Source organism: Sphaerodactylus townsendi, linkage group LG03, assembly GCF_021028975.2.
Source record: "Sphaerodactylus townsendi isolate TG3544 linkage group LG03, MPM_Stown_v2.3, whole genome shotgun sequence".
NCBI classification, from domain to species: Eukaryota; Metazoa; Chordata; class Lepidosauria; order Squamata; family Sphaerodactylidae; genus Sphaerodactylus; species Sphaerodactylus townsendi.
The window spans coordinates 61928049-62216406 of record NC_059427.1 but is presented as its reverse complement, the minus strand read 5'-3'; the positions used below and the strand labels follow the sequence as shown (position 1 = coordinate 62216406).

The 288358-nt window shown below is 41.1% G+C and overlaps 2 protein-coding genes across 2 annotated transcripts in view; both read left to right on the top strand.

Moving 5' to 3' along the window:
* The window catches only part of ATP2B2 (ATPase plasma membrane Ca2+ transporting 2), a 325928-nt gene extending 287613 nt beyond the window's left edge, over positions 1–38315 (top strand). Inside the window, exons 17-19 of the mRNA XM_048487339.1 lie at positions 1448–1593; positions 4324–4506; positions 31511–38315. Coding sequence (XP_048343296.1) covers positions 1448–1593; positions 4324–4506; positions 31511–31819 — 638 coding nt within the window. The 3' untranslated portion in view covers positions 31820–38315. The remainder of the gene's footprint in view (positions 1–1447; positions 1594–4323; positions 4507–31510) is intronic.
* Positions 38316–107410: 69095 nt separating this feature from the next.
* Positions 107411–246697, top strand: SLC6A11 (solute carrier family 6 member 11). Its single transcript, XM_048487871.1, has 15 exons — positions 107411–107712; positions 108079–108311; positions 114041–114175; positions 117618–117758; positions 120561–120651; positions 151479–151611; positions 171187–171321; positions 217738–217841; positions 222528–222652; positions 226855–226967; positions 227709–227846; positions 237972–238074; positions 240681–240781; positions 243748–243918; positions 246110–246697. The coding sequence occupies exons 2-15, from the start codon at positions 108092–108094 to the stop codon at positions 246260–246262; spliced, it is 1863 nt and encodes a 620-aa protein (XP_048343828.1). The 5' UTR covers positions 107411–107712; positions 108079–108091; the 3' UTR covers positions 246263–246697.
* Positions 246698–288358: the final 41661 nt, after the last annotated feature.

Genomic DNA, 288358 nt, shown 5'->3' with positions numbered 1-288358 from the left:
TCACAGAGAGAAGTCTGTTATAAGAGAAGGCTGGACACAGTGTATAATAGACTTCTCTCTGTGATACACCTCTGAAAATACCAGCCACAGATGTAGGTGAAACATTAGGAACAAGATACACCAGACCACGGCCACACAGCCCAGAAAACTCATTAATAACTCAATATTGGAAAATGATGCTGTTTGGGGTGGGGGAATCCACCCCAAAACAGCATCACTTTCAATGCTGCTTAAACTAGAGAGCCCAGAGTAACTTTAAGGTGGATTTAAAAGGAGAATCTGGGCTCTGTAGTTTAAACAACATTAAAAGTGATGCTGTTTCAGGGTGGATTCCCTGCCTTCAAAAAATAGCATCACTTTCAATGTTGTTTAAACTAGGGAGCCCTGGGTAAAATTAGATTTGTGTGTAAGCTGGGGCCATGTTCTATAATGCAATGGTGACTTTGAGATGACCTGGTGCAAAAAATGTTGTTTGGTCGTGGTGGGGGAGGGATGCTGCCCAAATGGGGGGGGGGGCGCAAAACTCAGATTTTGCCCCGGGCTCCATTTACCCTAGCTACACCCCTGTTTGTACCCCTCTCTCACACTGTTCCTTCTTTTTTTTCCTCCATGGTCTCTGTTCCTAAATTATCTACCCTTTCCATTTCTCTGTGCCCTGAACAGATGCGTATTCTGTTTCTCATTATTTCTACCAGGACTAGTTTCCTGTTGTACTTGTTTTACATTTTTCTCTAATTCCCTTTTGTCACTCTGCTCTCTGTAATGAAGTAATGTCCCATACTGTATCCTTAACCACTTCATCTCCTTCCTCAAAAGATGTTTTTCTTTTAAAAAGTATTTCCTGAATTTCTATAATTTCATTTTGTCTGTATCGTCAGATCTGTTTTTTCTGTCCCATCCTTATTTTACAGTTTTAGCAATTCCCACAGCCTGCTTTAACCCATGTCTTGTCCACATTTCTGAGCAGATTCCATTATGTCACTTTAAGTTTAGAATAACAACAATGTATTTTCAAATCAAACAAACGTAGTATTAATAGCTGCAGTGCGTTTAAAACCAGAATATAGTAAGTAAAATATGACTGGCCTCTATTTGAAGCTTTCATTCTGACTTTTTTCCCCTTATCTTAATAGAGTTGCAGAGTAGATATGGAATTGTCAATAGGAAGGTTATTGGCCTGATTCAGCTAAATTTATTGGTGGCTAAAACATACTGAATCATATGATATAAATTAGTCATGACTGAATTGCATTATTTAGAATTTTGATACAACTAAATCAGGGACTTTGGGATATATAGGTAGTTTCATCGGTTGATAATTCATTGTACATTTTGTTACTGATCTCTTCCAAGGTAAAATAATTAATTAAAATATTTATGTTTTTTTAAAAAATGCTAGTGCCCATGGAACAACATTTAAACTCCTCTTTTTCTTTCTATGGGTTAGTAATGATATATTTTATCTCTTTTTCTATCCTTCTGCAGATAGTAATTGTGCAGTTTGGTGGGAAACCTTTTAGCTGTTCTCCTTTGCAACTTGACCAGTGGATGTGGTGTGTATTTATTGGACTGGGTGAACTTGTGTGGGGGCAGGTAAGAACTAATCACCTTACATTACAAAGTTAATAATAAATTTCTAAATTAAGGATTTCTGTTCTTCTACTAGAGGTTTTTTGCAGCTGCTTATAACTGTAAATGTTGTTCTGTTTTATTGCCTCTGATATTAAATGAAATAATGCAAAACCAAGCACTTTCCTGAAAATGTTTGTCGCTGGATTTTTGCCATCAAATCGCATCTGGCTTATAGCAATCCTTGGTGAAATTTTCAAGGCAAGACACATTCAGAGGTGGTTTGCCATTGCTTGCCTCCATGTCACGACCCTGGTATTTTTTGGAGGTCTCCCATCCAAATAGCTTTTCATGATCCATACAGTCAAAAGCTTTGCTATAAACTATGAAACACAAGCTGATTTTCTTTTGAAATTCTCTTATGTGCTCCAGTATCACCATAAATTTGCAATGAGATTTCTAGTTCTTCTTCCTTTTCTGAATCTTGCTTGAGCATCAGGCATTTCTCATTTCATATATGACAATAATCTTTGTTGTAAGACTTTGAGCATCAACTTTCTCACATGTAATTAATGTATTGGTCTGATAGTCTATGGCCTATTGGTCATATGGCTATCAATCTTGATCCTCCTTGATCTCAGATTCCAAATGCCTTAGCAGACCAGGTGCTCAGGAGCAGCAGCAGCAGCAGAAGGCCATTGCTTTCACATCCTGCATGTGAGCTCCCAAAGGCACCTGGTGGGCCACTGCGAGTAGCAGAATGCTGGACTAGATGGACTCTGGTCTGATCCAGCAGGCTGGTTCTTATGTTCTTATGTTCTTAGTTGCTACTGTCTTTGATGTCTCCTTTTTTGAAAACATAATGCAAATTGAATGTTTCCTGTCTGTGGACATTGTATTGTTTTCCATATTTGTTGGCATATTAAGATTTTGGTTCAATGTCTGCAGCTTGTAATAGCTCCATTGATATTCCATTTACTTATGGTAATTTGTTTCTCCCAATTGCTGTCAGCACAGTTTTCACTTCACTTTCTGATATTTCAAGTTCCTCATTGAGAGTTTCTTCTTGGAAGGAATCTTTCATCCTTTTGTCTCTTCCATATAGTCCTTCAGGGTATTGTTCTCATTTTTTCTTAATTTTGTACTGTTCTTTTCATGTCTTTCTATGTTGATCTTTCATCAAGCCTAACCATGCTTTAAATTTCCCTTTGATTTAATGTGTTGTTGAAGGTTTTTCCCCTTTGATTTCTTGAAACTTGTGACCCAAATCTCTTCTTGCTTTTTTTTGTTCTTTTCTATTTCTTAACACTATAATAGTTCTTTTTGTTTCTATGTGCATGTCACTGGAATGCTGCATTTCAACTTCTGATTGTATTTCTGTCATTTTTTTTCATTGTCTATGTTTAGTCTTTTTAGGAGTTTCATATTTACATTTTAGCCCCTGACTGCTTATGCTGCATATCATCTTACCGCTGCATCTCACCTCACTGTTAGGGTACAAACAAATACAAATACAAAACCTTTAATGGCATATAAAGAGTGGTAAAATACAAATTATGTTAAAACCAATTGACTAAAATTTACACAAAGGTTTCACTCTTGATCCAAGTGCCTTTGTTAAAAACCTGGCAACTGATTCAGTAGTGTGGGGATGATGGTCACTAAGCAAGTATGAAACTATTTCCTTGTCTGATCTCACTGAAAATTTCTTCAAGATGGCCTCGAGAAAAAGCAACCGATAGTCTGCCAAATCTTTACAATGTGGGAGCACATGTTCAGTTGTTTCGGGTAGGCCCGCTGTACAGGAACAAGTCCTGTTCTCCTGTGAGATGCCATGATATCTGCCTCTTGTTTGGGCAGTCGGTAGCACATTAAGCTGAGCAAGCATAAAATATCTACGGAGATGTGGATTGATTAAATTACTCATATATTTAGCCATAAAACTCGGCAATGGTGGTGAAATGCCATAAAATGTGGGAGAACAAGTTCTGCAGGCTCCAGCTGTGAGAAGCTGCCCTTCAATGTCAAGAGTACGTTGTTTCAAAACTTCGAAAGCCTGTCTTTCGTCCATCAGTAGGAATTGGTCAAAAGATACACCTATGTTGTTTATTTGATTGATAATTTTGGTGTGCCAGGTGGAGTGGAAGTGGTCGCTTAACAGAAGATATGTCAGACTGCCCGGGAGGGCTCTAAAATGAAGGCGAAGCCAGTATTTAAACAAAGAAAGCCAAACCCGGGAAAAAAATCGTCTTGGCTCCGGTTTCTAAACAAAGAACTTGATACGTAACTGAGTTTGGAAGACCCAATAAACGACAAAAAAACAAAGATTGAACACTAATTTCTCAGCGGTTTTTGCTCCTCAGATTGGAGCTCCGTAAAGTAATTGTGGCAGCACTGTTAGGGTATTAAATCAACAATTATATCATCAAGAGGAGAAAATCCACCCATCTCACTAAGTCCTTATTTCAGTGGCACATAAAAGGACACTTTGGGTTCATATTAAAGGAAATCCCAATTAACCAGCAGTTTAACAACTAATGTTTTATTTCCCTAAAGGAATGACTTTTTTCTTCTTAAAAAACTTATGGAAAATATTACTACCCTATTTTGTTTATGTTGGATCAAGTATCCCTATACAATATCAATAATAAATAAATAAATAAATAAAATTAAACATATGGTTAGTTGGATTTCATATTCTGCATATTCATGAAATGTTCATGTTCATAGCTTTTTAAACATTTATTTTTCCAGGTCATTGCAACTATCCCAACAAGTAGGCTAAAGTTTTTAAAGGAAGCAGGAGGGCTCACAGAAAAGACAGAAGCACCTGAAGAGGAACTGAATGAAGATGTAGAAGAAATTGATCATGCAGAGCGAGAACTTCGACGTGGACAAATCCTCTGGTTCCGAGGGCTTAATAGAATCCAAACTCAGGTATGGTGTAACAAACAGATGGGGATAAAATTGTTAGCAGACTCTTTCCAGGAATTTGTTCTACATTTTGGAAAGACACTAATACAAAGTATAAGCAAAAGCCACATTCAAAGCTCTGTGTGGCTTAGATAAGATAGATATGATCAGGAGCTGTTCCATGTAGATCCTGAGGAGCTAGTATTTTGCATGCTGAGACTATTGCACACATGGTGGATTCTGTAATGCTAATATGAATAGAACAGTTCTTTCCTGCAGACCTGAGTGGATACATTGAAGCTTCTGTGTGTCCTGGGCTTGGGAGAAAAATTATAGAGCAACAAATAGAGAATGGAGTAGCACTGAACTTCTATAATCTGAAATAATTATGTAAAAACTGCTCATGTATATAATATTATTAGATCAACGATTTTGTTCCTGCAAAACTTTTAAGTATGTGAGATATTGTCATATAATTTGTTCATAGTATATTATAAAATGTATCAAAGCAGAATAATATTACTCTATACAACAAAATATTTTCTATCAAAATGTCTTTTTTTAAAATAACCCTGCTTTTCTTTTAAAATGACAAATTAGATTTCTGCATTGCCAAAAATAGTGTTGGGAAAGAATGTCTGTTATCAATGTTAAATTGTTTTAATCTCTTTCTTTACCTGTCAGCAAAATATTTAGATGTTAAAGACTAGAAAAAGTTGCTCAAGTATTGTAGTATTACTGCATTCATTTTAAATTAGTAGGACTTAGGTATTGTATAATGTTGGGATTGCAGTTGATATTTTGCAGTTTATTATAAATCTACTGTATAGTTGCTTTTCTATTGAATATAGATAAAAGTTATGCATGAACTGTATTTGTGAGAATGCAGAGAAATATGAACGTGAGTTTATTAATATTCACAAATAATGTATTACTAAGCAACATTATCACATATAAATATTTGTTTATTACCAATCATTTTTCCTCCCTGTGCAAACGTTGTAACAAAGTTTGTACCAAAAAGTCAGTTTTTAAAAGGCATATTTAGTCAGCTAATAAATAAACCTAATGTTGTGAATGGTAGGGGGGATGAAAAAGTTGCCTTGGAAGAACAAGGGGTTTTATGTGAAATAAGATTATTTAGAAACCTACTTTTTTTTCTTTATTTGGAAAATTTCTCCAGGGAACATGCCTGAGCAGCGCACAAATGAAACATAATAAAAATGTATAGTATCATAAAAATTGTTAAGACTCACCATTCAAAAACTCAGCAGAGCATAGAACAACATATAACATGAAACACCTTTAAATGCATGTTTTATGAGGTTAAGAACAGACTGTAAAACCATGCTAAACAGATTAGCCCCTTAGTGAAAAGTCATGGCAAATGGAAATGTTTTGGCATGGTGCCTAAAAGAAAATAGCATATCTGTCACATGAGTCTCAAGTGCACAGGCATTCCACAGACAAGGTGCCACCAATGGAAAAACTCTGACTCTAGTCATCACCTCCTTCAGTTCTGAGGAAAGGGACACACAAAGAGCAAGGTTTGTGAAGAATATTTTAGCAGGCAGGCCAGGCAATACCCTGGCCCCTGGCATTAAAGAACCAGCACTTTGAGGTGCTTATAAACAAATTGACAGCTAGTGCAGCTCTTTCAGCACTGTGGTGATACTATCCTTGGGTCCCTGTGACAATGGTCTGAATGCTACATTTTGGATGGGCTGAAGTTTCCAGACTGTTTTCAAATACAGTCAAATGTAGAACACTACATGCTGCTACATGCCACAGCAGAGACGTATCGGGGGGGGGGGGGAATGGAGCCCAGGGATAACACCTTCTCCGGGTGCTCTGTGCTTGAGGGTGGGGCAAGGGATGTGGCTTGGGGGCACCCAGCCCCCCCCCCCCCGGCTGCCTGCAGACTGGCTCCTGCTGTCCCCAGACCCTAGAAATTGTAGGAGATGGCCTGCAGGAAGGCAGGAGCAGGGCTCAATGGTGTGCGGCTGGGATGCATGCCATTTTGTTATGCGGGGGGCGCCCAGCTTCTTCAGGGAAAGTGCAACCCCCTTCAGAGCAGACCAGCTCCTCTGTCAGTGAGCAGCTTTGTCATTAACAAACAGTACCACAGTGATTGAGCTTCAGTTTATTGGCCCTCAGTTTTACAATTAACAGAAACAAACAAGATCTTTTTAATGTAAATACAATTCTGTTTATGGAATCAATCTGCTACTTTGGATAAGTGTCCCCATTTTGCTGGGTAAGTAATTCAGCATAGATTTACCTAACTTAAATTACAGACGTGATTGAGGAGCACTCTCCAAAAGAGAAAAGTCTATAATTGTATGCCCAGGTGGGAGTTACCATGAACCCAAAGTCATCCTCTAAATGTGAATTATTTTCTCCCTGGTGGCTGTAGGAGGAGTGTTGTCAGTTGACATTTCTGTCAGGATGTCTTTCTGGTTGTGGTGAGTTTAAACAACAAGGAGCACATATTGCTCTCAGTTCCTCTTGTAGATTGAGAGTATTCTTTAGTTCTGTATACCTTTATCTTCATGATCCATGGAAAATTATTCTTCTTGTTCACTATTTAAAACAAATTAAAACACAATTATGTTTTCTTCCTAACCAATACTTTTCCATTTCCTTTCTACTTAGATGTAGAAGTATTGTAGTAGGAGTTGTTGGTACCTTCCCTATCAGTAAGTTTCTGTCATGACCCCACCCCACTCCCATCTGTTATCTATCCCTTCTGAGTTCATTTGGCATCAATAAGTTATCCATTCAGAAAGAGTTTTGACAGCAGTTTCTACTTATCCATTATTGTTTGGGTAGATGAAATTAGTAAATTAGTAATAAGTAATACAGGTCAACTACCATATACATGAAGCATTTGGATGCACCAGTTCTAATTAGTAGTACACAAGAAATCCATATACTACTTCTGCAATTCACAAGAAGTCACCAAATAAAAAAATGATGGCCTAAAATTAGGATGTTTGGCATGTTCATGAATTGAGGATTTGTATAAAATCTCCCAGTATGTTAAATGCTTCTGGAAATTCAGAAGACGGTAGAGTACTTCTGCAGATTATTTGCATTTCTATTTTAATATACTAGATAAAGCCATTTGTGAAGAATATGAAGAGCATGGACACTTCCGCCTCCGCTTTTTTCTCCACCATGGGCGAAGGCAGGGGCGTGAAGAAATCAAGCTCTAATCTTTTGGGTTTCCAGCAAGATAGCCATTCTGTCTCTATGATCAGGTTTGGTCTTGCAGGAACTCAGATGACAAAATGCCTATCCATACCTTGCTAGGTTCCTAGAAAACTAAAAGTTCAGAATCTTACCGCATCAGCTTGTGAACAGAAGAATGCAACTCCCTGGCAAATCTTCTGCTTGACTTTGATTTCTTCTCTTTCCTCCATGTCCATGGTTGCACATCTTGGGCATATTATTGTTTCAAACTTTCTTAGCAGAGATTTCTGAGAAACTGGTTTGATAAAATGATGGATAGCAGAGAGACTGGATTTTCAGACATTGGCTCATTATATTCTGAACATATTTTAAACCTGATCATGTAGATGTAAATAGTTATCAGTTGACATTGTTTGTAAAATAAATATAGCTACTATTTTTACTAGCTAATTTATACACACACACATTATAGAATTATTAAGAAGTCCAAGTATCTTTATTGTGTCTTTCTGATAGCAAAGTTGTATTTTACTTGCTTCAGTTCTATGAATGTTTAAACCAAAGTTAGAAACATTAAAGTTCCTTGATTTTTTGTGTGGAAGTTACCAACTGTTTCTGAAACAATGAATTTCTATTTACAATGTTGTAAATCTAAATTCCTTGACAGGGAGGCTCTTTCTTATTCTAATTCAGTGATTAAAGAGAAGCCTGGATGATTGGTTTTTCATATCTCAACTTCTAAGTCTGTGTGAAGGAAGAAATATATATTCTATTTGGTTTTTTTGTGGGGGGTTATCCTTTAAAGCTCAACCCTTATCTGGTGTGTGTGTTTTTGAGGGGTTGTGTATTTGTTTTTTGTGGGCTTGAGGAAGCTTTTGCCTGTGTGGGAGGTTCCTTTGTTGTTGGCTGTGTGTTTGCCTCAGGCTGTCGAGGTGTGGGGATTCTGTTTAATCACCCAACCAATTTGAATCAACTGCCACTCACTGCCACTTGCTCTTTGACTTGTTCAGAAGCAGCGGCGCGCACCATAGGTACACACAGTTGTTACCAATAAGGACCCATCTTTGGGGAGATAGCAAAACATAAGGTAGTGATTCCCTAGTCTTCAATCCTTAGGTCATGGTCTAGAACTCTGTGAACAGGGCTGGGCTAAAAAGAAGCAAGGCTAACTTGGATTTTTGGTGGTCAAGTGTAGAAGGGGACTTTTGAAAGGAGGCCCAGAAATCTGTTCTGCAGAATTTAAGACACCTAAATATGGATCATCAAGAAGTTGCTGCTGTCACCTGCAACAGCTGTGGAATGTTTGTTTTTCTGCCAGACGTTTGTTTTTCTACCAGCAAGTGCACGTTGGTTACTTTGTTAATAGAGAAGGTACAGCAGCTTGAAACGCAAGTATCTACACTTCAGCACATTAAGAAAAGGAGACTTTCCTGGACAGAATGGAGCAGACAGTACTGGGTGGAGAACACACTGGGGACATCTCTGAGAAGGATGGCAGCTCTCAAAAAGGTGGGCAATTGGAGAAGTGTAACCCATAGAAGCAGAGAACCAGGAAGCATTCTGTGAATTTGAAACTACAGAATCATTTTGAGGTTCTCTCCCTTCTCGATGAGGATAAGGAACAGGCACAAGAGGAATGGACTCAGTTCTCAGAGAATGCACAACTCACATAAGGTTCAACCCATGAAATGTCACCTTCAAAACCCAGAGGAGACGTGTCGTGATGTTAGGGGACTCCCCGCTAAGAAGAATAGTGGAGGAGAATAACTGGTTTAACAGGTAGTGCAGCCAGGAACGTTTTGGCTTCTTGGACTATGATCTGCAGTTTCTTGAAGGACTACTGGCAAGGAATGGGTTACACCTCATGGCTGTAGGGAAGAGCATTTTTGCTTGGAGACTGGCAAACCATATCAGGAGGACTTTAAACTTAGTGAAGTGGGGGAGGGAGACAATATTCAAGTGGGAAGGAGTTCACCTAATACTAGAGAGAATAGGCTGAAGGTTATAGAGAGAACTGAGCAAAAGTTCAGCAGTGAGAGGGATAAAACCTTAAATAAGCATCCACGGGGCATGAACCAAAGCCTTAGTTGTCTCTACATTAATCACAAAGCATGGGTAATAAACAGGATGAACTGGAACTCTTAACATGGCATAATAAATATGATATAATAGGCATCACTGAAACCTGGGGCTTTGAATCTCATGACTGGAATGTAATAACTGAGGGGTACAACCTATTGCAGAAAATAGCTGAACTTGGAATGGCAGTGGAGTAGCACTATATTTCAGAGATGATTACACTTGTGAACAGGTCCATGACTTAAATCCTGGGAACCAGGTTGAGAGCATCTGGGTAAAAATTAAGGGGGAGAAAAACAACAGTGATCTCATTGTGCGGATTTATTATAGACCCCCACGCCAGACTGAAGAGTTGGATGATGTCTTTCTGAAGCAGATGACCAAACTTTCACAAAGAAGAGAAGTAGTAGTAATGGGAGATTTCAATTATACAGATATTTGCTGGGAGTCAAACTCTGCCAAGACTACCAGGTCAAACAATTTGGTCACTTGCCTTGCAGACAGTTTCATGGTCCAGAAGGTGGATGAGGCAACAAGGGGATCAGATATTTTAGATCTGCTCCTAACCAATAATGAAAACCTGATTAATAGTGTGGAAGTGATAGGGTCCTTAGGTGGGAGTGACCATCTTCTCCTGGAGTTCCTCATACAATGGAAAGGGGATGCCAAGTCTAGCAGGATACATGTTCTAGACTTTAAGAAACTACTGGGTGTGATCCCATAGATAAGAATATTAAAAGAGAAGGGAGTACAAGATGGATGGGAGTTTCTTAAAAGTGAGATCCTGAAGACACAATTTCAAACAGTTACAAAGAGGAGAAAAAAATGGGAGGTGTCTAAAGAAACCAGAATGGATGTCTAAAGAACTCTCAAGTGAGCTAAGATATAAAAGGGATATGTACAAGAAATGGAAAAGGGGAAATTACTAAAGAGAAATTCAAACAAATAGCCAAGACATGTAGGGAGAAAGTCAGAAAAGCTAAAGCTCACAATGAACTCAGACTTGCGAGATATGTTAAAAACAATTAAAAGGGCTGTTTTGATTTTGTCTGTAGGAAAGGAAGAAAAAGGATACGAAGTGGAGAAGATGGGGGAAAAGATAGGGAAATTCTAACAGGGGACAGAGAAAAGGCAGAACTACTCAACATCTTCTTTGTCTTGGTTTTTTCCCAAAAGAAAAATAGTGCTCAACTGGGGGGAAATGAACAAGAAGATACAGTAGGAAATTCAGCACAGAATAAATAAAGAGCTAGTACAGGAATACCTGAATACTTTAAATGAATTCAAATCTTCATGGCCTGATGAACTACATCCTTGGGTATTAAAAGAACTGGCAGAAGTAATCTCAGAACTGCTTGCTATAATCGTTGAGAACTCCTAGAGAACAGAAGAAGTCCCAGTGGACTGGAGGAGAGCTAATGTTGTCCCCTTCTTCAAAAAGGGGAGAAAAGAGGACCCAAACAACTGCGGCCCAGTCAGCCTGACATCAATACCAGGAAAGATTCTAGAACAGATAATTAAGGAGACAGTCTTTAAGCACTTGGAAGAGAATAATGTAATCACTGAAAATCAACATGGGTTTCCCAAAAACAAGTCATGCCAGACTAATGTTATCTCTTTTTTTGATAGAGTGACAAAATTGGTAGATGAAGGGAATGCTGTGAACATAGCATACCTTGATTTTAGTAAGGGCTCTGACAAGGTGCCCCATGATATTCTTGCAAGTAAGCTGGAAAGATGTGAACTAGACAGTGCAACTGTTAGATGGATTTTTAATTGGTTGACTAGCCAGACACACAGAGTGCTCATCAATGGCTCATTTCATCCTGGAGAGAAGTGAGTAGTGGAGTGCCACAGGGTTCTGTCCTGGGCTCAGTGCTATTCAATATTTTTATCAGTGAGTTGGATAATGAAATAGAGGGCATGTTAATAAAATTTGCAGATGGTACCAAATTAGGAGGGGTAGCTAATATCCTGGAGGACAGGGGTAGGATTCAAAATGATCTGGACAGATTAGAAAGCTGGGCCAAAACTAACAAAATTAATTTTGGCACTCTTCCCTCCATTTGCATTTACAACAGCTGCTCACCTGTCAGCCTAGCTAGAGTCTAGTGAAGGCAGGGTCTTTCCTAGATGTCCCAACATTTCAATTTCCTTTGATGTGCCTGCACTGCTTGGTGTTGTGGAGCATATCTCCTGGGCATATCTCCAGGAGTGTGGAGGCAGTTGACGCCATACATACCAGGCTGGGCTGGCTTTTGCACCTGACCTCCATGGAGCCTCACAGGCCAGCCACCACCAGCAGTGTCCTCCTGATGGCTTGGCTACCACACAAGCTGCTGTGTTGCTATGGGTCTGGTAAACTCATTCCCAGAACCTGCCAGTGACTGTTTAGGTGGGAGCCAGCTGAGCTGAGAGACAAGTTCCAAGAGCCATTTCTCTGGCCATTTTAAGACTGAGATACTTGCAACCAAAAGGGAAAAAGAAGTTCAGCATAATTCTTATGCAGCTGGAAGATATGTTCCCAAGATTCCACTTTCAACTTCACAGGTATTGTCAGCAGATAATGAAATGCCTCCTGGCCTAAAACTGTGTTGTAGGGCTTCCTACAAAGAGGCAGAAGAGAAGTGAGGACAGTAATGTGTAATGTTATGTAGTGCTATCAACAGTTCTGCTCATGGTACGAGCTATTGATTTGAGAGAAAAGGCATCACCTATGAGCTTTTCTACAAAGCTCCTTTAGGGGTTTCTTCTCCTGCATTGTGCCTACGTTCTTCCACCTGTGTGGGAGACATTGCCAGAGCCTATATAGTAACTGTGAAGCAGGAAAGTATATACTAGTGTATAAGCCGACCCGTGTATAAGCCGAGGCACCTAATTTTACTGCCCAAACCTGGGAAAACTTATTGATTCCGGTATAAGCCAAGGGTCAAACCCAGCCAGCCAGCAGGCAGAGGGAGCTCCTTATTTGGGCAGTGACATCAGGGGGAGACACTGCCCAAATAAGGAACTCCCTCTGCCTGCGGCTAGCTGGGCTTTGTCAAACCCAGCCGGCAGGCAGAGGGAGTTCCTTATTTGGGCAGTGTCTCCCCCTGATGTCACTGCCCAAGTAAGGAGCTCCCTCTGCCTTCCGGGGTTTGACCAAGCCCAACCAGCCAGGGTGCCTCAGGGTTCCCCCTTCACCCTCTGAGGAGGGCAGCAACAAGCAGCTTCCCGCCAGCAGGGAGGTTGTCCCGGTCCTGCCCCCAGCCTCCTTGTGATGGATAGAAAATGGTGACTCGCGTATAAGCCGAGGGGGCTTTTCTCAGCCTTTAAACAGAGCTGAAAAACTTGGCTTATACACGAGTATATACGGTATTGTTTAGCTGATACACAATAGATTCAAATTGCAGAGGGAGGGTGATTCCTCTGTCAATTAGAGTTTGAGGTGGGTTTCCCCTTCCTATGCGTATCTGAATAGGCAACATTGGTTTTGTATGTGTCTTTAAAGGGATGCTTGTATTCTTGTGAGTTTTTGCAAATATCCCTCTTTTTTGTATAGAATTGCTTCTCTGAGGCTAAGAAAGGCACTAACTTTACTGGAATTTTGGAGGGATGTAAAATGGAAATTTTTCAAAGGGCGGCAGGAAAGGAAGGCTGATATAGTGTAGCCAACCTGAGCTGTAGCAGTGCGGAGGTTGAGAGAATGGTCTTTCTCCCGAAAGGTTGCCCTGTCAGATCTAGCAGAACAGTGCCCTGAAATGTAGGAGTTCTCTTTTGATTCAGAAACTCCATATTGGGACTGAATCTGAACTTGTGGGCAAGAACGCCTAAAGGACCCCCTCCCCCAACCTCATGCTTGGGACTCAGGAAATAACATTTGAATATGAACAATAGCACACCTGGGTGAGACCAGTTCTCTTTTGTCTAAATTTGTTAAACCTTTCCTGTGACTCATCCCCTCCTTGTGCCCATCTATGTTGCAACACCCATTAAGGGCTGTTACCTGTATTGTCCAACAGCAGGCAAAACCCAATAAGATAATGGGTCAGCCATCAGGTCAAATGGTCTGACACTCAAGACCATTACCTCATCTTGGAATAGCAGGAAAAATCCTTCCTTAAAGGATTTCCTTGGCCCCATGTTTTGGCCTATAAAAGCCCACCCCAGACCCCAGTCAGTTTTTCAATATTATCACACCACCATGGTGTTCAATAATATTGTTCCATCAGTGCTGATCATCCAGGGACCTAATGACCAGCACTAGGCTTGCTGGAAAGCTACCTTTTGTGAGGCGAAAATGTCTCTGTGTTGCATTTCTCTGTGTTGACTGGTGTGTTAAATACTGTTTTAGATGTTAATATTGTTCTCATTTCTGTTTTATACTTTGTTGATTATTGGAATCATTTTATTTTGTTATTTTTGTTAGAGCTCATTGGTGGGGGGGGAACGGGTTAATAATAAGAAAAATATACCATTTTCTAGAGCTCCCTATAAGTAAATAAATAAAATAATTCTAAGTGTTCTCTTGGAGTCCTATCATCTGAGACACGGTTCCATGGCAGGAAAAACTGTGATTGAAGAATTAATTGCTATCCTAAAATATATGATAGCTGCACGAAGCATGGTAGGAGTACTGTATTTTTCACTTCATGCTGCATATAGTGGGAGGGTTTATACTTATGCCCATGCTGTTATTGAAGTAATATTAACTATGGTCATATTACACCAGCACCATGGGAGGCATGAGCTGAAGAAGATTGAATAATTCCTGCTCCTCCCTGGCATGCCCCCAGTACTATCCAATTTGGCCCATACATCCATGCTGATATTGAGTTTACACTAGCATATATATATCCCTGTTACAACCGCACAGAGCTAAGTTACTATTGTAAGCAGTTTACAGAATAACTTTAGGATCAAACTGTGTCAGAGGCCGTTTCCGCACGGAGGCGGAAGCGGCTGGGTCGGCGCATTTCGCGCCGACCCGACGACACTGGGACCATTCGCATGAACGGTCCCAGAAAGAGCCGGGACAACGGCGCCGCGGAGCGCCGTCGCCCGGCCGTCCCGGCGCATCCCCGGCCCTCCGGCACGTTGCCGAGGCCTGGAGACATGCCCCCCAGCCCTGCGCGACTGCTCCAGCATCGCCTGGCAGGGGGGCGTGTCCCCAGGCCTCAGCGACGCGCCGGAGGGCTGGGGACAAGGTAAGTGCAAGGAGGGAGTGGGGGGGGAAGCGCCTGGAAGCCACTGCCGTTCGCACCGCTGCGGCTTCCAGCCGGCGTTTCCACAACAAGTGCGCTTCCAAGTGCACTGTGGAAACGCTGGCTTCGGGCCAAGCGGGCGGCGCGAGGGCTGCACAGCTGCGAAGCAGCTGCGCCCCCTGTGCGAATGGCGGCCTGGGGACGGCATTTTTGCCATCCCCAGGCCACCATTAAACGCCCGTGCGGAAACGGACAGAGTTTAGTAGATACCTTAGGATTTTATTGCTGTCAAAAATATAGATGAATGCAGTACTCCCTATCTTTTGAAGATTTTCTAATTTGTTGAATGCTTTTACAATGGAATCAACAGGGTTTTCCAGGCTGTATTCCTGTGGTCCGGTTAGTTTAGCTTCTAATGTTTTTCCTGCATCTATGGTTGGCATCCTCAGAGGTATGTCACCAAAAGATGTGTGCCATGTAGAAAAACTTACTGTGACATGCCTCTGAGGATGCCAGCCATAGATGGGGGTGAAATGTTAGGTGCAAAAACTACCAGAGTATGGTAGTCTGATTTGTTTTCCTTTTAGCTGTGCTTCTAGTTATCTCTTTTTATATGGTACCTCTGACTTGAAAATGAATGCAAAAACCAAAAGGATTTCTGTGGCACTTTTAAACTTAGGGATGTATTGAACTACAAATATCATCACATGCCCATGAAATAATATTAGAGTTGATGTATATCTTGTAACAATAGCCTGTGCATAGTAAGTTCTTACTTGTAGTGACTTTCTTAATTGTTTCTACTGGAGAATACGCCATGATCATACATTACTGGGAATCTGTTCTGTAATTAATTATGTACAGGTTTGTCTTATACTATGCACTAGAACAGAATGGTCTATTGATTGAAAATGTCTAGCAGAGACTGTAAAGTCTCTGACAGTTCAAGTAAACAGGAGTCTTCTGGCACCTTAAAGTGCAACCTAAAGGACATTTGTTAGAAGTGGTGTTGAAGACTTGAAGATGTAGAGCTAATCCTGATCTGAAGACAGGAGACTGGGTGCTTTTGAAATTCCTTCGGAATGCCATCTTAGCAGGTCTACAACCTTGAGAGGGGTCTCTGTATGGTCATCTACCCTACTCTATTGTAATGCTGTTTGGGAATCTGACTGTGGTGTTTTCCGGATGGACATAATATCCCACGGGAAACTGGGATCATATATACCGGGATGTTTGTTTCTCAGATTCTCCCTTTGCAGCTGCCCATTTCTGGGCTGCTGCCCATTTCTGAGGAGGAGCCAAGTTGAGACCTGGATGAAACACTCCATTTTGTTTTGCAAGAGCCTGGAACTTCTGTATTCACATTGCAAGCGTCCCGCATTCTATTGGCTGCTGTTTTTAAGTGGCAGCTGCAAGCACCTATGAGCATGCTTGGTGTACCACGTTCTGACTGGCTGTTGATTTTGAATGGCAGTATCTCACAAGACCATAAGCACATTGTAATCTCCTCTTGTCTGTGAAACAGCAGCATTTCTAGCCACTTGATCAGCCACCTTAGTTAAGGCCAATATTCAGGGGATTTTGGGAATCAGCATTAATACTGACTGAAATACTGTGTCAGCCACACTTTGTAAACATGTAGAAAGCTTGCTACAGTAATGAGCATGCTCAGTGTCCCACATTCTGATTGGCTGTTGTTTTTTAGTGGCAGCTTGAACGAACGTCAGGTGGGGAGATCAGGAGTCTGGGCAGGAAAAATAAACCGGCTGTGTTCCTGATTGGTTTTTGCACAGTAGCAGGCTTACCCCAGGATTTTAAAAAAGAACCTCCAGTTTGGCGATTTTTGAAAATCCTGGGATAAGAAAAATATTGCGGGGAAGCCCCAATTTAGAACTGTTAGCCATGCAAAACTCATGCACAAACCGGGATGTTTCACTTCCCCATCTCAGGATATTTGGACCATGGGGAAAACGCCTATCTTTGGTTTCATGTGCTTCTGCTCAGATCTGCTAGCAGCTATTATTTTAAGAAATGGTATTCTTTCACTGTTCACATCCCTGTTTTGCTGGAGGCTCCCAAATGGGTTGGATTAACATTTTTATTAGTATCTCAAAATCTTTGCAACACCAAAAGCACACACAAAGAAATAGATGAACCAAATTACAAAAAAAAAAATCCATAAGGACTCCCAGTTTCTTCTGCTTTGTATGTAAACCCTAAAAATATATTTTCAGCAGTTTCACTTTTTAGTGCTTATTATTTTAACAGTTATTAACCTTAAAAACCACTAATAATCAAATTGTAGTGAAAGTCTGTTATTTACTTTAAATGTTAACAAAAACTTTCTTTAAGCATAAACATCCATGGATTAGAGCCCACTTCTAAAGATATGCCACTTTAAGGTGCTGCAATACTCCTGTTAGAATCTGAAGTCTGAATTAAACATATAAGCATACTTTTCTGATTCCTAGATGAATGTAGTTGATATGGGCAAGGATCTAAATAACTGAATTCATACATCAGGTTCCCAATAACTTCCTCCTCAGAGCAGTCCCTAGTGTTGCTTAACAAGTCACATCATAAATTTTCTGTAGACCAACAAAATGACTGTAAGTCTGATATATATTTGATTAAAAGAAATAAACAACAAATGAACTTCAACATTTGTTGAGCTTATTGGTTGTTTACATCCTCAATTTAAGTAATGATAAGGCCAGAAATCCACATCACACTTGATTCATTCGTATTTATACTAGTAGATATCTGTATGGCTTACCTATAGTTTTCAAGATCTTAGAAACTAGTTGTGATGTTATTTTTCCTGAAATAATATTTTTGTGATGTGAATATCGCCATGGTTCCTTCTATGCTGCTAAGCTACTACTGTTTGGTTTTAATGTAATGATTTCAAAATTTTATTTTACAACTTTTTTTTCTGTGGTTGGCTTGCAGTAGGCATGCCATATTGTCTAAAATTACCTTTAAAGACAAACACAAATATATGATGCTTTTTCTATCTCAACTGAATAAAATGTCTAATATTTACAGTAACAAATACTGACCAATTATTGGTCCTTGTTTCCAAAAAGCAAAACATGTAAGGATTAATCCAAATAGTGAGTGTAGTCCCACTTCTTTCCTGCAGCAGGTGCCTCTGGTTGCAGATTTTGAATAGCAAATTGTCAGGTTTTTTTAATTATATTTTAAACACTAAGGAAATTAGATTTTGGCTTTCTGTTTCAGGAACAGTAATATTCTGGTATACATGACAGGGAAAGTTGTAAATTATTTGCAAATGAAAAATATAAAACACTGAGTTTTCACATTCAGTTTTATGTAATACATTTAAAGGATCAAAATTTACTATTTTTTAAAAAAATGCCGTTGAAGTTTATATGAAGTTAAGATTAAATGTATTAATTTATTAACCAAAAACTGGTGATATTTAGATCTATTTTAATTATATCTGTATAAAGGTTTGTATGTGAATATGTCTTCCCTTTATTTTGAATGAAATCTTCACACAAATATAATATATGCAGATACAAAATTGGTTTCTGCATTACTGTGACTGGAGCAAGTTAGTGGATATGATTTTACAGCCTCCCTTAAGTTAGTGGGAATGATTTTTACTGCAAGCCCCTAAGACCACTCTGAAGAGTCAGGATATTGTGATATGAATAAAAAATCCAGAAGGACAACAATCCACAGAAATTTCCCTTCACAACTCTAGCACAAGTTCTTATGTGCCTGGGGCAAGAAAGAAGTGGGGGAGCAATTTCTGCCATGTTCTTCACCTGGCTTCAGCTTTGTGAACAACATCCCATGGTGTTCTCACAAAACAATTAAGAGTGTCTGCTGAGTAGGCTTTGGAGGATGCAGTGTGGAGAGGAAAGTGTCAAAAATAATTTCCATGAGTTCCTGCTGTTGTTGAAAGTATAAGATTCAATCCTTTAGTCTGTAGGAATATGTGGAACATAACAAGGCAGTGCCATCCTAGCCCTTGAATGGCACAGACCTCTTGAAAACATTGTTATCCTCCTAACCATAACTATTCTAAATCTACTGTCATAAATTGGCATAGTAGTGGATGGTGCTGCATAACTTGCCCTACACAGAAACTGCTTGTCTATGATTCTCTGTTGTTTAAAGAACTGTCATTAATTACAATTTCATTTGTATGAGCAGCTCAAAATGGCTAAAATATTATTCCTATCAGTTGCAAAGCTTGTATCCATTCCTCAAGCAACTTGTCTCATTCTTTCCTCCATTGCAGATCGAAGTAGTCAATACTTTCAAGAGTGGCACTTCCTTTCAGGGAGCTCTCAGGAGACAATCCTCCGTCACCAGCCAGAACCAGGATGTAACCAATATTTCTAGCCCTAGCCACGTTTCGTTATCCAATGCTCTTTCCTCTCCTACCAGCACACCTGCTGCGGCAGCTGGGCGTGAGTGTGTATTCTTAATGCATCTGATGACAGAGATGCCAATTTCTGAAGCAGTCATTCAGAATTGAGATAGTGAAACCCTTTTTCTCATCCCTTACATTAAGTCATGTAGCTAGAATATTTGCACAAGTTGATGGATTTGAATTCACTTTTCTTTACAGGTCCTCATTCTTTCTAACATATCTGTCAGTACCTACCTTTAAGGTCTGAATGCCACATCTCTGCACTTTTCATATGCTCATATTTCTCCCTAAAACATTTCAAACTACTTTTACTATTGCCTGATCTTTGCACGGATGCTTTGCTCTATAAACTGTTAAGTTAGGGACTCTACACATCATTACTCAAGTGTGTTCATTTATTTGTTCGTTTACAACATTTATTCTATCAGGGGCACCAAGGGAGACTGAAAAAATGGAACAAAAACAAATCTTAAAACCTATTAAAACAAGTCAAAATGCATCATTTAAAGAATTATCAAATTAAAATACACATACAATGAATACAATGTGCATTCATAAAAACAATCAAAAGCACAGCAGAAAGAAGGGATCCCTGAGAGAATACCTGATGAAATGAAAATATCTTCACACATGATGACAGGTGGCAGTTCCTCTCCCAGGTTGCCCCCCACCTAATCTAAGGAGGCAAGGTCTCCTGAAGCAAGAACTTGGAAGTTGACCATAGCAGTTAGGTTCACAAGGATTTTATTTATTTATTTATTTATTTATTTATTTATTTATTTATCTATCTATTTATTTATTTATTTATTGTTTAGATTTGTAGACCGCCCCATCCCTAAGGGGCTCTGGGCGGTGCACCGCAACATCAACATATATACAATTTATAACAAATAAACAATTATTACATGTACTAAAATCCATTAAATCCATTAAAACAGCAGTTAATACAATAATAACAGGCGTCCCATAACCCAATTTATTAAAAAGCCTCCCCAAAAGGAGGGAACGGCCGGACTCCTCCTTAGGAGGGTAACGTAGATGTAAACCAAATAGAATGGTAAAAGTGAGTAAAGGGGGGCGCTCTACTCAGCGACTGATCACTCCAAAGGCCCGGCGGAACAACTCAGTCTTGCAGGCCCTGCGGAATTCACTAAGGTCCTGCAGGGCCCGGACAGCTGGAGGAAGAGTGTTCCACCAGGCTGGGGCCAGGGCCGTAAAGGCCCTGGCCAGTGTGGAGGCCAACCGCATCATTGAGGGTCCAGGAACCACCAGCAAATTGGCCTCTGCTGAACGGCAGAGGCCAAATAGGGGCATATGGGGTAATGCAGTCTCTAAGGTACGAGGGTCCCAGGCCGCGTAAGGCCTTAAAGGTCAAAACCCACACCTTGAAGATGATTTGGAATTCCACTGGGAGCCAATGCAGCTGGCGCAACACAGGCTGAATATGATCACGGAAGGCGCCCCCTGTGAGCAAACGTGCCGCTGCATGTTGGACCAGTTTCAGTTTTCGAATCAAACGCAAGGGAAGGCCTGTGTATAGCGAGTTACAATAGTCTAGCCTGGAGGTGACCGTTGCATGGATCACAGTAGCTAAGTCTGCCTGAGAGAGGAAGGGGGCCAGCCACCGGGCCTGACGAAGATGGAAAAACGCAGTCCGGGTTACAAGGGCCACCTGGGTCTCCATTGAGAGAGATGAATCCAGGTGGACCCCCAGACTGTGGACGGAGGAGACCGGCGCCAAAATTGCCCCCTCCCTCTCTGGCGGCTGGAAATCCCCCACCTCCCCCTCCACGGCCAAGCCAAAGGATCTCCGTCTTTAGACAGTCTTTCAGGTATTCCAGTCCCAAACCATGTAGGACTTTAGAAGTTAACACCACTTCCTGAATTGTGATCAGAAACAGATTGGGAGTCAGCGTAGATGGCAAACACTGGAATGATTTGGACCCTACTTTGGTTAACATTCTGGCTGCAGCATTCTGTACCAACTGAAGTTTCCAAACAATTTTCAAGGGCACCACATGGAGAGTGCAGTGCAGTAATGTAGATTTAACCAGGGCATGCATTTTACTGTCCAGCTACCACCTACTTATCCAACTGTAGTACTTATCCAACTGTAGGCTTGGATCCAAGAATATTCCCAAACTACTTGTTCCTTCAGTGGAGTACAGCCCTATCTAGAACGGCTGTTTATATCTACTGTGTTCACAAGCCAGTGAGTTGAATACACTGATCTGTTTGTGTAAGTATTGTAGATATTACCTGCTTTTACTTCCTTCGAACAGTGCCTTTCGGCTTTGAAAAGCTGATTCCCAGAAATGTAGGGCCATGTGGGACACTAGATGTGTGTTGGTGGGTCGCAGTGTGCATGGGAGGTGAACTTACTTTCTCCTTCCTCTTTGTTGAGGACAGCTCTAGTCATAGAAAATGCAGGAAGAGCTATTTTATTGCCTTGCCTCCATCTTTGCAGTCCACCAACCATCATGCCTATTGGACCCCATGGATCCCGCAACTCCAGGGAATGTGCTTTCCCAGGACTGGAAGGGACTTTTATTGCAAGTGAGTGGGGAAGGTCCAAAATTGTCAGCCATTTCTATGAACAGATAGCTGGATTCTTCTTTCTACAAATGGGACAAAATCACATAACCTAAAAATTTAAAAAATTGCACAGATATAATAATTTTCCTATGTGTTCACCATCTCTAAATTATTCAGACAGTGAAGTGTCAAGAGATATTAGTCTAATGTTGCTGTTACTTGCCCCAGTAGGGAAAACATGGACACTTTAATGTTTTCTCTATCAAGACAGTTCCAAGGATAACCTACACAGAAATAACAGCATAAGGGAAAAAGTAAATCTCCCTCTCCCAACAGCACTATCCCATTCAAACTTAGACTTTTCTGTGACTGTTATTAATAGAAATGTAAAGAGACAGAAGGCCAAATTACAGGATTCTAGTATCTTGTCTAGTTATGACCTTAGGGGATGCATGAAAGGATGGAGATTCTTCTCATTTTTGATGCCAGTGTTTTTCTTGTTCTTTCTTCAAATGGTGTGCACCCGACAAAAATGTTAAACAAACACTTTTTTCAATTCTATATATTAATAGAGTGGGAAGGAGGCTTCTTTTTCATATTGGCTAGGATGTGTTAGCTTAGGGCCTGAATAATCATTGGACTTTTTTATATTGTGAAGAGTTTGGTTTTGAGGGATCATATTTCTGGAGGCTATTTTAACCCCAAGCTTACATGATATTCCAGAGCATGAGTTAATTTTTTTTTCACAAAGCATTTATAGCTTTGTGAGCACAATACAGTGGGGGCACTTTATTCAGGGGTCTGTTAGGATTCAACCTTTTGGTCCAGTTTTCTTGAAACTTGGGGATTCTTTAGTGGATAGGCTGCACTCCATGGCAATTTTAGGGTCATTTGATTGAAACACAGGCACTACAGGCCCCTCCCCCGTAGGGAATAATGGCAGATTAGTGGAAAGGAAGTAACAGTCTACAAAAGAAGCTTTGTTGAAAGGAAACAGACCACATCATGGAAAGATGGCAAATGCAGAGTTACTAAAAGAATAGGAAAACAAAATGAATGTAGCCTGGGAGGGATTGGTTTTTGTTTAATGCCGTGGTCATCTGCAATTCTCCTGCTGACTGCTGCTTTGCCACCATTTTAGGAATCAATAAGGGGAAGTACAGCTGCGCAGGAAAACAGTTACTTTAGGGGATTTGTAAAATCAAAACTCTTTGTTTAGTATGCTTCTAACTTATGAGGTGGGTTAGATTAGAGGGAGGACTATGTTCTATGCAAATATGGTGCCATCACCTTTGTAAACAGCTATCTCATTCCCCTTTTGAAAATAATGTTTTTGACCTCTGAAACCTGAAAATTCACACAGATTTGAATCTCAAACTGGTAATATCTTACTAGAAAATAAGTAATCACAGTAAAAACTCCCCCATGACCCACCAAAGCCCAAATCTGAAATTATGATGAAATGTTTCTAGGTTCACACCCCTGCTAGGTAAATCATTATTAAACTTTTCTATCTATAGCAGCTAATGAAGGACAGCTGTTGCAATCATAATAACATGATTCTATAAATGGTCTTTGACTTGTGCTGTCAGTGTAATCCTAAATAGAGTTATCATCTTCTAAGGCCACTGAAATAATGGTCTTAGCAGGGTTTAATTGTTTAGGACTGTTTTATTAATCACATTAAAATTTTCAAAATAGTTACATAGTTATATTTTGACCTATTCGTACTGGTTTCATGAAAATTAATAGATGTTTTCCAAACAACCACCTTATCAGATGCTCCAGAAAACTTTCCAGAAGGCAGGCAGGGACCATCATACAAGAAATAGAATTTTGAAGACTACATACTCTGTCCCTTTGAACAAGCATCACTGTGATGGTAGCACTTGTTGTGGCTGGCATTGAGGCTAACTCTATTTACAAGCTCAGAATTGTTAATATATACTTCTGCCTTCATATCTTCTTTCCACAATTCACACCACCGCTTTGATCATTCCATCACACTAAAAACTGAGAAACCTGTGCTTCTCAAAAATTCAAGTAAATAGGTATTACTTTGTGTTTGAATATTTTTAGAGATAAATTTATGATATATGACATTTTTGTAAAGCTTTTTGTTTAGGGCATTGGTTGTACAAAGATATAAACATGTATAAGAACTGGAAATGAACAGCTGAGTGAAATTTGTTTTAAGTATTTTATTAAGTAAGTTTTGAATATACTGCTCTCTTTGAAGGTTACCTTGCTAGTGTGCATTTTTAAGGCCTCAGTAATGGGAGGAAAATAAGTTACTTCTCCTTTTATGTTACTTATTTTGAAAAGGCCTTGCAAATTTTAAAACATTATTGAATAGTTGTCATTCACTATGCCAGTGAAGTCTTATATGTGGTTGGGCACTGTGTAAGCATCATTAAGTATAAATGGAATACACTGGCTAACATCCATACATATTAATGTTTACCTGACTGTTACAATCCTTTCTTCCTCTTTGAAGAATTGGACGTATGTTCTGATGATGTACACATGTACACAATCAAGAAAAAAGGGAACTACAACAGAAATCAAAAGCAAAAAGCTGAGAATTGCAAAGAAACAATACCATATATAAATACAAAATTCTTGAAATGTAATGTAAAAAGACTTTGAAATTAATTCCTGACCTTATGGATTCATCACTCAAAAACCTATGTACATTTCAAGATCAGCAATAGTAAAAATAAGTTTATGGTTTCTATGATCTGGATGAGGAATTAGATTGGACTGGTAGTATTATAATATTTTTATGGTCCTAAATTTAGAGTTTTGTATTTGCCGTTATAAAACACAAGTGGGGACCCATAAGAAACCTTTGATTTCTCTCCTACTTCTCTCAGACTCTCACTTTTTCTCCCACCTGCCACCCTTTTGTCCCAATGCATATCACATTCTGTCTCTTTGTTTCCTCCACCCTATCACTCTTTCTCTCTCTTTTGCCCATCACTTTCTCTTTCTGGCCCCCATTGCTTTCAGAGCCACCACATTGGCGGAGGTTCCAAAGCAGCTAGCAGGGCCCTCCAATTGACAATTGAGGAAGATTGTTGAAATGTGTTTGGTCTTTTACTAATGCACTGTAAACAAAGGGGTATTTTGTATTATTTAAATATGTACATTATTTTTATTATTTCAAATATACAAAGGTTGAATTGTTTGTTGGTTTTTTTGTTTTAATTTAGTTTTGGTTTGGGGGTGATGAATCCCTAAGGTCAGGAATTGGTTTCCGTCTTTTTTACAATATACTTAGACATTTGGTATTTATATATGGTACTGATTTCTTGAGAGCCAGAATGGTGTAGTGGTTAAGTTGCCGAACTAGGACCTAGGAAAGCCAGGTTCAAATACCCACTTGGGCTATGGAAGCTTGCTGGGTGACCTTGGACTAGTCACATACTCTCAGCCCTAACCCTGTCTAGTATTTGGATGGGAGACCTCCAAGGAATACCAGGGTTACTACCCAGAGGCAGGCAATGGCAAACTACCTCTGAAGGTCTCTTGCCTGAAAACCCTACAGGATCACCATAAGTCAGATGTGACTTAGGTATAGGTTTTTTGTCACCAAGGCTCATTCCGCACACGCAAAATAATGCGTTTTCAAACCACTTTCACAACTGTTTGCAAGTGGATTTTGCTATTCCGCACAGCTTCAAAGAGCACTGAAAGCAGTTTGAAAGTGCATTATTCTGCATGTGCGGAATGAGCCTTGGTGACAAAAAACCTATACCTGTTTCCATGAAAATCTCTGCTTTTTGTACACATGTATTCTCCAGATCACAAAAAAAGTGTGCAAATGGTGTAAATATGCACCATCCCAGAATCCCCACCAAATGCTCAGTGGATTTTAAAGGAAATAAAACTAAGCAGAACAAATAATCCTGTATTCAATCACAAGTTAATGTTACTTCAATTTCTGTACTCTGCTTTATTCCCCTTCCTTTTTAATTATGTTCAGAATTTTGAAAATACTGAAAACCATGCAGATGCTTTAGGGTTACCTGTACACCACTAGAATTGGCAGGTCTTTCACTGTAGAGGGAGTGCTCCTGCTTCAAGCCCCTGACTCCCACCATTTCTCTGAATGCTGGTGGTAGAAAAGATAATAGAAAAGAATCATTGACACATTGATGGCATAGTATTCCATTTCTGGTTCAAACAATAGATGTTTCACCATTGTAGGATTCAGTAGGTTTGGCCTAGAAAAGATATTACACTATCAATGTGATGGTGTATCCCATCTATATGCCTCCAAGGTTCTTGGTGGTTCTCCCTATAGGCTACCCAGAGGTTTATCACCTGTGATATCCATTTGTCTGTAAAACATGTGCTTCCACTGATTGAGGGGGCTCTGATATTGTTACTACCATTTCTATGGTTGCACTAACTTGAATAAGTGTCATTAATCAAAGAAATTGCAGTGGCTGTACATATAACCCCGCTAATGTGATGTCAGTTCACACAGGTAACTGCCTATGAATGCTCTAAAGATACTCATACAAGGATGCCAGAATATGTGAACTGGCCTTCAATGTTTTCAATATTCTGAACATATTTCCCAGTGGGGAAAACTTGAACATATGAGCTGTCGCTAATGTAGTATCAGATTTGCCTTTGTATAACCACATCCCTAACCAAGAACAGTATCAATTAAACCTTAAGAGTTGGCATCTCTTGGCAAAACATTGTTTTATAAACTAATCTCCTTACTGTCCTTTCAATAGAATTGAATTATTTGCTTTTGCAGTGCCCTATTCTTTACTTTCTGAATATTAAATGTGTTTGTTTTCCCAGAGGGCTAGAGATCACTGGACAAAAGGGTTCAGCAGGAGAGAGTGAAATAAAAAGAGGTTGTGAGTCTTTAACCTTGAGCCTGACATGAATGTGAACCAAACTCCAGATACTTGGCTTATATGAAGCCAGGTAAACATTCGAGTATAAGCCCATATGCTACCTACTATATAACATCTGTTGACCTGAAAACTGATCCTCTGTATTTAAGTGGCACTATTGTACTTAAGTGTGGTATTCTAGACTTCATCAGATATTTTTTTTCCCAGTGAGGATAAAAATCTGCAGTATCTAAAAATTATATTTCTCCTTTCTTTGCCTGATGCAAATATATTCATGAAATATGAAATAACTTTCAGGGTGGGGCAAACTGAAATACTTTTTATTACAGCTACAGAGAAGAAAGAAGTGGAAACTTAAAAGTCATGTCAAAATGTCCTGAACTATGTTTCCCCCACCCTACCCAAAGTCCTTTGTTAAGACAGTTCATTCTTTCTGTTGCATCCATTACTGTGAGAAAAGGGAGCTGTACCTCATTGTTTGTTGTACCTTGGCATTGTCTATTCATAAACAATGTCCATTACATGATCACCATGTAGTTCAAATCTATTTCTGGTTTGTCCACCATATATACACATTATAATAGTAAAAATAACACTTGAACAGTTATGTAGGGTCCTTTTAAACATTATATAATCAAATAAACTTATAGTTTAGTACTTTTGCTTACACAAGTCTCAGTTCAGTGATCTGGTTTATATTATCGTCTCTATATGCTTTGCTTTGAAATGAAGCTGCTAGGTCTTAATTCTAATGATTTCTGAGCAAAAAAAATATAGATCCAGTTTCAGAAATATATAAACTTTAGCCCAGAATGACCTGTGAGTGTTCCCTTTCCCAAATGGTCTCCTGCGCAGTGTAGTTAAACTCCACAGGTATAAAAAGAAGTGTGGGTATTTGAATACATGCTATTTGCCAATTTGTCTTCGAGCCAAAACTTCGAGCCAAGTTACTTCCGAGCAAGCTGGGAACATGTTACTGAAGAGATGTTCAGATATGGCGATGGTGCTATAATATGGATTTCAAAGGGAGTGAAATGACAATTGGCTTAATGTTTAGGGTTTAGGGCATTCAGTCCAGAAACACTGGATGCTTGCATGCAAGGCACCTTTGGCAGGTTGAGGTGCATGTGTAGTTTGAGCTAGTTTGAGCAAGAACACCCTAAGGGTTGTCATAGTTCTACATTTTTAATGAAGTTAGTAAAAATATTTTCATTGAAAGTGAAAGGGAAGGAGGCCTACAGCTGTGACACTAGGTGGGAGACTTGGTTGCAGTCGTTGCCCACTCTTGCTGGGAGTGGTTGCCAGAGATTTTTTTCTAAACAACAATTTCAGCAATGTTGCTAATCACTTCTAAGGAAAAAATGGAAGCGATAGGGGTTTTCTAGGAATGGCTAGAAACCAGGGTTTTCCTATAGCTACCCCATGTCAGTTTTTTTATCACCCCCTGTTCAAAAAAAAAGCAAGCAAGCAAAAACTATATATTGGCTACACCTCTATACAATAAACTAGCAAGTAGTGGAAAAAATGAATGTAATGTCTACAAAGACTTATAAACAATGGCCTTGGCCATTACTTGCATGAATTTTGTGGCCAATGCCATTGTTTATGTGTCTTTGTAGACATTACATTCACTGTCACTTTTTGTACTACTTGCTAATTTGTTGTATGGAGGTGTAGCCAAGGTACAGTTTTGCTTGCTTTTTTTGTTTTGAACTCCCCATGTTCTCACCTCCAATATTCCCATTAGTTTCTAGGTTCAATCTGAGAACCCTAAGAAGGTTCTGTGATCTCTTTCTGATTTATCTGAATTGATTAACCGCAAGAAGATATACTGATGTGATAAACTATATAATCCTAAGTGTGAGTCTGGTGATCTAAGCAGGTTCTATGATTAAACTGCTGGATTTGGGCCTAATCTGCCAGAGGAGCAATCATTGGATTGCTTTTGGCAAACTCTCAGTCACAATCACACAGAATATAAATGATAATTTTGTAACAAAGTGTGAAACTATTATAATAATACTTCTAAATTTTCTTTGAAATACATATGAGAAGATTTATGCTTATACAATTCATTATATTGTAGTTAGAACACAGTCATTCGCTCTCACATTAATTTTTGGTTTATACATTTTCTCTTTAAAAACTACAAATTACAATGAGGTTCTGTCATCTCAGTTTAAAACATTTGACAAAACTGAATATAAGGCACAGTTTATAAAACCAGGGTTAAGGTTAGTCCAAACTGCTTAGAAAAGTATCAGACATCCCAAGTAATGAATTCATAAGGCCATGAACATTCTTCTGAAGCATGTTTTTATTTCTCTCTATCCTTTCCTGAGCTTTCTAACAACCTGTTCAAGGCATTCTTTACTGCTGCATGTCTGAGTTGGGTGATCAAAGCAATACACTGCTTAGATGAATATTTGGATTCTTTTTCCATAAATGTTTGGAAAAGCAGAAGCTGTTGAAATGTATACTATTCAAAGGCCAGACAAGTAAATCCTCCCAAGAGATCATCAGATGAAGGCTATATTTTATGATGAAGGAAAAATGTTTGCAGAAGTGCAGCACTTTTGTTTCTATTCTGCAGAAATAACTTTGTATTAAGTGCCACCAAGTCATAGATGACTTCTGGCTAGCAGAGCAAGGAGCTTTCAAGGCAAGCAGTTAAGCAGAGGTCCTTTGCATTGCCTTCCTCTGCAGAATCTTCTTTGGTGGCCTCCCATTTATGCAGTGATCCTACTGATATCTGAGATCTGATGAGATCATGTGAAACCATGCCACCTTCCCTCCCAGATAGAGAAATAACTACTGCTCAGATAAAGGCATTGCTAAGGCACTGTCCCTAATTACCTGATCCTAAGTGTGGAAGTTCTAATATGTCAATTACTTCCAAGTAAGTATGCTTAAGATTTCAGCATCAGAATGACACCAGGTCATCCAGAACTATATGCAAAGAGCCACTTAAGAGCTAACCACATGATGACTTCTAACAGCATGAAGCAGCCACCCCCAAGTCCTTAGAAATCCAAATAGGTAGAGTCATAGCAGCACTACCTTTATCATAGTGCAAGCATTTAGAAGCTGTTACCTTCCCCTTTTACGACAGCTGCCATGTGGTAAATTTGTCACAATGAAAAAGTTACTTGTTGCCATCTTCTGCATTGTGCCTAGTCATACATTGGTTCACACAGATGTCTTTCACAATCTCTAGCAATTCTCACAAAGTTTTTCTAATATAGCTTTGAATTTTGAGTGCTGTCTGGGTTCAGAATCTATTTTGTTTCCCAAATTTTCTTTGTGTTCGTCATGGGAGTTTCCATCAAATGGGGCCTAAGAACATGCTAGCCAGTGGAATACTTGCAACAGTTCTGCCACAAGCATGTACTAGTTCTGTCTCATTCTGATTAGCATTAATTCTTCATTCATAATTAGAGGATAAGACAAAAGATCAACAATCCCAGAATTCATTTTTGGTCACAATACATCTCCCAAGAGTTGACGTACTTGCCATTCTGTTTATTTCTCTCTTGATTTTTCCTTCAAGAAATTCTGTCTTTTCTCACTAGTAACATTTAAAACTTTTAAGAATACTCCCCAAATGCTCTCCTGTTTTAGTGCTGCAGAACTTATCTGCTCACTCTTGACCCTGCAAACCCACTCCAACTCCTGCACCTCATGGCAGGCAGAGTAAACAAGTGTGCTGTCATAACATCTTACTGATGAGCTTCTTCAGCTGACTTTCTCTTTGTTCTGTGATTCAAAGTTGAAACAGCAAAAAAATGTCTTGGTATAATTTAATGGACATAACTCAAGTGCTGCAGATGAGGCATTAAAAAGTTCAATTTTAAAACACAGAAAATTAAGGAGTTTTGTTTTGTATCTCAGTTCTGTGAAACCCAATAATCATTATACGACTTTCTACTTGTTTATTAATAAGGTTTTATGTTTTTTTAAAAAAATGGCTAGAACAGTGGGTCTATACTCGAGTGTTTACCTCACATATGCATGAAGGAAAACAAACAAACAAAAGTTTGATCAAGAAATAACACGTTCACATTATCCAGGCTTCCAAGTGTAGTTGTTGTGTGCCAGTTAGCTGTGTTTGTGATAGTTGTGACTTTTTTCTGCATAGCATGTTTTTGCTCAAGTATTTTGTTTGCTTGGCTTTTTGTGTGCTCCTGGCTGCTCCATTTAGATCTTGCTTTTAAAAAATGGACGCATTTTTCTGCTCTATCATTTGGTGCTTATGTCTGTCTTTCATACCTTTCCATCCAACTGTGTCTGTTTTGTGCTTCCTTGTTTGAGATGTGTGATTTGTTTTGTGTTTTGTTTTCCTCTACCAAGACTTTTAAAATGAAACATAATAAGCTTCCTAACTTATTCACGGCAAAACTATCAACATGCATGGTTCTACATTTGCATTGGAATTAACATGGCTTGTCTTTTACTAGGATGTATCACATGAGTGGATGTTCACTTTCTTTAACAATACTTCCCATCAGTGTTCTGATGGCTTTAAACTCATACCGTTTTAACATTGCAGTTGATTCAGACACTCAAAATGCACAAAACTGGGTCACTTGTTTATGCATTTAGCATCCAGAGACTATGGACTACAGCTGCCTGCTCTGCCATAACCATACGCAATATTTTTCTCACCCCTCCCCCAAAAATGTATGAGGGTTTGCAAAGGCAACTAGCACTGACATCTCTCTTATTTTTCCCCCTCCTCTCAGATCCGCGTCGTGAAGGCATTCCGTAGCTCTCTCTATGAAGGTTTAGAAAAACCAGAATCTAGAACATCAATTCACAACTTTATGACTCATCCTGAATTTAGGATAGAAGATTCCCAGCCCCATATTCCTCTCATCGATGATACGGAACTAGAAGACCCCGCGCTCAAGCAAAACCCAAGTCCGCCGTCATCGCTGAACAAGAACAACAGTGCTATTGACAGTGGAATAAACCTTACAACTGACACAAGTAAATCAGCTACCTCTTCTAGTCCAGGAAGCCCAATCCATAGCCTGGAGACATCACTTTAGCTGAAAATGTCACTGCAAAAATATTAATATAAATATTAATATATACATAGAAAATATGTACAAACAATGCTGGCTGAGAAGCTGTTTGAACTCCTATTTGCTTTGAAAAAGAGGAAAGAAAACTAATCATTGATCACGGTGATTTGGGAAAAAGAATGAATGGCTGATTTACATATTCCTTTCTTGTGCCCCTGCAGAAAACAAAACAAAATGGAAACAATACCAATGCCCTCCTGCATGAATGTACTGTCCACTTCCAGCTCTCCCTTCTTTTTATTCCTTAAGCAGGAAATGCAAAGGACTTCTTTGAGGCTATTTATCCAATTCACTGGTCTGTGAGTTTTTTTAAATGCTTGTGTGGCATGGACTCAGTTGTATAGATTAATTTAAATAACTTTTTGAAGTTGCAAAGCTTAACTTGCACAGTAGATTTGCACCAGTTGGACAGAGGAACCTAATAAGCATTTATAAGACTATATATAGAGATATATACATATAAATATATACATGATATATTATAACTATATATGTGTATATATCCATATATATAGTTATATATATATATAGTTATATATATATAGTTATATATATAGTTATATATGTATATATAAAGTTTCTTCGTTGGCATGTTGCCTTTTTCTGCTCAAATGGCTCTATTTTAACTTATTTATGTTCTAAAAATAAAGAATGTAATTTGTTTACAGACCTGTAGATAAATATCCTTAACTATTTGTAGGATTAAAACAGCACTTCCTGCCGAGATAATATACAAATTGCTCAATTCAATGAAAATTTCTGTAATATGGCACTCTGGATGTTTTATTACAACTGTGATCTGATTTTGCCTGTTCATTTTTTAAAATGTAGATAATGCTAGCAAATAACAAAAGAAGCCAAAATATAACATACTGGATGTAGCATTGTAATCCTATATAGAAGGCGATGAAACAGAATGGCTTCCTTTTGTTAAACGATCAGGTTTTTTGCTCTTTCTCTTTTTTAATGAATTGTTTGACCTTGTTTTGATGCAATACTCAATGACTAGGCCATTTCCTTATTTAAGTGTATTGCAATGGCTTCTTAAACATATTTTTTTAATAAAATAAAGCTCAGTGGAGTTACTGAATATCAGCTCAAAAATAAGTTATATTTGGCTATGTATGAAGATAAACTAGTGTTGAAATACTGTGTGCTGATTATTTTCTAATAGAACTTTAGGCATTTATTTCTCGCAATATATGGGCTGTTGGCATTTTGGATGAGAACCACTATGGTTTGTTGCTTTGACTTTTTTTAAAAAAGAAAATATCATCTTCTGCACTATGTAGATCTGAATGAAACTTTATGAAGTGTATACTGAAATGTGCTTTGTGTGATTATTTTTAAACCAAGCTTGTCTTCCTGTAGTCACTGTAGTATATATTAGCAAATCCACCTATTTTGTTTTGTCCCCAATGTATTGTGCTTTTGATAAGAAAAGCCATTGTATACATCTGTAATACTGTGGGTGAGTTTTTTAAAAAAACATTCAAGATGGTAACAGCCCTGGTAACTTAAAAGCATATATAATTCTTATGTCAACCACTTGAATGCTAAGCACTTTGTGGGTCACAGATTTTTCATAAATGACTTTTGTATTTAATACAAGGTTTGCTTCAAGACTTTTCAGCATACGGTCTTTTCCATGAACTTGTATAGTACAAAAAAGACATTTGATTAATATGATCAGTTATGCCAGAAACGTTGTGGGGGAAGGCCCTTTTAATTAGCTCAGAAACTTCACTTGTTCTTATATTGTCTTCTGTTTTCAAGTTGGCTAACAACTCTGTAGTCAGAAGAATTATTCCAAGCCAGAAACTCTTCCGACAAGATGAGATTTCTGGCCAAACTGCAGTTTGAAATGACTAATGTGCACCACGACTATTCAGTCCTGTAAAGCTCTAGCCAGCTTGAATTGCCAGCTTCTGGACTTTTAAAAGAAGCTTTAAGTGTCTTTTGGCTCCACATAGCTCACTCTGATCCAAACGTCTGGCTGAACAGCAAACCTTCCCAGGCTTACACAATCCTCTGCTCAGCAAACAGTGTTACTCGTTTCTTAGCTCTCCAACCTGGCACGAAAACCCCACCCAGCTGACTTCAGCTCATTCTTAGAATGTTAGCAAGGGTCCACTTTGGGTTGTAAATGAGTGACTAACTTCTGTGTAACCCTGGGGTTTTATATTTTACTTGCGATACCACATTTCAGAAAAGAAAATAATAAAGCCTATATACAGGGGAAGCATGTAGCTTTCAACTCAAACAACTACACAATTGTTGGTATTGGAAACTTTTTTGTTTTCAATGTCTTAATATGGATAGTTTGCCTTTTATTTGTTTTTTAGCAGATACTTTTCTTGATTTTGTTTCATTTGTGTGTGTGTGTGTGTGCACATCGTAATACAATTTCTTAATGACCAGTAAGGTACGTTTTGCAAACTTGAAGAAAAAACTGTTTAAGAAAAACAAACACTTCATTCTGTACGTATATAGAAAAAGAAAAGGAAATAGGATATACACTAACTGTGATGCATAGAAAACATCGGCTTCTGTCAACAGAAACTGCATTATGTATATGATAAACAGATTATTTTTAAAGAAAGAAATGACCGATAATGACCTTTCATGTTTCCTTTCTTTATTGCCTGGCCTCTCATGACAGGAAGAATGGATCAAAGAAACAAAATGATCTATATATTGAGATTCACTGCAACTACATACAATGCTTGCTTTCTACGTGCTGTACCTAAAAGCATGAAATTTGTGGGAAACAATATAGCAGTACATTTGGCAATCCATTTCATTCAGGTTATTATTGCTATATGTTTATTCATCTGTTTTTATGAATTTTTTAAAATCTAGACAATAACTGTAAATAAAGAACCTACTGTCTCTATCCATTTAATACTATGCAAAAGGTTATGCTTTCTATTGTTATTCCTACAGTGTGATGCTGGAATGTTTGTGGTTTCAAAAAACACACAAAAGTATGTGATGTAAATTATTTTATAGTTTGAAACAAAATGATACCATTTTACTCTTGCTGCTTACTGTCATAAATACCTCCTGGCAGGAGCACAAGTGGAAATTGAAAAAAAATAAATTCACAAAGCAGCATGAACAATAAAAGCTTGAATATAACATCCTTCATTATTTCCACTTTTAGTCAATATAACACAGATTTTGTTATCCACTATTATGTTTCATAGAAGACAGCAGTGCCTCTTGGAGTTGGCACCCTGAAGATTTGGGGTCAAGGTTCTGTAAAAAACTGTTTGCTGAGTGATTGTTTTACAGTGGTCATGCGCCAAGTGTGACATAGGCTGTCTCCAAGAAAATATACTTGTGAGAAGGAATATGAGTTTTCTTTAGAATATTTTTGGACAAGGGCATTTACCAAAGGGAGACTTCTACAGCATGCATGTTTCAACTGGAGAAGGTCATTAGTATGTCTAATTCATGAGAGACCACACTGATGACTAAGTTAGCCACCTGTTCCACCTTGTCAAGGAGTATTTTACTACAACTCAGATGTGATAATATGTATGGGGAAATAGATGTCTCTAAGAAGCCTATGCTAAGTTTTGAGAAGAATTTTACTACACCTGGTCACAAAACTGTGGAAGTAGAAATGTAGCAAAATTGTCCTTTTCACGTGGCAAGATGATACTTAAGTCTACATTGAACCTTTTCATTACCAATAATGGAAGCGTTTTTTGAGTGATAGAAGGGGAAATCATTGTCAATAGTAAGAGTTCTATAAATTTTCGTTTAGACATCCCCAGTAGCTGTAATACTAATACTGAGCTGGTATGACTATTTTCTATCCTTTTTGACTTGAACTTTTTGCACTCAGCCCATTATACCTTTAGCAATAGCCCCCTAGGGATCCAGCCCCCTAGGGATCCAGCAGCTCTGAGACATATGAAATTTTGGACAATTCTTGTGCTAAACTGCCTATATATATGTTATGGTATAAAGACTTTGTCGTGAGTATGCAGTTTCAAATTCTCAGCTGGTAGTTGCTTTTTTCACTATTTAGCATGTGAAAATATTATTGGTGGGGTGTGGGAGGGGTGTTAATTAAATATTGAGGCACAATCCCTGTAGGTAACGAGATACAATGACAAGGTTGGTTTTTCAGGCCCTATGTTCTTCTGGATTTCAAAGTTGCTTAAAAATCAAACTCTAAACAAATTGCATTTTGATTTAAATTCTTACTTTTGCAGACCATATTTGGTGATACAATGTAGAATGAAAGCTGCTGAATATCAGTATGGTGCAGTTTAAGCCAGTCAGTCCCACCCAGCAACTAAAATTCATAGGAAGTCAACTGTGTCAGTCTATAAGGTCTTTCAGAGAATTTTCACAAATAAGAATAGCTAATTAGGTTATTACAATGTCCCCGAACAGCAGATCCAGAAGGAAATGAAGGAACCAGCATATAAACCAGTTTTTTTAATTACATATATGTGCATATGAAGATGCCTTACATTGATTCAGATTCTTAACCCTTCAGGATCAATATTGTCCACTCAGGTTAGCAGCAGCAGCTCTTTAGGGTATCTCACATTATCTATCACCTGATCTTTTCTGCTGGAGATGATGAAGATGGAACCTGGATGTTTCTTCATGCCAAGTGGATGCTCTACCACTAAGCCACAGCCTCTCCCTTAAGTTCTTGTCATCAACATCTGTGTTAGTAAATAATAGAGCTATTGCTCTGCTCCTACTTTCTAGCTCCTTTCTAGTGCTCTATAAGCTTGAAGAAAGTTTGTGCTTAGCATACAAAGGAAGAATGTATGTTAATTGGACATATTGGTAATTTTGGGCTGCAATAAATTCATTTAAATCCGTGTAATCCCTTCTTCAGGAAACTAGTCATTAGCAACTTATTTTGTCGTATTACAAGAATTAATGTTAGAAAAAATATTATTGAGAAAAAGTCTATGCAACCTCTCTAGAGAATCTGCCTGAGCCAGTTTACAAAGTAAAATATGAAAAAACGTAAACCTGTTTAAAGGTAGTTAAAAATTAATGAACTATTGGAAGCCCAGCAAGAACAATCATACAGTCTTTAAATGAATCAGTTTCTTTTAAAGGTTTTATACATCTAAATTTCAAGTAACAGTAACTGCATTTAATGTATTACTCTGTCATTTGGTGAAGTGTGTGAGATTCAGATTATATTCATTGTCTTAGCAATATATTTTGTTGGGATCTACTTTAATCCATTTAAATTCATTCAAATTGCTAAATGTGAAATGTTTTATTAAAACCTTACTTGGTAATAAATGGCCATTTTATTTCTGATTTGCAAAAGCAAATCACAGAAACCTAAACCCAAAGTTTTGACTGCATGATATATCTAGATTTACTCCAAGTGTGAATGCATTCAATATTCATGCTGAATTACTGGACCTGATCCAGTGACATACAAAAGAATATTCTCATACAAAACAAAGATTTAAAAACCCAATCCTGAACTGAAAACCCATGTTGCATTTAAATCTTATGCCCAGTTTCAGAAATTGTTTGTGATAAAATGTATTTTGGAAGCAGCTGAGAAGAAAATGAAATGCATCCCTGTTGTTGCTTCCATGTAATGCTGGAGACTGTTTGCACGATGTTCCCTACTGGTGTGAAGATTCCAACTGTTTGGACACAGCTCATATTCTGAGTTTAGACTGAAAATGCTTCGCCTGGCCTTGCCCTTCTTTTGCCAGCAGGTATATTTCATTTGTCATCATTTTCTCCCTTGAAAGCCAATAATTGATTCCGTTCAGGGGTGTGAAAAATTTTACCTCTCCATCACTAATTGCCCAAGATTGTTACACATCTTTTCTACTTTCTTCTTGTTACCTGTTTTCTGGTTGCTGTTATCCTTCTTGAGCTGCATGGAAGTTTAAGTTGATGAAGTATATTATTCCTTTGTTTTTTGCAGTTTGTCCCAGCATGAACAGGGGTCAAGTGCAGAATCTTGGGACTTGGACACTGATCTTATCCCAGGTAATTAGGCTTAATAATGGCTCTTTGAAAGTAGGTCACTGAGCTGTTATCGCTGTAAGGACTTGGGTGGCCTGAAAGAATTCTGAATAAGGGTTTTTGAAACTACTCCATTTATTCCTGTTGTGCTTTCTACATTGCCTCACATGTTCCTGGATAGTTCCAGAAAGTCCATTGAGAAACTTGGATATCCTTGCTTTTCCAAACAATTTATGAACATGGAAGAGTCATGTCTTTGCATAAAACTACTGCATGCTGTAGTAGTTTGTCAGAACATGTGTGTTATACCACACAAATATAAAGGGTGGCATAATCCCATTTTCAGCTACGGAGGCTTTTGAGGTGGCTGGGGTTTCCCAGAGCATTGCTGCCTCACTGTGCCACCTTCATGAGGTGGTGCAGCAGTGTGGCAGTGGTGCTGTCGCTAGCCTCCTGAGCTGTTTGGATGGGGCTGTAAAAGGCAAGACAATGTGATGTTATTGGTGAAATATAATCTATTTTCAAAACAAATCCATTCCGGGTGATTCCAAACCATTAAATAAAATTGCAGACTTTTATAACCCCAAACTGTTTCATAGTCTTTCTTCTTGCAAAGTCTTAAATGTTGTAGATCTCTGGATCAGAGCTCCTGCTGTACATAAATTTGACTAATTTAAATAGGGTATTACTTTAGAACATATGTTTGAGTTCTTCTTCTATGTGACAAATTATCTGCCTTTTAGACAAGCATGGTGTAAAATTTATCCATACAATAATTCTTGTCAACAGTTGCAAATTTTTTTTTGTTGCATTTGAAAAAGTTATAGATTTTGGTCAATTCCCCACAGTCAATTAATCACGTAATACTCATGCAAAATAACCAGGTTTCAGCAAGAACTCCCCACTGTCTGATCACTGAACATGGATTCATCCCTGTTCTGGCGCTCCCTGTCCTCCTTATCGTGTGTTTTTTCAGAACCTGCATGAAAAATACGCACCAAATCAGATCGGTGGGGAGGATCAGGGTTTGAATCTAGATTTGTTTTTCCAGCCGTAGGGAGTGACGCAGAGCCTTCCAGCCAATCTAAGCCTTTTTTTTTTGTTTTGCACCAGTGGAGGCTACTTGGAAAAGGTGGCTGCATGGAATGTGATTTCTGTGCCAACTGTAAGCTAAAATTATACTTTTGTGCCAGTGCAGCTGCGTGGGTAAAAAGTATTGTAGTTTAGCATGAAAAACAGCTACCGTCCTATCTACGCATGCGCATGGTCGTGTCGCTGTGCAAAAAAAAGTTTTAAAAATTTCTGCCCCAACACAGTGCAAAAGCCAATCAGGATGAGGAAGAAAGAGCCGCGGAGCAGATCACACATTCAATCGCGTGATCGTGGGCATTGCTTCACTGTTTGAAAGCATGATAGACATGGGTATCCTCATCACACACATGCTGCATTGTGGAGGGTGAAACTTCGATGAAAAGTTGCCGAATTTTTTGAAACCTGGTTGTATCTAGATTTAATTTCTCAGTAGGGAAATGGCCAAAGTTAATGTTTTCTGTGCCATGAAAATATGGAAGTAAAAGATTGCAAATTAATTTTGTCTGAAGGTAGGTTTCCTGCTTTTGGTTTCCCTGGAAAACAGGGAACACACTGGAAAAATGTATGGCATGATCCATGTCATAGTTTGAACATAGAAAGCCCTAGTGTAAGCAGAGTCTCTATACAGGGAGTCTCTATGAAAGGTGGTCACCAATTGAGGAATCCTATGCATAGAATATTGTGCTTTGGTGAGAAGAAAATGGTCAGGGACTTGATCATCCCTTTATGTTGGGGGGGGGGGATTGTTGGTCAAGAGTTGTATATAAATGCATCAAAAATAATATCCCTATATCAGTGGTGAGATTCAAACAATTTAACAACCAGTTCTGGTCGTGGGATTCAAATAATTTAACAACTGGTTGTTTACAAGCACCATTTTAACAACCAGTTCTGCCAAAGTGGTGTCAACCTGTTGAATCCCACCACTGTCCTACATGCAACTAATCCCAGACAAATAATTATCTATATGTATAAAATCCTATCCGTGAGTTTGTGGGTTACAGGTAACCTCCCAAACCCCTTCACCAAACGGCTTGCCATTGGACCACACTGTCTGTTCCTGGAAACACGCTTTTTCGCCTCAAATCCACCTGCACATGCTCACCAGTACCCTTCCAACGCCTCCATCATGCACCTGCCAAACTTGCCCGCGCTCCACCAGTGTTCTCCCCCTCCCACCCAACGCCGCCTAATGCGCATGCCCCAGTAAACCAGCCCATGCTTTGCAGGCCCTCTCCCCCTCCTCCCAATGCCTCCAAATGCACATGCCTGGCCTCAAAGCGCGCCCGCCCTCACCAGCGCTCTTCACTTCGCCGGCAACTTCAGCGAGCTGACTGATTCCTGCGCCTCCAGCTCCCTCTTCTCATTGACCCATGCCTGGGAGCGCCTGGCTGCCACACGCACGACCTCCAGGTTTCCCGTTTGCATTGGCGAGTGCTGCCCCACCCCCCACCACGCAGGACTCAGCCACCCCACCCACTGGCCAGCCTTCTCAGCAGCTTCTCCTGCACCTCACCACTGCCAGCCCACTGTGCCTCCATGCCCAGCCTGCGCACTAATTCACCTGCCCCCCACTGGCCACTACAGCGACTCAACTGATTCGCCCCCCCATCTCCTCAGACAGGTACAACAGTTAAAAGGGATGCCACTTCTCCATAGCCCTCTGCGTTACGCTGTTATTGTGCAGTCTTTTTCCTAGCTATTACTACGTTTTCCCTTTGCGGTGCATAAGACAAGCTCTGTGCCTTTTCATAGCCTTGCTCCATTGGCTCTGGGGCTTTGCATCGCCTTGCTCTATTCCCAGGCAGCCAACACTGTTTTAATGGGTCTTTATGCCTCCTTCTTCATAATACCCCATTACTCCACAGTTGAGGAACACATAATGAGACAGCTCAACATATTATTAGTTTCACCACAGAAATGGTGAGCTGGACAAAAATATTGCTGGTTGCCACAATGAGGAACTTCATGTTGCTCTTTGGGGCTTTGATGCAGGATTACTGTTTCTGATGCCTATTTCAGAAGTGTTATTGCTTCCACTATTCTCAAAAATATGTAGAAGAAGAAGAGTTGGGATTTATATCCCCCCTTTCTCTCCTGTAGGAGACTCAAAGGGGCTTACAATCTCCTTGCCCTTCCCCCCTCACAACAAATGCCCTGTGAGGTGGGTGGGACTAAGACAGCTCCCAAAAGCTGTGACTAGCCCAAGGTCACTCAGCTGGCAACTGTGAAAGTGCACAAACTATTTCGGTTGACCAGATAAACCTCCACAGCTTGAGTGCCACAACAGGGAATCAAAACCCGGTTTCCCAGATTAGAGTGCACCTCTTCTTAACCACTACGCCACTGCTGCTCTCTAACTATTTATGTACAACAATATTTCAATGATACAACTCACTTGCATAGGTAGCTGGTGGGTCACATAGAACAAATGCCCAGACACTGCCACTAATGACTGAGCATGTACTGCTGTCCACTGCCAATCATTTGCTGATACTTCGCCTGCAAGGGAAGGGAGTGAAAGGGACGGGGACCACCATCTGGACATGGCCCACACACCCTGGCAGAGGAAGGGGAACGTTAGGGAGGGAGGGGCCGGGGTGCCATGCAAGGGAACGGGAGAGAGGGAGGGGAGCGAGGGGCTCCTTGCCCCGCCCTTCCCTTGCAAGCATTGTGTAATGACACATGTTCAAAACCGTTCGCTTTCCCTCTTCCTTCTCTTCCATTTCACCAGACTGAGCCACAGCAACACGTGGCCGGGTATGCTAGTGCTTCCTAAATTTTCCTCTTTACATTTCTTTCTGTATTTTGGAGTTCCATATTATCTGGGCCTTTCTGCAAAGTAGAGCCAAAATCCTCAATAGTTTTATTTTTTTATTTCTGAATTGTGTATATTCACATTGATAAAACACTACTAAAATAAAACCTTGAAGTTTATGTACATGTAGTTATACCTAGATTTTGTGTGTGTGTGTTATTTTTTCTTTGGTGTAGAACACATGTTGCACATTACTTTTTAGCTTTTAAAGAATCCTTGTGCAGTCATATGAGCAACTCCTTGAAGATGGCTGTCACCTTCAGTATTTTATCATTGTTCTTATATGCATTAATAAAATAAAAGGCAGATGTACTGCAAATGAACTGAAGAAGCAGGAAGCTGGGGTAAATTTCCACTTTTTTTCTAATTAAATAGTAATTAAGGAAGAATAAAATGCAGCAGACAGCAAAAATAAAATGAAGAAGATCCATGTCTCCATACAGCAATTGGTCCCAAACATCTGCATCAAAAGATAGATCAGTCCAGAATAATCAGGCCTATGTAATGCCTATCAGATTGGCTGCCAATCTGAGTTCAATTAAGCTGTAAAACCGTATCTATTTACATTTTAAAACCATATCTATTAGATCACCTTTCTAGGTGTTAGCCCTCAAGAGTGCTCCATTCATTTCAACAAGAGATGCGTACAATTCCAACAGTGAGGGAGATTAGGGTTGTCTTGGAGGAAACACCCATCCCCCCACCCCCCACCTCCCAACCTTTGGAACAGTTTGCTTGGAGTAGTGTGGGAAGTGCCATCACTGATGTTCTACAGGGGAAAAATATGATTGAACCATTAAAAAGGGCATTTGGAAAAGGATCTGCAATTATATTTTTAAGATGTGTTGCTGTTGAGTTTAATGTTTCTGAGTTTACCTGTCAAGTAGAAAACTGCTTTCAGTACTTTGTCCAAAAAAAGTGTTCTATCTCAGCGCAATCCTAAGCAGAGTTATAACTTTCAGGCCCACTAACTTCAGTGGACTTAGAAAGGAACATGTAAATCTGCTTCAGAAGGATGAAAATCTTTTAATTAGTTAATACATTTCCAAAGAGTTCTCCTCAAAGCAGTAGGTAGGGTATTTGTGCAGGATCTAAAGTAAAACAATGTTTGTGGTTCATTTTTATTTTGTAAGTTTTTAATGGCCTAAGACTACTGGTGGTTTTGTAATATATGTATTTTTAACAAACATACAATAATATAAACAAATACAATTCATAAAACATAAGTCTACTATCATGTTTTTATTCTTTAGTAAGGGTGCAATTTATTTATTTAAATATTCATATACCTGCCTTTCTCCTGAGGTATATTGAACACAATTGTATAAAAAACAAAAAAACTGATACATTAAATGCATATTAGAACCCAGTTTAGAAATGTCTGTGCATACAAGGGGATAGTGCCCTTGAAAGTTCTCCAAAATATCTCTGTATTAATGCAAGGGTCTGTTACTCCAATCAATAATTGAGACTCAAGAATATTTCAAGAGCTTTATTGAACCGTGTCAGAACCTGGGGCTCAAAAAGCCAGAGCTGAAGGCCCCCCAGTATATATCTTGAAATATTTGCTAATCCAAGTAATCCCCCCTCCCATCCATTCCCAAAACAATTTGCATAAGAAAGGACAGTGGAAAGAAGTATTGTTATGGTACTTGAGCGCAACAGGCTTCCTCTTCTTCCAGGAAACTGGAGATAAGGTGGAGACTTGCCTAATTCACTAAGCTACAAGCTATAAAAAAAAAACCAGCCAGCCTCGAGCACAGTGCTAATGGGGCCAGATGTGGCCTTGACTCTGAATGGAAGATGCCAGGCCCAGCGAGAGCCAGGCCTGAAATTCCATTCCTCTTAAGGCCCCCTCCCCCCAGGGTGTTTGGGGTACGCTCGGTGGTAGGCTCAGAGCAAGTAGGGGGCCTGAACATGGGAATGATGAACCCATTAATTGAACCCAGGAGGGAAATTGGTCCAGGCCACACGGTATTGGAGGAGGCATTCCAGATCCCAAAACAATTTTCATAAAAAGGACAGTGAGAAGAAGCATTGTTATGGTACTTCAGCACCACAGGCTTTCTCCTCCTCCAGGAATCTGGAGATAAGGTGGAGATTGGCAATAGGCCCAGCTGGGGAGAATGCTGCTGCATGGGAATATAAAGGGAGAATGAGACTCTTCATATACGGAGAGCTTAAAAGGTAAGCACCAGTACCTTGAATTAGACCTGAGTGACTGAATTTTACACAGACTGCTGGGTACTTATTCTCCTTTACTTCCATCTCTTAAACAGTCTCTCCATTTTATGCCTACCACTTGCCTGAAGATTGTGGTGGGGAGAAAATAATGATTCTCACTTGATTGTGTGTTCCAAAAGCAGACTGTGTCTTCTTAAGAGGGGATGATTAATTGAAAATTTGATCTAGCAGCTCCACAGCAGACTGTATGTGTGGTTGATTTTTCAGTACTTGAATTAACCACATAGTGGCACTCAAGAGCCTAGACCCTCAAACATGATCTGTTCAAATGATATTTTCTTGTTTTAAAAGGCTCTCCAGCTTCCTAACCAATATAGGGTCTTTTGATAATGGACTTGACAAGAGCATCACAATGTATCAGTAGGATACTGTGTGGTCTGTATTTTGTTATGACCGGTTCTAATTTTGATTCTGTGCTGTACATTGTCTGTTCTCTGATGCTTCAATAAGGTTTGTAAAGTCAATATACCATCTTTCCTGATTCTCATTCCAGTTCTTCTATTCCCTGTTATTCTTATGCATGAAGAATGATCAGATGTTGTGTGAGAGAAACTCAAAGGTCAGTTAGACTGCTAAATTGCTTGTTTGCTGCTTCTGTCCAGCAATTCATAGTCTCAGAAGCTGACCAACAGGAAACCAAAACTGCACATGGGAAGGCTCTATGAGTGTTACATCAGTGTTGCAGCATGCCCTAAGCATTCATCTAAAAGGACTGGTTTTAACATTTAAAAGGCACTGAACACTGACAAAGATCTGTTCAACAATACCCACAAGGCTAAGGCAACAATCTCAGGCCATTTTTTCATGGCGAAATTGCACCTATGTGGACTGGAGATCTCATATACTGGGTCAATTTTGCCCCAGTCTGTGTTTCTTCACATATCCCCACTTCTGCCCCTGTGCGGCTCCAGCTGTTTCTTCACAGGCACAGGGCTTTTTTCACTTACCCTGTTTCCCACATTCTGATTGTCTGCTGGTTGTGTCACTCAAATGGCATCATTCTCCCCCATTCCCCCATTCACTTTCATGGAGGGAGAAACTGTGGATTTAGAAAGAGAAAGTGGGGAAGGAGAAATGAAGAGCAGTCCACCTTTCCCAGGCAGGACGGGAGGAAAACATGTGAGCGGGAGGCAGCAGCCCTTCTGCATTGGCTGCAGTGAAAGACTATATTTGGGAGAGGAGGAGGAAGCCCTTTTACGTAGATGGCTGGGAAGCCACGATTCCTTTCACACTCACCTCTTCTCATCTCCACTCCCCTACCTGTAAATCTCCCCCCCTCTCCTCCAACAGATGGATTTTTTTTCACTGTGGCTCAGCAGAGGGTGTTCCCCTCCCTCCTCTTTGGGCTGCACACAAGCCTCTGCTTAATGTGATCAAAGCACCTCCCCCCATCTTTGCCATTTGCATTTCCAGCTCACATTTTCGGCACAGAAAGCGTTGGGCGGGCCAGAACAGTGAGGCAGTAAAAATACAAGCGTTCTTCCCTCGGATCTGCTCCTGCGGATTTTTCATGGCACCACAGTTGCACTGGGGTATTTAAAAAGTACCACCTTGCTAGCGATTTCTGAAATTCATGGAGCAATGTCAATACCACGGGACAGCGTCGGGGCCACACAGAGGCAGACACGTTGCAGCTCCAGGAGCTGTGAGAAATCCTTGAATGCACAGGTATAGTCCCCATGCTCGCACCAGTGCAATTTCGCCATGAAAAACCAGCCTCAGAATATGCTGCAGTTTTAGGCCCATCTATTCTGTCTTCATGATTCTCCAAAGCAATCAGATTGGGAAAGGGAGAAAAAGTACTTTCTACCTATTTTCTCTTTCCTGTGCGTACATGTTTACATCGCTGTAATGCCACCTCTCAGTTGTATTTTTTTCTATGTTGGAAAATCCTGATCTCTTTATTCTTTCCTCATAGGAAAGATATTCCAATCCCTTAAACATCTTGGTTGCTCTCTTTTGTACTTATTCCAGATGTGCAATGTCCTTTTTGAGATATGGTGGTCAAAACTGAATGGAGTATTCCAATTGAGGCCACCCGATACAGGGTCATTATTATATGCATATAATATAATGTATATAATGTATAATATATGTTTTATTAATGCAATGTTTTCAATCTTTTTCCTAATAATTGCCAGCATGATATTTGCCTTTTTAAACCATTGCAGCACAATTTATTGAGCTATCTGCTACAATTTCAAGGTAACTTTTCCCCCCAGGCTCGGCAAGTTCAAACCCCATCAGCATATACCTAAGAGTGTGTGTGTGTGTGGGGGGGGGGGTGTTTTTGATGTTCCTGGGTCCATCATGTTACATTGTCACTCTCCCTATTCAGTGTCAGTCTTCAAAATCTGTCTTAGTTTTCACCATCCTGATTAACTGGAAGTTCTCTGACTACTACACTATCCCAGATCAGTAGTTTCTCTGTTCTCCTCTTGTCTACATTTTAAAATTAGTTTAACATTTGCTACTCTCCAGTTCTCTAGTACAGAGAATGATTTAACAGCAAGCTACATGTAATGTGTAGTAGAACAACAATTTCACATTTGAATTCCTTAAGTTCCTTTGGGTGTACATCATATGGACCCAGAGATTTGTGCCATTGCCCACTTGTCTTAGAATTTTGCTTCTTACATCAATGTAATTCAATTCTTCAAATTCTCTTTCTGAAAATAGTGGCTATGGCATGGGTATGTGGGCCACATTGTTCACAGAGAACATAGATGCAAACAAATAATTCAGCTTATCTTTCATCTCCCCATTTTCCTTTAGCAATCCTTTTATTCCTTTGTCATCTAATAGTACAATTGTTTCATTAATGTTCCTGATATATTTAAGAAAATACATAAGAACATAAGAACAAGCCAGCTGGATCAGACCAAAGTCCATCTAGTCCAGCTCTCTGCTACTCGCAGTGGCCCACCAGGTTTCTTTGGGAGCTCACATGTAGGATGTGAACGCAATGGCCTTCTGCGGCTGTTGCTCCCGATCACCTGGTCTGTTAAGGCATTTGCAATCTCAGATCAAAGAGGATCAAGATTGGTAGCCATAAATCAACTTCTCCTCCATAAATCTGTCCAAACCCCTTTTAAAGCTATCCAGGTTAGTGGCCATCACCACCTCCTGTGGCAGCATATTCCAAACACCAATCACACGTTGCGTGAAGAAGTGTTTCCTTTTATTAGTCCTAAATAATATTTGGTTTGATATTTTTAGCATTTTAATAAGTATTTGATAATACTTATTTGGTTTGATATTTTTAGCAGTCTGCTTCTCAAATTCTCTTTTTGTTTTCCTAATTGTTAACTAGGGCCCTTTCCGCACGGGCCGTCCCTAGGGAGTTGTTCGTATGGGGGGTGCAGCTGCTTCGCAGCCACGCTGCCCTTGCTCCTCCATAGCGGCGCGAAGCCGCCATTTTCCCATCTTGCTCCCTGAGCAGGTTGCTTTGGAGGCAGTGCTCTTGTCCAGCCCGCTACTGTGGTGAACGGCTTGCGCAGCCGTTGGAAGGTTTTCATCCCTCCCCCCCTTTCCCAATCGACTTACCTTCCCTGTGACCGTCCGGCGCATCGCCGAGGCCTGGGGACACGCCCCCTGCCCTGCAACTCCAGAGCGGTCGCGCAGGGCAGGGGGGGGGGTTTCCCCTGGCCTCAGCGATGCGCCGGACAGTCACAGGGAAAATACGTCGATCAGGCGACGGCGCTCCGCGGCGCCGTCTTCCCTGTTGTTCCCGGGACCGTTCGTGTGAACGGTCCGGGGGGGGGGGGGGTTGGGTCGGCATCATGTACACAAGGATTCTATTACCAGGACAATTCTTTAGAATACAGCTGTCTGTCACAGTATTATTGATGATGCTGGTTTTTAACTTATTTATTATGGTGTTTTAATTGTTGTAAATTGCTGTGAAACCCCATGTGTGAGCAGCAACAACCCCCCATAAACAAACAAATGGCATTGTGCTCATGCAATGCATAGTGCTACAACTTCTCAATCTTGCACCCTTAGGATCTGGTATGTCTGTCAATAGTTGTAACATGGGAAAGTTTATTCTCTCATTTTGGGGAGTTGGTTAACTCTGTGCCCCCTTTGATATGCAAAACAATACCTCTTGCAACACATTCCTTCATGTCTTGTCTATAGTATTTGCATTCAAGGATAACAGCATCCTACTGATTTTCCACACCCTATTATGCTTCTCATACCCCACCACATACTAAATTGTCATTTAGCATCCAGCATTCCAGCTCCCCCAACTTGACTTGAAGACTTCTAGCATTGGCAAGTAGAGAATTATAAAACAATTTCTTCTCCAACAATCCTTACCACACCCTGGTCTCTGCTCAGCCCTCCTCTGTCACCCTGAGCATTTTCCCAATTATCACTGTGGAATAAGTCCCAGAGAGGAGAATGACATAAGCTGCTTGGGTCCCCACTGGGAAGAAAGGTAGGGTATAAATGAAGTAGTTAATAAAATGAACATATTTGTGAATATTGAATGCTGATCCAGAAAGAATGTTCTCTCACATCAATTTTTATATCCTGATTGCAGCAGCCAGTATATCCTCCTGACCTTAGGCAGGAAGCTGGAACCCTTCCATTCATAAGCAAACCTTTTCAGTCCTTTTAATGCTATTCATGCTACATACACATGACATATGGAAATCTCTTTAGAAATCAATGTTATCATATTCCCCTTATTGCTTTCTGTAAATATTGCATAATTATTTTGGGAATTTCGAGATGCATTTGAAGAGCAAGATTGAGAACTCTCTCTGTGTGTGTGTGTGTGTGTGTGTGTGTGTGTGTGCACGCACACATCAACCACTTCTACTGCATGCTGAAGGTGACCCAATTTCAGTATTTTTCCTAAAACCAAAATAACCCTGAGAGCTAAGCCACCTTCAAGGTAACAGCCATCACAGTAATTTTTTGTGACAGCTAAGCCTTCTCAATCTTCTCTTTGAACATTCTGTTTCATTTCCTGTCTTAAAAATTTATCGTCAGTGCAGTAAGTTCCTTCCTTTTTACTAGTTGAAGGGTGTTTTCATGAACTCCAGTACAGTGATCTACGTATTCCTGTAGAAAAGGCCTAGTTTCCCCCAGGGATTTGCACTTAATTTCTCCCAGTTTGGGTCTTCGACACTAGCTACTGCACTACACTGAGTCCCAGTGCATGTGCACACACATAGAATGGTGTTTAACATACATATATGTATTAGATTCCAAAACATGTATGAAAAAGGCAAATCCAGAACTGTGTTCTCTGAATTTGTTGACCAGTAGTGTATACTGCAGTTTTCAGCTAAACTGAGGGCAGATCCACTTAACTGTAAATTCAGTTAATAGCCTTCTCTTCAGTTAATAGCCTTCTCAAAGAGAAATATCCTTCTCTTTGTTGAGATAGCTCTTGCAATGAAAATAGCAAAGACGTATCTTGCCCAGCTTTTGCAAGAATGAGTCCACACTGATAATGTCTATGCCAATGAATGAATTAATTCCTCTGCTGTGTCCCAGACTGCATAAGTCATGGCTGGCCCACCTGTCTAAACATCCAAAAATGATAGCTTTCACCTGAATGAATTTAGGATGATAATAATCAGCACTCTGACTTCTTTCTTTACCTCATTTGCCTGTAATTCACATTGACTTGGCAGTTCAACATTAACATGGGTTGGCTTTGGGGATGCTATTTTGAAGATATGGGCTGCAGCCCTAGCACTTTCCTGGAATTAAAATCCATTAACTAAAATTGGACTAACTTCTGAGTAGATCTGCTTAGGATTGAATCATAGAATCATAGAGTTGGAAGGAGCCATTCAGGTCATCTAATCCAACCCCTTATACAATACAGCATCAGCCTAGAACATTCCTGTCAAGAGTTCATCCAGCTGTTCCTTGTAGACTGCCAGAGGAGCAGTTCACCACTACTCTAGATAGCCAGTAGTACTTCTGAACTATTCTTACTGTAAAAAAAATCCTAATGTGCAGCTGGTACCTTTCCATCCATAATTTATATCCATTGTTGCAAGTTCTGTCCTCTTCTGCCAACAGCAACAGCTCTCTGCCCTCCTCTAAGTGACAGCCTTTCAAATACTTAAAGAGAGCAATCATGTTCTCCTTCCCCCCCCCCCCCCCCCCCCCCCCCCCCCCCCACCAATCTCCTCTTATCCAGACTGAACTTTCCCAAATTCCTCAGCCTTTCCTTATAGGGCTGGGCAGTAACAGGCAGACCTGTTATTAAATAGGGAAGGCATTTATGCTGGGATCAGCTATAGAGCTCTACTCATAATAATCTTGGTATCATACGTGGCCCTGTCTCAATGACAGAGAAAGAGTAAGATGGATGTCACTCAATTCAGCAATTAAGCAAGGGTTTGATATCAAGAAGGTCTGCCTGACATATGACATAATTTTTCCACTTCCCAAATTAGGAATGGAGAACCTCAGGTTATGCCCTTCCAAAGGGCATAGCCACTCACATCTAGTTAACAATAACCTAGCCTGGCTCTGGTAGTACAATGAATTTGTAAATGTCCACATCCTAATCTTGCCAACAAACTTCCTGTACTGCCCTGCACCCTTTCCCCTGACATTAGAAATAATCAAGTTTCCTGAGTTTCATTGTGTTAATCTCATCAGCATAGCCCAAAACGCATCAAGTCTTTAGCTCTACCAGGTTTAATCAAATCATTTCCAGTGGCATTGTCCATGCTTGGGAATGGGACTTTGTATTGTTCCAGGAAATCACCTCGCTTACATTGCCAGTCAATTTTTCATATAACTAGTGCCCCCAAATCCATAGTTCTTTGCACTTTGACTTCCACTTCGTGCCCAATGTTGCTCTCTGTGCAAAATGCTTGCTCATTCTTTCAGTCTCTCTTGGACCTCTTGACTTCTGGTAATCCAATATCCTAACCTGTTCCTGCTATCATTTATCCCTTTATTTCCTAGGCCTCTTAATTTTGTGTGTTTGTGTATTTTTATTATTTTGATCTTTTAATAAAATTGTAATCTCTTTTGCTGCAACCTTGGCTTTAAGTGATTTTCTTGGGAAACTAATCTTTGTATTCACAGGAGTTAGATCTCCTACCCAACTCTCACAAAGCTGGCCTGTCTCTAGATAATTCCTCAACTATTCTAAAAGGCAGACCTGACCAATTGGGGTAACATTGGTCTCCCAGCCCCTGATCATCTTCATTGCTTTCCTCTGCACCTGCTTCATTCTGTCCACATCCTTTTTGAAGTGAGGTCACTAGAACTGCACACTCCAGATGTGGCATGACCATTCAGTATACAGCAGAACTATGTGATTTGGATGATACGTCCCTGTTGATACACCTCAAGACTCCGTGAGCCTTTTTTTGCTGCTGATAATATTCAGCAACTGACTGCTAATATTCCTTTTACAATCCACCAATACCCCTACATTCTTGCACACAACTTTACCTAGAAGTGCATGCCCCATTCAGTAATCTTGCTTCTCATTTATTTTACCCAGATGTAGAACTCTGGACTTGTTCTTGTTGAATGGCATCTTGTTTATATCAACCCATTTTTCCAGTGTTTTCACATTGCTCTTCCCAATTTTGTGTCATCTGTAAATTTAATGAGTAATCCTTCTATCCCCTCATCCTGATTATTTACAAAAATATTGACAACTTCTCTTTGGGGGCAGTTCTCCAACCAGTTCTCTAGTCATCTAACTATCCTACAGTCTAGGTTAGAATGTTGCTTGGTTAGAATGTTGTATATCTCACAAGTGGCAGAGGAGCCTTTTGCAGTCAGGTGATATGAGTTTGTATAAGAGATCAGGACTATCATTTGTTCAGCATAAAGTGTGGTCTTTCGTTGTGCATAGCAAATGAAAGTAGTATGCTTCCACATTAAAAAATAGTTGTGAACGATTATGAGAATTATTCATTTTTAAGTGCTGCTTTTGTCAAAACTATTATTCTATGCAGCTTGGGAGACTTGCTAATCAAGTGCCTGGGGAGCAAGGCACAAAGAAGCAGCAACACTGTCCTCACAGCAAGGAAGAAACGTCCAGCTGCCATTTTTCAAATAGATCTCCCCCTCATCCATTCCTGCTGCCTCTCCCCAAAGAGGAATGAGGGTCTCCTCCCTACTCAAAGGTGGACTGGATGTTCGAGAGAGAGAGAGAGAGAGAGAGAGAGAGAGAGAGATGCCAACTCTGTCATTTAAAAAAGAGAGAGAGGGACCCACACTGGACTGGAGCCAGAGGGCAGCGATGGGTGCAAAAGGCCAAGGGAAAGTGGGTGACGAATGCTATTTCACCTTTTTTTACTTGCACTTTGGAGTCCAGGACCTGAGATATGCTGCAGCCAGAAGGAGGCAGACAGCAGCAAAGACAGGAAGCAGTGCTGGCTTTGCCTCTTTTCCCCTCTCTTGGTCAAAATCGAGCGGTTCCCTCTCCAGAGCTGCACAAAACGTTCCCTCAATGCTTTCCCTATACAAGATCTTCTGCAGGTGGTACAATTGCCAGTGCTGCTGTTAAGCCAGCACTTACAAAGACCCAGAGTATTTTTGGAACTGGATTTGTTGGTATTGAAGAGAGAAGCAAACTCCGTCATTTAAAAAAGAGACCTGGAACAGGGAAGGGAAGGGAGGGAAGGCAAGGCCCTTGGTCCCATTTCACCAGCTCCCTTCTCATCCTCATCCTCTTCCCAGATGCCTGCATTGGCAAGCAAGGTTAATGGCACCCACCAAGGGGGATGACCCCTTCTGCCTTTCCTCCCCCCTTGACTCCATGTCACCAGCTCCCTCCTTCTCCTCCTGTTCTCAGATGCCTACTCCTCTTCCCATATACCCATATCACTGTGTAACAGTTAATGGCTCAGTTGCAGGCACCAGTGGTCACAACCCTCCCACAGGGAGCAGTCGACACCTGCTCTTGCTCTTCCTCAGGCAGCTGCAGACAGTACAGTAAGTATTTAGCAGTGGGGGAGGAGGGTGAGCACTCAAGAGAGTGAGTAACTGCCACATTCTGCTTTTTTGTTCATGTTGTTTTTTACCTGTTCTGGGTAAGTTCTGCCCCAAGCTGTGTGTGGATGGCAATTGGCTGGAAGAAAGTCATGTATGGTGATTTGCTGGAAGTGAGTCATCATCATCACAACTAGCCTTTTGTATAATAGGATTTGTAGGCTACCTATCTCACTGAGTCTCAAGGTAGATTATATAATGTAAATTAATTAAATTCATAGGGTGTTTAATTATTATTTTATTATGTTTTATTTTGTACACCACCTTGGTTTCCCTAGAGAGATGATATAAAATTTGCAGAATAAAGAAAGAAGAGAGAGAGAGAGAGAGAGCTGTCAATTGCTCTAGGCAACCTAATTCATTCCCAGAGGAAAGTTCTCAGGAATGCTGCCATTTTTACAGCAAACATTTGTTTACCTACTTAACGATAAACAATAAAACAACCAAGTTGCAAAAACCTAAATACGAGCATCCAAGTAACAGTATTAAAACACAGATTAAAATACATAAATTACCAAATTAAAGCATAAAAGTTTAAATTAAAGGATTTCAAGACATAGGACTAACAAACACAGAATGATTGCAGCCAAATCCATTAAAATAATTTACTCTCCACCAATTGAATGTTGGAATAATATTGCTTCTCCTAATATCCAGAAATTGGTGGATTTTTAGCTCAAGATTAGGGAGAAAACATTTTAGGATGAAATAAATCACTTGACTTGGAGGGGAAGATTATACCTAATTTTTAATGAGGTCTGAATCAAGATCAATGCCCTTTTTATTTTTATTCTAATTAAAATATCTGAATTTCATGAATATTTTGAGGGAGTAAAACACTCTTTATATTCAACTTATATTAAGCCCATGTGTTCCCTTTTAAATAGGTTATGAATAAAATACTCTCTTATCTTCAAGTTGCATTATTGTGGCAAGGCAGGTTCTAAATAGTTAGTCAAGTCTTTTTCCCCCCTCAAATGCAGCTAATAGCTTGAAATTCTGAGATACTCCACAATGCCTCATAGGACCAAGACTTCCCAGAATAGAGACGTGTGTGTGTGAGAGAGAGAGAGACAGAGACAGAGACAGAGACAGAGACAGAGGACATGGGGAGGCATCAGTGATGGCATGATGCTACTTCCAGGAAAAAGCTGAAATGATGTCACACATCTCTAAGAATCACCAAAAATACTATGATACAACATAAAGGTTTCTGGTGTTTCCTAGAGATAACTGGAATCAGTTGCAGGTTTTCCTATCTTTTGGGATATTCCCAGGGCGGTGCAACATTATTGTTAGGTTTTCCTGGAACTGATGTCATATCATCACTAATTTTTCATTTTTCTGCTAACTGTTGGAGTACCAGTGAGCAAGGTGGAAAATGTTCTGCTTCCAGTAGGCACATGGCAGCCCTAGTAGATACTCAGCTGTTTCACTTCCAGCAACTGTTTAGGACCTGGTGACATAAAAAGGGAGACTGTTTCATGGATGACATCTTCTGGGTATTCTGGAGGAAGAACTTGGAGAAAGGGGTTTGTTTTGGAAAGCATAAGCACAGAGTACATTTCATGCAATACTACTAGCCCAGGGGTAGGGAAATTCCCATGCGGCTCGAGAGTCGCGACATGCTGCTCTTCTGCTCTTTGCATCTTCGCGGCTCCACGGAAAGCCGAGAAGCTGGCTCCCTCTTATCTCTTGCGTCTTCGGCCTCTGCAGGCAGCAGGGGCAGACGCGACCAACTGTCTTCGCTAGAGTCGGCTGGGCTGCACCGCAGGCTTCCCCTCTCACCTGCCCCATTGGAGCGGGGCGGGCGCTTTCCCGGTGGCCGGCGAGGCCAAGCCACTGGCCCCATCCTTGCCCGCCCTGCAGACAGCAGGGCAGAGGCATCCATGCGCTTCTCAGAATGAGTGGAGTAAAAGGTAAAAAAACCCAATATACACAGTGTTATCTTTATTTTAAATGTCAAAAATTATTTGCGGCTCCAAGTGTTTTCTTTTCCCATGGAAAACGGGTCTAAATGGCTCTTTGAGTGTTAAAGGTTCCCTACCCCTGTACTAGCCATTGCATTTGCTGATGCTAAGGTTGCCAACACTGGGTTGGAGAATCCTAAAAAGTTTGGGTGTGGAGCTTGGGAAAGGCAGAGTTTTGGTAGGACCTTAGTGGGATGTAATTCCATGTAGTCCACATTCCAAAGCAGCCATTTTCTCAGGAGAACTGACTGCTGTCATCTGGAGATTAGTAGTAATTCTGGCAGTTCTCCAGGCCCCACCAGGAGGTTGGTAAACCTATTTGATCCAGTGTAAGGCAAATGATGGCACTGAGACATAAGATAAATAGGGAGGGCAAATTCATCTAGTAGTGTATACTTTTGTAATTAATCCTGCAAGAAGCAAAGGAAAGGGTCTGGTAAAAGATCAGGGCCTTTTTGACTGTCTACAAGTGTAAGTCTCTATGGGAGCAAAAGCTCTGTAAACAGCAGAGGTTGAATGAATTGAGTCCAGTGCTCAGAATCAACACAAGGGATGTGGCGCATAGTCTTTTCAATACACCAACAAATGGGGGGGGGGGTAGTTTGTATGCTGCCGCCTGCCCCAGGCTGGAAGACTGTGGGGTGTGTGTAATTCTTGAATAATTCAGAACATCCTTGGAGCAGGAAATATCTCATATTTAGAGAACTGCCTATATAAAGTTATCCAACAATTAACATTTGCAAGAGTGAAAGAATGATTTAGAAATAAATAGGCAGGGCCAAATTATAAGCTTCTCATCGTTTCTGGACAATGACCTTGCAATATTTTTTTCCATACTATGTGCTGCTAATTATTGCTAATTCTTTGTAGAGGGTTCATCAGCAAATAAATGCTATGGATATATTAGTCTCCATTATTACAAGATAAGAACACAAAAGAATAAGAACAGCCCTGCTGGATCAGAGTAGTGGTCCATCTAGTCTCACGCTGGCCAACCAGCTTCGCTGGAGGGCCAACAATATAATATAGAAGCCAAACCTTCCCCAGTGTTGCCTCTTGGCACTTGTATTCCAAGGTTTACAGGATGCTATTATGTAGTCTGTAGACATTTTTATAACCCCTCCCTCAATCTCTGAAGTCCTTGCTTTATTGTAGGACAGTGTGTACTTGGTATCACTGTTGTTGCCTTGGAAACTAGAAATCACATGATGCACTATAGTAATGGAGCATGCTCAGTGAATGAATAAATAAAGACCATTTTTCTTCCTTTGTTTTAAAGACTTTTTGAGACTTCCTGTTGTCAGCTACAGCTGTGAGGAATGCTTAATTTGCATCGTATCGAGAAGCACGGTACAAACACTCTGGCAATGTTTGGTATTGTGACTGCTTAAACTTAGATTAATGTAGAACAAAACAATTTGCACTTTGGTGCTGTGGGAAAGTTCAGACTCCCAGCACGAAGACTTTCCAAAATGTCTGTTGAGGGAAATTCCTCTATTAAGTGTTCATATGGGGGGGGGGGGGGGAATTGCCTGCTAAAAATCAGAGCAGCAAGTGCCCATCTCTCAAAAGAGACAAGCAGGAGTTGTGGCCACTTTGAAGACTTCTTGTGTTTCCTTCAGCTTACCATTACTGTTTTCCCATTTATTTTTTAACTGAGATAAAATCATTTAAAGGTAAAATCTTACAAAATTTGTATTCCCAGCTTTGCTTTTAAAATAGGCCCAACCGCCTTTGTCTTTTTTCTTTTCCCTCCTGTTCTTCCCCCTCACCCTTTTTAAGAGGTTAACTAATTCTTCTGCTAAAGGCTGGCACACTGTACTTGCTTCAGATTTGCATGGCACTGTGTGCCTAGAATACCAGAATAGCCCTTTACAGAGGCTCACAGCTTCAGTGGAACTTGCCATTGAGTATATTCATATCCAGACTCCATCCAATCTCTGAACAATAAGATAACTTTTGGAATCAGCTTGAATCACCTTGCTTTCTCATTGCTAAATTGAACGTATGCTGCAGAAAAAAGTCAATTCTGAACATTTCCTTTGCCCCAGGCAATCCCAATGAAGACACAAAATAACAGAATTGGATTTAAATCAGTTTATTTAAATAATTAATAATGCAGATTGATGACATCTTATTAAATATGCTATCATATTTAAATGGGTGGGCCACAAGCTGCCTTTGTAGGGCAGACCAACCCTAACTTCAGACTTGGCTTGCATCTTCTCCTGGCCTTTTTTATAATCACCAGCACACATTATGCCAAGAGGTGCCATCCCCTTTCCCTGATGAACAGCATGGCCACAACCAGGTTCAGAAAGATGTTGCTCAACACCAAAGGTACTACTTCCCAGCTGTACCCCTCCACATGAGTAGTGATGCACTATTCCAGACATATCATCCGTCACTGCTGTTCCCTCAGGGTGCTTGCTGATCATGTCTACCTATCATGATCAGTCTACCCTATCCATTCCATACAAGAGAGCTAGCTTAGCATAACAATTGCATCATCTTCTCTGTGGAAAATCAGACCAAACAATAACTTTAGGAAAACCTTTTATTTGTTTTAGATTCTTAAGTATTTTCCACATTAGTGTCATTCCTTTTGCCTACACCAGGTTGTTTTCATCTAGATACAGGACGAGAATATCAGGACATCTGCCCTATCTCAAGACCTGGTAGAGGAAGGGCAGAAGCTGGCTCCAGAACATACTCCAAAGCCCCTGTCACTGGATGCTGACCATGGGGCAGAGACCCAACTGCAATCCTATCTCACAGGCAGCTGCTCTCTTGTTCACCCAGAAAATATGGAATGGCCCACCACCAACACCCTGATTGGGATTCTTGATATGCTCACACCTGCAAAAAATAAAAATCATTGGTTTAAAAATCATAAGCAAACCACCTGATAATTTGTTGAATTGACTTTCATGGGATTCCCAACCTATCAGCAGTGGGTACAACTCCTGCTATAAATTAATGAGTCTCAAACTCCCACAAAATCAGTGCTTCAGCCACCAATACCCGTCATGTGATGGCCCCAAAATGGTATTGCATCAAAAGCAATCCACCTCTATGAAGGAATTGGCCACACTCTGAATAGCTCCATTTTGCAAGCCCTGAGGAAACCTTGCAAATCCCACACGGCCCTGATCTCCCTAGGGAGCTTATTTCATCAGGTGGGGCCAGGTTTGTAAAAGCCCTGGCCCTCATGGAAGTCAGCTGGATGTCTTTTGGGCCAGGGACCTCCCACAGGTTTTCCTCCAAAGAACAGAGGGACCTAGCGGGGCAATATGGGGAGAGACACAGTTCCTCAGATATGCAGGTCCAAGACAACTCACAGCCTTGAAGGTTTATAATGCAACTCAATAGTATGTGAGATTCCTTACAGATTTCAAGGGCATTTTCAGATATGATTTCACAATCACAGTTTCAGAGTCATGAAAATTACTTTGGATCCATTTTCTGACCCATTTCTGTGGTGTATAGCCTCAAGATTTCAGTACCTCAAGTTTATTATTTCATCATCCCCTACTTTCAGTTCTTTTATTTTTGTTCTTTTTATTTTTGTTAATCCAGTTTTTTCATTAAGTTTACAACTGCTACTAGTAGCAAATTGGACAGATCAATTAAGCAAGATGCTGAAAAGAACGAGTGATGGTCTGGCCTTTAGTTTATGCCTGAGGACCTTGCCTAAGGACAGCACTCTTCTTGTGTTACCCTTACGGTGTTGCATGCAGCATGTTCTTGTGATGTAGCCATAGGCCACTGATGAAATTAAATATCAGTATCACCAATGTAGTACATTGGGCTATAGCCCAGGCAGGGCCTATTCTGGCCTCTCTGTTCCCTCCTTCACTGTGTTCCACAGAAAGATGATAATATGGTCAGCTTAGGTGCAGCAGTTGAGAAAATTATATGGTTCCACATAAGAATATAGTCCCAAACAAATATGAGAATTAGCATTCATTTTAATGTGCTGTCTTTGTCAAAACCATTATTTTGTACATATTTGAACATGGTACTTTGATACAAGAGCATTTATAGTTCATTGAACAACTTTCAAATGGATGGGGGGAATAGGGTTAGGCACTAGGACCCTGATGGAGCATTCTGCAACAAACAACATGCTTTGTACTGTAGTGGAGGAATATATAACCCTACTATCATCTTTCTGTGGAACAGAACTAACTGAAAAGATTTGGTTCCAGAGACAACCTGAAAAGACTACTCTGCTGGTTCCAGAGACTAACTGAAAAGATTTTCTAAGATGCCTGACATCCTTTCTTGCCTCTATTCCCAGATGTTGTTTATAGGTAGGACCACTCAGCCATTAGTTCCTAGTCCTAGAAAGTAGCCCAGGAAGGCCACACATAAACTTCCAAACAAATCCTAAAGAGCTTCACATCAACTCACACAAGCATCACAAGCCACAGGTCTGAACCTCACCAGCCTCTAAGTCCAAATATTGATATATTCCCTTCATATTGATATATTGATATATTCCCTTCAGAGTAGGGTTGAGTAAAAATGTAGGGTGAGAGCCCCCCCCCCTTGTTTTTTGCCCACAACTTAGTTTTGCCAGGTTTCCTGTGAACTGCCTCTGGTGTCAACTGCTGCTCCAAGAAGTGGTGAAAGAAAAAAATATTTTTAAAACTTGCTGACATCCTTCTGCACTGGTATGCCACTGCTGGATACATTTCTAGAGCTACTGATTGTTACTTTTCGATTGTACCCTAAAATGATGTGGTGATGTCATCAACATCACACCCCCATGACTTCACCCCCTACCCTTCTGCTGGTTGTCAGGCTTACAACCCTACCAGTGTTACCCAAATAGCTACATGTGTATGATCTCCAAAACTTGGAGCAGTCTTCTTGTATGAAGAGCACTCACACATATGTATCCAGGTAAAATTGAATTAGGAAGCCTCTTTTAAATCAAGGTCTGGATTGCAGTAGTAGTACTTCACCCATGGGAATGGGGAGATTCCCAGGAATAAAACGGGAGAAACAGAATCAGAATAGATCAAGAAAACCAGGAGGTGCTCAGCTGCAGGCACACACACAAATATAGAGCAAACCTTGGCCTCTTCCACACATGCAGAATAATGCACTTTCAATCCACTTTCAATGAACTTTGCAGCTGGATTTTACTGTGGGGAATAGCAAAATCCACTTCCAAAAAATTGTGAAAGTGGACTGAAAGTGGACTGAAAGTGCATTATTGTGGAAGGGGCCCTTATCTTTAGACAACCAGTGCCAGATTTACCTATAGGCTTGGCAGATTGAAGTCTTGGGCCTTAAAATCTAGGGAACCTCCAGCCAAAGTGTATAATATTTTTGACATTGTCATAGGTGTATGCATTATTTATTTATTTATCTATCTATTTATTTACAATCACTGTGGTATTTAACAATAATGTCTTATGTCCTTTAGAAGACGAATTGTGAATTGCAGAATTTGAAACACACACCATTATCCTTGGCTTTACTCAGTTTTATTTAAAACACTCCCCATCTTCCTCTAGTCATGGTGATGGGGGATTGGGAGGGGCTGCACAAGTGGAATAGCCTAGGGCTGCATCTAAATTCAGAACTGTAGACAATCTAACACCTAAGCAAGAAAAGCACATATTATAGGGAGCCCAAAAGGTTACAAACCTGTCCGATGCAGTTAAAGGTCCCAGGTGGAAGGAGATAAAGGAAGCTGGGCAGAAATCAAGACCAGCTCCATATCTCTGTGTTTAAGCTACACAGAAGCAGTGAGGAGGAACTTCAGGAGAATGACTGCTGCTGTCACAAAGTTCTAGGATTTGATGAGGGTGGGGGCCATGTTTATACTGTAAAAATGTTAATACATGAATGGCCAAGGGATGCCAAAGCTGGAATAGGTTTGGAGCCAGAAAATGTGAATCTTACTGGCCAATTTGAGTCTAACTGCAAGGCAGGAAAATTATAGATGCAAAAGTGACATGCCTGGAGACCAGTGGGATTGCTTTCTGCACTGTCGAGGGTGCCCTTTATCCTGGCAGGGGGGACAAATATATTGACATGTGACCTTCCCCCGAGGCTGCTTCAGCTCCCCCTGAATTGGGCTTTAACACAAGTAATCCTCTGAAAATTATTTATGTTATTATATATTAAATATCTACATATTCTGTAATGTGAAGGGAGGATTTAAAAAATCTTAAATAAATAATTGTCCTGTAGAATGTATTTTGGTACAATACCCAGTTGATACCATTTAGTATTGACATTTTAAATTTAATAGAAAGTTCTCCTTTATGTCAGTACATAGATGCGTCAATCCAGATATATTCATTTGTAACATTGGACTCCATGCAAAGAGTGCAAATAATAAACCAGAAATATGTCCAGTGTTCTTCAGCAGATGGTTTATTATAATTTTATTTTTAGTATGATAGTACAGACTGTGGTGTGAATTACATTAATTAAAATAATATACCACCAAAAACAATCCTAAACAATAAAATGCTAAGAAATCAAATGTCCCAATGATGAACCTTCCACCAATGAGTGAATCCTTCTCCCCCACCGGTTGAGGGTTCAGTGTACAGACATTTGATTTCTTCCATGCCTGTGGAGCAGTGGTGACAGAACCCTAAAAGGTCTCCTGCCCCCCCCCCCCCCCCCGCCCCAACAGTCAGTCTGGCCATGGAACAACTGCTCCACACAGTGGTGGGATTCAAATAATTTACCAACCAATTCCGGTGGTGGGATTCAAATAATTTGACAACTGGTTGTTTACAAGCACCATTTTGGTTCTGCCGAAGTGATGCGAACCTGCTGATCCCACCACTGGCTCCACAGCCCAGCACCTGGGCACGCAGAGGCCCAGAAAAGCCCTGCTGCCTTCCAGCCCCAAGAACAAAGTTGGGCCCACCTCCCACCCCCCAAAACAACAAGGGTCTGCATAGGGTCTGGCATCCACCCATCAACTTCCCCCTTCCACCCCCAAAAGCAATGCCAGGCCTACAAAGGGCAACCCCCTGCCTCACCCTCCCACCCTCCAAAGCTAAGGTGGGCCCACAGAGGCCCAGCAACCCCCACTTCCCTTCCCACACCAGCCAACTAAATTCCCCCCTCCACCACTACGTTTCATCTTCCCACCCTCTCCACCCCAAAAGTTACCATGCCACCAACCACACCTTTCAACCCTCCCCAGCCCCTAGCCTCTAATTTCAACCCCCACGCCAATGCTCACCTTCAACCCTTCCCATACTTTTAGCCACACCTTCCTACCTTCCCCACACCAAATCTCACCCTGCCACCCTCACACCACCCCAATACTCACTTTCCAACCCCCTCTCTCTGTCATACTCACCTTCCTACCCAGCCCCAGCCACATACTCACCTTCCAGCTCTCCCCCACTCCTAGCAACACCTTCCAACCCTCCACCCATCCCAAGCCTCACCCTGTCTCACCAGAACCCTCACTTTACCACCCTCCCCAACTTGAAGCCTCTCAGTTCCACCCTCTCCTAATCTGCCACCCAAGCATCCCCTTTCAACCCTCCTGCCACCCCAAGCCACTTTGTTCCATCCTCCTCCACCCCAACTCTTGCCTTGCTGCCCTCCCCTCCCCTTCCCCTATCCCAAAGCACTCCTCTCCACCCTCTCCCTATCTTCACTTTCCAACCTACCCCAAGCCACACCTTTCCCACCCCCAAGCCACACACCCAGAACCAGGTAAGAGTCACACTGTGAGCAAGAGGGTGTGTGTGTGCCACAGCCCCACTAAAGCCCACAGTGGAGGGAGATGATTCCTCCTCCACCCCTTGCTAGGGCCCATTGCATTTTCCTCATGTTGGACTTTGCTGCTAGTATTGTATTTTGGCCAATATGAGAAAGTCATCAATATTACCCTAGTTCTAAAGAATTTCTTCATAAAAGAAAGCAATAGAGGTTGGCTTATGTAGTGTCCTAGAATGGTATTTAAACTGCTGCCATATGTACCATGAATATGTACCATAAAGGGGAAAGCATTAGTGGAGGTTATTGTAATCTTACAAGAATAAAGTGCAACAGCAGTGGAAAGACAATTTTATCAGTTGTTAGACTGGAACAATACAGAGCACAGTTTATCCTATAGTGAGCCTTTATTCTTGTAATGTTCTGTGGCTTTAGCTATCTGGCAGAGTTTGATGTTTTCTGGGTAGTCTTAATGTCTGGCAACAAAGTGAACTTTTACCGTTTTTCCCCCCTCTAAAGAAACTAGCCAGTTCCTCTCTCTTTTAAAAGTGTATTGTTTAGGCATTTCGTTCTTTCAAGCTCTTAGAAACTGCTTCCTACAAAGAGTTTTTCTGGTTCTTAATTCAGATGAAAAGAATGGTCTCTATTAAAAACATCAACAAATACAGGGGAAGAACAAATTAGAATAGTAGGGGAAGTAGAATGTTTTGCAACAAGTCCAAATGGATTGGCTGGCTCATGAACTTGCTCCTGGAATACTTATCTCTACATTACTAACGTATTTTTTGTGATATTAATTGAATGAAAATAAAAACAAAATTGTTACTTGAAAGTGATGTTTTAGTTGATTGGGTCACTCCTTCAGTGCAATGAACGTATATAAAGAAACCTGTTCCTGCTTCCACCAGTGCCTTCACGATATGGATGCCATGTTAATTTAAAGGATTCCCTTTTAATGATACCTCATACATCAGTTTCGAACTGTTAATGTGTCCAGTTTTGGTTTTTTTTAATCCCTTCATCGCATTTACTATGCAATCCAAACAGGGTGGGCCAAATGGAGCTCTGGAAGCAGCATGGGGTTGCACCGATCCAGGTGCCCACTCCACCAGTGTAAGGGGGGGAATATGCCAGTTAAGGACCTATTATGCCAGTGATGAGGCATTGCACAACTGTGTAGGCACTTGAACCTGGAAGCAGCCACACATGCCTGTGCCCCTGTGCCCCAGGCATCCATTCTGGCATGGGTGGGGGCATTCAGGGGTGTTCCCAGAGGCAGAACTGGCTTTGCTCAGCTCCCAGTACAATTTCAGCCCAGGAATATCACTCTTCAGTGGTGCAGATGTATGTTGCAGGCCGATGCGGGATCCTGCTGGCCCAAGGACTGTTCGAAAACCCCAGCCTCTGTCCCAATGAACACGCTACAACATTCTTTTGTGGGTAAATATGTTATGCTATCAAAAAGAGTGATCTAAGTCATATGTTGCTATGGGCTTTTCTGGAAAAGAAATGAGTTTCTCCATCTTTTTGGAGGTAGCATGGCAGTGGTGGCCCTGTCTGTTACTCTACCATCCCACCATGGATTTGGCTGCCTAATTGAAAAACAGATTTATACCAAAGGAAACAGTCTATCCAGTTTTCATTAGGAATTGATTTAGGGCAGATTGTTAAATATTACTTTAGAAATTAATAAAGACCATCCACCTATTTCTGAAAGTACATACTCTTATTTTAGCTTCTCTCAGTGTAAAAGAAGAAGAAGAGTTTGGATTTATACCATGCCTTTCTCTCCTGTAAGGAGTCTCAAAGTGGCTTACAAACTCCCTTTCTTCCCCTCCCCACAATAGACACCTTGTGAGGTAGCTGGGGGTGAAAGAACTTTGAGGAACTGTGACTAGCCCAAAGTCACCCAGCAGGCTTCATGTGGAGGAGCAGGGAAACAAATCCAGTTCACCAGATAAGAGTCTGCCATTCATGTGGAGGGGTAAAATCAAACCTGGCTCTCCAGATTAGAGTCCGCCCCTCTTAACCATTATACCATGCTGGGTTTTTTTTTGTTAAGCTAGCATTTCATACAGGAACCTCAGTATCCTTCCAGAATCTTTCTGTCAGTATCCTTAAAAAAATCTGGCAAGCTGTATTGGACCCCTGTTGATTATATCAGCTTACACTGTTGATTATATCAACTTACACTGTAAAATTCATCTTGAGTCTCAGAAAAGTTGACTAGAAAATAATTTAAAAACGATGAAATAAATATAAATGTGGAAAAGGTATTATTTTTAACTATGTCCACTGTACTTGTCTGTATGGCCATAGCTTACCCAACAAAAAAAATCTACTTTAGGCACATGCAGGCCTCAGGAGATCTTTGTTGGGCAAGCTATGGCCATACAGACATACACAATAATCAATGTCATGCCACAATGCTTATAAAAGTTCTCCATTGATAACATAGGGTGAAAAGAGGCTTTGAAAAAACAGACTTACAGAAGAACTGTTAATATTGTTACTTCCTGCATTGCTCCACTGCCCAGGAAAAATTATGTTGGCATGGAAAGTAGGCAATTCACTGGCTATTCCCACATGATCTCTGGATTCTTATATAATGGCAGCATTGGGAGACAAAAGCACTTAAAATCATCTAAAGAATATAAAGCCCTGACCTGGATAGCCCAGGCTACCCTGATCTCATCAGGTCTCAGAAGCTAAGCAGGTTCAACCCTGGCTTGTGTCTGGATGGGAGACCTCTGAATGTGTCCTGGCATGAAAACCTACCAGGGGTCACCATAAGAAGTTACTCAACAGAAAATATATATATTTCCATTTATATCCTGCCCTCCCCAACAAGGCTCATGGTGGCAAAGAATAAAACAACCATAAAACCATTAACAATCATAAAAGCAATAAACCAACCACAGATGGTGAAAACTCTCCCCCCTTCCAAACCCATGGGAGGCCAAATATGATAACAGGTCAGGCCGGTTGGCTAGATGGCTGCTTTTATATTTTATATTCTTAAGAGGCTGCTTTTATATAAATTGTTAATGGTTTTATGGTTGTTTTATTCTTTGCCACCATGAGCCCTGTTGGGGAGGGCAGGATATAAATGGAAAAATAAATGAATACAAGTATCTGTTGAAAAATGCTTTATACTGAAATTACTTAATAATTTTACAGTCTCAACTTTCTGGCTACTAGTTTATTTTCTCCACATAAAGTTGGATTTGCTTTGACAACCAACTATGATATACTCCTTTTTTCTTAGCTTTTAAAGATATCATCAGTCACACAAGAAAAACAAGTTCTAATAGTGGCAATGTAGTAATATATATAGAACTTCTATTATTATACTACATTTATTGCAGAAAATAACATACAGTCACATACAGTCACAGTCATTATTCTAATAAATCAACCATCAAGCAACTACTTAGCTATATGATCTATAAAATGGATAAAATCTCTATGTAACAAATACTCCCAAAACATATTCTAAAGGCAAGTAGGTTTTGCTTCACTTATGCAAGCTGTCAGCATGTGACCTGTACCCATGAGATTGAATGGATTTTGTACGGCATCAAGACTTGCAGCATGTCCTATATTTGGTTTGGATTCTGAGCATGAAAACTGGTTTGAAATGCGCTTCTGGGAAAAGATGGAACTTAGTACAGGGATTGGTAGCAAATCATACATTATGAAGAAGGAGAAGAAATGGGAAAGCTGACTAATGTTATTCATGCACAGTTGATTTACAAAGGGTGACTGCGGACCAGCTTTCTAAATTGAGACTATTATAAGCAAACACATACTGTAGACTTCTGCTACCTGAATGTCAAAAGCCTCCTGGGAACTTCTGATGTACAAAACTCTTACTTTATGTGCTTTAACAGTGCTTTGTGACAATGACCACTGAGTACTGAGTACTGAGTACTGAGTACTGCAACCTTTTCAGGCCTTTCCTAGTCCTGAGAGGGGAACTGGTGAAATTGTCATAATCCTATATATGAGTACCCTTTTGTTTTGTTTTTAAAAAAGAGCACTATGCACTGTAAATAAGTAGCATAGTATTGACACAGTTGCTAGTTGTTCATTACTTTAATAGGATAGTATCTCCAAGCAGTCATCTGATGTTTCATTGATTAGTACATTGTTAGGGTAAAGTTCCTGATAGCCTATTAGGGAAGAAGTAGAAGTAGAAGGAGGAGGAGGAGGAGGAGGAGGAGGAGAAATTTGGATTTATACTCCCCCTTTCTCTCCTGTAAGGAGACTCAAAGGAGCTTACAATCTCCTTTCCCTTCCCCCCTCACAATAAACACCCTGAGAGATGGGTGGGGCTGAGATAGCTCTGAAGAACTGTGACTTGCCCAAGGTCACCCAGCTGGCATGTGTTGGAGTGCACAGGCTAATCTAGTTCCCCAGATAAACCTCCACAACTCAGGTGGCAGAGTGGGGAATCAAACCCAGATCTCTAGATTATTGTGCACCTGCTCTTAACCACTATGCCACTGCTACTCCTTAAAGTTTAAAGAAGATGACCTAACCTAGCTGAGCAGGCCTGATAGATACAAAAAAGCATACTACGAGCTCACCAAATTATCTGGGTCCAAGATCTTGCTAAATTTGGTCTGTCATGAAAAAGTAGAGGAAAATGAAGAGATAAATACTTCTACCTTTCGGAGTGATCTTTTAAACATACAGGTTGACCACAGAAACAACCTGTTTCTCAGTTTCACTCAAGGTTCAGTACTCACGGTAGTGTTGCATATCCTAATAATAGAGAAAAAATGTAGACAAAGTATAACCTTATGATGTTGTAGGTTTTCCGGGTTGTATGACCGTGTTCGAGGAATATTTTCTCCTGACATTTTGCCTGCATCTATGGCAGAGGTGGAAGGAAGACAAAAAAGCCTGAAGTGAAATATGCATTTGGAAATTAAGGGTTAAACTAAAGCAATATGAGACCAGAACCAGTAAAAAAAACCATCCAGAAAATTCCACAGAGCTGTTCAATTATATACATATACATCTATACAGTGGTGGGATCCAAAAATTTTAGTAACAGGTTCCCATGGTGGTGGGATTCAAACTGTGGCATAGCGCCAATGGGGCAGGGCAGGGGCATGACAGGAGCGTGGCTGGGCATTCCGGGGACGGGGCTTTCCTGGGCGGGGCTGTGGCAGGGACACAGCCGCTGCCCCGGTCCTTGGGCGAGAAACGAATGCACGCAGGCTCAGGCTGCCATGCAAGCCGGTGCACCTCCTGCTAGACTTCTTCAAGTTCTGCACGCTACTGCTGAGAGGGAGGGGCGTGAACTCAAGGCAAAAAATGACCACATGGCAAAATAACCAACTACAGGGAAACCCCTCGCAATAACACAAATAATTAGTAACCTACTCTCGGGAACCTGTGAGAACCTGCTGGATCCCACGTCTGCATCTATATGTATAGTTATGTAGGTAGGTAGAAACAATCAAGGACTGTTTTCTAAGGTTGCTTGCTGACTAGAGAACAATGCTGGACAATTGAATGATAGCTATGTAAATGGCAGGGGGTGGGGTGGGGAATCAAACTTTTTTGTAGTGTGTGTCAAAACAAAATCAACAAAAATGGAAGCTATTTTTGGCAGCGCTGAAAATGTCCATGAACAACTGTGAATAGTTTCATCCCAGTTCTGTTCAGAATTGTTGTTTTAATGAAGTGCTTTGATATGCATGATGGGTCCAAAGAACCTTGAACATAATACATGATTTCAAAAAAATTGAAATGAAGATAAAAATTCTGAGGAAGACCATGTATAAAGCTACAAAACGGGGTGTTGTGTGGTTTCTGGGCTGTATGGCGGATTCTGGCAGCATTTTCTCCTGACGTTTCATGTGCATCTGTGGCTGGCATCTTCAAAGGATCTGTTGGTAGTAAAGCAAGTGGAGCATGTGTTGAGTGGTTTATAGTAAATATAGGTTGAATTGGATTTTGTGTTTTATTGTTCCACAAAACTTTTTTTTAAGCAGTGTTGCTGTAACCTAGCAAGTTATTCAAGAAACTAGAAATGGGTATCTCTGAATTTGCCATATCATGGCCTCAATATTTTTTACAGAAATGATTTGATGGGAAGTGGTAATCTTGTGAGAAACGGATCTGCACAGTACTTCACCAGAGGATAGTTTCAGATCCATTGAGCAGTCCGGTTGGAGAAAGATCAAGAATCAGTTGAAATCCAATATAATTGATCATTGCAATTAGTTAATTTCAACTTTTTTCAGTGTCTGTGGTAACATATAGTTTTAATTAAAATAGATTAATGAATAAGGTATGTAATTTATATTTTGTTGGCCTGATAAAATGTCCAAAATTACTAAGACTGGACTGCTAATATCCAATACTGCTCCTGCACAAACAGCCCCACCCTCTGTCTTTGATATTACCACTCCTGATAATACTGGAATAGAGAATTCTGTCTGGAAGGCAGGAGTGTCAGAGGAGAAGGGAGCAATCCTCAGCTGGTTAGGAAAACATTAGACCCTTTAAATGGCAACAGGCCATTATTTTCTATTGGAAGACCTGGCTTCCAAACTGCAGAGACCAGGTTTACCCCCATTATAAAGAATGGCGGTTTCAAGTTTCAGGGGCAGATAAATCACCAAGTACCTGCTGTATGTGTGTTCGTGGTATAACCAGCAATAGACCTGGCCTCCAGAGTTTGATAGGAAAATGTCCAGATGTGGTTTTATTATGTATGTTTTTAATTTTTAGATTCCTGAGTGGCTCCTTATGAGTGCAGAGTGGTGGGTATACATTTTGTAAAATAAAATAAACAATAAATCCTACAAGATGATTCCCATGGAAGTCAGCTAAAATCAGAATGGGCAAAAAGGAGGTTGTTGCCTGTTTACCAGTGTAGAATTTTCGGCAATTTTGTACAATGGAAACTTCCTCAAGAAATTACTTAGTTTATACAAATAGGGACATTTTAAAAATCCTGTTTGTTTCTCCTAGTTGCTGCTATTATTTCAGTGCCATTTTCATTCTATTTTCATGTTCTTTTTCTCAGTGGTATTTTTTTCACATTAGTGTATTGTTCAGAATCACACACCAAATGACATTGTAATGGTATGTAGCCAATCAGATTTTGGTATGTGATGATATCACCGAGAACAATGCTGGACAATTGAGTGATGGCTATGTAAATGGAAGGGGGGGATCAAACTTTTTTGTAGTGTGTATCAAAACAAAATCAACAAAAATGGATGCTATTTTTGGCAGCACTGAAAATGTCCATGAACAACTGTGAATAGTTTCATCCCAGTTCTGTATTTAGAAGTGTTGTTTTAATGTATTGTTTTGATGTGCATGATGGGTCCAAAGAACCTTGAACATAATACATGATTTCAAAAAAATTGAAATGAAGATAAGCAGTTTGCTGCTAAACCGCTGCTTTATTCTAATATTTAACCACAAAATAGAACCCAGTCACGACCTTCCATGTTGTGTTTCTTGTAAACTGTGGTAAACTCTGTAAAAATTTGTTCGTTCGGGAATACAGTAGAGGCTGTACATGCTGGGCTGTGGGTACTGTCTGTTCTGAAACTTAGCGCACGGAGCTGCATGCATAGTAATGTGCCTACCCATTAAGTGTTTAAAGAATATTAATGACTTTTTGGTTTATTTTTTTTTAGCTCAGATCACTCAGCTCCATTTGGTTGCAAAACAATATATCGGTACTAATTTTATAACAGTTTTCTCTTGATAAGCTGATGTCATGGCATCTTTGGTGGTCCAGCTTTCCTCTCAGGCTTACACAGATACTTCTATCTTCCCTGAGAATCAGAAAGGTCAAACAGTTAATGAACTTATTTTTTAGGGAATATCCAGTCTTTTTCTAACTGGATACTTTGCACTGACAACATGAACTTTCTGTGCCAAACACCCATTCCGTTGCCATTGCTTTCCTGCTGAGAAACCCATTTGCTAAATAATAAAGTGAGCACTCAAGTGAAGAAATAAAAGAAAAGCTTGAGTAGAAAGAGGCCTATCAAAGTGGGGAGGGGTGTGAAGAGTGTTACCACAGTTCTTGTTGTTAGCTATTTCTCCTGCAGTTACCACCATTCTATCACATCTCTTAGTATTCTAGTGAACTGTTTTCAAGACAAAACCGAAGGGAGGTGATCTGCTTTTACAGCTGTTAAGAAACAGTTATGTTTGACATTGAATTGTACCAAACAAAATATTTGGAAAGAAACTGGATGTCTGAGTTTTTTAAATAAATCCCACCCCCAGAGAAAAAAGCTTAATTAGGCCAGATTAAGAGAGGAGGGGCAATAGTTGCAGGGAAGTGAGACTCTATGTACTGCAACTACATCTTGCAAAACTTAAACCAGACACCAAACAATATTCAAATTAACAAATGTATTCAGAGCAAAAAGAATATTTTCAACCATAGATCACTCACTATACTCATGAGCTTGAATAATTTCTATTTACATTTATTACCCACCTTTTACCACAATCTCAGGGCGGTTTACAATAAAACATGTATCATTAAAATCATGACAGTAAAAACACAATAAAACACAATAAAATCCCATTCTAAAAACAAAATAAAAACCCATTCTAAAAAATCCCATTCTAAAAACACAATAAAAACCCATTCTAAAAACCACATTCTAAAAGCACAATAAAACATTCTAAAAACACACTAAAACCCCATTCTAAAAACCCAGACACAGTCTAAAATCTCCCATACCCACCCCACCCCACCTACCCACAAAAATGTGGAGTGTATGGATGTTCAGCGAGTCCTCCCAGCAGGAAGGGGAAGGGGTCAGCCAAATGTCTGAGTGAAGAGGATGATCTTCACCAGATGCTGAAAACTCTAGAGGGAGGGCATTCCACAGTGTACAGGCCATTGTAGAGAAGGCTCTCTGGGCTGACCACACCCTGCTTAGCTCTGATGGGGGTGGGACAGCCTGGCAGGTCTCCCCCTCTGAGCCAGTTTAAGAAACTGAGGTGATCCTCCCTTTTCCTCTACTGTGTTGGATCTCAGAGATTACCACGCTAGAGGCTTTTAAAAGTTCAACCATAAATCATTACTATTAGGATAAGGATGGGGAGAAATCTGATGAGAAGGAAAGAAGCCATCTTATAAACAAGTATTAAGATGGTCTGAATAGTACATCTCAGATGGCATTGGCTATTTGATAAGATTTCAGTTTGTTATAGATTTCTAAACTCTTTAAAATAAGATAGATGTTCTGATTGTTATTCAGCTTTGATTCAGACTTGCACTCAGAGGTTCATGAGTAAACTCTGGTTCTCAAAATCATGAAGGAATGGAGTATTCACCCAACTTCCCTTTTCCTTTCAGACTTCTCTGAACTGGAGAATCACTTTCAGAGCTTTTGAAGCAAATCCATCTCAGAACTAGGGATCGAAATTCTTTTCCCACACAAAGTTTAAATTCCCCTCCTGGCTAGAGATTGGTTCCTCTGTGACACCATCTATTTCACTCAATCAACTCCCTCCATCCTACACACACAGTTCAGGAGACAAAGTAGTTCTGATTTTAGAACCTGGACTAGGAATCCTTGCTCTTGAAATTTAGTTCCCTCTTTGGCTACAGGAGGGTCCCTTTTCCCAAATACTCTTTCCATGCAAACACCATAGATCTGTATACAGATGCTACACATGTCTAAACCCTCCGGTTCCAAGAATTCCAACCAAAACAATCCTGTCAGTAGCTCTGACTGAGTTCTAAACTTCCACCCACTCCCAGCATCACTCCCAGCATCACTCTCACACCCAGGCTGTTTCCGCACGGCCAAATAACAGCACCCTAGGGATGGGAAAAAATGTCATCCCTAGGGTGCTGTTCACACAGGAGGTACAGCAGCGCCGTCCTGGCCACCCCTGAGTGGCACGAAGGCTGGAGGTTGGAGGGCAGCATGGGCGTGTCCCTCCAGCCCTCCAGAGCAGTGCTGGCCAGGACAGTGAATGGAGGGGGCCGTACCAGAGGCGGTTCCATGTGGAGCCGCTTCTCCAGCTGGGGAGAAAGTCAGGGCCTCTTGCACGATTGGGTGCGAACGGTCCCCGAGCCTCCACCAGCATAATTTATGCCGGTGGAGCTGCGTTTCCCCCACCATGCGGAAATGGCCACAGGCTATGTGAGGAATTAACCCTTCAAAGCCAGATTTTTCAGACTGTATGCTTTTAGCTTTGAAGTCACATTATACAGAATGGAATTTGTATACGCCATTTTCCGTAGTTCTGTCAAAAATGGCCTTGCAGACTAGGAGGCTGCTTTGGGGAAGGGGTGAAAGCACTCCCCTATATGCTTTTCAGTCAATGAGACTCCATTCAAACAAGTGGAGGAAAGAGAAATTTCATCATGTTCCCCTTCCACAGTTGAGCCTCTTGGCTTATGTTGGGATTATCCCACATAGGTCTTGAGCTCCTAAGAATAGATTGTTCTATGCTTAAAAATTGCTGTTGGGGGAGGGTGAGAACTGGGACAATCCATGGCCATCAGCACATTCAGTTGATTTGGAGTATGCATTTGGCAAAGCCAAACCCACCAAAAAAAACCAATTTGATAGGCGTTCTCTTAGAAAGTCTTCAAAGACTGCTTGAGGCACAAAATTATATTTCTTGGGCAAATGTAAAAAAAATGGAACTGGTTTAATGCAACAATCCAGGGCAGACTAGCCAATACATTTGTGTGGGAATACAGACCATAGTATATAACCAACTAAAGTATCTTGATCTTCTACCTTTATCTATATATCTGAATATATACTACTCAGTACTACTGGCATGTCATATAGCTTTGACCATCAGGGATGTCAATCCTATTTTCAGTGAAAGTTCCACTGTGTAGCACAGAACATAAAATGGCTGTTAACTGATCTAAATGTGATACATCTAGTGTTGAGTTGACTTATACTAAAGATACCTCACATACTTGATATCTAGGATCTTCTTGGTTGGCAATACAACAAATTAATCAGAAATAGTCATTAACTGATAAGATGTTTGGCCTTTTCCATTACATGCATGCTCATTGATGTTTTTCGCTATGGAAGGGTTAAACTTGATGATTAGCCTCAAAATGCCAAGATAATTGCCATTTTATTTTGATCCAACAGTCTCATCTGAGTCACAGAATGCCACACCATTATCAACAGTGCATTTCTGGTTTCAGCTGCATGTCATGTCCAATAGGTATGAACTTCCAAAAATTGGTATTCCATTTGGATTTTATTTCTGCCGCTGACTTTCTTTTGGGCAGATTAGGTGCCATCTGACAATGTATGCTGCTCACTCTTTGAATAATTGACAGTGTACAAAACACTTTGCCAATCACTGATTCTTTCCCAGAATATTCTCTACATTTTGGCAGGAGAAGAAAAGCAGCAATGAAAACAGTACACTTCACTCTTAGAAGGCAAATAAATGAGCCATTCCTTGCTTGCCAATTTGGGTGTTTCAAGTACTGATCAAGTAATCAAGTACTGATTGGGTCACATAAGAATCCTGGTTGATATACACATATTTTCTCAATAGAAAGTAATGATCAAGATTCCTGTGAAACAATCAGCAATTCACCTGGCTCTTTGGAGAAGGACACTACTGGGTGCTAGTGCTTTCATCACTGAAAATGTTTTCAGAGGAGTGGAAGAAGACTGAAGCTAGATTAGTCACAGGAGGTTGCTCCTTTTCATCAGATACAGTAGGTGCCCTGGTATTTTTGTTACCTGAATTTTGTCACTGGAATTAATAGGGACAACAAATTAAGTTAGGAAATGGAGTTGTTTTAGACCAGGGGTAGGGAACCTTTAACACTCAAAGAGCCATTTGGACCTGTTTTCCATGGGAAAAGAAAACACTTGGAGCCGCAAATAATTTTTGACATTTAAAATAAAGATAACACTGTATATATTGGTTTTTTTAACCTTTTACTCCGCTCATTCTGAGAAGCGCATGGATGTGTCTGCCCTGCTGCCTGCAGGGTGGGCAAGGATGCGGCCAGCGGCTCGGCCTCCAATGGGGCAGGCAAGAAGGGAAGCCCGCGGCGCAGCCCAGCTGGCTGCGGCCAATTGGTGCGCCCGCCCTGCTGCCTGCAGGGCGAGCAAGGATGGGGCCAGCGGCTCGGCTCGTGGAGTCGCAGTGCAAGGGCAGAAGAGCCGCATGTGGCTCTCGAGCCGCAGGTTCCCTACCCCTGTTTTAGACAATGCACTGCATGCATATGGACTGATGCTAAAAAGTGTTTTGTTTGGTATTATATATTTATTTATTTGCTTAGCGTTATAAGTGAATTTAGTGTCACAAGTATAATTTTGAGAGATTATTTCTTGTGTTCATCAATGTTTTTCAACTTATGCCTCTTACCTTCTAGATAACATTGAACTGATAAAGTAGATGGTTGCCAATGAAAATACATCACATAATGACCAAATAAACTTTCAAGGGACAGCTTTTTGTTCTCTCTCTCGCTGTTAAAATAGATATTAGCCCACCAACCAAGATCCCCCCCCCTTACATGATGCCATCTTAGCAGAATCCTAAATGAATAATGAGCCTCCTCTTTCCCACCACCTTCCCTCAGCTGTCTAGCTTCAGGTAATTCTTTATCCATGTTAATTATTCCAGTATATTCCATTTTAAAACCTGAAGTAGATATTGAGAATTTGCTTAAAGGCTTGAGACTTTACAAACTGTTACTGGCATCTCAAGTGGCTTCACTGGAAACAGGTATGGCAGTTTACTAACCAGCATGGCAAATTCCAGTTACCTGTTTCATCATCATGGTATTCTGTTTCTTGTCTAGTAATATTTTATTGATAGCACCCTGTGGCAAAATGAAGAATTTGGTGAATCATTATTTCAACGCAATATGAAAAAACATAATTCCTACCACAGGTTAACGATGCTTGAGCCTATGCAGAAAACTAGGGCAATTTATTTTGCATTTATTTTGCATTTATTTTTGCAATTTATTTTCCCTCCCAAGACTTGCATCATTTAAACCACAGGATACTTGGGCTTTCAGGTGGCCACATCCTTGGCCACCAGTTTGATATGAAAAACAGAATTTCTTGATTAGTGCAGGAAGTCCTCTGAGGCACTTTCAATAAAAATAAATAACTACCTGAATACACCAAGATTTACCTGTTGCTGCCCAGGAGTGGAGCAGGGTGGGCTTTAGCGCCAGCATCCAGTCCAGTGTGGGGCTGGGCCACCCAGCTGCTGGCGCCAGAGAGTGATGTGCCTGGAGGAGGGGAGGCTGCAGGCTAATATGGGCAGGCCAGGCCATCCTGGACCTCTTCTTGCCCGGACGCCAACGTCTTCTCTTCTTTCTCCCTTGCATCACCTGGCAGCTGTTTAACAGGCCATGTGAACCAGCGAGAAAATGGCTTTTTAGCTTAGTGCTTCTAGGCAATGGAAGGAGGCCTGAATTCAGCAAGATAGCAAAAGCAGACTTGCAGCAGCGAGCAATTGGGAATTGGTGGATTGTGCTCGGGAGATCACAATGCAACCTTGAGTGGCAGCCAAGGGAGGACAATGAGGGGTTTGATGCAGTAGGCCCAGTGGTAACAGGGATCCCCCCTTTATGGAGCTCAGGCAGGAGATGCCAGGGAAAAGAGCAAAGAAGCCCCAACAGAGGGAAGGAGTGTCAATGGCAGGAAGGAACAGCATGAGTGGTAGGGGCAAACCAGTCAAGTGCCCCTCCAGGCCGCAGGCAGCACCAGGTACCTTAACAGCATGGACAAGCAGTGACACCAGGGACAGCAGAAGCACAACTTACCCAGCAAGGGCTGCACCAAATGCAATTTCTGGGGGCCCACTACCATCTACTGGGGATGGAGGAGCCCGCCCAGCTCAGAGCAGGACCAAGCCTGCGGCATCCAAGGGGCACTGGCGGACTTGCCTAGGGACAAGGGGTACCCCTTGTCCCCGGGCGCATCCATTGCAGTAACGTGGGGGGCGCCAAAACATCCCCTCATGCAGACTGATTTTGGACGCCCAAGCAAGCCGGCATTCAGGAAGCGGCTGCTGAAAAAATTAAGGAAGCCTGGACATAGCTCCCTCAGCTTCACTCTTCGCTACGGTGGCCCCTGAGTGTCCAGGAGGGCTGGGGAGAAATACCATTGTGCCTCTCCAGGAGGGAGTGGACTGGAGAGTCTGGGCACTCCCTCCCTCTCGCCCAGAGTGCAGTGCTGCCTTATTCCTCCAGTAAGTTCCTTGATGTTGGGCTGTTCTCTCAAGCCTTCTCCCCCTAGCAGATCGGGTGCCAGCCAGCACAGGAGAAGTCCATAGGGCTGGCTAGGAAGGCAATCCCCTGCCCCACAAGGTGTTTGTTGTGGGGAGAGGGAAGGGAGGGCTGCTTGTGAACTGTTTGGAGACTCCTTAAAGGTGGAATGTGCAAATCCAAACTGCAACTTCCTATCCATAAAAATCTTGTTTGCAATAGTGAATGGCCTTGATTGGGTGTGGGCGGGGTAAGTAGCCTGGCTTCTTTAACTTTCGCTGTGGGTTGAGATGTAATCTGCAAGAGCTGAGTTTGATCTCCCATTTCTCTCGCCCCACGTTGTGTTTGCTGTGGGGAGCGGGGGGGTAGCCTGGCTCTCTCTTTAACTTTGCTGTGGGGCTGAGATGTAATCTGCAGAGCTGAGTTTGATTCCCACTTCTGCCCCACAAGCAGTTTGCTGTGGGAGGTGTGTTTGTTAGCTGTTTGAGATTCCTATAGGCAATGTATGAATCCAAACTGTTCTTCTATTCTAAAATTTTGTTTGCATCATTGTAATAGCCTTAATATTAGGGGGTGTTTCTGTTAGCTATTTGAGACTCCTTTATAGGCAATGTATGAATCCAAACTGTTCTTCTATTCCTAAAAATTTTGTTTGCACTGTGAATAGCCCATTATTGGGATGGAGCCTTCGGCTTCTTAACTTTGCTGCTGTGGGGCTGGACTGAATCTGCAGAGTGGATTTGATGCCCTTGCCATCTTCTCTCTGCCCCACAAGCAGGTGCTTGCTGTGGGGAGAGGGAAAGGGGGGGTGTTTGTTAGCTGGGTTTGGGAGACTCCCTTGTAGGCAAATGTATGAATCCAAATCTGTTCTTCTATTCCTAAAAATTTTGTTTGCAAATTGTGAATAGCCCATTATTGGGGTGGGGGATGGAGCTACTGGCTTCTTAACTTTGCTGTGGGGCTGGGCTGTAATCTGCAGAGTGAGTTTGATGTCTCCACTTTTGTCTGCCCCCACAAGGGGAGAGGAAAGGGGGGTGTTCTTGTTAGCTGTTTGGAGACCTCTCTTTGTAGGCAAATGTATGAATCCAACTTGTTCTTCTATTCCTAAAATCTTGTTTGCAATTGTTAATAGCGTTAATATGGGGTGGAGCCTGGCTTCTTAACTTTTTTGCTGTGGGGCTGGGTTGTAATTGCAGAGTGAGTTTGATGTGCTCCCACTTTGTCTGCTCCCACCCAAGCTACCCTGCCAAGGGGGCAGTGGAAAGAGGGAGAGGGAAGAAAGTGGGAGAGAGGAAAGGAAGGCAATTTGTTAGCTTGCAAAACTCCTTTCCCCCTTCCTTTCTCCACACAACAAGACACCTTGTAAAAGGTAGGTGTGGCTGAGAGAGAGTTCAAAGAGAACTTAGTTCAAGGTCACTCAATCCAGAGCTTCATGTGTAGGAGAGGGGAAAAGCAAATCCAGTTCACATCAGATAAAGGTCTCACCACTCATGTGGGAGGGAGTAAGTGAATCAAACCCAGTTTTCCATATTAGATGCCACTCAGGCTGAAAAGGGGCACATTCTATTCATCTTTGCCGTACACTCTAGCACTAAATTACCTATAGCAACATCAATTATGAGGGTCTCTATGGATTCTTTTGAATGTTTGTTTTAGAACCAGATTGTTTGCCATCGGGTGTTGGGAGCAGGTCCCTCTCTCTCAGAGCAGTGGCTGGTTGCTGTTTAATTTGGAGAGGGACAGGTTCGGTCAATAAAGCAAAAATAGAAGCTCTGATAGAAAGTCAATTTAGTAGTGCAAAAAAATATTTAGGGAATCTGGTCGAAACTTTATCCATTTGTTTTCCCCTTCCCTCCAGCTGCTTTGGCTTTTGACAAAAGCTATGAGGTTCCCGATCTTTCTGCATCATGTGGTGGTGGGAGCTCCACTCTTTCCTGGCCTTCAAGAGGGGACCTATCTCCATCTAGTCCAGCAATTAGTTTCCAGTGCATTAGCCAGCCAAATACATCAGACCAACTCCTGAGCAGACCTTTGTGAGTTACAGCCAGTCCCCTATTCTCAGCATACTGTCAAGAGTGAAAAAACCTCAGAGGCACACTGGCAGCAGAAAAAATGATGCCCAGGGCAGAGCACAGAGACAGGTTTTCCACCCCTGCCCCACCCCTGCCCCATGCCCAAAAGCCAGCACTGGGGCCAAGACCTGGTTTTTCCACCCCATCAAGCCCCACTTATGGTTTCCCTGTCAGCTGCGGGGGGGCCATCCATGCCTCAGGAAGCCACATGGCTCCCTACCTCAGACTCTGGGGGAAAACTTTGGGGGGGGCAGGCCTCCCAGTCCCCATGCTTAACCTCAGAAGGCCCTGCATCTTTGCCAGACACGTCTCTACCCTGGGCAATGTCGTTGGGGAGTTTGCAGGAATGAAAATGAAACACTGTTTCTAAAAAAATACCCACCCACCCTTCTACTACAGGTGGTTGTCTGGTAACAAGAAACACTGGAGACCTTGACACTCTTGTTTTAAAATGAGTAGAGTATAGGTAGAGGCACACTCAATACTGCAGCAGTGGTGTGTTGTGATTTTACATCCCTACATCAGATCCACAAAGAATGAAATGGGGAAAGCCTGCTATCCAAGGTACTTCAGCCAACTCACAGTTGTCTCTCTGATTTTCTTTCTTTGTTCAAACTGCCTTTGGGGGGAAGGTTCCAACTTCTGATGGGGGCGGTGATTTGTGAGAGATTTACATGCTTAAAAGTTAATTCCCACTTGCACTGGCTTGGAGCTGTTTCTGAGGCTAACAACCTACCTCATAGGGTTGGTGTGAGGACAAAATTAGGAAAGAGAGTTGGTGGGGAGAGCCATGTATGTTTTGCTGGTGGTGGGAGGTGTTTTGTGAGCTGGTACAAAAAAATCATTGTTTGGTCGTTGTGGGGGAGGGTGGTCGTCCATACCTGGGGGGGGGGGGCACCAAACTCAGATTTTGTCCCCGGGCTCCAGTTTGCCTAGATTCGCCCCTGCCAAGGGGCGTTCTGCATAAGCCCCATGGTGTAAGCCCCCGATGGGAAGAAGAGGGTCTCCCCAGGTCAGAGGGGAGGGGCACCACCCAAGGTTTCCAGGGCCTTTGGGTCCCAGTGGCACCCCAACAAGTGGCCGTGAGTCAGAGATCTTGGGGGATGGGATCCGTCAGCAACTATCAGTCAGCTCCAAGATGCTTGGGCCCCAGGCACCTTGTGTCCAGTTATGGGGCGGCCCTCAGCTACCCAGCTAACAGTTGGGGGCCGTTCCAGCAGCATCTGGGGGGAATTAGAGCAACAGGTCCCATCCCCAAGCACCCACTGGAGTGGGCTCCGAGACCCCTGGCAACGAGGCAAGTGGCAAGGCAGATGGACCAGTCAGCAAGCCTGGGCATGCCACAGTTCACACGCTGACAGAAAGAGGATGAGCAGCCATGGGGGTTCCAACCCTCACTCCCCTCCAGATGGGAGACTTGCAGCAAAAACCACCTTGTGCCCCATGGGGCTGTTTCCTCATATCGCTCCAGCATTAGCATGGCAGCACCAGGTTCCTCCAGCGTTGTAGCACCTGGGCTCACATTCTGTGCGCAACTGTTCAGGGCCACCTCAGGGGCATCCTCCCCACACCATTTCATTAGATTGGGCAAAGGTTTAAAGTTGGATCTGACTGTGTGGCTGGAATTCCTCGATCATTACCATGGTGTCTTGCTTTGGCAGATGCCAGTCAACCCTGGGGAGGCCTTCCAGGTGCACTCTAACACCTCTGGGAGTCTGGGCTTCAATGTGTTTTTTAAAGGGTGGTGGTGCACACAATGATGGCTTAGCAGCTGGGAGGACTCTGATTTACTGTGGCACCTCACTTCTCTGGAGTTTTCCCCAATTCTGGTTGCAGTTTATTTGTGGTGTGACCTATTTAATGAAAAGCATGTTGTGGCGAGTACGCCTCCTACCCCCACTGGCCACCAAGTATAGCAGATTGGTCAGAGAAAAAGGGATTCCTGGTTGTTGTTTTCAGAAACCCTCCTTTATTTAACTTTCACTACCACCAAATACTTAAGGAGATCTAGAAAACCCCATACTGCTTCTAGCCACCAGTATTTTCAAGGATTCCCACCTCTCAGTCGCTCTTGCTTGAGGGGAAGTTCCTACAGGGTCCCTTAATTAATAATTTTGGAGGGAACTCACGATGGCTGGGGTTTCTAGTTTCACGTTATCAATCAAACACTCACAGACACATAATGACACGAGGAAATTTGAACAAAATAAATAAAAGTTTATTTTTGAAACAAAAGATTCTTCTTTAACTGGCTCAGAAATAACCTTCAAATAAGCTTTTGATATTTGGTGGTTCCTCAGACTTAACATGCACTCAGAAACACAAAGGTGTCTTTCAATAAAACAATTGGCTTTAATATGAGTTACTCTTCTCCACAGACACACCCTCGACCTTATTCTTCCACTACCCACTGTTTCACACACCCTCAGTCCTGGCCCCAGAGGTTTTCCAGGCATTACACAGCGCCTCCCCTCACCTTTCACACACACCAAACTCTCTCTGTCTAGAGGTTTGGGCCCTCTCCAGACTGGTATGGTACAGGGGCTGGACAGACTCCTAGGTCTGGTCAGTATCCACTGACAAGCCTCTGGCCGGCGCTTCGCTCTGCATCAAAAGCCAGGGCCTTCCTTGGCCTTCGCTTGAAGAGAGTTACAAGAATTCTGTCAGCTGTCTGAGATGGATCATAATCCCTCTTCACAAGAGTCAGAACTGAGAGACTCCACTCTTCAGACTCTGCTCTCAAACTGAACACAAGCTGTTCTCAAGCTGATCTGATCTGTACTGAGCAGAACTCCAAGCTGTTCACTTGGAGAACTGTTCTGCTGTCCCCTTCTCTTCTGACAGGCTCTGCTCTGTCTATCTTGTCAGCATTATATCGCCCCCTAACATTGGCCATAGGCAACTGTGCCTTCCAACGACCAATCACACTGCTTCTATGTAAATTGGGGCCTTCTGCATTACTTTAAGTGTCACCCAGGCCTCTCTAAGCAGGACTGTTTCACACCAACCTTTCAAGGTGGGGCAAGTCCGTTACACATATTGTCTTTTGGTGTGACAACCAAACAGTTGTCAGGGTTATTAACTGCCAAATGACGCACTCCGAGTGGGTCATACATTTAGTCCGGCACTCTGTTATTATATGCTTGGTTCATAACATCTTTTTCTCAGCTAAGTATATTCCAGGCACTGATAACGGCATTATGGTTGCTTTGTCTCACTCCCAGGAAGAGAAGTTCCAAGTCCTGGCCCCTGATGTGAGACCTTACCCTAATGTGTTTCCACTGGACCTGTGGAGCCTTGGCAGCACCTGATCATCCAGGGAGTTCTTGTGTCCCTGGCCCCTGCAACATGGCAGGCATACCAACGGGTTGTGTCTGTCTTTCAGGCCTTCTCGGCTCCCTCTGTCCATCATGTTTTCATCCCCTTCACTGAGGGGGTGGTCCTTCGCTACATAGTACACCTTCGGGGTCAGGCCCAGCCTCCAAGGCCTAGCGCATGTAGCTAGCGGCCATTTTCTTTTACTGCAAGGCATTGGGCGTAGCTGACCAATGTCATTCTTTCCTCTCTAGGAGAGCTATAGAAGGGTGGAGCCACTTAACATCACACCCCCATTGCCGTTTAACATCACACTCCCATGGCAGTCCATTACTCTAGACATGCTGGCGGACCTGTCCAGTCAGCTGTCGAGTATCTGCTCCTCTCAGTTCAAATTAACGTTGTTCTGGGCAGCCTTTTCCTTGGACTTCTTCGGGGCTTTTTGCTTCAGTGAATTGGTGCCCACATCCCGGGATGACCGTAGCGAATTGGTGCCCACATCTTGTGCTGTTATTACTGGGGGAGAGCAAACATGCTGCCCAGTGCCAGATCCATCCCCTATGCTGCACCTCTGTTTCCTTTTGCTAGCACACCAATAAAATGGCTGTGGCCAAATTTTACCCACAAAATTGCATTTCTATGTCTTCTCCCATACCTTCGGGCCTCTCCTTGGTGGCAAAACATCAATTAAGGTTTTTTAATCTTCCAAAGCACTGAACACCTGCCATATACATGGATCCAAATTTCCAGGGACCAAAGCTCTCAAAATCTACCTTAAAAAGCAGCACTTGGATGATTCAATCATAAATTCAGGAACAGCCTTCAGCCTACCTCCTGGCTTTTGTTGGCACATCTGAGTAAAAACTGCCCTCATTCTAATTCAATCAGTTATGATCAAAATCACCATCACCCCAACATGTTTCCTGTGGCCCTTCAGGCACCCTCTTCTTTTATAGGAGGAGTGAACTATTCTATAATCACCCAGATTCTAGACTCAAACCATCCATGTCTTGGATCCTAAGATTGCACCAATCAGTACACATCCAGAAGCCCACCAGTGGGCAGCCAGGGCCCACAACTGTGGATTGTGGAGCTTACTTCTATCCCAAACTACTGGTAGGTCAATAGCAGGCATCCTCATTTGGTACTCAGTTAAATTCAGGTGCATATTCGAACCATATTGGTAGTTGGTTTCCCTCCAGCACCTTCTTCCACCACAATAATAACATCACCAGACCTTTCCTCTTCAAGACAGGCAGAATATGATTCCTATTCTGCTTTTCTATCAAAATTTAACCCTCCATGTCTCTACTCATTTTTAATTTCTTAGTACCTTCATCTTCAAGTCTATGCTGGTCTGCCCTACTCTCAGTTGGTCATTCCACCCTTCATTCCTTACTTAGATAGGAACTCCTTCGCTTGCTTTCAGTCATGATTCCCTTTCCAATTTATCCCACCATACCATCTGGTCCCATTTAGGGCAAACCTTCATCTATGTCCTTCCTACTGGCTGAATTGGTCTGGACTAGCCACATGGGAAGAACACAACCTAGACCAAAAGTAACTTCAGTCGGGTATTTAGTTTCATGTAGCACAACCAGCCACTATGAATTGGATTGCCATATAAAAATTACCATGGTATTATTATAATTTCAGTCCATCTGGCACTTTTGTCTTGATTTCCATGCTTTCATTTCCGTATGCTAGATAGAACAATAAAGTTACTTTTTAAGTGCTTGTCTCCCTTTTATCTTTCTCTTCTCAAAGATTTATTGTATCAAATTGGGACCAAAGTATATAACAGATTGAAGTATCTCTTTTTTACTCTGGGATTCATGTTCTAGTTTTCTATGTATAGAGTGTCATCGTTTTATTGATTTGGGTACCAATGTACTCTTTAGTTATTTAATTTTCTCAGTAAATAGGATAGATACTTGCAATTTAACCTTCATAGGAATTTAATACTGACCTTTCTAGCATCTTTAAAAAAATTGAAAATTTGAAGACTCTGCTTAGGCAGAAGTTTAAGAATTTAAATTTATGTTCTTAAAATGCTTTTCTGAGCAGATATTTTGAAGACTCCTAATCTAGCCTTCTTGTACTTGTACTATTTATGGAAATCAGTGAATTCATATTGGGTGATAAAATAGGTTTTATTAATGCTCATTAGGTATGTGCATTTAAAATGCAGCTAATCAAAACCAGATGTTAGCATGCCATATTCATTACCCTTGGAATGGTAAGTAGTTCAAATTTAATCAGGCTTTCAGATCCAAACAGTCTAGTCAAGATGCACTTTGCTGTCAGTTTCCATTTTCTCATGTCTTAGGTTTCATTTCTTAAATGTGGTGAAAGATGGAGATTGCAAGAGGAAAATGTGACTCAAAGATGTGGATGGCTTGGGATCCAACCCAAACAAATTGTGTATGTTTTGTTATAAGCATTGTTGCTGATTGACATTTATGTGCAATGTCCCAGTCACATTGATAGTTTATTGGCTAAGGAAGGGTTCTCAAGCAGAACATTCCAGCTACTGGTCATAGGCCTGATTGCATGAGTGGTTTCTAATATGAGATGTAGAGCTTTTGTACTTTGCCCAATAATCCAATGAAGAACATCACTTGGCACCTTTGGGAAATATTTTGCTTGTGTCCTCTGAAAAGCTGGCAGAATTGTCATGGGCAAGGAGAAAAAGGTCAGCTTCATGCCACCTGGCAACAAAAACATTCCCAAAGCGACATTAAAGAATCTGAATATATATTTAATAAAAATAAGCCAAACCTGAATAAAATGCATGTGCACATCTTTAGTATTTGCAGTAGTTTAGTGGCAGGTAATTTTCACATAGCTGTTATGATAAAGGCATGCAGAATACCTTGAATAACACAGAAGGCATCCCCCCATAGGTCATCATCTTTTTTGAGATTGAAGCCATAAATACTTTGAGTTTTAGGGAGAGGAGATGGTTTCTCTGTTTGGAGACGGATAGGATAGGTATGACCTACTTCCCAGGAAGAAAGCAAGATAAATCATTGTTTATATTCTCGGAGTTAAGGCAAAAAAACCCAACAACTTTGGGGATGTGCACCTTGGTTTGATTGAGGGAAGGCTGAGGGAGCACACATGGGAACTAAAATCCAATTCAGGAATAAGTCAGAGAAAAACTGTTCCAGCTGTGAAGGTAAGAGTTAAAATACTTAGCATTCTCTGTGGAAATTTGCAAGCCAAGGTCCAGAGAATGGGGGTGAAATGGTCTGCCATGACCAGCTTTGCTTGCATCAGTAATTTGTACAACTTACCTAGCCTTACATTTGTTGATTTTTCTTAGTTCTGAAACAGCACTATAATATTTTGACGTAGCTTCCCAGTGATCCAGTGCTCTATTGAACAGGGATTTTTTAGTAAATAAATATCTTTTTCCTTTCTAAAGATTGTATACTATGGTCAAAGATCTCAGCTAGGGTGCTTGGATGTTTGTCCATGCATAGACCAAAAACTCCTGACTGGGCTAAGGGCAGTTATCATGCATGGAAAGAGGGTGTGTGTGTGTAGCAGCTCACATACATACACACAACCTCATTCTGCACTTCCAACTGTCGACAGTGGAAGAAAGGAGAAAGGCTGGGTGGTGGCAGCTACTTGAGTTAAGACAAGGGGAGGGGGTGTAGCAAGTCAAAACACCAAGCCATCCAAATGCAAAGCGGGGTGCGGGGGTGGGGTGGAAGATCGTTACAATAACAGGTTTTCTCAACTTTCTCAAAGTGAGTAATCTAATTTTTAAAGTGTGATAATTGTTCATCCTTCCCCAATCATAACTAAGGGCACTTCTGGACCGAACAATTTGTGAATATCAGATGTAATGACTTAGGACCAAATTAAATGAGACACTGAATGGATCTGTGAATGGATCTGCCTATTATTTTTTAAAGGGAAACTGCATGGCATTCTAGTTCTGATTTGGCGGCAATGTAGGAGGAGAAGGTTTTGACCTTTCCTACTGTATAATTTCATTGATTGGAATACACAAACACATACCCCTCTGTTATTAGTTTGGGAAGTGAAAAATACAAAGAGAGGGTTCCCATCATGGGCTGGTACCAGTATGGAAGTTGTAGTGAGTGTAAATTGATGAAACCATGTAGGTGAAAGGGATAAACTCTCTTTCCCCCTGTACTGTTTAGTACACACCTAACACTCTACCACTGAGCCAAAGAATAAGGGAGTGTTCTGTGACCTTGCCACTTTAACCCAACTGGATTAACAGAAGATGGTGGTGTCAGAAATTCCCTAACTTGGAAACAGGCAGATGGTGTATTTATTCTTGTATTTCACTTATAAATAAAGAAGAAGAGGAAACTAGAGCCATATAGACCCAGACAGAGGAGCTCCTGGTGCATAAAAAACCATCAAACATACTTTCCCCACAGTGCTTATGAGAAGCGGTTTAAATGGATGATGTACACAATTTTCTGCTTTGGACAGTTTTGAGCTATGGTTTCAATGAGTACCATGTGCCAAAGAGAGGCACAGTTTATCTCAGTCTGTTACTGTGGATAGCTCAGTTCTGCTTCTGAAATTCGAAAGGATAATCAGCCATGTGACGGCAGCTTTAAATTTGACTGAAATTTGACATGGTGCAGAGTGCATATGAGCCATAACGAGTTGTTACAGGCAGAGGGCACACTCTGGCTCAGCTGCCTCTGGTTACAGATCTCCACATGGAAAACTCTTTTTCCTGAAGCACCATGAATAGGTTAGAAAGTATAGACCTTGGGCTAGTCACAGTTCTTCTGAGCTCTCTCAGCCCCACCTACCTCACAGGGTGTTTATTGTGGGGGTGGGGAGGGAAAGGAGATTGTCAGCCCTTTTGAGTCTCCTTACAGGAGAGAAAGGGGGGATATAAATCCAACTCTTCTTCTTCTTATATTAATGTAACCAGGACTAATTCTACCAGGAAGCAATGTGAAGGGTTAGTTCACTTTGGCTGGCAGATTTCAGAGGATTCACATCATTTTGACTTCTAGAATTAATCTCTCTGTGACCTTTTAAAATTAGCTTTAACCCAATGCATTTTGTTTCACTTTTTCTGTGAATGTGAACATCTAAGCTAGCAAGGACTTTGCTGAGGTGTCATGGAAACACTTGTACAACAGGTAACACCCCTCCTTGCATTGTTTCCAGGCAGCTAGTATTAATCATGCTATCAGTCTTTGCTTGCAATATTACTGTGATACCCACTATAGTGCACCATTTGCGCAATAGTAAAATATTTTAATAGGGGTTTAAAAAGTTCTTGCAATAAATAAATGCAGCAAGTTAGGATGATCTATTTTGTATATGCATCTAAGATCTCGTCGGAAATTTACAGTGAATACTTCACACCTATGAACATTTCACTTTGTATGTGCAGAAATTAGAATCCCAGTTTACCAACAGATGGCAGCGCTGAAGCTCATTCTATTATCTAACCTGATGTAATGTAGAGATATCAACATTAAATTTGTGTTATACTAGTTTCTTTCACTCCCAATGCACAATCAGGTAGATATACTATTGCTGGCACAACAAAAATGAGGACATGTGTAGTTGAAATATATTTCGTACAATAACACACACACAAAACATGGCACGGCAGCTTATGGGGGGGGATGAAATTATAAAGATGAGGCTGTCAGTACTATAATTAGATAGTTAATAGGTTTGAAATAAATGCATTAAACATTTGACTATTCACCCCACGGTTCAAACAGTTAGTTGCAATTTATATGATAGTATTCTTAACATAAACGTCTTTAAGATGTAAGATCACTTTGCAGTCTAGACTATTGTCTACCTAGTAATAAGTCTCCCATAATTATAGTGTCAGGGGCATTCAATGAACTTGATGGGAAACAACAGCCTACTACAAAGAACCCCGTACTTCTTGCATGTGGACTCATTGGGTGATTCAGCACAGGACAAATATAACAGGTTTAGGGGTTTTTTTAAGCATTATGGGCAGAGGTGGGTTTCAGCCAGTTTGGCCCAGTTTGGATGAGCCAACTGTTAAAAGTCCCCTTGCTCCCCCTACCCTGGGAGAGGGAGCGATGGGGCTTTTAGTGCCTGGGAGCCCAGGGCAGGGAGGAGACTTCCCCAGCTGAGAAGCACTGAAGTGTGTGTGTGGAGGTGGCTGGGAAGCACTGGGGGGGGGGGCTAGCCGGCCGCAGATCAGGCTGTGCACCTGGGAGGGCCACCCCAGTAAGCTGCACCACTGGCCCAGATGTGCAGTCCAATCTACGGCCGGCCAGCCCCCCACAGGGGCCTCTGGCAGCTGCTGTGCTGGAGGTTGCCCAGGCCACCCGGCAGCTACCCTAACCCAGGAAAGCCACCCAGGTAGGCCACATGGCGGTGGCCTTCCCGGGCTAGGGGTGTAGCCAGGAGCAGTGATGGGATTCAAAAATTTTAACAGGATCCAATGGTGGTGGGATTCAAATAATGACAATTTTAAGTATTTTAAAAGTGATATACGGAAAGGTAATGTATTATTTCTTTTTAATATATATAATTATATTGATTGATTTTAAATGATAACATAGATAAAGCTCACAGGCAGTGAAGAGGGGCCGCCAGCACCACCTGCTCTCTGCCTGCAAGCGGGGGGGGGGGGGGAGGGGGAGGGAAACTCACTTCCCAGCTCGCATTCAGTGAAGAGGGGCCTCCACTGCCTGCTCCCTTCCTGCAAGCCAGGGGGCGAGGGAAACTTGCTCCCCGGCTCGCAGGCAGTAAAGAGGGATTGTCACCGCTGTCACCTGCTCCCTGCCTGCAAGCTGGGGGAGGGAGGGAAACTCACTTTCCAGCTTTCAGGCAGTGAAGAGGGGCTGCTGCTGCCGCCTGCTCCCTGCCTGCAAGCTGGGGGCGGGGGGGCGGTGAGGGAAACTTGCTCCCTGGCTTGCAGGGAAGAGGGGCCACTGCCTGCTCCATGCCTCCAAGTGGGGGGGGGGAGAGGGAAACTCGCTCCCTGGCTTGCAGGCAGCGAAGAGTGGCCACTGCCACTGCCTGCTCTCTGCCTCCAAGTGGGGTGGGCAGGCAAGGGAAACTCACTCCCCACCTTGCAGGCAGTGAGGAGTAAGTGTGGCTTACTCGTAAGTAAGTTGGGCTTACTTGTGAGCTTCCCATGCTTACTTGTGAAAAATGGGGCTCCATGGGGGGGCGTCTGGAGGGGTTTTTGCCTACATGTGCCATTTGGCCCAGGTATGCCTCTGTCCTTTTATGCCATGTCTCTCTTTAGTAGCACAATAAGTTAACCAGTAGCACAATAAGCGCCTCCTGTGTGAACAGCACCCCAGGGGATGGTGTTTTTTCTGTCCCTAGGGCACTGTTTTTGGGCTATGGAAACGGCCTAAGATTCTGTCTTGAATTTTTGAGCTTTTACAGTTGACGGGAGGGGAGATATTTGAGACATTTGCTCATTTAGGAGAGTCACTTTGGTATCTGTGGCTGAGATGGCTATCAAAGAAAACTACCATTTCTTAACAAAGCTTTTTGAACTGTGCATCACAGGATTGCAGAAATTGTTTTTCAACCACACTCATACATACAAAATGAGGCTCTTCCATTGTGAACAGTGGCAGATAAAAGCATCATCTGTTTGAGTTCTACCTGCTATAACTGGTCATGTGTATACTTATAACCAAATGCCTGTCGCATAACACAAGTTACGGACACATAGTAAAACAACCCATACAATGATTCCCAGATTGGACACCTGGTGCACCTGCCTGCAAATACCATATTGCCCCGAGGGTCGGAGCAAGGGGAAACTGTGCCTGGGACACATGTGCAGGGTGGTGGTCCCCGTCTCCATCCGTCCCCATCCCAGAATGCCAGCGGAACGCCTCGAATGCCCTGGCCATGCCCTGGCCGCGGTGTGCACCCAGGGCGTCATGCCCCCCAATCCCATTGGTGCTACACCACTGATTGCCCCTGCAATAAAGGCATAATGTCATATTTTGTGAATTCTCAGCTGAAAATTCTTTATGTGCTCATGCATCAGGTACCTTAAAATCTGAATAATGTAATTTATACCAACTGCTACTGTTTAAATAATGAATTTCTCCTTTTTTTGCCCTGATTTTATCTTGCATTTGTGCCAGAAAGGTGAGATAATTATTTGTTGTTTATTGTTTGATCAGCCTTCCTTATGCCTAAGAAAAGTGATTTGAAAAAAATATTATTGGTAAAATCTAATGTCATGGATTAGATATTTGCCAGTGAAAATTCTTCTCTGGCTTTGTTTTGTTTGGTTCTAGTTTACTGCTGTTAACATCCAAAATAGTTTTGAGGTTAATAGGATTGGATACATAGCTTCTAGATTCTCTTTTTAAACTCATGTATATTTCATGTCCTGCTGTTCAGTGACATTTACAGATTTTTAAAAAAATACAAAAAGAAATAATACAATGGTAACATTATCTGAATCACATCTGGAAAGGCACATTGGGTTTTTATTAAACATCTACAGGCTATTTTACCTGATGTGGAGGGGCTCTTCAATTTATTTATGGATGTGAGGGCAATCTGGCTGTGACATCTGTTACCCCATTGATTACCAAAGTAGATCTAACTGATCTGACTGGCTACCTCCCTAACCACTCCATGTGTGTTCCTTCCAAAGTTGCATGCTCAATGGAAGAGAAAAGAAAGAAGAGATAGAAGAGGTATACTGTTCTTTGATCAAAGGAATATGATAGCTGTGCTCTGCTGCTAGAACCTCCACTTTATTTATACTGTGCTTTGGGACCCAAAGCTTACTATATCATTCTCCACATCTTCATTTTTCCCACATAGCAATAACCCTGTTTGGTAGGCTAGGCTGAGAGAGAGTCATCTACCCTAAGGGCATGCCACTTCAGAGTCAAATTCATTTATTTACTGTAGACCATACTATTTACCATAGACCATACTATCATTAAGCATATAAATTATATATTCCATATTACAACAATTATTACAAATATATTACAAATGTATTAAAAGGATAATAAAACCCCAAAATAAAACAATCCATAAATATTACAATCTGCCTAGAATTCTTGCAGAATTAATAATTTCTTCCTTATATTTATTGCTAAATAGAAGAAAATTACGACTTTAAGAATTACCAGCAGAATAACACAATACATTAAAACCAATGCATTCCTCATCAGAACTGGAAAAAATTACCAGAAATTGATTCAACAGTTCATGATGGATGGAACCTATAAATTCTTTACCTATAAATTCACTAATGACTCAACAATGAACCTTCAACCAATATGATGTGCACCCATTGGTTGAGGGCAGTGGTGGGATTCAGCAGGTTCGCACCATGTCGGCAGAACCAGTTGTTAAGATGGTGCTTGTAAACAACCAGTTGTTAAATTATTTGAATCCCACCACTGGTTGAGGGGTCATTGTCATGCTCAAAAACTACCCTCAAAGCTGACACAATGGCGCAGTGGCATCTTGCTGCCCACTGCTCTGCAAGGCCCACCAACAGCCTGGCTTCCCTTCCTACAACCCCCAAAAGCTGGCCCAGCCCGATGGGGCAGCTGCACCTTGGCGTCCACTGCTCCAGTGGACCGCCAACAGCCTCCCAGTGTCTCTGCTCAAAAATCAAGTTGGACTGCCAGGGCAGTGGCACCTTGGTGATTGTTACTCTGGCAGGCTCCCATCAGCCTCCCAGTTCCCACCTCAAAAGCAAAGTTGAGCTGCCTGGGTGCTTGCTGCTCTACAGGGTCCACCAACAACCTCCTGTTTTCTCCATCCCTCACATCACCCCCAAAAGCCAAACCTTCTCTGCTGCACCCACCACGATCCCCCCACCTCCCCCACCCCAAACAACTCAGAGTCCTGGGACCACAGGATCATCAATGGAAAGGTAGGAAGCAGGCTAGCAAGAGAGGGAGGGGTGAGTAAAGCACCAGTAAAGCCCATTGTGAGAGAAAAGGTTTGCCCACCCCCCACCCCATTCCTAGAATTCATTGCATTTCCCCCTGCAATGGGTTTTGCTGCTAGTAAAATATAATGGACAATATATTCAACCTGATTGAAAACACAGAGACAAATACTTTTTTTGTGGGGGTGGGAGGAATCTGCCCTATAAAAACTCAGATGGCATAGTTTGGAGAAGTGCGCTAGGAAATGCTTTTCATAATGAGGCATTGATGAAGTCAGCTAAGTAACAGGGTTTTTTTTCATAGACTTTTCATACTTATAAGGAAAATTGATTGGTGAACCATGCTGATATTGTGAAGGGCATCTTTTTTTTAAAAAAAATAGATTTCTCATAAGTCCCGGCACTTTACGACTTCTATGGAAAGCAAGGAATAAAACTTCAAAATTTGGGGCAATAATTTAGACCATTGATTCCCTTCATTACATTTTTCACCCCCATTTATTGATTGATTGATTTAAAGGGCGCTCTTATCCATGGCAGGCTGAGGGTGGTTTATGACAAATACATAAAGCATCAGTGCTTGGCATGCTTTTCCAATGGCCCTAAAATCAACTTATTGAGGGGGAAGAAGGAAATGAAGGGAAGGAAGGGAAGGGATAATGAAGGGGTTAGGAAAAAGGACAGGGAGGCCACCTCTGTTGGACATATCATTGTTGCCCTCAACCATAGGCCTAGCAGAATAGCTCCATCTTACAGCACCTGCGGAACTTTACCTAGCCCTGCAGGGCCTGGTCTCATGTAACTGAGTATTCCACCATTCTGAAATCAGAGCTGAAAACACTCTGGGCCTGAACAAGGACAGCTGGACACTTTTCAGGCCAGGGACCACCAGCAAGTTGTTGTGCATAGAACAGAGTGCTCTCTTGCGGATATATTTGGGGGTGTACAAAAGTTGTGTGGTGACTGTATCCTGACATGCTTTAATATTGGGGGCAATAAGATGTCCTTCCTTTGAGAAGTAGAACTTGAAAATTGTTCCATTCAAGTGGTATGCCATTGATAAGTTGGTATTAAGATGTGCTTGCATGACAAAGATGCATGAAAAAACTATACCAAGCTTTAAAAGAAGTTCTATTGTTCAGCTTCATGAGCTTTGGTAGTCCATCTGTGCTTGTGCCTTTTGTTTCCAATAGCTACAATTTTCATCTTGTCATTGTTAATTCTCAACTTCTCGCTGTCACAATAGTCAGCCAATTTAACAAGCATCCTTCTGAGCACAATTTTGTGAAGGACATAATTACCATATCATATGTGTACAACCAAATGAAAATGTTTTGGCCTGCCAAGGGTGGGGGGATCCTGAGATTCCATGACCTGAATAAAATCATGAATATAAAAACTGAACAACAAAAGGGTCAGCAAACAGGGTCCGTAAAAAACTCTAACACTTACTGTAGGGTTGGAATGTAATGCCTTCAGCAGCTTAAAAAGCCTTCTATTGATATTTGTTTTATCAAGTTTGCTCCATAATACTTCCTACTCTATAGAATCAAAAGCAGAGGAGAGGTCTTTTCCATTTTTAAAAGTATATTTCTGGATCAGAGCCATCAAAGTCAGGCAATGATCAACCTTGCTATGGCCTTTTCAAAAGCCAGCTTGTTTAGGATTGAAAAGATTGGATGCCTCTGTCCAGTCTTCCAATTTAAATAATAGATGATTAGCATATAATTTAGAAATAATATTAAGATGACTAATAGGACAACAATTAGCAGGGTCATTCCTATTGCCCTTTTTATAGATGGGTACTGTGATGCTTCGTTTCCAATTAAAGGGAATGCTACAAATATGATCAATCCCCCCCTCCTCAAAGGCTTACCAAAATTGAGCACAGCTAATGAACATTTAACTGAAAAATCTTATGTTTTGACTTATTTTAAGGGATGTTATAGAAGGTGGAAAAATAGTGGAACCATTTTTATACTGAAATTGATATTCTGAAATTGCAGTTACTATCTTGGACACTGGAGGCTATCAATTATCATTTTTTGTTTGTGTAATAAGAACATAAGAAAGAGCCTGCTAGATCAGACCAGAGTCCATCTAGTCCAGCACTCTGCTACTCGCAGTGGCCCACCAGATGCCTTTGAGAACACACATGCAGGATGTGAAAGAAATGGCCTTCTGCTGCTGCTGCTCCCGAGCACCTGGTCTGCTAAGGCATTTGCAATCTGAGATCAAGGAGGATCAAGATTGGTAGCCATAGAACGACTTCTCCTCCATAAATCCGTGCATGCCTCTTTTAAAGCTATCCAGGTTAGTGGCCATCACCACCTCCTGTGGCAGCATATTCCAAACACCAATCACATGTTGTGTGAAGAAGTGTTTCCTTTTATTAGTCCTGATTTTTTGCCTCAGCATTTTCAATGTATGCCCCCTGGTTCTAATATTGTGAGAAAAATTTCTCTCTGTCAACATTTTCTACTCCATGCATAATTTTATAGACTTCAATCATATCCCCCCTCAGACGTCTTCTCTCCAAACTAAAGAGTCCCAAATGCTGCAGCTTCTCCTTATAAGGAAGGTGCTCCAGTCCCTCAATCATCCTCTTCCTTCTCTGCACTTTTTGCCCTTCTCTGCACTTTTAGCAAGATTTAGCTCTTCCCACTGAGCTCTGCAGAAGAAAAGATTTTTCTGCCTTAGAACCTGGTCTGCCTATATTGAAAACAGAACTGAGACAGTAACAACATTGCATCAGCTGATCTGTCTGTTCTGATCCTATTCTGAACTGTTTGCAGACTGTCTTATAAATCTGCATTCCTGGTCCAATCAGGACCTTCTTCTAGAGCCCTGGTGAACTTGTCTAATCATAGTAAAAAAAAAAAAGAGGACAGCAATGAAATGATATTTGCAAAAGTATCAAAATTGGGTGAACATGATTTCTTAGTTCCATTAATTTCTAGGAATTAAGACAAGCTTTAGTTTCATTATCTAGTCTAGAATTCAATTTACAGTGACATTTAGTTAAATTCAAACCTGTATTGTTCTAACAAGACTAACATCCCAATCCAGGGTAAGGCGTGGGGTGACAAATTGACTCCTTGATACAGTGTGAGCCTGCACTGACAGATTTGCCCTTCCCAGGACTCCTAGCCCACTCCTATCCTAGCCCACTCTGGCATTAAAATTTCCAACCAGAATAATATCTGCACTAGGAAATATTTCTTCTATTTTCTCCAGAATCCCATATAAAGTGTTGATTCCCTGTCATATAACTCATACTTGATTAAATATAAGCATTAATAGAAAAAATATGAACCAATTGTTTACTGATAACACAAATAACCCAAATACATTTGCAATCAGACCAGAAAATTGGTTGGATTTCTCCCTCTCGATTGTCAGAAATGTCATCAGGTCACTACTGGCTCTCTGAAAACGGCCAGACTTAGGCCCCTTTCACACATGCAGAATGATGCACTTTCAATCCGCTTTCATAATTGTTTGCAAGTGGATATTGCTATTCCGCACAGCGGCAAAGTGCACTGAAAGTGGATTGAAAGTGCATTATTCTGCATGTGAAGAAGGGGCCTTAGTGAGCATGCCACTTAGTAATGCTATTTCATCAAAATTCTGGTAGATCAAGTGTACTTTGAAAATACTATCCAGATCTTTTGGAGTCTTGATAGGAAAGTGTGATGTGAAGTATGAAATTTCTCAGATTATTCAGAGGTTTGGAACTACTGTAGACTGTCACAGATGTTTAGGGATGCTGATACAGAGGATGCCTAATAGTTTAGTTATCACCTCTATTGTATTAATTGTATGGCTAATTAATCTGTACATTGCAGGTCACTTGCATTTAATAAAGTTGCAGCCATTTTTTATATCTAAAGGTTGTTTCATCTGTCTTTATTCCATGTCCACCTGCAATACAAATGATTGTCCAGAAGGGTTTCCATAATACCTCTGGATAGTTTCAGAGGCATACATTAGACTGCTGTTGGACACAAAAATGCCTGCATAGTTTGATTCAGTAAAATACATGTTAAGCCTTTGAAAATATTGTGTAAAACTCATGCAAAACTGAGAGGACTTGATTAAAAATGCTCCAACTGTATGGCATTGGCAATGTTTCAGTTTTTGAGTCCATTTGTTGTTATCAATACAGGAGTGACATGGAAATATATAGCAACTAATAGTAAAGCCCATTGTCTGAACAAATACAATGAACTCTAGAAAACCATTGCGGGGGGCCAACCCTCCTGACTTTTCTCTCCCCTTGGCCTCACATCACCAGATCCCTTCCTGTCCTCCTTCTCTTCCCAGATACCCGAATTGGCATGCAAGGCTTAATGCCACCCACCCATGGGGCAACCCCTCCTGCCATTCCTCCCACCTCAGCTCCATGTCATCAGCTCCCTCCTTCTCCTCCTCTTCCTGGACATCTGTATTGCCACACAACAGTTAGCAGAGCAGTTGCAGCTACTAGCAGTCGTGATCCTCCAATAGGATGTGACCAATGTGTGTGCCTGCTCCTCCTCAGGCAGCTGCAGAAGGTACAGTGACTGTAAGGGCAAGCATGCAAGAGAGTGAGTAACCACTATGTTCTGTGTGTGTTGTTTTTTTATCTGTTCTGTGTAAGCCCCGCCCCCAAGCTGTCTGTGAGTGGCGATTGGCTGGAAGTGAGTCATGCATGGTGATTGGAAGTGAGTCATTGTAATCACAGCTAGCCTTTTACATGTAAGCCCTCTGACCAATCCTATAATAAATAAATATATATATATATATATATATATTGGGGGGGGGGGGGGGTGGGGGGCGGGGAGGAAAAGGAGGTGTTTGGGGGGGGGGGGGGGGGGGGGGGGGGGGGGGGGGGGCGGGGGGGGGGGGGGGGGGTGGAGGGGGGGGGGGGTGGGGATATATATATATATATATATATATATATATATATATATATACACTGTTAAAACAAAGAATATGGAAAGCCACTTTAGCATCAGTTGCTGAATTTCACTATCTCTTCTAGCAACAGATGGTTGCTTCCTTGCATTTCCCCAACCTCTAGATATGATCTCCCTAACAACAAGATCCCATCCTGAATCAATCAAGCCTCATTCAAATCTGAATACTGAAGGCAGAGACTGTAAGAGTTACTTTGCATAAAGCCATTCTGTGCTTCCTGATATAATCTAGGACCAATTGACTCCCATTGTCCCAAGGTGTAGAACAATAGAAGAGTTGCTAATTAGCTCACCCAGCAAGCCCAGCATGGGAAATTCCAGAGAATTTAGAAAAATGAAACTTAAAACTCACTTGTTCCCGCCCCTACCTGGGCAAAAGGGTATAAAAGTTTAGTTCACCCCAACACCAGTGCTCAATTCTGGCCTGTACCTCTCTTGGTCTGGTTGGGTTGAGACACGATATCGTCCTTCGCCTGGATTCAGATGCTGGTCATTTGAATTCTTGCCTTCTACAAGATCTTCTTCAGCTGAATTTAGGTAACATATTACCCTGAAAACCCCCCTCCTTTTCTATCCTCCCATCTATATTTTAACACCTTTTTTATATACCAGGAACTTGAATGTATGTGCTCTTGTGCCTTACTGTGTGTGTGTATTTTTAAACAAATTTATATAAAATGTTTAAATTCAATTTGGACTCTTGCTTCTCTGTGGAATATTCTTTGCCAGAATTCCTTCCCCGTATTATACAGTCTAAAAGATCTCTTCTTGGCCCCTCTTGCTGCCAACGTGAGTGCTCATTCCCCTTTGCTACTTTTAAAACCATATGTGTGCTGTTACACTTTTAGCAGCTGGAGGAGATTCCCTTCAATAAAACCCTTACCCCTGTTAGGCCAGTAACATACACGATTGGATGAAATAGTTTTTGACACCTATACTGACAATGAGCAATTCTAATTGTAATGCACAATATACATTATCTTATTAGGCACCACAGGTGCCTACTTTTTTAAGGTGATAAATTGCCAGCAAATCTGTCCATTGTATTTTTCTTCCACTGCTCAGCAGCTTGAGTTGATTACTAGAAATTCAGAACAGTAAATTGAACACATGTGCTTTATATCCTTTTCCTACAATAATAATTACTGTTTTTATCAACAAAGTAGTATTTTCAATCCAATCATTTTGATTAATCTGACAGATACAGCTAAGCAAATTATAAATACTTTTATTAGTCATGTTCAAAACAGACAATAGTTCCCAAAATAGAAAGTGTTTTCTGTGAGGCATCATTTTACCATAATGTATATGCCTTTCTTTTGCCCACATTTGGTCAAGAACATTTTCCAGTTTTTGAAACAAAAAGCTTATGCAGTAAGCAATTATTTGTTTTTCAAACTCCTTTCAACCCTAAAAATAATTATTCAGGTCTTTGAAAAAGCTATCATGTAGTTTCAATCATAGGATGCATAATCATTGCTCAAGTACAAGAGATTATGGTTTAACATACTACAAATACTTAGTGATGTCTTTATTATGTGTCTTATTACTTTGTAATTCCATCAGTTCATCTGATTATATCAGTGTTAAAATTTGCTAAACCAGACTTCTCCCTAAAACTGGCCAGATTAGTGTCTTGAATCCACACATAAGCTATATACACAAAAAGCAACCCCTTTTTTTGGCTACCAATCTTGATCCTCCTTGATCTGAGATTGCAATAGACCTGGGGCAAAGCCCTGTGAGTTCAAGTGAGCCAAGTGGCGAAGCAGGAGATGATCCACCTGGCATCGGGATAAAGCATCAGCAATGTTATTCTCTGCTCCTGGGATAGAAACAGCATGAAAGGAAATGTTGTTCCTTAGGCATAAAAGAACCAGCTCTCTCACCAACCGCATGACCCTGCATGAGCATCTGGACTGCCTGTTAACAACTCTGACTACAGCCTGATTATCACACCAGAAGCGAACAGAATGGTCTCAAAAACTGTCTCTCCAGATATGCACCGCGACCAGCAATGGGAACAATTCCTGAAAAGTCATGTCCTTCAGGATACTGGAAGACAACTAGGAGGGAGGCCAAAACCCATGCCCTCTGTGGCATCCATGTGTGTACACCTGAAACTCTCCTGCCAGTTGAAGAGGGGTTTGCCAAAGGGTAACCCCATTATAGTGAGTAAAAAAATGAAGCCACACTCGTAGGTTCTCGTACAGGCTTGCAGTGATCCTGATCCAGTGATGTGACCCGCTGTAGAACAAGTGAGAAGACTGTTTTCCATAGCTATGTGGGCTTTTTGTCATGGATTGTAGGGGCCTCAAACAGTGTTCTTGACACAGTCCATGCAGATCTTGGTCAAAGAACATCCCCTTCACTTTGAACTGATAGTATGTTCACCAGACTTACTGCTTTTGACTGAACTGCCTCAATGCAATTGCCCATTGTGAAAAGATCTACTATCTATGTCACAAACTCAACTAGGATCCTAGTAAGTCCCTCGTCTAATCTCAAGATTGAAGTAAGTGAACAAAAAATTGTGAATCAAAGCAAGTCAGATTCATGAGGTAAAAAGGAAGTATTTTGTGGCCTCAAAGGATGAACATCATCAGGATATCTTACCAAGGAAGGAAGAATAAATGCCACTTTCATGGGGGAAAAAAGGCTGAAGATGGGGCAGCAGCCTATTTAATAAATACTTCCAATTAATCTCCTATTGGCCACTTCAAACGTAGTGTTATTTAGGGCTTTCTCTTCCATGGGCTACCTGCAAAAATTGCCCCCCCCCCCCTTCTCCATTCTTTTGGGAAGGAATCAGGAGTGGTATTTTGCAGAATAAAATAAAATAAAAAGAAAGAAAAGAGAATATATATATTATTAAAAGTATTCCTGTTATCAATTGAAGAAATATTAAAAATGGGGGGAGGACACTTAAATGTATTATAGAAAGGTATAATAATGGATGAATTCTATTTAACATTTGGCAAGTATTTAAAAAATAAATAACAATTTTCACTGCAAGTTTCTTATCTATCTGACTTCATTGTAATTTACTTTATAATGTTTAACATTATTATTAGGTTTATTAAGTATTACATAGGTTATTTTGTTATTTCTGTCAAGAATATTTAGATAATCACTATTTAGTGCCAATTATTATATTATCATTTATTGTTCATAACTGTTATCATCATTTATAGTTTATTGCTTATTATAGCACTGTTTTATATATGTATATATACATGTATATATATAAATTTTATATATGTATATATATAGTAGAAACAACAACAACCTCCAAATGCCTATTAGTAGCTGTAATTCTGCATATTGTTTGTTACACTTATGCACAACAAAAGTAATATGCAAAACTGTACTACATGGCCAGTGTCTTTAGTTACTTATTCATTTTGGCTTTAAATCTCCAGAATGGGGACCACGCAGTACACAACAATTTTTCAGAGCTTTCTTTGGTATAAAAATATGGACAGATAATGTAAAGGAAAGCTGCATGTTCAGCAATCTTTTGGTAATGCATAGATGTTGCTTAAGGGAATTGTCATTAATTAGCCTGCTAACTGCCAACATAATTCAGCAGTGTGGATCAGAAGAGTGCTATTAGTGCCAGAAAAGTGCATTCCCAGAGAAGCATGCACCATTATATTTTGTTCAATGGATATTCCTTCAAGTAACTCAACATTTAAGATAGCTACATTCCACATTAAAAGACCGACAAGATTTGGGGGGTATTTTTAAATAAAACTTTGATTCTCCCCCCTCCCCTCAATTCTTGTTGGTCTCTAAGTGCTATCAGAATTTTGCTGTTCTACTGCAAACCAATACAACACCCTCTGAAATGAAACACTTAAGATAGTATATTTATGATAATTGGGGGGGGGGGCAAGATATTGAGGTTAGGGGCAGAAGATAAAATGGACCCTTGTTTTCCATAAAGAAAATTGATCACAGAGGCCCATTATACATGGAATGCTAACCTTGGGCAATTCCCTGTGGGGCTGTAGTGGGGTCTCCTTACATTTCTGTTTAACTCAAGGAGGAACTCACTCTTGCCATTTAGTTTTTCTGCAGAGAATTCTCCCAGGTTTCTGTTTCTTTTGGCTGTCTTAACTTTGCCCAGCAACTCAGTCTTAAAGGCACAGATCTCCTCACACCTGCTAGTGCCAAGATTTTACTGCATTTGTAAAAGCTTTTAAATTACTATGATATCAATATTTCTGTTAATGCAATTATATCAATATTGTAGCTCTTCCCAGAAATCATCCCCCCACAAGTGAAAAGCAAATTTTAGTGAATTTTAATGGCCTTTAATGTATTATTTGATTATGTTACTTGTTTTATGCTTGTCATACACTACTCAGAGCCCTTCAGGGGTAGAGCGGTATACCAAATCAAATAAATAATAATAATTCCCTGAACCACATGCTGCTGAAGAAGGGGACCGTGTTCTAGCCTGATTCCCTTCCCCTACACACACACACAAAATAAAAGTGTGTTTGAAATAAAGTTTTAAAAAGCCCCTCCAGTCATCAGGTAGGGTAGAAATAGAGTGGAGGAGGTGAGTCAAGCCAAAAAGAGACCCTGCTTGAACTGTTCATTGGAAAAGCCCTCTCTATTATTATGTTGAGATATTGATATCTTGATATAAGAATTTAGAGAAGCAGGAAGGTGATGGTAACATGGAAGGGGGGAGAGGGGGAAGGTGTGGATGGCAATGTGAGGAAATGGGAAAGGTGGAGCAAGGTAGGCTGACTGAGTACAGAGGGAACATGTCTGTGGCAAAGCTGTGCTCACTGGCAAATCTTCCTGCTCTGCCCCCAAAGCAAATTAAAAGTCATTCTAGAATTGATCTCACTTGCTGCAGAGAGTATGGAAATTGAAAGCAGGGCTCAAGCAAATTTGTCTGTACAAGAAATCTTTCCACGACAGACACTTCAACCAAGGATTCTCACATCTTACATAAACACAATTGATAGTATCAATAAAAATCATTGTACATAAGTCAAAAAGTCTATTGTAGCCGTGAGTCTTCACAGAATCTGGAATCAAAAAGAACATTTTATGTCAGTGGAGTGCATAGTCCTCAGCTGTTTCATATGACAAAGTCTGAAATTCCTTCTTTAGCGCAGAATGAATTCTGCACTCAAAACAAGATGCTATCTTGGCTAAGGAGATAAACTGAACTCTAAATTGTATGCCATATATCTTTAAAATCAAATGTATTTATTTATTTTAAACCCCTGGTCCCTCAGATCTTCCATAGTCACTGGCCTTGACTCCTTAAGGTCCTCTCTTGAACATTCTGAGTTGGATTCACTGGGCTGTCAAAGGAGGTCATGACAACACCAGAACCAGAGGAGAGAGCCAGTAACAATGGGGGTATGCCAACCAAATTTTAAAAAATTGATTCACTAGGCTACTGGTGAAAGACACCAATAGAGGGAGGCAGATAAATGTAACATTGTGGTCTGATTTTAAAATGTCAAACACTACTTTCTAAAAATAGAAATCTACACTGAATATTTATCAAATATTTATTTGATAATGTCAAAGATCTAACCTGGTCTCTGGGGCAGTAGCAACACTTAGCCATGGGCTCTGAACCAGAACTCCAAACACCAAAATATATTTTAAATTTTTTATTAAAGAAAGGTAGTAAAACATAGGATTGAAAATAACAATCAAAGTGCAATTCAGTTACACAAAGAAAATAATAAAAAGCTAAAGTCTACATACTGTAAAAAATACTTGCAGGCAAAAAGTACTAGATATCTTCAGTACATGTACAAAGTTCCAACAGAATTTCAGGCAGAGTGGAGGGGGAAAGCATAGAACAAAAGAGGAAAATAATTGCTAATACTGATTGAACTCATTTATGATTTAGCCTGGCCATGACAGGTGATCATTGATTAACCAATTAGGGTTTAGATCAGAATATTCTAGAGTATGAGAAGGCCAACTCCTTCCCTCTAAAATGTTTTCAATTACTCTCCAAACTAAGCAGTCCCAGCCAGTTGAAATTAAGAGAGATGACCCCATCTTTCTAACAAGCACAACGACTTTGAAGAGATAGAATACTAATTCCCATTTAATAATACCTGCCTTTTTTAACCTTCTTATTTCATGAGAAAAACAAAAGCACTAGGCCTTTAACAAACAAAATAGATTCTCTCTTGACAGATAATTAAATATGATATAAAAGTGATGACAGCATCTAATGCTATAGATTTTGGAATTGGCTCCCTCAAGATCCCTCCCAACTGGGAATCATGCTTCAGAGCTCGCCTAGAGTCTATAGCTGAGTGTAGGAAGAGGCACAGGGGAATTCCATTTTGCATGACAGCTAAGAATCATGATTTTATGATCGTGATATAAGCTGTAAAATGCAGTCGCAAGAGGAAACAAACAGGAAACCTGTCGAAAACCTAATCAAGGAATAATTCTTGGAAATCCATTACACCTAAATGATCCATGTTTCTAGGGCAGGGTTACCTATCTCCAGGTAGAGTCTGGAGATATCCTAGAATTAGAACTGATGTAAATAAGCAACCCTAGGGGAAACAGCTGCTCTGAAGGGTAGATTCTGTAGCATTATACTCCATTGATGTTCTTCCCCTCTCCAAGCCCTTCCCTTCTCAGGCTCCACCCTCAAATCTCCAGGAATTTCCCAGTCCAGAGTTGGCAACCCTACTGCAAGACCATGATACAGCATTAAGGGTTTTCCTTATTATATAGATCTGCCAAGTGAATTAATAAAATACTTGATCATACAAATCTTATCCCTTTTCAGGTTAGCACTTCCTTTAGTAACATCAGTACAGTAACTTCATTTTCAGCTCTAACAACTCTGGTACTGTGAGTTTCCAAATCCTTCACTGTGGCTCCTTCCGCACATGCAGAATAATGCACTTTCAATGCTCTTTGAAGCTGTGTGGAATAGCAAAATCCACTTGCAAACAGTTGTGAAAGTGGTTTGAAAATGCATTATTCTGTGTGTGCGGAAGAGACATGGCCCTAACATTTTGAGCTGGTTTTGTTTCCTGCAACTTCTTCACAAGTAACATTCTTCAGGAAAGGCACAGCATAACTTAATTTCTCCTGTGCAGGATGCTTGCTTATGTATGTCCTTATATGTGTATCATTTCTGATAACAGACTGTACAATGCAGGTAATTTCTATAGGTCTTTCTGGCTTAGAATTTGAATGCCCATGGATTTAAACAACAAGTTAAGCAAACTGTTATTGCAAAGAGAAGGGGCATCAGCTTCCACATCACCAACCCCCCCCCCCCGACATTTTCAGTATCCTGCCTACATTTGCTCTAGTACTCCTACCCCACATGGCAGGAAGTGATCTCTGAACTGTGTTTAATAATGTCATGAGATCCTTATAAGAGCTTGTCTCACTTTTCTGGACCATTACGAAAGGGTTTTAGTTTGTGGGATGCACAGGTGGAATGCTGGGGGAGGGCATTACACCAAGAGTCCCCTAAGGAGAGTTGTGTGACCCTTCTCTGTGAACTTACCCATAATCTTGGATGAACAGGAAAAGTTTTCAAGTTTGTGGAATGTTCAAGGAGAAATTTGGTGGCGATAGCAGCTACAAGAGTCCCCTAAGGGTGGCTGTGTAACCTCTCTATGAACCTGCCCCACCACCCTGGACAAACTGGAATATCTTTCAAGTTGAACAACTGGAATATAAAGTTAAACCACCTACCCTGCTCCACTTTCTTCTACAAACGTAGAACATTTTCCTGGGCCAATGAGAACAGTTCTTAGCATAGACACACCACTACTTAGGGGTGCTGTTGCCCCCTTCCCAACTTTCCACCTGTGCATCCCACACACTAAAAATGCTTTTGTACTGGCAATGACATAAGGTCTTAAAAGGGTCCTATGACACCTTTAGAGATGTTTCTGCTCATATGGGTCCGGGGTTATTTTCTCCCAATGGGTAGAAATTTCAGGGGAAAGGGAGGCAGGGTGTAGGCCCCTGGAAGAGGGTGGAGCACCTGTGACTTTTTTGTGTGATTTTGGAGATAGGCTCCTTATTTTTAAGTATGCTCCAGGTATGGAACAAAACCCATCTATTGCCTGTGTTGCCAAAAGAACTGGAAGTCACTTGAAGCAACTCTGCACACAATCTAATTATGATCAGGACTCAACATCATGTTTTGAGCAATTTGTTCTTTCTTTTTAATTTTTTTAAAAATTGTATCATCCAGTCTGATGCACTCAAAAAGGTTGCACACTGTTATGTCATTTAGTTGGCTCCAATAAAAGATATTATTTGAATTGCATTTTTTTGGAGGGGTGCATTATTTGTGACCTACCAATTCAAACATAACCACAACTGCAACATGCCACTATGGATTCAGTAAATCTCATGCATTTGTAATGCATAAGGATTGCTAAAACATCTGTCATGGCTGGTGAACTGTGTTTGCCCTGGTATGTCACAAATTCTTATGCCCTGTCTTATCTGATAAGTTTGGATTGGAAAGGGATGAATCTTTGTTTTCTGCTCTAGCAGATATTAGTACTGAATGCTCTGATGTAGGAAAACTCTTTGGGTAGAAGCCTGATTTAAACATCTTTTAGGAAGGGATGGTAATAGATAGGGGTAATGGTTACCTATATTGCTGCCACAGGATGTGAGATATCATTTTGACAAATCAAGGTTTCCACTGAGGAAATTGTTAGCTAACAAGATATTCATTATGTAATCAGCCTGTGGACTATAGCATCTTTGGCAGTAGTTTAGTTTCTGCTGGCTTATCTGTTTTCCCAATAATTAAAGACCGCATTTTTAATTGAAAGTAATTTCCAGTGAAAGCATTTTGGGCTTACTTATGAGTAGCCATGCCTCCGTCTGTGCTGTCCAATCACGTGGTGGGATTTTGTCCATTCTGTCTCTCCTTGTCTATTCTGTCTCTCCTTTGAATCCACATACTCATTCTTCAAATAAAGTATTAATGGATACGGTGTGTGGCTCTGTAATAAAACATCAGCCTTGTATTCTGGTCCCTCGCAGGTTCAGTTCTATTAGCTGTTAGGATATCGCTGTGTGAGATATATTGCTGAATTGCCACCAGTCAAAGCCCTGAATTCCAGTCACAGCAGAACTAGATGGATCAGCTGTCTAACAAGATATATGGCAGCTTAATTTGAGATGACTATAAGAATATTAGCACACATTTGAGAGTTCCTGGGGATTATATAAAGCTGTCTGTAGGAAAATAGCACATTTTTCAATGTCTATCTAACATGTTTTACACATACCTATCAAAGTAAAATGTGTTTGTGGTTATGAGGCTCATGCAGGCATTTGGGACCAGTTACTGGCCACAGCTCCTTGCTGGGTGTGCATCACCATCTGTAAAGTGTGGTGGTAAGGTATGAAAGGTACAAAGTCCTGATGAAGACAATTTACAAGTTTATCAAGCGAGTGCCTAGTGTATAATTCACTGGTGATATTTAGTAGGCTGATAGGTTTGTAATTAGATCGATCCTTTCTGCTTCCTTTTTTGAAGAATGGGACTATTTGCCTGGAGCTCCTTGTTGGATGTGCTGCATCACCATTCTGTAAAGTCAGGTAGTGGGCAAGGTATGAAATCTTGCACACATTAGCAGTGCCTCCTTTCACAGGCCATTAAAACCTCACAGAGCATAATGGACATTCTCTGCTTGCATTTATTCCTCTTCAGAAAGCACAGAAGCACATTTTTCTCCATCGAAGTTAATTCAAACATATTGGATTCCGAGGCCACCTTTCCCAAAAATCTAAACACCCTGTTCTGCACTTGGCTTTACAACTGGGGAGGCCTTTGGTTTTCTCCCTCTTTGCCTGCTGGCCCCTGGGACGACATTCGGCGGAGGCAGCGTGAAGTCACCCGCCTTCTTGCCCCAGCTTGGCAATGGCAAAGCTCTCCTGCCCTCTGTTCTGGACTGTCCCTAGGCTTGCCTTGTCAATCTGGCCCCGGGCTCTCGTCTGTATCCGCCTCCCTCCCTCCCTCCCTCCCTCGCAGGAGGGCGCAGGAGGACAGTCTCTCTCTCTTTTTTTCCCTTTTCCTTTTTTGCACGGCCGTTTCTTAGGAGGAGGCTGGTGGGCTGGGATGTTCTTCTGGCACCAAAGCTGGCGGGAGGGGGGCAGGAAGGCGGGAGACCTGGTGGGACAGACTGAGGTGGGTGGAGGGGGCGGGCATTATTCGTTCCCTTTGGCAAAAGCCGAGCAGTTGCAAATTTTTCCTCCGCCGTGTGGCTAGCCGGGAGCATCCTAGCCTTTCCAGACAAGCAGCAACAGCAGGCAGGGAGAAGACGAGGCGTCCCTGCCTATCGCAAGCCTGCCCTGCGCTGCTGTTGCCGCCTCCGCGGTTGGGAGCCTGCCTCTCCCCTGCCCCCCTCCATCTCCCAGTGCAACAGGGCGAATAGGGGCAGCCCAAAGGAACCTGTTCAGAAGTGGGCCCCGGACTAGCACCGACCTTCTTCTTTTCTCAGCGCCGCAGGCCCTGGGTGAGTAGTGGGATAGTGGCAGAATCCTGGATCCTTCCCACCTTGTCGGTGGACAGATGCACGAGGCTCCGGGGCAGTCCTAGGCGGGCATACCAGGTTTGCATTGTTGGCATTCCTGTTGGGGAAGGGATTTTAAGATACGGTGCCGTGTTCCTCGTCTCTATTTCGATTTGCTACTAGTAAATAATCACACCACCACCAGCAGCCTGTGTGTGATCTCGCAAAGTTTGCATCTTCTGCACTGCACTGCACTGGTGGCCTTTTGTAAAACGGAGGAAGTGCAACCAGGTGTTTCTATCAGAGTGGAAAGGAATTTCGACAGCCATATCTTCCTCACAGGTCCCTCTCCTTTTCATTGTTCTTCAGGTTGGAAAGAGTCATGACAGCTGAAAAGACTATTCCTATAATTAACGGCAAACCAGAGGATGCTCTGGATCCTGAAGCCTCAAGTACCAACTTGGTTCACAGCAACGATAAGAAAGTACATGAAAGAGGCCACTGGAATAATAAGGTGGAATTTGTACTTTCTGTGGCAGGAGAAATTATTGGGTTGGGAAATGTGTGGCGGTTCCCCTATCTCTGCTACAAGAATGGAGGAGGTAAGGTTGCATTTTCTACAGATTCATAATTTAAATATGCTAGATAAACTGCAAAGTACAATGCAGAACATCGTTTGATTCCAGAATAACTGTTTTGTTGAGGGGTTTTGAGACTGAAGCACCTGTGGCTTGATCTACCAGCCACACAGTCTGTGGCATATTCATTCAGATTAGGTTAGATATATCATTCGTCAAAAACACATTGGCTTAACTGGTTGGAAATCTTACCAAGGAATGATTCATGTGACTTCTCTGATCGTATTTTTCTGCTTTTAATAATTGAGATTGGTTTTATGTCCCAAGCATGACCTTTCTGTTCCTGAAGATTGTTAGTGAATGTTATAGATTTTAGATGCATTCCAGATGAGCCAAACTATTTTGGCTGTTTTATCATAAAAAATCTCAAACACTAATAAATTTAATATGGGCAGAAATTAGACAAGGTCTTATTTAATCAGATAAATAAAATGAACAGTGAATTAACTAGATGTTTATATAGATCTATCACCTTTACTGAGAATGTTGTGCATCCGAGTAAGTGTGGCCTTGACTGTGCAAAGACTTTTGGCGTAATAAATTTGTTATACATTTTTCTTCAAGGTTCCATGGAACTTTATTATTAAAACTTTTCTCACTGCATTCATATTGGCATCTGAAGTTCTGTCTGATTACAATACTTACAGAGATGTATGGGGTATTTAGTACTTGAACTCACCCCTAATGCAGTTGTTATTTAATATTTACAAACCAGTGGGCTTCAGTGTCATTGTTATGGAATATTATAATCTGCCACTTTAAATGGCTTTTTAAAAGAATTTATTCATTCAGTAGACACAGCCATGATAGCCACAAATTTAACTGCTGGCCACAGTTCAACACACAATTAAGTACTGATCTCAGTAGATTTAATTAAACAGCCCACTGTGGGATTGTGACCATTATGCTCACTGAAAGGAAACCTCTACATACAAAATGCTTGGAACATTCTGCATCAGTTGGATAATACTACCTTGCTTTGCTTATTAGTGAAAGAAATAAAGATTCTAAAAGACATTTTCAAGATTGTGAAATAGCCTGCAGGATTTTCCATGTTTTTCTTGGAAAACCAAATACCATAGCAAAATTTGCTTTTGAAACTGTTTTGTGTTTTGTAGTGTTTTGCAGCATTGGTGGGAGTGCTGGCAGAAAGAACTGCTGCTGAGAAACATAAGGCAGAGCTGTGTAGAGTGTATGGCACTAGTTGTATGATTCTTTGGATTTGGGCCAGAATGCTATGCTTGAGGGGCCATTCCGCAAACACTGTGAAGGCAACTTTTACATTCTTAGGAAGTGGATTAAATGAGAAAGGAGGAAGACAGAGCTGGTTATTGTAAGCAAAAGTGGGGGTATACGGTTGCAAACTCAAACTACACATAAATTATCTGGTTACATGTTATTTAAAGCACATAAAATAATGTAATCTAAAATATTAAATGTCAGAATATTTTGGGGTATTATTAATAGCTAACTAGTATGGAAGATGAGGGTTACTTGGGAGTGTGGATGTATTTTACAAAGTATTTAACTTTAAGCCATCTCGAACCAGAAAGAAAAGATGGGTATACGTATTTTAATAAATGTGAAGTCTGTCAGAATAAATACACCCTTCATAGTCAAACTATAGAATTTTTTTGTATATACTTGCAGAACTGTTCATTTTCAGTTTGTAATCAGGACCTTTGAATACAGTGAAACTTACCAGCGAATAAATATTTCACAGTCTTGAAATGTGAAATGAAACTGTCATTGGACTAACCCTGGATTCCAAAAATAACTCTGTATTTGTCTATCTTGTAAAGCAGCCCATATGGCATATCACAAAACAGTTCTTGAAGTAGTGTGAGGACCCTTCTGGACAGAGGGAGAAAGTTAAAAAAAAAGCCAAACTGCCTCACCAGATGTATGTATAGTGACTTTTGCATCTGGCCGAAGACATTTGTAAAATATATATTCAACCCAAATGTGTAACAGTCTAAAGTTTCAAATGCAACCCAAATGGATGAGTTGTAGCATGAGGAAAATGGTGTGTTAGTGTGAATATAAAGAAACCCCATAAGAGCTATTTTTCTCATTTGTTTCTCTGCCAAGAGTGCTGGGCCAAAATGATCTTCCTTCTCTTCGCGTTAACAAACACAAAATGAATTTGGTCCATTTGGTATGCTACATTTCTAAGACGCACAGTGTGTAGGTGTGTTTGCTTTTCTTCATTGCCTTCTGTTGATACACAGTGGCAAGAAAGCAAGATGAAAAGAACTTTTCCTTTCTTAAAGTGATACTGGTTGTTTATTCATAGCCCTGCTACCCAGGTTGTTTTTATTAGAGGAAGGTAAAGAAGTGGGATATACTAACTGTACAGTAGATGACCAGCCAATTCTCACTCACTGGAAGGATAAGTTTATTAAGACAAAAGTTAAGTAAGGAATAAAGTAATAAACACATAGGAACACTTTTATTTATTTGGCTATGAATCTTTTTCAGTGATTAGTTCAGTATGTTCCATTTAACTCAACATTTCATTTCAGCAACCTTAATTTCATTGAGAAAGTATTAGAGTAATGGTAATTCTGGCTAATGTACTTAAATAAAAGAGAAAAACCTCTCATATCTATTACTTAATTAAGTATGGAATCTCCATTGGGAGAGTCTTTAAATGGGAAAAAGGCTCCATACACAGCTGAGTGAAATGGTAGGATACAACCCTCTGTCTCTACTAACATTGCTCAGGTCTGCTATATTTTTACTTTTCCAAGGAATTCAGGGTTCCCCCTTATGTATATGTTGTTCATTTTTTTCTCCATTTTATCTTCATAGCAGTCATTTGAGATAAATTGCAGTGTGCATTGAAAGGTGCAACTGTTTAGGATGGTACAATTAGGTAAGGAAAACTTACAGGCCTTAAATCACTCATCCACGACATAAATGTCTGAAAACTAGTTCTTGGGCTGATTTTATCAATTTAGATTTTCTCCTCCTATAACTGGTACACTGATAATCTTTCAGACATGATCCTTAGTAGACAAAGGATTGTAGTTGAATTAATTAGTCTTAAACAAATTACATAAATTAATTACTGGAAACCCTATGAAGCAAATCAAGCAGTGGCATGAACTTTCAGTTATTTATTTATTTACTTCATTTTATAGTACATCTTTTTTTTCAGTGAAGCTCAAGTGAGTCTCCAAAGCATAATTTAAAAATTAAAGATGTTAGGTTTGATAACCTTGTGAATATTCAGTCTCTTTGCCTCTTCAATCACACATATTTTCATCAATATTCATATTTCATCTGTTGCTTCCTTGCTTTGTTTTATTTTTTCATAATTACTTCACTTGATATTTTATAATATTACATAAATGTGTATAAGGTTTCTTCATCTGTTGTCTTACCAGTCATTTTTGAATTAAAAATGCCAGTTTAAGAATACAGTCTTATCCCCAGGTGTAAAATTTTCTGTTCAATCAAAAAGTGAACATTTGCTGGCATGAGTTATGGCATATAGCGCCCAATAAGGATAATCTTATTACAAAGTTGTTTGTGTGTGTGGAATGTTAGAGAAACAAATATTTATCCTCACAAGTAACAGCATAATGTGTTCCATGGCATATTGTATAAACAGAACAGAGTGTAAGTGAATTTTTAATGGTTAGACATAAAGTGGGACCACTTTAGTATTTCGTTAATAAGTAAACACAAGGAAAAATTTTAAAATAGTCCAGATCATGTAATTCTCCAGACCTTCAAAACTGCTAGATTTATATTCTCCATGTTTCATAGTATTTTACTCTGCAAATAGCACTACTGATTGTTAGCAGACTTCTCTTAAAAACTGATATCCACATACTATGCAAGCCATGTAGATGCTGCTGAAAAAATCTTCCATGTGGCAACTGATTCCTGTCTGGAAATAATTTTTAGATGCGCTTGCTAAATGGAACATGGCCATTATATTACAAGCCTTCATGGTTCTGTTCCACGTATGTGGTGGACATATGGCTGCTTGATGCAACTTGATGGCTCCTATGTGCATTCTTTACATGTATTTGGGCAGCCCGATCCACCGGTCCAAGTGACCACCTATGGTGCCGAGGCCGCACTGCCCCACTGATACCAAAGGGGTTTCCTGGAGAAGGGAGAGGCTGCACAAGCGTGACAGCCTTCCTGCTGATGAGAAACCTCCATTGGGCTTCATAAACTTATGCTATGCAAAAGGGTAGCAGAAGTTGCAATTCTGGTTACCAGTGTAGTATGCTGAATGGCCAGGAGGGAGCTTACTAATGTCAGCTCCTCCCCCGGGCATGCCTGTGGCTCACCTGCACTATGCCGGCAGTGGGGGCAGGGCAGTGGGATACTGGCATCACGTTTGGTACCACATTTCTGTGCTGGGGGGATGAACTATGGTGGATGCATGCTGCTAGATTCTCCACTCCACCAGGGCTAGTGCTCCAGAGAGGGAAAATCTGTCAGTGTGGCCGGTGCACCACTCCCAGATGGGGCTCTTTGTCAGCATATTTTGCTTTCCAAAAATGGTTCTTCAGTTGTATGCATATGCATGCCCTTTACACATCATAGAATAACAAAGTTTATGTCAGAGATACTTCTGTATAATTTTTCAGTAAATGGGAAATAATCTCAAACTTATCAGCCTGTAAAGAAAAGTTTAAGAGTTAAAAAACCCTCTTGAAAACGACAAAGATTTAATAGACTTACCATGTAATCCAGAACATTGTTATTCTTTCCCATGAATTTCAGTAGACATGGGAAGTTAGGACTGTGCTGTTAAAGTAGATCAATGGTGCTTAGTGTTATGAAGACTGAAAATACAAATGAGGAGGGAAGCAAAACCAACAGCTAAAAGAAGTTGAAAATCTGCACCTTGAAGGAATGCCTGTATCACCAGCAATAAATTTATAGCACAGATAACCTGTCAGCCATGTGAGGAATATATAAGAGGACCCTTATCACCCAGTAAAGACCTCAATTTTTACCGCATGTAATACCTGGCTGGCATAAAAATGAACAACCCATATGTACCACTTATGAAATAATGGAAATGACTGAAGCATGTAGTAGAAAATAGTACATGATAAGCTTGCTGTCTGTATGTCCCCAAATGGAGTCTTATATAGGATGTATAATTCAACATCCATAAAATACAGTAACTTTTTTGTGTTGATTAATTTGTGTCTCACTGAGTCCTAGTCTATTCCTGCAGCATAACGTGGTGCCAATGATGTGTAGAATAGATTGCACCACTTCAAACTGTGAGTGAAAGGGTTTTCGAAGCTCCCAGTAATTAGTCATTCCTTGCAAGTGAAAGCATATCACAACATTCATGGGGTTAAGTATGAACCTTGCTGTCTGATGTCCTAATACTTTGTTTGTAGAGAATTTTTACATGATGAGACATTAAAAATGTGAACGTATCACCTGTAGTTTGAAGTGGCACGATCCATTCTAGCACCTCATTCTGCTGCAGTTGTAGACCAGGCCTGTAATAAGTAAAAGGGTAGATTCTTTACTTGTGTAGATATTCCTTTGCCATTGATGATGCTTCTCATATGTAAATGTGCAGGCTTTGTAAAATGATTAAGTGATGCTACATACTGTAGTATCATATGGTGAATGTATAGTAATTTGATTTATTTTATCTTTAATGCTGAAGTTAATCTGTGTCCAATGTTTGCTTTCAGGTGCTTTTCTCATACCTTATGTGGTTTTCTTTATTTGCTGTGGGATACCAGTCTTCTTCCTGGAAACTGCCTTGGGACAGTTCACCAGTGAAGGTGGAATTACATGCTGGAGAAAAGTTTGTCCATTGTTTGAAGGTATACATTTTCTCTTCCACTTTTGTTTTAACATATTTGAATATACCTTTGAAAAATTGCATATTTATAACAATTTTATGAGCAGAAGGACATTTCATTGTCTCGCACTGCAACTAATATTTGTTTTGTTTTACTTTATTTGCTTTGTTTATATTTTGCATTTCTTCCCAAAGTGACTTATATAATTTCCATTTTATCTGCACAATAATGCTGTGTGGCAAACTGAGTGTATATCACTGGGTCAAGGCCACTCAACAACTTTCATAGAATAGTGGGAATTGGAACCTAAATCTGCCAGATCTTAGTTTAGTATTCTGATCACTACACCATATTAGACATCATCACATGTTATTAAATGTCCACTCAGAGGCATGTTCCCAGCATGGTACATCAAGGGTTTTTAGGGTCACTGAGTGTCCAATGGTGATTTGTTTGGCTATGCAGGTTTTACAAACATTGTTTTGGTAGAAGCTGCCACCATAGCACAAGGATCTTCACTGTGTAATTTCTGCAGCCTGTTTGTAGCTGGTTCCACCTCCTTTAGCAGCTATTTTGCAGCAGCTATTTTGTGACTATGCCCCACCATGATGTGTTAGGATTCCAAACTCCTGTTTGCACCTCTGTTGTAAAGTCTACCCTCCAAAGCTGCCTTTTTGTCCAGGAGTCAAGAGATCAGTTGAAATTCCTGGAGAACTCCAGGTACCCCCTGGGAAATGGTAAACTTAGCCTGACCTCTAGGACCAATGCAACTGCTTAATCTATGTTGTTGCCTTATTCTTCATTTATTTCATTTCATTTATTAAATTTGTAATCTGCCCTTCCTCTTTTGGGCTCAAGGTGGCTTGCAGCAATTTATAAAAATACAATAATAATGTCAATAACCATAAAACAAGAATTAAAAATGTACAATTCCTACTCATAATCATTATAAATCATAATCACGTACAATCATTATAAAACCTTGATGGCAACTGACATTCATATTATATATTTAAATTCCTATGGCTATAAATAGGGGCAGGATGGAACAGCAGAGGAGAGGGAGGCCATAGATGGAATGTTGCTATCTCAGCCACAAGCCTGGAAAAATAGCCCTGCTTTACAGGCCCTATGGAACTCTATCAGACCCCTCAGGGCCCAGTTCTCACCTGTCAAAGAGCTGAAAAAGCCCTGGCCATAGTTGAGGCAAGCCAGATCTCTTTCTGGCCAGGGATAACTAGCAAATTGTTGTTTGCTGACCGCGGTGCTCTTCAGGGGACATAGCAAGAGAGGTGGTCCCACAGATATGCTGGCCCCAGACTGTTTAGGGGTTTAAAGGTAAGTACCAAACTGTTAAATCTAATTGGGTACTCCACCTGGTTGAAGCAGCTTGTGAAGCACTGGTTGATTGTTCATATGCTCCGATTTCCCAGTTAGGACTTTCTGATGCATTTTGTACCAGTTGGAGTTTCTGGATCAGGCCAAAGGGTTAGCCCTGTGTAGATTGAGTTGCAGCAGTCTAGCCTAGAGATGACCATTGAATGGATCACTATGGCTAGATCAGATAAGGTGCCAGCAGCCTTGCCTGATAGAGGTGGGAAAATGGAGGGAGGAACCACAAGTCACACAGATGCTACTGACAGTCAGCCTCAGAATTAATTGCAAGCCTTTTAGGGTTGGCAACCAGTAACTTCTAAATCCTTGACTTCTTTCCTCCTAAAGCCCAATTTACCTCATTAATTCTGAGTCTCAGTGTGATGGACAGGAAGCTGTCTTGCATCTGAAGGAATAAACAGCCATTCCACTGCACCTTTTGGAGTGGTGCTGTTGTAGCATCTAATCACATTTGAGAAGGGGATGGAATATTAGAAGGAACAGAGGAGAAAGGGAGTTCAGATCTGCTTTAGGGAAAGAACAGTGAAAGTTCAGGTGTTTAAAGAATAAGAGCAAACAGAGTAAAGGGTATGTGTGGTCTACCAAGTAGTGTGGCAGAGTTGTTTATCTATGGCAGAGACTCATGATTCAATTGTTAGACCCACCTCTGGGAATGAAAAAAATTAGTCTAACTTTTGAGATAGGTCAGGTTGGTTTGGGTAGAATCCTGAGAGTATGGCCGTTTCCGCACAGCCCAAATACAACGCCTTAGGGACGGCAAAAATGCCATCCCTAAGGTGCCATTCGCACAGGCGGTGCTGCTGAAACGCAGCAGCGCCGACCTGGCTTCCTTCCACCTCCCCCAGGGCGGTGTCAGGCCGCCCAAAAAAACCTCCCTCCTGGAGGGAGGTTTTTGAAAAACAGCGAGTTCCCGCCGGCGTGGTGCGAATGGCACTGCCGTAAACACGCTGTTTTCCCCGTCGTCCTCACCTCATCGTCCTGTGTCACTCTGCTGGACTGCTGGGACCCTCCCTCACTGTCCTTTGACCCCTGGAGGTCGGAGGGCAGCATGGGCGGGTCTTAATAGTCCAGCAGGGCGACGCAGGACGATGAGGTGAGTGTGGGAGGGACGGGGAAGAGGCTGCTCCATGTGGAGCCGCCTCTCCCGCGCCAGCCTCTGTGGGGGCCACTTGCACGCTCCCATGCGAACGGCCCCCACCCCTCCACCGGCAGGATTCCTGCCGGTGCAGGGGCGCCCTTTCCGCAGTGCAGAAAGGGCCTATAAGAGGATCCAACCTGGTGGCTAGTCAGTAAAAGCCTGTTTTTTCCTAAATGCATAAGAAATTCTGACCACTCTCTGAAGCCATAGATACTTTAAATTTGTGCCTTAATCTGGTTTCTGTTTATATGGAGACCTGTGCTGGTGATCTGTTCCTTTGAACCAACCTGTAAATAAATAAATTTTAGTTGTTTATATACAAATCTAGCCTCAGTGAGCTCAATATTTATCTCCTGGTGCATTACAAAACTTATCTCACAGTGGACAACCCAAAGCCATAAACTTGCTACCTTTAGAAAGCTGAGGGCAAAATTTATAGATTAAAGCAAACATAGATCTCTAAAAGTCACAGGAGGCTCTGTGTGTCCCCTCAGGAGGGAAAAAAGTCTGTCACACCCAGACAATCAGTTTTCTACTTTGAGTTTTGTATATATATGTAACAATTATATCTTCAATATTATTTTTCATTGATAATGGCTAGAAGCCTATCTAATTGGACAATTCTGAACAAACTATTCTGGTTTTTAATGTATGTATTTTTAGACTTTTATTGTTTTACTCTGTTGTTCACAACCCTGAGCCCCTTGGGGGAGGGCAGTTTATAAGTTTAATAAACAAACAAACAAACAAACAAAGTCATACCATTCTAAGCTCACTGACTTCAATGGACTTAGAAAGATGTACCTCTGCCTAGCATGATAGAACAAAAAAGATTTGAGAATCTTAGAATTTGAACAAATAATTCATTTCTGACTCTTATTCCTTATGTGTGTGCGCTTTTAATTAAGTCTAAATTTTTGTTCTTTATAGGTATTGGATATGCTACCCAGGTTATTGAAGCACATTTGAATGTTTACTACATCATTATTTTAGCATGGGCTATCTTTTATCTGTTTAACTGCTTTACCACAGAACTCCCCTGGGCAACTTGTGGACATGAATGGAATACAGGTATGGACACTATCAAGGTAATTATTTACCTATTTGAATGTATTCAAGCAATAACAGGGTATAATTATTTAATATTTATGAGATCAAACTGCACGATGGTGGAAATTAATGGACCTGAATTCAAATCTGTGTCAGATCTTGCTTAAAATGTTAAGTCTCAATAATTAATGCTGATTCCTAATGTGATTTCATGCATTTTTCTTGGAACCTTTTAAAAAAGTTCTAGTTTTTTAAAAAAAAACTATTTTAATTCCAATATTTATTAGTGAGGTAGATTGTACCAATCAAGAAAGGTAGACCAAACAAAAACAAAATGGGAGATGGGCAGCCCAATCCAGGTGTGGGGGATCCCCCTCTGGAGCCAGCACAACCCTGTGCCAAAATGGGTGCCCGTTCTGCTAGTGCAAGAGCCAAAAGCACCAGTGGAGGGGCAACTTATGGGACCAGGTGGACGCTGTGTGGCTCCGGAGCACCCGACTTGCAAACTTCTGTCCTTGCCCAGGCCCGCCAGTGCATAGCATGCCTGGGGGGGAGGTGTTTCAGGGGTGGGCAGAGGGTAGAGCCAACCATAGTCGTCTTCCACTTCCTTTCCTGTGCTGGTTCAGGGGCCCTCACAGATACACCATCTTTTTTATGGTGTATCTGTGAAGGCCCCTTAATCCCCAGTGGGGGTTAGGTTTCTTTTCTTCTGGGCTTACTGCACTGTGGGAAAGCCCCTTGGAGGGGGTGGGGTGGCACCCAAGCGGCACTGTTCTTGCCAGCCCATCGGCTGTGGAATGGGCTGTTAGCTTGTTAAGCAAGGTTGACTATGAGAGGGGGGGAAAAGACAAAAAGGAATGGCAAATTGGCTTTGTAGAATGCCATTTTGCATAATGGCTAGAGTAATGGATTGGGATTGGAGGTAACTGAGCTGAAAAATCACTGAGTGTGTTCCGATCAGTCAGGCCCATATTAAGGCATACTGAGGTCTTAAACCCGTGGTGGCGAACCTTTGGCACTCCAGATGTTATGGACTACAATTCCCATCAGCCCCTGCCAGCATGGCCAATTGGGGGCTTATGGGAATTGTAGTCAATAACATCTGGAGTGCCAAAGGTTCCCCACCACTGTCCTAAAGTATGTCAAGAGATCCCATAGCATTGCAAAAAAAGTGTATTATTCTAACATTGGACTTCAGAGGGTTTTTGTTGTTTGTTTTGTATTTAGGGGTCCCTCATAATCTGATGTCCTAGACTGTAGTTTAACTTGTGTGTAAATACAGCTGTGGGACCAGTCACCAGCATTCAGCTTAGGGTGGTATTGGAGAAGTATGCTGCACTCAACTTCTCATTGGAAGAGGTGTGGGATAAAAATGTAATAGATTATATTATGTTGCATGGAGATTAGGGTTAGGGTTGCATGCTATAATCCTGTTTATCTTGGTCCAGGATGCTGTAAGCTGTTCTGAAATTAGACATGTTTTAGAGAGAGGGGAATTTCTTGGAAACACACATCAAAGTCAAATTTGCCTTTGCCTTTCAAAATGAGAACTCGTTATTCATCATGATCTTTAACTATTTATTTATAGTGGCGATTAGTGTCAAAAAAAGTATATATTTAATGAATTGGCATTGTACCTTATTTCAGTGTCGTTCGCATTATTTAAAGAAGTTTAATATATCTTTCATTCTTTCAGAAATCTCAATAGAGAATCCCAAACTAAATATGTTATATACTAGCTGTGATATAGAGTATATATATATGATGATTTGTGAAAACTTTGTATTTTGGATTGACAGGAGTAATAGCATGTGAAAATAGAAGGGCTGGGATCCAGATAGGCTCAATGCTCTGGGTACACACAGTGCTTCAGTGCACGGCAGGAGTAGATGAGGGAACTGTGCCATGTCAGTAACTCTTTGCACTTAGTAGAATGCCATTTTTGAAGGGTTCCTTGACATTTGGAGATGTGTCTCGGACTACAATAGGAATAGAACGGTAGAAAAACCCTTGTGGAAGACAGTATGAAATAATTTAATATCTTATCGTTTAATGTTGCATAAAACACGTTAAATTAAGTAATCATTTTTTGTTTGATCCTAATTGAGTTAGTAAATTAAACTGGAAACAGATCAGACTGCCTTAAATGATACATCTTTTGCTTTGATATACCTCATATCCATAACCTCATAATTTAAATCTGAATTGAAATTGCTATCTGTGTTTATGTTCATTGTTCAAATCTGAGGGTTTTTGGAAGGTGAATTACAAATCTGGCAACAGGTCCATCATAAATTATAGACATTCAGTATCATTTTTGGCATCTGTGTAGGGAAGTTTAGCCAGTGTTGAACACTGTCCAACTAATATCTGTCAACTCAACAAAGGACAACCACTTTGATCTGTTTCCACTTTTTCTCTAATGCCAGAGGTGCATGCCAAATGGTAGCTTTCTCACTTGCCATATTAAGATCATTGTTAAGCTGCTGCTAATAGAAAGTGATTCCCAAGCTACCTATAGCCAGTGGAAACTGAACTTCAGTCAGCCGATTGAAGCCATGCATGTTTTAACTCCCTGGCAATCAGAGCAACTCAAGGGTTTTTCTTTTTTATCAGAAACTGGGTCGGCTCTTTCAATTTTAGCAGTGCAAACAAACGACCGAACAACAATCATGGTGAACATCTTGTTGAGGAGGACCAATGTGAATTAATTATCAAAGCATATGACAGAACCTTGTTTTAAAATCTTTGCAACCATATTCTAAGCAACTTCAAAAGTTTAAAATAAATGTCACAGCAACTTGGTTTGTGATTCTTTTGTAGAACATTGTGTGGAATTTCAAAAACTTAACATGAGTAACTGCACTCATCAGTCCCTGCAAAATGCTACTTCTCCAGTTATGGAATTTTGGGAGTAAGTATACCTACACTTTTATTCTAAATTTACCCACGTATTCTTTCTCAGTATACTAAAATCACAGGAAGCAACCGAAAATTGTAAAAAGACAGCATTAAATGACATACCTTTGGCTAGAAGCTGGTTTTGCTTACAATTAATGAAGTATTACAAAAATTTAAAGAATAACAATTTCTAGTTAATAAATCATATCCCTCTTAAACTAAGTAGCAGTTACATTACACCCTGTTTCACATAAAGGTCAGTTCAAGTGCAGCAGTTGAGATATATGCTTCCACATTAGAATATAGTCCCAGATAATATGAGAATTATTATTCATTTTTATGCACTGCCTTTGTCAAAACCATTATTTTGAGCATTATTGAACATGGTACTTTGATACAAGAGCATTTATGCCAAAATGTACCTTCACTTTCAAAGTTTTAAACAGATGAAGGGGGGAGGGCTAGGTAGGCACTAGAACCCAGGCACAGCATTCTACAACAACGAAGGTCCAACATGCTTTATTCTGTGGCGGAGAAATGTACAATCTACTAACAGCTTTATGTGAAACAGTGTATACTAAGGAAACATTTGCATTGAGGAAATAATCTCTTATATTTGTCTAATCTATTAAACAAAAGTCTATCACAATTTGTTCCATTAGTTTCAAAAGAGATTAGTCATGGCTAACTTCAGATGGGTTGTCTTTAGCCGAGGAATTGTGATGAAATATTGTTACATGTTGTGAAGCTATAAAAGTTGGAGACCCAATTTGGAACTCTGCTTTTATTTTATATTAATACCATTAAGGTACTGAATTTTAATATGGTTGATTTATTTTGGATTTTAAAGGTGGCTTTACTGAAGGAAAATGTAAGTTGCTCATATGTAAGGGACTGTGGTGCCTACAGAATATTATTGTTGTTGAGTACTTAATGCTGCAGTCCTCCTCACAGTTTCCTTGGAGCCTATACAAATATACTTGATAGACATATATAGAATGTGTTTTAGGTGTACTGTGCACTTAGTATTCATATTAGCTGGAAAGCATTGTGGAATGACAAATGAATTATTTTGACATAGCCTAATGAAGTTATATAATAGTAAGTTTGAAAAAAAATCAGTCTTTTGCAATGCAAACTGTAATTCACAGGTTTGAAGCATTAAACTATATATACCTTCCAATCAACAAGAAGCAAAAAACCCAAAGTGATTGAACAGTTAATTTTATGAATGAAATATCACACCCGAGTCCTTTAAGTCAGTGAAAGAAGAACTAACTTCATTGTGTTAGCTTTGTGAGAGTGTATAGTATGACCATCCTGGTAGTCATACCAGACAATTACTCTCTTTTCAAGAAAGGTTTTTGGAAGAAAGTGTAAAATATTATTTTTAGCCCAAGCTTTGGTATTCAGTTGTTTTAATCTGATCTTCGGATCATGTTTATTTACATTTTATTTTTATTTTAGGATGAAAAATTGGGGTGGGTGAATTAGATCTTAGCAGTTAAAGGGTTTCTTTGGATATGCATAGCTGTGTATTTCCTACTTGGTGAAAAATGTGCATGAGACTCTTTTGTGACCATTCCTCTTTTCTGACCATTCCACTTTTCCATGATCAGGCCAAAGAAGCACAACAGTTTTGTTCATAGTGTGCATGTGATTTGATTAGCTCCTGTTGTGCAGTGTATATGGAATATTAGCACTTATACTAAATAGGGAGATTTATTTATTTATTTATTATCGTATTTATATACCGCCCCATCCCCTGAGGGCTCTGGGCGGTGAACAACAGAATGCTGTTACATAAATAATCGTAACAATAAATAGGTAATATAAAATACAGCGCCATTAAAACATAAAACATAAAATTACAGCATACCACTTGGCGTCCAGTATAAACTATAAATAAAACCCCTCCCAGAGAGGGGGACGGCAGGTCTAGGTGTCACAACTCCCCAGATGTTAAAAAGGGAGCGACTCCCCAGATGTTAAAAAGTGGAGCAACAAAGAGGGCGCCCACCCCTCACACAGGTGGCTCCCTCCCAAAAGCCCGTGGAACAACTCCTCGGTCTTCACAGGCCCCGCGGAACTCTCCCAAGATCCTGCAGGGCCCGGACAGTTGGAGGGAAGAGTGTTCCACTTTGTGGCAGGGGCCAGGGCAGAAAAGCCCTGGCCCGGTAGAGGCCAGCCGGGTCATGAGGGAGGGGCCGTGGAACCAATTAGTAAACTGGCCTCTGCCTGAACCCAGAGGTCGTAGGGACATATGGGGTAAGGCATGGTCCCTAAGGTACGAGGGCTCCCAGGTCAGCAAGGCCTTGAAGGTTAAATAACCCATACCTTTGTGGATACGATTTGGAATTCCACCTGGGAGCCAGTGCAGCTGGCTTAATACAGGCTGGAATATGAGTCACAGTAGGCACCTCCTGTAAGTAAATCCGCTAGCTGTTGCATGCTGGACCAGCTTTAACTTCCGAATCAAGCGCAAGGGCAGGCCAGCGTAGAGCGAATTACAATAGTCTAGCCTGGAGGTGACTGTTGCATGGATCACAGTGGCCAGGTCCGCTTGGGAGAGGAAGGGGGCCAGCCGTTGGGCCTGACGGAGGTGGAAAAACGCAACCCGGGTTGGATGGGCCACCTGGGTCTCCATCGAAAGAGACGAATCCAGGTGGACCCCCAGGCTGCGGACGGAGGGGGTTGGTGCCAATGAGGCCCCCCTCCCACTCCGGCAGCTGGAAATCCCCAACCTCTCCCCCACACCCTAGCCAGAGGATCTCCGTCTTTGATGGGTTTAGTTTTACAGATAATGTTTATGTGTTCAAATGAAATGTATCTAGGTTCATTGCCTTCTTATTGCTACCATCAGTCCACCACCATCTCTTATCCTATGATATGATAATTCAAGGAGTGCCTTTTGCATAGTTATGGGCTGGTACTCCCTTGGCATGTGCATTTTATAGTTGTCTGTGGTTTTCTCAGCAATTATATAAGCTTATTGCGGGTGAGATGCAAAGGGTGAGATGCAAAGCAAGCCTCTCCCCCTGTAATGGGTTTTACTGGGGCTGTAGCAACCCCCTGCCCCCTGTTTCTGGCATGACACTTGCCTTCTATTTGGGGTAAGTTGGGCAGGGGAGGGGATGGAATGTCGCACACTGATGATACCCACTTTGTGAGTCGTTGCGATGTTCCATCCCTTAGCCATTTGTTGGTTAGAATGATTCATTGATAATTATTCTGTAACTTTGCTATGGCAGCTGTTTTTACCAGTAGCTTAGGAGTGCTTGTTAGTTATGTTTGCCCTGGACAGTGTGATAGTTGGGTGGCTGTCCTGCTGTTCTTCTAGTCATGTACTACTGTCTGATTCTGAATGTGCAGAGTGTAGCAACATCCAATCAGGAGGGAGATAATGTTAGAATTTTGAGTGAGAGGAGAACAAATTAGAGTAAACTGAAGATTCCAGTGGTTGTTCTGGAGAGAAAGGATCTATCTGCATAGGGGATCAGTGGACTAGAAGCCTGGTTCAGGTAGAGCAGGCTGGTTATTTGAATCATGTTACTTAGGAAAAGTGGTCTTAATTCAAAATAACTATGTCTTCTGAAGGACGTAAATAGGATATACCTGGATTTTTGTGACTGTGGAGTCTGTCTGCTTTGAAGAACTCCTAAAATTAGAGTTGTCATACAGTGGTTGACTGGAAAAGTTGTCAATCAAAGTTGAAAGTGTGTTTAAAATTTGAAGAGAGTTGATTTATATTGATCTCCCTCCTAGACAACAAAAGAAGAGGTTTGCTTCAGAACTGTGAGGAGGTATTTTTGCTGTAACATTCAACCAACAGACACTGTTAGACATTAATATTATTTAATAAAGGAGTAAATAAATCTGCTTTCTGTTTTGTAATCCTTCCTCCTGCACCTCTGTCATGTTTACAAATAATTCATCTTTCTCACAATAACATTCACATTAATATAGCCATTGAATTGCAGTATGTGTCATATTTGTTTAAAACTCATCAAATGGGATTGTTTTCACAAATAATGCTAAAGATAAAAAGGGTCTTTAGACAGCAATAACTGACTGAAACTCTGCATTAATTAACCATATTTTTCTGCTGTGAGGAGGAAGAAGAGTGCAGAACTGCTGATTTCTCTCTCTTCTATTAGCAGAGCTGTACTTAACACAAGAGTGAGGAAGGGCAAGTTTACCCCTTCCCTGTCCTTACCGCAGCTTCTTGGTCTACACAGTTGTTCTACCATGCAGGTACAGCAACCCCAGGAGTGACTTTTCCAGGGGCTGGAAGGGGCTGTAGGAGAGAAAAGGAACATGGAAAACCTCTGTGATCTTTTCATGGATGCACCATTGACTACAAGACCATGCTGTGAAACACTAAAGCACTTCTGAAATTCAGAATCTGGAAAAGGAATAATTCAGTGAAACAGTCAGTCTCCCTTTTGAATGATTGATGAAAGATGGAGAACCTTTCAGCAAATGTTGAGTAGGTTCTGTGTGATTTTTCCCCATGCTGTGCTCAGTAGACATAGTATTCAAAGCAAAGGGATTACAGTATCATTCAGAAAGCATACAGTATTCAGTATATCATACAGTATTCAGAAAGCAGCATGTAGATGTATGTACAGAGGCAGTACGGAAAGAGAAATTAGGAACCAGGGGCTTTTCTGCTTGCAGTAAAAATGCTGAAAGCCAGTGTGGTGTAGTGGTTAAGAGCAGGTGGTTTGATTCCCCACTCCTCCACCTGAGTGGCAGAGGCTTATCTGGTGAACCGCATTCCTACATTCCTGCTGGGTGACCTTGGGCTAATTACAGTTCTTCGGAACTCTCTCAGCCTCACCTGCCTCACAAGGTGTCTGTTGTGGGGAGAGGAAGGGAAAGAAGCTTGTAAACCACTTTGAGTCTCCTTACAGGAGGTAAAGGTGGGATATAAATCCAAACAACTCCTCCTCCTCCTCTTCCTCTTCTTCTGAGTTTTCATAAAACATTCAATAGTCATAATAATAATTTTTATTATTTGTAAAGTAGGTTATTAGCAAAGTCCCGTGCAAGTCGTCAGTAATCATTCCCTTGTTAATACATCATTCTTATAAGGACATATTTTTAAAGACCCACAGCCTTTCAGGGACAAAAGAGTTAGATGTTCCCCTGAATACAATGCTGAATGTATTTCATTAAAGTAATTTTTTTCAGAAGCTGAACTGAACAGCCACTGCCATCTTTAAATTGGATAAATGTCTTACACTTTTGGTACATGAATACAAATCCAGAAGTAATGAAGAGCATTTGTGTTAGTGATTTCAAAAAAAGTACTTTTTTCATTTTAGTTTATGAATGAAAGTGGACATATATAATGACTAAAGGAAGGGATTGTAAATCTAATTTGACCAGTTCAAATTGGAATTAGTACCATAAATCTACCAGAGCTTCAACAGTTTTGTAATAATGCAATTTGTATGTGTGATTCTAGAGATCATGGGGAAGATTTCCTTATTTCTGTCATAAAGCTATAAGGTGGGGATACCACTGAACTCTCTACATTCAAATGTCTCTACTGAAGGTGCTGTCTATGTTAGGGGTGTATGAAATAAAACTCAACAATGTTCAATTCTAGGTCAGGTTTTTTTTTTAAGTTTTCTTAATATCAGAATGGAATCTAGTCATACTGGGAAATCAAAGTCATACTGGTCGTCATTTCCATTATATTCAATTGGATACACATTTCAACACGTAAACTCAAATTAGAATGATCTTCTCGGGTGTTGCAGTCCTAATGTGAGGTATTCTTATTGCCATATTTCAAGAAAATGGGCTAGTAGTCACAAAAATTACCAAAGTTCTAAGAGGCAGTAAACGTCTCAGATATAGGGAGCTAGTTGCCTGGTGTGTGATTGAGCTTTTCAGCCTTTTAAGAGAATTCTGATTTAGGACAGGGATTTTTTAATATGCAGAAATGGCAAGTGACTGGCTGTGCTGCGTTGATATCAGCATTTTTCTTAAGTTTGGCTGGACAAGAGAAACTCTGGTACAAACTGTAGAGAATAGTAAAATAAGGCAGCCGGACAAGGTTAGTCTCTCTCACCCACAGACTCCATTTTTGTATTAAAAACAGACCTCTGTTTTATGTGTGAGAAGACATTAAGACTACTTTTGCTATTTTGAAATACAATAAAAGTATCTGAGATCATTTGGATCCCAAATAAATAGCTCTCTTGTACATACAGACGTGATTTGATCTTTCATCACAGATATCTACCATATGACTATGTTTATTTGCACTCTACTATCATGGAAACCTCTGCTGTTATCTTCCCATGATTGTAGATCAGAGGTTCTGCCTATTACCATGGATTTGTATGTTGTTTCCAGCATATCTATTTGCTTGTCAGCATGCACATGCAAAGTCTTTTTATTTGTTGCCTATTGTACTGTGCAGATCTTCCTAAAGTGTGGAGGGTGCTGGCTCTCTTATATCCTCACCAATTTGCGCTGTCTAAGAGAACAAAATAGCTCATACAAATACATGATGCGTTCTTGTCTACAATTAGAAAAGCCGGTGAGACAGTGACCCTTTCCACACAAATCACCTAAAACATTTGGAAAACATTTTCAATCCCTCCACCCCATATGTCTGCACTCACCCCCTTGAAATGACTCATGGCTGCCATTATGTGTCCCCGCACTTTTTAAATTAGTTGAATTGGTGTTTCAGTGCTCCATAACTTTGTGCTGCAGTTCTCCATACCTTGTGTAATTGATGCCTCAAATAATACCCCCCAATAAAAAACACTCACAGAAATAATAAAATAAACAGGCAAGTGGGAACGGAGAGTGAACTCAGAAAATAGCACTTAGGAGGAGGTTTGGGGATGGGAGAGAGCATGGAAATGTATTAAAGAGATTGCACAGGACTGAAGCTGTTTTGAAAATGTTTCAGCCAAAATAATATTTTTAAAGAGGATTCTATGAAAATGCTTTGAGGCTGGAAATAAAACATTTTCAGATCCAAAGTGGGGGGATGGGACACACACACAGTGCAGTACTCTGTTGAGGAAATGTTTTATTTCTTGCCTCAAAATGTTTTAAAAGGTTTGTGCGGAGAGGGCCAGTTAAATAATTGGCAGGATGGAAACATTGTATGAAATAGGATGAGACCGACTGGCTAATTGTTCTGACTGGACAACATATACATATGTACATATCTTCTGAGTAATTCTGTGCCCATTCTGCCTCCTTTGAAGCTCCTGCTCTTGGAAAAACAGAGCAAGCAGCAAGGTGCCAAATCAGAAAGTTTAGTACTGGTTCTTAGTACACTTTCAGATGGGTGTGATCTGTGCTGTTTCTTAAATAATAAATTAACAACTTTAGATCTGTGCTTGCTCTGTGTTTCATATGTGTTTATTGTCATATACTGTGATGTTGATGCACTTGACTTAAAACGGGAAGGATGTACGAAGGATAAACTATATCCTGTCTCTTCAGTGATTCCTGGTTTACCGATGTCCTGTTCTTTAAGAAGAAATCCTATGAAAAACTCATGGTCAACTGGTTTTTAAAATTCTTCTATCTATTCTATAGATTTGTGTAACTACACAGAGACAAAACAAATTACTGTATATACTCGTGTATAAGTTGATTTTTCAGCACATTTTTTATGCTGAAAAAGCCCCCCTTGACTTATATTCGGGTCTTATACTCTACATACGGTATTTATATACAACTGTATGTGCTCTGTTTGTGTAACCCAGGGTCCATTAGGGGGAGCTAAAGAGCTCAGATTTTCCATATAAGGAAGAAAAGGCTCCATTTCCTCAGAATTGTTAAAAGGCCAGAGTTCAGTTGTTATGAACTGTATTTGCATAGTTCAGGGCTACCCTTGAAGGCTTGACAATAAGGAGAGAGGGCTCAGCAAAGAACAGCAAAGCTGCAAGTCCATCAACAGTGCCACAGGACACAGCTAGAGAGAACTGTAAAGGACTAAGACCCTGCTAGTCTGTTTTGCATAGCAGGCCAGAACTATTATATGTTGATTATTGGTTTTCCATATTTCATTGTTATACTGCACACTATTGTTTATGAAACAGAAAACAGATTTAAAGTTTCTTTTGTTGTAAGTCTGGTGAATGTCAAGGGTCACAAGGTGGGATCACACTGTCAAAGACTTGAACTCCTTTTCCATTTCTGATAATATCCATCTTAAAATCTAAGTTGGGTTACATTTGGACATACAGATGAGGAGGAGGAATCCAGTTTTGAAGGATTTTAACTCCTGTGTTTTAGCTTGGTTGCTGATTGAGCTAAGGTTTTTGTACTTTTACCGTTATTGTTGATACCATATTGTTTTTGTTTATCCTCTTTTTCACTTACAAAGCTAGTTTACTGTTTTTCTTTGAAATAAATATTAAAAATCATTTAACCTACTGATGCCTCAATTAATGTAATTTTATTGGTATCTATTTTTATTTTTGAAATTTAACAGTAGCTGCTGCATTTCCCACCCTAGACTTATACTCGAATCAATACGTTTTCCCAGTTTTTTGTGATAAAATTAGCTGCCTCGACTTATATTTGGGTCGACTATACACGAGTATATTTGGTAGTAAGAATTCTTACGTTTGTTTTAATATATAATGTTCACAATACTGAAATATAATGATTAGTTACTATTTGAACAAGTTATCAAGAATATTCAACTTTGAATGAGCAGGGCTACTTCCTTTCATCCTTTCAAAGGATAACAGTGAGGAAAATTAGGTTTTAGTTCTGTTCTTGTACAATAGCTTACCCAGGAATTCTGTCAGTGTTTTACTTTGCACATTGTTTACTAACCTTCTTCAATAAACCAAATTAAATGCTTCTATAGGTACACTTTTAATTTGAGGTCTATGGTTTTCCTATCTCCGTCTCCTTCATCAGCCCAAAATGTACTTCCAAATCATGTTTCTGGAACAGGATTTTGAAAAGCATTTCAGACAGCTGCAGGAAGGGGATAATTGGAAATCTAGAGGTGGAAATCCTTGCAATCATATGGATGTCTGTTCTGGGTCCAAACTTCATGCTTCTGTTTGTGAAAGTTTTGTCAAATGTTTACAGATTCAGAAAACCATATTTGGATTTAGTTTAACTTTTCTTTTTCAGTTTTTAACTAAAAGGTGTAAGATAGGTCTTCCATAAAGTGGAAGACAGTTTCCATATGCAGAAGAGCTTCTTTAGATCCAATAAATAGTGATTCAAGTGTTGTAGAATATCCAGGTTAAGATAGCTATTCACAATAATTAATTGTGATCCATCATGATGCTGAAAACAAATATCCAATGGGACTCAGACTTACTTGAGATGTAGACATTATAGAGGAAGAAAATCTTCCACAAAGTGAGGTGTTCCAGCTGAGGGAAGTCATTGGTAAAATATCTGCTCACTGGCTCTGTTTGTCTTTTACTCTGATCTGGAAAATGAGCTTACTGCTTCTTAGGAGAGGTTTGGGTAAATGGAGGTGACATTGTGGTGAAGTTATTTCCACCTCTTTGTTAGTTGAGTAACAACCCAGACCTCAGCTAAAGAAAACCTAGTTGTTAGCCTGTCATTCACTAGAGTAGGTGGCATATCGTTGATATTTTCAACTAAAGCTCAGTGAAAAAAAACATTTTTTGTGAAAGGAAAAGAGGCTGCACTCTATGGAATGAAAAGGTTAAAAAACCCTCAGAAGGTGCAAAAAAAGGAGAGAGATTTTCCTGCTTCATTCAGGCTCCATATAACTGCAGGAGACACATTGTTACTAATCCCCAAAATCCTATAAAAAGTCATTAGCAACTATGTGCCTGATTCTGGTATATTGCACCCTCATACACATTCAATTCCTTGTGCAGTTGCTTTTTGTGTTCAGTCTGAAGAACATTGAGGTGTGCCAGACTCGTCGGTTTCTCTTCAGTTCACAGAAGGCCGTGTGAAAACATTCTCTTTTTTTGGCGGTGGTGTTTTGGAGGGGGGTGGGGATGAATGCAAGTTTTTCTCCTAAAGTTTTGGCTTTAAACCTTGAGCTTTACGTGGACTACAAGTACTAAAAATGAAACTCAGGTACCTTGGGCAGGATTTTGAAATACGTTGATCAGATTTCAGAGAATTTAAAACACTCCAATAGTTCATTCTCTGCACACTCTAGAAATGACTACTGCTTTCCAAATTATCTGAAACTGAACAAGGTTTTGTTGTTTGTGGGGGAAAGAATTGCAACATTTTTAAGGCAAACATTTTGAACCAAGAATGTGTATATTGAAATATTTCCTTCTATCGAATTATTCATTGTTTATACTGTCATATAGGAGGGATAGAAGGTGCCAAGTACATAAAATCTTAAAATGTTTGTCTGTTATGCTGGCAAAAATTTTAACTCAAACCTAATATTTATATTATTTAGCACGTGGGGGGGAAAGCATATAAGCAATCAAGATGAAAAGTGGATACCAGCTCTAAGGATGTTTGAAATCTTTTTACGTGTTTCCATGAGGTTATTTACTTTGTTTCCATATTCTCAGTTACCAAAGAATGTCAGCAAAGTGTCCCATGGATATTTTCTGTACATGATGGTTTCTATTATTATTGAAAATGCAGTTGTATGAAAACCATGCATATGTGTGGAATTTATGACCTTGACTTGATATATGAATATAGGAGAGAAAAGTTTTATCCACAAGCATTTGTATAACAGGCCATTCTGGAAAGTTCTACCTACAAGCTCAGGTAGTAATCCTGTGGTTGTTTTGTCCACAGACAGCTGCATCTAGTGAGTACATAGAGATGTAACTCATTACACTAATTGTGGATATCAATGTGTATTGAAACTGACAACAAATCAAATAAAATGGGGGGGGGGATCTGATTTAAATTAAATTGATTTAAAGCATTTTTTTTTGCATAAAGACTCATTCTTACTGGTATAGCCTTAATATTTACAAACTGAGAAAGGTTCAATTTTTAGAATAATAACTTTTCATATTAGTGTTACAGTTATATGAAACATTACTTATTTGGTTATACTATTAGAAATACAGAGATAGATTGATAATTATGAAATTACAGCCAATTACTGCCAGGCGAACATTCTCCAATTTCACATGAACCACCAGACCTTGCATTTCTTTATTGCAGTGTTTGCATTTTGCATATATTCCTACAATGGGATCAACATATTTGATGTGAAAAAGAAGCATGTTTTCTCTGCAAATGCAAATTCAAAGTTTCGAACACTGAAAAATCGAGTATCTATGATAGAAAAATTGCCTAAAATAATCTTACAGCAACCTCTGTAAGAGCATGACGTTGTGAATGGATTAATGCAATTCATTTACCAAAAAAACACCCCCAACAACAACAACAAAACAAACATTCAAGGAATATACAGTCTCATGCTATCTAATTAACAACTAATTCTTATTTAATTATGAATAACCTTTGGATTATAATATATCATGAATGGAAAACTATTTTTAGATTGCTTTTTCCTCAAAAAGAATTTTATTTTAAAAATTCCAACTTAAATTTAAAAAAATTGATTTAGATAAAAAATCTGATTTTTGTTTTAAAAAATAATTGAGTTTATCCACTTTGAAAGGACCTAAGGTTGAGGATAATTGGTACATACAATATCTTAGACATAAATTGAACTGGAGAGTTTAATTGAATAGTTTACGAAAGGGAGGAGGCTGCTGAAGCTGCATTGGAAGTGGCAGCAGCCCTATGCCAACATGTGTACCCACTGTACTGCACCAAGTGGAATGGATGCTGGCATTGGGCCACTTACACTGTTGTTGGGCTGACATGTGGCTGCACAGCATCCAAACCCAAAACTGGCCGCTGCAGCAATGGGCCTCCACTGTAAATGCTTGTGCCAGCATCATGGAAGACTTTCTGGGGGTGTCCCAGTATACTTTCAGACCAGAAATGACCCTCTCAGTGGTGCAGACTTATGCCACTGAAAACTGTGGTGACAATCGCTCTGTGCAATGGGCTTTCTTGAAGGTTTTCCCTTTCTCCTCCTCCACCTGTTCTGCCTATTGCCTCTTTGGATTGGGCTGCCCTTAATCCTAAATAAAAGTTTCTACTTAAACACAGCAATATTCAGCATTTATACACAATTGTTTAAAATTTTAAATTCAGTAAATTGATTCTCAGCATCTCCTGAGATTGACCTCTTTGAAACAATCAGGTTAATCAACAAAGATATAATGGAGTCAACTACATGAGAGCCAGTGAGGTGTGGTGGTTAAGAATGTTGGAATAGTATCTGGGAGACCTGGGTTTGAATCCCTACTCATGCCACTCGATAACCTTGGACCAGTTACATTCTTTCAGCCTAACATTGGGTACCTGTGAGGAGAGGATGATAAAATAAACTGTCCTGGGTTCTCATTGGGGAGAAAGATTACCATATAAACTCGCGGATAAGTCGAGTTTTTCAGCCCTTTTTTAAGGCTGAAAAATGCCCCCCTCGACTTATACGTGAGTCAGTGATTCCCCCCCACCCCGCGACGCCCCCCCCACTAACTTTAACAAACACAGCAGGCTTGAGAAGAGGCCTTGCTTGTGTTCCCCTCCAGGCTGAAACAGCCTGCTGGGGACTACATTTCTCAGGAGACCCTGGGAAATGTAGTTCCCACCAAGTCCAAATGACTTCCTGGAAGGGAACACAGGCAGCAGGCCTCTTCTCAAGCCTGCTCTGTTTGTTAAAGTAACTGTGGGGAGGGGGCACTGTGAGGGGGGCTGGGGGGGCGCTGAACAGGGAACCCCCTCTGCCCCAGGGAAAAGGCAGCTTCCTTCTCCCTGGGGCAGAGGGGGAATGGCAGCATCGCCCTGCTCTGTGCAGGGAATCCTCTCCTCCCCAGGGAAAAGGTGGCTTCCTTCACCCTGGGGCAGAGGGGGAATGGCAGCGGCGCCCTGCTCTGTGTGGGGAACTCCTCTGCCCCAGAGAAAAGGTGGGTGCCTTCTCCCATGGGCAGAGGGGGAATAGCGGCGGCGCCCTGCTCTGTGCAGGGAACTCCTCTGCCCCAGAGAAAAGATGGCTGCCTTCTCCCTGGGGCAGAGGGGAAATGGCGGCAGTGCCCTGCTCTGTGCCGCTGGCTGCTGCATTTCCCACCCTCAACTTATACACGAGTCAATAAGTTTTCCCAGTTTTTTGTGGTAAAACTAGGTGCCTTGACTTATACTCGGGCCGACTTATACACGAGTATATACGGTAGGTACAAATGAAGTAAGTACATTTTGAAAAGATGAGCTGACATTATCACATTCAAAGGAGTAGACGATGTCATGTGTTGTAGCAAAGTAAAGCAGAAATCCACTGACTTCTTTAAGACTATCCAAGTTTATTTCAGCATAAGCTTTTATGAAATGAAAATTACAGATATAATTAGAAACATAAATATACCACTATTAAAGAATCTATGGCGTTAATTGCTTCTTGGTCACAGAGACTTAACTCTATTTTCTTATGTTCATTGCAATTAGTCTTTGACATGTCATTGTTGTTGTTTTTGTTGTTGTTATACCCCATCATATCAGATCAATAGAGACATGTGAAATGTAAAAAACATATTTTATTATGGTCCAGTGTCTTCAAGAGTTTTAAAAATGTATCAGTAACAAGAATATGGGAACAGGCGGATTCCACATGGGCCAAAAACAGCAGTGTGAAAGCTGTGTGAAAATGGTGTAAAATGGTTTGAAAGGGGGTAAAAGGGTTTACACCATTTTCACACAGCTGTTTTTGGCCCATGCAGAATACGCCTAATTGTTCCATCCAAAGGGGGGGGGGGCAAAAAGGCTTCTGGGAGTGGCATGTCCTCGCTCCATGTTTGCCCTCTCTGGGGCACTTACCCAGCAGAGAGGTGAAACTGCTGGTGTATGGCCACCTCTGGTCTCCCCCGGCTCTGGAAAGTGGTGTTGGATGTTCCCAGCACCACAGCTGTTGGTATAGCGAGGGCAATTCAGAGGCATGGCCAGGGGAGGAGCTGGCACTAGTTGGCTTCCTACCAGCCATTCACTGGGTTACAATGGTGGTGGGAAAAATAATCGTGTGCCATATATACTCGAGTATAAGTCGACCCGAATATAAGTCGAGGCACCTAATTTTACCAGAAAAAACTGGGAAACTTATTGACTCAAGTATAAGTCTAGGGTGGGAAATACAGCAGCTACTAGTAAATTTCAAAAATAAAATAGATACCAATAACATTCATGAAGGTATCTCACTGGTTGTAAGGAAAGTTGACTAAAAGCAATCTTCATGATCAGAGGACGAACAGGATGAAGGCAAGAAGGGAGACTGCCTGGCTGCTTCATGCCAAAGACTGTGAGTACCCACAAGGCCTCTCTCAAAAATGGCTCACTAGAATTTAAAAAATGTCATTAAGCAAGGCAGTTTTTAAAGGAAGCAGATACTGTTTGCTAGCACCACCTTGTGAACAGTGTACGCTTTTATCCTTGCATGTTCAGGGACATATTTTATTCACAGGTAAGATTTAGCCATTAGGAAGATCTACAGCAGTGGTTTTCAACCTTTAATACAGTTCCTCAGGTTGTGGTGACCCCCAACCCTAACATTTATCCATTTTACAGATGGAGAACACTGATGCAGAGAGTCTTAGGTGACCCCTGTGAAAAGGTTGTTCGACCCCCAAAGGGATCCCGACCCACAGGTTGAGAACCACTGATCTACAGTGTTTCTTTGTCTCCTACCACACTTGCTAAATAACACAGAGGTTATTTCTGTCCTTAGAACTGTAAGACCCTCTCTTTTCAGCTTTAATTTGTACTGCTTTACAGAGAGGAATTTGCACAAAAACTCAGCTTGACCTGATTTACTAGTAACAAATCTTGACTTGCATTTTGCAGTCTTTAAACGCTACAAGTGCAATGGAATCTCTCTCCAAGACGATGCCATGCCTATCAGAACACAAATTTCAAGGCCACAGAGTAATACCTAACACAGTATTCAGAGCCAATGAAGCAACTCTAATTGCAAAGATTGTGGCTTTATCAAAGCTGGAGGATTTACAACTAGCTTTACATAAAAGCACAAAAGGGAATGGTGAATTTAATACTCATATTTGGATGCAGGAAAAAATGCTTCTGCCACAGCTGGTGTGATCTGCCACAGCTGGTGTGATCTCCTTTCTCGGTGTGCCACAGCTCCGGCGGCCATCTTGGAATTACCATATATACTCGAGTAAAAACCGAGGGAGGCTTTTTCAGCATTAAAATGTGCTGAAAAAGTCAACTTATACTCAAGTATATATGGTAAGTCTATTCAGCCCCATAGAGGCTTTTTGATGGCAGGAGGGCTGTTTTGTTTTGCTAACCTCTGTGCACTGCAGGGTGAGGTGGTCACAGTGCTGGGGTTGCCCACCTCATCACTTGGATGAGATGTAAGTAGAATATTTGCCACATATTAGGAAAATAAAATACATAATACAAATTTAGGAAGATGTTATGAAATCTAAAGGATACCATTATGGTTAATGAGCAGAGTCATGAAGTTTAAATGTCTTCTTCTCAGAAGAACAGATATGTATGGCAAAACATATGCAAATGATGAAAATCGAAGTGAAACAAGAATTTGAGTATATTGCTAGCAAAATCAACAACAGAGCGTTCTTAAAGAAGAGTATGGAAATTGCAGATGAATGAATTATTTGCATTGCAGAAGATGTCCAGTTTTAGGAATGTGCTTGGAGAATAAATCAAACAAAGGTGACAAAGGATAAAGTTCTGGGTGATTTGAACAATTAAAAAATAACAAGGTCTGGATTGCAGTACACCTGAGGGTTCATAAATAATTCAAGTGTGAAATTGTTAGTACCCTGACAAAAAACCTCCAAAGGATAAACAAGACCAGTTTTCCAAAAGGAATGCACAACACTATGTTACAATACCAGTTTTTTTAAAAAAGGAATCTAACATCCTAATATCTGTTTCAGCACAAAGTATATCAGAATAAAAATAATTAGAAAGAATTAGCACTGTTTTTTTGGTCAAAATCCGAATAGTATAGGGTAGGAAACAAGACTTTTCCCCCTTAAAGTAGTTTGATTCTGCTGCAGAAATTTCATTTTGCTTGAAATCCTTATTAGTGCTACTTAATCATTCTTACTGAAGTGGTACAAAAGGAAAAGTAACCTCTAGAGACAACATCCCTGGAAAAGTTGTGAAGCAAAAACGCCTTGCACACTTACTTAAAAATGTTAACAGAGCAGGATTTCCCAAATAGAATGAATTTGTTATTTAGCTTCTCTAAACCATGAAACAATGCAGCAAGTACTCTGGTACATTCCTTTCTGTGAGATATTGACAGTGATTAAGCCTCTTGCTAGTCAGGAGTGCACTACAGCCTGGCATACTGGAGAGGCTTATTAAAAAAACCTTTTTTCAGTAAAATTCAGTGTACTGCAAGCCCATGGGAAACATAGTAATTCTCTAGTTAATAAGCCCCAAATGACCCACTCAATAAAGACACCCTTTATAAGAGGTAAACACAGTATTGGGATTAGTCTTTGAATTCAGATGAATATGTTGTGCAGTGTCATTGTTAAAAAAAACCTTGATTTTATTCTGTTATTAAGATGGGTTAGCACACCTTTTCTCCTTGCCCCCACTGTATAGGTTAATGAAGTACTGATCACATATTAATTGCTAAATGGTTGACAGAAATTCCTTATCATTTACAAAGTATTTTATAGCTAGGGTTTTTATTTCCACGAAATTAGACATTGTTATATGTAAAGTTTTGTCAAGTTGCAGCCAACTTAAGGTGACCCCAGCAAGGGGCATTCAAGGCAAGTGAGAAGTAGAGGTGGTTTGTCGTTGACTTTCTTTGCAGAGTGTTCCTTGGTAATCTCCTTTCCAAATACAGACCCTCTTTATCTTCCGAGATCTGATGAGATCAGGCTATACTATGACACCTTCCCTCCCATATTATATATCAGACATGGGCTAAAATATTGCAAGAACAGAGATAGATACATCTAATTTCAAAACTGCCGTAGACATAAAAATATTCTTCAAAATTATAAACCACAAGCTTAATACCACTAAATATTAATGGAAGGTCAACAGATTATGATCCGTTGGCATTTAGGGGGTATTAAGGTTGCTATCTTTTGCATACTTTCCTGGCGATAAGACTTACTAAATTGTGATATATTTTTGTGAATAAACACATTCAAGATTGTATTGTCGAAGGCTTTCACGGACGGATTCAACTGGTTCTGTTGGGTTTTCTGGGCTGTGTGGCCGTGGTCTGGTGGATCTTGTGTAACACTGTGCAGCAGACTTCCCTCTGTGACACACCTCTGAAGATGCCAGCCACAGATGCAGGCAAAACGTTCGGAACAAGATCCACCAGACCACGGCCACACGGCCCGGAAAACCCACCAGAACCAATATTCAAGATTGTTCTGTGTGTTATACATAAGCATGCAAGCACAAACATTAGCTATTTCTGCACAGAACATTTAAAATGTTTTAAAAGAACCATTTTGAATTTTTTGTCTGCATAGTCTGGAAAAATAAAGCTTTCCAAATGAAAACGTTTTTTCTTTTTTTAAAAAAAACACTGTTGTGTGTTCAAAGCTATGGAGACTTGAAATTTGTGCAGCCTTGCTGATTTTCATATCATGTCGATGTAGCTTCAAAGATACCTCACACAGAATTAAAAAATGGAAAACGACACATTTGTTTAAGCAGCAGGCATTACTGACTTTATTGGTGCACAGCAGGCAGCCACGTTATAAGATATAAGAAAGTGTCTATAGGACGCTTCAACAAATGGTGGACAGCATGGAGAAGTGGCAGAAAATGGCGGGCACCTAGCAGCAGAGAAACAAAAATGAGAGCATCAAAATCAGGTGTGAGTAATAAACTGTTTCCTGATGTTCATGCAGCAAGCAGGAAATGCTTCAAAAACATTTCAGAAAAAATGATTGCTAGTTTAGTGTTTCCAAATAAAATCATTTTGGGCTAAAATAGAATGTTTTGAAAATGTTTTTGGGGAAAAAGCTGTGCAGAACGTTTTCTCAAAATGCTTCTATTTCAATGTATTGTCGAAGGCTTCCACTAGTGAAAACATGCTTCTATTTCCATCCTCAAGACATTTTATTTGTGTTGTATGGAAGCATCCAATTTGTATACATATTTCATACAAATACTTAATCATGTGCAGCAAAGACTTTCAGCCCAATCCAGAGCCTGTGGCGGCAGGCCACAGCACTGCTTTGGTGCTGGCCCGTCACCTCCAGGAGGGGTTCTTGACTAAACGAGGGAGGGAGGGATGGAAACTAAACGAAAAGCCTCTCAGCTACTGAGAAGCCCTCCATTAGGCTCTACCTGCTTATGATCCCAAAAGGGTGATGTAATCCCAAACCCCCAACACCAGCGTTCTGGTGGGCAAAGGCTGGGAGTAAGCTGACTAAAGTTGGCTCCACTCCGAGAATGCCCCTAGCCATGCTAGCTCAGCTTTTTGCACTGGCGAGCCTAAACAAGAGTGGTGGCTTCCAAGTCAGGAACTGCACCACACCCAGCTGCTGGGGTACGTACCCCCCCGGTGCATTTGCCCCTTGAGCCGGTGAGATAGGCACCCTCACCAGCTCAGGAGTGCATTGGGTTCCAGAGGGGGGTTCCCTCCTGGATGCGGCTGCATATATTTGGTGTTTGCTTCTTTCACATTGCGTCTGTTGCAGTCTTTAAGATCAGTTAATGATAAGGTTCCCAACTGCCCACAACAGCAGGAAATCACTTGCTGGCTTGGACTTCTATCCACTGATTCTCAGGTGGTTGATGGGCAGAAGCAGGTCAGCAGAAGGGAGGGAGCGATCTGTGTCCCCTGCTCAATTATGTCACTTCCAGTTTGGCATCATATCAAGGGATGCTTTAGCACTGACCCCCCAAACTCCATGGAAACAAAAGAGTTTGGCAAATGCTAAAGTGTTCACCCAGTATGATGCCATTGCTTCTGCATCAAACCAGAAGTGGCATCATTGTACAAGATATAAAGATTGCCACCCCCTGAACCTGGCTTTCTACAGTTCCCTTTGGTTTCTAGAAGGGACCTGACAACCCTAACTAATGGACTGCACTAGGAAATTACAATTCTTACTAGATAAAATGTTAAAAGATCTGTGATCAAATCTTCCCCATATTTTCCCCATCTTCCTCATATCTCACAGATATAGTAATCAGTCAGGACTAGAACTGTGCAGAAGAGAGAGAAATTTTAACTCATCCAACAGCTGCATAATTTTAAATTTGACCCCCTTCCCACTGGACATTGTTAACATTGAAAGAAAAAAAGATGGGCAATACAAGGATTCATATCTTTCTTTCTTCCTGAGGATGCAAGAGCAGGTAGTGGCAGTCTTTAAACCTGTGCACTAGTAAAAATGGCAAACCTTTTCCCTTATGGCTCACATCTGAATCAGGACCCTAGATGGCTATTATTTCTGTTTTTAAAATATTGGGAATATTCAGTAATGACTCCTCCAGTGTCTTGTTTGCATAGATTTTTAAATCAGGAAACAGTTATAGTTCAACAGTAGTTTGCATGCAGGGGAATTCAGGTAAAGCCTCTTGCATTTCCAGTTAAATCACTCAGTCAGTGATGTGAAATACCTTAATTTGAGACTCTGAAGAACCACTGTCAGTTAGAGTAGATCATACTGATCTTGGTAAACAAATGTTCTGATTCATAGAATACAGCTCCGTGTGTGTTCACTATCAGTCCTCTCCCACTGTAATAGAGACACTGTCATAGTTCAGGTACCTATGCACCTTTTTTCTTTTGTCTGGACTATATTCAGATTCTAGATAAAATCAGTATCTGAGCTTCATTGTTCATGCTGTCTGATGTAATTTAAAATTCAAATCTGTTTGGCAGGACATAGATTGAAGGCAATATTATTTGTGCACATTCTAAATGTAACTATCTGGGGATATTAAGCCAGAAAAAGTTGTGATTGACTGATTCAGACTGTCTTGAGGGCCACCGATAGTAATGGGCAAAAAAAAAAAGCATTTAGGAAGTGTTCTCCATTCTCTGGGAGCAGAAACGTTATGATGGCTGGAGCTGAATCAATTAACCCCTTCAGGACTGCATTCATTCTCTTGATCTCTTATATAACATTATTGAAGAAAAACAACTCCACAATTGTGAAAATGCACAGTAAAGCCAGATGTACAGAATGGTTGTGCCCAAACTGATTCTAATGTTTGTGGACTCACTTCCCAAGAAAACAAGGAGTAAGTCAGCTGTGTTGAAAAGCCTTAAGGACCTCTGATCACCTGCAGATGATCTTTTAATCATGAATTAAAAGCCACTGTCCAGATCTTGCCCTCACCTGTCTCCAAACTAGGCATTAAGTCAAAAGGATCAAGAGCCCTTGGCAGCAGGACACAGCATCACTTCAGTGCTGCCCCACTGCCTACAATGGTTTTGCCTCTCTATTGAGGTAAGTGCCCTGTGGAGGGCAAATCCACTGGTGCAGTCCCACTTCCACAGGTGGATTCACCCCCCTACTGGATTGATCTGTTAATATTCAAGCAGGTGTAAACCTCAGAACCTCTTACTTTAGAAAAATTACTTCCCTATTGTAAGCCCTCTGACATAATGAGTTACTCCAGCATAACCTGGAGGTCTCATTTTGTTTGTGGGCATGATCTTGATTACCACACCTTGCAAAGATACTGTTAAAACAAAGAATATGGAAAGCCACTTTAGCATCAGTTGCTGAATTTCACTATCTCTTCTAGCAACAAAGGGTTGCTTCTCTGCATCTCCTGTACCTTTGTTATGACTCCTAAACCACTCACCTTATCCTGATCTAAATGTCTCAGCTAAATCTGAATATCCTGGGCAGTGACTCTCAAGAGTTAATCCGCATGGAAGTCTTTCAGCATTTCCTCATTTAGCTTAACACAGCAATTTTGGCCCCATTGTCCCGGGTTTAGCAGTAGATGAGCTGACTAATTACCTCAGCACCCCCAAGCCCAGCATGGAAAGTTCCAGAGAATTTAGAAAAATGAAACTTAAAACTCACTTGTTCCCGCCCCTACCTGGGCAAAAGGGTATAAAAGTTTAGTTCACCCCAACACATGTGCTCTTACTAGCCTGTACCTTCCTTGGTCTGGTCAGTTTGAGACACGATATCGTCCTTCGCCTGGATTCAGATGCTGGTCATTTGAATCCTTGCCTTCTACAAGATCTTCTTCAGCTGAATTTAGGTAACGTATTACCCTGAAAACCCCCCTCCATTTCTATCATCCAATCTATCTTTTAAAACCTTTTTATATCTTAGGAACTTGAATGTATGTGCCCTTATGTCTTACTGTGTGTTTGTATTTTTGAACAAATTTATATAAAACATTTAAATTCAATTTGGACTCTTGCTTCTCTGTGGAATATCCATTGCCAGAATTCCTTCCCCGTATTATACAGTCTAAAAGATCTCCTCTTGGCCCCTCTCCTGATCTGCCAATGTGAGTTCATTCCCCTTTGCTACTTTTAAAAACTATATGTGTGCTGTTACACTTTTTAGCAGCTGGTGGAGATTCTCTTCAATAAAACCCTTACCCCTGTTAAGGCCATAACACTATAGAAGGGCCATATCCAGCCAGTCTTGATCCCCTCTCACTACAGAAAAACCACGAATAGCCACTGCTTTGAATGCCAACACTGCAAGCATTCTGGGCATGTGTTCAGTGCCCTTTTCTCACTGCACAGTAATCAGATAAAAGTACCAACCCAATTAATATTAATTTCTAGGTGGGAAATGATTTGCAGACAAATATAACTGAGGAATCTATCATTTTCGTATTAAAAACACTAATGAAGTGTCATGCTCCCCAAGGACCCAAGTTTCTCCACCAAATTTTAACCACTACCCTTAGGTTTCTGCCATGTCATATATCATAGAGGAGAATGTAATCACAAAATTCAAGTAAGAGAAGGCTCATAATATGATTAGAAGGTCACCTTTTCTGGATTGCTGACACTATGCCATATTACCTTCTGTGGCTTCATAATTCTACACACCTTGATATACTCTTATTTTATTTCATTTGTAGGCTGCTCTTCCCCTTACAGGCTCAGGGTGGCTTCTAACGTACAAGAGATAAAATAAAATATGTATCCTCTTCTTAAAAATTATGACTACATGCCTGCTAATAAGAAAATGTGCTGCTATTACCAGAGCAAAGTCACTAGTGGTGAGATTAGTTAGAACTTGTACTGACATCTTTTAAGCTGCAGTCCTATTGAATCTGCTACCTGAGATCCTGTAGGCATGCACAGACAATACAAATGTTTTATTTGAATATGTTTTTAAAGTGTAGCTGATATTGGCTGCAAATACATTGTAAGAGGGCTGTCAGGTGTACAGTGGATATCAGCAAGGGAGGAAGAGTGGAATTGGGGCAGAGGTAATTGTCCTTGTCATTGCATATGCCTGTGTGTGTGAAAAATGTAAGAGTCCAGAAAGAAATCTAACTTTTTAAAAAATTATTCATGTAAATCTGCTGAGTGGTACAAATTACTTTACCTCAACAGCCTTTCTATCATTATCTTTCCTTTTGGCAACACTAATGATCATATGTGCTCCAAGTAAGTAAAAAAAAGGACTTTTCCACTGATGTATTTATTTCATGTGTTGAAATTGTGTGGAAAGAAATGTATAGGTGCATAAAAGTAGACACTGGGCATCCTGGACATATTGCCTTGGATTTCTAAGAATAGAACTGGCTAGGTTGCTGCTATGACTCACAGCCAGAGTCTCAGCAGGGGAGCTGGGGAAAGAAAATAGGCAAAGCTATGTTGTGCCTGGTGAGAAAATCACTGCTGAACCCTGTGTTTCCTGCCTTTTTTTCCACATATACTAACCCTGTGTTAGTTTCCTGTCTCTTTTTTCTCACATATTCTTTTCATGCAGAGTCTATTTCACATTCTACATTATGGTTTAATTATATGCTCTTTACTTCATTCTAATAGCTTCCTAAGGGAACTTCCTATTTCACTTAAAGTTTAATTCAAAATGATGTGTGGCATTTATCTTTACAAAGAACAGGAAGACTAAAACCTTTCCTGCCTTGACCATTTTCCCTAGTCCAAACTAGCCTGGTCTAATCATTTCATGAAATTTAAGCAGGTTAAGTCCTGGTTAGTACTTGGATGGAAGATCACCAAGAAAATCCAAAGTTGCTATGCAGAATCAGGCAATGGCAAACCATTTGTGTTTGTGTCTTACCTTGAAAGCCCCATAGGGTCACTACAAATCTGTGACTTGATGGCACTTTTCACCAGCTAAGTCTTTTAGTTAGCTGGTGTTTTTGATGAGGACTAATTTAAACAGAGCTGAAATGTCAGTTTTTAATGAGTTTGATTATAAATCCCTGTGCAGTTGTAGTTTTTTTCTTGAGAATTGAGACACTGAGATGGAGATGGCAGAGGGAGCAACTGTGAGTGAGAAGGGACGAGCTGTCTACAAGAACATATTTAATTCATAGATTTTTTTCTTTCCTGCTTGTTATCTTCTGATCTCACTGGCAACAATGCCCATTTTATTGATGTCATGAGTTACCAGGGCAGATGAATGTATGAATGCATAAAGCTGCCATATGCTGAAATTAGACTATTGGTCTATTAAGATTAATATTGTCTGCTGTGACTGGTAGCAGCTTTGCAGGGTCTCAGGCAGAGATATTCTGAATCATCTACTTTCTTTTCCTTTTAAGAAGAGATGCTAGAGATTGAACCCAGAACCTTCTCCATGCAAAGATGTTTTACCACCAGACCACAGCTGCTCCTGATAAAAATCTGTTATTTTAAACATTATATACAAATTTATCTTAAATCCATGTCTGTGGTTTAATGTAATTCAATTTTAATTCATATAAATCTTTAGTTATATTAAATGTCTTTAAAAACATAATAATAAATAAATAATACAAATATCTCTCCCTGTCCATTAATTACATTCCTCACAATGGTTCCTTCAAAGATCTGCCTATGCCCATTTTCAGGCACTTTGAGTTGTAGCCTGAAGTATCTGGAATGGTTTCATGGTGGAAGTTAGAAAGTTATTTGACTGGAAATCTGTAAGGCAGTGGACAGTCCTTGGAGTCTGGGGACCACGGCAGTACCATGTTGCCTTGCTGCCTCCAGAAGGCTTTTCGATGGCACAGGGTAAGCCAACTTGGGCCAGTTTCTTGGTGAGGCAGCAAAAACATGAATGAGTTTCTTTGCGGGGGTGGGCGTCACATATTTTCATAAATGTATTAACATTTGATACAAGGCTTGGAGTACGTTTAGATTTCCCCAATGCCCCCAGCTGTATCCTCTGTGACACTTTTAAGTTGGGAAATGGAGGCGGGAGGTTCTTTCTCTATGAGCACTGTGGTTCCAACCAGAATCAAGCACTAAACTTCTGCAATCAATTCAGCAGGGCACTTGCTCTGCAGTGCTAGGCTATTGAGGTTTAGAAAGCTGTTCATTGGTCCCTGGAGTCAGTAGTCTTGCACCACTGTGGGGAAATACCCAACTCATTATCGATTCATGACAGGCCCCAACTTGTTCTCTCTAACACTGAGTTCATTGTCTAACATGGCAATGAAATAGGAACACCCACATTCAAAACAGAGGTTCCTATATAGTTGGAGGACTCCACAGGTATTCAGTTTTTAATTAAAAAGAATATAAATCCTTAAAAATCTGTGATACAACAAGCTCTAAAAATGCTATAACAGAATATTTAGTGTCAAGGGGAAAAAAGAAAAATAGAAGGAGGAAGGTAAAGTTCATTTTTGAACAGCTGAAAGCTTTTAAAATCTGGAAGTTGAGATGAGGTTCAGGGAATACAGGTTGTAAGATGAACATTCCCTTTCTCTTACTGCTTCCTCTGTCTGCAGACCAGCAATTCTCCTGAGAACTGCTGAAACACAGCAATAAAATTGTTACTGAAAAGGTGCCATGGTGTCTAGAAATTTCATTATCACACCTAGTATTTGCAGTAAAAAATTTATTGTAGTGTCTCTGGGTGATCTTCAGTTGAAGTTCAAAGCTTATTTATAATTTCACATTAGAATGTTGTATAACATAAAAATGCATGTGCATGAAGTTCTTGTAATTGTTTGAATGTTAACTCAGTGGTGATAGATGAATTCATTTCTTCCATCAACTGTTTCTTGTATTGTCTTCAAAATTCAATTGAACTGAGTTTTTTAAAGCAAAAATGAAATGAGAAATTTGGTTGCTTAGGTTTGGCATAAAGCTTAGGTGTGTATAGTGATTCTTTTTTGTTTGTTTTAGAGGTTTTTTTAAATTAAGGCTTCAAACAAATACTTAAGAAAAAGCAAATAAATCACATGCAAACTGCGTATCCATAAGATCAAACATGAAGGTTTTAGTTTCATAGTAGTTTTTAAAATATTCTGGATTATTTGGTATATTTGTTTCCAATTTTTTTTAGCTTTATTACAAACCCACCACAAGTGACAGAAAGACCCTTCATGATGTTCATATTTCCAATACCTTTTTGATATGTCCTTACCAGTTTCTCTGGTGGCAAGTACCAATATTTCAACATTTTATAAAAATTCTATTTAAGACTGTAACTTAATGTAAATTTAAGTCCCATAACTATATTTTCTCCCATTGTTCCATCTGTATATTGTGTCCAATGATAATGGTCTGTTTTATTGTACAGTCTTTCACTGCTTCTGTTTCAAATCTCAAGAGCTTGAACATTTTGGCAATAGCATGATCATAATTTGTGCACAATTCTACCTCTGTCTTAGTATATTTATAATTGTAAAATCTTTTATCTCTTTTAAATATTTCTAATAATTGTGCATAGAAAACCAATGACAAGGATTCCCTTCTACAATTCAGTCTTCTCTTAGGCTCTTTCCGCAAGGCGGCGGCGGCGGCGGCGCTTCTCCACCGGCATAATTTATGCCGGTGGAGGTGTGGGGACTGCTCACACGAGCAGTCCCGGCTCCCTCCCTAGCTGGAGAGGTGGCTCTGCATGGAGCCGCCTCTCGGTCGCCCTCTTGCACTAACCTGCCTCTCCAGTGTCGCTCTGGAGGGCTCCAGGGACCTGCCCATGCTGCCCTCCGACCCCTGGAGGTTGGAGGACAGCGTGGGCGGGTCCCTGCAGTCCTCCAGAACGACGCTGGAATGGCAAGTGAGTGGGAGTGACGGGGAAAGGGGCAGCTTCCCTGTGGTGCAGTTTGCACCGCGCTGATGGGAAGACGCCCCTTTTCAACAACCTCACTCATGGAGCGTGGTTGGAAAATGGCATCTTTGTGCCGCTAAGGGGGAGCGAGGACAGCGCTGCTGCAATGCATCAGCGTCTCCTATGCAAACAGCTCCCTAGGGACGCATTTTTGCCGTCCCTAGGGCGCTGTTTTTGGCCCGTGTGGAAAGGGCTAGAGTTTCATTTTACATTCCCCTTGTAAGATCTATAGTGTCACGATACATTCTCTGTCTGTTTCCAAATATCATTTCTTGCCTAAGGTCATTTCTGCACAACACAAATAAAACATATTGAGGACAGAAATAGAAGAGTTTTGGGGAGGAGTTCTGCACAGCTTTTTCCCCAAAATGTTTTCAAAACATTATTTTCAGCCCAAAATGGTTTTATTTGGAATCGCTTTACTAGCAATCTTTTTTCCTGATATGTTTTTAAAATGTTTTTTGCTTGCTGTGCAGAAATCAGGAAACATTTTATTTCTCCCATTTGATTGTAAAGCTCTCACTTCTGTTTCTTCACTGCCTGCCATTTTCATTTCAGTGATTCTCTGAACTGTCTGCCATTTGCTGAAGCGTCCTATGAATGTTTTCTCATCTAGTCTCACATTTGACCTCCATTTCCCTCATTGCTGTACACCTAAACTCAGTATTGCCTGTTGATTATACAAACATGTTGTTTTCCCATTTTTTAAAATTTTGTGTGAGGAATATTTGAAGCTATGTAGACACGATATGAGAATTGGCAAGGCTGTGCAGATTTTGAGTCTCCGTAGCTTCTAAGATATGACAGTATCTTTTTTAAAGAACTGTTTTCATATTAAATGCTTTATTTTTCTATGTTTTGCAGACAAAAAACCCACCAAAATGGTTCTATCACTTTTGGTGGATTGCACAGCATTTTAAATGTTCTATACTGAGAAAGCCTAAATAACGGTTCTTGTGGTTTTGTGTGTGTGTTCATCGTCTAGGTTTAAATGTATCCCATATTCTCAGAATGATATACCTAATATAATGATTATTGAAATCTTAATTGACTTTGGCATGCCATCAGGCAGCCCCATCCAAACTTGGCAACAGCAGGCTGTGGCACCAATGAGGCACTGCTGTGCCACTCTCATGGATGCTTCCTGGCAGCATGGGGAGGCTTGAATAGTAAAAAAAACCCTCCCCATTGCCAGGAAGCTCCCATTGGGCTGAATTGACTCAAGCTGCCTTTTGGTGGCATAAGTCCAAGGTCCAGGCTGCCGGTGTAATGCCAACAAAGTCCAGAAGAGAGCCATCTAACATTGGCTGCTCCCCTAGCCATGTTTGTTGCTCACCCCACTACACTGGTGGCAGCAGCAGGGTCCTTGGGATGCTGGCATGGCATCCAGCTTGGCATCCTAGCACTGGGGAGGGCTGTGGTGGCCATACACCAGTGAAATCATCCCTCCACTGAGGCAAGTGCCCCGGGGGGGGGGGGGGGGCAAATCTGCCAGCGTAGTAACACACCTCTTCCATGAGCAGATTCAGCCCTCTCTTTGGATGGGACATACATTTCAAATCATGGCCCTTTAATTCCACCAATCTTCTATTACTCAACATAACCCATTCTTTCAGCCAAACTAAACAACAGGCAGCAAAATATAATTTCAAATCCCGTAAACCTTGATCTTTCCTTTCCTTTTTATTTTGTAAGATTTTATATTTAATCTGAGGGTTTTTTCCCTTGCCAAACAACATCTGATATATCCTCCTGATATTGTTTAAATTGACTATCTTTAGTCAACACTGGTATTGTTTGAATTAAAAAAAGCATTCTTGGTAATGCATTAAGCTTAATCAAAAAAATTCTTCCTAATGATAATTGAAGATTATTCTACCTTGATATATCTTTTAAAATGTTATTCCATTTTTAACATAATTATTTTGAAATAACAGGTAGTTCATATTTGTCAATGTAATACTCAGATATTTCACCCTTTTTCCACCTTAAATCCTGTTTTGTTCATAAGCTCTATTTGATTTTGTAATATAATATTTTTGGTAAAACCTTTGTTTTCTGATTATTAATTTTAAATCCCACTAGTGTACCAAATTCTTTCTGTTTCGACATTGAAAATAAGGCTCCTTTTTAATAGTCTTCTTAAACCACCACCAAATCATCAGCAAATGATCTTAATTTACAAAACGCTTAATTTTTAATACCTTCTCATCATGTCTGTATTCATTACTTCCAGAACTACTATGGACAGGAGAAGAAAAACGTTTTCTTTTCTGTATCTCACATGGTTTTGTTAAATCTCCATCAACAATTATTTGTGCTGATTGCAAAGTAGAAATCAGTTTCATCCATTTTATAAATTGTTTCCAAAATCCATATTTTCCAAAACCTTAAACATAAAAGACTAGTTCAGATTATCAAATGCTTTCTCTGCAGCTAGAAAAATCAAACGGCTTCCTTTTTAGTTATATTTCTCCAACTATTCCAGAATATTGGTAACAGTTCTAACAGTTCTAACAGATTCTTTTAAATTGACTTTTAGGTAAAATCTATTATAAAATATCATTTTCAGAACACTTACAATACAAACCTGATAGGCCATTTGGACCCAGGACCTTTCCTGGCTTGATTTTTTTTAATGTAGCTTTCACCCCTTCTCTGTTATTGTATCATTCATAATATACCTCAGCTTTTCTGTGATCTCAGGTAAGCTTTGTCTTAGAGATTAGCTGCTGTGTTTAGAAGAGAACATTTTATTGAGTTTATTGTATCTTTTACTGTTGGAAGCAGCCCTGAGACCACAAGGGGAAGGATTGCCTTTATTTTATTTGAATAAAAGAGTAATAAAATGTTACAGCATTTCTGTTCATACTATATTAATAATTGTCAAAAGTATGTACATTTAATGCAGTTAATAATATGTTATGATAGAACTCAGTGCTTTCAACTTTATTTCCAAATATGCTATTAGTCTTACCTATTGTGACTGTGAATGTTTGTGCCCAAATATTGTGCTTTCTTTTGTTTACTACAGAATTTGTTTTCTTCCTTCAACTTTTATTTGCTGTCTGAGGGAAGTAGCTAAGAACCCTCCTAAACTTACAATAAATTGAGTGCAACATGTTTTCTTGTGTGGTAAAAAGTTGGCCATAGCCATTTTATTTAACAAAATTGGATCAAGGCAAACAAAGCGTATGGCGCAGCATGAGGGTCTGATCTGTGTGCTGGGCAGCCCGAGTGCTGTCCCCCAGACACCTAAATTTTTCTACAGCACGCCTGTTGATGAAAAATTAACGCACGCTGGAGCAGCTGTGAGATTCCAGATGGGCGGTTGCCACTTCCTGAAGACTCCACTGCTGCCAGGGGCGCAAGCCATAGAAGCCCACGTCTGGGCAGGTTAGCCTTTGGCTTGCTCCACCCCAAACCTCATAAGGAGGTGATAAAGCGGGTATTTAACCCGCTGACCCTAAACTAAAGATCAGTCCCCCATGCTCTCCCTGTCTCTTTGATGGCAGAAATTAAGACCCATGTATTATGGTAACTCAGGCCCTTTCTACAAGGGTCGGAATCACCGATTCCAGCCCGGTGAAACATCATTTGGGGGGGGAGACCCTTCACACAGGCAGCGCTGCCCAAATGATGCAGTGCTGCTCTCCCCCCAAATGGTTTTTGGCATACACCGGCTTCCATCCAATGCCGAGCGAACGGCACGGGGTGGAAGCCGGCGTATTCCCTGTGCCAGCCCCAAACGCCTCCTTACCTGCTCCTGGCATCTGTTGCTCTGTGGAGGCCAGGGCCTCCATCCCTGCAATCATCACTCTGGCCATGGGGGCACGTCCCCTTGCCTGCACAGAGTGACAGAAGCCAGAAGGTGGTAAGGAGGCATTTGGGGTTTGTGCGGCCATGTGGAGCCTGCTCTGCCGGCTGTGCAGCCAGAGGGGCCGTTCATGTGAATGGCCCTGCAGCTTGCATCGGCATGAACTATGCCAATGCAGCCCCACTGCTCTGGCCATGCAGAAATGGCCAGATGGAGCAGTTTGAAACTCTTTCTCAAAAACTGGGGATGCATATCATTTTTCTCGGGAAAACATTTATATTTTTAAATGACATAAATATGCTAAATGGTACAATTTTATATGCTAAGTTATAAATGATGCATTTCATATTGCTAAATCAGTAAAAGACATTTACATTTTATAGGAAAGTGTGTCTTGAATATATAGCAATTGCTGTCAAAATCTTATCCTCCCCAAAGGAAAAAAAAACCAAAATCTTTTATAGCTGTGACTCCAAATTGAAAATCCATCTATATGTGTTATGGTGAAGTGATTATACAATTTGTTAAGGTAACTTATTTTCAGAGTGAGTCTGTCTCACTGTCATACTAATTGCAACAGTAACAAATAGGGAAAATTAGAAATCATTGCTTTGCTTGATAGCTCGCCAAATTTATACAGGGTAGATTTTATCAAATGTTCTACAGTTATTGCCTTTGTTTTGCAAGGATTTTGATGAAGTTGTTTCGATAAGATTGGACTAGCTTCAATTTATGGCTATTTGTTCCTAGGCGCAGAGTATTGGCCATTTCAGATGGAATAGAGCACATTGGAGAACTCCGGTGGGAGCTAGCATTGTGTCTTCTGGCTGCCTGGACTATCTGCTATTTTTGCATTTGGAAGGGAACAAAGTCAACTGGCAAGGTAAGAGTAACAGTTCAGTATATTAGGAAAGGCTACAATGTTGAGTGATTATTTGTTTAAATGAAATAATGGTTCCCCTGATTTTAGTCATGGACCTGCTCACAGGTGTAATCTATTTATCTGGAATAGGTTGTACCCCTCAATTATTACATTCCAGTCATGAGATTCTTTCCACCAGGTTTCAGTGATGCCTATTATCTCATACTTATTATGCCGGGTTAAGAATTCCAATTCATCCTGTTTATTACCTATGCTTTGTGCATTTGTTTAGAGACATCTAAGATTTTGGTTCATGCCCCGTGGGTGCTTATTTAAGGTTTTATCCTCCTCGCTGCTGGGTTTTTAAATTATTCGCTCAGTTCTGTCTATAATCTTCAGCCTATTCTTTCTAGTACTAGATGAACTCCTTCCCATTTGAATATTGTCTCCCTCCCCCACTTCACTCAGTTTAAATCCTTTCTGATAAGGTTTGTCAATTTCCTAGCAAAAATGCTCTTCCCTATAGCCATGAGGTGTAACCCATCCCTTGCTAGTAGTCCCTCTTCATGAAACCGCAGACTATGGTGCAAGGAGCCAATGAAGATGCAACTTACATTTCATGAAAGAGGACTGGGTTTCTCTGATCTTAGTTTATACCATCAGGCATACTAGTTAACTTGTATCTTTGGCTGTTTCCGCACAGCCAGGCTTGCGGGCTTGCATTGGCATGATTGATGCTAATGCAAGCCCTGGGGCCATTCGCACGAATGGCCCCACAGGCTGCGCTGCTGGCGGAGCACACTCTGCACAGCCGCGCAGCCCCCTGAACAGTTACATACCTGTTCCCTGCCTTCTATCGCTCTCAGTATGTCAGGGGACACGCCCCCTGGCCAGAGCGATGGCTGAAGCGATGGAGGCAAGGAGGCATGTCCCCTTCCCTCCTCAGAGCAACGCAAGGCAGGGAAAAGGTAGGCAGCTGTTCGGGAGCGCCACAGGAATACGCCAGCTTCTACCCGCTGCTGTTCTCTGGGCAACGGGTGGCAACTGGCGTATTCCAAAAAACTCCCCCCCCCGAGCGAGTTTCAGAAGAGGAGTCTTCACGCAACTTCAGGGGAGCCAGGACGGTGCTGCAGCATCATGAACAGTGCCCCAGGGACCGTTTTTCCTATCCCTGGGGCGCTGTTTTTCCCCCGTGGGGAAACAGCTTTGGAGTCACTTCAGGTGAACTGCCAGATGAACTGTCCATTTTGGGCTCTTTTGGAGGCTTCTTGTCTGATGCCCTTCTCTATGTGTGACATAACACTGTGTGGAATTTATTAGAGTCAACTTATTCTAGAATGGATCCCATTCGTTCTGCAGTTTCTGCAACTAGAAAACAATGGTGTATAATGGCATGATATTATCAATTTGAAAAGAAATCTTTTCATGAAATAGGGGGATTTTTGCATTGGGCCAATTGATAGTTTATTATGATGAGTTTTTGTCATTTTCTGAGGTGAGGTCTAGATGTGTCTTGTCACCTTCTGTAGAATGGCAATACTTACCGTTGCAACTTTTTTGGTGTCTGAATATGACTCTGTAGCATTAAGTATGAATCCCCTTTGCTTCTGGAAGCTCTAACTGAATCAAGACAGAAATCAAAACCTATTAACAAATATTTGATGTTGATTAATAAATATGATATGCTGAATCTCAGGAATGAATGGAATAAGGAGCTAGATTGCCCTATTTAAAGCAATAGGATATGGCCTTGAGTTTATACCTGCTCTAGTTGAGTCATAGTAAAAACAACCTGTGTATAGTGGACACCACAGTCACTCTTTAGCAATGGATAAAGTGTCTAACTGGTGGCATTGTAACTCACAGAATGCATCCCCTATACATATGCTTTGGATGTGTCCAGTCATTTGTTGTTTTCTGGGATGAATTTGTAGCAAATTTTGTATTGGAATGTTAATTGATTTTTGACGATGCTTAAGTAGTTTTAAACTATCTACCCATCTCTTGGAGGCTTATCTGTGGTCAACAAAAATGGATCCTTTGTGCTCTTGTGTGAATGTGTAAAATGCCATCAAGCTGTAGCCGACTTATGGTAACCCTGGCAAGCGGCTTTCAAGGCAAGTAAGAAGCAGGGATGGTTTGCCATTGCCTTACTCTGGGGACCCCCCTTGGGGACCCCCCTTCCAAATACTGATCCAGCTTACCTTCTGTGTTCTGATGAGATCTGGCTATATCATGCAGCCTCCCCTCCATGTGCTTACTACAGCTACAAGACTCGTATTACAACACTGGAAAGATAAATGCCCATTTCCAATAAATCAGTGGATTCAGGATCTTAGACCTCTTATCTGTATTTGAACACATGACATATAGACAACAATAGGGTGTGGATTTATTTTTAGAGAACTAGAAATCTTTTGCAGACACTTATGTGTAGATCTGCCAGCACTGTTGTTATAGTTTTGGCTCCAATTTATGCACACTTTGTTCTTTTTAAAAATTCTATTTAATTGCACACTTTGTTCTTTTTAAAAATTCTATTTAATTGCTGGTTTTTGAATTTTCCCCTCTATTTTTTTAAAGTAATAAAGTGTATCTTGCTTGTCAGAATGGAAAGAAATTTACTGAAGAATGTGATATTAGTCAGGAGATCCCACTCCCTTGTATCCAGAGATATGCTGAAAAGCAGAAAAAAACTAACCAGTGGGAGAAAGTATTATTATAACTTTGATCATTACAGTGCTTGTTCCTGTGGGCACCTAGTCTTTACTGGAAAACTTGCAAGGAGAGTATTTAGAGGAAATATTGAAACTACTAAAGTTAGGTGTGTGTAGGTGTACAAATGATTGATGGCTCTAAGAACGATGGAGGAATTTTCTGCTTGTATATAAGAAAGCTGTGCTATGAAGGAATGCTTTTGCTTTGCCCACAGCAGTATGTTTCATTAATGCACAAAACTGAACTGACTTGCAGTACGTGAGGAGGGAAAACTCTCATATATAGCTCTATTGAACTAAGGAATAAACCACCATGGCTGGTATCAATCATAAATTAGCAGGGAAAATGCTTAAATAGGCTCAGGGAAAAGAGTTCATATCTCTGCTTTTATTGGTTTACCCATACACAGCATAGTACATTCTCTATGGCACCCTTCATCTTTCTCTGTTACAGAAAACTGTTAAAGATGGGAAAATGATCAAAGAGAGGTTGACCTATTTTGAGATAGAACAACTGCATTTTAAATTGGCCTCACGTATGACTACTTAACATTTATTTTTTTAAATCTTTTGATACGTAGAAAGGAAGGTGATGCTATCTTTTATATGGTTTGGACAAATATGTACTGAATGAGAATAACTGCAGGAAGATCCTTGAAAACCTAAATAGCCCTTTTACATCTTGACAGTTCTTTGGTTTGTTGTGCTATTGTTAATAATATGGAGTTTCTTTAATGTAGATAAGACACAGACACACAGAAATCTGCGATATATGTGATATTTACTCATATTCAATGAATTTGCACATAGTTCAGTGAATTACCAGAATTCAAAGCTAACAAAGTTTATATTCAGTTTTGGATTTTTCCTGCATTCAGTTGCAAAATTGAAGTGTACAGACAGGTGCCTTTTGTCCTATGACAGCACAGCCTCTTAATGAACATCAGAAGTCACTTATGTAGACTACACAATACTACACAGATTTTAGACATCCCACATCTAAATTTCCGCAGAATTAGAATATTGAAAATACTTTCAAGTACCCCATTAGATTTTTGAGCCCAGTTATATCAAAAAGTGCTGTTTGAACATGATGTGGTAAATTAATATTGTGTGTGTGTGTGTGTGTGCTATTAAGACAAAAGGCAGCCTTTCCCTTCCCCTTTGATGCTTTTACCAGATGCCCTGCTTCCCTCCTTCTACTCCATCAAGAAATAGCTAAACTTCCAAGTTATGAGGAAGTTTACTCCTGTTCCTGCAGGAGAAGCATGCACTTAGGGTTCCTAGCTGCCTTAAGAACAGCAGTAGAGAGTTTTGGGGAGCCATGCCATTAGCATATTGCTATTTGCTCAGTTTAGCAGGAGGTATTGTTGAAAAATGTGGGATTATATCCCATGTCTTTCTGCTGCCTGTAGCTTAGATTTTTTGTATCTTTTCTAGAAATGTTATTTGAGTCTTTAATATAGTATTTTAAACTATCAAGGACATTTTCTAAAGTTGTTTGACTTTTTGGACTATTAATGGTGCAGAGGCTCAGAACCGCTCCTGGAATCCTTTTCCATTACCTTCTCCAAATGTACCTAGACTTGATGACAGAGAGGGCTCATGATGGAACTTTCACTATACCTGAAATTTCATGTGCATAGTTTTCATAACTGAGATCACAGGATATTGCTTTAAAAACATAATTTCTGCATAGTCACACAGCAGCTGACTCTCTCCCTCCCTGCCCCTCTGCCATCTTCCCATGTGAAACAGGGGAGTTATTTTACCAATATTGCTACTCTATGTGGCTATCTGTGCAAATGGAGAAGCAAAAGTAGGGAAATAACTCCTCTCACAGGAGTTTTGTTTGGGAAAATGACTCGGGGGTGTGGGGTGGACCCAGGACTCTTTCCTCCTCCAGTAGCACCTTTCTGAGCCCAGTTGAGCTCTCATTTGTCTAAAGAAGTCATTTGCTGCATCTGCTGTGTGGCTGCAGAGAACACAAGTTGGGACTGGGGACCCAAACCCAACACTTTATATACAGTAATATTTACAGTTTGGACTGATGGGATCAATGGGAACTACATCCTGTATCTTTTGTCAGTCTTAGCTACTGCCCTAAACATATCACAATAACCTGGAATGCTGGGTACTCTAGAATTCCCTCTTAAATATTACTATGGAATTTTGGGAGTTGAATGATTTCATGGAATTCTGGAATTTATTGTTGTATCTAATAGACCGATTGTTGGCCTCTATCACTGTCACACAGAATCAAGCTACCCGCAAAGTAGTGGCTATGTGTGTAATTGAAGAGTATTTATAGGTATGTAGAAAAGTATGGGCTTTTGTACACTTTCTGCATGCTTTAGGCTGTTTGCTTCACAGTGGGGGTTTCCTTTGGTTTTCTGTTTACATAAGAGGTTGGGCTGGAGTACTCACTGTTCTCAGGTCCATTCAGCAGTGACAAGCTGGTCCAAAGCAACAGTTTTTATTTGCAAGGAAAGCACTTCTTACAACCATCTGCATTAGCTAAGACGCAAGAACTAGAAATTGAAACCAAGAGTTCCATCCAGTAGGACCAAACTAAATTACTCAGATAATAGGGGAGGAGCAGAGTCTTTTATTTTATACATAGGTATACAATAAATGTGCCATACTAGCAGAACCCCTTTTACCTACAATATTGGCATTTTAAAGGGGTCATTTTATTTTTATTTAGAATACCTCTGCCAGTCCAACAGGGGCAAATGTTTAAATCCTGCATTCTTTGTTGTTTTCCTGAAAACACCCCTACGTATGCACATTTCCCCCAGCATTTGATAGTTCAATATACCAGTCTCTTGATCTAATGTTAGATCTGCAGCACACACACACACACACACCCTTCTGATAGTTCGAAATGGTGGCCAAAAGATCCTATTTGAAGATCCTCTCTTTTTTCCTGGCATCTGATAGCTCAACAGTTTGGTCCCTCGCTCCAGTGGTAGACCTGCAGCACTTCTTTAAAAAGCATGCACACACTCAAGCTCTTCTGATCATTTTGAAAATGGTGGGGAAAATGGCTGTTGGGTGAGCTGGGGAAGGCAGGAAGGAGCAACAAAACCCAGATAAAGAATAACACTTCCTGTTCAGCTGTCTTGCTTCATGGCGAAAAGCAAAACAATAAGAAAAATTGCATTTTGCCAGCATTTGGAAACAGTGTAGCTTCTCTGCACTAAGGTAAATCTTTCCTTCTCTGAAATAAAGGTAAGCTTGCTGCACGGTAGAACACAAATGTATAAATGGAATATGACTTTACACATTTATTTGTTTAGCACATTTTTATCCTGCCCTTCTTCTGAGGAGCCCACAGTGACACTGAACATTGTTCTTCACTTTTTTTATGCTTACAACTGCCCTATGAATTACTTTGAGTGTATAAAGCAGCTTAATAAGATCATACGGAGCGTTTGAATTCCATGCCATTAGTATTATGAAGATGCGCAGAACTGTGTTTTTTTTAAATGTCAACCACCAGAAACTGTTGTTTCTATCTTGTCTTATTATGTTGGACTGTTAGCTTAAAGGAAATAAAGAAAAATGAATTCAGACAAGTTGAAGGAGATGATGGATAGCAAGCTGATGTTCTGGAAGAGATTACTCTTCCTACTTTGGGTGGAATTAGATTGGTTCTCACAAAGAACTCAGGGATGCTCTTCAATCTAACTTTGTTCTTTTTCAGAAGAAAGTTGGTATAATAGGGAAGAATTCTTTTTTTCTTCTGTATTAGGCACAAATATTATCTTCCCTGCTGGTTTCAGCTGACCTGAACACAGTGATTCATGTCATTGTAATCTAAAGGTTAGACTACTGTAATGTGCTCTATGTGGAGCTGCTTTTAAAAATGTTTTGGAAACTTCAGCTAGTGCAAAATGCAGCAGCACATTAGTAATAGCTAGCTGGTTAGATACGTAATTCCTGTTCTGGAGCATTTCTACTGACCATGTTGATTTATAGGGCCAATTCAAAGTACAGGGATTGGCCTGCGAAGAATAGCTGCCTGTATTAACCTGTTCATAAACTGTGCGCCTAATAAAAGCCTATAATAACACCTTCAGTGTTGTGGACCAGTATAATGTAGCCCATCTCATCAGATCTTGGAAGCTAAGCAGGATCAGTATTTGGACAGGGACTATCAAGAAAGACTTGCAGAGGAAGGCAATGGTGAGTTACTTCTGCTTAATTGCCTTGAAAACCCTATAGAGTTATTGTGCTAAGAGAGGGAGAATTGAGGGAAGCTCAGTGCAGAATAAAACATAAATATATTCATTTTTGGTAACATAGCTGATCACAGCTTATTTATTGAATTCAGGAATAAGGAGATAGGGTGCAGCATAGGGATGGATGGCCCACCTACCAACCTGATGAATGCCTCTCTTCCCTCCAGCCTTCCTGCTGAGGGAGAAGACCATGGAGTAGCAAGTAACAGGAGTCTACTAGGTGCTGGCCTCTGTGTGGGTATCCCTTTGCTACTAGGGAACGTAGTCCAACCAGTAGCCCCTGCCAAGACATGTGGCATCATGCCCCCCCCCCAAATATCCCCAAGGTCCCTTATGGGAGCCATCAACTATGGGAAGGCAGGTTCACAGACTCAGTCTGCCTTCAAAAAGATCCAATGTGCAATCCGCCAAGCGAGTGGGGCCACCCAGGAGCCCTGCTCCCACCAAAGCTCCCAAACCTGTAGTCAATCACACAGAACATTCCTAATGCTATATAGCCAGGGTTCACAGACAGGTATACATCATCCTCTTTGTACAGCTTGGGACACCTGAAAGAAATGTCCAGGTGTAAAATTGTCCTTCCTTCAGGCCTCCATGAACTGTGATACTGCCTTGCTAAGTCCACTCTGTGCCAAACCCTGATTACAGCAAACCAGATCAGTAAATGACAGTGCCCAAAAACCTTTGATGGTGTAGAAATGTCCTCAATTATGAAGCTCAACAGCAGCACCCCCTTCTGGGCTGGCAGATAGATGACCTGGAGGAAAACAACCTGGGGGCAGCCCTACTCAAAGGCCTTCGCCACAGCCAGTGGAAGCAATGTGTCCCATCTGAACCCCCGGTGGCCAAACTAACAAATGCAGATCCTGTCATCCAGGCCCAAATTTCCATCCCTGCTTGATGATTCCATGTATTCTCCGGTCCAGATACAGTGCTGTATCTGATGCTGTGTACTTTCTTTTACCTGAAACAGCTAAGAAAAGAAAAATGTTAACAGGGAAGTTGTGGGTGAACATGTAGTGTATATGTTGAGGAATTCCAGTGATCTTGGCTGGGGGGGGGGGGGGACAATCTATTTCTGACACTGGGCGAATTCCCACTGGGAAATTAAATGTAGATACAACCAAGTTTCAAAATAAACTGCACCTTTTCATCGAGGTTTCATCCTCCCCACTGCAGCATGTTTCCACTGAAGACATCTAGGCCTATCTTGGATTCAAACAATGTTACAATCCCCACTGCCATGCGATTGGCTGGGCAGGTCTATCCTGATTGACTGTCATGCCGAGCTGAGGTGGGAACTCTTTTTTTTTTGGCGCGGAAAAAATGTGATCATGTAAGCACATAAGCATGGTATCTCCGCCTTTGCATCTTTCTTCTGATTGGCTATCGTGCTGTTGCTGAAACGCTACTGCAAGATCTCAGTGCCACGTTGTTTCCCAATTTTAATGTTCAGATGGTTGATTTGCTTGGAGGAGGAGAAGGAGGAGGGAGCATAGTCTTGCTTCACTGAAGCATAGTCTTGCTTCATGAATAACCGACTTGACTGCCCCCCCATCCCTGATCAGATCAGACACAAACAAACCAACACATTTACACCAGTCCAGAAAAACGAGCTAGCCACATTTTTGTTGGGGGGAGGGGGAACTTGTGTGTGCCATTCATTCCTCCTCGCACCCCTCCCCCACCTCTTAAAGTGGGTGCAAGGGAAGGGGTGGAGGCTTTCTGTATGTGTGTGTGTGTGTTGGGGAGGGGAGAAACCAGAAAGCAAGAAATGCAGCCTGTGTCTAAACATGTCAAGGTGCGCTCCATAAAAGCACAGCAGGGTGGGGTGCATGGGGATTGGCTGAGGTGGCGACTGATGGACAGCAGCTTAGTTTGGCAAAGGGGAGCTAAGCCAGCAATCCCAGCAGGGCTTTGTTTGGCAAATAGAGCCAAGCTGTCTTTGAAAAGTGCCTCGCCTTCCAAGGGGGGGAGCCTCCCTCCCTGGCTTCCTAGCATGCTGACATTTTTTAAAACACAGAAGGAGGGAGGGAAGGGGGAGAGATAGAGGGATTGTTGGATGATTGGTTTGGGTTTCTATCTGTAATGGTCAGGAGAAGCATGCAGGGGGCCCGGGCGGTTCACTTTGCCTCTCCCCGGTGCTTTCTGCATCCAGGGGGGCGCCGCTGCTCATGCATGCCCAGAGTCTCTCCTCTGCTTGCTTTCTGCCGGTTGTCTCCCCCAGCCTCCCTGCCAGATCTTGGCCACCTCACCACACTCCCCGATCTCATTCACAACCCTAGTCAGATTTGGCTCTGAGCATCCCAGACCCTGGGCTAAAAATAGGGAATGCGAGGGATGGGAGGCGGGAGTCCAAATTGCATCGCTGGAGAAAGCTTTGCCTGGCCTCCTTGTCCTCCTCATCCTCCTCGTCCTCGTCCTCCACCACCACCACCACCACCACACACATCGAGTCCCCTCCTGTCCTCTTGTTCCTCCTCCTCTCTGAAAGTGGATAGCAGGAGCAAGGCAACATCTGCAGGGCTGGATGGCAGAATAGCAAGGGGCAGAGCCAGCGAGCCAAGTGGAGGGTCCGGGGGGGGGGGGAATTGAGGGTCCTTGTTCATTCTTTTTTCTCCTTCCCTCTCCCTCCTCTCCCCTCACCAAAAGGACGGATTTCATGTTTTGCTGAGTCCATTTGCAGGCGTTCCCCCACCCTGGATTTTCTGCTGTTAATACTTCAAAAGCCTTTAACAACAGCAGAAAGAAAAAGGAGAAATGGAGCCAGTTTTCCTGTCTCCCCAAGCTCCATCGTGACTTGGTTTAGTCTGGCTGCAGCAGCTAAGGGAGGGGAAAAAGAGATTTTTGCATTTCTTGTTCCCTGCGAAAAAGTTAAAAAAAATACACACACTATCTATCTAAAATAGAACAGTTAAATAAGAGACATCCTCCCCCCCAAAGGCAGACTGTTGTACTATTGCAATTGGAGAAATGTGATATCACCTATAGTGTAAAGTGGGATGAATTAAACTTTTAAATTCAAAAGTTAGTTTCAGGCATTATTTCTACTGCTCACATAGTAGACGTAAGATTACCAAGTAAGAATTTTCATTGGTGTATTATCAAGGAAGCAAGTGAGAGAGCTCACTCTATTGAAAGAAGGTAATTGTTTCTGAAGAATGTCAAACAAACTGCCAATAGAATTTCTTGTGACTTTTCATTTTCACAATTAAACCAGCAGATTAAGCTTATTATTTTTAGATACTGGCCATTTCTATCAGACATTCCTATGGATGTCAAGATTTACTTTTGCTAGGATTCAGATTGTTTCCATCCAGATTCAGATTGTGACAATCCACTGTTTTTTGGGTCTGCCATGTGGGCGGCATCCACCAGGTTCAAGGTGCAGGGCTGTTTTTGCTACGGATGTTTCCTCACGGTGCATGACGTGGCCATACCACCTTAGCCATGCCTGCCTCATGTACTGGTCAAGTGGTGTTATTTTAAGTCTTTGCCGTATGTCATCATTCAGCACATGGTCAAACAGCATCAGGTTTAGCTTCCACCGAAGCATCCTCATTTCCATGACATGAAGGGCTTGTTCATGTTTTCTTGTTGCTGACCAGCATTTGGCTCCGTGCAGTGCTACTGGGTGAACAACTGTTTTGTAGATTTTGGCCTTGAGGTGTCTCAGTTTCATGTGCTGTAGCTCCCCGTATTTTGACTATGAAACTCCCTGTCTTTTCTGATGCTATAAAATCTGTTAAGGAGAGCATCTGAGCTTCTCACATAATTGACATGGATTGTATTTTTAAAATTGTTGCCCTATCACAGTTCTTTCAGAACTCTCTCAGCTTACACAGAGGCAGGCAATGGCAAACCAGCTCCTAATGTCTCTTGCCTTGAAAACACTGTGGGGTTGCCATAAGTTAGCTGTTACTTGCTGTTGGGTAACATGTCTTTGAAGCTGCTTTGTGTCTTTTTAATAATCATCTTTAGTTCATCTGTTCATTTTGATTGTTCTGTGTTTCTTGGCTTACCTGGTGTTATTTTAAAGTTTTCTCTTCTTTATTACCTGCCTTGTGAACTTACATTATCCCAAAGGGAGGACATAATTCAATCATTAAATAAGTTAGTAAATGTATAAGGGACAGAAGAATCCATGACCCATCCATTTCTGATTTGTCTTGAAAACAAGTTGTTTCCAACAGCATTGCCCAATTTGGTCTGTTCTGTAGCTAAAATTACAGCTTTTACATGGAATTACCAATAAACATATCTACCAGGACCTATGCAAGGGACCCACCTCTAAGAGTATCAGGAATTTCCATGGCTACGATATGATAAGCAAAGGTAATGAGAAGGAGCAGGTTGTCCTGCAAATGCATTGTGGAAAGAGGAACCCATTAATATATTAGGGCCCAATAAATTCAAAACTCTGCAGTCATCCCCACTGCAGCCAGTCACTATCTTCATATATCAATCATACATCTAAGTGACAGACCAGGTGGTAGGGGTAGCTCGATGAAAATGTTAACCCAGCATGTGGCTGCTTTGAAAAAGGCAAATTCCATGCTGGCCATAATTAGAAAAGGAATAGAGAATAAAACTACTGCTATCATACTGCCCATATACAAATCAGTGGTGAGACCATACTTGGATTATTACTGTGTACAGTTCTGGTCACCACACCTCAAATATATATATTGCAGAGCTTGAAAAGGTGCAGAAAAGAGCAACCAAAATGATCATGGGTTTTTTGTTTAGCTTAGAAAAAAGGCAACACATGATAGAGGTCTATGAAATCATGCATAGTCTGGGTAGAGTGGACTTTTCTCCCTGTCTCATCTTACTAGAATCAGGGTAATCTGAAGTATTTCTTCATACAACACATAGTTAAATTGGGAACACTCTCCTCCAGGATGTGGTGATGGCTGCCAAGTTGGAAGACTATCTATGGCTACTAGTCATGATGCATACATATTATCTCCAGTATCAGAGGAGTATGCTTATTATATTAGGTGCTGCGGAATATATTGCCAACCCAGTCATCCGCAGAGCAAAGAATCCTAGAATCCCAGTCCTACAAAATAAACTGCCTGACAACCAAGGCTGCCCTTTGAATCTGTAACATTTGATACTTGGAGAGTACCCATATAAACTGGTATGATTTGTAGCCTCGGATTAATTATTAACTATGAATCATCGTTTAGAAGGTTTAATTGTGAAAAATGAAAAGATCTCTTTAGATTCTTTATCTCTTGATGCCTTCATGTTCCAACTGAATCTGAACTTTACTTCAGTGATCTAAACTAGATATCCAGGTTCAGAATAAGGAAGAGAAATTGTCTGATTACAAGAAATGAAAATGCAGGATGGGTCGGGGGAATTTCAGTCTCCCATCCCTGCCTACTGTATCCTGCTGCTTCAACCACACCAAAGTTTAAATTTCTAACCAGCTGCATCAGCCCAGGGATGCCACTCATGTGACCTCAAATGGAGAGATGAAAGGTTAGAAACACTGCCTTCTTTCTAGTGCAGCCTAGAGTATGTAGACAGGGGCCACCTTACAAGCTTTATGCTAGGCTCCTTTAAAGGCAGTGCTACAAATCATACATGCTTCCTGGTTGTTGCCAGCAAGATAGTCAAACAAAAGGCATGGAAGCACTTTGCCTGTCAGCCTATCTGGGATCTCTCACCCTAGAAGTGCTGCTGATTAGCTGCAACTGCAGTTCAGGCAGTGACTCTTCAAAGGAGGCAACTTTTCTCTAGATCTGTGAGAGGTCCTGGTTGGGACATGGAATCTTGCCACCACCTGATAATTGTTCTGTATTATGTTTTACTGAGCCATTTGTATGTCCATACCTTTCCACCTGGACTTCCAAATACCAGTGTTTGAAAATGACAGTTTGGCTGTCTGCCATTTTTCTTACGAATATATATATACGTACATACATACATACATACATACATACATACATACATACATGTATGTGTGTGTGTGTGTCAATATTATTAATAATAATATTAATAATATTAATATTAATGTGTGTGTGTGTGTGTGTTGGTGTGTACAGACACACACACACACACACACTTTTAGGAACAGTGGCATCTAGTAACTGTATTCATCCCTTGAATGCAAACCTAGAACTGGCAATTACATTACAAAAGGTGTATTCTATGGGAATAAGATCCAGAAAATAGCAGGTGACCCCATCTGGGACCACTGTTCCATCACCAGTTTATGTATGCCTATCTGTTTAGGAGAGAGGGAAGGAACAGAAAACTTCCAAGCACTTACAATAAATCTAAGAAGTGTAACATCAGCACAATCTCACAAAGTTCAGAAATATACTCTATGTACCTTGTGCCTTCTAATTTTGCCGGAATCCCATCAGAAGGAGTTAAACTTGGCTTGCCAGCAATTAAGATTCAATCACTAGTTCCACATAGAAAATTTATTTTTTTCAAAAGCAGACCATATAAAGACTCTAATGGATTCAATGAGGCATAAAGAAAGTGTAAAGGGACAGAAGAAAATAAAAGAGAAAGATGTGCAAAAAAGAAAGGAACTGAGGGCCATTGTAAGGTCTCAGGAAAAGGAACTAGGCAGCAATGATTGTATCTCCTGAAGTGTCTTTTGTTTCTGCTTGAAGTAATAGCTGAGAATGGTCCTTCATAGTGAGGCTTTAACATGCAGTCCAAGATTGATCTCTGTATTCATGAGAGGAAAGTAGAACATTCATGAGATGCATGCAGAGTTTTAGGCTATCCAGCCTCCTCTGTCTGAAGTTTCAAAATATTTTTTTCTTCCCTTAAAACCACTGAGCATTTAAATGTATCTCTGAGCCACTAACCATAGAAATCTTTATATAGAAATCACTTGTGCTTTTCAGGAATCTGCAATTAGCATTAATTTGCAGTAACCTATCATGATAATTTATGTTTCTTTTTCCAACTGAATTTGTGTTGCAGATATCTTTTTTTTTTACACATTGGCACTCCATTTTAGAGACGAGATCAGTCCAATAACCATGAAGAAAAATATTAATGAGAGTTTAGTTAGGCTATAAAAAGTGTGGACTAACAACTATTGGATAACTTTTATATGAAGAGTGAGGATTACATAATATAAATTTCAGTCAGTCTCAATTATACAAGCCTTATCATTGTTTCTATCCAGTATTTTGTTGATGTGACCAGATTTCCCCTTCCCTTGACTTTTGTTTAAGTTAGTGGTTAAGTTTAAAAGTATTGCACTAATTTTATACCATGGCAAATGAGCAAAAGAGCAAAATATAACATTTTTGTATCATTTTCATTTATATATATATATATACAGACACACACACACACTCACTATATACTATATACTGTATACTATATACTATATACTATATACATACATACTATATACATACATACTATATATACACACTATATATACACATATATATACACACACACTATATATATATACACACTATATATACACACACACACTATATATACACACACACTATATATATATACACACACACACACATACTATACACACACACACACGCACACACACGCACACACACACACATATATCCTATTTCAATGATAACCATTTGTAGCCAGACACCTTCAGTTTGTGTTAGCATATAATCAGTATGTCATACATGGTGATCACACATACATAACTATTTCATACATATGAGTAGTCTTTAACATTCCACTTATGATAAAAATTGCAGTGAATATTTTTGGATGATACTTGAGTATGCTGCAATAGGTATCCAAACATCATCGAGAAAAATGCCAACCCTAGAATTTTGGAATTCTAGGGAAGGAAATCAGTTTTCTTCTGAAGCCAAACAATTGAGACATTTCAAAGGAAGCAAAAATAAACTCAGCATCATTTGTGTAAAAATGAATGCATTTAACATGGTATAGTTTTCACGAGTCAGAAAGGGGCATTTGGTTAGAGGAATTAGGTTGTTCTGGCTGCAGCAGATTGTTAATGGTAGTTTGTGCTTATGGAGGCAACATTTTAGACATTTTTTGCAACGCGCCCCACCCCACCCACTTGGTGCTACGCTACTGGGGAAGAGGGAGGAGGCAAGAAATGGAATATGGCCAAAGAATGAAAGGCCCTACTGAATACACAGATACCAATTTCAGAGAGTTTAGAGTATCAGACCGTTCTTTTTATTTTTCATATTGAAATAGCAGAGCTAAGTGTACCATTGAATGTAGTGTTCCATTCACCTGTTCACCTGATTTGTCTTAAACTCCTTTAATGCAGGATTAAAACCAGCATCTTGTAGTTTAGATTTCATTTCCAAATATTTGAAATTAAAGATGTATGTGTGTGTTTAATGTTACACAAATTTAATATTTTGTTATTAGCAACATTACAGACTTTAATAGCACCATATAGAAATGAGAAAAAGAAAAATGCACGTGATGAGTTTTGGAAAAATAATCTTTAGCCCCTAAAGAGAAAATGCTACTGAAACACAGCGATACAACCTGGAAAACCCACAACACCCTAGTGATTCCCGCCGTTAAAGCCTTCGACAATACACTAAAGAACATTTTGTGAACATTTTTTTGGCCATAGCAGAAAGAAGATAAAGGAATGACGTTAATTGCAGCTACCTCATTTTACTTAATTAACCTTGATTCAAGATTGCTATGATGAGTGTGAACTGATGTGTTATAATGGCAGCACGAAAACTCTATTTTTAAATTTTGTGGCTAAATTTACCAAGGTAGGTGCTGCCTATTCTTTTTCAGAAAATTAATGTTGTGCTGTATTGTGTTTCTTACCTCAGTGTCATCTTTTTAAAATAAATATTGTTACATGTTACATACCATGATTTCTGATAAAGTAATCTAGAAAACTAACCTCAAATAAAAAAAAAGCTAGTAGGACAGTCACAGACAGACTGGACACTTGTTTTCGTTTTCCTCATTTGCCGACATTGGCATTGCTGAGTCATAGTCCTGATCTGAAACAACTAGTTTGAGCATTGGCATGCAAATTAATACATTAAGCAATTAGAGGCAATTAAACCAGGATTTTGTGCAATTAGTAACTGTTCTGTTCTCAATTTATTCAGAGAAGTTTATGTGTTGGGAAAAAGGATAAAAAAGTACAGGAATCTTTAAATACTTGTCAAGATGTGTCCAATCATAACAAGTTGTGAACCACATAAATTAGCATAAGGGAGCAAATTGAGGAGAATAAATAGATGGAGAATAATAGCAAAAGCTTTGTTTGGGAATGGGGATGCCTGAGAACATCGGCTACACCAATAGAAAATGTTACCAGAACATTTTGCAGAAACGTATTGGCATTGCTGATAACAGGCTTTTTTCTGCTCTCGTGTGAGAATAGAAAGTAGTTCCAAGTACTCATGGTGGATGGGTATATGGGAAACATGAATACCTACTTTGCATCCAAAGTAAAAATTATGTATGTATGCATATTTATTTATTTATTTATTTATTTATTTATTTATTTATTTATTTATTTGCTGTACATTTATTTCCCACCCATCATCAATGTCCCGGAGTAGGGTATACTTCAAAACACCATGAACATGTAATTCTAAAACCATCTTAAAACCCCCTTTAAAAACCATCCCTACCCCCTCCCTAACCCGTACATAGTAAATGCAAAATAAGTTTAGCTAATGCATATCAGTTCAAGTTTATGTGTATTTGAAATAGCTTATTATTTTATGAAAACAGCTTTATATTTACAATCCCTTTTATGTAGGGTTGCCAACTCAGGATTGGGAAATTCTAGAGATTAGGGGTGGAGTCAGCAGGGATGTTTTGCATATCTGTGGAGGATGAAGGGGAGTATCCAGGGTGCCTGTGCTGTGCTCTCTAGCTGCCTCTTGCTGACCTGTGTGCTGAGCGCTGCCGCCATGAGCCTCAAGTGCTTCTTGCTGGGCTCCAAACTTTAACAACAGTTCTACTAATTTACCTGTAAGAGATGTCAAGCTAACAGCCCTATAATTTTCTGAATCTTTTCTGGACTTCTTCCTAAAATGTGGGTGACATTTCCTATTTTTCAGTCATCCAATGCATAGAACAATTTTAGCAACAAGTTACATATCTTTATTAGTAGGTCACCAACTTCATATTTTCATTCTTTGAGAACCACTGAGTGTATGCCATCTGGACCTGAAGACTTATTGTTTTTTAGTTTACCTAGTAGTGCTAAAACGTTATCACTTGTCACCTCAGTTTTACTCAGTTCTTCAGACACCTTTCCTCTGGCATGGGTATGTGCCCCACATTTTCCATAGTGAAAACATATGCATAGACTTCATTCAGTTTCTGCCATCTCCCTATTTTCCTTGCAGAAATCTTCTATTCTTTTGTCATCCAAAGGCCCAACTGCCTCTCTAGCCAGTTTCTGTTCCCAATGAATTTGAAGAAATGCTTGTTATTTGCTGGGCAGCCAAATCTAGTGGGAGAAAGGAGTCCTAGGATCAGCGTTGTCCCATGTCAGCATGTTTGTCCAGCCTGCCAGATTTGTGGAAAAGACATTAATAATTTGAGATATGCAGATGACATCACATTACATGCAGAAAATAGTGAAAACTTGAAATGTCTACTGATGATTGTTAAACCATAAAGTACCAAAACATCAAGAAGACTAAAAGCAGTGACTACTGATGAATTATACAAGTTTAATGCTGATGATGAAGAAATTCAAATTGTGCTTTTCTGTTTTTTGGCTCCACCATCAACCAAAGGGGAGTCTGCAACCATGAAATCAGAAGAAGATTGAGATTGAATCATAGAGTTGGAAGAGACCCCCAAGGACCATCATCCAACCCCTTGCAATGCAGGAACACATAACCAAAGCATTCCTGTTCTCCGCCCCCCCCCCCCCCATGACTTTGTTGGAGGTGCCCTGTTCTCGGCTAGGACAGAAAAGGGGAGACACAAGCCAGTTTCAACAGTTCTTATAATGGCTTTATTAATGGAGAGAAACAAGACCCTAACTCCTCCCTTGGGTCTAATTAATCAGAGTACTTGCTTGTCTTCAGGATGTTAGAAGCTGTAGACTTTGTCTTACTTCCTTACATCTCTGTTATTCTTGGTCTTTGCTCTAACTGCTGATAAACTTGACTTGTTCTTTTTGGACCACCATATAAACATATGGACATCACGAATATTATGGACACTAGCCTCCCTTAGCACCTCATTGAGACTGACTGACTAAACTAAAATGGGGTAGCTGGTAAGGAAAGGAAATTGCCTACTGGGAAAAGTCTTAAAGGGTCAGGGACTAATTAAAATACCCTCTCATAGAAGAGTTAACAATAAAGCAAAACCATACTGACTATGGGGAAACTAAATCTTAAAGGGGAAACAACCAAAGGCTCTGTGGGGGCATGACAACTACTGACAGATGGCCATCCAGTTTCTGTTTAAAAACCTCCGAAGTAGACTCTACTGCACTCCTAGGCAGTGCATTCCACTGTTGAACACCCCTTACTGTCAGGAGATTTTTCCTGATGTTTAGGTGGAATCTCTTTTCCTTCACCTTGAACCCATTACTCTCAGTCCTAGTTTCTGGAGCAGCAGAAAACAAGCTTGCTACCTCACCAACATGATATCCCTTCAAATATCTAAACAGGGCTATCATGTCACCTCTTAACCTTCTCTTCACCAAACTTAACATACCCAAATCCCTAAGTCTTTCCTTGTTAGACATGGATTCCAGACCTTTTACCATTTTGTTTGCTCTCCTCTGGACATGTTCCAGCTTGTCAATATCCTTCTTGAACTGCGGTGCCCAGAACTGAACACACTTTCCAGATGAGGTCTAACCAATGCGGAATAGAGAGGTACAATTACATCCCACGCTCTAGACACTATACTCCTATTGATACAGCCCAGAATTGCATTGGCTTTTCTCACTGCTGACTGATTTTCCGTTGGTGGTCTACTAAGACTCCCAGATCCCTTTCACATGTAACGTTGTCAAGCCAGGTGTCACTCATCCTATATCTGTGCATTTCATTTTTTCTGCCTAAGTGTAGTATCTTCCATTTATCTCTGTTGAAATTTTTCTCTCTTAACTCACAATACTAAAACCAGGCAGCATACATTGAAAATGCTGGGGGAAAGAATTAGGACTAATAAAAGGAAACATTTCTTCATGCAATGCGTGATTGGTGTTTGGAATATGCTGCCACAGGAGGTGGTGATGGCTACTAACCTGGATAGCTTTAAAAGGGGCTTGGACAAATTTATGGAGGAGAAGTCGATGTATGGCTACCAATCTTGATCTTCCTTGATCTGAGATTGCAAATGCCTTAGCAGACCAGGTGCTCAGGAGCAGCAGCAGCAGAAGGCCATTGCTTTCACATCATTCATGTGAGCTTCCAAAGGCATCTGGTGGGCCACTGCGAGTAGCAGAGTTCTGGACTAGATGGACTCTGGTCTGATCCAGCAGGGCATAAAACAATGGAACAAAATTTTGGCACAGTAGCTGAACTCAAACTCTTAATAAAAAATTCAGACGAGAAGAATCTGAACTTCTTGAATATATTCAAACTGTACAAAAACTGAAAGTGTTCAAGTTGTGCATCCCTAATTATATATCATCTGTGTTTTGTTCATAGGTTGTATATGTAACTGCCACTTTTCCTTACATCATGCTTTTGATTCTGCTGGTACGAGGAGTAACACTTCCTGGGGCCACTGAAGGAATAAAATTCTACTTGTACCCGGATCTGTCTCGACTTTCCGACCCACAGGTAGGATCAAATAGCAACCAAGCAAACCTTTGATTTTTTTTCTTGAACTGATATATTCAAATCTTGTACTATGCTTTCAGAAAATGGGTAGATCTGTAATTTGAACAAGATATTAACATTTTCCTTTGTTGTATATGTTGAGCCCTGAAAATTCTTGTTCAGTGTATGAGCCTTACAAACTGGAATGTATGGTGTGAATTGGGTGAAACCTATAGCATGAGCCACCTCATTTGCATCCTTGGAGAGATTTGCAACTGTCTTTAAAGTGACTGTGATCATTTTAATATGGCAATGAATGAATGATTATATAAACAAACATATACTCAGTACCCTAAAAACCTGAAACAAAAAGTGAAAAGGGGAAAGAGCAAGGGCTGGACTAGTAGTTGATTCATTAGTATGCAAACTTGTCCTTTCAAGTTAGAATGGGAAGTAAGCCAAGTTTACATGATGGCTAAGAAACCCATTGTGAGACTGTTATTATTATGACCACCTTCACCAGGATGGCTTCTGTGTTTACTTCTTTAGTTCTAAATTATGTATTTCTGACAATATATCATTCAATATGGCTGGCTAAAATGGAGATCAAAAATCTCAGTTGATTCTAAAGCCGCCATCAGTAGTAGGTTTTTAAAACTTTTTAAGTTTGGGCAATTGCAAATTACTGTACATAGGCTTTTTTTAATAACCATATCTTCCATGCTCAGCCTCCATGTATGAAGACAATCATAATACTGCTATATTAGTAATACAAATATGCAAATATTTTATGTTTTGCAGTTTACACTGACAATCAGTTAAAATGTGCCTCTACTACTTTTTTAAGAGTAGTTCTTCAAGTTCACAGGCAATAATTTGATATTTACGAGGTAGAGTGACTATTCTATAGCCTTACAAGGCTCATACAGTTTCTCACTTCAACTTTATTTTAAGGCTGTACAGTTAAAGCACATCACATGAGGAATTCAAGAGTAAAAGAAAAATGTCTCTACATTTTGCTTTCAGTGTCAGCTCCAGCATTTGTCAGCTGTGTGCTGATATATCATCAAATGGTAGTAGAACAAGTGTGAAAGCATCACTAAGCAGGAAAATTGTGAACATTAATGTATTCCTATTGCACTTTCATCAGGTTCTGCTAGGGCCAGATTTTAGTCCAGTGTTGCTTTTAGTTAGGAAAAAAGCCCTTCGGACAGAGCAAGAGGAGGAGATTTCTCCATGCTGCTCTGCCATTTACCCAATGTCCCCACTCTGCTCTCCTGCATGTCTTGGATGTGGCTCTTCTTCTGTGGCTTCTCCCGGGAATTCCCTTTAAATGCTGCTGTTTTGAAGTCTTCATCATGAAAACAGTACTTTTGTCAGAAAAAGTACATTTTAAGATAATGCGGCAATCTGGCAATCCTCTCTCACCAAGTTGATTCCATATCTTGGCTTTAACAGACTTGAATTTCTTTACTCACTTTAGTTGGTTACAGTTCAATATAGAGATGTTGTGGTTCTTACAATCATATTACTACTCTGTCTCACCCATACTCCTCTTTAAAAGCGTCACAGTGACTCTTTCTGTATAAAAGTTGGTTTATCAATGCTGGGCACATTCCTTGGGTTATTTGCCTTAGCCTTGATGCTGTTGGGAAGTGTTTTTTCCTCTCCTGCTTTCCGAGAGCATTGCATTAACCTACTTTGCTGTGAAGTTTTTGGAAATCCTGGGTGGCTGCCTTGTGGGTGGGAAAGTCCAGATGTTCCTACTCCTAACCATATGGCAGCTATTTCTCCGCTACTGTCCCAAAGTGGCCATTCCCCACCCCATCACCACAGGGAACCTTTTATTATGTTTTAATCAACAATTGAACATCATTATAAATATATAACAAACTAAAGTTCAAATTCCTTCCTTCCTTCCTTCCTTCCTTCCTTCCTTCCTTCCTTCCTTCCTTCCTTCCTTCCTTCCTTCCTTCCTTCCTTCCTTCCTTCCTTCCTTCCTTCCTTCCTTCCTTCCTTCCTTCCTTCCTTCCTTCCTTCCTTCCTTCCTTCCTTCCTTCCTTCCTTCCTTCCTTCCTTAGCCACTTCCATTGCAGCAATATAAGGGGAAAAGATGTCTCCACATGTCTACATATTTATTTAAAGAAGATTTATTGGAATTCAGAGAACCTAATAAATATATTGATATGTTTTCTATATAATGACATTCATTTGATAGTTTAGAAACCCTGAAAAATCCCTGCTGGCACATATTAGTGGGTATGGCCATTGCTGGGAAACTAGGGCACTGAAATGATGGACAAACCTGCCACATGGATGTCCCATTGCCACTGCACCGTTTCAGCAGCCACAGCAGCAACAGAGAAACTACACACATCCCTGTGTGGAAAGCACCCTTGTTTATTTCTGTTACTGAACACAGCGGAAGGCTCTGTGACCATTCTTACCATTCATTAATTGTGTATATGTTTATCTATATGCCTTACACCTGAGCAAACAAATGAATGATTTCTAACATGCAAAATTTTCCTTTTAAATGTATATGAAAGAGTGAGATCTGAGTCACAAAAGCTTATGCTAGGATGGTTAGTCTTAAAGATACCTGTCTTGGTTTGGTACAACAGACTAACATGACTGCTCTTTTGAAATTATTCTGAAGTTGTTAAAATGCATAAAGTTCATTTGGTTAAATGCTGTGGGATATGAATTTATAGTTTAAATACTGGTGTAATTTTGGGCCCTGTCCCACCAAGGTCCTTTAACAGATTAGCTGCTATTAAATGGAAAATGATGAGTGAACAAAGAGATACAAAAGATGAAAAGATGAAAAGTCCTGTTTTCCTTCATGAAAAATCAAGACAAAACAGTGAAAACAAAAAGCTAGGAGTCTGTAGAATTTTGGCATTCTTTTGATTATTTGTCTAATGTGCAGTAAGGCTGTCAGTTTTAATTGGTTTAATTGGTAGATTAATCAACTAACAGTTTAGTTTATTAATTAGTGGATGCCAGTTTTAATTGGTATAGGCAAATTTTAATTGGTTGGGCTGTGAGTTAAGACTTCATTTGTTTTTTGAGGTTATTCCGATTTGTGTTGTGTTAACAAAAACGCATAGGGAGGAAGAGAAATATTAAATACATGTTTATTTATTAAAATAGTAATACTTTTGTTTAATTAATTAAATTTTCTCAATGTATTTCATTGACTCTGAATGACACTTATTAAACTTTTGATAACCTATGAAAACAATTAAATGCAATCAAAAGATTTGATCAGTTTGATAAAAGAAAGCTATTTTAATCAGTTGAATAAGTGCTGCCTGTTGATTTTATATGATGTTACTGCAATTGAACAGCAAATGACTTGTTTAAGACTTAAGACCCTGAATCAACTTCTTATTCAAGTTATCAGTATATAAAACAGCAAGCCAATGTTTCTGAGTGGTAATAAAGAGATTTCTAGTTCTGATGAATGCCCGCTGTTGATACATCCAAAATGTTCTGTATTGTCCATACGAATATGCAAAAATATATTCAATTAAATGTAATTATTGGCTTGGATTCAGAATCAGTTTTCTGCTAACAGAAGTTCAGGGATAGTTTCAATCAATTCTTCCTTCCTTCTGTGGATTCCCAGTTTGCCCTTCAAGCTGTTTATAAGGGTCTCCTGTTCCCAGGAGCAACATTTCAGGCAGATCAGTGGGCTACAGTGGGAGGGGTAGAAGGTAGTGGGAGATAGGAATGATCTTTCTACTGACAGAAGTCTTTTGTGAGCACAAATATAGGCGCTTTCCGCACGGGCCAAAAACGACGGCCTGGGGGCGGTACCAAATTATACGCCGCTGAACATGCCGATTAAGCACAGGCGGTAGCTGCTGCTGTGCAGCAGCGCCGACCTGACTGCGCTCCCCCTCCCCAGAGGCCGGCGTCGGAGCGCCCTAAAAAACAACCCTTTAAAGGGTTGTTTTTGAGGGGAAAGCGTGTTCCCGGCGGCGCGGTGCGAACAGCACCGCCGGGAACACGCTGTTTCCCCTCCCCGTCCCACTCACCGTGTCCCCGTCGTTGGCCTGCTGGGCCGGGGCTGCGACGGCCAGCAGGCCGACGACGGGGACACGGTGAGTGGGACGGGGAAGGGGGCGAAGCGGCTCGATGTGGAGCCGTACCAACATCACCGACCTCTCTGGAGGCCGCCCGTACATCTTTACATCACGAGCGGCCTCCGCCTCCACGCCAGCGAGAATTCTGCCGGCGTGGAGGCGCCTCCACGGCCGTGCGGAGATGGCCATAGTCTGTGTCAAACCTATTGTAAGTACAAAAATCTGAGTTAACTTCCATAGTAATTTCATGATTTTTTGTTGTTCCTGTTTACATACACAGTGGTAATTATATGAAATTATTCCCATTTTCTATGAGGACTTATTCCCTACTTCTATCCTGCCTGCACTCAATCTGCACTTTAGAATTTGGTGTGTACCTCCCCGCCTCTTATAAGACAACGTAGAGTTTATTCAGTGTAAGACTGATGACATCAGTGCACGAGATTGCATAGATAATGCTACATACTCTCATGTATAAATTGTATAATCAGCAGTGTACAACTCCTCCTGCCCCACCCCCGCTCCAAAGTTTAAAAGTAGAAAGACATGATTATGCTAGTGGGTTTGAGTTTGCTTTGCTTAATTGCTCAAGTCTGCCTAAGATGTATTTCTTTTGTCTTCCAGTGAAGGACCAATGGTTCTATTTCGGGGCTAAATAACAGTGCAGTGCTAAACAGTTGTACGTTTAGACGAGTGTATTTCTGCTTAGAATTGCATTCCAAGAGGAGGACAAAATTTATATGTAGTTGCTCACATGGTAGTGCCTACATTTTTTCACTCTGATTGCAATCTTATATTCAGATTATATAATATCAGAATGTAATCTGGTAATCTCCTATTTGCATCAATTTCTAGATGGATACTAAAGGCAGTTAATGTATAAAAAACTATATCATGATTGTTTAAATTCTAGAATTAACTTTGGGCAGGTCATGTAGATTCCTGTGTGAGGAGGTTTTCATATACATTAATAAGACATTTCATAGGATTTATATTGAGATCAATTTGACACAGATTCAAAGATATTGTATTTTCATGTATAGACTGAATCCTCATAGAGATTATGTATGGTTATTTTAATTTATAATGGGCATCAAATATTAACATACATTGTGCCATGACATAAAACTACTTTACTGGAGATCATAGCATCTCCACCCATTCCCACCAATCACAAAGTACCATGGTGATAATGCCCCCATGCCATCCATATGTGGAAGCAGCCAATTAATAAACTCTCACATACCTCCATGATATCACCCTGTTCTTTTGGGAAGAAAGATAAGAGCCATATATCTTCCACTGTTCTGTTCTCCAAGTAAAACACTCTTAGGTGCCCTGTACTCAGCCAGAACAGAGTGGGAGACTCACAAGCAAGGTGTAACAGTTCAAAAAAGAGGTTTACTGCTAACTCCTCCCAGGGTCTGACTAAAATAAAGTACGTTGATTCTTTCTTGACTTTGTGCTTTCTCTTGGTTTCTTCAGTGTCCTTTATCTGGATTCTACTTTCTGTTAACACCTTAACTTTATACTGCTTAGACTATACATCATAGACGTATGTAATGAACTAGTAAAGTCCAGGCAAAAGTAATCATTTTCAGTTCTTTATTGTACTGGCAGTCATAGTTGAATACAGGCGATGCGAGTTCTAAAAGACTCAGAACTTTGATAATAGCTTTAATACAGTAGCAAACCCCTTTCCCGCCACAGAATAATCAACAATGTATAGTTTCACACAGTCGAGCTGAAATAACATGAAAGCAGACCAAGCAGACCAGGCAGAGAGCCAGGACCGACAGGCGGGAAGAAATCCAAGGACAGAACACACACCAACGTCCTGACAACGTCCTGACAACGTAAGAGATATTGCAGCCTTCCAACTCCGCTGGCACCTTAGACTAAATTAACTGAACAGGGGCACTACTCGATAATGAAAGGAAGACTGCCTCTAAGGGGATTCTTAAAGGGACAGGGTCTAACCACAGACCCCCCCCCCCTTAGAACACTATACAAAAGAACTAAACCCATACTAGCTGTAGGGACAACTAATAAGAAAATAATAAGAGCTTCTCTGGGGGCATGACATCCACAGTGTAAGGGACTGTAGTATGCCCAATAGAAATCCTGAAATGTTCTTTGAGCTCCTCAGATTAAAGTTCAAATGTCCCATAACTGTTTGCACATTCATAGAATAAATAGAATCGTGGTTTACAGTTAAAGATTTTTTTAAATCAAGGAAATAAAAGGAAATAATAAAATAATAATAGCAAAGGGAATTAGTAAATTGAAAACATGCATGCACATACCCAAAAACACTAACAGAAAAATGTTCTACAGATTTTAAATTCTACAAAGTCCTAACCTAAGCATGCATTATTAACATAAAGAAGGAGGGGTAAGGAGGAGAACAGAAGAAAAGCACACAGGCTTGATCTGGTCAGGTTGAAGTCCAATGAAAAGAATGAGGGTGGGAGACAGATGTGTGAAAAGTGGGATGGAGGAGCAGAATGCAATTATTACAAGAATGCCTGCCTTGTTAGAAGTCTCAAAGTGGCTTACAAACTCTTTCACTTCCTTTCCAATAGACACCTTGTCAGGTTGGTAGTCTGAGCAAGTTCAGAGAGATCTGTTACTAGCCCAACATCACCCAGGCTTCATGTGTTGGGGGGGGGGGGACAAATTTCACTCTTGTTGTGAAGTGCTTACTTATTGTACAAAATGTCCTTTCTCTGGAATTCCCCTCTTCAAGGTCTAAACCTGCGTAACTTAAAGCCAGATAATTTTAACCCCTTGTCACCCACTCTTTCATCTAAAATATGGGTCTCCTCACTGGGGTTAATAGTGTTTAGGAAGATGGTGATTGACAGCAGACTTACAGTGCAATTCTAAGAACATGTTTTTGGGTTAAATTTCCCCTTAAATAAACCTGAGGAGAATTTTGTATAGATATGCTTAGAATTGCTTCCTAAGTCTGCCCTAAACTTTTCCTTGGTTATATAGGCATGGGCAGAAGGGGCAAGGAAAGAAAAACACAAGCACACACGCACGCGTGCACACACATGTTATGACTGAGCTCTGTTTATTTATTGAAATGAGTTTTATGAGTTTCGATTTATATCCCCACTTTCTCTCCTATAAAGTAACTTAGGCTGTTTCCGCACGGGCCAAAATCAACAATAAAACACCATTTGGGGGGGAGCCTTCACACAGGTGCCGCTGCCAAATTGATGCAGTGGTCTGTAGTCAACCCCGCAGGGTCGTCGCTAAGGAATAGGCGAGACGCGGAGGAGGTTTCATCTGGCGCAGAGCGTCAGCAACAGGAAGCGCGGGTTTTCATGATCCTGACAACTCTGCCCTGTGCTGGTCTCTCGCACCTTTTATTAGGGTTTCATTGTGGGCGTGTAAAGGAGGTGGGTAGGGAGATGAGCGGGAGACCGGGAGACCTGGAGATCATCATGTGATGCATGATCTCACCCTGGTTAGCCCTACGTCTTGGAGAGGAGCCGCGTAAGCTGTCTAGAGCCTAATCCCTCACCTGGGGGCAAGACCATTGTCTCCTAAGCCCGATGACTAAGGCCAGACAGTTCAAGGACCCGCGTGACTCACTTGGGATGAGGAGTGAAGTGCGGTCACGCACCAGCAAGGAGCCCGTGGAGTCCATTGGCGTCCCCAACGCTCTCTACCACGGCAAGCTGCTGGGTCAGCAGTGCATCCACTACATCTCCTCCTTTTTTTTTACATTTTAGAAAAAAAGGGGGGGGACCGAAATGTAAGGGGTGATTTTGGGGCAGCTTGTCTCACTAGCCATCTGGTCAAGCGTTTTCGACCAAGCTGCCCGTGTAACATTAGAACTTGGCTGCGGGGTAAAGAGGGAAGTGCGAGGGGCTTCTCTTGCACACGTTACAGGCAATATTAGACACACATTGAACGTAAACAAGATCCGATATGAGGCACACAATTAGAAACAATGCAGAGCTGTACAATAACACTCAACCATCCTCGACCAATATTAGCTCCAGAGGGCTGACCACCAATAGAACAAAACATCCTTTTTTTCAGATTAGATACAACTAACACGCAGCTCCGCAGTACTTTCATATATAAGTCAATTGGGAATTATCCAGAAAGACATTTCAAAACAACACATATGTATGTACATTCTCACAACCTGTACCTTGGTGTATGTAATAAACAATAAGTAATCAATAAGCCTGACCACGATTTGTCTACAGAATTAAGCTTGACGAAGTTCCTGCCTGCCTGAGGAGACAGAGCGTCCCAGAGCAATGGAGGTGAAGAGTTGATGGTTTCAAAGAGGCACAGGCCAGCCGGGCCAATAGTCTTGGTGTTACAGGGAAACAAGTCTGGGGGCTCCTGGGGAAGCTACGAGGGGACAGAAGCTCCATAGCTTGAGAGGAGAGCGACCCACATTTCGTTTCGACAGGAGGGATCGAAAGACAGAAGCGGGCAGAGCGAAGCCGGGCGGCGATCCGGCAAGGCTCACGTTAAGGGGTGGAGCCTGGGGTAGCAAAGAGAGTCCCGGCAGACAGACAGGCGGGAAATGATACAGCAATAACAAATAACACTTAACTTCAAAAACGCTAGGGGCATGCAATAGAATTTAAACAACAAAAACACATGGCTAAGCGAAGGTGATACATAGGCTGGATGATGGGGCGGAAGGAAGGCTAACCCGTGGTTGCATAATTGTCCAATGCATGGCTCTTGCTGTTTGACTACTGCAAAGCTACAAGAGCCCGATGGCGTTGAGAGTCCATGGATTTCTGCAAAGGCGTGAGGGAGAGCTACTGATAGTCTTTAGCATTACGGGTCTCAGTGATGATTCTCACGAGCAAGGTTGTGAGAGAAGGCGAAGAAGTGTTCCAACAATTATTCAAGCTGACTGGAAAACAGGCGGAGGAGAGTTCCAAGGGTTAATCTATCAGGAATGTTCACTGGCTGCAATTCCAAGTTTCAGCCAGAGTGAGCGACAGAGAGAGTAGGAGAATTTTAGCTTGTAGATGAGGAGCAGCTTGGACACACAGAAAGCGTCAACCTGAGCCATAGCTGAGGTCCGGATATAGGCAGCCTGGCTTCGCGATCTCCTGCGGAAGAATGGGTGTACTGGTTCCAGAGAGGTCCCTCCCCATCTTGGCCCAAGCTGGAGGGTGGATCGGGCTCCTCTCAACAGGCTGTGAGGGGTGAGGATCCTCCAGGGAGGCCCCGCTCCCATCTCCTCGGAGATGGGGCTGGCCCTGGCATGGCCGAGCTGGACTCCACTGTAGAAGAGAAAAACAGCGGCAGCTTTTCCCCAGGGGTTTTTAGGTGCTGGCTGAGTTAATTGGTCTTATAGATGACAATGGAAAGCCCGAGGAGCCCTGAGTGTAGAGGCCGAGGCGAGATTCTTTGATAAGAGGGGAATAGAGAAAGGAGTACTTTGGATATGGTCTGGGCTGGATGAGACCTTGATTGGGTCCAATAGGGGGGGGGGAACTACTCCCCTTTTTTTAGATTTGTTTTGGCCAAGCTTTAAGATTTAAGAGCAGTTGGCCCATTTCAGACAACGATCACTCTGCAACTTATTCAAGGCGTTAAGAGATACAAGGCAGGGAATTGCCCGAAGGCGTTTAGGGAGAGAGGCATGAGAGGAGGAGTCATATCCAGGTGGGATGTTTGTTTTGTAAAAACAATCCCAATCCTGCCGTCTAAGGTGTGGGTTTTGCAAAGCAACTTGAACCAATTCACAATTATAGTCATATATAAGTAATATAAGCGTCTATAGGAAAAGATATAGAGAAGATGCAAAAGAAAATACCAGTTCCTGGGCTTGAGAGGTTTGATCACAGTGAGCAAATTGAGGAGGGGTTTTGCAAAAACCCTTCGCTATCCAGATCCTAGAATCTAGAGGAATTGGGGTCGCGTCAAGCCCATTAGAAAGAGGGAGGTGTGGTAGCAGAAGGAAAGGCAGGGAGGGGAAGTTGGTTTTGGAAGTCCCAGCTCTACCTCCCTCCTCCCGTAAGGGGGAGGATCTCCTTTGGCCGGTTTGAGCCGCTATCTTCCTACCTGCTTCACAGCTGAGGCTGTAATAAAGATAGGAATGTGGCTAGAGAGAACCCCACCCTTGGCACTGTGACCCAGCCAAGGGAGCCCCTCAGCAGAGAAATGTGGAAGAGACATGAAAATGAATTTGGCTTCATATGTAAACTTAGCATGCGCGTAATGTGTACAGCAGTGTAATGAGCTCAGATGAATGAAGAGGAAAAAGGTCTTCTCAAGGAGAGGTTTGGAAGAAAGTTTTGAAGGTTTAGAAACTAAGATGGAAGCGATGACGGAGGTCCCCATCGGTATCCCAGAGAACACGCACGAGCTGTGTCCCGGCTTAAGGTAAAGAGGCGGATACTGTAATAAATGAGAAATACCCTTCAAAGACATTGGCACACATAATCAGAAGGAGAAAAACTTTAATTGAAGCACACACAAGAGCATAGCTTAGAAGCAATGGAAAAATCCCTATGAGGGGAAACCTTTTAAGGAGGTCTCTCTTGAAAGGGGCAAGACATACAAGAACATACACATAGGCATACAGAGCACATATAAAGTAATGGGGGAGGGATTGCAAGCTCTGATTTGAGATTTTGCTCTCTCTGAGGTGCTGGCTGATTCTCTGCTGCCATCACTGGGGAGGCTTTTGAGCTTAGGGCTCTGCACAGGCCTCAGAAGGCTATGAGATCTGGTTTTGAACCTTACAGCTGGAGAGGGCCAAGGGGGGCTTCTTCTTCACTTGAGGACTTTTGGCTTACAGGCCATTGTGAGCGAAAGCATCTTCCCCTTTCCAGTACCTCATTGTCCCTGTAGGATTTGGCTATGGGGCATTCTGAGAGAGGAGCTCAAAGCGACAGTCCCTTGCTTCCGTCATAGCATTCCCCTTTCTGCTGCAATTCACAGTGACTGTGGGACTCTGCAGAGATTTTGAAATCGTGCCATTCTGGGGGCACTGGCTGGAGAGCATAGGTGACTTTGGAATGTAGGAGGCTAACAGAGCAGGAGTAGGCAGACGTAGGAAGCGAGAAATAGCAACGAGATTTAGATTAGCTGAACTCCTAGATTAGACTCCAAGTGGGAAGAGCATAGAGGCAGGGTGTTGGGTGAACTTGGCAGTTCTCTGCAGGATGTTTGTCCATACTTGGATGTGGATGGCTCCCCTGGTGCATGGGAATTGATGACCCCTGGGATGATGGAAACAACCCCCCTGTTCCAGCTTAAGGAAGCTGAGCAAGACCACAGCCTAATGGGAGTCTCCATTGAGGGAATGGAGATCACTCATACTGAGCTGGAGCAGCGAAGATCTCATGGGGGGGGAGCTCGAGGAAGGGTTTGAGGTCACCGGATCTTGGTTCCGGGCTGGGGAGGAATGCCGAGGCGCGGAAGACCTCCCAGCGGGCATTGGGGCGCCAGGCCCCTAGAGCTTCCTGGGAGGTCTTCGCCCTCTGGGGAAGAAGACCCTCCCTCCGTCAGGTGTAAGGCCCCGCCCGGAGCCATGCCCTACAATTCCTCGGGAGCTGTCACAACTGCCACATGGTGAAACACTGGTCTCGAGGGCATCCTTGCCTCATGGCAGCGGAGAGGCAGCGGCGACTAGAAGGCTGAAGCTTGATAGGGCATCCGAAAGAGCCGATATGTCCTGGCAAGCACTTTGAGCATGTCCCTGACCCAGCTTTCGAGGGGTTCCTTCCCTAGGCCTGCAGATAAAGCTTTGCGGCACTCAAAGCCAGGGAGAAGCGTTCCTCCTTAAGCAAAGGCGCTCAAGGAGTTAAGCATCTCTGGAGCCTCCTCAAGTTATCCAACCTGCCTCTTGAGGGCCTCCTGAGTTCAACCTGTTCACAAACTCAGCATAGGGCTCCTTGGGGGCTTCTGCCGGGTGCCCCTAGAAGAAGCTTTGGGTTGGCTGTGTCCGTGGCATTGGGGACTTTCAAAAAGCATGCCTTGCCAAAGGCTTATGCATTCAGAAGACGCGACCGTGGGAAGGGTGGGCTGCACCGGCAAGGACAAAGGAACAATCTGATTGTTGGGGTTACTGGAAGGCATCAAAGCCGTGAAAGCTGAAGCGACTGTGTAGAAGGCGCATGCGTAGGAGGCTGAGCTGCCGTCTCCGCTAAAAGCCCCATTGCCGGTATGGAACTTCGCTCTCCCAGATCACAAATTGTGCAGGGCTTCAGGGAACATCTTTTGAAGGTGGTTCCTCTCCAATCCCGCCCCTCGGAACCATTAAGTGGGATTCCTCACGCTGACCGCCTCTTTGGCCATGCCTCTCTCACCGCAGATAGGGCTGAGTGACTCCTACGTCCCGCGCAGCTTATCGCGGGGAGACTCAGTAGGAGGATGAAATTATAGCTTAAAGGCGGTACTTTGTACCGACAACCCGCCATGGGAATGACGCATACCCTCCCCCCTCGAGTATCACTGTGAAGTGGACCCGGGGCACAAATACAGGAAATCCGCATCGCCGTAGTCTTCTACGTCAGGTTTCTCTTCTGCAGATCGTGGCTAATAATCGTTCATCTGAAAGAGTTTTTGAAACCAGCGCCATTGCATCAGCGGCTAATGGAGGAGGTCACAGTGAAAGCTTGTGGAAAATGAAAGGCCGGAGCAAAGGGAGGCTGAACGACCTTGGCAGCCGCTGGGGAGTTTGGAGTAGGGTGAAGGAGCAACGGGGGGCAGAAGCGAGGACGAGGCGATCAATTTAGTGGGATAGAAGAAAATTCCGGGGTTGGAAATTGAAGGTGCAAAGATCCGAAGCGAGGCATGACCTACAGCAAGGGGAGCCATAGAGTCACCTAGGCTGATGGCGACATAACATTGTCTCCACGCGTCAGTAGCAGTGACATCGGTAGCCACAGTAGGCTCTGTCTGCGAAGAGTCGCTACCGATAAGTTTTCCCAGTCCTTAAGATTCGGCAATGCCGTCCCTCTGCGGAATTTTTTTCCAGTGCGGACACTGAGCTTCCCAATCCTCCTCAACCAATTTGGCGCATAGCTCCCCTTCTCTCACGGGGACCCTGCCGCTGTTTAGATTAGCTAACTTTCAGTTCGTCAACGTGCATTTGTCATAAGCCACTGCTTTTGCAAGCTCCCCATACCTCCACCGGTGTTCCGTCGGACGAGGAGAGTGTCTGGGGCAGCGTGTCTCTGGATAAACGCTTGTATCCAGAGGACAGAAGCGTTGATACGAAGGGTAACGGTGGTCCCTGGATCGCCCGATCCAAGCTGGACTTCGTTATCATGACACGTGAAGCCCTTCCCAAATGTTTACGGCAATTGAGAGCAGGGGTGGAGGTTCGAAGGGATTCCGGGTTTTACGACACCAGCTTGTAGTCCAACCCCCCGCTTGGGAGTCGATGCGGCTAAGTGAATAAGAAGGCGCAGGACGCTGGAGGAGGTTTTCCTATCTGGCGCGAAGCGTCAGCAACAGGAAAAGCAGCGGTTTTCATGATCTGACAACTCTGCCCTGTGCTGGTCTCCTCGCTGCTTTATTAGGGTTTCATTGTGGAAGCGTGTAAAGAGGTGGGTAGGGAGATGAAGGCGGAGAACCGGGGAGACCTGGAGATCATCATGTGATGCATGATCTCACCTGGCTCGATCTTGAGAGGCGTAGAAGCGTCTGAGCCTAATCCTGACCTGGGGGCAAGCCCGCTGTGCCAGCGCCCAGTGACTTAGCCAGACAGTTCATGACCCGTGACTAATAGGATGAGGTGGGGAGTCGCGGTCGCGACCAGCAACCAAAGGCCCAGTAGGTCCATTGGCGTCCCAACGTTCTACCACGGTGCTGCTGGGTCAGCAGTGCATCACTACAGTGGTCTCTCTCTCCCCCCGCAAAAAAATGTGTTTTTGAACCTTGCTTGGGGAGCGAGGTTTTTGGAAAACAGCAGCTTCCATTCATTGCCGAGCGAACGGCACCGGGTGGAATCCAGCATTTTTTCCGTGGCCCTCCCAAATGGCTCTTAACTTCTGCTGACTTCCGTCACTTTGTGGAGGCCAGGGATCTCCTGGCCCCTGACCCCAGAGCTGTCGCTCTGGCCACATGGAGCGTTTCCCCTGGCCTCCACAATGCAATGGAAGGGGGCAGAATGTAAGAGCCATTCGGGAGCGGTGCAGCCTGTGCGAAGGCTGCACCGCCAGCTGCACAGCCAGTGCGACCGTCCATGCAAATGGTCCCAGGGAGGCGTTATCAGCCCCATTCCATCTAGGTCTCTCATGGGCACGGAAGAGGTTGGGGTTTTTTGTTGTCATCTGTTACAATTTTGCTCCTTTTTCTGGAATTTTATTCTATGGTTTTATTCTGGTTTTAACTGTATGTATTTTAGGCTTTTATTGTTTTACTCTGTTGTCCACCACCCTGAACCCTTCAGGGGAGGACAGTATACAAGTTTAATAATAAATAAAAAATGAATTTAAAAAATCAAATAAAGGAGGAAGGGGAGAAGAAGAGGTCATCCTGCAGCAGAAAAATGTGCATCTGTTCATATTAGTCTGCTCTTAATCTAAACTACTAGGGTCTGTAGTTGGAACAACTTTTTAACAGTCATGCCTTTGTTCTTGAAAGGAAGCCTTTCAAGGATGTCTTATTAAAAGGATTTGTGTCTTGCAGTTTTGAAACCTGCATTTCTTGTCTATTTGTGAAAACAGGAGTGCAAGCAGTTTCAGCTTTGCAATGATGCTGTTTTGTTTACTCTATTTACAAGAGGTTTCTAAGTGTCTGTTTGTTCTACTGTATTTAACTTCTAAAAACACTCTTTGTTGCCATGACGATTTCCCGATAGCACAGTGTTGTATTTCTTCAGTAGTTTTTGAAACACAGACCATCTTTTAAAAAGACACTTGCACCATTATGCCTTCATTCTTTCCTCATGAATGCTTATGAAGCATAGGCTGAGCCAACAATACATTTTCATATTGATATTATTCTTCATCTCTAATTTACTGTGTCTAATTTATTGCTGCACCTCAATTTTCATGGCTTTAAAAATATTATGAACATTTCTGAGCAAAGATGTGAAAGGCCTTATGAAAAACAATCAACTACAACTTTCAAAACCCACCTATCTTTTACGCTTTGTAGTTTCAGTAACAAACTGTAAAAACAAAAACATAAATATAAAATATAGCTGTTAAAGGCATTACTGTGTAGCAGTTGTTGCACAGGCAAAAGTAAATGTTGTTGGTTCATTGTGTGCTTTTTTGTTTTCTATTTAACATTCTAAGATGGTCACTAAATTCTTTAATTGTGTTGTCAGCTACATTTACTGTGTATTAAATAAAATGCATATTCAAGGTATGCTTGAGTAAATGAATCTTTTGTCTTTATAATTTTCATTCCATGATTCACCTTCATTTTCAGTTTTTGGTGTATTCTATACTTCTATCTTTCATATGGGAGTATGGGAGTAAATTCAGATATGAAAAAATGTCCTTCCATTTCTGTATTCATGTCCCTCATATCAGTCATTATCATTAGTATACATAAATATCCTTCAGGTTTACATTTCAATATTCCAAAATTTAGGCAGAAAAAGTCAGTTTGAATATCAGATTCAAAACGCCTTATGCCCTTTATTGCCTTTGACAAATTCTGGTTGTATCATTCAAGAGGCTTTGTTAACAGCAGGCAGTAAAAAATGGGAGAGATTTCATATTTGACCAGGTGACTGGAGCCAAGGGAATGTATAAGATTGGTGTCAGAAAACAACAAGGATGCCTATGTTGGTTTGTCATGTGAAACTATAATTGACTAGTCAATTTCACATCCTGGTTAAGTGTTCCTTAGCTAACCATATTAATTACATTTAACTATGAGTTCATGAACAGATCAGAAATGATCTTTTTGGTTATTCACGTTTGGGACAGAAACAGGTTTTGTGCTTTTCTCAGTGATCAGATGCTTGTGATTATGTCTGTTTATTTGTTTACTAATGTGGGGTCCTGGGCCCAAGAAGATTCCTCAGAATCCCAGGTTCCCCTGTGTAGGCTAGAGGAAGAATGAAGAAGGCAATGGCAAGCCACCCACAAAGGTTGTCTGCCTAGTGAATGTCAGAATGTGACATCACCATGTGAAGGAGTAATGACCCGGGGTTTGCACAGGAGAGTACTTTTACCTTTAGAGTTAGTAATATACTATGTCTATATACTAAGGCCTGCGCAGTTCACCTGTGGTGTTGACATGAAGTGTGAAATAAGAGAATCAGCAGTTACTTTCAAAATTTGTATGCCACCTTCTTTCCAAGATGCTAACAGTTAAAACTATAAAAACATATAACATTTATAAAACCAATTAAAACCAAAACTGTAATATGTATTTAAAGCACATAAAACAGCATTTTAAATAATAAAAGGCAGAATCATGGAGAGAACATCAGATGAAACAAGTTCTGTGCCCACTGGCAGAAGACAGTAACAGAAGGGGAGAGAGATAGTTCCATCGTTTTGGTGTCACAGTCACAGAACTGCCTCTCCCAGTATTTTCGTCTGTGACAGCTGTGCTCATCTGAGCAAAGCCTGATGAAGGTCCCATCTTGGAAACAGATACGATTAGCAGCTGCCTGTACCAGCGTACTCCCTGTTGTGCCTCTCACCTTATGGGAAGGCTTGCCTTGAGTCAGAAAAGCTCCCATTTTCCACAAAATGTATAAATGAAATAGTCCAGGAGGGCATTTTTGTGAAAAAATAGGGCTGCAGAAAACTGGAATTGTTTAGGAGGATGCTTTAATAAAGGGATAAGGGTTGTAGTTTATGGCACTTATAGCATAAATGTTTTGTGTTTACTGCATTGTTTTCTAATTGCGGGAAGATGTTCAGAGCTTTCCATTGCAAATCAGATTAATTTAACTGAACCAATAACAACATTACTCCATGGCTGGAATAAATTGGGCCGCAGCCTGTTTATTTAACTGCTGGAAGCTGGGGGAGGCAAGAGGACACATCGAGCATCGGGTCAGCACCCTTGCTGAAACCCGGACCATCCCCGCCCAGTGGGGGATAGGACAGGAAGTTAAGGATGCCACCAGGGCACAAGCCAATTCGTGACACCCCTTCCTGCTGGAGAGTCGGGCTCGATTGCAAGGCACCACGGCCTGTGCCATGAACCCACCACACGCCAAGCCTCTTAATGAGGCCCCCAACCGCAGAGAGGTCCGGCTCGCAGGCTCAGCCTCTCTAAAGATGTGATCCTCTGCCCACACCCGCCAGGGCTGCGACAAAATGTAAACATTAAACAGCAACTCAAAAACCTTGCAACAAAGGGAGGGAGGGGTGGGCCGATTTCGCCTCGGCCAAAGAAGGAGGCCGAGGACAGGCGTGTGCAGCCTTATAAAGGGGGGAGGAACCTTTTCTTCACACTTCACATCCTGATGTCTCTCCCACAAGACTGGAGTTCTGCCTGGCAATGAGTTTGCACACACTTGCCTTCCTTCCATGGATTTGCAAGCCACCTTCCCCTTCCGCAATTACGGCCCCCGCTGATTCTGGTGCTGTGATTTATTCCAGTTTTTACATCATCGTATACTGTTCCTATTGCATTGCTAAATTTTATAATCTGTGTTGAAGAATAGTGAGAAAGGCAGACTATAAATACAATAAAGTGAATCTGAGGACTTCTAATATGTATTTCAAAAAACTTTTACAATATATTTTAATTCTGTTCATTTATGACATAGATTGCACTGAAGACCTTACAGTTACCACTTCCATGTCATTTAACATTTCTTTTAACCCAGAACAGAATCTGGTAAGAGGGTTTACTGTGTGTTTTTATGGACGTTCCAAAGAAAAGGTCCTATAATGGGCTGCTTTTGCCATCAATATATATATAGGGATGGCAAGAAGAATCAGTTACAAGGAGACTAAATGGCAGTCCTTTAAAAAACAACTCTTACAGCACTAGGATGCTTTAAGTTTGCAATATCTGAGAAATTCATTTCTTAATATACTTAATGTAATGGGAACTAGGAGTTACAGTATGGTTTGGGATTCTCTTTAGGTTTTGACCCGTTCTCTTTCTAAGGTCTGATATTTTGGGCAGTCACATCAAAATAGCTTTCAAAATGGTTATCAGAATACATGCCAAGTCTGATTTCAACTTCTAAATGAAAGAGAGAACTTCAAATCGAAAGAAAGAAGAAAGATATTTCAGCTGCCTGTTGATACTATACCCAATCAAAATTTGCCCTCTAAGGCATAACTGCTTCAGAATAACTGAAAATGTTGTTTATTGAAATAGCCATATCCTGCCATTAGCAGTGATTCAATGTGGTTTACAACACAAAAAAGCCTTATAATAATTAAAACAGACACAACAACAGCCAGATAAATACATAAAGCTCCTACTTCAGGTTACAACAATGGCTTCAGACATCACATGCTATCAAAACTGCCTGGGTACAAGTTAGATGAAAAAAAATTAAAAATATGCATAAATGAAATATTTAAAGAAAAACCATGCAAATCAAACCCAGCTCCAAAAATATACAATCACATACTTTTCCTGCCAGATAAGGTATAGCCAAAACACTAATGGGGAAATAAACTGATAAAAGATTCTTCATTGTCTCAATACAAACACCTGTGATAACAAAAGATAACCACACAGACAAATATCTTTAAGGAAAATACTTTGACATAGAAACCAAATAGTTGTATAGTGGCAAACAATTACAAAATCTTCAATATAGTATCACTAGCAGGGTACCAATGCTTCACTACGCATACTTCGTAGTGAACTACGTAGTGAACTTCGTAGTGAACAGACAGGCTATGTGGCCTGTCTGTTAACTTCTGGGTGACATTGAGCATACTTCTTTGCAGTCTGTTTGTGAACTTTGGGGTGACATGCAGCATATTTCCTCACAGTCTGTCTGTGGACTGATGGGTTTGTTTTTGCATATTTTGCAGCAGCTTCCTGTAGTTGTCTTTTTCTAATGCAATGTGTTATTGCTCTCTTTCACCTGGTGGGCTCCAAAAGATGTCATTTGGAAGCAGCCATTGTATGTTCTGCCATTGGATGCTGATGAGTGAGAAGGCTGTGAAGAGGTTCAGGGTAGGGTTGAAGGGCAGGAAGCTTGACTGTACCGCCACTGCAGCACATTCCTGGGGACTCATCCTGCCACTTCAGAGCATGACACCAAGCACAGGGTGATCGGAGCCCGAGAGCAATAAACTTGTCTCCACAGTAATCATTCTGATGTCCATATGCAAAACCTGACAAATGTTTAGTAGTCCAATGTGATAGTGTGGTTTGTAATCTATTTTGATAGTATTTGGCTGTAGCAGTGTTGTTAACGTGAGGGTGGGTGGAGGAGTACTTTTTCACAGCCTGTCTGTTAACTTCGGGGTGACATTGAGCATACTTCTTTGCAGCCTGTTTGTGAACTTTGGGGTGACATGCAGCATATTTCCTCACAGCCTGTCTGTGGACTGAGGGGGTTGGTTTGCACATATGTTGCAGCAGCTTACTGTAGTTGTCTTTTTCTAATGTAGTGTGTAAAGCACTTTCTGCGTTTAATTCTTCTTCTACCAGTAGCAGTTTCAGCAGAAGGGATAGGTCCACGTGCAGCATGTCTGTGGACTGAGGGGTTGGTTTGCCCTTAGAATGTTCATGCAGATGGCCAGAGATGAGCAGTGAACACAGTAAATAGGTAATAAATCAAGTGGAAGTGAATATTTTGGGAAATCCTTTCTTAGTGAACACCTGGAGTATGTAAGGAACAGGTGTGCCAAATTTCATGAGTGTGGCTTCGGTGGTTTTTGAGTGTTGAGGAGTCAGTCAGTGAGTGGAATTTCACATTTATAGATGTAAAGGTTCTAAAATATCCCTGTCCACTCCACCTTCTTATTCACATGCAGAGATGCTATACAACCCACTCCAGAGGGCTCCAGCAGTGCCACCTCTGTGCTGCCACGCTGCCTCCAGGGGGGATCCAGGCAGCGAGGGGGAGACAGTGAAAAGAAGAAAGGCCCTGGCCACTGGAGAATCCCCCATAGTCCAAAATTGAGTTATGGCACCCTTTTGGGTAGCAAGTCCAACTCCTGTGTTGAATGTATTTCCAGGATGAAAGCCTGGTAGAAGCCAAATAAGGTCGATTCTGCCCCCAGGAATACCCCTAGCTCACCTCCAGCTGTACTGGCAACCAGGTTTAGACCAGTGCAGCTCTGGGGCCAATGCCTGCTTCTGGGTGGGGTGCTACAGAGCTCTTCAACACCTACCCTCCTTCCTGTTTGTCCTCCCCACTGACATAACTGTCACTCCCAAGAGCCAGTGCTTCCCACTCTGTGGCTTGGGCTGATTTTTAAAGTAAAAATCTAAGAATCATGCCCAAGATAGCTTACAAAATAACACATAATAAAAATATAAAACATTAAAATATTAATCAAAATCCAGAATTAAAAAACTCATCTGGTTATAAAAACCTGGAATATTAAGTAGATTAATACAACAGTTTTCAGACTAAAAGCTTTAGAGTAACTAAGTCAGTCTCTGAACATGTTCATAAGGATTTTTTGATGCTGCTTGGTTTCCAAAGTACATCAGTTTTGCTTCAAGCTTACATAAATCATTGTTTGCACATCATTGCTCTTTAGAGATTTTTCCTGTTTTCCTCATTCCTTTTTTCAGACCACTTTTGTACCTGAACCAGTTTTTGTGGAGTCTGGTGTTTCTGTACTTTTAAATGTGCTGCCTATAACTGCCTTCTTCCACACTTTCTCAGTAGCCTTCTTGTTTTTCCTGCGGGTCACCATTTTCATTGGCAGCAACCACCTTAAATTTTTTTTTATTCATGTCAAACTATCACTGTAGAACTCACTGAATAAACCCCACTGAATTAAATTATGCTTACTGTCAAATAAGTGTGCACAAGCTTGGCTCTTTTTATTTTGGCTGAGACATTAACAAATGCAGAATAGGTTCAGAAAGGCAAGGGGCAACAACATCTGTGTTGAATCTTTCCATTGTAGGCACCTTTAGTCCCCACTTCTTAATAGCCCTTCTGCTGTTATATCAAAAAGCAACTAACCCCCATGATATTCCACCTTATTGACATATTGCACACTCACAATAAAAAAGGGCAACATTACCACCCTTAGCAACAAAAAATTCTAAGTGTGAAAAAAGAAGATCTGATACACAAATTAAGAAAAAGTGACACAAAATGGGCAAAGGCCACCATGAGGAAACACAATTGCAGCTGCCTTTCAGCTAGAAGCAAGGATTGGCAACTGAGAAAAGCATTTTTATGTGAAAATAGCCTGTGTCCCAAAGGGAGGTCAGACTGAAAATGTTCAAGGGTAGATGAGTCCTCCTGTAAACCCTGAAGTTGCTCTGACACTAGTCTGACATGATTTTACCTCAAAACGGAAAGGGTGACATAGAGGCCATGAAGTTTTCATCATGAGAAAGCTTTTTCAGCCAAGTTAAGTTATAGCCTTTCAGAGGTGTTAGAAGTATTTCAGAGATGTCATAAGGACCTTGTAGTTGCCTTTTCCACACACACCATTTAAATCATTTTCAGGAAGGAAATAAAATGTTTCCTCTTTGTTTCCGAAAACATTTCCAAGCAGCTTTTTCTCCATTTGTTAAAAATGTTTTTTACAATGATTCTTTTGACTGAAATGTTTCCAAGCCATCTTCCCTTGCTGTGCGATCATATTTATGTTTTATCTTACTTGCTCTGTTGTCCTTCTGTTGGATGCTTGTAGCTCAGTTTATTTCCTGTTTTGTTAGGGAGAAGCCGCCTCAGAAGATTTCTCCTTGTTCTGAGCCTCTTTGCTTCCAAAACCTTCTGCTTACAAAAAACAAAACAAAAACCATTCTTTCCTTCTCATCTCTTCTCAACTTATTGAACTCAACTGCTCCTTATTGAACTCAACCCCCCACCTTTGTTTTTCTCCTCTGAGTTAATCGTTCCTGAAGGCAAAATGTAAACACAGGAAGAATGCAATAACTTTCTATCTGAGGAATACACTGAGCTGAGTTTGCTGAGTTCAGAGCAACCAGCAGCATCCCTGGGCCTTCAAGCATTAGGAGGGGCAAAGAGGAGCCAGAGCAGCTAAAGTGTTGACCATGCAAAAGCGAAAGCAGAACTGGCAACCCAACTTCTCCATTGCCTCATGTTATTGTTTGTTTTAAAGCCAATCCATTTCCTAAGCCCCTGTGCTGTCGCTCAATTTCCCCCCTTGCCTCTTTTCCTTGGGTTTGTTTTGTTTTGGGACATAAGTGAAGCAACAGAGCAACAGAGTAACAAAAAAGCCAAAAAAATTGAAAGAAAAAAACTGCTGCCTGTAAAATGTTTGGAGAAGGAGAGTGCAGACCAGCTTCATGGTAAAGAGGGTTTTTTTTAAATGTTCTTGAAACATTTTAAGCAACTTGTGTGGAAAATACCAGTATTAGTCAATAAAATGTTTATCTTAATGAAGGATAGGTTAGCTTCTACCTCCCTCTATGAGCTGATGGCCAGTGATGGGATCCAAAAATTTTAGTAACAGGTTCCCATGGTGGTGGGATTCAAACAGTGGCATAGCACCAATGGGGCTGGGCGGGGCACAACGGGGGCGTGGCCGGGCATTCTGGGGGTGGGGCATTAATAATTTCTGTTACTGTAAAAAACTCTTACTGTAAAAAAGAAGTTCCTAATTTCCAGCTGGTATCTTTCTGTCCATAATTTAAACTCATTATAGCAAGTCCTATCGCCTACTGCCAACAGAAACTACTTCTCCTCTAATTGACTGCCTGTCAAATACTTAATACTTTCAATTACTTAATTTTGTTTCTAAAAATCAAAAGAAGGATACTTTCCTTAAACAAGGAACTTTACCATATTACTAAAACATGTTTTTAAAACAGCCCAACAGGGAGAATTATCCTGTTTTCTACCTTCGCTAACCATCCACATAGGAAACAACAGGACTTTATGATTTTTGGACCTGATGGAATTTCTAATGGAAAAGCAGATCCAATTAGTAACCCCCTCTCGGCACACACAAATGATTAGTAACCCACTCTCGGGAACTGGTGAGAACCTGCTGGATCCCACCTCTGTAGATGGCTCATTTTGCAAATATTTTCTGTGACCCAGAGCTTCAGGCCCCTTCAATCAGGTCATTAACCATACAAGATCTTCTGGTTTGGCCTCCGGTCTGCTGCGAGGAGGTGGCCTCTCTATTATCCAATCTAAAACAGGGGAAGACACCAAGGCCAGATGGCCTCCCATCAGAACTTTTTAAGAGATTTCTGGACTTCTGGGCCCCCATATTGGCTGCCCTTTTCACTCAAATTAATAATAGTGGGCAGATCCCAGAGACCTGGTCTCAGGGCATCATTGTTTCAATACACAAAAAAGGCGACCCACGGAATCCATCAAATTATCGACCAATCAGTGGTAAGTAAACTCTATGCAAGACACCTAGCGAAGAAGCACCTAATACTTTGGTCCTCCTCAGTTTTGGGTTCAGAGCAGATAGGCTTCACCTCTGGCAAATCCACTCTTGACCATTCCTGGTCCTTTACCATCTGGCAGAGAAATATAGAAGTGCTAAGGGTGGGAAACTTTTCTCAGCTTTTCTAGATCTTAAGTTTACATTTGACTCTATCCCTAGGAAACAACTCTGGGAAAAATTAACAGCTATGGGAATAGACCAGAGACTATTATTCCTAATTCACCAACTTTATTCCTCTAATACCTGCCAGGTTCATTATGACCGGTCATCTGACTCCACCAATTGCCTCAAACAAAGGCATCAAGCAGGGATGTATTCTAGCACCCTATTTTTTCAATCTCTACCTAAATGTTCTCACCCCTTATCTGTCACAGACTAATAACCATGCACCCATTTTGGGTCAAAGGCCAACCCACGTGCTCCTCTACGCAGATGACGCTGTGTTGTTATCTCGTTCTAAGGTGGGTTTACAGAAACTGCTCCAAGGCTTTGTTACCTATTGCCAAACAATGCATTGACAATAAATTTCAACAAATCTAAAATCCTGGTTTTCTCCAAATCTAGAAAACTCAGTACATGGAAGGTAAACGGTAGGCAGATTGAACAGGTCTATTCATTTAGTTATCTGGGAATAAACTTTCATAACTCTCTGATATGGTCACCTCATATTCACTCTTAATATTACTAAAATCAAGATGCTGGTAGCATCTTGATTATTAATATTACTAAAATCAAGATGCTGGTAGCATCTAGGTTCTTCCATACCTAAGGCTGACAGTTTGTGCCTGCAGCAACGAGGGTCTTCAAATTAAAACTATTGCCTCAACTATTTTATGGAGCCCCAATTTGGGGAGTTAAAACCGCTACCAATTTAGAGAGTGTTCAATCTCTTTTTCTCCACCGTCTTCTGGGACTTCCAAATTCTGTAATCTACCAAGTCCTCTGCCTAGAATCTGGTGCAATTACGATCTCCTCACAGGTCTGGCTCTCCGTCTACAGATACTGGTTACGCCTACACTTCAGAGCACCGCGGGGAAGTCTGATATACTCTTTGCTCAATTATCATTTTAATTCTACCTGGAGAATCACAATTTTAAACCAGATTAAGTGTATCAGTCTTTTTCAACCAACTTCTTCAGCTGGATGAAGCTCAAGCATTTAGGGTTCTGGAACAGAAAACACTGGATATTGAAGGTCAGATGCTGATGGCAGGTGCTAGGAGAATCTGCTCCCCAATGTACTGTGGCATTTGTCCACCCAAGCCAGGTTCTATACCAAAATACATGAGCAATCTGACAACCCCTTCTCTCCGCTGATACTTTATTTTAGCCCAATTAAATGTTTTACCAACTGCCTATACTAAAGGTAGATATCTAAATATCCCCAAATGTGAAAGACTTTGTTCTTGCTCAGCAGGACTTCCCGAAATGACAGCATACGTACTCCTGTTCTGTAACAACCTGGCATCCATACAGTCACTTTTTATTGAAGCTATTGTAAAGAAGAGTTCAGAGAGAAGAGATCACGAAACAGTAGTTTATCTGCTTAGTGACCAACATCCTCATATCACAGAGATGGTCGCCAGATTTTTATTTAAGGCTTTCAGCTCTCATGAGTAAGTTTACTATTTTCAGAATTTGCCTTAATTTTCTCTGAATATCTGTTTCATTTTGTATATTGATGCCATTAAAGGTCTTGTTATTTGTTGAGTTGCCCTGTGTTCTTTAATGTACAAGACTTCTGTGAAATCACTCATACTTGGAAACTGGGTGCTATTATCAAGTATCTGGTAGCAGATCTGCGGCGGGATCTCCTAGCCCCAAGCACCAACATCAACCTCTCCCTTCCTCCCCACACTTATCAGCTGCAACTGTTGCAAAACAGCCCAGCTCAGGAGCCAGCCACAGCCTTTGGGCCTTTTGCCAACAGCTTCATTGACTCCCAGGCTGTTGGGTGAGGCCATAGGACTAAGATCCAGCTAGGAGCATGGAAAGCTGCCAGCAGACCTGGACAGACTAATGGCAGTGCCTGATGGTGGCATGGCCACATCCTGACTCAGCCCCACCACCCTCTTACATCTGGGGATCAGACTGCTAGGTTGAGCTGATGTGATTCAGCAAGGAAAAGGAAGGGTTGGGGGTAACTGGGATTCACAGTATCCCCAGATGGACAGAGGGAGGTTGGACTCATGGAGGAGGCAACAGGTTCAGAGATGCCGAAAGGGGGAGTGAGGTTCATGGCAGGAGAGGTGGAATGCAACACCATTCATATCAATCCCAGATTTATTTTGCTTTAACAAGGGCCCCAGATGCAGCTATCTCTAATGTCTAGAGTAGACCCTGTAGTCATATGGATTCAGATGAGTATGCTGAAGCTAAAAATAAAGGGGAATGGAGCTAATATTGGTGGCTAACATTGTGGATTTGCCAAAGTTAGATAGGACCATTCCTTTCACCATTATGAGGTGGAGTTAAAAATCTTAGTGCCTTTCTAGACCCTGTCCTACTTTTCAAAGAATAGGGCAATGATTCTGTTATACCCTTTTCTAGCAAAAGAACTAAGTGCAGTCAGTTGTGGAAGTAAAAGTAGCATAGTAGCATGTTTCCCCAGATGAAAATAGTCCTGAATGTCTATGAATATTAAAGAATCATTTTTAAGTGCAGCCTTCTTCAAAACCATCATTCTGTTTGAACATGGTGGTTTGATAAGAGAGCATTTATATTACCTCAAATGACTATTGGAGAAACTTTCCATTTTCAAACCGAGACATTCCTCTCCATTGAAAAAATGGAGGAAAGATCTAGCTGCTTCCAGCTCAGCCTGACATGCAAGATTGTGCTGCCTCTCTCCCTCCCCCTTGCTTTGTATTTTTGTTTGAATGGAGGGTGAAGGAATAGAACAGAACAAGGCAGGCACTAAGACCCCTGAGAAGCATTGAACTAAAAATAAGGTCCAGAAAGTAGTTGCGAATGGATTTAGAATTCTACTTAGATTTTTTGGTGGAAAAGTGTATATAGGAATATATTTTAATGTCTGCCCTTGGTCCACAGGCTTTTCCTTTTTTGAAATAACAAAGAAAGTCATGCAATATGTTTTATTAAGGCCAACTCAAATGACACAAAACATTATCAAGTTTTTGAGTTTCATGCTACAAAAATTAAGAAATGAAGGAAGACAAAAAGCTAATTTTTTTTTAACATAAGATCTTATCATGCCAGCCTTTGAAACTGGATTCTGCCAGGCTTGCAGACTAATTGTCATAGGTGTTAAATCACAGCACTTGCATTCTGGACTTGGCCAAACTAGGAACACTGATCCATGCTTCTGGCACTTCATGACTGGATTATTGTGAGATGTTCTGTGTGAAACTGCTCTTGAAGGTACCTTGGAAGCAACCATTGGTATGATATGAATCTGTTCATGGATTGATGTGTGCAGGTTATTGTATGTATATGACACCACATTTGGAACAACTTTATTGGTTGTTTATTTGCTTCTGGATGCAAATCAAAGTGCTTCTGCTTATGTTTAAGTCTAAAGCCCTTCATGACTTGGAACCACATACCCACATTCCTCTCCCTGTATAAACTGATGAGTTAGCAGCAGTCCGGAAAGTTACTGCTGTCAGTGTCTTCAGTGATGCGAATGCAGTCCTCTTGAGCCGAGGTATTAGCATGGGTGCCCTCTCCCTTTAGATTTTGAAAATTGTTCTTCTCAAGTTGCTTCTGAAAAGTTGAGTTTTTATTGGTCCAGCCATTACTTACATTATTATTGGGCTGTTTTAAAGAAAGTTATATTTTAATTTTTTTTAAATATATATATTGCTATTTAATATTAAGATTTGTTTTGAGCAATTTTTAATACACATAAAAACAAAATGAATACAAAAAATACAAAATAAAACACAAAATGAAATAAATTAGCAATGTCAGGAAATTATTTTAGAAATATCCTAATTGTGGTGACTGCTTAAAGAATAGTGTTAAGATATTGAGATTTCATTTATTTTTATTATTTGTATTCTGTATTTTATTGTGAAGTGCCATACATTTTAAAAATGAAAAAGTAGTATGTAAATATAAAGGAGTATAATTAAACAATGCTAACATTTCTCTGGTCCTGACCTAAATAGTCCAGGCCAGCATGATCTTGTCAGATCTTAGAAGCTAAGCAGGGTCAACCTTCACAAATGTTTGGATGGGAGACCTCCAGGGAATATCAGGGCCATGATGCTGAGGCAGGCAATATCAAACCTCTGAATGTTTCTTGCTTGAAAACCCACCAGGGGGTGCCTGGTAGTTTGCCATACCTTGAGGGCAAAAAAATGTTTCTGAGCAAGGAAGACTTTGGACCCTGGGCAAAGGTGGGATGCAGCCTATTCGCACCTATTCGGTAGAACCGGTTACTAAAATTTTCTCAGTTCGCAGAACCGATTATTAATGATTAACTCCACTAGGGATAAGGGGGCAATCTCTGTCCCTGGGTACAACAAATCTTGTCAAGGGGGGGATGCAAAATCACTCCCCAGGGCCCCCTGCAGCCCCCCTGCCCCCCATGTGTGTATGAACTGTATGAAATAATACAATATATGGTAATTCTATTTTTTTGTTCATTGGTATAAAGGTTGGAAAAATATTATAGGTAAAGACTTTTCATTTTCTTTTTTCCCCTTGAAATTTATATTGGAAAGAGAGGAGTTTAAACTACTCTTTTAGATTAAGGATTTTGGATCTCTCCCTCTCTTAGTTTTCTTTCAAGTGGAATAGATAAAGTAGTTATAGGAATCTGAAGGGGAAGTAGAAAGTAGGGAGGGAGGGAAATATGGGAAGGAGGGAGGCAACATAGGATGTTTTAGTTGGGGGGTTGACATAGATAGACAATTAGATATGTTTGTAATATGTTAACAATTGTAAACAGTTTTTGGTTTCTCTCCTTATGTTATTATTTAAAATCAATCAATATAAAAAAGAAATAATATATTACCATATGGTATATTGCTTTTTTAATACTTTAAACAGTCATTATTTGAATCTAGAGGCGGGGCGAAGGGGAACTGCACCACCAAGGGACACATGGCACCTGCATCCTTGCTTGACAGCCCCGCCCCAGGGAATTCCCCACCCCTGGAATGCCTGGCCACGCCCCCGTCGTGCCCCGCCCAGCCCCATTGGCACTACGCCACTGTTTGAATCCCACCACCATCGGAACCTGTTACTAAAATTTTTGAATCCCACCACTGCTCTGAATGCTGGTCACAAAAAAGAGGCTGGACTAAATAGGCCCTCTGTTTGATCTGGCAAGGCTGTTCTTCTCTTCACCTACAGCTGGGATCATTCCCCTCCCCCCCAGTTACTGTGGGGAACCATCTCAAGGGGATGAACAGTCTGCATCAAATCCTGTCCAATGCGCATTATCTTGGAGTCTTGTAGGTCAAAGAAGGGAACATAAAAAGCAGGGCCCAGATGCATCATACCAGCAGACTCAGAGTTAGGCATAAAGAAGCCCTTACCTTGGCATATCATCCTTGTATCCCTTATGTGAGAAAAATCGCTTGGATAGGGAAGGATACAGGTCCCCATATTAAGCTGCAAAATCCTAGGTAGCAGCTACTTCATGTTTCTACTAGAAACTCTCTCCTCCTTTAAAGAAAATACTCAAAATGTGTCAGAGGAATTCAGCAAATCAGTAGAAAACCATAAATTTGTTGTATATAGTTGCTTCTTAGGTGTAAATAATACTGCAGTATAATTAGTATATTTTGTTTTAATGAAAAAAAAATATGGAAATCCACAAGTGACAGCATGATTTGCTGGGTAAATCTGGAACTGGTATACAGATACCCATGTTCATCATTTGAGGCTGGCGAGATTTTCCCACAATCCACTATGAAATGCCATTCAGTGTCAATAATGTCCATGACACCCAGTTTCTGACATTCTTGATTGGCAAGACAAACAACTACGATGGGTGTCACGGCCACTCCGTGCCGCATTCTGTGAAGAAAAAGGGAATCCAGAGGGGAGGGAAGGAAGAGAAGGAAGGAAGGAAGGAAGGAAGGAAGGAAGGAAGGAAGGAAGGAAGGAAGGAAGGAAGGAAGGAAGGAAGGAAGGAAGGAAGGAAGGAAGGAAGGAAGGAAGGAAGGAAGGAAGGAAGGAAGGAAGGAAGGAAGGAAGGAAGGAAGGAAGGAAGGAAGGAGCACCGCAGCAGCACTGTTGTACTCTTGCTCATATTAATGGCCTGGCTTCTCCAAAAGATCAGCTTCACACATCCCTGCAAGGTGACAACAGTGTAAGCAGACCGGCTCCTACACTCGCTTCCACCGGCATCACTCAGTCACTTCCACCTCCTTCAATTAGCTAACATCCACATATCTGCTTGCATCCACCAGTTCTCATTCATCCATCATCACTCATCCATCGTCCATCCACGCCAGTGCTCCACGCTGGAAGCAAAGCTTTGCAGCAATGGAACACCCCCATCCATCCATCCACCATTCATCCATCGTCCATCCACGCCAGTGATCCACGCTGGAAGCAAAGCTTCTCAGCAATGGAACACCACCATCCATCCACAATTCATCCATCATCCATACATGCCAGTGATCCATGCTGGAAGGAAAGCTTCGCAGCAATGGAACACCCCCATCCATCCATCCATCCATCCACCATTCATCCATCATCCATCCACGCCAGTGATCCACACTGGAAGCAAAGCTTCTCAGCAATGGAACACCCCCATCCATCCATCCAGCCACCATTCATCCATCGTCCATCCACGCCAATGATCCACACTGGAAGCAAAGCTTCTCAGCAATGGAACACCCCCATCCATCCACAATTCATCCATCGTCCATACATGCCAGTGATCCACGCTGAAAGCAAAGCTTCGAAGCAATGGAACACTCCCATCCATCCATCCACCATTCATCCATCGTCCATACATGCCAGTGATCCACGCTGGAAGCAGAGCTTCCAAACAATGGAACACCCCCATCCATCCACCATTCATTCATCATCCATCCACGCCAGTGATCCACACTGGAAGCAAAGCTTCTCAGCAATGGAACACCCCCATCCATCCATCCACCATTCATCCATCATCCATCCACGCCAGTGATCTACACTGGAAGCAAAGCTTCTCAGCAATGGAACACCCCCATCCATCCACAATTCATCCATCGTCCATACATGCCAGTGATCCACGCTGGAACCAAAGCTTCGCAGCAATGGAACACCGCCATCCGTCCGTCCGTCCGTCCGTCCGTCCGTCCATCGTCCATCCACGCCAGTGATCCACACTGGAAGCAAAGCTTCGCAGCAATGGAACACCCCCATCCGTCCACCATTCATTTATCATCCATAAGAACATAAGAACATAAGAACAAGCCAGCTGGATCAGACCAAAGTCCATCTAGTCCATCTCTCTGCTACTCGCAGTGGCCCACCAGGTGCCTTTGGGAGCTCACATGTAGGATGTGGAAGCGTGGCCTTCTGTGGCTGTTGCTCCGATCACCCTGGTCTGTTAAAGACATTTTACACAATCTCAGATCAAAGAGGATCAAAGATTGAGTGGCCTTCATAAATCGACTTCTCCTCCATAAATCTGTCAAGCCCTTTTAAAGAAGCTATCGAATGGCTAGCCCATCCACCACCTCCTGTAGCTGGCATATTCCAAACACCAATCACACGTTGCGTGAAGAGTGTTTCCTTTTATTAGTCCTAATTCTTCCCCCCAGCACTTTCAATGAATGCCCCCTGGTTCTAGTATTGTGAGAAAGAGAGAAAAATTTCTCTCTGTCAACATTTTCTACCCCATGCATAATTTTGTAGACTTCAATCATATCCCCCCTCAGCTGCCTCCTCTCCAAACTAAAGAGGTCCCCAAGCGGCTGCAGCCCCTCTCCTCATAGGGAAGGTGCTCCAGTCCCTCAATCATCCTTGTTGCCCTTCTCTGCACTTTTTCTATCTCCTCAATATCCTTTTTTTTGAGATCGTGACAGAACTGGACCTGATACTCCAAAAGTCGCGGTTAGCACCACTGCTTTATATAAAGGGCATGACAATCTTTGCACATTTTATTCTCCAATTCCTTTTCCTAATGGGGTCCCACAGCATAGAGTTTGCCTTTTTCACAGCTGCCATGCATTGAGTTGACATTCCCATGGAACTATCAACTAAGACGCCCAAATCCCTTTCCTGGTCTGTGACTGATAGCACTGACCCCTGTAGCCTGTATGTGAAGTTTGGATTTTTTGCCCCTATGTGCATCACTTCGAAGCAAAGCTTCGAAGCAATGGAACATTCCCATCCATCCATCCACCATTCATCCATCATCCATACATGCCAGTGATCCACGCTTGAAGCAGAGCTTCCAAACAATGGAACACCCCCATCCATCCACCATTCATTCATCGTCCATCCACGCCAGTGATCCACACTGGAAGCAAAGCTTCTCACAATGGAACACCCCCATCCATCCATCCATCCACCATTCATTCATTGTCCATCCACGCCAGTGATCCACACTGAAAGCAAAGCTTCACAGCAATGGAACACCCCCGTCCGTGCGTCCGTCCGTCCGTCCGTCCGTCCGTCCGTCCATCCATCCATCGTCATCCATGCCAGTGATCCACCATTCATCCATCGTCCATACATGCCAGTGATCCACGCTGGAAGCAGAGCTTCCCAGCAATGGAACACCCCCATTGATCCACCATTCATTCATCATCCATCCACGCCAGTGATCCACGCTGGAAGCAAAGCTTCGCAGCAATGGAACACCCCCATCCATCCACCATTCATTCATTATCCATCCATGCTGAAAGCAAAGCTTCGCAGCAATGGAACACTTCCATCCATCCATCCACCATTCATCCATCATCCATCCACGCCAGTGATCCACGCTGGAAGCAAAGCTTCGCAGCAATGGAACACCCCCGTCCGTCTGTCCGTCCGTCCATCCATTCAGGCTTCAGGTCATGAGTTACCAGCTGCCTACATTACAAGTCTGCCTGCATCCTCAATTGGCTATTAGCTGTGAGGCATTTATGAGCTTTTTTGCAGATAAAGTCACGTCGCTTCGCCAGGACCTTTCTGCCACCTTGTCTACAATTAGTGAACTGGAGATCCCCTTACTGTCTTCAGGCCCTTGTTTGGCCCGGTTTTCCCTGCTCTTCGAAGCCGCAGTTGACAGGGCCTTGGCTGCTGTTAGATCTACTTTTTGTCCTCTGGATCTGTGCCCCTCCTGGCTTGTTAAAACTTGCCGGGAGGAATTACGACCCCACCTGTTAAACATCATCAATGGCTCTCTTGAGCAAGGAGACTTTCCAGGTGGGTTGAAGGAGGCAGTGGCTGCCCACTTTTAAAAAGACCATCGTTGGAGTCAGGAGATCTGGCCAATTGCCACCCCGTTTCAAATCTTTCATTTCTGGGGAAGGTAGTTGAGAGAGTGGTGTTGGAGCAGCTTCAGGGTTTCCTGGATGACACATCAACTTTCGATCCCTCCCAGTCCGGCTTCCGTGCTGGGCATGGGACGGAGACGGTTCTCGTCGCAGTCACAGATACGCTCCGTATGCAGCTTGACCGAGGCGGATCAGTGCTGCTGGTATTGTTAGATTTGACTGCAGCATTTGATGTGGTCGACCACAACCTTTTGGCCCACCGACTGGCTGCTTCCGGGGTGCGGGGCACTGTCCTTCAGTGGATTGTCTCGTTTCTCCGGAACCAGAGTCAGCAAGTGTGGTGCGGGGATCAAGCCTCCCAGAAGTGCCCGCTTTACTGTGGAGTGCCTCAGGGGGCATTATTATCCCTGCTGTTATTTAACATCTATATGCGACCCCTTGCTCAGTTGGTACGGAGCTTCGGGCTGATCTGTCATCAGTACGCTGATGACACTCAGCTCATTCTGTTGATGGAGGGGGGAGCTGTCGCTGCCCCTGCGGCTCTACAGCATTGTTTGGAGGCAGTTGCTGGTTGGGATTTGCAACAAAGCAGTGAGTTAAAACTGAATCCATCAGCGGAGAATCCGCTTTGAAGCGACGCGTGGGGAGGTTGGGAATTTCCATCCGCTGGTGTGAGAGGGGGTCTCATTGGCGCCGACCTCCTCCGTTCACAGCCTGGGGTCCACCTGGATTCATCTCTCTCAATGGAGACCCAGGTGGCCCATATAACCCAGGTTGTGTTCTTCCATCTTCGTCAGGCCCGGCGGCTGGCTCCCTCCCTCTCCCACGTAGATCTAGCCACTGTGATCCATGCAATGATCACCTCCAGGTTAGACTATTGTAACTCGCTCTACGCGGGCCTTCCCTTGTGTTTGATCCGGAAGTTAAAGCTGGTCCAGCATGCGGCGGCTCGCTTGCTCACGGGGGGCACCTTTCACGATCATATCCAACCTGTGTTGCGCTGCATTGGTTCCCAGTTGAGGTCTGAATCATCTTCAAGGTGTGGGTGTTGACCTTTAAGGCCTTACGTGGCCTGGGACCCTCGTACCTTCGGGACTGCATTACCCCATATGTCCCTACTTGGCCTCTGCGCTCAGCAGAGGCCAATTTGCTGGTGGTTCCCAGCCCCTCAATGATGCGGCTGGCCTTCACTTGGGCCAGGGCCTTTTCAGCCCGGCCCCTGCCTGGTGGAACACTCTCCCTCCAGCTGTCCGGGTTCTGTGGGATCTTGGTGAATTCCGCAGGGCCTGTAAGACTGAGTTGTTCCACCGGGCCTTTGGAGTGTCCAGCCGCTGATTGAAGTGCCCCATTTATTCCTCTTGCTTGGAGTTCCCTTTGCCATATATGGGACCCACTTTTTTGTTCTGCTTCCCCCCTCTTTGGGAGGATTTTAATTGGGGTTTATTGCGTGATGCAATCTTTGTTAATTTTACCATTGTGTTTTAATCTTAATGGGGTTGTTTGTATGTGTTGTAAGAGGAAACTATGTTGTGCATCACCCAGAGCCCTCTAGGGGTAAGGCGGTATATAAAACCCACAAATAAATAAATAAATAAAATCCGCAGGAGAACTTGCCTTCCTGATCTTCTCCCATCCACAGGGTCACTCTCTTCTGTTCTTCCACTCGCCTCCTCTACTGTCTGCTTTGACCCATGTGCTTGCTGCCTGGTGGAGAAACAGAGGGACATTCAAGACTTAAGAGCCTTTCTGAGAACTCAGGGGCAGTTCGACTTCAGCCCATCGGGTTCTCCTCCCAAGGACCCTTGGTTGCTCTCTGGAAGGAAGAGCACACAACAAACCCTGTAGGCAATACACCAAAATACATTAATTATTCATTAATCAGTTACTAAAGTGATCTTCACTTCCTCCACAACATCCTTGGGCCTCTTGTCCAGACCTTCATCTTCAGTCCTCACCGGCACGGTTTTGAAGCTCTAAATGGCAAGGATTTGGGCCCATATCACCCTCATTTCCTGTTCTGACCAATTGGCTACCACTCCCCATTGACCCTGCCAGACTGGAGAGATCATACCCAAGGACCATTTTGTGGATGCCCTCTCCTCTTCCCCACCTCCTCCTGTTGCTGCTAGTCTGAAAGGTGCCCTGGGCTTGCCACTCCTCTGGAAGTTAGCAGTGTTCCCCATGGTAACAAGGCCTCCTTTGTCAAAGCTGGCACTATGATGTCACAAGAACCCAGAGGTCTTCTGCTGCTAAAGGTCATGGAAATAAACCCCTCCCCATCATCCATCACAATGGTCTCACCACAGGAAAAAGATATGGGTGCGCAGACCATGCAGCCACATAGCCCAAGAAACCCACAACAGCCTGAATTACAGGATTCTTTTAATCTGAAGATGCTAGAGGTGGAACCGGGACCTTCTGCCATTACAAAGCGAATGCTCTACCTGTAATGAGCACCTGAGGGATGGCCTCAATTGGCTTTGTAACTAATAGGCGCTCAACCATCAACTTCGAGTATTAGGGAAGAAGGAGGGTGGCTTTGATATTAAGAATGTTTCAACACTTCTTTGCACTGGGACATGTCACGCAGGGTTCTACCGTAATGAGAGTGGAGCTACACTGGCTTGTTTGCCACAAATACACCAAAATTCTTACTTGTTTCATACCATGGGATCCATTTTCCCCCCTCTGACACATAATACTAATAGCTTGAATAAATATTGGTAATTTGGTCTTCAAGGTTGCCACTGGATTTCTGTTTTCTTTTGCTTCAACCAATTGACAAGAAAGTATGCAAAATTTTAAATATACTAAATGCCAAGGTCAATTTTATCACTAGAAGTGGCGGGATGCAAACATACATATCCAGTCTATGACATCTTACACACAGAGATCCTGCAATCCCCAATCTCTCGGTATATTTTTCCACTCTACCACAGGTGCATTTTGCTTGAAGTAGCTATGTTATAATGAAAAGAGATAGATCCATGGCGTCAAGAGTCCACTTTAATAACCTTGAGCCATTTATCCATGGCTACATGGACTTGCATTTTGCTTACTCCTCCAGGCTAAAGCACCTTCAGACTATAGTTCATGCATCTCCACTGGCAGAACTGGCACCTCTCTACCGCCAACTCCAAGCCACTTCTCCAGAAATTCTGTCTTCTTCTCCAGCACCAGCTTCTTCATCCAGTTCCCTAAGCCATGATGAAGCCTTGGTTGCTTTCATAGCAAAGGAAGCAGCAAGAAGCTGCTCTCGTGGTCCATCAGGTACTTTAGTGACCGCACTAGTTAGTAGGTAGGCCTATGGAAAACATGGCGACCAACTGGACCCGTGCTGGAAGCATTAAAGAACATGTCTGTAGATAAGGTCAGCAACTGGCAAAAGGACTTTGCGGATGAGTAGCTGGAGATTTTCTGGTGGCCTTCAGCCATATCAACAAAAACTTTCAGGCAGGATTTGATTAACTGGAGATCATTTGGAAAAACCTCACCATCTTCCCACTGCTTTTTGACCTTCTCCAGGGCTTCCAGTCCCTTGATGAGCATTTTCCTGCTATTATCCAAATCATGCCCACTTCAAAATCTGGGAACCTCTCTGATAACTTTAGATAAGGTTACCAGTTCCTGGTTGGGAAGAACCTGGAGTTTCTACACTTCCCCTGTCTTGATTGCCTCCCTGCTATCATATGGACAAATTCAATGGAAAAAGTACACAAGAAGCAGTGAGTGTGCTGCCTGCTGTATTCCCACAGTATCCTCCTCTGGGGAGATGGATTCCATGGCTTCTTCCCCCTGTTCCTTCATCTGGGGGTGGTTCTATTCTGCCATTTCTGCTATGAAAAATACATACCCAGCACAATCACAGGGGTGAGCAAGAAGCCACTCCCAGCCCATCTGACCCATAGAGCTTTCCAGGGCCTGCAAGATCCCTGGCAAGAATCTGTGAAGATTAAAAGGCAGTTAACCAAGTGTGGATTACATCCCATAATTCTACAAATTTTATGCTTCAACAGTAGTTGGAAGAATTGTCATCATGTTGCACAGGGGTTTTGTGTGTGTTCTTTTCAAGAGTTTTGACAGGTCCAGTGTTTTCAGTTATTTATAAAAATAAAGACTGTTCTGCCTGAGATTTTGTAGGGTTAGTCACAACATGTGTTGACAAACCAGTATGAGATGGTTCCATGACATATTCACATACCGGACTGGTGCAGTTTTTATACATGCATTGTTTACATACTGATGCTTCTCTTTTCTCTTCAGAGGGGTGTACAGCATCATTCTCCCCATAGTCTAGGAGACTCAGCATGCTGTAGCAGTTGAGCATGGTGGACTTTAATCTGGAGAACGGGTTTTATTCCCCACTCCTCCACATGAGTGGCAGATTCTTATCTGGTGAACTGGATTTGTTTCCCCTCTCCTCCACATGATGCTTGTTGGGTGACCTTGGGCTAGTCACAGTTCTTTGGAACTTTCTCAGTCCCACCTACCTCACAAGATGTTTGTTGTGGGGCGAGGAAGGGAGTCTCCTTGAGTCTTCTTACAGGAAGACTCTCCGCTAGGGTGGGCGGGCCATGTCCAGATGCCGGGCCTCCTCCCTCCCCTCTCTTGCATGCCACCTCTCCCCCTCCCCTCCCTCTCCCTCCGCTAGGATAGGTGGGCCATGTCCAGATGCTGGTCCCCCTCCCTCCTCTCCCTTGCATGCCACCCTTACTCCCTCCCCTCCCTCACTTCCCTCCCCTTGCATGCTCAGAGTACATGTTTTTATTAGCTTCTTCAATGCCCCCACTAGGATGCATTGGTTTGTGCTTGTTACAGGTGGCAATAAAAGTGTAAGTAATGCTACAAGATGGATTAAAATTAGAGGAAGTTTCATCGTTATTCTCACCACTCTGAGATAAATGATCAGAAGTCAAGGGAGAAAACCCAATTTGAAACAGGCATTATAAAATCAGCTACCTTGTAGTTGTTGGCTTTAAATGCAAAGAAGTCCTCAATCTTAGATTGTTTACCCCATTTGTTTTTAAAGCCATTTCTTGACATAATGTGATTATGCAGTGATTAATTTTAGCATTTAAGTTCACAGTAGTTGTGGGCAGTGGTGGGATTCAGCAGGTTTGCACCACGTTGGCAGAACCAGTTGTTAAAACGATGCTTGTAAACAACCAGTTGTTAAATTATTTGAATCCCATGACCAGAACCGGTTGTAAAATTGTTTGAATCCCACCGCTGACCCTGGGGAAATTGTTTCTTCATGCAAAAGAAGAACATGATTTGGTAATGGGGAAATGATTTGGTAATTTTTCAGTACCTAGCAATTGATAGCACGAGATATAAATCCAATAAAATAAATAATCTTATATGGTTTTGATTTCTTATTAAACTGCCCAATTGCTCTCCTGTGTAGAAAGAGTTGTAAACTATTTTAACATTGGTCTTGGTATAAGTAATTGCTTGTTAACTAACCATTAGTGGTAGACTAATTTACCAGAATTACCACGATGTTTTTCTTCAAGAACAGATTAATAAGAGATGGTCTACCAGTGCCTAGAATGGGTGTTTTTTCCAAGCAAAGGGAGGGACAAATGTGTGTGCACATTAAGAAAAAAAGCCTTAAGTTTTAATTTTAGAGAAAGAAGGAGAGAGTGTTGGCTGAAGATGAAATATGCTCAGGTCAGAGCGCAGTATATCTCTTTCATCCTCTGTGGGTATAAGATCTGACAGCAAATATGCTGCTTTATAGCAGTGCCTCAGCCTCCATGTTTCTGTAGTAGCATATTTGTAGAAAAGTATCTAGTTCTCTTTCAAAGGATGCCAAACTATAGGAAACTCTACCGAGTTTTTTTTATTTCTTGGGGAACTGAGGAGACCTAATAATATTTTATATTAAATGGTTTCTTCAATTGGGTTTTCCCATTGATTTCCTTCCTTTTATCCGTTAGTTTTCTCCTTAGTTTCTCTTCTCTTCTCTGTCTGATGCTACTTCAATTTTGCACTGTTTTGCTTCTCTATATTTTGTCTTGCAAAATGGGAGCAATATTTTATTATTTTAAAAATAAAATATCTCTAAGATTACATTTGAAAATACCTGGTAAAAGGCAATAGAGCACACACATTAGTACATTTTGTGGGTATATACTTATTTGTACAGTTGTATTTGTGCCCCGTGGCTGACAGCTTTCACAGACTATTTACCATGAAGGTACTTGAAACTCTCTAATATATGAGTATAGTTGTGCTATGCTTGCAGTTGTTTCTTTAAAATTTCATCTGGCTGTTAGAAACATTCACACTAAGGTCAGTTGCCTGTCAGAGTAGATCAGTAACTGTAGCTAAACTATTCTTAACCTGTTCCCAAAGGAATGGTTCAGATTGTTTTGGTGATCTCAAGTGAATCTTCCATTAGGAAGGAATAGAGAAAAAAATAATCGCCTGTAAGTGCAAGAAGGTCTTCATGTGCTTGGGCTCTGTGGCATATCCTCCAATCTTTGCACTTCCTTGAAACTCCCCAAACCTATAAAATCTTCCAGTAATATCTTCCTTTACTCGCTATTTCACTTTACAGAACCCTACCTATGTAACTTTTCCTATGATGATCTTTTTACAAAATCCATACTCTCCTCTTCTGTCTTAAACCACTCTAATATATATCCTCTTCCACTCACATCCTCTTCTCTAATTAGAAAACTTCCCACCCAGCTCTTTGTCAGCCAAAATCACTCCAGCTTCCTACCGTTCAAAACTGCTTGTTTAGAGCTTGCATGCACAATTCATAATGTTTTAGTGCATTATTTACACTTCTTGCATGCTTGATTGTGACCCAGCTAGTATGGTTCTTATCCATAGATACTTCTGCTTTGTGTCATGGAGTGAACTAAAGTACTCACAGACTTTTGAATATTAACACATCAGAAATTTGGATTACATCAAAGGATTGGGAATTAGGCTCAGACAGATCAATATGTTTGGGAACCCTGGGGTTCAGATTTCCCAGTTCCTGTGCTCCCTGGCTGCAGGTGGTGGAACGACTGCCTAGAACATCATCCATTCCTTCTTCCACTATCTCTCCACATCTTTTCTCCCAGGGACCTTGGTTGCCAAAATAGGATGGTAGGCATCTTGAGAATTAAATTTACCAGCATGTGCCAGGCATCTGGGGAAGAAAAAAGGAAAAGAAAATGGAGGCAGAAAGAATTTCGCTTACTATATTTGACAGCAATAGGATGTAAAAGAATGATGGTGAGCCTTAGCAAACTGTGAAAACTTTTATCAGCAGTTATTATACTACGAGGTTTTTTCAGTTGCTTTCCAAACAGTTTGTAATGCTGAATTGTTCACAGCTACAGCATAGTCAGCAGATGTCTGTTCTCCATCTGAACTGTCTACAGTGACACCCTTTTCTACAGTATTTTTTCAGCCACCCAATTTTGAGAAATCCTTCTAAAACTTGACTCAATTGATCAAATGGTAACATCAAATATAGTATGTCAGCTTTGGGTTCCTTCTCATGTTAGCAAGTATTTTTGCAGAGCTATTTTTTCCTATACTGTTAGTGTAATATGAGAATATTCAGTCTCCCAAGGCCATTGTTGCTATACTTTCTAGGAAGGGTGTTTCTGGAATGTACAGGAATCTCAATGTTGACTACTCTTATTTAATCTTGGTCTTTTCTTTGTTATGCAAGTGGATGTGTAATTCTAACAAAAAGGGGCCCTTTCTTGTATGAACACGATTACAAACCAGTTTTCTGGAGTCAGTCACTTGTGGAGATGTTTCCTAAACCATGCTTTAGACACTTGTAAGAGGGGATGCTGAAATATGTAAAGTAAATGAGATCACCAACATACCGTGATTCAATTCCTATTTTTCTTGCAAACCAAGTCCTCTGGCCAGATCATCTCAGTGTTTTGTTCAAAACTTGACTCATTGACTAAAGCACTGTGGCTAAGCAGATTTGTGCATTCATAGTAGTGGCTAGTACTCCAAAGTCATGAGGTAGTGTAAGAATGCTAATTGTACAAATTTATCCCAAATCAGGGCAATTCATCTTCTGTTTCTATTAGTTTCCACTGTGGACAGTGTGTGCCAGTAATAGTCTTGCAACAAGCTCCAAAATACATCTCTTTCATAAATGTAGACATTCCCATGAGGTTGTACAAGTATATGCAGGGAGAAATGAACCAGAGATTTCAGTGGAAATTAACATTACCATAAGTTACATGGAAACTAGGTGTGTGCTTTCAGCAAAAGCCAAATGGGGAAAAAACTCCTTAAAAATACCTTATTTTTGTCACCGGGGGGGGGGGCGGGGGGGTTGGTTTACACATTAAAAAGCTGGCAATGTAAAGAGATCTGAAAAGTGAATCCCAAATCATGCTGAATATATAAGCAGATTTAGGTTGCTTAGGATGTGGTGCTGACCACTACTTGCAACTCCACATGGAACTGGGGGGCAGCAGGTTCAGAGTTGAATTCCATGTGGAGTTCGGAGTCAGCTGTAATTTTTCTAGTTCAGGTTTAATAGACTCCGACTTTTTCAAACCCCCTCCCCAAAAAAAGCTGTTAAGGGGATGCAGCTTTTTTCAGCTTTGTCAAAAATTTATGGGACTATTAAACCTGAACCAAAAAAATACTGAAATAAAAAAGCCATTCACATCTAAGGTCCTGTCCGCATGGACCAATAAACCTGGGACAACCATGGGAAAAACCCCATGTTGGGTGGGAATTTCGCACGGTTCCCGCCCCAAACACGGGTCTAACTCATGCTATTGGCCACAGGGTGAGTTAAATGTGCAATTCTTTCATTTTAACATGCCTGACAGCTGTGGCCAAGCAAACAGCTGCAGCTGTGAGCCACATTAAAACATGAGAATCACACATAACGCGATTCTCAAAAACCCTTTCCCTGGTTCTCATCTGCGGAACCATGCATGGGAAACAGGCTGAATCATGGCCGGGGGCGGGGGGCGTGTCAGTTCTGCCTGCCTGCAAAGCTGCACTTCACAGACAGAGAGGGAAACAAGAACACAACAAAGAAAAAGAAAACAAAGGCACTTGTCCCAGCCAATGTGCTGGCTGTCCATAGGACAGCCAGCTGTGCAAAGGGGCTGGGGCAAGGGCGGGTTCATGTAATCCATACTTCCCCCACTTTTATTGACCCGTGCAGAAAGGGCCTAAGTCTGTGGTGGCGAACCTTTGGCACTCCAGATGTTATGGACTACAATTCCCAACAGCCCCTGCCAGCATGGCCAATTGGCCATGACAGCAGGGGCTGATGGGAATTGTAGTCCATAACATCTGGAGTGCCGAAGGTTCGCCACCACTGGCCTAAGTAGTTATACTCACTCAACTGCTGGTTCTGCTAATGCCTTCCTCACTTATGGTGAGCAAGAAGCTGATCCTTCAGTACTCTGTTCAGATGCATCCAAGTCAATTTGAATGAATCTAATTTGTACAATTTCACTGGAAAGAGAACAGCTGGAAAAAGTACAAATGAGGACAAACAAGATGATTAAAGGGTTGGATTATTTTTACTTTGTGCCATAGTCGCTGCATCTTGATTTTCAAATCATGGTATTTAGTGACCTTCTCATGTTCTTTTTCAATGACCCTGCTGTCACCAGGTACTGCTGTGTCAATGATGGTCACTTTCTTTTCTGTGATCACTTTGACGTCTGGTGTATTATGTGCAAACACTTTGTCCATTCGGATTCAAAAGTCCCAAAAGATCTTGACCTTCTCATTTTCTGTTACTTTCTCTGGACAATGTTCTCATCAGTTTTTAGCTGTCCTAATGTTGTAATTCCTGCATAAATTCCGGTGGATCAACTTGGCCACTGAGTTGTGCCTCTGTTTGTACTCAGTCTGGGCATTCTTGATGTGGACTTCAGGAGCAATTCTGCTGTAGGCAGCCTATTTTGTTAAGAGTGTCACATCTGCCTTCTCAAGTAAGATAGCTCACCCCTCTCCCATGAGGGACTTCACAGAAGACACAGTGATAAAAAAACATGGTTGCACTGAACTGTAACTGATGTTCATCGAGTATTCTTCTATACAAGCACATATCACTCCTACTGTCCTCTCTCTGAGAATTTCTATTCTCTAGCAGTGACCTCAGAAAATCTCTTTGAATCTCTTGTTAGCTTTCTCTTCAACTACTTTTTTATAGTTTCATTTCTTAATAAGTTAAAATCTAAAGTCACCTGGATTATTCCTGAAAATCATAAATATAGTTGACCTTTCTTTCTTGCCAATTGCCAACTCTTGCATTTATCAAAAATCTGTATGAAGAGAACAAATGTGGCATATGATCTTAAATAAAAATGGGAGATCAGCAGAAATCACCTTTCCTTTATGTATTTGTTTAAACCATAGATTAACCAACTTTCTCCCTTGTGGAACTCAAAGCAGCTTACAATATAAATAAAACATTCTAAAAACACAATAAAACAACAATTATAAAACCCATCAAAGTCACAGTTTAAAAACTCCAACTAGGACAGCCACAGTCCCACGGGGGTGCGAATCCACTCTTGGGAGCAATAGGGTGACCATGCTGACAGATGCTCCCTGCCTGGGGCACTTACCTTGGAAGAAGAGCAATCCAAGTGGCATTCAGTTGCTACCTCCACTCCCAGGCACAGGAACGCAATGCAGGATGCTACAGCAGCATCCCTGCATGGCTACTGGCACAGCTGGGCCAGTCTAGGGGCATAGCTTGGGGAGGGACTGACTGTATTTGACTGCTCATAATAAAAGTCAAACCAAAATGTAATCATAAATAAAATTTTCTTCAGTTGCCTCCTGAAGATCAACAATTAGGGAGACAGGTGCACATCTCTGGAGAAGTTGTTGCATAATTATGGGGCTGTCACCTGCCAGCCAGCCTCAACTGGGAAGACAGGGGCACACCATCTGTACTTGCCTCCAGGTGGCATTTCCTGCAGCTATGCCACTGATTACACAGCTGCCACCACAGCACAAGGGTCTTCCCTGTGTGGCTGAAGGTAATCTGGGGCAATCATTTTGTATCTGGTTCCTCTTTCTGCAGCAGCCATTCTATCATAAATTCAAAGGTGCATGCCCATGGGCTCAAAAAAATTGGGGACCCTTAGTTTAACCATTGGAGACGATTTTCTTAGTTTTAAGTTCAAGACTAATTTGTGTTGTTACTTTGTGTTGTGTTGTTACTTTTCTAGGCTAATCAGTGTGGTAACATTTATTTGACATGAGTTTAGAACCTGGGCCAAGACACTTTGCAATTTCAGACAGAAAATAACTGATTTTTATTAGATATTCTAGATCTGGCAGTCTTTGTGGTTAGTACCACAAAAAATGACACAACTGTGTCTCCTAAGATAGATTTTGCTTCATTCTAAAAAGAGGTAGGCTGCCACTAGTCATTCCTGGACAAATTAGCATTTAAATATGTGCAAAGTATTCTGTTCTATAGTGTTTGCTTCTGAAGGCAGCAGTGAATAAACAAAAAATGTTGAGTATTTAGGTCCTTCTCTCCCTCGGTTCTTCTTTCTCATAATGAATATGCTGTATTCATTGGCTTCTGTAAGTAACATTAGCAGAAGGTAGAAGAGGGACTGCCTAGCAACCAACAGAAGTCCCAAAGAGAGGTGGAAAGGAAGTGATTTTCATGTAATTATTCACTACTACAAAAGCTGTTGTCAGGTAGACACTAGAAACATAGCTGTTTTATTGTTCCCCTAACCTACTTTTAATCTTTTTAAGAATCACTTCCATTAAAAAAGAGGGGGGAGCTTCATTCAACCATTTTATGTCTAACTATTTAAGTTCTGTTTTCTCTCCTAAGGATGCCTCTGCTGAGAGAAACTGTGTTGTTAAAAATTCATGGGTAGTAAAACCTTAGAAACAAAATGCTGCGCTTTTTATACACAATGTGCTCATATTTTGTTTTGCTTTATTTTGCTGTTTCATTTTCACTTCCAATGACATGGCATATTGAATGGGTGATTGTATGTACACATCATAATGAAAGGCTTGGATTATTTCGGAAAAGGTTAAATTTATTTGCATAGAATCATTCCGGAGCTCTTTCGAGACTAACAATTCCACTAAAGAAATAATTTGAGTTTCAATAGTGCTTTTCAGTGTTTTTGTTTATTTACTAACTTTATTTATAGCTCCCTTTTTTCAGCAGAGACCACAGGTTTGCAGAAAAAGTCTGCTGACTCTGATGGAGTTAGAAAGTTACAAATATGATTTGAAATATGGTTTCAAACATGATTTGCCAGCAACTTAAAAGGGTTTCTGACTTGGGATTCACAGAACTAGATCCATGGTTCCTTGATCCTGGAGATAGCTCTTACATTGCACTTTTTATTCACTGATCCTTGGTGTCATTTATTTAATGGATTTTTCGGTCACCAAGTGAGAGTTGCAGTCATCCTCAGAGTTCAGAACATTTTTGTTGAAAGAGATGCTGATAAGTGTTTTACACTATTAGATAAGATGTATGCTATTGTTAGTTGGGCATCCCCATCCAAAGAGCCAGGTGCTGAATGTGGCCACTCTGCCCTGCTGTTCCCAAGGTGGCTTTCCAATGGTGTGGGCAGGCAAAGAACACAAAAAAGCCTCTCCGTATCTGGAAAGCCTCCATCAGGCTGAATGGACTTCTTCTTTCCGAACTGGTCTCCAGCATTGAACTTAATGGACTTACGCCACCAAAAAGGCACTGACTTACTAGAGGCAACACCCAGGTAGTTTCAGCTCCTCCCTTAGCCATACATCTGAACCAGCGCCACTATGCCAGTGGTGGGAGCTCAAGTATGCTGGCATGGTGCTCTGCACCCTGTTCACAACCATGAAGGGTAATGGTGGTCACCCACCAGTGGATCTGCCTCTTCACCAGGGCAAGTGCCCTGGGTAGGGTAAATCTGCTAGTGTAACCCCACACCACCTCTGACAGTGGATTCAGTCTCTTCTATGTAAAGCTGTGACTTGGTTTTAAAGTTATCTCTGAATTAGTTTGTGTTGTTTGTTTTATGCTGTTATAGTTCTAACATTGTATTTGTGTTTATAGGTGCTCTTAGCCATGTCGAGAATTGTTAAGCTTGTGCTGTAAATACTATCATGGCCACCTGAACATGGTAGCAAAGCTAATGCAGAAAATTCTGTAAATGGGTACGATTCTCAATGAGAAATTAATGTACCCACAAAAGCACTGACATTCAAAATAGATATCTTGGACTGAGAAATTATTAACACTACTAAATAGTAATAACAATGATTTAATCAAGAAAAATCAGGGTTTTTTTGACAGATATAAACTTTAAAGTATCTTGTAACTTACTGGTAGGTATAGCTGGAAAATTTGACTACAGAAGTCTCTTGCAGAGGTTTATGAATTGTCTACAGATGTTCCTCATGTGGTTTTCAAAAGTAAATCTTGTCGCTACTTTGGCTTAATTATTGTAATATTTTTTGTCTGTAGGTCTGGGTGGATGCTGGAACACAGATATTTTTCTCTTATGCCATCTGTCTAGGATGTTTAACAGCCCTAGGCAGCTACAACAACTATAATAATAACTGCTACAGGTAATGTACAATTTTCTTCTGTTCAGCAGATCAACATGCATAATTTGGATGTCCATATTAATTTTAATGGAAATACATATAAACACATAGATGCTCATTCACACATATTAGTTCTCACAAACACATTCAGAGGATTAAGGCCTTATGTGATTTGGATTGTTTTAAAATTTATTTGTGGCAAATTGTATGTTAACATACAATGACAGAAAGTGTTTCTGGCATATAATAAACATGCAGGAACATACAGGTAAAGTGCCATGTATTTCTATAAGATGCATACTTCATAGCTTATAAATAATGTATGAAGCAGCCCTTCAGATGAAATTTTGCATCTTCTCTCATTGTTTGAGCTGTTCTTTTTTTTTAATTACCTCATTCAGATGTTATATTTCTATGGTACCATCTCCCCCAAGCCTGGCTTATCTAAGGCTTTATTTCAGAGCCTGACTTGGAATCTCCCGTCTTTTATACTCCTGTTCCACCAGCTTTCCATTAATCATCTTCTTGATTTGCACTCAAGCATTTAATGTTACATATCAACTGCAACTGAACCAGCTTGTAATAGCTGTTACCACAGGGTATATAAATACATTGAAACTAACACAGAGATGAAAAATAGTAATAAATGCTGCATTTCCCACTAATTCGCACAAAAATGCATCTCGCTCTCTCCCTTTTTAGAGAACTGAATTTTTGGATACAAGAAGTGAATAATTCAGCAGTGCCAAAACCCATTTTGTGAACATTGTTTCAAGCTCAAAAGCTGTTTGAAAGCAGACTATAGGCTCCCTCTAGTGTAAATGTTAATGCTTTCCATCTTTAGTTCTATAACTGACAGTATACATTACATTACTTGCCTCTTGTATTCACTGTTCTAAACAAGCTTTGTACTTAAGGTTACTACTTTTTCAGAATGAAGTAAACAATCTCAACAATTGATTCTGGGATAAAATGGTCTCAAACTGCTCATGAAAAAACAGCTTTAGTTTAGATGCTGTATCAATGATATGGTACATCATTGCAGATTTATTAAATTTTACTAGAGTGATATGGTCCCTGTGACCCACTGAAGTCAACAGCCTGGCTGCAGCGTTCTGGACCAATTGAAGTTTCTACACACTTCTCATGGGCAGCCCTTTATAAAGCAGACCATAGTACTCTAAGCTAGATTATCAATTTTGATGTTTGTAATTAAACCGGATAACAATATTGAACAAACTGTAAAATCTTGTATGTATAACGTAACTTATAAATTATAGCTTGATGCCTATTTTGCAGCCTTGAGATTGCTAAGATTTTTTTCCAGACAGCTTTCTGTCTGGAAAATATAACAATGGGACATACCACAGTATGAATCCTTTCATGGCAGCAGGGAAGCTTTTTCGCTTCCATCCCTTCCCAGTCTCAATCTCCTTCTGATTTCTTGATTGCAGTTTCCCTTTTTGGTTTATGGTTGAGCCAAGGAATAGACAATCTTTAACGATTTGAGTTTCTTCATTGTTAACTTTAAAATTAGGTAATTTCTCATTAGCCATTACTTTTATCTTCTTGATGTTACATTGTAATCCTGCTTTGGCAATTTCTCCTTTAACCTTCATCCGTAGTTTTTTTTGTCTTTACTGTTTTTCACCAGTAATGTAGTATCATCCGGAAATCTCAAATTGTTAATGTGCTTTTGCCAAATTTTCCTTTTAACCATCTACATCTAATCCAGCCATTCTTATGTGTTCAGCATATAGATTGAATAGGCCAGTTATTCGTAATTTCCTATCTGCCCAGTGCATCTGACTGCAAATCATTTTGCTTAGTCCTGACCTTCCCACCAACTGACAGCACCTTTACATGTTCATGCAATTGGTTGTCCGTACTTTTTAAGCATTAAAGGGAGTTGTTCATCTCTTTGTAAGTTTTGTGTACAAGAAGGTTTTGAAGGAGGGATATCCAAAGGGATTTGTTGAGATATAACAGAAATTCAAACAACAAGAGAAAATGATACAACACATTTTTCCTTTTAATAACATAAAAATACATATATGCATCTTGCATCACCGCCCAGAGCCCCTTGGGGATGGGGCGGTATAAAAGCCGAAACAATAAAATAAATAAATAAATAAAATTATGAAAATACTATTACCCAGACCAGAATGTTTTTAGTTGGTTTATGCATTCTTATAAACTGCCCAGAAATTTGAATTTACAGTCTTCTTCAAATGGAAGTGACTCATTTCCAGTCAGACAGACTTGTGGCACTATCCAAAGGGAGGGGATTCGCCTGCAGGAGTCGCATGTAGCTGCACCAGTAGATTTACCCTCCCAGGGCACTTGCCCCAGTGGAGGGGCAAATCCACTGGCATGCACCTGCTGTGGCCCTCCCTAACACTGGGATGCACAGGACATGGTGCCAGCATCCCAGCGCTCCTGGCGTAGCTGGGTTTTGGTCAGGGGAGAAGCTGATGTTAGTCAGCTTCCTCTTGGCCATTTACCACCTCAGGCTGGTGGCCAGTACTTTAGGCTTAAGCCACTAAAAAGTGGTGTGAGTCTGTTGAGCCCTATGGGGGTTACTAGGCGATGGGGATTTTTTTTCACTTTGCAAACCTCCACACACAACCAGGAAGCCTCTAGGGGAGCAGCATGGCAGCATGGCTGCAGTGCCATGGCCAGCCACTGGCAGCTTGGATGGGGCTATAGTAGAACTTAGAGGACTCAGGCGGTCTCTGTCATTTCACTAGGTGAAATCTTTTTTTCAGTATAGACATTATCACATTCACCGACATTATGTTTGAAATTAAGGCAAAATTTGTTGCTTTGTTCCTTGTATATATTGTACTGTTTTAATGCAATTTTGCAGCTCAGCTCTATTTGCTTTATTTCTAAGCCTTATACTGTTATATTTTATATATTACACTATTTAGTGGAGTGACTCAAGTTTTGTAGTCAAATTGCATTCACGGTCATTTGTTTTGTACTTTTTAAACATTGTTTTAAATTGGGCAAATCACCTTGAATCTTAGTGAGAAATGTGGAATATAATTGAAATTAAGTAATTAGCTTGTTAAGTGACTGTGGGTAATTAGGTGCTTGAAACAAGAACACACTGTATGCATGAAACTTATAAAAGAACTGTCAACATGAAGGGTCATTTAACATATACCTCCAAAAGAAACACTGCATTGCTAAGCAGCTTAGGAAGGTAGTGCATAGGAGCCTGGGTACAGAAGAAATGCAGGTGTAATTAAAAAATCACTTCCATTAGCATGGGCTGTTGGAACAAGGTCTTCACACCACATCGAAGTGGGGGCAGATGCAAGAGAGTTCAAACAGAGAGCATGGTTTATAACAGGGGTAGGGAACCTGCGGCTCTCCAGATGTTCAGGAACTACAATTCCCATCAGCCTCTGTCAGCATGCTGGTAGGGGCTGATGGGAATTGTAGTTCCTGAACATCTGGAGAGCCGCAGGTTCCCTACCCCTGGTTTATAGTATTGACTGGAATATAGTATTCTTATCCTGTTTTGCTTTGGAACTGGAGCCCACAAGATATTTTTTATTATCAATTTATATCCAGGCCCAATTCACTTCTCCCTACATGAGTCCTTCCACCAGTTGAGGTATGACCAATGTAACATCCTTTTTAATAAGAATCCTATTGTTTTTGCTGTGCAGTTTTTAATAAACTTTGCAAGACAAAGATGGAAAGAAAAATCATTTTAAAGGGTAAAGCAAGGATCAGATCATTACTGATGGATGGGGTGATATCACATTACTGTAGACTATGTAACACAAGGTGATTTGTCATTGCCTTTGCCAGAAGGCTACACTTTATGCCTAGCAATCTAGGCACTCATTTTACCAACCTGGACACAACCAGTATTTAATTTGATTGCTGAATCAAAGATACAGAAAATTTGAGACAACAGTGCAATACAGGCATCAATTACAATAATATCACAGCTTAATGTTACTGCATTACTTTTGTATTAATTACAATGCCCAATGCTAACTTATTCCAAATTACATTTCTCCCATGTGGCTAACCCAGATCAACTCAACCCAGAGAAAGGAGATAGTTGAGAGGTTTCCCAAAGACAGGTCCGGAAGATGCATGGGATAAATGGGATACTTTCAGGATTAAAAAGGGAACAAGTACTGAGCTGGGTGTGAGATACAATGGGGACTGATCAGCTGGCTTTAGGGCAGAGTGATTAAGAACAGAAGATCAAAAGCAAAAGAATTTGGAACAGATAGAAAGACATGAAGGGTTAAAATTGGGAAGGAGAGCAGAATAGGAGAAACACTAGGCAACCACAACAGGATTGCCAGGTTTCAAGCCTTGGTTTCTGACAGTAGAAGGCAGGTGTGAGTCCTTTATAAAAGACCAAATCTGCCCAAGAAAGGGCCCTAACACATGTACCTCTGACCTTTTCCTGCAGAAACTCAGACTTCTGTGCTGTTATGGTAACCTAGCAATACTCTATGAGGCCATCTGTTTCTTAAAAATACAGGTTTAAATTTTTCTGCAAATCTGGGACTTTTCTTAGATTTGCAGAAACATCTTCTTGTCTGTCCATGCTCCCAGTATCTACATTTAAATATCCATGCATGGAGCCATGTTATGAGCTAGATATATTAATATTATACATGAAATAATCCTGCACAGGTATAAAATATTTTTTTTCTTATTCCACAGGGACTGTATTATGCTCTGTTGTTTAAACAGCGGCACAAGCTTTGTGGCTGGTTTTGCTATTTTTTCTGTCCTTGGCTTTATGGCTTATGAACAGGGTGTGCCAATAGCAGAAGTTGCTGAATCAGGTATGTTCCAAACACATACTCATTTACTACTCATTTTCTTTTGGAAGTTTTCTTTTGAGTCAGCTCCTTCAAAAATAAAAATCCCAGGGTTTTAGATTTCCTTGTTCCTTTAATTTTTGAAGAACTTTTTGGAATCTAAGTGAATTATCCCTATGGTTGAATGGAATTTTCGAATATAGAAATGCCCTCCAAATCCCAGAAATGCTGTCCCACCTTTTGTAGCTGTTTGTAGTTGTTGTGTTCTCTCTCTCTGATACTCCATTTAACACAATGTTTTCTTCTTTTTTGTGACATGATTATGAATCTGATATGAGAGCAATCACACTGGGAAACAAAAATGTTATTAATGGGGAAATGAAACTGAATTTTGGGGAAAGGCAATACAGCATCCCATTGCTGTGGAAAATGGTGTAATGCCACTGGCAGAGGCGTAGCTAGGGAAAATGGAGCCTGGGGCAAAATCTGAGTTTCCCCAGGGGGGGCCGCCACAACTAAAGAATGATTTTTTTTGCACCAGGGCATCTCAAAATCACCATCACACTATAGAACATGATCCAACTCACCAATCTGAACACACCCAGGCCTCCCTAGTTTAAACAACATTGAAAGTGATGCTGTTTGGGGGGGGGACTCCACCTAGAAACAGCATCACTTTCAATGTTGTTTAAACTAGGGAGCCCAGATTCTCTTTTTAAATCCACCTTAAAGGGAGAATCTGGGCTCTCTAGATTAAACAACATTGAAAATGATGCTTTTTAGGGGGGGGGATCCACTCCAAAACAGTATCACTGTCAATGTTGTTCAGACTAGACAGCCCAGATTCTCCTTTTAAATCAACCTTAAAAGGAGAATCTGGGCTCCCTAGTTTAAACAACATTAAAAATGACCTTTTTCAGGGTGGAAAAAGGTCCCCCCAAACACCATCATTTTCAATGTTGTTTAATCTAGGATGCTCAGATTCTCCCTTTAAATCCCATCCAAAGGGGGTGGATTTAAAGGGAGGATCTGGGTAAAATATGAGGATGCCTGTCAGGGGAGCAACGTTTAAGCTAGCAGCACCAAAATTTCAGGCTATCTCCAGGAGACTCTCCTGATGATACCACCCAGATTTGGTGAAGTTTGGTTCAGGGGGTCCAAAGCTATAGACCTTCAAAAGGGTAGCCCCATCTACTATCAGCTCCCATTGGATGGGGGATAAGGCACCCAATTTGTGGGTCCATAACTTTGGACCCCCTGAACCAATCTTCACCAAACCTGGGTAGTATCAGCAGGAGACTATTCTGATGATACCACCAAGGTTTAGTGGAGTTTGGTTCAAGGGGTTTAAAGTTATGAACCCTCAAAAGGGTAGCCCCATCTACTATTAGCTCCCATTGGAAACAATGGGGTTGGGCATGCCCTTTGGGGGGGCCATAACTTTGGACCTCCTGAACCAAACTTCACCAAACCTGGTTGGTATTATTAAAAGTTTCTCCTGAGGATAGTCTGAAATTTTGGTGCTGCTAGCCTAAAAACTGCAGCCCCTGCTGGCTGAAAATGTAAAAAACACTAAAAATACAAAACAAATACAAATGAACCCAATTTTTTCTGCGCCTCCCCCCCACGTGATCAAATGGTGGGCACCCAGGACATTTGTCCCCACATGTCCCCATGGCAGCTACACCCCTGGCCACTGGGCAATGTATTTGCTATCTACTGCAAAGGCCATTCCAGTTCCCCCTTCCTCAGTTGAGTTGGGGGGACAAAGAGTGGGGTTTGGCACAACTGGTAAAAGGGAGGTCTGATCAGTTGCTCCAGCATGCTTTTACATCAAGTGTTGTGGATTCAAAGGGCAGGTATGGTTGCCAAACAAATTATGTTACAACTCTGGAAATCTTGTATTCCTCTCGCTGTGAATGATTAGGTGAATGGAACATTAGATCTCTGTATGAAGGAGAGAATTGCTATGTGATAGACAAGAATCTCTGAAGATCTTCACTTCTATCTGGCAAAATTTTGGTGCAGTGCAATACTAAGGGGAGAAAGTCAGGGACTGTGGAGCTACTCCATCTCTGAAGAGGCTTGCTGTTCTGTGGATAGCAAGCCAAAACTGCCCTTTTCCTCGTGCAAGTGACCTTTATAGCACAATGGTCTGTGCCATTGATTTTGCTGGCATATGTGTGTTCCAGCAAATGAGGCATTCCCAGCCTCAAAATGCACAGGAAACTACTGCAGCTGCCCCAGTGCCCAGGCATTGCTTTTTTGCATAGCTCTCCTGCACCAATGTAAATGCCTCTTTATTGGCATAAATGGCTCTTATGCTGGCTTAGGGGGCAGTTACACTGGTACCAGAGTCACACTTCCTCCTCAGCTGTTTCCCCCCTTCCCCCAGGACTGCACTGTGTTGTTGTTTTTTTGAGCAGTGGTGTTCACTTTTTCCATTCCTTGCTTAGCTGGATCTGAATTACTACCTCTCATCCCTCCCATTCTCACTCTCCCTGTTTTTAAATTTCTACCTTAGCTGCCTGAGTGTGTGCAGCTCTTTCTTTTCTTGTTGATGGGCTGTGTGAGGTGAAAGGGAGAGGAGGTGGATGGTAATGTTATATGGAGTTTGTTGTTATATTTATTATTCTAGATAGAAAAAACAATTTAAAAATCTTAATGGGAAAAATTTCAACAGAATTTGCAAAAAGCCTGTGTAACCACAGAGATTGCTTCAGACACAAGAATTCAGAGGCACAGAAAAAGCACAAGAAGAAGCAGGGGGAAAGCAAAAGAAGCAGTCAATAAACTTTGAACAGTATGTGCGTGTGTTAATTGCTGACAAATTGCTTCCAACTGGTAGCAGCCCTGTGAATCACTGTCCTCCAAAATGCCCTATCTTTAATAGCTTTACTGAGGGCCATGCCTTACAGAGTCAATTCATGTCATGTTGGCTCTTCCCTTTTTCTTGTTGTCTTCAACTTTTCCTAGCATTATTTTCTTTTTCAGTTACCCTTGTATGTTCATATAAATATTTACATTTTAAAAGCTAGTCACGTTCTGTTGTCTCTCCACCATATCTAAGGTTTGAGCTGAAGATAAAGATTTTGCTTGAGGCGCAGATCTTGATTATTATGTCATCACATTTCCCTGCTGAGATCTGTTCATCATATTCATAGCCTATTCTGAAAAGCAGCTCTTCAGGGTTTCAGGATGGAAAAGGCATTTACTGCTTGAGATCCTTTAACTCACAGGTGTCAAATTCGCGGCCCTCCAGATGTTACAAACTACAGTTTCCATCATCCCCCGGCAGCATGATGCTTGCAGGGGATGATGGGAACTGTGGTCCATAACATCTGGAGGGCCGCAAGTTTGACACCTATGCTTTAACTGAATATATGCCAGGGGATTCAATCCAAGACTTTGGATGTGCAAAGCAGATGCTCTGCTACTGTCCTACAGCAGTTGCCAAATCCTTTTAGATTTAGGAACCTAGAAGTGGTTCAAGAGAACCTTTACTTTTAATAGACATCATCAGAGGTGGTGGAGAACCATATAAATGGCTGTATAGGCATTCTGCAACATATTTATGTATTTATTATTGGGTTTTGTATACCGCCCTGCTTGCAGCATAATTATACTTTACAGTGTTTATACTGCACAAGGTTCATGCATTATAAATTATAATTTAATGTAGTCATATATAGCATAGTCTGGGAAGGTGAACAGATTGGAATACAAAGGTTTGATGAAAGCTGCTTTAGCTGGGTAACAATATCTCTTTGGAATTGTTAGTATATGCTTCCTATCCTGCATTTTTGTAGCATCCAGTAGAACCCATACATTTGCTTGTCCATGACCAGTTACTTGTCATTACAGAGAAGCTCTGAGAAAAAGAAACAAAGTGTTGCTGGTTGCCTTTGCATCAGCAAATGTCCAAAGTCACTTAAAAATAAATCCTGGTCCCCAATAAAGTTGTCGCTTTAAGGAATCATATATATAGTCATTATTCTAACAACTGATCTTTGCTATTATAACCTCATCTTTTCAAATTTTTTCATTTTTAGCCATAATATTATTTATTTACAAACTTTATATCCTTATTTCTGCTCAATTAGGGCTTCCAAGGAATCTAATATTGATAGTTTCCAAAGGGTACTATTTAAATGAGTTACTTTATTCCAAGTCATTAACATAATCATGAGGAGGCTGTTATTAAAGTATTGCTGTTTGTTTTTCAGGACCTGGACTTGCTTTCATAGCTTACCCAAAAGCTGTAACGATGATGCCACTTTCTCCATTATGGGCAACACTGTTTTTCATGATGCTCATCTTTCTGGGTCTAGACAGTCAGGTATGCATTAAAGTCAATGTAGAACCTAGTATCTTATAAATCATACTAAGATCTCAGTATCTCCTGAGCTAGAAGAATCTTGTTGTGACATAATTGTTGTAATAAACTTATGGTATATTTGTTCCACTATGCCCACACATTTTTTTATTTCACCTTTCACTGTGTAAATAAAGAATTTAAAATAGCCATCTCCACAAATGTAGATCATGACCTTGTAATGGTAACATAGTCAGAAAGGGGTGTTACATGTGCCAGGAAGTGGAGATGAAATAACATCCTGCTTAATAATGATGCCCTGGGTGAAAATTGTAAATTTTACCTTGAATACCATTTCATAGGTCTCCTGTCCAACAATTAGGAAGCAGGGGAAAACCATTATGCATATTTTTTATGATGAAATCATGAAGAAAAAGAGAAATCTAAAGAACTGACACAGCAAACATTGAATGTAATATCAGTTTTAGAAAAAAGACAACATCGACAAATTATAGTGCAGTCTGTGGTGGGGGGGGGGAGCAGAACCTCTCAGGAAATTTTGACTTCAGTACTCCAGTACTGGCGTAAATGCCACTTGCGCCAGCACAAGGGGCATTTACTCTGTCACAGAGGCATTTATGCTGTGTTGGGGAGTTGTGTGCCTGTCCAAAATTGTATATTGGGATGAGCATGTAAGCATGTTATCCAGTAATCATATGATAATGATTTTGTGTATCCTTTTCTCCCCTGTGTTATTTTTTGCAGTTTGTGTGCGTTGAAAGTCTCGTAACAGCTGTGGTTGATATGTATCCAAAGATTTTCCGGAGGGGATACAGACGAGAACTGCTGATACTTGCTCTTTCAATTGTGTCATATTTCATTGGTCTTATCATGTTGACAGAGGTAAGATTTAATTGTTTGCTTCCAGAGCTATAGACTAGAAAAATTGATGATGGTGGGTCATGCCATCGAGTTGCAGCTGACTTATGGCGCCCCTGTAGAGTTTTCATGGCACGAAACATTCAGAGGTGGTTTGCCATTGCATTCCTCTGCATAGCAACCCTGGACTTCCTTAGTGATCTCCCAGCCAAGTTCTTATTGCTTTTGCTTAGCTTTTGAGATCTGATGAGACTGGGCTAGCCTGAGCCTAGAACAGTTAGGTGGTCCTTTTTAGACGCAAATGTTTGATGGATAAATATTATAAAAATGAACTATTTAAAAATGATGCTAAGGCCCCTTCCACACACGCAAAATAATGCGTTTTCAAACCACTTTCACAAGTGGATTTTGCTATTCCGCACAGCTTCAAAGAGCACTGAAAGCAGTTTGAAAGTGCGGAATGAACCTAAGTGGTATAAAATATTTAGAAATGCAGAACATTTTGCTTACAAGCACAATGGAATTTATAGTGATCAGCAAAGCTATGGCAATGTCTTCTGTCCTTCACTGCTTCACTGTTTGATAAATTGCAATCTAAAAATCTTTCCTCTTGGGAGTTTGGGAAAAGTTAGGTGCTCATTTAAATCAAGGAATACCAGGGGCAGGACACTGAGGCAGGTACTGGCAAACCACTTCTGAAAGTTTCACATCTTGAAAACTCTTCAAGGTTGCCATAAGTCAGCTTCACAGCAAAAAAAAATCAGTTCTTGTCATAAGAACTGAATGGTTCTATCAAAGTTAAGAGATGTTTAATTATGTGTCCATTTTTAAGACTGCCACTATGAATGCCACTAAACATGAATTCCCTGCTTTTTGGCATAAGATTTTATATTTCAGAGACCTTTAATAGGCATTAGAAAAAAGCCAAAACAGTTAAAACTAAATAAAGTTACAGCTAAAAGAGCATAATTACAAGGCATGCAAAACATGTATTTAGAATGTGGCTACAGCTTTGGATATTTCCACCTCAGGATTATTCAGTAACATAATCATTTTTATTTTGTCTGGAAGAGACACAAATCCTGTAGGGAATAATGCAACCAGGTCAGATCTAAGATTATTATGTTTAGGGCAGTAAAGCAAAACATGAGCAAGCGAGTTAGGTATATGGAGACAGAACAGGCAGCGTCGCTCAAGATGAGTGATATTAGAAAAATGACCTTGGAGTAAAGCTGAGGGAAAAGAATTACATCTTGCTGTGGTCATAACCCGTCTAAGTTTATAATTTACCAGTTGGTCCAGGTGAGTAGCCGGGTAGAATTTCTGGAGAGTGATTCCAAAAAACAATGGAGAACAAGAGCTCTGTGCTTTACTCAAAAGAAATTGGTATTCCTGCTCAAATAGTCTAGCTTTTAGTTGGTGATATAACTCAGGAGCAGTAAGCATTAGCAGAGACTCCCAGCTAAAACCCAGAGAAAGGACTTTGTCTTCAATATGAAGCCACCAATTCGAGCGCTGAAGCTCCCACATCGCTAGCTGAGTTAAACTACATGGGTCTGTATGGAAACAAAGGCGCACCCCAAATTTGAAAGAAGCAACCCATGCCCATGATTCCAGCAGGTGTTGCCCTGATTCTAAACATAGAACGGCCTATGGGATACAATGGGGAACACCAAAGATCTTGTATAGGAAGTTAGATTGGATCCGTTCTATAATTGGCTTCCAGGCATGGATCCAAATTGGGACACCTTACAGAATGTGCTGCACTACCTTTGCATTAAATACTTTCAGCACTGCTGGGATGAACTTACGACCGTTAAAGGTAAAGAACTTCTGAGTGGCAGCAGACAGGTTTTTGCAGTTCTTCAATGCGATACCTCTATGGGTGGACCAACTTAGCCTGTGATTAAAAACTACCCCTAGATTTTTAAAAAGTTTGACTTGTTCAGTGTTTGCTCCCTGGATGGACCACCTCACAGGTCTAAAGATTTTAGAGAATACCACAATCTTAGACTTAGTAGGATTAATGCACAACCTATTAACTGTCTGGCATAAAGAATAAAACATGGATAGCTGACAGGCTTTGATAAAGTCGCAAACTGGGAACACCTACTTTATGTGAAAGATGATTAGAGTTTTCTGACATTTGTCCTATTTTTTGTTATGTTGGATAACATATTTTAAATTTGTTGCCATTTCATGTGGTGAGTCTGAAAATACAAAAGTAATTTTCATAGAGCTACTATAGATAGGACACCCTGTATTTGTATTTTAATACAAATTATACAGCATGACTGAGGTACATTAAGGTCTTTCACACTGTTATGTTCTATTCTTCCATTCCTTTGCTGAATCTTGAAGCTGTTTGCTGTTGAAGAATTTCTGTCAGATGCAGTCTCGAAGGAAGGAAGGAAGGAAGGAAGGAAGGAAGGAAGGAAGGAAGGAATAGGCTGGCAGTGCAGCTTGGCTTTTAAGGAAAATCTATATTATTCAGAGATTTAATTTCCTTCTACTATGCTGCCCAGAACTCCAGAATCTGATCATTATATTTTCTGCATACAAACCAGAAGCTGTCCCAAAACACAGCATGTTTTGCTTGAGAGAGTGTGATGTCTGTCACTACGTACACACTGCAGCGAAGATCAGCGCTGCAGTGTTAAAATAGACCACGAAATGGCACTGTTGTGCTATATATCATTCCTGAGAATATCAGTGAGCTAGGCACAGGGGGAAAACAGTCACTCTTGTTCATGAGGTCTACACTGTGCACTGCTTTAGTGTGTAATTCCCTGGGAGTATTTTAAAGCAGTATTGAAGAAGCTTTGCTGTGTTGTGAAATTCACCCTCGGTATGCTGTTACAAATCCTGGAACTAGGCCATGTCGTTAAATAACCTTAATGATTACCTCAGAAGATAAATGGCCTAATTTTACTGGTAGAGATTAACAATCTTGCATATGAATATAACCACTTCAAAATATTCCCAGGAGAACTCCATGCGTAGAACCATTGCAGATAACTGCGCTAAGCAAAATATTGTTTAAAGTTGTTCAATTCTGTTTGTTATAAGATGTAAGTAAAGCTAGAGAAATTTTGCCTTTGCATACCAACATTCTGTCTGAGTCTGGCTCTAGTAGATACTGTTCTTTCAGAATATTAACTGTATATTTACTTGTAACAGCAAATGAAGCAATCTGCATATTCATATATGGTACTTCAGAGACCAAAAGGTTCAGTAATTTGAAGCTTGAATAGTGAAGCTGAAAATAGGATGCAATTGGAAACACAATTTGAAAGGGGATGACGCTTAACGCTCCATTATCATAAATTAAAGTATAATGCTACATACATTTCATCTTGTTTTTCCCTCTTCAACTCCAGATGTTTACTATGTTCATGGAAATGGTCATAGCTAATAGGCTTCTGAAGGTTTTCTCCAATTTGTGTGGGTTTTCTCTAAGCCCACACTAAATGTAAATCTGATGGAAAGGACCGTTTATTAAATGTATTTGTCACTAAGTTGTCACAGCCATTTCAGTGCTAAAAATAAAAACAAATTGTAAGATGCTGTAAGCTATTTAATAAGATAGAAGGATATTGCATAAGGTGATCAAGGAATGTAGGCAGATTGTTGAATGTTGTAAAATTTCTTAACCTTGGAAAAAACTAAAATAAAAAGATTTTGCTAGAGAAGAAACAGAAGGAGTATAATGGTAAATTATACTCTCTTGCAGTTTGTTAAAGTCAACAAAGTGACAGTAGGAATCAGTGGAATATAATGAGTCCAATCAAATGTAAGTCTTCTCCTCTGAGATATATAACATAACTTTTTGTAGACTTCTACATTTTTCCCCACAAAGGGTCATTCTGGAGAAATCACTAAGTATAAACTCTGAGTGCAGCACAGTACCTGAATACGTATAGCTATATTTGATGTTCCAGAATTATACTGGCTTAAAATGTTTAGCCCCAAAACAAGGAGAGAATAGGGCATCAACTATTACAACCATTTAAAAAAACTGCCAAGAAATGCTAATTTTAAATGTGGATCTAAAGTGGCATTTAGGTGTCACAGCTATGATTAAACTACAGTCTATTGAACTAATCACAGCTGCTGCAGCAGACATTCAGAACTATCCAGAGTCTTCTTGGAAGTACTGGTTTGTCTGCTGCCAGTGACAGCCAACTATAGCAGGAACTACAGGGAGTTTTTGTTGCTGTGCATCTGAGACTTTTTGCCTTGAGGTACAACCGAAACAAGCTGGGATTCCTGCATTCAGACAGAATTCCTAATCAGAGTTACTAGGCTACAGTGAAGAATGAAGATGCTTAAACACCTCCTGGTTTGTCTTACATTCTGCTCACCAGGCACAGGGTGTTTGGCTGATAGTGAGCAGCTTGAGCCTATTCAGCAGATTATTTGTTCAGTGTATTTGAATGGAACATTACAGTGCAATTGGAACCATTTCAAACATGTCTATTCTGCAAAGCCTCATGGAAGTTTATTTTTTCCAAGTCACTAACTATTTAACATTAGAATTAGAATGGGTAGTTTGGGTAGAACTACCCAAACAAAATGAATATTATTTCAAAGCAAGTACTTCAGTCAGAGGACAAACACTTCAGACCAGTGTTACTCCAGTCTAAACCCGTTTATTTCAATCAATATATTTCAGTGTTTATTGATTTCAAAACCGTTGATTTCCACAGACATAGAGTAACTGTACATAGGATTATACTGAACTCTGCCATTCAATTAAAGTAGACTGTATTCAATTAAATACTCTACTTTAGCAACCACATGGATTGCACATCTGCAAAGCTGTTCAATTTCATACATGAGGAGATCCAAGGATCAGATCATGCCTGATTATGACTGTTGAAAATGGCATGTTTGCCTGCTGAACATGATCGGTGCAGAACTCTCAGCAGTTAATAACTAGTTAAGAATCCTGCTTTATCATACTCATACTAACTACACTTAATGAGCAGCATAATAGTGGCATAGGATGATATCTGAATGCAGCCCAGGATTTAGAAAGTTACTAGCATCCTGATTCTCGCAACTGGATTGGCACAGAGTTTGCAGGTGCCTGTTTGTCAAAAGGCAAACATAGCATAGCAAAGCCTTTATTGGCATACATAGAACAACAGCAACAAAACACAGCAAACATAAAAATTTTAAAAGGCAAAAGGGATAACCTCAGATATATACATATTATTACTGGCTCTGAATTATTTCCATAACAAAGCTACAACTGGATTGGAAACATGAGGTTCAGCATTTTCTCTGGGTTAGTGATTTCTTTGCTTAGAGGAACACTGGATTTACCATGAAGATTTCTTCTCTTCAATGGGGGTGAAGTCTCTCCCTGCGGGTTATGCCTCTTACTCATCCCAAGGCAAGGTTTATGCAAATCAAACTGATCCTAAGAGGACCAGTAGGAGATATATCTTCCCCAGTACTGCCAAAAGCAAGCTCCAGAAGGAAAACTAGAAAACTCATTAGGTTAAGTCTCCTCCTGTGGAAGTTAATGGAAAGATTATCCACAATGTAAATGAACTATATACAACCATAGCCTGAAGAAAAGGGGATCCTGAGCAGCTCCATACTAGATGGGGTAAAGAGGACTTTCCTACCCCACTGAAGAGGAGAAATCTTCACTGTCAGGTGAACGTCTCATTCTGTTTCAGTGGGCGAAGGGGAGTCATCCTCCTCTGGGATGTACCATTTTGGTCCATTTTGGTCCAGTCCCTCACATTGCAATTGAGGAGGTGGCTACAGCCATCGGAAGAATGAAAAATCAGAATGTCCCTGACCCAGATGACCTGCCAGCAGACATTTGGAAGCTCAAGAATAACACTGAAGCATTACCTTGGCTAATTTCGTTCTTCAACGTTATGATCTCCACCAGCCAACCGCCCACAAACTGGTCTATGAGCATCACTGTACCAATCTTCAAGAACAAGAGTGACCCAGCAGAATGCTCTAACTATCAGTCAATATGCCTGCTCTCACACACCATGAAAATTTTTGAATGCATCTTCGACCGACACCTACGCAACATTATCCAGTTTAACATTAACCAGTGTGGCTTTGTGAAAGGCTCTGGAACAACCTTTGTGAAAGGCTCTGGATGCGATCTTTATGGCCTGACAATTAATGGAAAAGCATCGTGAGAAAAACAAATCACTGCATATCACTCCCAATCTTGGAAGAGGCCTTTGATTGCATACCCCCATCATCTTATTTGGTATACTCTGTGTGATCACAGTGGCCTGAAGAACTTATCAACTGGGTCAAACTTCTTTACACGAACACCAACAGTTGAGTGCGGTGCACAGCTAGAATGTCTGACAGCTTCCCCATGAATGTTGCCATCCACCAGGGCTCAACACTGTCACCATTGCTGTTCATTCTCGTCATGGACACCAAAGTGCTGTACCCTGGACATTACTCAACACTGACGATGTCATGATTGTAACTACTGCCCAAGTGGAACTGCAGCGCCAGGTGTAGGCCTGGAACAACCGTCTTAGTAAATTCGACCTGTGCCTTAACACTGCAAAGACTGAATATCTGGGAACAAATCCTAGTATGGGCTCAATCCAGGTCAGTGGTGACAATCTAAAGAAAACAGATACATTTCATTACTTCAGCTCGATCTTACAGAGCGATGGCAGCATTGATGGTGAAATACGGGCGAGAATCAATGTGGCATGGCTGAGGTGGAAGGGAGTCACTGATTGTGATAAGAAAATGCCTATATACCTGAAGTCAAAAATCTACACGACCACGAACCACCCCTTAACACTCTATGGGTCAGAGTGGTGGCCCGTAATAAAAGTGGCTGAGAGATGACTCCATGTCATGTCATGGAAACGCGCATGACTTGCTGGACACTGGGTGTATCCCTCCTCGACTACATCACCAATGACATGGTCCAAAACCAATTTGGCATCACGCCCATCGAGGCAAAAATGAGAGAGAGGTGCCTGTACTGGTTTAGCCATGTCCGACGAGCAGCCCCGGATAGTGTCGCCAGCATTGCCTATCGCATTAAGGTTACTGGTGAGCGGCCACACAGACAGCCAAAGCAATGATGGCAAGATACCATCATTGCAGATCTGAAAATTACAGGCCTGCAACCAGACATTGTGCTCGATCAAGAGAAGTGGTGTTTTAAAATCCGAGCAGCGGACCCTGCATTAGCGGGAAAATGCTAGGAAGAAGAATTGCTTAGAATGTCCCATTAAAACATTATGAGAGCCTGTAAGAGGGGACAAGAATGAAAATAAGTCCACTGATCTATGTCCGTGGCTAAAATCATGAGGCCCTGAATTTTTGCTAGAGCCATGAATCTTCTAACCTCTTGGTTGTGAGTCTCTGAGCAGCCTGGATTGGTTTTCCCAGCTTCTCCTCTGTAAGAAAGACCTTGTCCCAATAAATGATAATCCCAATAGGTGTTAATCCCAGATGGATAATATCTTGGGTTGTGATCATGAGACATTCAAAACCATGATGATGCAGGAGGTGGAGGATCTTTTCTGGATCCCATTGTGCACAGTTTTATTTTATTTACCTTGTTTTAGTCTATGCCCATAATAAAGATTGATAATGATGATGATAGCTGAGGTGAAATATTTATTGTACTGTTAGTCAGATTCTCAGATCAAATTGGTCCTCTGTAGGTCAGAGGTGATTCTTAGACTACATTGGGTACATTTAGTGGAACAGAGGTATGACCTAGTAGGTTGTGAATATTAAGAACCAGAGTAACTGAAAGGTGATTTCTGTCTTGTCTAGACTCTACTTTAAGATATTGGTTGCTGGTAAGCAAGTCATAAAATGTCAAAACAAAATCAATAATACTTTCACCCTGTTCAGAACAAAATGTATTCTTCCTCGAAATAAGCATAAGCATAAGCATAAGCATTTTATTGTCATTGTGCACGCACAACGAAATTTAGAGCAGCATTCCTCGATGCACACAATTTCAGACTCATACATCATCATCCTCCACCCATCCCTACACAGCCCCAAATACATCAATATGAAGCAGCGGAGTTTAGCATAGCCACAGCTCTAGAGTAGAAGCTGTCTCTAAACCTCTTTGTCCTAGTTCTGAGGGCCCTGTATCATCTGCCAGATGGTAGCAGTTTAAAAAGAGAGTGTGCTGGATGAGACGGGTCCCTCAGAATATTTTGGGCTTTATTTAGGCTTCGGGCATTATAGATTTCTTCCAAGGAGGGGAGAGGGCAGCCGATAATCCTTTGTGCAGTGGTGATCACCCTTTGGAGCGCCTTCCTATTCGCCACTGTGCAACTGGAGAACCATACACAGATGCAGTAGGTTAGGACACTCTCTATGCCTTGTTGGGTGGTTTCATTGAGGATGACAAGATCTTGTCTAGACACAAGCTCTGAAAAGCCTGTGCCTGGGTTGATGATGGCTTGGCCTAGTGCAGTTCTAGAGAGGTGGATCATGAAGAAATGGCTCAAAAGGGCCTTAGCCTTTTTGCTCTTGATTGTTGCTGCAAGAAGCTTAAAGGCTACTGTGGAGATTGTAGATTTTTCAAATGACTTTGGCACAGTAAATGACAGAAAAAAACTAGCCCAAAAGGCCCCAGTTAACTACGTTTTCTGTCACTCTTATTTGGGCTTACAAGGCACTGCTGGCTAAGCAAGTGTTGCCTGGAGCAGCAGGGCATTCTAACTAGGAAAGGACCACATCCTACTGGTTCTCTAAGGCCGTTTCTGCACGGCCAGGAGGCACCCCCACGCCGGCAGGAGTTCTGCCGGTGTGGGGGCGGGAGCCTGCTCGCACGCAAGCGTGCGAGCAGGCGAAGGGGAGGCCGGCAGGCGGCAGGCGGCTCCGCATGGAGCCGCCTCTGCGCCCTCCCCTGCCCCACTCACGGTGTCCTCCTCGTCGCCTGCGGGGCGTCGCAGCCCCGCCCACGCTGCCCTCCAACCCCTGGAGGTCGGAGGACAGTGTGGGCGGGGCTGCGACGCCCCGCAGGCGACGAGGAGGACACCGTGAGTGGGGCGGAGACGGGAGACAGCGTCTTCCCTGCGGCGCGGTGCGAACCGCGCCGCCGGGAAGACGCTCCCTCCCCAACAACAACCCTTTAAAGGGTTGTTGTTTAGGGCGGCTTGACGCCGCCCTGGGGGGAGGGAAGAAGAGTCAGGTCGCCGCTGCTGCGTTGCAGCAGTGGCGCCTGTGCGAACGGCGGCCTGGGGGCGCCTTTTTGGCGCCCCCAGGCCGTCATAAATGGGCCGTGCGGAAGCAGCCTTAGGGATCAGTATAGTTTGCATAAACCTTGCTTTGGAGAGAGTACAAGATGTAACCCAGAGTTTTCCGTACTGAAAGAGAAAAGTACTTTTCTGGAAATATACACACTCCACAGAACTGTGTTTTGGAGTCTTAGGACACCCTGGAGATTGGTATTGCCATCTCTATCTATTTTTTGGTCCAGCTAGTGGGGAAATTAGCTTGATGTTGGCCTGCTGGATTTGAATGTTAATTGCTAAAGGTACAGAAAATAAGGTAACTGCATATCAGACAATTATGTCCTATAGGGATTTCCACTTATCTTGATCCTCATCAGTAGGTTGCTTACTCAGACTAGCCTGAAGAGACAATTGGGTGTGAAACAAGCTTCAAGGTGCACACTGAAAGTTCTCTAGAAGGTAACTAATTGGCAACACCTCCCCCAAGCTCCTTTTGTATATTTTTCAATCTATAGATAGTTGGGGTACAACATTATGTTCCATATTTCTATAATTCTAGTACCATTAAATCAATTATTAGGTGTCTCATACTATTGATTGCAACGGCTTAATCTACTTTGAGTGGAAAAGGTAATACAAATTTGTAAATGATATCCAAAAGGGGTTTATTGTAACTAGTATGCATTTTTTTTACTTCAGCCTTAAGGCATGGGTTTCATCATAGCTTAAAACTTGCACAAATCCAAATAAATTCAAATAAAATGTGTGCTGAAATGCTAAATCCTTTATATTTTAGCCCAAATAATATTTAAAAGATGCTGCTGGGAGAAAAGACAGAGACTTTAACAACTTGAGACTTATGTGAGTTGCAAAATATCCTGCTCACCAATATGTTCATTTTTAATTGCTTATTTTTCAGGGTGGAATGTATGTTTTCCAGCTGTTTGACTCTTATGCAGCCAGTGGAATGTGCCTTCTCTTTGTTGCTATATTTGAATGTATCTGCATTGGCTGGTGTTATGGTGAGTCATTAGTTGTGCTACATTAGGAGTATTTCTGAAATCACATTATGTACTTTCAGATAGAATTTCAAGCTCTCATTAGTTCACACTATTTCTATGTAGAAAGTTTCCAGTTCTGTTTAATAGTTGTTTCATATGTTATCCATGGGAAGCATTTAAGGTTGATTTCACATTTTATTCTTTAGTAAGAGAGGAGGTACATGTAACCTGTGTTTTTTCCAAACTGTGCTTCTGCTGTAACATAAGGGAAAAAGAAGTAGGGTTGAAATGCATATGATCCTTTTCACCCCAATTCAGAGCCCAGTGGACTTTTCAGTGGCATGAAGTGGCAAAATACAAGCAAAAAAAGCCTCCCCACAACTCAAAAGCCCTTTGTTTAGCTCAGTGGGCATTAAGTTCATGCCCTGGGTGTCAACATTGGCCAACGTCAACTCCACCCTTGGTCATGCCTCTGGAATGCCTCCACTTTGCTACCAGAGCCAACAGGGGCACAGGAGCACTTACGTGATGCTCTGTGTTGTGCTGGGGCAACTCAGGAGGCTATGGAAGTGGCCGCTGAAAGATTTGCCCCCCACTCTGGATTGGGCCATTAAGTGCCCCCCACTCTGGATTGGGCCATTAATGTCTTTAGCCTGCATATCTTATTCTTTTTTAAAAATGCCACAGCCAAATCAGAAACACAAGTCAAATTGACTTTCTCTTCCCTTCATTGAAATATGTAGATTGGCCTTAAGAGCTATTCCTCAGATGAAGGTCTTTACAGGACACAATCTTCATTTTTAAGCAATTTTATACTTACATGCATGTCTATTAAAACATGAAAATTGTTGTTATTTAGCAACATAAACCATGTAGTAAAATAAACCATCTGTAACGTGGAATCTATGAAACTATGCCCCCCTTCTTCAGGGATGGTAAGAGATCTAACCTAATGGAGTGTTTTCAGCTATCTGGGTCTTCAATGGGATCATGCTTTACTAACTGCTCTTGATTCAGCATTTCGACTTCCCTTGACAATAATAAAAAGTACAATATCTTGAGAGTGAAATCATACATTCTTACTGTGCTGGAGGGGGGGGCAAGGGGGCAGGAGATGCTGTGACAGTTATGATGATGAAAAGAGGCCCAGATAGTTCTGCAACTGGGAAGAAGGGGAAAAGGTTCTCTTCCCTAATCAAGAACATCTGTTTCCAACTGAGAGGGAGAACCAGCTGGCCCTTTGATGTGTTAATACTTCTTGATTTAAGGGTCAAGGTTTGGCAGGCTTGAGTCCCAAGACTAGGAACCCAGATTGGCTGAAGGCCCTGAAGCACATTTGGGGTCAGGGCTGAAAAGGGGAGCTGTTCCTTTGTTCAGAGAGGTCTTTGAAGTGTTCTGTGGGAGTGCTTGTGGTACATGTCTTTGGTCTGTTTACCATGAAGGATGATAGAAGAGAATGATTCTAAGGCAGATTGCAGATGCAACAGGGAAAGGGGCATCCTGCAACTACCAAAGATCATATATACCATGAATTGTAAGAATCTTAAGCCTGTTATGCATGGAGTACTTCCTGTGATGCTACTTGCCCTTCAGTGCCTTTGCAGTGGCATCTCATCACATTTCTTTGTTTACACGTGAGGAGGTGTCCACTGCCTGCTATGTAGCTTGCATGGCTTATCTGTCCCCAGGTCACACCCCAGGTCACACCCCCATCCAACACAAGATTGAAGATTGGCAGCTTTTTTTTTAGCCCTTTAAATGTAATATTGATATTTCTTACATTGATATTGTGCAGGCTGTTATAATTGTTTTAATGTTTTAGGGTAATGCCAGTCATTGATCCTGCGAGGAGTGGGGAGACAATCTTGGATGGGGGAGTGACCTGGAAGGAGTGAAATCCTAAAGTGAGAGGGAAACATTCCAGTTTCCCCTCACTCACTAACTGCAGGGCTTCTGGGATTTTCGGTGCCACAAGTGGGATTGTATCATTACAAAAATCTCTGCCCCAGTGGAAACTTACCATTACTTCAGGGCATGGTACCAGTGAATAATCAGCCTCAGTAACTGTCCTGTTTGTTGAAGGCTTGCACAGCCAGACTCAACTGGTTGTTGTGGGCTTTCCGGGCTCTGTGGCTGGGGTCTGGCATCTTGAGAGGTGTATCAGAGGTGATACACCTCAGAAGATGCCGGCCTCAGTTGCATGCAAAACATCAGGAACAAGATCTACCAGACCACAGCCACAAAGCCCGGAAAGCCCACAACAACCAACTGTCCTTTTGTTTATTTACTTAGTGCACCTAGATGCTGTCTTTTTGTAGTCCCCTGAGTTTTTGCCTTGTAGAAATAACATTTAACTTGGAAGACTGCCCAAGTTTTTGCCTACATACCTCACTTCTTAGTATGCTACAGTGTGAAATCCCTGTGACCTCAGGGTGATCTACATGAGAGAGAGAGGCTGGATTGTACTCCAAAGTGGTGGAAGTGATTGTGAAAAAGGGAGCAAAACAGTGGCCAGTTTTGTTCCACACAGTGACAGAGATCATGACACTTAGATTACTGCCTTACTCCAGAAACATGGGCACCAGATCTGTTCTGTATTAACTTTATTTCACATTTTTTTCTTGCAGGAAGCAATCGTTTTTATGACAATATTGAAGACATGATTGGATACAGACCACTGGCATTAATTAAATGGTGTTGGATGTTACTCACTCCTGGCATTTGTGCTGTAAGTGATAAAAGTGTGATTCACTTAGTGTGATTCACAGCAGGCTAAACTTCTTGGCAAGGCTTACCCTCAAGATCAGTGGTTCTCAACCTTCCTAATGCCGCGACCCTTTAATACAGTTCCTTATGTTGTGGTGACCCCCAACCCTAACATTTATCCATTTTACAGATGGAGAACACTGATGAAGAGAGTCTTAGGTGACCCCTGTGAAAGGGTCATTCGACCCCCAAAGGGGTCCCTACCCACAGGTTGAGAACCACTGTTCAAGATGCTCTCCTGAAATTATATCAGCATGGTCATTTTTTAAAATAGAGCCAACGTAATTTAATATTTAATTTTTCCTTTTCTCAGGCTAATTCCATAGTAGTCTCTCAATCTTCAATTGCCATGATTTGCTCACTCTTTTTTATGACCATCTGGATGAAGCTGTGATCAACTATTTTCTATCTTTTCCATCTTTTTAAAAGATTTAATGGTAGTGTCCAAAAGTTCTGTGTAGATAAAGTTAGACTGAGGGTTACCAAGCTTTCAGTTCTCTCTCTCAGTTCTTCCTAATGTTATTTGTGTTATTTCTTTTACGTGCCTTTTGTTCATAAATTCAAACTGCAGTCCTTATAGTATTATTATGGACTTCCTTTTTCATATAGGTTTTGCAACCTGCTTATTCTTTAACTAAATCTAATGCTACATTCCTGTAATCACATCTTAAAGAGATTAGTACAGCAGTGGGTAGGAAATAGTCATTGCAAACTGATGCAGGCATGGTGACTTCTTCAAATATGATAACGTTGTAGCTGCTACCTAATGGTGAACCATTCATCAAAACATCTATAGTGCAACACAAATGTTTTTTCAATATTATTAATACTGGATGCTTTTTCTGAATCAAAACAAATAAAAGCTAGGATTCCAAGGGGTATGGCCCACAATCCCTGGGTTTCCTTTCTCTTCTCATTCTTACAGCTTTTTGTGTCTCCAAAAAGCACAATTTGGTCTCTCCAGCATACTATCAAATAAAAAAGAACCAATTTGTGTAGTTGTTAAATGAAAGCTAATTAAGATTTAAATACAAAAACATGGATTATTCTGGTAAAAGGCACTATGTTATTTCAGTGAAATACTGAAAAAGACAATGGGGTAGATTCTGTATCTCCTTTTTACAGGGTCAGAGCAAGGGGAAACTGAGCCTAGGGCACGCATGCGCTCTGTGCCCCTGCTGTGGCACTGCTATGCCCCCTCCACGGCCCAGTCACAGCTCCACCATGGCCCCCCAGGGCGTCACACACACCCCACTCTGTTGGTGCTATGCCACTGTCTTTTTACACAGTAAACAACCATGGTCCTACAGAACAAGCCTTGCTTTGCAGGAGGATGGAGAGTTTTGTCAGATGAAAGCCTCCCTATGTAGCAGAAGGGAATCATACAATCCATCCCAATATCAGTCTGCTTTTTTCCACCTTCAAAGTTTACCATAGCATTTCAGTGTTCTGGGGAGAAATCTAGGGTTGGAGATTCGGACGGTCCAAATCCGGGTTTGGACCAAATCTGCACTGATTCAGACAGATTCAGACAAGCAGGGTTCGAATCTGAGCTGTCCGAATCCCATCCGATCCAAATCCATGGGATTCGGATCACCAGCTGAATTTCGTTTCTATTTTTGGTTTTTTTTTCACGTTTCGGCCTGCAGGGGACGCATTTTTAAACATATGGGCACCAAAATTTCAAGGTATCATCAGGAGACTGTCTTGATGATACCCCCTTGTTTGGTGAAGTTTGGTTCAGGGGGGTCAAAGTTATGGATCCCCAAAAGGGTGCCCCTATCCCCCATTCTTTCCAATGGGAGCTAAGGAGATGGGGGCTACCCTTTTGAGGGTCCATAACTTTGGCCCCCATGAACCAAACTGCACCAAATTTGGGGGTATCATCAGGACAGTCTCCTGATGATACCCTGAAATTTTGGTACCGATACATCTAAAATGCACCCCCTGCAGGCACCCCCAGAAATTTCCCCAAGATTCTTTGTTCTGCAGTGACTTAGCTGCATTTCTGTCAATGGGGAATTTCTGATAGAGGGCTGTGGGGTGCACATTTCTCAAGGTACAGTCACAAAACTTTCAGGGTATCTTCAGGAGAGTCTCTGGATGACACCATCCAGGTTTGAGGAACTTTGCTTATGGGGGCAGTGGGAGATGGACCCTACCCTTCTGGGGGCCCATAACATTGAGCCCCCTGAAGCAACGGTCACCAAACCTGGATAGTATCATGAAGAGACTCTCCTGAAGACACCCTGAAAGTTTTGTGGGTTTCCCATGAGAAATGTGCACTCCACAGCCCTCCCACAGAAATTTCCCATTGGCTGCAGTGGAGCCAGCCAGCCACTGGAGAGCACAGAATCTGGGGAAATTTCTTTGGGTGACTATGAGGGGTGCAGTTTTAGAGCTACTGTCACCAAAATTTCAGGGTATCATACGAGGACTGTCCTTATGATACTCCCCAGGTTTGGTGAATTTTGGTTCTGGGGGTCCAAAGTTATGGACCCTCAAAAGTGTAGCCCCCATCTCCTGTTAGCTCCCACTGGAAACAATGGGGGATGGGACACCCTTTTGGGGGGTCAATAACTTTGCCCCCCAGAACCAAATTTCATCAAACTTGGGGAGAATCATCAGGATAGTCTCTGGATGATATCCTGAATGTTTGGTGCTGCTAGCTTTAAAATAGCTCCCCCTAAAAGCCAAAACGTGTAAAAAAACAAAAAAATTAAAACGGACCTGAATTTTTTGGATTTTCCCAAATGTTCTGGCATATCCAAATTGGCTCTGATTCAGATTCGGGCATTCAAATCATTTTATGCCCCAAAACACCCGAATCCGAATTTTACCGAATTTTTGAGTATCGACCAATTCTAGAAATTACCTGCTTTGTTATTGTTATTTTAGTATGAATAAATGCAGTCTGCTTTCTTTTAGGGAATCTTCATCTTTTTCCTGGTGAAATATAAGCCTTTGAAATACAACAATGTATATACATATCCAGATTGGGGCTATGGCATAGGATGGATGATGGCTCTTTCCTCCATGGTTTGTATTCCATTGTGGATCTGTGTTCAGTTGTGGAAGACGGAAGGAACCATCGTAGAGGTGAGAACATGTAAAGATGTTGCTAAACATAGTAGAAGAACAGTGACAAATAAAAGATTTAGAAGCAAGTCATGTTAAGCTGACCTCTTGAGTATTCTGTGTAGAAAGAACATTTAAAAGTCAAGGTTAGGGCCTGTGCACCCATAGCCATTTCTGTTGTTACTCAAAGTAGGCTGTCTCCACTTTTAGTCAGGGGAATTAGCTTTTGGAGACAGAGCTTAGCAAGAGAGGGTAACTTGATATCTATAACCTGTGGTTACAGGGATGATACTGAGTGAAGACTCTTAAATAAGCAGGCCATTGTAAAATTAACCATTGAGTTCTGTTAATAAAATATTGAAAATCAGGCACTGAACATACACACACAAGGCATACAAGACCCACCTAACAGAAAAAGAGAGGAAGTTGAATAGGGTTTCAAATACGGGTGATAGTTATTCATCTTGTAGAGAAGACATCCAATGAAAGCAGCCACTGAAAGAAAAAAGATGAATATGGGGGTGTTCAAAGGGATCCAAGGCACATACCCTATAAATGGTTACAGGACTAATATTTGTCAGAAATGGATCCTTAGGCTGTGAGATAAGCTGGTAGGAAGGCCAGAGACATTGATTTTTTTTCCAGGATTCCATCAATAAGATAGGAGACACTTGATGAGCCACTAAGATCCAAGAGAATGCCTGGACTGTTCTCCTGATTACTGATTAATGGCTGTAGTGGGTGCAAATGAGTACTGGAATGGGTGCAAAATTTTCACCTGAATATTGCATAATTGCTGTGATAATTAGAGTTGATTAAATCACCTAAGGGTGACACAATAGAGATTATCTAGCCTCATTGTTCAGTCAGGCACACCTTGGGCTGTGAGAAAAGAACAGCTTCCAACCTCTTTCCCCTCCATCCTTTGGCACACAAGATGGAGACCCAAAGTCTCTGAGAAAACTCTGTCTTGGGTAGAGAGTGTCTTGTTCTTGTGTCAGTTCCTGTTCCCTGTGCCACTTATGGCATTTTATAGCAGGTGTGGGGTCCAGGAGGTTACACTTCAGTGTATACAACAATCCATTTACTTGCTTTGATTTTGAGTGTATGAGGAGTCATAGTGACAACTGTGAAGAAAATGCAACAATAGAGAATTATAGTTTCTTTCATTTCAACAGCGGTTAAGCATCAGAAATACTTTAGTTGAGGTAAACATTGTAAAAAATATTTTAAAATATATGCAACCAAGGGAGATTATGTCTTTTCATTGAAAGAACTTAGAGAATATGGGTAGGCACCTGGCTTGGATGTAGTAGATATAGAATTTTTGAAGGAAAAGAAGAGTTGGTATTACATGCTGCTTTTTTCTACCTAAGGAGTCTCAAAGCGCCTTATAATCACTTTCCCTTCCCCTACCCACAACAGGCAACTTGTGAGTTAGGTGGGACTGAGAGATCTATGACTAGGCCAAGGTCATCCAGCAGGCTTCATGTGTATGAGTGGGTGATCTAACTAAGTTCTCCAGATCAGAGTCCACTGCTCTTAACCACTAAATCCTACTGACTCTACAGAATCCATTAAAAGCTTTCTGGCTCTCAGACTGTCATTGGCATAGGAATACAGAAAAGTGTTATTGCAGAGCAACTAAGACTATATAAAATGAAGATATACATTGATTTTAATGGTTTGTATTCTGCAGATCTTTCCCACCATCCACAAAGGAGGGGCAGTTTTTGCCAGTTTTCCCTTCCTAATGTAGCCCCTGCTGTGCCTCTCATGTGATTCATAATGGTCCCCTGATTCCTAGGAGAATAATTTTGTGTAGTTCAGTAACTGGGGAGATCTGGGAAAGTCTCATCCTGCAAACTTTACATCATGCATAGTATGTTGGATATAAGCCATCATTTTCTGTAGGCTAAATACAGAAAAGGCCTGCATGATTTGTGATTTACCAAGTCAAGTAATAACCCCTAACCATGTACTGTTTCCTTCCAGTCCCAGGCAGACAACAATTACAGGAAGCCCTACAAGTCATTGTATGAGACTTCATTCACAAGTTGTCCAACTCTGATAGATCAGAAGTGCCACTAGCATGATCTGGTCTCAATCAATAAAAGTACAAGAGAGAGTAAATGTGTTGTCCCCATATGTCTACTTTAGATATAGTGTGTCTAAGTCTTAGAGATAACTAGCATTTTTTCCCCTTTTTTAGAAATTCAGAAAGCTGATCGTGGCCAGTCCAGACTTGAAAATGAGAGGAAAGCTTGGAGCAGGTTCATATGCAGCTACAGTAAATGACTGTGATGCCAAACTGAAAGGTGATGGCAATATTTCAACCATTACAGAAAAAGAGACGCACTTCTGAAAGAACTCTTATTTGATTTGTTTTTATAAATAAAAGTAAATAGAATTATTCACTTAATTATAGGGCCTGGCTTGTTTTGCACAAATTTATTAACAAGTTAATTTTCAAGTGAACCTTGTATACTTGTTTAAAAGTGATTTTTAATTATTATATAAGTAACGAATATAAATATTATATATATATCAAAAATGAAATAGAATTGTTTGTTAGTGATGACTTGTAATATGGTGATCCTCATGTGTTTATAGACCCTAGAAGAACCTGTATAATGTGATGTAAAACTTTTATACTTTGGATTTTTTTTTAAAAAGCACAATGTTGTATAGTTATACACTTTCTAATTTGTAAGCATTTCAGACCATTTCAGCTTCTACTGTATGTATATAAAGTGTACACAGTGTCCTTATATTAATATCCTAAAGGAATTTCTTTGGATGTGCAACTCTGTTTCAGTATGTAGCTGTCTGAATTTGGGCCTAATCCAGTACTTGTAGGTAAAAATCAGAATCTCTCTCTTAGCTGTCAAATAGATTTCCTAGATATCACTAGACTAAAACCTCAACATTACTCTTCAGACCTTAGGTTTTTATAGTGGTTAAAACAAAGGTGCAAACTTAAATTACCCAGATTAGCCTATGACATTGGTAAACCTGTTGCCCTAGGCCAGAGGGGAAGAAATGTCTTTGGCTCCTTCCGCACATGCAGAATAATGCACTTTCAAACTGCTTTCAATGCTCTTTGAAGCTGTGCAGAATAGCAAAATCCACTTGCAAACAGTTGTGAAAGTGGTTTGAAAATGCATTATTCTGCGTGTGCGGAAGGGGCCTTTGTGAGCAATATTCTGGATCTTATATATGATGTTGCCATTAACTGTGATGCAGAAATTGTATACTTAGCTTGGTTTTGAACATGTCTATTGTACAAGTTTGTAGGAGATACCAAAAGTATCCTGTTCCATAAAAAGATCAGTATTATGGACAATCTACCCTAAATTTTCCACTAATGGAAGGGTAGGAGTAAATTCCACCATTGCCCCTTTCCTTGCTTCAAATTGCAAATGTTCATGTTATGCCATTCCTACCATGTCTACCAGAAGCAGCATTTCAGGGAGATCAGTGGGCTGCAACCAGTTCTCCAGATTAGAGTGTACAGGCAGAGAATTTTTGTTGGACTGACAGAAATGTCTTGTGTAAGCACAAAATTTAATCTGGTTCCAGTACTATATCTTGAGCATACCTTGTAGTACTTCAAGGATATTTATGTCAATGTGCCAATCACTAATGGAGATTGAATCTTTTACTTATAAAACAATATCTGGCAAGCCATTTTTCTGAGACAAAATGAAATAGTGCTGCATCTTTTAAACATGTCACTCTGGTTGACCTGTTTACCACAATTCTAGAAATGTGCTAAGAAGTGGTCACATCAAAAAAAAAATTTCAATTCACTTTCAAAAGTGGTTTTATATTTAAAAGTCATTCATCTCTGTAGAAACCTTAGTAGAATCAGAATTCATGGGTGCTGCTTCATGTGGTTTTCGAAATGTTCGTATTTTATCTTTTTTACTTGACCCCAGTGACTGCATAAAATATCTCATGATTTGTAGGTTTATTTTCACAGGGAAATGTGTATAGTTTTGTGCTTGTGAAACTGAAAGGGAAGTATTAATGAATGACAGAAGATGATTCAGTCAGATTTTTTATCCATGAGCATTATTCAAAAAGTAGTAAAATGTTTTTTAAAAAATTGAAGAATATGATAATGATATATGTAGTACACATACAGCTTGTTAACACAGCCTACTCAATGAACAAAAGATCATATTGTTCCATATTGTTTTGTCTATTATGGCTACTTCATGGTTCAGTACCTACAGTCCCTAAAACATATAAGAATTTCCAGTTTCTCTAAAAGTATGTTTTATTGAAAAATGCATCAACTGGCTACTCTTTAAGCACTATAACAAGGGCATTGTCAGACTGGAGAAGATAAGCTTAAAAAGCAGCTGAGTCACATTAAGACATCTTGCGTACACATGGTAGTTCTAATAACTCACCACAACAGACAAATTTTGCTTTGTATTACTGAAATAGATCTTTTATATGTTGGTATGAGAAGCTGTGACAAGGAATTTTAACTTGACTTTGATCTCAATGGAAACAGATTTTGAATGGTAGAATTAATGTTATATTTGGCTTTGCCATTGGTTTTATTGTTTATGTTAATTGACCAGACCAATCCATACCATTTTCATATCTCATTCATGTTACTAAACTACTGGTAGCTTTCAAAGAACTTTTGTTGTGTGTGGTATTCTCCATATACACACATGTCTAGACTTTTTCTGTTAACAGTTTAAAATAATGTGCCACTGAAAAAAAACTATGGTGTTTGTTCTTTTGGGTTCTTTACTAATAATCTTCTGAAGTGCATTTGTATGTATAATGGAAAGCATTACCATACCCAAAACATTCATGCTTTCAGCGTGGTAAATTCATGTTCAAAGCTGTTCCATCACACTTTATACACACTTTATACACACTTTATACAAGATTTTACAATCACACCAATTGGTCTGTCACTTGAAAACTCATTAAAGTAATTAATCTCATGATTCAAGAAGTGTAAAAGGTGCATGTTAAAGGAATCCCCTCAGTGCATTTTTATATTTTGCTTCCTTGCCCCTATGTGCTATGGCTTCAGGAAAAGGGTTAGTGACAAAATGACTTCATCCTGCATAAGAATTGCTGGCTCTTCAGTCTCTTGACTATCATAATTAATGATAAATATGTTGCAATTGAAATTTTCATTTATTTCATACATTTTTGTTGGATAATTATGTGCTCCTAGATAGAAGACATGCATTGTTACACAAGTAAGTATCAGTCATGAGAAAGCCAGGTTTTTGGAAAACAAACTGCACTGTATATTACAGAAGTGTATATTTACTGAATTCGTTGTTCATCATATGATAGCATCACTGTGAAAGTCACAGCTATAATGTTTGAATGTGCAACTTCATACCTGTGATGTAGCTGAAGTAATCCTATATATCAGAGCTATTCATAAATAAGAGCATTCCAAATTGTGCAGTGATGCCTTTCAGGGTGTGGTATTTCTTCTATTAGCCATAATAGCATAATTTCACACTGTCTGGATTTAAGTTAAAGCAGCTTTCAGTGTTATTGAGAAAGTAGTTAATGTGTGGATTCTCACATGACTTTGGACTGTTGTTTTCATCCAAATATCCCGACAAGTACTCATTATGGAATAAGATTCCTACTCTGCTGCTATGAATTATTTCACCAATAGCTTTATACACATACATGTGGTTTGGTATGGTCTAAAGCAGAGTTTCTAATTTTCTGTGCTTGTAAATGTGCACATTTAATACTCTATCCATTTAACACTTGTACTGATTTTTTAAAGATGTGGGGGGGGGGGTTGAACTTCTTGACTACATCTGTGATTATTTTCTGAAACAAAATGTGAAGATAAAAAGCAATTATATTGTGATGATTTCTTTTTATATGCATAGGAAACAATAATGCCTTTTTTCAAATTATATGCAGTATTATTCAAAAGTAAAGAAGAGCCCAGATTTATGTACTGTTTACACAAAGAAAGTTTTTATTTGGTGTTCACAGAAGCACAACATTTCGTCTGCTTACTCCTTTTTAAAAAATTAAAGAAAATGCATGATCATATGTATTGTGTGCTTCCTGAACCTGGCTTACATTAATACAATTATAATTATAGCTTTTATTACTTTTATTATTGACAAAGATAGGACTGCCCCCATTTTACAGATGATGGCATACTGATTTACCTGTCTGGGTAACCTAGTGACATTCACAATAGCAGCCCACCAAAAAGAAAAAGCATTCTTATAATGATTTGCACTAATGTGTCATAAATGTGTGGAGTCAGAATCTGAGGTAAGATGATTGTAAGACATTGGGATCCTGCATTGGGATCCTGCTATCCAGTTCTGGCAGCCATTCAGGCTCATTCCGCACATGCAGAATAATGCACTTTCAGACTGCTTTCAGTGCTCTTTGAAGCTGTGCGGAACAGCAAAATCCACTTGCAAACAGTTGTGAAAGTGATTTGAAAATGCATTATTTTGCGTGTGCGGAAGGGGCCTCAGATTCCATGTCCACCTTATTCCAGATTATTGTTGTCAGGCCTGATTCAGATGTAGATTCTTAGAGGCCCTAAGAATCCAGTTATTTTTCTTATATAAAATCATTCATCTCCTGGCAGCAGGTACACCTCAATGTTTTTGATTCATTTGGGGTTCAGCAAATGACCAGATTGTTAGAGAATCTTGTCTACATTTTATATTTTTATTAAAATGTACTTATTTACACCTTTAAGATAGACTAACAAAATAATATACTACCATCCATTACAATACCATCAATCAATACCTTCCATTGATTTTACATGGATAATTAAAAGAGATTAATTACTTGACCCCATTAATGATTTCATATAAAAAATAAGCAGGTTACAGGCAGGGGAAAATGCTGTAGATCAATTCAGTTTTCAAAATCCTCTTCCGATCAAATCATCCACTCACCTGTTGGGGCTCACATTTTTGGCTAACTAGTTATCTTGTAACGTCAATCATCATACAACGTTATCTATATTCAAATGTGTGCTGACTTATGGCAACCCCAGCAAGAGACTTTCAAGGGAAGTGAGAAGCAGAGGTGGTTTACCATTGCTTTCAAATGCAGAGTTTTCATTGGTGGTCTCTCTTCCAAGTACTGATCCTGCTTAGCTTCTGAGAGCTAATGAGATCAGGCTATACCATGCCACCTTTCCCCTTCATATTAAAATATTTACACAAATATATAAAAGCTGTGTTAGTTCATTCTTGTTACTTGTTATTATAACTTAAAATATGTAAAGTAATGATTACAAGTTGCTCACACAAATGACAATCTGTTGGACTCCAACCAAACAATCCTCATTTTTGAAGTATATCTTCAGCTCTATATTTAGTTGACCATTCTTGCGATTATCATATGCTTCTCACACATGGGCCAGACACATTATATCTATTGATATTAATTGTATTAATTCTATTCTGCCAAAGGCCATATTATCCTGTTATTCAATTATCAGAGAGACTAGGCCAGCCTGCAGAAACATCCTCCATGATCTTTTGACTCAAGAACAGCAACTATTTCCCTATATATCCGTGACAACCTGTAAGCATGACATGCAGCTTCCTACCAACTGTATTTGCCACAGATTATTGATGTGTGAACTTTTGGCCTGCTGTAGTAATAACAATCCCTGAAAACCTATCAGTGTCCTTGGAAAAAGTGGACTTTTTCTTTCTACTATGGCGATACCAAAGATTTTTGATAGAGTGATTAGTGGTATGCAATATGCAAAAGGTTGAGAATGGCTGTTCTAAGATACAGAGGCTATAGGGAACAGATACCAGCCAGAGGACCTGAAAAATCTTGTTGTGTGTGGAACACTGAAGTGCACTGGATCCAAGTGCCTATAAATATTATGCACCCTACATCATCCTTTTGAAAAGATAGATTTTGAACAATTATTATGCCAATAAATCTACCTGCCAAAATTGTCACATTTTATTCTCAACTTTTAGTAAAGAGATGCCTGTAAAATCCAGTGTATTTTTGAACAGAAGTAAAGACAAAGGTAATACAATAATGATATTTTCCCTTTTGTAAACATTTTGCTGTAACAAATTTTTGATAAGCAAATCCTTCAACTGAACCATTTCAGAAATCTGTTACAGAAACGTTCCACAAAACTGTCAAAAAATAGAAGAAGAACCACGTGATAGAAGTCTACTTTCAGAGGTCCTGTTTGGCATAATGAGTTGCAAAGTTACAAAGTGGACTTGGACATTTTAATGTAACACACAGTTTATTCTTTCACAGTGCTGAACTGTCAGGGGACTTCACACTTGTTAAACTTTTTGTTTGCCATCCGTGGTGAAAGGCATACAAACCATGCAACAGACACTAGCAACTGTAAAGCCACAGCTTATGAGAAAAAGATCAGAGGAAGCAGCACAGCCTATAGATCAGGATGCTAAAAAACAGATAGTTAATATAGTAGAGGAAAAGACCATAGTGGAGGAAGTGGTAAAAACATCACCAGAAGAATTGGCAACAGCTGGTGAGAAAGCGGAATGCCGGTTAGAGGCAGCAATAGGGAGGAAACAGCCTCCATCCATCCATCCATCCATCCATCCATCCATCCATCCATCCATCCATCCATCCATCCATCCATCCATCCATCCATCCATCCATCCATCCATCCATCCATCCATCTATCTATCTATCTATCTATCTATCTATCTATCTATCTATCTATCTATCTATCTATCTATCTATCTATCTATCTATCTATCTATCTATCTATCTATCTATCTATCTATCTATCTATCTATCTAGCCAGCCCTACTGTGACAGACTGGAGTGTACTGATCAATTCAACTGGCTTATATAATATTTAATATATAATATTTCTTAATTTGTTGCTAGTTCTGCTTGTTGTTTTTTAGCTCTGCTTTTGTTTCAGTGCTTTAATCAAAGTCCTGTTCCTTACCTATATATATGCGTCCCGAACCGGAAGTCCAATAAGTCTGAGGAATCTCAACGCCCAATCAGCCACCACCTCCAGCAACTGTGTCAGATTGTCCCCTAGTTCGCTAGGTGACCGGTACACCAGAAAGACAGCCACCCTCTCCAGGGACACCCACTCTAGACCAGCACACTCAATACCAGTTATCCTTGGGACAGGGACAGCCCTGAAAGGGATCAAATCCTGGATGAACATTGCCATGCTGCCCCCCTCCCCCGGCCCTGAGTTTGCGATTGATAGATTCACGCGAAACCTGGAGGTGAGACCTCACCCAGAGTTGCTAGGGAACCACAACAATATTGCCATCCTTTAAAGGGAGAGGGGAAGGCCTTTTCCACCTAATGGCATAGGTTTTGTCCTTTCAGTCCATCCCTGCTCCCCTCTCTCTTGCCCTGGAGGGAGGATTCATTTGGGACATGTTCCAGCAGCAACTTTATGCAATTTGCCTAGGTGTAGTGGTGGCTACGAGACAATATACTGCCACACAAGTCTCCTAGGTCCAGTGGCAACCTCTACTCAACTTGAGCAACAGAGCTAGGCCCAGCAGTGGCCACAAGTTTTCTCTAAATTCTTCAATTCAACTGGCTTATATAATTTTTCTTAATTTATTGCTAGTTCTGCCTATTTCTTTTTAGCTCTGCTTTTGTTTCAGTGCTTTAATCAAAGTCCTGTTCCTTACCTATGCTTTTGACTTCAGCTAACACTCATTGCTATGCTGATGATATGAATTTATTTTGTTACTGCTCTGCTCTTTGGACCCAAATATAGCCAGCAGGGGTTCAGTCATGCTTACAAAGATGTGAAGTGGCCCTAATTGTGAAACATGCATCTTACTTAGTATTCTGTGAATATGCTAGCTTCATTGTGTTTCCACCAGCAAAATACATGGCTTTCCAGAATGATTACTATATTAAATAGCAAAGCCCACTCACTTTTATTTGGCTGTATCTATTTCATCTCAATATTTAATTGCCTTGCTGGTTCTGTGGGTCCCTGCCTGTGAATCAGGGAAATGCCAAGCTTTATTATGGTGGTTGCTGACTGAGTTAGAACAAAAGCCCCCCAATAAAAAGGCTGGATTTACCCCCTTGGATACCCCCTGGGGGAGGAGTCTGAATATCTGTAGCCTGTTTTTTTTCCAAGCATGACCTGTCCTAACTCAGCCTTCTTTGTTTGCTGCTCAACTCCAGTGGGAAAAAAGATAAAGTGATTTATCTATGAGCATTGTAACAGAACTGTTGATTTTTCTTTTGTTATTAAAATAATGATGGATTAACAAGGACATTCAATTCTCATTAGGAGGCCATGTGTTACTTAGATGAATGTTTATGTGAAAACTGCTGTGAATACAGAACTATCCAGCTCATAAGTCGCTTACTGTGGACACCCCTTGAGGAAGAATTTGATTCATGTCATATTGGAACATGCATACTTCACTGAGAAACTGAAGACGTGGGGATTTTCTGCACGAGCATTTTTCATTGGTTTTGGCTTCATACTGCTTTGGTTTATCCCCTGATTTCTGCATTTGTTTTTGTGCCTCAGCCTTCCATACTTCTGAGGTTAGTAAAATGAATACTGTGATGGTCTGCAGAAGAAAGCGTGTAGTTCAAAAATGCAGATCTGTCAGGAGCCATTACTATTTACAATCAGAGAGAGAGATAAAGGTCTAGGAACAGGGAACTCCCCCTCATTGCCAAACCAATAGGAGCTGAGTGAGCACTCTGAGAATTTATTTTAAAACTGTTCCCAGAGAAAACCACCAGCTGAGAATGGGGTGGGGGTTTATATAGAGAGAAACTAGCCTTTCCCTCCTCACAAGCTGCTGTGACAGGATTCATACAAAAGAAAATTAAAAGTACAGCAGAAACAAATTATTCAATGACCTGAGACCTCCCTACCTGGTAGATACTAGAAGGTTCCTGGAGCTATTCAATACTTTCACTGTAGTGTAGAAGAAGGAAGTAGCAGGGGGGGGGGCATTCAGGGTCATGGCCAGATTTCTGCCGAAAGGCTTAGGTGTCAATTGCACCCCATTGAGGGCCAGGAGCTGGCAATCCAATCCTACCTGTCCATGGGAATGTCAACTCAATGCATGGCAACTGTGAAAAAGGCACTCTATGCTGGGGATAATTAGGAAAGGAATTAATAATAAAACTGCAAATATTGTCATGCCCTTTTATTGGAGTACTGTGTTCAGTTCTGATCGCCACATCTCAAAAAGGATATCGAAGAGATAGAAAAAGTGCAGAGAACAGCAACGAGGATGATTGAGGGATTAAAAATTTCAGACCAATATCATTAATAAATACAGATTATAAACTATTCACCAGTATTTGGGCAAAAAGAATCCAGGAAATAATACAAAAGTATGTTGGAAAAGATCAGTCAGGTTTCAGTAAAGGCAGGCACATCACAAGAGCATAAGAACATTTATTGACACAATTGAATATTTGGACTGGGCCCCGAATGCAAAACATGCCTTAACATTTATTGACACTGAAAAAGCATTTGATAATATTAATTGGATATTTATAAAGGAAGCAATATCACAAATGGGATGGAAAGGAAATCTGACAAGTTATAAACAGCATATATAATAATCAAACAGCCTATTTAAATATAAACGGACAGTTAACAAAAAAATTCAATATTCAAAAAGGAACAAGAGAGGGATGCCTGCTTTTCCCATTAATTTTCAATTTGATTCTGGAGGTATTATTAAACAAATTAAGAAAAGAAAATGCTTATAATGGTATAAGAATCAAAAATACAAAAATAAAATTAAAAGCATATGCTGATGACCTGGTATTATTCATAGATGATCCAATCAGGAATCTAGACCCAACAATTAAGATGATAGAAGAACACAGGGAACAAGCAATTTTCAGAATAAATAAGCAAAAATCCGAACTTTTGACATTTAATATAAATCAAAGAGAAAACAATGAAATAATCAATAACATTGATATCCAAATAGAGAAGAAAATAAAATATTTAGGCATCACTTTAGAGCAAAATAATACATATTTATTTAGAAATAATTATGGAAAAGTATGGTTGGAAATAGAGACTTAAATAAATGGAAAGATATTACATTATCGATTACAGGAAAAATAGAGATAATAAAAATAATGATTCTGCTGAGACTCCTATTCTTTTTCCAAAACTTACCAATTATAATGCATAAAGGAATTATAGCAGAGTGGAATAAAAAACACATGATCAAATATACCTCTTTAAGAGAAAATAAAAGCAAAGGAGGATTTGCCTTCCCTGACCTACAGCCCTATCATGATGCAGTGGCACTATTGTGGTTACGGGAATGGATAACACTTAATAATGAAGAAATACTAATTTAGAAGGATTCAACAAAACATCAGGCTGGCATGAATATTTCTGGCCAGATATCAAAGGAAAATGATCACAATTCAAAAGCCATATAGTAAGAAGAGCGCCAATACGGATATGGGAAAAATACAAATATCAATTCTATAATAAACTCCCAATATGGGTATCAAGAACAGAAAGCTCTCAAAATATTCAAAACGCACATAATCAACTATGGCTAACCTACAAAGACTTGATATTGCACCCAGATGTGCAGAGGTTCCATCTGGTGAATAACCACAGGACACATCTTGGAATTAAAATGGGCCAAAGCCCTTTTTATTGAGGCAGAAGCTGGGCAAGCAAGAGGAGCACATCCGAGCAGCCTGTCAGCACCCCCTGGCTGACCCCGGCACCAACCCCAATCCATATTGGGGGGACAGAGAGGTACTGGGCCACCTGGGTGCCTGCCCATTGTAGCCCCCTTCCTGCTGGGGTGTTGGGCTCGATTGCAGAGGTCTCCGCAGCATGTGCCATGAGCCCCAAGCCTCTTATGGAGGCCCCCAACTGCAAGACACCCCCAACTGCAGGGGGGTCTGGCGCACAAGCTCAGCCTTCCCATAAGGATGAGTTCCTCTGCCCAAACCGCCACAGACCCGCCACTGCTTTGCAAACCTCATAACCAATCCAAGAGCACCTGCCATGTGGCATGCAGCCAAATGTCCATGCCCCAATCTGATAGGTGCACACCATCCGAACGAAAGAGCGTATGCTCCTGGGTGATTATATATTGTGCGGGATAAGGCTACCACCGAGCTCCCGGACCACCCATGTCATTACTGCCTCATGTTCAGTGGCTGCGGATCTAGTGTCATCCATGGCGACGCTAGGCCTCTTCCTGATAAATTCTGCCCCCCCCCCCCCCATGAGACTGGTCACACTCTGGATTTGGTCTTTGGGTCAAGAGTTGATATGGTCATATCCTTTGTGGACAGAGTGGTTCGACCATTATGCTCTGAAAATCTGGGTGGACTTGCTTTGGCAAACCTGTCTAGGACTAATTTATGCCTGCCCGCGGAGACTTATGGATCCTATTGGATTCCTGAATGCTCTGTGGGATCCTGAACCTGCTGGCTACCTTAATAAGCAGACGGAGGACTGGAATTCCAGGCTCTCTGATGCCATTGAGGTGATTGCTCCCCGGCGTCCTCTGCGCTCCTATTGTCGGCTCGCCCCTGGTATACTGAGGAGATGCACCAAATGAAGCATGAGCTCAGATGTCTAGAGCAAGTGTGGAAGAAGTCTTGTGACAAGGCTGCATGTACATCTTATAGGATGTTTATGAAATTCTTTTGAGATAGCTTCTGTGCTGGGCATGGGATGGAGACCATCCTCGTCGCCATCACAGACACACTCCGCATGCAGTTCAACCAAGGCGGATCAGCCCTGCTGGTTTGATTAGATCTTACCGCAGCATGATGTGGTCGATCACGACCTTTTGACCCACTGCCTGGCTGTTTCTGGGGTGCAGGGCATTGTCCTTCAGTGGATTGCCTCATTCTTCTGGGATTGGAGTCAGTAAGTGTGACATGGGGAACAAGCCTCCCAAAGATCCCCACTTCATTGTGGTATGCCCCACTTTGTTATCCCTGCTGTTATTTAACATCTTTGTTATCCCTGCTGTTATCCCTGCTGTTATCCCTGCTGTTATTTAACATCTATATGCAGCCCCTTGCTCAGCTAGTGCAGAGTTTTGGGCTGATCTGTCAACAATATGCTGATGACACTCAGCTCATTCTGTTGATGAAGGGGGGGTGGCCACTGCCCCTGTGGCTCTACAGCAATGTCTGGAGGTGGTTGCTGGTTGGTTGAAGCAGAGCAGGTTAAAACTAAATCCATCAAAGACAGAGATCCTTTGGCTGGGTAGTGGGGAGGGGATTGAGGGTTTCTGGCTGCCAGTGCTGGAGGGGGGCTCTTTAACACCGGCCTCTTCAGCCTGCAGCCTGGGGGTCCACTTGGACTCATCTCTTTCTATGGAGATCCAGGTTGCCCATGCGATCCAGGTTGCCTTTTTTCACCTCCGCCAGGCTCAGCGGCTGGCCTCTTACCTCTCCCAGGCTGACCTGGCCATGGTGATCCATGCAACAGCCACCTCCAGGTTAGACTGTTGTAACTCACTCTATGCAGGCCTTCCCTTGAGGTTGATCTGGAAGCTGAAGCTGGTCCAGTATGCTGCGACTCGCTTACTCATGGGTGGTTCTGTAGAAAATCACATCTCCCCCGTGTTGCGCCGCCTGCAGTGGCTCCCAGTGGAACACCAGGTCGTCTTCAAGGTGTTGCTGTTGACCTTTAAGGCCCTCCATGGCCTGGGGTCCTCATACCTTTGAGACCATCTTACTCCATATACCCCAATTCGGCCTCTGCGTTCTGCAGGGACAAATTTGCTGGTGGTCCTTGGCCCCTCAATGATGCGACTAGCCTCTATCTGAACCAGGGCCTTTACAGCCCTGCCCCCTGCCTGGTGGAACACTCTTCCTCCAGCTGTTAGGGCCCTGCGGAATCTTGGTGAGTTCTGCAGGGCCTGCAAAACTGAGCTGTTTTGCTAGGCTTTTGGGGAGACTGACTGCTGATTGTCCACTCTCCTTACAGACCCCATGTACCATCTAACAGGCATATTGCTGGTCTTCTTCCGCAGAGGGATTTCTCAGACGCTGCTACATTGTTTTTATGGAACTGTTATTGGTTTTGATGTATTTATTGGACTGAATTATTTTATGTTTGCTTTGTGTTGCTTGGTTTTACCGTACACCACCCAGAGCCCTTCAAGGGCGGGAGTCTATTAAATTTAATAAATAAAAGACAGGAAAGCTATAGAAGACATTATAACACAAGAGGAAATATTAAAAGTTATTAGAGAATTAAAAAACAATAAATCCCCCGGAACAGATGGGTTCACGGCAGAATATTATAAAGAAATGGCGGAAATTTTAGTTCCAGAACTTCAACACTTGTTTAACATGATAATAGCAGGCCAGAAGGCCCCAGACACATGGAGGGAGACGGAGATAGTGACAATCCTGAAACCAGGGAAAAATGCAACTCTAGTAGAATCTTATAGGCCAATAAGTTTATTAAATCAAGACTATAAGATATTTGCAAAAATATTATCAAATAGAATTAGAAATATACTTCCAAAAATAATAGAACAAGACCAATATGGATTTGTAAAAGGAAGAGATATAAGTCATCCAATAAGAAACGTATTAAAATGTGTTAGAGCATGGGTAAGAAACATAAAATATGCTATGATAAAATTAGACGTATATAAAGCATTTGGATTACAGTAAGTCATGAGTTTCTTTTTCCAAACATTTACATACAATTATGGATTTGGAGAAAATTCATGAGAAGTTATTAAAAGAAGTATATAGAAACTTGCTTTAAGGCTAAGATAAGAGTGAAATGAAGGACTATCAGGAATAGTAAATATTAAGAAGAGGAGTAAAAACAACAGGGCTGCCCGCTGTCTCCGTCCCTGTTTGTAATGGCAATGGAGTTCCTAGGCTAATAGAATTAGAAACAATGGTAGAATAAAAGGATATAAAATTAAATAAAGGGGAAGAAATCAAAGGAATAAACATGTTTGCAGATGATGTATTATTGATAACAACTAATCCTGAGGGATACAATGAAAGAATTAAAAATAATTTTGGAAGATTTTAAGAAATAATTCTCAGGGTTAACAGTAAACATGGATAAAAGGCAGAACAATACTAGGAATGAACATAGAAAAGAAACAGTTTAATAAAAGAGATATTTAAAGAAGAAAATTAAATATCTAGGAATTATAATTCTCTACTAGAAAAGATAGGATGTATAAATATAATTATGAAAATAGATGGAAAAAAAATACAAAATCAGATAAAAAGTTGGGAAGTTAAAAACCCATCTACTAACGAGGGAAAGTAAAAGCAGTAAAGATGTGTTTGCTACCCAAAATCTAAATGATTTATTTAGAGGAGGAGCATTACCAATGGAAATTAACAAAAACAAATTTGAGGAGTGGGATAGAAAAATAAAAGCATGGATTATTTAATAAAAAAAAAAATGCTAGGAGTGATGAATAAAAATAGTGTATATGCCAAATGGCTCTTCTAGGATGGGAATACATTTAGAAACTCAGGAATATTTCGAGGCATTCCAGATAAAGAGTTTGATTAGATATTAATGAAGATAATACCTCAAAATAGGTTAAAGTTTGAAAACGAAGTGAAATGAAGGGAGTAGGCAATTATATGGAATTTATACTTTTAATGATTATAAAAACATGCAAACATAGGAATACTAGGCCCAAGGAAAAGTAGAATATGGATATATGGGAAAAAGTGGAGAAGTAAAATGATGCCTGGCATTCTGGATAGATTCCCAGTGGCAAAGCGTTGGACTGGAATTAGAGAAGGCTGGAAAAATCATAAAGAATTTAAAAAAGAAAAAAGGAGATACATAAAGTATCGGATTTAGTTAGTGAAGTAGAAATTATCACCATTACAAGAAACTTCTTAATAGGAACTAGGGAGGAGAGAGAATTGGTCATGAAATAGGAGAGCATTGGGAAAAATTAAAGGAAATTTAGAATAAAAGATGTTTGTCCTAATAACTAATGGTTGGCTGCAAAACTCCAATGAAATATCACAAGGGAAAATTATAGGAGCATTATACAGAAGCATATGGTAGAGGATAAAGAATTCTATGGTAAGAACTTTAAAATCAAAAAAATGGGAGAAAGAAAATATCTTAGATGCTGAAAAAATAGAAAGAGATCATGGAGAGTATGAAGAAGTTAAAGAGATATAGAAAAATATCTTGGAATCTAGAAGAGAAAAAAAAAAGATTTTTACTTAGAAAAATGGTAGTAGAACCCCTAATACAACCCAATAGCCTATATGATAAAAGGATCTGTTGCCAAATGTTGGCATTGTGGAGAAAAAGGAGCATATTATACTTCCATATGTAGGATAGGAGAATGTAAAATAGTGAAAAAGTTTTTTGCAGGAAGAAAATATAATGAAAATATGCCATGTAAGAACCAGTTAGTAAAAGTAAAATCGACATAAAATAATGAATTATTAATGGTGTGAGGGATAATGGATGATAAAAGAGTGGGAATAGAAGTTTGGAACCAATGTATAAAATAATGATTAGAGCAGCACACTTGCAGTGTTAGTTGGGCTGGAAAGATAATAAAAAATGGACAGTGTCAAAATGGATGGAATACATATGGGAACAAATACAGTTAGAGATCTTTGAGAGACTGACAAAAAATAAACTATGGGAAGAAAAGATGGAAGACATTATGAAATTATGGACAGTGTATGAAACATGGATGGAAGAAGCCGGATTTAACAAAGAACTATGGAATAAGAGAATAAGAAGAATGAATCTCCTGCTGCTTGCATAAAACAATCAATAGAAAAGGGGGGGAGGGGGAAAAATGAAAAAATGTATAGATGAAATGAAGATATTGAATGTAACAAATGTATAAATATTCTATACAATAAAAAATTTAATAAATAATAATAACATCAACAACAGCTTCTACAATGGCCACTGAGATCTCCATTCTTAAAGGTTGTGGAGAAATGACTCCTTCCCCCCTTTTTTTCTTTTGCCTCCTCCCCTTCTCCAACCAGGTACCAGAAATTTGGAGGACTTAGAAATCCCAGAGAAACATCAGGAAATACTACCTGACCTAGGGGGAAATGATGACCCAGCCTGACCTGGTCAAAGGAGGGTGGGGTCTGGGATCTGATAAATGGCTGGAAAGAGAGGGGCGAGTTCTGTTTTCTCAGGTTTTTCTGCAGGAGAGCAGAGCTCTTGCCTGAACTGGGAAGGCAGCAGCCATTTCCTGGACCATGTGCCCAGCCAGGTAATGTGAGCTCTTTGCAAATTGCAACATTCTAAGCTTTAAGGACCTACCCTGCTTTCCACCAACTGCTAGCCAGGGTATGTATAAGCGATAAGGGAAGGGAATTTGCATTTTATCTCCTTTGCTTTGTGAACCCTTGCTTCATCTCATGCTGTGGTAAAACATACTGGTAATCATTTTCTTTTTAATAAATACTTTTTAAACCTTAGTTGTGGAGGACAGTTCTCTGAACCATGTATGCCCCACTGTCTTGGACATGCTACCTAAACAGCAGATAGAGGAAGGCTGAGCAGCTTTTCCTCCAGGACCTCCAATCTACCCTGTGGAACCCAGGAGATGGGAACCAAGGGGAAACTGAGGCAGAGGCCCCGCAGTTGGAAAGAGGCTGGGAAATCCTGATCTTCCCCAGCTGTCAGTCCTCAAATGATCAGGTGGTGGCAGCAGAGTACCCATAGAGAAAGCTAGCCCTCTCCAGGAAAAGTTGGTAACTCCTGGAGGTGTGCAGAGTGCGGGATAGGGCCTGCCAGGCAAAGCAAGGCCGTTTCTCCACAATTGTACAGGTGTTGTCTCTATAATCTGGGTGGGTAACCCCCAATGTGTTTTTTTTTAAGATTGTAGATCCTTCCACAAATGTTGGGCTTTTACAGTAATACCTGTTTTGTCTGTTCATGTCACCAGTCTTTAGATTTAAGTATCTACAGACTGAGTCATGTTCATAATTTCTTACATTTATGTTATTGGATGTGACAAGATGTGTTTCCCAGAAACCCTTCCAGCTAGATGATACCAGCTTCTATGGGAAGTCTGGACCCAGTCAAATGTCTGACAAAGTGAACCCCAAGAATGCGAAACTTGACCACCTCTATCATAGATAACTTTTTCTGTTTAATTCTTATTTCTAATAATATTGAGAACCAACATAAAATTAATGTGATTAATAATAGTAGAAACCTAAATAGAATGTTCATGTACTTTTAAATAAGTGAGCATTGGTTATATTTTATTGCATGTTGGATATAGCAGATAGCTTTAATTGGTCTATTGCTTCAGGAGTTTAGCACTGTTGTATTACTCTATACAAATTACATTTCATCTGATAAACTTTTAAAAGTATTTTTGTGGAGCATAAGAGAAAATTAATCATTCTCTGTATTCCCTATAAGTGGGATGTACTTTTGCAACCACATAGCTAATATACACAAGCTCTTCAGTAGAGGTCAATCAGAAGTCAGTTCCATAACCATGATGTACTATGTAGTGTAACATCCTAGAACAAAGCACAGAAGCTCAGCCTCCTTTTCTCCACTGCTTTGATCTGTTATAAACAATGCACCCTGCTGTTGAAAGGCATGTTTTCTACGTCATTAGGTGGCAGCAAATGCCAGTAGAAAATCATTTGTTTCATGCTGAATTAGCTAGGACTGATTTAGGCCAAGCTATATGGAAGGGACCAAAATTCACCTTTCCACCTGACAGAAAGGGGTACAGAAGAGCCTGTCAGTCTGCTCAAGGAACATATGTAGAAATTAGATTGGTGGTTACTATCCTTCTGAAAAATACTCTCAATGCAGTGGCATACTGATTCATTCTTAGAAATTTAAGTGCACCAATGAAAAACAGAATATATATCCCTGTCATATAGATGAGTTGGAAAACTGGTGCATACAGATGGTAGGAATGCAAACAATATTGTATGGTTGTACTGTGCTATTGGCTAAACTTATGTTATTTCAGTCTGCTAGAGTAAAGAGGAGGAGGATTGACTACTAAGCTTGTTACCTTTTAACTTTTAGGTAACATTTTCTGGTAGAACGTCAGTGATTAGTCGTCAATTTGTTCTCTATCCTTACAGTTCTCTTAGGCTACTGATCAGTAAATCTAAAGTAACTTTTACTATACACTAGCGGGGCCCGGCCACGTGTTGCTGTGGCAATTGTCCTTCTCATCACAGTCCGCAACCCACACAGATGTCCATGCAGGTCCAATGATCCCCAGCATAGCCTTTTGGGGTGGTCAAATGGAATCCCTCTTTCCCTTTTCAATGCACATCGTTATATGGTGCTGTCTTATTTTTTTAGTATAAGGTAACCCTTCCCATTCCACAATGGAACTGTCCAGAGTGTGAATCCCGCTGTCCATGAGGCTGGTTGACATGCACAGTCCTGGCTTGGGTAAGGCAGAACTGGGGCAAGCAGGCTATCCCAGTCAGGCAGCAGAGGCAGGGTGGCGAGGTGCTCAAATCGAGGCCAGCTCCCTGGGTTCATAAAGGGCCACGTGCAAAAGAAGCGGAGCCAGTAGTGTTTGCCCCACCCGGCGGATTGTTTTAGAAGAAAAAGGCAAACTCCAGCTCGCTTTTAGTAAAAGCGAGCTGTGGTGAATATGGGTGAGGAAGTGGGTAAGTGGTGGTTGGATGTGAGGGAGGGCAGAGTGAGGTGTGTGAGGATGAGCTGGATGTGTATTGTGTGGTAGCAGTGGGTGAGGAACAGAGAGTGAAAGTTACTCATGTGGGGGGGGGGGGGGACCCTCCAGCTCTGATCGTCCTCACACGGCAAAGTGTGTATGTGTTTCACTTCCACTCGTATTACCTACCAGTATTACCTATTTACTGTTTTCACTGCTCATCTCTGCCCATCTGCGCGAACATTCTAAGGGCATACTAAGCCCTCAGGCCACAGACATGCTGACCGAACATTCTAAGGGTGACAGTTAAACACAGCCAGCTTCATGGCCTGGTGCGCCAGGAAAAAGATTTTTTACCTGGCTCAGGTATGGACTTTCGGTGATTTGAAGGTCTGATTAGCTGCCTGCGACAGGGAGGGACGTCCTGTGAAAATTTGGGGGCGATCCATCCAGCCGTTCGGCGTTAGGGCATCAGTAACAAAAACACTGTTAGTTTTTTTAATATATAAGATATCATAATGTTATTGTATGTTGGAAGCCATTCTGAGGTAGGGAAAAGTGGGCTAAAATAAACATTCATAACTATTCCAGTGGGAATATATTTGCTTTGGCCATGGCACATTTCTGAACTTTTCTAAAAAATTAAGTCACAGTTTGGAATAGCAAGAGGCCCTTTAACTGACCAATTTAAGATGTTATCTAACATCAGAACCAGTTCAATGACTCTGTTTCAATATCTAAGCCCATGTAACTAACTTGCTATTGGGGTGCTGTGTGGTTTCCGGGCTGTATGGCAGTGTTCTAACAGCATTCTCTCTGGACGTTTTGCCTGCATCTGTGGCTAACATCTTCAGAGGATCCTCTGAAGATGCCAGCCACAGATGCAGGCGAAATGTCAGGAGAGAATGCTGCTAGAACATGGCCATACAGCCTGGAAACCACACAGCACCCCAGTGATTCCGGCCGTGAAAGTCTTCAACAATAACTTACTATTGTTTTCTATTTCTGAATATTTTAATCTGCAGGGGATGATCCAAATACACTGCAGGGTTAAAAGCAACCAACTACTGATATTTCTTTTTGATATTAACTGAGATTTTAAATGGGTTATTTAAATATTTCATATATAATAATTTTGCATTGCAACTTTAAATTATCCCAAAACTGCATATTAAAACTCAGAGCTAAGCATAGGAACAAACAAAAGGCACAATAGATCCTCATATGCATATAACTGTTCGAGTGGTATTGCCCAAGGAGGTCCATGCGTCAGACTTGAAGTGTGCAGAACATCCTCCTTGTGTACCAAGTCAAGCATATGTCTCCAAGGCAATTAACTAATTTGGGATTCATCTTTCTGGTGTATACCTGAGTCCCAATTTGGAGTAGCACTCTGAAAGAATAAGAGCAGAAATTGCTCTTAAGTAAAAATAATCTTTATTCCCCTAATAAGATAGTAAGTAGTAATTGAATAGTAAAGAATAGTAAAACAAGCCAGCAAAGCAATTGAATGCAATGAACAAATTCAAAACCTTTCTGTAAGCCCCTCTGCCTCTGAACTATTGGCTAGTGGGGAAAAACCTGTGGAAATGAGAGAACAGGTTGACAGTAACACAAACCAGGTGTTAGGTCTCAGAACCTTAAGCCAATAAACAGACTCTGTGTTGGGGTGCTGTGTGGTTTCCAGGCTGTATGGCCATGTTCTAACAGCATTCTCTCCTGATGTTTCACCTGTATCTGTGGCTGGCATCTCCAGAGGATCTGATAGTAGCAAAGAAAAGCAAGTGCAGTATATTTACCTGCTTGCTTTTCTTTACTACTATCAGATCCTCTGAAGATGCCAGTCACAGATACAGGTGAAACATCAGGAGAGAATGCTGCTAGAACACGGCCATACAGTCGGAAACCACACAGTACCCCAGTGATTCCGGCCGTGAAAGCCTTCGACAAGACTCTGTGTTATTGATCAGTAGCGTTTATTGATCAGGCATCGAAGTACCAAAGTTTGGCAAAGCCTTGGCTGTTTTAGCAAAAGAAAAACATTCTGAGTGGCTTATTTTCTGAGTCACAACTTGATTACAATAAAATGGTCATAGGTTCACTCCTGGACAGCCGTGAGAGGTAGATCCAGGCAAGAGAGAATCCAGAGGGGAAAGCTACAGTTGGAGAAGCAGGTTTGAGAGGATAAGTAGCTAAAATTTTGGGGAAGCTCAGATGCTGTTTTCATGTACCTTGAACTCGGTGCTTGTCAATGGAAAGACACTGTGACTGGTTGACATCAGAGCAGGAATTTAAAATTAAATTTTACTGGCAGTTTTGAAAATTAACTGCTAACCCACATAGAATTGGAACATGCATGGTTGTATCAAGCAGGGTGTATGATCTTTGCAGGATCTCTACCTCACTAGGTGATAAAGTTATGTACTGCCTTTGGAGAAAACAGGCACATGGGAAATCCCTTGATTGCATTAGGCTAGGCACAGGAGTCTTGGACCAAGTCAGAGGTCTACAGTTGTTCTATACAATTTGTGTGATAAAATTATGCCAAATTCAGAGGGTCTTTGGATTCAGCATGTGTGTGGGGTAGGTGGGCAAGAATTCAAAATCTAAGTGAAGGAAAGAGAAAGAAAAGCCATAATCCACTACTGGAACGGAACAAATTGGCATAATTAATGGCAATCTGGAAAGGCAGACATTTTAGTCTGTTGCTGCAAAAAGCTGGAGTCCTGTGAATTCCAAGCCTTTTTGCAGTTTCTGGTTTTGTGCATGAAAGCCTGCATGGGCAGATGTGTGTTGGGTGGGATCCCAGTCCTGGTTCAACTTCAGATCCCCAAAGAGAGCTGACTCAGAAGATAATCTCACTACTCCGTGGGGGTAGCTGTGCTGGAAAGCTTAGAAATGGAGACATCGTGCAGCTGGAGGGGCCAGGCTGGATACCCATACTGGAAAAAATGGTGGAGCTCTGATAGGGTTGCCAGCTCCAAATTGAGCAATAGCTGGATATTTGGGGGTTGATCCTGAGGATGACAGGGTTTGGGGAGGGCAAGCACCTCAGTGGGGGGATAAATGTCATGGAACTCACTTTCCAAAACACCCTTCATTTTCTCCAGGGGAACTGATCTCTGTTGTTTGGAGATTAGTTGTGATTTCTGGAGATCTTCAGGCCTCACCTGCAAGTCTGTCTCACATATGCCAGGCTACCAGGGGTTAGGCTGCCAAAGGCCCTATAACCACTACACCTTAAGCTGAGAATGTTGACATGAATACAATCATCAGCCAAATATTGCTTGCTGGGTTTCCTAAAAATTGAGGTAAACATGCCAAGTAGCTTTACAATTGTACAGTAACTGCTCTGTCATGTGTTCTTAGATGGGTTCCATTCACTTCTGTGTTACCAGCAACTTTTTTCATGCATGTGATCAGTAAACTCAGAGGCATGTATCCCCTATTATTACAGCTGGGTCATTAAAAAGACCCAGTTTTTAAGAACGCTCACACAGAAAGTTCCCCTCCCCACCACAGCATTTTCATATGACCTGTAGTGGATGTATGGCCAACTTTTGGCACCTGCGCAGTTGGAACCATTGATCCTGAATGTAAAAATTGGTCACAGGATTCATTTCTTTGATTTGTGAGTAGGCTCTGTTCTGCATTCCGCATTTCATGGATCTTTATTGCTTTTTTGTGCTGTTTGTAACTTTTTAAAAATTGCTATGACCTACTGCATAAATGGTCCTAAAAGGCAGCATGCAAATTGAGTAACTAAATAAATAACATGATAGAACTTAAATAATACTTATTGTGCAGAAATTGGGTTTTTTTAAAAAAAAAATACTACCAACCACTACTGTAAGACAAGTAACCAGGAAAATTTATGCTGTGATTTTCCCCTCTCCTCACCAAAAACAAAACAAAAAATTGTGTATTACTTTGTCACTCTTCATGAGGACATTCTTTTTGGCAGAGACAAATACATCGGTATTCTTTACAAATTTCAGATGAAAAGGCAATTACTGTGTAGCGTTTGAATAAAGAGCTTGATTTGCAATCATAAGAAGTCCCTCCTTTCATTACTTCCCATAATCCTCCACAACAGAAGAGAGCTATTTAAAGTTCCACATCAAGTTTGCATTTTCTTTGACGAGGCTTTAAGTTGACTCTGACAGACAGAGTGACAGTGTTATGGCATTTTGGATGTTCCAACGGTATTAATGATGTGCTCCTATTTACAAACACCAGTCTTAGAGCAGCAGCCACTGACTCACACACAAAGAGCTGGGAGCAAGGCTTGGCATTTGTTTCCTGTGTGTTGCAACTTGACTGGTTCATTAACTTTTCTTTATGCAGATATACATTGTGAATCTGACATGAGTTATTTTGGGGACTACATCAAAACTAGATCTGTCTCTAATTTTGGCTGGAAAGCATGCTCAATGTTACAAACTGATAACATGACTAAGATCTGATTCATACTTTTTAAAATAATACAACACTAATATTGATTTTGACATGACTATAGTAATAATATTATATATCATAAAGAGAAAGCTAAACAGAAAAGATATAACCAACCTGGTAACTATATTAAGGACACAAAAAGAACATCAGGAAGAAATCTTCCACTGAACTGATTGCTTGAAAACGGCAAACTGAGCAGGAAGAGAAAAATTAACCTGGTCTTACTAAGAGGCTAAATTCCAGTCCTGATTGGTGTGGAAAGATATGAGAATTGATACATTACAAAAGTAATCTATATTTTTCAGAGTCTTCTTTAAGAGGCTATTGGCCTTGACTGACTAGATGTATTTATTTGGTAGCCACTGAACAAGAAGTGTCCTATTTGTTTCATTCACAATGATAATAATTGCAAAGATCAAAAGTTCATTGCACCTGTCCCTTCTCTCCCTCCTCTCAGTTTCTTTAGTTCCTCCCTTCTGACATGTTTACTATGATTCATACTCCGCTGAAGTTGGTTAAGACTGGCTTCAGTGGTGGTGATGGAAGTACCTGGTCAGGTGGCCAGCCGACAGTCCAGCATGTGGGTGGACAGATAAAGAGACACACTTCTGCTACTGCCTTTCTGTGGAGAGACACACATTGAGAATGCTGTTGTCAACATGTATGACATATGATGACAACCCAGAGTACCCTGAGAAATATAGCACTCATCTACTTTTCATCTTTTAAGATGAACTACATGTTAGAAAAAGCAACCAAAGGAGACATCATGGGAAAAATAAAGCTTAATTTGCTAGCCAACTGGCCTTCTGAATGATACCACTTCCACCACAGCAAGTAAGCAATTTCACAAGATGCTTGGAGATATGGTACCTCAGACACATCAGAAACAGTGTCCAAGTAGCTAGGAAAGGAAGGAAAAAACCAATTCTCTTCTTGGTCCAGTTGGCAGATTAGATGGCTTTCTTGCTGAAGCAAATCTGACCAGCAAGTGCCACAAACATGCATTCAAATATTATAGACGTTTAATTCAAAATAAACCTACTATTATGTTCCACAAAGAGGAGAAGGAACTTATGACCTTGACAAAAAAGCTATAATCGTGTTCTTGAGAAACAAGCAAGTTTCCCCTGTGGTCTGACTGCAGCCAATCCTTAATTATCCTGTTCAGCAAGGAAATATTGTTATACTGGTCAATCATCCTGTTAGTAAACATAGTCTAGTCCTATCCAAACCACCATAGATATCCTGAGTTGCTCGTATTTTTCTTAACTGGAATATTTTAGATGCCATATAGTTATAATCAACTGCATCAATATGCTTCCCTTAAATTAATCAAATATTGAAAACGATTTTGATCTTAGACAAATAAGATTTTGGGTTTTCATCCCTATCTCTGTTGGGCTGTTGTTGTTTTTTCTGATAACTGAACGCTGCAAATGTCTAGGAACAAGAAGTCAACAACAGCTTCAGGACAAATGCAGAAGCCAAACACAACTGAGTGATTATGAGGCTGAAGAGGAAAAGGAACAAATGAGGACACCAGCAAATAGAAGTCAAAACATTAATTTCTGAATTTATAAGAATTTACACTTTACACTGTCTTGCACAATGACTGCTAACCCAAGACGATGTGTTAAAGTCATTACTAGACATTGGAGAAGACCGAACCATGAAAGTTGTATGATTAAATTTGTTTTCCCTCATTAGGAACAATGGAGGATGGATGGGAGCAGTGGCGGGATTCAGCCTATTTGCAGTAGTTTGGTAGAACCGGTAGCTAATTTCTGTCTAGTTCAGAGAACTGATTGTAATCCCACCGAGTCCTTTCGGAACTGGTTGTTAAATTATTTGAATCCCACCATTGGATGGGGGTACCTTCTTTGGGAGTCCATAGAACTGGACCTCGTGACCCAAGATTCTTTAAACTTGGCACCAGCAGCTCTAGCTTTAAAAAGTCCCTAGCTTTAAAAAAAATAGCCACTCTAGTGCCTGGATAGATTCCCATAAGCTATAATGGAGCCAAATAATGTTGGATTCCTGAACAATCTGAATCAGAATACCACACTGGTATTGGGATCCTGAAAAATTGAGAATATCAATGTTTTTCAGCTCCAATAAACCAAAATCTGATTTACTGATTTTTTTAAAAAATCACACACCCTTACTTCCCGTGGCTACGTTTCTGCTTAAGCTGCAAAAACAGAAAACTCTGCTTGTTAAGTATACACTGTACTTTCTTGCCAATCACTGTGCTGTATCAAGTGAGAAGTCTTCTACGGGTGGTAGGAACAAGTATTTCGGGGATGGAGGATGTCTTTCTCTAAATACTTTCTTCTTCCATTTAGTGGAAAGGGATTGTTACAACCCCTGCCAATTTCTTTCAATCCATTTTCAAAACTCACATATCCAGCCATTTGAACAATCATCCTTGTTTACATGCATTACTCAAGAGTGTAATCGGCCCCTTTCCCATCCTTAGGAATCAGGGCAGAGGGTATGGTATTGATTTGTGAATTTCACCAGTGACTCTAAAATGCTAATCAAGATTTTGTCTTACTGCCATTTATTCCAAGAAGAAAGATGAAAAAAGCAACAATTCCTATTCAAGAAAGACGGTTTCAGATGTCCTACTGCAAATTCCAGTCTTCTGTTTTGCATTCAAAAAATATTATTTATCCAATTACTATAACCAGCTCTAATTGTGTGCATAGTGAATTTGGTTGCACCCTAGAACATTTTTAAGTTGATGCTGAACAGCCAGGTAGGGATAATGTTCGATTGTTACCAATCTCCAGTTTAACCATTGACTTAAAAATCAAAAGGCTATGGATTCCATTACAAAGGTCATCTAAAGAAATCAGTAAGCCATGATCTCAGTATAATATAAATTGATTAACTGTTTAGATAAATGTGAAAAAGCTGCTGTCTAGTTACCCCATTTATTTAAATATAACAGACCAACTATTAAATATAACAGACTAACTATATGTAATATCAAAGGTGTCTAACATTCCTTCCTAAGCAGTATGGGGTGTAAGGTCTAGGAAAACAAAGAATTCCAGAGGCTTAGTAGATACTCTATAGATCTTACAGGTCCAGTTACAGGTTTGGTGGGCCCTGGATAAAAAAGTATAACCAGTCCCGTTTTCTCTTTTCCCTTTCACCTCTAGCCACACCCCTTTCACTTGGCTCCTCCCTTTCGGCTTTACCTTTTCTTCTTTAACCATTCCCTTTTTCCTTTCAAATTGCTTCCTCTGGTAAAGTTTTGTTTTCTTGGCTACCTTTTATTATGCTGTATAAAACATAACCCAAAGTTCAGGCTATAGGGGCTGTGCTGGCATTTGCCTTGGGTGCCAGTGTAGGAGGAGGTGGGCTGGAGCATTTCTGGGGACGAAGCCGACACCAGTCAGCTCCCTCCCAGGATTTAGGGCCAGTTGTGCGGCACATCGGCCTTCAGACCTACATCACCCTAAACTAAAATTAACCAACTAAAAGCTAAATCCTTTAAAATTCCAGGCAATAGTATGTGTAGTGATGTCAAGGTCAGGAAAAATTCTAGGAAGTTACATCTCTAGGTGCATGTAATCAGAACACTTTCCACCTTGTTTTCACATTAGCAAAATGGTGAATCACAGAATCAAAATTTACATATTCTGTGATTCAACTGACAGGGCTGCTAAGGCATTCAGTCCATCCATTTGTGACCTGATAGTTTTTAACTAACTTCAGGTGCCTGAAGCTTCTTTTAGCAGGTGCAATTGAAACAAACTGTCAGCGACTACTGCAAAGCACAGCTGTCTTTAGGAATGCAGGACTCAACCAAAGAGAACAATATAAGCCACCTGGAATCATTACTGGGGAGAATGACAGGGTATAAGTGAAGTAAATAAATAAATATAAAGACCTCTGAAACATAGGATAGACAAAGATCACAAATTGCACCCCAGATCAAGGATGAGTACTGATTTTTTTAAAAACTAACTACAAAGGCCCATTTCTAATATTTTCATCACTGGCTTTCCCACTGATCACTCTTCCATCTCAATATAGGACTGCTGTAGATAAACTAGTGCAAAGGCTGACAATTACTAGGTAGAATGGTATTTGCTATGACATGGAGAAGAATGTGATTGCACACTGTTTCATTTACACATACAATGGAAAAATTAGATCTCACAGGCCATGGTAGTTCATTAGAAATAGAATCAAACAGAAGCAGTAGAAAAATGCCAAGATCTCAGAAGCTGAGCAGAGTTGGCTTTGATTCACACAAGGATGGGAGATATCCAAGGAATACCAGGGTTATTATGAAGAGGAAGGCAAGTTTACAAGGGATCATGTGAAAACAGCATTCTGGTTATTCAAAAAATCATAGAGGGCTTCATTAGAATGGTTCAGCTTTAAATTAGATTGTTGTAGACCATTTGCTAAACTATTGATCAATCTTTTTTCTCAGGTCTCTGACCCCAAATCTGGAGCTACATATTCAGTTTCCATTTGTAGAAGTCAGCATAGATCTACCCTGTACCTTCTCCTATAGCATGAAATCTATTATCTATCATAACAGAAAGAAGTCAAACAGTGTTGTTATTTGAAAAATATTTGAAATCACTTATCCCTCTCATTTTCTATGACAAAATCATATGGATTCTCCATGTGACCAGAAAAGAGGAAACAGCTTTTGCCATCCTTGTCTGAAAGCATTCCTGTGACTGCTTCTGGATTCTCAGCGAAATGATATTTAAATTGTGATGTGATCAAATAGATGATAATGAAAGGGCTGAAGAGAGTAAACAAGGAATGATTAGTCACTCTTCCCCAAAGTACAGGAACTAAGATAAAATTGACTGGCAGCAGATTTCAAGCAAATAAAAGGAAGGAGTTTTGTTTACCATGTCATCTATTGCCAGTGGATATCTGAATGCTTAGTCTACAGTTGCAATTTTAAAAACATAAAAAAGTTCACTGAGAAAAAAGTCCTTCATTTGGCCATTAGCCAAGATAGCCAGGAATATTTCATTGAAGTAGTCTTTAACTCTGGCTCCTCTAAATTAAAAATTGTTTCCATTTGCATGTCTGTTTCTTCAGAAATACATTATGCTGATAGTTGCGGGTAACTGTGTGGATCGATAGATATACTCCATTAAAAAGTTATTGACATGGTGTTCCACAATAGAAGTGTGTGTGTGTGTGTGTGTATATATGTGAGCACACACTTGTTTTAAAGTAGATCGTATTATTTGGGTGCTGTGTGGTTTCCGGGCTGTATGGCCGTGTTCTAGCAGCATTCTCTCCTGACGTTTCGCCTGCATCTGTGGCTGGCATCTTCAGAGGATCTGATGTTGGAAAAGCAAGTGGAGTATATATATCTGTTGGAGTGTCCAGGGTGGGTGGAGAAACATTGTCTGTGAGTAACAAACCAGGTCAACCAGGTTTCTCCACCCACCCTGGACACTCCAACAGATATATATACTCCACTTGCTTTTCCAACATCAGATCCTCTGAAGATGCCAGCCACAGATGCAGGCGAAACGTCAGGAGAGAATGCTGCTAGAACACGGCCATACAGCCCAGAAACCACACAGCACCCAAGTGATTCCGGCCGTGAAAGCTTTTGACAATATAGATCGTATTATGATCATGTGTTCTCTTGGTTTTTAAAATGTATGTGAAACTGGTAAGGGAGTCATCTAAAGTAAGATATTATTAAAGATTCCCAACTCTATCTTTCCTTTCTATTCATTTTAGTAAAGGGATAGACAGTCCTCTGAACTGGCTGCGGTTGAACAAATTGAGGCCGTTTCTGCATGGCAAGCTGAGCAGAGGTGCATCGGCATAGTTAATGCAGATGCATCCCCGGGACCATTCGAGTGAACGGTCCTGCTGGCTGTGTAGCCAGCAGCGCAGCCTTCACACAGGCTGTGCTGCTCCCGAATGGCTCCTGCTTCCTGCCACCTTCTGTCGCATTGTGGAGGACAGGGGACATGCCCCTGTGGCGGGAGCGATGGCTCTGGGGTCGGAGGCCAGGAGGCGTGTCCCCTGGCCTCCACAAAGTGACGGAAGGTGGCAGGAAGTAGGAGCCATTTGGGAGGGCTGCAGGAAATTTGCCAGCTTCCACCCGGTGCTGTTCACTTGGCACCAAATGGAAGCTGGCATTTTCCCAAACCCCCATTTTGGGGGGGGAGAGAGCGCCATCGCATTGATTTGGCAGCGGTGTCTGTGCGAAGGCTCCTCCCCAAAATGGTATTTTACCAGGCTGAAATCAACAAAATGGCCTGAAACTTAATCCAGATAAATTGGACATGTTTTGGTTAGGAAGTAAGGTTGATGCAGAAATACATATGCAGCCTTTTTGACAGGTTCTAATCCCTCTGAAATGTCAGACTTGCAGCTAAGAGCTGATTTTAAATTCAGCTGGATAGACAATTGGTAGGGGTGGGAAGGAATGTTTTTTACCACTGTAATTTGATTAACCAGCCCTGTAGACTGATTCACCAACTGTAATAATTCTTGAGGAAAACTGTCACACACTAACATCTTAGTAACATCTAGATTGGACTACTATGATTACATTGTGTGCTACAGCACCCCCGAAGATAGAAATATGATGGTGCAAAATACAGCAGTAAGGATATTAAGTTTACAATTGTGAACTTGTTTTGCCAATCCTTTCTCAACTATACTGGTAATCAATGTGTTCCTGGGTTCAATTCAATGTGCTCTTTCTAACCATAAAATCTTATGAGTATACTGTTGATACAAACAATAGGAGGATTCCTGATTTATGCCGAGCCTCCATCTTTCATGCTTACATTATCTATCAGTTATATGCTTTTCTGCTTTCTCTGAACCTTAATTTATTTTTGTGAAAATTCAGGTTCTCTCTCTCATTCCTTGCCAAAGGAATGATCCACCAGTTATAAATGATGAACAAAATCTGGTTTTCTGACCTGATTCATCCAGCCATATTATATGCTCTATAATCCCATTGACTTCAGTGGGAGAATTAAGCAAGTATTTAATACTTTCACACTGAAAAATCAGTGGGATTAAAAAGTGTGTAATTTTTGCTGGATTTAATTCAGATTTAATTCCAGATTTAATTCAATGATTATAAATGCAATCATCAGGTTTATTCTCTAGTTTACTGGAATAAATCATCCAATGAAAGGATTGTGCTGCATTAGGAGTAGTATAGTTTGGGGAAAACGAATTAAATTAACAAGAGTTGACATTATCAGAGCTATTATTTTGCTTACAGCAAGTATAAATGATGCATTTTCAGTGTTTCAATCTTAATTCATCCAGACATTAAGCTACTGAAAAAGACTTTACAACAATGACATGTGCTTTTTTTTACAAAGATCTTAAAAGCTGACAATAGCAAAATATCCATTTTTTTACAGTGCCAGCTGTTGAGGGCAAGAATTACACAACTTCTCAAATTTGAAAGTCTTTAATTGTATAATATAACCTGCATTTAGATGAATATTTTGTCAATGACTTTTTTGAGCTGCTGAAGTATAAAATATTAATGACATATTATAATCCAAATGTAACCCTTAAGTTTATTTTTGAAGGAGTCAGGTGAATTTATTTTGTCTCCAAGAAACAGTTTTAGGAGATTGAAGAGAAACTAGAGAATCCTATGGCTATGAGATTAGAGGAATTAACATCAGAATAAGAGTTGTGAGGTGAATGGTTGAGGTAAGATTCATATATTACTTATGTGGCATGGCTGCCTCCACAGTAGCATTTATCAAATCCATTTTGCTTCAGAAATGGAGGTATGTGTCTCTTACATGTATGCCTTTCCATGACATTGTTAGTACTTCACCAGAGCTTCACTGCTGGTGTCTGAAACCATACAGTCCAGGTAAGGCACATGATAATGTATGTGTTATTTTACCACAACAAAGTGAAATATGTCTACAGTTAGGTATGGTGATGTTTTTTGTTTGTTTGCTGGTTAGTTGGTTTTGCCTCCTTAGTAACATGAATTGTGCCTATTTATCCACCTATGTATAGCTGAAGCCCTTACATCAATTCAGGTTTCCCATAGCGAGATTGCTAAAAGTGCAAGAGTCTGACTGAATCCACAAATATATTTGAAAGGCATGTGATGCAGACCTGAATTAAATTGGAGCCAAGTCAATAGAGCCTCTCTCTCTCCCACCTCTGCTCTGTTAATTTTTTCTGCCATGACAGTTTTTCTTATCTGAATCATTCCTATGAATCTGCCATTTTATACAGCCAACTCTCCCAGGGCCAAAGTTCTTAGCCAGTGAGGTATCATTTTTGCTTCTAAAAGTTGTTTTTGAAAAATGGTGTTCTCATAATAGTCATCTACCATGCAAATTTTTATTCTGCTCTTCCTCAGGAAACTCAGATAGGTATACATAGTTTTCTTCTGTTTTATACATACAACAAACCTATAGGGTATGGTTGAAAGAGAGTGACTGGGTCAAGATTACCCAGCAAGATTTATGGCAGAATGGAAGTTTGAATCCAGATTTCTCCAATGGAATATTCAAACTACTACATCACATTAACTTTCTAGGATCCCACATTCACACTACAATCCTGAGTGTACTTATGGTATGCTCTTTTTTATTTACTTCCTTTCTCTCCAATGGGAACCCAGCATACATTGTTCTTCTTCCTTTCATTTTATCTGCACAACAATCCTATGAGGCAGGTTAGGCTGAGAGTATATGACTGGCCCAACGTCAAATTTCCATGACAAAATCAGTATAGTAACCTGAGGCTCTACAATCCCAGTCCTATATGCTAATCATTACACTGCATAGGGCTGCCAGCTCAGGGTTTGGACATTACTGGAGATTTGAGAGCATAGCCTGGAGAGGGTAAGGTTTGGGAAGGGGAGAGACCTCACTAGGACATAAATGCATGCAGCCCATTCTCCAAAGCAGTCATTTTCTCCCAAGGGAAGAACTGATGTCTGGAATCTGGATATCAGTTGTAATTTCAGAAAATTTCCAGGCCTCACCTTGAGGTTGGCAGCCTGAGCACCACAATACCTCTTACGATTCTACTGTGAGTTTTCCACTGTGTTTTCTAACTTGTCCCAAAGACAAAAAATAGAATTCTGATAAATCTACAATTTGTCTGATTGCAGCTGTGAGTCAGTCGCTGTTACTGTCATGTGTCTTTAACTTTCCACAACCTTCACAATTTCCCATTCAATGACTTTCCCATTCACTGTATTTTACTGCTTTTGAGGTGTAATTACAAGAAGAGATCTCTTGATGATTTGTTATATATCTCTCTCTTCTATATTAAGAGCTTCTGATTACTTCCTTGATTAGGAGGTTGATTGTATTATTTCTGGTTGTTCAGTAGGATCAGAAAAAAGGAGTCTCGTGGCATGGAGGGGGGAAAAAGGCAGACTTTAAGGCCGGTGTAACAAGGAACATTTTTTGGGGCCATATTATTAAAGACTTTGCTTTTCAGAAGCTTCCAATGTAAGCTGAGGATTTGAAAAATGCTGCTGCTGCAGATATATTTTCCTTTTCATTTCTCTTTTAATTAAAGTTTTTGCTCCAAATATCCAGGCTGCTGTTACTTTACCCCACAGATAATGTCACGGCTTCAGTCCTGAAACTGGTGGTTGATACCACAGTTCCTTTGTAAAGAAATGTTATTAATTATCCTGAATAGCCTATCAAATTAGTTTTGATATCCAAAATGTCTTTATGATGGTCAAAAAATGTTGCAGACCTATTAGAATTAGCACATCCCTAACACACAGTTGTTATTTCAGTGTCTCCAAACAGTGGAACCATCACAGCATTATGACATTTGAGACTCTACTTTCATTTTGATCTTTATAACTGATTAGTGCGTCATACCAGCAATGCTACTTTGTGCATGTCAGTGGCGTACTGCTAAAGGGGACATGGAGTATCCCATGTTTCCGGGTGCATGCCATTTCATTACATGGGGAGGCGCCCAGGGGCTCCTTTTGTTCGGCTCAGGTGGGCATAGGATGACACCTGCATTCCCTGGCCTCATTGCTGACAGGGAGACCAGCTGCAGCTGCAGCACCCACCTGAGCCATACACCTGGGCCACCTGCCGCCGAGCATGGCTAAGCCAGGAGGCAGCGAGTGGCTCAGGTGGGTGCCTGACACTGGCTGCTGTACTCCCCAGCCTTCCCAATGACAGGTGCCTGCCTGAGCTGCCTGCTGTTGAGCCGTGGCTGTAGGCTGGCTCCTGCCCAAGAGCTGGCCTCCCTATCAGCAGGGAGGCAGGAGCCAGCCTCAGACACCTGCCTGAGCCACAGTGACAGGCTGGCTTCTGCCCAAGAGTCAACCTCCATGTCAGCAGGGAAACAGAGGAGGGCCCGACGGCCCAGGTGAGTACTGCAGCAGCTGGCCAGCCCCTGGAGGCCAGGAGCCAGCCTGCTGCCACTGAGCCTTCCACCTCCCTCAGGCTTGCAAAGTGGGGTGGGGGGACCCCCAGAGCAGGTGTTGCCCCAGGCACCATTTCTTCCCTGTACACCTCTGGTGCATGTGTGCGTGTTACATGCACAACCAATGTAGAGTCTCTGCCAATCTTTGCATGATAGCACTAGATCAGTTATCTTACGTAAGTGAATGCAGACATACACCCAACACATGCAGTGGCTGTGAAATAACTCATGTTTTAGTTTTTTCCTGGTCAACATGCTGGGCAACAAATATAGCTGTAGGATAGTAAAAACCCATTTTGGGGGGGAACGTCACACAGATCCCGCCCCTAAAAACAACTCTGTCCCATGTTATTCTCTTCAAACCGGGTTTTTTGAGAATCATGCTATTAGTGAGTCTTTTCAAAAATCCTGGGTTGCAGCCTTTCCCAAGCGAATGGTCAGGTAGGAGGTGCTTTATTTGCCTCTGTTTTCCTTTTTAAAAATTTCACAGCTTGCATCTGTGTAGTTACACAGGTGCAGATGGTCATATCAGGAGACATCAGCATGGCTGTGGGGGTTCATTTGTGCATGCCTGCGTAGCTACACACTGGTGGAAAGTATATATATATAAATAGATGCCCCTCCATGTGAAAGTCCAACACTAACCCGGATTGTTTCCATGGCTCCAATTGCTGCCTGCACGGATGCATGTGAACACAAAAATAGGAAAACAGGTTTCTTTATTTCGACTATAACCCATTATACATTTGCTCTGCAGAAGGGGCCTTTGTTCTAGAAAAGCACTAAGTGACAATTCAGAGGAATATAAGTGTTGAATCTAGTAGTAGTAGAACAAAAAGGCTATGCCAAGGATTTCAAGAATCTTGTGAAAAAACCAGAACAGGACAGGAGTTTCAGTGATGTGAGATCAAACCCATAGCTCCAACCCATACACTGGAATACCTTTGGATCACTTGGTGTTATTGTTGAATTCCTCAGTAATTTCTGGCCTAATTAGTTCACTTCTGTTTAGGCTGTTGGGTGATTTGCTTTGATGTCACAGAGGAGGATTTCAGGCATAATTGTTATATCCTTCTAGCTATCACTGGCTGAACTGCTTTGAAGGCCTGGGCAACTATGGACTAGGCAACTATCTGCTAAGGGGGATTTGGAAGATCTTAAAGTCATAATTCCAATGTCTGTGAGCACTGTTTGTCAATTTAAATTACATAAATATTATCTGGTTAGCATGGGTTTTCAATGCAGTTTGTTTCAAAAATACATGAAGCAGTCTGGGAGTTTTTGGATGATGACAGATATATATTAGTTGTCGCTTTTGTTGTGTAATAAATGAAACAATTTAGACATACTACTTTGTTTCACTCAGTCGTACTATACAACTGGCCAGTGTGTTCCCAATGACAAACCAGAAAAAGCAAGGGGTGTTGACTTTGGCCATCAGGATGGGCTCAGATTCCAGGTCTTCATGGAGGGACAATGACTGCACTTCCCAGCAGCCTTTGTTGAAGGAAGCCATGCTTCCTTCCTGACTCTTCCTTGTGGCAGCAAGTCTGCTAAAGGAGGAAAAGTTCAGGAGGAAGCCATATTCCCCTCCTCTCCCCACAATGTGCTTCTTCCTACCAGGAGTAGTCCCTGTGATAAACTTTGAAAAAATTCCTGCTTAGGAAAGGGGGACAAACTCTGTCAGGCTGCAACTGAGCTAGAAGAGCCCATTTGCAAAGTTAGGGATAATAGCTAGGGTTGCCCCCACCCTGCAGTTACAAGAGCCTCTTTCACAATCTGCCTCACTACCTAATAAATGAGGGCGGACTGTACTAGGCAGCCTAGACATGGCTGCCTTTTGTTTTGGCAAATCCACCCTGGCTCCAAACTTGTCCAGTGGTTGCAGCTGGCCTTGTTTGTCATTGCCTGCACATACTGTGCGAAGAGGTGCCCAGCCCCAGCCCTCTTCCCTGAAGCACCATGAAACTACTACAAGGTTCAGAAAGATGTTTCTGATCATGAATCATGCTCCTTAACATGCCTATCCCATCATCAAGCAAATGATGATCTGTTCAGAACACGCCTTCCATCATGCCTGACAGGTGCTTGCTGCTACTCCCTGCCCATTAATAAACAGCCTGCACTATCCTTACCAAACTATTTTTGGCCTAAGTCAGTGACCAGGCCTAGTTAATAACCATCCAATTTGAACATCACAAAGCAGACATAAAAAGATGGCTGGCATCTTCAGATTGGTTCCCCACCCTGGGACATGGACAATATATACCCCAAACATTCCCTTCTCTCTGGACACAGTGTGTAACAGACTTCCCTCTGTGATACACCTTTGAAGATGCCAGCCACAGATGCAGGCAAAACATTAGGAACAAAATCCACCAGACCATAGCCACACAGCCCAGAAAACCCACCAGAACCAGTTGAATCCGGCCATGAAAGCCTTCAACTATCTGGTGTGTTTTATTCAAACTGGACTGGGGCAAATCTATACCTGTTATACCAGCTAGGAATATCTCTTCTTAGTAATTGGGATTGTTCTTTACTGAGTGTGCACTCAGCTGCAAACCTAAGTTGATACCTAAAACATAAAATGAGCCCAAGTGTTATCTGTGCTTTTGCTTCTTTTTTTATCATTTTCCCCAACCATTTGCCAACTTTTCTGCAATATCTGGACCAGCCAGTTTTGAAAACAGAAAGGGTGTCTGGCTTGCTTCTTATCTTATTTTGTCTATGCTGGGTTTGCCCATCTCTAATTGTTCCTGGCAAAATAAGCCACATGCTCAGAATTAGTTAATGGAGCATGAAATGCTACATGCAGAAGCTGTGAATCTGGGGACTGCATGTAAGCTATCAATCAGGTCCAAGAGCAGCCTGTTTCAATGCACACGTTCAATTGTTTGGATTCTTGCTTACAGCATTCACATCACCCTTATCATCCAAGGGCTGGTAAGCTTGGGCAATTCATTACCTGTACGTCACTGAGTTTTTGTAAGCCACTTCAATATTATATGGAGACCTTTTCTATCAGGTCTGTTACTCTAGATAAAAAATCAAAATGGAAAAAAGAATCCCATTAAAAAAACTTTTACAGTTTTCTGTAAGAAGTAGCTTGTCAATAAGCAGTTGCTGTTTATATCACTGTTCATAATATTTCAAACTTTCCTTTTTCCAGTTTGCCATATATTTCCACCTTTGCTTATCCTGATTTGTTCACATTATTTCATGTCTAACATGAAACTGTTGGTAAGCTTTAGGCATATTCAAAGGGTTTTTTCTTTTGGAGGAGCCAGAGAGGGAATTCTAGCTCTTCTGTCTGGCTGGGAAGAAAGTGCTAGTGTTATAACTGAGCTCCGATTCTGAACCCGTCTGCTGATGATGTATGCTTCTGTGCCAAACCAAGACATATATTTTCTCCTTGGCATGCTGCTAATCTTTCTCACCATGTTGCTGTTATTTGATTACCTGGAGAAAAAGCAATGATTCCTGCAGAGAGATAAAAATGAGATTATCGTACTTTTTCTGATCTGAAGACTCTACAGATTCTGGGTTTCTAAAGACCAGCATAGCATTTCACAGATGAAAACAAGCACATGTTGAAAATTGCATGAAATGTGAGGTTTTTCATAGAAGGGAGTGGAACAAGTAGAATGTCCTTACATTGAATAACACATTTGTCCATGATTGTGAAAACACGTTAAAATATTATGTACCACAAATCTGTACATCCTAAAATTTTTGCATTCATAATTACCATAACATTTAAGGATTTCAAAAATCAGCAAATATTAGTAACGTTTTTCAATTTTCAACTTTTCCCAGAAGCTAAAAAAAAAAAAATCAACAGCATGCCTAAAATTGCAAAACTCTTTCTCTCAGAATTCAACCTATAGATTCCCGGTTCAGAAAACCAACATAAACCTAGCTTCCATTATGGAAATATTAGTATTTCCATATTATTCTTTACCCCTAATAATTATCTTTACAAAGGATTATCAACACATTCTTGCTAGCAGGATAGCATTCTTCTTCCATCAGTTTACCAGTATTTGACAAAGGTGTGAACTTCAAAAACATTCATATTAATTTCATTTTGGGATTTTAGGCAGGACATGTTTTTGTTATGCTGAATTTTGTGGCAGCCAACTGTTTTTGGTCTCTCTCTCTCTCTCTCTCTCATACACACACAAACATACAAACACGGCAGTGGGTACATCAAGTCAGAAGGGAGAAACTTTAAAAGGACATTATTTTCTAAGGCCAGTAGGGCAGGCCTATCTCCTGCAGAAAAACTTGCATTTTTAAAGAGACATTATTTTGAATTCCATTTCTCCTTCTGCCTCAGTGTCCCTACTGTCTGGGGGTGGGAGCAGCCCACAGCCAAACTGGCAAGGCTTAACCTGAAATATAATTCTGCCTTTCATTGCATGGTTCCTGATGGGCATTTTCCTTACTCTCTTCAAAACTACCTGTTAATTCAATCCTCTTAAGCAAGAGGCCTCTGTTCCTCTGTTCTTATCACACCAGTGGGTACACACCTGCTAGTAGGAAGACACAGACTCCACTGATAACAAATTCAGTAGTTTATTGTAGGGAACTTCTGCACAACAGACTATGAAAACAAACGACAAACGAAATCAGATGCATGCTATATGAACACATGGTAGAAGACATGAATATAAAACCACCAGACAGATGTATATAGCTATAGCAGATAGTATGGCATACATAAACCGGCGGTGCACAAGCCTAAGGAAATAAGACATGTCTACAGTAGAGTTCTAAATCAGTCCCCAATACAAGACATACTAGATAGTGGAGAGAGGAACCATAAACCACTAACTACACTTGAAACAAAAAGCTGTGAACTTAAGAACCTGCTTAATGCATGTTTGCCAGCCTGAATATTAAAGTGTTCATTGTCACTCTACCATCCTTCTGCCCTTCTTGTTAAAGCATAGTTCCCTGGAAAGGAAGCTGATGTACTTTCATAGTTATCTATCCAAGGATCAAGGAAAAAGATATAATTTCTGATGGCATAAAGTCAGAGTCTGAAAATCTATTTGTACAAAGATTGAATTGAGTTGGACTGGGAGACAGAGCTGAGGACAGAGCTGCTGGCAAGTTTGTTGCTGAGTGAGGAAGGTCTATTTGCCTGGGGATGATTGCTGGCCCCACCTTCTGCTGTGGCGAGGCAGGAACTGTGAACCTTTGAGCTGAAAGGCTTCTCCCTGCCAGAGGCAGCATTGAATATACATATACTTAAACAATTACAAATAAGCTTTCATGCTGTATAACATAAATAATCTCTATACAGGGTTATTACAAACACAAACCAAATAATCCCTCTACAAGGGGCTCACAACAAAATTAACACTGAACAATATGCACATGGGCTATCATTCCCCAGTTGCTGAATAACTTTGTATACCTTCCCAATGGCCCGTTATCCAGTGTAACATTAAGAAATAATCACTGTCAAAACACTTTTCAGAAACAGTATAATAACATCACAAAATGAATGGAATGAAACCTACTTGTAATTTTCCAAATAAATCCTTTTCTGAAAAGGCCACAAAATATCCTTTTTTTGCTTCGCTACATAAAAACTGGCTTGCCTATAAATCAACAAACATAAAGATGTTACCACTATAGGAGTTCTCTATTGTGAAAACACTTCTTAAAATTATTATTATAAGAAGGGCAGAATTTGCTAGGATAGAGACTCTGGCTGGTTACTCTGCTCTGGTCTCAGTGCCTTTTATTGAGAGCACTTATTGCCGAAGGCTAACTAGTTAAATGAATGAGGCATAATCACTCATTAGCAAACACTCTCACTACTTAGTGCCATGTCAAACAAAAGAGAGAGAGAGGAAATACCCAGCTCAAAGAAAGAATGTCCAGTTTACAGAAAGCCAGAGTAGTCCAAATTCTGGTCGAGTCCAAAGAGAATGGAACTGGAGTGGCAGTCTGAAAACAAACTGGCCCTCAATTGAAAAGCTTCCTCTTCAAATTGGCAGCAGTGCCATCTGAGTCAAGAACAGCAAGAGCAGTCACTTTGAGAGCATCAACTTTGTGACCCTGACTAACAAAATGTTCAACCATAGGTGCTTCCATCACAGCATTTCTGATCCTTGAAATGTACTCCAAAACTCTAATTTTTAATCTGCGAGATGTCTCCCCACATTAACAGGTTATTAAGTACACATGGTGAGTACAATTACAATTGAGTCAGCTTGTGAGTAAAGTTCAAAGAATCTATTTTCACTTCTTTACATTCAGTTGTTAGTTTATATATTGAACACATGGCCCATCTATAGTGTTCAGATATGGTGGCACTTTTCCTAATAGGTTTCCTAATGTCAGTTCAAATGAGGCTATTGCCCAAAGACCTGAACTTTCTAAATCCTAACAGAGGCAATTGCTGACAGCCAAGTAAGTCTGATATAATTGGCCAATATTTAAATATGGTTTTCCTAATCCTGCCACCAATACCTGAATGTAAGAAGGAGCCTAAAATCCTGTTACACCTCAAAAAAGTTTTAGGGACTGATGCCCTATCAGCTAACTCTGCTTTCTCTCTGGCTTGCCTAATAATATTTATGGGGTAACCACAGTTAAGAAGGTTCACCTCCATCTTTCAAGCTGATCTTCTAAATTCCTTCCTTAGAGTAGAGTTTCTTATTGCCGATAGAAAAATCCCATAGGGCAGGTAAGGATGACATGGTAAGGATGACAAGTGGAGGTAGGAATTTCTATTTGTTGGTTTTGAGTAAAGCATCACTTCCACTCTTTTCCTTTCATTAACTCTTAACATCAAGTCCCAAATCATAGTTACCAGAAACTTTAATGGTAGGGTGTAAACTGTTCAACCATTTAAGAAAGAGAGGCCGTTTCCGCACGGGCGAAATATGACGTCGTGGAAACGGGAAAAGAAACGTCAGAGCGAGAGCGTTCGCATGCATAGCGGTGGAGGTGTGCAGTTGCGCCGTCGTGAAAACGCTTAATCGGCGCAAAGACGCCATATTAAAAAAACGCTTTGAAGCGCTCTTTTTCCACATGTGACACACTGACGCCGCAGTCGTGCGAACCGCCGCCACGGAGCCGTTCTCAACAATGGCGACTGCCAAAAGGCCAAGCTTGGTCACCGTCCCCCCCCCCCACACACACACGTTTGTCCCTGGTGATTTCCCTGCATGGTCAAGCACCTTTCCCAGATCCATGTTGCCTGTGCAGATGGTGGCTGCCCATACACACTCTGGTCTCACAGGTAACATGAACTGGGACTGACAGTAGCTGGGAGGGGAGGCAATGACAGATGGGGGGGGGATGGGCGGGACATCAGAACAGTCACGTCAGCCAATGCGCACTGCTTCGGCGAGTGCGCAGCCATAACCAGTGTGGCGAGACGCAGCTTCCGCGGCGCTTCGATGTGAACCGTCACATTTCTGCGGGGCTCCTGGCGCTGCGCAGCTCTGCCTGTCTGTCTGAACGCTTTGATCGGACCGTCGCAATTTCACGGCGATCATCGGCGTGGCTCGCGCTTTTTTAATCCCGTGCGGAAACGGCCATAGTGTTTGCTTTGCTTTTCCCAATCTGCTGGAGAGGAAAAACTCAGCTTAGAAGGTGACATCAGGTTAGTCTCGGGTGAGAAGGCCAACAGGTATTTGTAGGCTTTTAGTGGGAGACTTTTGTGGGGGAGGCCCAGAGTTCTGTTTTAGCACCTGTTTAGGACTACTGAATATGGATGGTGAGGGAGTTGCTGCAACAGCTTGTTTTCTTGCTGGAGGATGTGGGTAGCTACACCTGCAGCAAGTGCAAGTTGGTTGCCCTCTTGGAAGATAAGGTCCAGCAACTTAAGAAGAGTTGGATTTATATCCCCTCCCTTTCTCTCCTATAGGAAACTCAAAGGGGCTTACAAACTCCTTCCCCTTCCCCTTCCCCTTTCACAATAAACACCTTGTGAGATAGGTGGGGCTGAAAGAGCTCAGAAGAACTGTGACTAGCCCAAGGTCACCCAGCTGGCATGTGTTGGAATGTACAGGCTAATCTGAATTCCCCAGATAAGCCTCCAAAACTCAGGTGGCAGAGCGGGGAATCAAACCTGGTTCCTCCAGATTAGAGTACACCTGCTGCTAACCACTACGGCACCACTGCTTAAGGGGCGGGTATCTACACTTCAGCACATTAGCAAACATGGGGATTTCTTGAACAGAGTGAGGCAGACTGTCCTGGTTGAGGAACAGACAGGGGATGTTTCTAGGGAGGAGGGCAGTCCCCAACATGGGATGTAGACATTTGGAAGAACATGACACATAGAGGAGCAGGACCAGGGCTTGGTCTGTGAGTTTAAAGGTACAAAACTGATTTTAAGTTCTCTATCTTGTCAATGATAGTAAGAAACAAGTCCATGAGCAACGAAGTCAGTCCTCAAAGAATGTGCAGATGCCCTTGGAAGAATCAGGACATGGAATGGTTCTTGCCAATCCCCAGAGAAAATGTGTGATCGTGGTCGAGCACTCCCTGCTAAGAGAACAGATTTGTAGTGATTTGCAGGCTTGGCAGTATATCTCAAGAGAGCTGCTGTCTCCCTGGGAAGAAAATCCATGATGTAACACAGAGGCTGACAAGACTTATCAAGCCCACTAACCTTCCTTCCTTTTGGTCCATGTAAGAACCAATGACAATGACAATGAAAGCAAGACATAGCTTTCAGGATATCACAAGGGATTATGAGGCTCTGGGTAGGAGGCTGAAGGACCTTGACGCACATGTTGTCATTTGGTCTCTCCTCCCCAGGGACATGACCCAGGGAGGGAAAGAAAAACAGTGGAGGCTTTGAAGATGGGGCTGCTGAGAACATTTTTACTTATTGGACCATGGTCTGTGGTTTCATGAAGATGGAC

What these genes read in the sequence shown, in the direction of transcription:
- SLC6A11 (XM_048487871.1), top strand. Translation starts at nt 108,092, where the DNA reads ATGACAGCTGAAAAGACTATTCCTATAATTAACGGCAAACCAGAGGAT. An exon ending in GTCTTATCATGTTGACAGAG is followed by an intron (nt 227,847 to 237,971) that starts GTAAGATTTAAT and finishes CTTATTTTTCAG; the next exon opens with GGTGGAATGTATGTTTTCCA. An exon ending in TCACTCCTGGCATTTGTGCT is followed by an intron (nt 240,782 to 243,747) that starts GTAAGTGATAAA and finishes GCTTTCTTTTAG; the next exon opens with GGAATCTTCATCTTTTTCCT.